This window comes from Oncorhynchus kisutch, linkage group LG21 (genome assembly GCF_002021735.2).
Source record: "Oncorhynchus kisutch isolate 150728-3 linkage group LG21, Okis_V2, whole genome shotgun sequence".
Lineage (NCBI taxonomy): Eukaryota > Metazoa > Chordata > Actinopteri > Salmoniformes > Salmonidae > Oncorhynchus > Oncorhynchus kisutch.
In genome coordinates this window covers 21339800-21628157 of record NC_034194.2, presented here as the reverse complement: position 1 = coordinate 21628157, position 288358 = coordinate 21339800, and the positions used below count along the sequence as shown (strand labels likewise).

Here is a 288358-nt window from a genome sequence, read left to right as displayed (position 1 = left end):
ATGAAGGTCGAAAGCCATGCGTCCTCCGAAACACTACCCAACCAAGCCGCACTGCTTCTTAACACAGCTCGCATCCAACCCGGAAGCCAGCCGCACCAATGTGTCGGAAGAAACACCGTGCAGCTGGCAACCTGGCTAGCTTGCACTGCGCCAGGCCCGCCACAGGGGTCGCTAGTGCGCGATGAGACAAGGATATCCCTACCGGCCAAACCCTCCCTAACCCCGTCCGGGCCAATTGTGCGTTGCCCCACGGACTTCCCGGTCACGGCCGTCTGTGACAGAGCCTGGGCACGAACCCAGAGTCTCTGGTGGCACAGATAGCACTGTGATGCAGTGCCCTAGAACACTGCGCCACCCGGGAGGAGTGTATATACATTTCTTTAAGTCATTATACATTTGAATAATTTAATCTAAACCAAATTATACTATTTCATCAGATTTTAATTCCCTAAATATAAAAATGAAAATGTACCTGTTGTTTGATAGTATTAGTTTCACTAAATACTTTTTCCACTGTGACTGTTCCATTAAAGAAAACTATGTAAACAAAAACAAAACATTAGAATTGTGACAACAGTGTTATCCATCCTATTGATCATATCAAATACTGGAAGTAAAAATAAGTATCAACAATAATACCTTTCACTTTGGGAATACAGAAGGCTGGCAAGTCAGAAATATTTGCATAACAAGACGAGCCATTGCAGCACTGGAACTCGTCACACACTGCGTTGCTCCAGATGTAGGTTGTCGAACAGTTACATTTAGAATTACCCCCAACAATTTCACATTCTACACAGAAACACACATGATCAATCAACGACAGTCAGACTACGGATGAAAAAACACTGATAGAGGAACATTTCTCTATCAAACCATATTTGGTAGAAATAATGATACTGTACCCGCTGTTAGTTCAAGCAGTTCAATGGTCATACTTCCATTATCTGTAGTTATTTCCTTGATCGATGATAGAGTACCAGAGATGTCAAATGTAACATTGCTCTCTACCATGAACTCAGCCATGTAGGTATCTAAAACAATCAGTGACACAAAGGAACATTTGTATTTTATTTTAGGCAAATGTGCAAGAGAGCCTTTTCGGCAGCTAATTCTAATGATTGGGGAGAGTCTTCAAGAGTGCATCTGCTTGTGTGAGAGAGTTAGTAAATTCACTTGTCCTCATGTGGCCCTTTTCTAGTTCTCGTCATAGAGAGTAACCTGCTTGGTTTGTTATGTCATAAATCATATAAATCTGTAGATCAAATAACTCACCCACTGCTAAGGCCTGTGTAAATGGTGAGAGAGAGAGACACGTTAGATTTCATCATCAAAGGGTCAATAACTACATATGTCCACTAGAATTCATCTTTGAAATAAGATACATTCATTAGGTTCCCTCCATAAGATACATTCATTAGGTTCCCTCCATAAGATACATTCATTAGGTTCCCTCCATAAGATACATTCATTAGGTTCCCCCCATAAGATACATTCATTAGGTTCCCTCCATAAGATACATTCATTAGGTTCCCTCCATATCTGTTATTTTTAATCGGTGCTTACCTTTACTTAGTTTACTTGACTAACATCCATGACTACTGTGTAAATTGTCCAACTGGCTCATTTCAAGTACTACTGCAATGTACAGTTGAAGTCAGAAGTTTACATAAACTTAGGTTGGAGTCAATAAAACTCGTTTTTCAACCACTCCACAAATTTCTTGTTAACAAAGTATAGTTTTGGCAAGTCGGACATCTACTTTGTGCATGACACAAGTCATTTTTCCAACAATTGTTTACAGACAGATTATTTCACTTATAATTGACTGTATCACAATTCCAGTGGGTCAGAAGTTTACATACGCTAAGTGTCACGGCCGTCGAAAGAAGTGAACCAAGGTGCAGCGTGGTGATAGTACATTTACTTTTTTATTTAAAATGTTGCCAACAAAACAAGAAATAACAAACACAACCGTGACGCTTAACAGTGCTAAGTGCCACAAACAAAGTTGACTACCCACACTGAAAAGAGGGCGAAAGAGCTACCTAAGTATGATTCCCAATCAGAGACAACGATAGACAGCTGTCTCTGATTGAGAACCATACCGGCCAACACATAGAAACACAAATTATAGAAATAAAGGACATAGAATGTCCACCCAAATCACACCCTGACAAAACCAAAAAGAGACATAAAGAAGGCTCTCTAAGGTCAGGGGGTGACACTAAGTTGACTGTGCCTTTATAAACAGCTTGGAAAATTCCCAAAAATAATGTCATGGCTTTAGAAGCTTCTGACAGGCTAATTTATATAATTTGAGTCAATTGAAGGTGTACCTGAGGATGTATTTCAAGGTCTACCTTCAAACTCAGTGTCTCTTTGCTTGACATCATGGGAAAATCAAAAGAAATCAGCCTAGACGTCAGAAAAAGATGGTAGACCTCCACAATTCTGGTTCATCAGGGGGAGCAATTTCCAAACGCCTGAAGGTACCACGTTCATCTGTACAAACAATAGTTTGCAAGTATAAACACCATGGGACCACGCAGCCGTCATACCGCTCAGTACTTTGGTTTGAAAGTGCAAATCAATCCCAGAACAACAGCAAAGGACCTTGTAAAGATGCTGGAGGAAACAGGTACAAATGTACAGTATCTATATCCACAGTAAAACAAGTCCAATATCGACATAACTTGAAAGGCCGCTCAGCAAGGAAGAAGCCACTGCTTCTAAACCGCCATAAAAAAGCCAGACTACGGTTTGCAACTGCACATGGGGACAAAGATCGCACTTTTTGGAGAAATGTCCTCTGGTCTGATAAAACAAAAGTAGAACTGTTTGGCCATAATGACCATCATTATGTTTGGAGGAAAAGGGGGGAGGCTTCCAAGCTGAAGAACATCATCCCAACCGTGAAGCACTGGGGTGGCAGCATCATGTTGTGGGAGTGCTTTGCTGCAGGAGGGACTGGTGCACTTCACAAAATAGATGGTATCACGATGTAGGAAAATTATGTGGATATATTGAAGCAACATCTCAAGACTTCAGTTAAAGTTAAAGCTTGGTCACAACTGGGTCTTCCAAATGGACAGTGACCCCAAGCATACTTCCAGAGTTGTGGCAAAATGGCTTAAGGAAAACAAAGTCAAAGTATTGGAGTGGCCATCACAAAGTCCTGACCTCAATCCTATAGAACATTTCTGGGCAGAACTGAAAAAGCGTGTGCGAACAAGGAGGCCTACAAACCTGACTCAGTTACACCAGCTCTGTCAGGAGGAATGGGCCAAAATTCACCCAACTAATTGTGGGAAGCTTGTAGAATGCTACCTGAAATGTTTGACCCAAGTTAAACAATTTATAGGCAATGCTACCAAATACTAATTGGTCCTTCTGACCCACTGGGAATGTGCTGAAAGAAATAAAAGCTGAAATAAATCATTCTCTCTACTATTATTCTGACATTTCACATTTTTTAAATAAAGTGGTGATCCTAACTGACCTAAGACAGGGAATTTTTACTAGGATTAAATGTCAGGAATTGTGAAAAACTGAGTTTAAATGAATTTGGCTAAGGTGTATGTAAACTTCCGACTTCAATTGTATTGCTTACCTGGTGGTAGAGGAATACCACGCCGCAGTAAAGTATTACCGCTCTGGCCCACATCGTTTGTCTGATGGAAGCAAAGAAGATTTACACTGCTTCAACAATTTGGACACATTAATGAATTAAAACATCAATTTTCATGACAGACAATAGTGATACTGTAGTGATACCCCATTGGTGTTCTTATTATCGACCTTAGTGTTTTATTTTTGTCTCATTTGAGTCTGTGCTACTTGTTGCTTTTATTATTCTATTCAGATTTTATTGTCCATCTCTAGGTGGTTTATTTTCTTTTATGTTTCACTCTGAGGTAGATACTGCTGTAAAGAATATAGGTCATGATCATTATTAATTAGCCTTTTATCTCCTGAGCTCCTTTTCCTGAAGTATACAAAGTCCAAAATTAGCTAGTCAAACTTTCTTTTGCATTACTTTGCATTACCCCATAATACAGACACAGCAGGTGGTGAGCTTGTCCTGTTGACCTGCTTATGACGCATTGAATAATCCTTGTCAATCAATCTCTGCTCATTAAATAAAACATAGAACAATCAACTTACTATGTACATTGTATGTCCTTTCAATTATTCACATGGCCATTATTTCATTAAAATACACTACCACAGCACATGTATTTGCTCGTGTTAATTAATTAAAGAAGACTATCAACATTTTACTTGAGGTTATTTTTCGTTTTTTAAAACAACTCTTCCTCCAGAAGAGGACTGGCCACCCCTCATAGCCTGGTTCCTCTCTAGGTTTCTTCCTAGGTTCTGGCCTTTCTAGGGAGTTTTTCCTAGTTTTTCCTAGCCACCGTGCTTCTACACCTGCATTGCTTGCTGTTTGGGGCTTTAGGCAGGGTTTCTGTACAGAACTTTGATATATCAGCTGATGTAAGAAGGGCTTTATAAACACATTTGATTTGATTAAATGACCGACATCAGTTCACTTACTTGAATTCCATTTTGTTCTTGTTTTCTGTGAGCTCTATGTGCAGTTTCTGTAGAGATAAATCAGATGATTCCTGAACTGTGCGATGTAGTAGGGAGTTGAACATAGTTTAAAGCAGTAATTAACTACAAAGACCACAATTTATTGCACGCCTGCTTAAACTTGTTCATCAGTTGATTGGCGAGCCTATAAATACATGATCTAAGTAATTCGTAGCTGGTATTCAGAGTCATAAAAGAGATGAGATTATATAGAGATGAGATATAGAGATGAGATAATGACTTGGAATTAAATAATGAAGTCATCAAATAAAACAAATATTTTATTAAAGTCAAGTAATGTGATTAAATTACGGTTAATTAGTGATAAGCAGTAATGGGCAGTCACTACCATCATGGGACTTGTATTAATTGTGTTATTCAGTGTTCCAGCATTTAACCCACGTAATGCATAGTGTATTTAATGTCTAATCCAAACTGAAATTGAAAACCGTGTTTTTTTTAAAATAATCGAACCGAAACCGAACAGACCCCAAAAAGCAGTAATAGCTCAGCACACCTACACAGTCAGCTTGGTCACCATGTTGATACTAAATCCAGGAATTACAAAACATCATGGTCCGTTAAGAGGTTGTTTTTGTATCACAACACATAAAAACAAAATATGCCTAGTTACTCATTCATTTATGGACTCTCAAATATGATATTAATTTAAACATTAATGAGATGGTACACCAGGTTAGTGTGAATGGAACAGAAGACTACACAGAAGCAGCCTATATACACTTGACGGCTGAAGTCATCTGTACTCTCAATATGACATTCATTTGAGCATTAATGAGATGGTACACCAGGTCTGGGGTTACATTGCCCCAGACCTTTATATTTTCTGTCTATTGAAGTTCACTTTATTTGAAAAGACTGTGAGCAAAAAATGAACTGGAGAGTCTCAATTGAAAGTACTTCTTAATCCAGAAGTAGGGTAAATCTGGGCCTGGGAAATCTAGCCTAACTAATTATTAGACTACTTAAAATGTTACCAAATAAAAATGTGTCACAATATTCATGGAATAAGATGTTTCATTGACACAATCATTTTTTTCATATTCTTTCAAAATGTATTTTCAAACCACAACTTGGCATACATTTGAATAAGAATATACAGGGCAACCCCCAAGTATTAAGCAGTATGAACCATTTGTAAATGCAGTGCATAGAAATTATGAAAGATAATAGCTTTTCAATAAGAGGAGATTACTGACCTTGCCTCAAGAAATCTGCTCTTAAACCTGGGTTTGACCTGTGAAACTAGTGATCAAAAGGTGGGATGCAGTTTGTAATCCATGTCTACCAGGAGACCATCGGGGTAGGCTGAATGCTCACAGTGAACAGGCTGTGTCTGACTAAAGTAAATGGGAAAATGCTTGAAAGCAGCACGACGGAGGCGACATATGACAATGAGTAGCTACTTTGAAAAAGGGATCTTTGCCATTTGCATGGCTGGTATCTCCCTATGCCATCTGGACTGGTCAACATGGGCCTTCAGCTTTCCATCTGCATTTGGCTACCAAATACAGCTTTCTCCTTGAGGAGGTTACATCCTGTCAAAATGTTGTCTGTCAAGAGGAAATGTTGTCATTCCTATACATGTAATTCCTAAACATTTAATTATTATACATTAAATTGAGGAAAGACAGATGGAGCTGTTAGTGCCCCAAAGTGGTTGGTTATTTTGTTGCAAGTATATACCTTCTAGACATTACAGAACACAGTGCTTGATGAGGCATAACTGTAAGCCTAGTGTGCCACACACATTGAGAAACAGTGACCTCGTAACTACTTCAATACTGGTTAAAATGGACAAAACAACATAATGTTCTTCAAATTAAACTTCTTAGGGAAGTTTTTCTCACGTCCTGTCTGAATGATGTGCCCAAAGTAAACTGCCTGTTGCTCAGGCCCTGAAGCCAAGATATGCATATAATTGGTATCATTGGAAAGAAAACACTTTTACGTTTGTAGAAATGTTAAAATAATGTAGGAGAATATAACACAATATATATGGTAGGAGAAAATCCCCCCCAAAAACAAACAGAATTGTATTTGTTTGAGAGAACATCCTTTTAGAATGGCAAGTATAAGGTCATACTGAGAATTAGCTCCCTGGATGCAATTCCTATGGCTTCCACAGTGTGTCAGCAGTCTATGTTCAAGGTTTCAGGCATGTAACTATAAAAACAAACAAATATCAGTTTTAGTACAGGGACACAGTCTTGGAAATTCGTGTTCGCGCGCGCCATGAAGACAGTATGCAACTGCTAAAATCGGTATCCTATTGAACATACTACTTTCCGTAAGAAATATTATAGTTTGATTCAATTTTGGGGTATCTGAGGAGTAAATAGCAATGTATTTGACTTGTTGAAACAAAGTTTAGGGGCAGATTTTTTTATTATTTTCTCTGCAAGTTGAACAAGTGGATAACTCAAATCGATGGTGCCAACTAAACTGACTTTTTGGGATATAAAGAATGATTTTATCTAACAAAACAACATGTCATGTTATAGCTGGGACCCTTTGGATGACAAATCAGAGGACGATTTTCAAAAAGTAAGAGAATATTTAGTCGCTATTTGTGTATTTATGAAACCTGTGCCGGTGGAAAAAATGTTTTGATGTGGTGCACCGTCCTCAAACAATCGCATGGCATGTTTTCGCTGAAATAGTTACTGTAAATCGCATAGTGCAGTTAGAACAACAAGAATTTAAACTTTCAACAGATATAAGTATGTACCTAAATGTTTAAAATCCATAATTTGTATGATTATTTATTTGACCTGCGCTCCCTCCAGTTTCACTGGAAGTTGTCCCGCTAACAGGACACCTAGGCTTAACTGACTTGCCTAGCTAAATAAAGGTTAAATAAAAATTTAATTAAATCGATGTTGTATCGTATGACAACATACAATTCTGAGTTTAATAAGTATTTCCTTGAAGGCCAGATTGTTTTCCTGTAACAATGGGATGAATGGTTTTCAGCAGGGGTTGCCAACAGGCGGCTCGCAGGCAAAAACTGGCCCAGAAGTGTTTTTCAAATTCACTACCGTTCAAAAGTTTGGGGTCACATAGAAATGTCATTGTTTTTGAAAGAAAAGCACATTTTTAGTCCATTAAAATAACACCAAATTGATCAGAAATACAGCATAGACATTGTTAATTTTGTAAATGACTATTGTAGCTGGAAACGGCAGATAAAAAAAAAATGGAATTTCTACATAGGCTTACAGAGGCCCATTGTCAGCAACCAAATAGTAAATAGTAACCGCAAAACACCAGCCTCAACACCAACAGTGAAGAGACGACTCCGGGATGCTGGTCTTCTAGGCAGAGTTGCAAAGAAAAAGCCATACCTCAGACTGGCCAATAAAAAGAAAAGATTAAGATGGGCAAAATGAACAAAGACACAGGACAGAGGAACTCCGGAGTCGCCTCTTCACTGTTGGCATTAAGACTGATGTTTTGCGGGTACTATCTAATGAAGCTGCTGGTTGAGGACTTGTGAGGCATCTGTTTCTCAAACTAGGCACTTTAATGTACTTGTCCTCTTGCTCAGTTTCCACTCCTCTTTCTATTCTGGTTAGAGCCCGTTTGCGCTGTTCTGTGAAGGGAGTAGTACTCAACGCTGTACAAGATCTTCCGTTTCTTGGCAATTTCTCGCATGGAATAGCCTCTTGAGTGTAGGTGGCAGTATTTTGATGTTTGGATGAAAAATGTACCCATATTAAACTGCCTGTTTCTCAGGCCCAGAATCTAGAATATGCATATAATTGTCATATTAGGATAGAAAACACTCGAAAGTTTCCAAAACTGTAAAAATATTGTCTGTGAGTATAACAGAACTGATATTGCAGGCGAAAACCTGAGGAAAATCAAACCAGGAAGTGGCCTCTATTTTGAAAGCTCCATGTTCCATAGCCTGCCTTTGCACCATTTAAAGGAATATCAACAGGATTCCTTTTCCTATGGCTTCCCCATGGTGTGAACAGTCTTTAGATATAGTTTCAGGCTGTTATTTTGAAAAATGAGCGAGAAAGATCACATTGCGTCATTGTATGACTGGGTGCCAGCAGCGTTTTGTATGCACAACAGCTTGGAGCAGCCATTTTCTCTCTCTTTCCTATTGAAGAAGCTACATTCCCGGTTGATATATTATCGATTATATATTGTAAAAACAACTTGTAAAAAACGTTTGAAATGTTTCTACGAACATTACGGATACTATTTGGAATCGTCTGCGATGTCGTGACCGCTCGAGCCTGTGGATTTTTTAACATAATGCGCCAACCAAATGGAAGTATTTTGGAAATGAAAATAATCTTTATGGAACAAAAGGAACATTTATTGTGTAACTGGGAGTCTCGCTTTTCTGACGTTCGTGACCAATCTACTTGGCTGCTAGCTGTTTGTAATATTTTGTCTACTGAAAGAGATGTGCTTACATAAACGCTTGGTATGCTTTCGCCCAAAAGCTTTATTGAAATCTGACACACCAGGTGGATTAACAACAAGCTAAACTGTGTTTTGTTATACTGCACTTGTGATTTCATGAAAATTAAATATTTTTTGTCATTTAATTTCAATTTGGCGCTCTGCAATTCAGCGGTGGTTGACGAAAATGATCCCGCTAACGGATTGGGTGCATCAAGAAGTTAATTTCTCAGAACAAGAATAGACTTGTTTCAGAAGTTTCAGAAGAAAGGCCTTTGTTTCCAGCCATTTTGAGCCTGTAATCGCACCCACAAATATTGATTCTCCAAAAAACTCAACTAGTCTAAAGAAGGCCAGGTTTATTGCTTCTTTAATCAAAACAACAGTTTTTCAGCTGTGCTAACATAATTGCAAAAGGGTTTTCTAATGATCAATTAGTCTTTTAAAATTATAAACTTGGATTAGCTAACACAACGTGCCATTGGAACACAGGAGTGATGGTTGCTGATAATGGGCCTCTGTACACCTATGTAGATATTCCATTTTCCAAATCTGCTGTTTCCAGCTACAATTGTCATTTACAACATTAACAATGTCTCCACTGTATTTCTGATAAATGTTATGTTATTTGAATTGACAAAACATGTGCTTTTATTTCAACAACAAGGCATTTCTAAGTGACCCCAAACTTTTGAAAGGTAGTGCATATATATGGTTTATATTGTTTTTACTTTTGGGTTTTAAAAAAATACACATTTTGGAAATTTTGGAATTTAGAAGATCTGTTCCCAAGTAGTCCCACAAATAAAAAAAGATAAATAAATTATGTCTCGTTGTAATGAAGGTATGAAATGATTGTTATTTTCAAATATATTCTATTCGTGCTATTTGCAGTGTACAAATTATTATAATTAGGTTCCATCTCCCCACTTTATTACCCCTGGTTTACAGTCTCTTTGTGGCTAGAGCTGCATTGTGCAAACACATCATCACCATGGAGAAGATGCAAATTGTTACTGGCAGCAACAAAGTATCAGAAAAGAGGAAGAGCCACATACAATTAAGCAATAAGGCAGTGTTGTATCATGAATACAGTCACTAGTAAATGGTGTTTTTCGGCGCGACGCAATAGTGATACAGTGCTCAGTGACTAATGTACAGTATAAACTCAGTTGAATTGAGATCATAATGTCATCATCTGGTAGTAATGGCATCATTGTGATAGGTTTTGCCCACTGGGTAGGAACTCAATTCGGTGCAAAAATAATAATTTGCCAACACGAAAACAAAACCAGGGGAAATATAAGACGATACACACACACAACACAACAGTACCAATTGACTGTCATACCTCTACAAGCTTCAACTGACGCAAAGGCAGGTTGGACATGAAATTCAATTGTGTTCAACTAATTAACTGATCTCACTCATGACATGACTTTTAGTCTTATTTTAGCATTAACTTTTGTTTGCGTCTCAGTTATTACTTTACTGTAATGCCAATCCATCAATGTGGTTATACTGTCTATGGGTAGACCTATGCGTTGTCCTGACCTCACAGATTTGCTTAACTAAACTGATGGTTATCATAAAGTTATGCTTACAGTAGACTTTAAAGAAACATCACCTAATATGTTGTTCCACTCCTACTTTTAGAAACCAGAACAAAGGCTGAGTCAAAGCCACAATCATGCAAATGTTTTAGGAGTATCGCAAATCCACAGACATTATTTCTGACATTTTTATTGCTTGTAGGAAATGGAGACCTGCCTCTTTCTAAGAACTACCTGTACTAGGAAGTTAACGCACCATGCAAAGTATACAGTATTTTGTAACAAGTCCTATTTTTTTTTGATAAAAATAAATATAATCCCAAACTCCAGTGGATTACACGCTATCCACACGCTTTACAATAGTAAAGTGACATTATATATTTACATGGAAATTACTTGTCCACTGAGGGCCAGGCAAGTGCCTGTTATAGTAGCCTCAGGGCTCAGGTGTGGTGGATGGGGTTGAGGCAGGGCCTGTGTTATGGGCAGGCCTTAGGAGGCCTGGCTCACCCTACTGTGCCACCTTGCCTGAACAAATTAAATATTTCAAATGTTAATAATTTATTTGACGAGACATGCGCCGACAGAAAGACTCATCAATCTCAGATAAAGCAACCGAGCGAGTGAAACAGCACCCCTCTGTCTCAGTATGTGTAGACAATGTATCGGATGCTGTCTGGTCAAAAAGAGTGTGGCATGTAATACTCTTTTTGGCCAAACAGCATAAGATACATGGGCTATATATAGTAAGAAAGAGGGGCGCTGTTTTGCTTGTTGAGATGCTTTCTCCGGTTGGATCATTTCAGCCACTTCCAAATTTAAGGGAAGTTGGCGGGTGCACAGTGCTGGAATTATTTTGGACAAACGTGCAAAGGTAACTTACTTTTTGAAGTGATTTGTTTAACAATCATGATTGGTTGTGTTGATGCCACATTTAGCCCATGCTCAACATTTGGTTGAGGATGGGCAAAATTGTGGGCTACGGCTTCAAACATCGCAGGTTCAATCTCAGTGATAGGCACATTGTTGTTGTTTCTTTTCATGAAAATGTTTATGTTTTAACCCTAACCCAAACCTTAACCACTCTGAATTGATGCCTAAACTTAGCAATTGAGGTTAGTTTTAGTTTCACGAGTGAACGACAGCACTGTTGTGTGAATTGACATGGGAATTGGTATTTGGCTGTTTCAAAGTTTGTAATGAGGTGTTGTAATTCTATAGAAATTCTGGAGGTAATTTTACAAAACATATATGTTTTTACACATGCATACAAAACATGTAAGTAAGCCTGGGAAAAGTAAGCCTTGTCCAAGCCAGAATGGCCCACAGTGCAGGAGCCTATCTCCTGTTTCTGTAGCATGAGGCAGCTTGATTTACTGTATGTACATCCTCTGGACACTCCCTAGACTAAACATGCTACTGTATCAATGGTTGCCAGAACAACACAACAAAATTGTCTAATTAACTAATTAATTAAAGTATTTTAATAATTTTCTTTTAACTAATAATTAAACTTACAGAAATATGTGCCATTTCTTGAATGTAAACAAAGTAGCTTAAGTGCTCTGTGTGAAACAAAACCAAGAAAGACCCATTACCTTGCATGCTCTTTAGTTAACGTTGTGCAGTCCTTCAAATAATTATTATATCATCATTGTGCCAACTACCGTATCCCTACAGGCACGTGTACAGTTGGGATGTCAAGATATAATGGTCTATGATTAAGTTAATGCAAGATCATGCGAAATCAAATCAGATAATGTGCTGAACGACCACATTTTATTTAAATAAAAAAGCAAAGCATGCATGCAACATGTAAATTGATAATAGCCAACATGAAGAGACAAAACGAGATACATCATGGATCATAAGTGAGGTCATAAAGCTGATCTACAATGGATTTGACACATAATAATTGTGATAGAACCTATATTTTTGTGATACAATGGAGTTCGTCTGCACAAATGTTGTTACTGTGTCGTGTCTTCTCAACACACGTTATTATTTTGGTACAGAATAATAACTCAATTGTAGCACAACGGTTGTGACAAATGCATTGTACATCAGTGTGTGCGGTGCCTATCTTACATTCCGCTCAATGTAAAGCCGTTATCTTTTGGATGTTTTGCCCTCTTTTTAGTCTCCCTCAGAATTTGCATACACACACAATGACGTAAACCATGATATCAACAACTATTCTTTAGCATCCAAAGTGCAATGTCTTAGACAAGAGAACATATGACCTTTTACATGTAAATTAAACGTAATATAAATTGTGACAAAATGAACATTGAATTATTCAAAGAGAGAATGTAATGTGTTATTTCAGGAACAATCTAAATTCTTCATGTTAGCTGATTAATCCATTTACACAGTCATACTCTTATTTAAACACCCCCACCCCACAAAAAAAACAATAATCATGTTATTCAATATAATCCTCAATAATCCCGATAAAAAGTTCAAATACCATATAGTTCAGAATCAATCGCTTTGTGTAAGACATAACCCCTAATGATGTCACTGAGAGTTGGGGTCAGCTCTTAGTCGCAGTCACTTCAAGGTCACACTCAAGGTGTTAGCTACTCTAACCCAGTGCGTCAATTGATGATGTGCGGCAACACCTTTTGATTGTTTCATTATAATCACATTTGTTGCATTGAGTTAAGTGTTGATGAAAGTCTATGATGCATCAGTAGGGCCGGATGTTGGAGCTGCTGAAACATTGAAAACATCTGGAACAGTAGGAACAATAGGTCAAACAATGGCACTATGTACTGTAGTATAAGGGCAACTTAATGGGAAGTTGTGCCCAATTGCCTAAGAGTATTGCTTTATACTATAGACCTACTTCTCCTCCGTATCCGGAAAAAGCCCAAACCACCTGACGATGATGTTGCAGCACTTGTGGTCTGAAATGAAAATATAATATTGATAAGGGAATTTGTATGTTTAAGGTAATGACTAAAGAATTCCACCCTGAAACATAATTATTAGATTATGTAACATGTGTAATGAATAAATTAGACTAACGTAACTATTGATAAACTTAAGTCCAATAAGGTTTAGTCGAGACAAGTAAGGGAGAGAAATGTGTGTGTGTGTCTAAGAAAACACAGAGGACAATTAAACATGACAACAATTAACCTGACCTGGTTAGAACTTTCAAAAACTTTCAAAAACTTACGATGAAAGAGACACTGTCAAGGTCCCTCTCATGAGGGAGGGAGCGGTATGGAACTGCCAGCTTGGTAGTGATATACGAGGAGTGTGGACTGTGGGGAAAGACACATCCCACCTACTGTTTGTGTGTCTGTGTGTGCGTGTAATCCCCCTACTGTTTGTGTGTCGGTATCACGTCCTGACCTTTATTTCCTTTGTTTTGTCTTTATTTAGTATGGTCAGGGCTTGAGTTGGGGTGGGCAGTCTATGTTTGTTTTTCTATCTTTGGTTTCTGTTTCGGCCTATTATGGTTCTCAATCAGAGGCAGGTGTCGTTAGTTGTTTCCGTTTGAGTGTTTGTTGCCACACGGTACTGTTTCGGTTTTCGTTCATGTTCACGTTTATTGTTTTGTATTTCATAGTGTTCAGTTTATGTCTTAAAATAAACGTTATGGACACTTACCACACTGCGCATTGGTCCTCTGATCCTTCTCGCTACTCCTCCTCAGAAGAGGAGGAAGAATGCCGTTACAGTCGGTGTGTGCATGTAAGTAGGTGGGGGGTAGGAGTTATAAAATTATATGTCTTTGTATTATGGACTTCTGAACGTTCTCTGAATAAACTTTACGGACCTTTTGCAGAAGCTGAGTCTTTGCCTAATTATTATTAAACCCAGGGTCTTACAAACCTCGGTTATTGGTCAAAGCTTAAATAATTGTTTAGTTATCATCATTGGGATTGAAAATTATCGTGACAAATATAAAACATTCAATACTAGCTTAAAGGTAGTAAACTTCCTAACATGTTCAACAAAGTCATAAATACAATAAAATGGTCACATGAGTAAGCATAGACAATAGTGTAATAAACATGTTGTGGCCAGCAACAAATAAGATTTATAACATAATTATTTAATTATAAACATAATCAAACTATATTATGCAGCCACGACACAACAGTGGTAGGCCTGATCACCGACAACGACAAGACAGCCCATAGGGAGGAGGTCAGCCAAGCCATAAGACTCCTGAACAGGTAATCAAATGGCTACCCAGACTATTTGCATTGTGTGCCCCCCCAACCCCTCATTTTACTCTGCTGCTAATCTCTGTTTATCATATATGCATAGTCACTTTAACTATACATTCATGTACATACTACCTCATTTGGGCCGACCAACCAGTGGTCCCGCACATTTGCTATCCCGAGCTATCTGCATGGTGTCCCACCACCCGCCAATCCCTCTTTTACGCTACTGCTACTCTCTGTTCATCATATATGCATAGTCACTTTAACCATATCTACATGTACATACTACCTCAATCAGCCTGACTAACCGGTGTCTGTATGTAGCCTCGTTACTTTTATAGTCTCGCTACTGTATATAGCCTGTCTTTTTACTGTTGTTTAATTTCTTTACCTACCTATTGTTCACATAATAACTTTTTTTGCACTATTGGTTAGAGCCTGTAAGTAAGCATTTCAGCGCACCCGGAAAAAAATCCCTTACCTTTGTGCGGTTGGAGGACACTTGTGACCTTCCTGTCAGAGCTTCCCGGATCTGAAAGCACAGACAAGGAGTTCATCAAATATATTAATTGTCAGAGCAAAGCACATTACAATACATAATATGAGAGGTATCAGTAAGTGGGTCATGAACATACCTTTTTGTCCAAAAGTGTTCCAAATACCAAGATGAACAAACCCTTTGAATGATAACATGGTGAAGGATGGAATTACTATACCAAATTCAGTATATATTTAATTGTAAACATTCATCCAAATCTTAACTTAGTATAACATGCCATCGGGAATTTAATGCATTTAAAAGAAAAAATCTTTCAAGTCAATTGCACTTAACCGAGGACCAGTTATTTACTAGTGTTATTTAACTGAGTTAAATACCTGTAATGAATTGAAGATTGCAAACACAATATGGATTCCTAGATTGTTTGGTGTAGTCATGGTTCCTACTCCTAGTCCCCAGGTAGTACCAAAGAAGGGAGTCAGAATGGCCAGACACCTGGCGATGACCACCAAAGCATTTCTCTCATCTGACTGAGTAACATCCCTCACACCTCTCCTCAGCATTTTGAACAGTACCACAATCAGGATCAAAAGGTTGATGACCACTATGGTCAGGGCAGGGATCACAAAAGCCAGAAGGGCCTTTGACTCTGTCCAGTTGAGCCAGCAAACCCCATCATTATCTCTGATGTATTGTTTCCCTGGGGCTGTCACTGCGATAGTTATGACAGCAATGATGAGGGGAGCTCCATAGCCCAAAGAAAAACTGATGGCCAACATTTCTGGTTTAGACATGTGAGAGAACACCATGACAGTCCAGTAGAGCAGCAAAAGGCCTGAGACCAACATCCAGAAAAACAGAGCCAGGTAGAAAAAGTGGATGAAAAATGTTGCTGTGGAACACGCAGGTAGATCTTTTTTTTCATTGTCGGAAATTGCTGCACCAATAATGAACCAAATGTTAGCAATCAGAAGGGAAACGGCGATGTTCACTATAGAGACATGACGCATGTAAGATGTGTTGTTTCCAGTCACAGCATTCCATACCAACATCTCAATGATGAGACACACGACCAAGCAACCCATTGATATGCCAACTCCAATGTAAGTGATAAATTCCAAAGCGACACGCAACACAGCTGGAATGGAAGGCGACATCAAAATGGAGAAGGAGGTCAGATGATTACAGTGACAGGTGACAGTGCCATTCTTTTCAGACTGCAGTTCACATCCTTTATCATCCCATCCTCCAAGGCCGTCAAAAAGGTTGAAGTTCCAGAAAACACACTGAGGATTGGCCAGTGTCTTGTTCAGTACGTCAAAACTGAACGTCACATTCTTGATTGTGCCATTCACCTTCACCAGAACCACTTTTCCGTTGATGGTGTTGACACTGTTGTTCAGACTGCTACTGTTTCTCGCAGGTAAAACATTATCCAAGGAGTCAAATGTTATTATGGTGATTGAATTGAAGGAAGCTTCAGATGCCGGTATGTCTATCAGAACAGACAAGTTTAAATTGAATAAGTTGTTGATTGAGTTGTTGACTGTGGTTTTGTTTAAAATAATCCTTGACGTTTCTATGTCAAAAAAGTCATCGGTAAGGAAATTGGAAAATGTTTCAATGGTGCCCAGAAAGGCTGAGCTTTCGTTTTTGGTGAGGTTGGTGTTTAGAACATCCCAGGAGGCTTTTGCTCCATTTGAAGTAAGTACACCTGCCGTTTCCAGGAAATTCTAGAGATCAAGATAGAAATCAGAATTAGTACAGGATTATTGAAATCATAATAAAAGTGAAACTGTTGATGTCAACATACCTTCATCAATGGTTTGTTTATTGGGGTACTTCGGGACACATTTGCAACATTTTTTAGAATATTAACAATAGTAGAAATAGTTGCAGGTGATGCAACTATTCTACCTAGGAGGTTAAAAGTGCTGTTGCGGAGTCTTTCCAAAAAAACTGGAAGACCAGTCCCCACTAAAGCCTGTATGGATTTAAAGTGATGAAAGAAAAACAATACAAGTGTATATAAGGATTGATACTATATACAGTACTGTAACAAAGCAATACCATCATTACTAAAACATTTTTATATAGAGTATATTTTATATCCAGTGAAAATGTTTTTATGTTAACATATTACCTGAGATAAAAAAAACAGGTTTTCAATTTCTTTTAAGACACAGTTATTCTCCCGAACTGAAAAATGTCCTTTTTCTTGACAAATAGCAGTCTTTTGACCTACTTCATCCAATTTGCAGTCAGCTACAACTATCTCATTCACTTGTCCACTGCCAAAGATCGTATTATTCAAGCAGGTAAACCCTAGAGAACAATGGGATTTGTGAAATTATACAATATTTATAATTGTAATCTTATAGATATTACAACTGTAGATTACATGTCATGAATTATGGGATTACATGAAGGCGAATTTAAGCGATGTTTTTGTGACAATATTTTTGATGCACACCAAAAAAGCAAGAATATGAACAATTCATCTAAAATCAACTGACATGTACAGCTGCCACAGTTTAAACTCATCTAAATACTTTTTGAATGTATTTCAGGACAAGTAATAACTAACTTGGTCCACCAAATCCACCAAATACTAACCTAATCAAGTACTTACTTATTTGATATTTTTTTCCAAGTGTTGAGACAATATCCGCTTTTGCTTTTGCAATTTCCACATTATCGACAATTGTTGTTATAACAGTAAAATCTGCAATAACACTTCCACTCCTATTCATGTGAGAAAGAAATATCAGAAAACATATCCACAAATGAATAGCATGCATTAGCAAAAATAGCCCATACATACACTGTATAACATCAACCCCAAGTTCTTTTCATTTCGAGGGGAAACTCTTGTCTCTGGGGCAGTGGAGGATTTAAGTATAGGCGACATGGGCCTGGGCGGCATCATGGGCCTGGGCGGCATCATGGGCCGGGGGCGGGTCGCCCGCACGACATCTTTTAGAATGGTGACATTTGCGCAATCTGTTTTCTATCGCTCATTTGCACATCACGTCAATGATATCATGAAAACGGTGGTTCGCCCAGGGAGCCATACAAGCTAGAACCGCCACGGCTCTGGGGCATATACTGAAAATGTATTTGTTATATTGGACATTTTAGACCACAGTTTAAACTGTTAGAATTTCAGCAACCTTCAATTCTTTACATTTGTGCAGCAACTATTATATGGCCCATACATCCCTCAAAATCACCTGAGTGTCACGTCCTGACCTTAGTTCCTTTTTTATGTCTCTATTTTAGTTTGGTCAGGGTGTGAGTTGGGGAGGGTATTCTATGTTTGTTCTGTGTGTTATAGTTCTATGTGTTTGGCCTGGTATGGTTCCCAATCAGAGGCAGCTGTCAATCTTTGTCTCTGATTGAGAACCATACTTAGGTAGCCTGTTCCCACCTGGTGTTTGTGGGTAGTTGTTTTCTGTGTCTGTGTTTTCACCGTACAGAACTGTTTCGATTTTCATTTCTTTCCTGCACTTTGCTAATTTTGAATTTTCTCGTGTTCTGATATAATAAATTATCATGGACACTTACAACGCTGCATTTTGGTTCGATCCTTCCTATACTCATCATCAGACGAAGAAGAAGTTTGTTACATTGGGATTGAAACTATACATTAAACTGAACGTTGAGAAATTTAAGGTGACATTTAGTATTTGAATATTCAAATTATTAGCACATGAAATGAAATAATATAAAATGATAAAGTATTGAATAGAGGTAATAACACTGGAGCAAAACTTACTTTAACCTATTTAACTTTGCTGATATGAAGCCTCGCATGTTTCTCTTATATATGACTTTGATCTGTGTGAGACAGTGAAATGATTATTGATCAAGAGTGATTTCAAATAAATGATTGAAAAGGACATGAAATGAACATTTGGTACATATCAAACAAATTGTAATTTGTCACATATCATGCGAAATTTACAATGGATATCCACAAATTAATACATACCATACGAAATGTAATCTGTAATGGAGTGAGACCGATTTACATTTACTATGTTACATCTAACCCTGAGTCCAGGTTGACACTTTACATTACAGCACATGGACATTGTGATAAGCATGAGGGAATATAGTATACTCACAGTTTGATCAATATCTTTGAACATTGCATTATTTTCATCATTGAAGTTAGAGTCAAAGGTGATGTCCATAGTAAATTGTAGGTTCAGTGTGTTTTCTAAAAAAAAAACAGAACAAAATATAAGAATACAGAAGTTAAAAATGTAATTACACATTTGTATAACTGAGGTTGCTTTTGACCGTTTTGTTTTGTTCGCACTAGGGCACAGTGGAACAGAAAAACAATTTAATGAAGACATTAGAGTAACTGTTTTTTTGGCGATGTCCAACTTCTTTCAAACATGTAACAAGGAAATAGGTCAAATTAAGGAGGGTGTTGTTGGAGTTGTTGAACTTTCTGTGTTTTTATGTTGGTACTGAGGTACAGTGGAACATAAAAACATGATATATAACACATTGGTGTTACTGGAATATTGGTGATGCCCGACTCAATAATACCACAAGGAAATACCGTAGGTCCAATGAAATGACATTATTGATTTGTTTCTTTGATGTTGTACTGGAGGGGTTTGTTGGAGTTGTTGAACTTGCTGTGGACTGCTTTATTGTTGGCACTAACGCGTAAAAGTATTTATTTTACTGACATTGCTGTGTATCACAGAATGTTTACATTTTGCTTAACAGAGTAGTTATGTACCGTAACTACATGGAATAAGGAACTTACTTGTTACGGCAGGATTTGGAGTGCTCAAGTTATTTGTCATGGACTTTTAAATATATTTAATTAACCAACAGAGAATCTATTTTTGAAGATGTAAATTACTTTCCATACACAAGCCATAATTGGTTCATTGTGTAATACTCTGAGATAGCCTAGTGGTTAGGGAGCCTAGTGGTTAGAGCGTTGGACTAGTAACCGAAAGGTGGCGAGATTGAATCCCCAAGCTGACAAGGTAAAAATATCTGTCGTTCTGCTCCTGAACAAGGCAGTTAACCCACTGTTCCTAGGCCGTCATTGTAAATAAGAATTTGTTCTTAACTGACTTGTCTAGTTATATAAAGGTAAAAAAAAGATAACCCAAACAAAATCACATCTGAAGAGGTCAGTGGATTTTTGACACTGTTACATGTATTTGAAATACATAGATTATTGTGTAAAACCAGTACTTGTTTCCTCTTCTGCTGGCAAAGCTGTGGACGCAGAGAAATGTGAGATGATTATGATGATGGCTGGTTCTCTAACCGGTTTCAACAGATTTTTGTCTTTCAGCTGTAGGCCTCAAGTAAATATACACCTATGAATAACACTATGGCAAGTTGCTCTTGGTAAGACTCTAATTAGTACAGTAAAACGTTTGTTAATTAAATAGTCATGAATAATTGTATCATACCTGGTGTTGGAGATGGTGTTGGACAAGCCGTCAGATCTATGTGGTAAAGGAGATAAGGGTAAGCTTAGAGTTTAAATGTTGCTGAACGAATACAGAAACATTGATTAAACTAGCACAGTGGAGGTGGTAAGGAAACAGTTACTTGTGATTGGCTGACAAAACGGTCCATAAGGAGGAATGGCTTTGATACATCCACAGGAGTCATCAGTGATGTTGTCACAGGACCCATAAGAGAGACACTGGTCACATGACCAACCATACTGATCCTCACAACTGCATGTGTTGTTTGGGTAGCATGCTGTGAATGAAAGGAGAGTGGAATGACATCATCCTCATCTGTGAGACCAACTATTTGAAAATATCTGAACCAGTTGTTGAATATATTTTACAATGCACAAGGAATTAAAACTCAAATGAGCAACAGCAACAGAAATCTCTTACCAGTAGTGAAGTTCACCTCTGTTACACTTAACACATTGGAGATCAGGACAGGGTAGGTCAGGCCACTCACACTTGCCCTAAGTACATCTATCAATGTAGCTGAAATATCTGTCATGTCCAACTCAATTTCAATCATTTCCCCATAAGTGGTTGATGGCTCTATGGAAAATTACAATTGAATAAATCATGACAAGCATGTCTATTATTTTCAGTAAATGTAATCTATTGCTTGAGTAACTTCTTGGAATACCTGCTGTAGTAGTTGGACTTGGATCTGTTGGGATTAGGTAAAAGACGTGTCACCAAGAAGAATTACGCAGCTGGGAGACGTTGCCAAAAACAACTACATACAACTACAACAACAGGTACACTGTCAAACACCAAGTGGAAGTGAGAATCAAATAGTTACTTGTGATTGGCTGACAGAACTTTCCATCAGAAGGATAATTATTTAGGCATCCACGTATTTTGCCATCAACGATCTCACCACAGGACCCATAGGAGGAACACTGATCACATGACCAACTATACTGGTCCTCACATCTGCACCTGAATGCACTGGGGTCTGAGGAGCATTCTGTGAATGGAGGGGAAGTGGACTGATTATCCTCAACATGGAGATGCCAACAACGTCCAAGTTAGCTTTTTAAATACACCCTTTACTAACACATGAGCCCTGTAGGTCTTGAACCTTTTATAAAATTAAGAAAAAAATAACAATTAAAAACTCTTACCGGTAGTAATGTTTATGTCTGTTACATTTAACACACTGGAGATCAGGATGGGGTAGGTTACACTTTTCACCTGGAACTTTAGGTAATGTATGTTTTCAAGTGGAATATTATAGACGTCCAACTCAACTTCACCAACTTTCTCAATGAGGGTTGCTGTCACTGTGGAAACAATTCAATTCAAAATATCTTTATTGTCCCCGAAGTGCAATTCTTGTGGACCATAAAAATAAATATGCATACAGTACCAGTCAAAAGTTTGGACACACCTACTCATTCCAGAGTTGTTCTTTGTTTTTACACTTTTCTGCATTGTACAATAATAGTGAAGATATCAAACATATGAAATAACACCTGGAATCAAGTAGTAACCAAAACATTTTGTATTTGAGATTCTTCAAAGTAGCCACCTTCTGCCTTTGCAAACTATTGGCATTCTCTCATAAAGCTTCATGAGGTAGTCACCTGGAATGCATTTAAATGAACAGGTGTGCCTTGTTAAAAGTTAATTTGTGTAATTTCTTTCCTTCTTAATGCATTTGAGCCTATCAGATGTGTTGTGACAAGGTAAGGTTGGTTTACAGAAGATAGCCCTATTTGGTAAAAGACCAAGTCCATATTATGGCAAGAACAGCTCAAATTAACAAAGAGAAACGACGGTCCATCATTCCTTTAAGACATGAAGGTCAGTCAATCTGGAAAATGATGATGAAACTGGTTCTAATGAGGACAACCACAGGAAACGAAGACCCAGAGTTACCTCTGCTGCAGAGGATATGTTCCTTAGAGTTAAATGCAAGTCAGATTGCAGCCCAAATAAATGCTTCACAGAGTTCAACAGACACATCTCAACATCAACTGTTCAGAGGAGGCTGCGTGAATCAGGCATTCATGGTCAAATTAATGCCAAGAAACCACTACTAAAGGACACCAATACTAAGAAGAGACTTGCTTGGGCCAAGAAACACAAGCAATGGTCATTAGACTGGTGTAAATCTGTGCTTTGGTCTGATGAGTCCATATTTTAGATTTTTGGTTCCAACCGTCGTGTCCATGTGAGTCACAGAGTACTGTAGGCGAACAGATGATCTCTGCATGTTTATTTTCCACCGTAAAGTATGGAGGAGGTGTCATGTTGTGTGGGTGCTTTGCTGGTAACACTGTCTTGATTGATTAGAAATCAAGGCTCATGTAACCAGCATGGCTTTCACAGCATTTTGCAGCGTTACGCCACCCATCTGGTTTATGCTTCATGGGACTATCATTTGGTTTTCAACAGGACAATGACCCAACACACCTCCAGGCTGTGTAAGGGCTATTTGACCAAGGAAAGTGGTGAATTGCTACATCAGATGACCTGGCCTCCACAATCACCCAACCTCAACCCAATTGAGATGGTTTGGGATGAGTTGGACCACAGACTGAAGGAAAAGCAGCCAACAGTGCTCAGCATATGTGGGAACTCCTTCAAGACTGTTGGAAAAGCATTCCAGGTAAAGCTGGTTGAGAGAATGCCAAGAGTTTGCAAAGCTGTCGTCAAGACAAATGGTGGCTACTTTGAGGAATCTAAAATCTAAAATATATATTGATTTATTTTTTGGTTACTACTTGATTCCATATTTGTTATTTCATATGCTTGATGTCTTCACTATTATTCTACAATGCAGAAAATAGTAAAAAATTAAGAAAAACCCTTGAATGAGTAGGTGTGTCCAAACTTTTGATTGGTACTGTACATTTAAAAAAAAAATATATATATATATATATATATATATATATATAGAGAGAGAGAGAGAGAGAGAGAGAGAGATTTATTTAACCAGGAAGGCCTCATTGAGATTTTAAATCGCTTTTTCAAGAGCGTCCTGGCCAAGATAGGCAGCACCAAGTCATTGGTGCATATTTGTTTACTATTTGGAACAAAACATCATGAAAGAATTTCCAGGCAGTTTCCACATCAGGGATAAACTCAATCTTGCTCCAGTCAAAAATAAAACAAATCATGGAGAAAAGCCTGCTCATTTTATCTTACGAATAAAAAGTGGGTTTGTCTTAGGAACCTTAGTATTTCTAACAGCAACAACAACACAATGGTCACTTAAATCATTACAAAAAACACAAATATCCTGCACATAGCAAATATCCAGCACACAGCAAATATCCTGCACACAGCAAATATCCTGCACACAACAAATATCCTGCACACAACAAATATCCTGCACACATCAAAAATCCAATGGCAAAGGGCAGTGAGATAAATAATGATGTTTTAATCATTTCGGATTTGTGTGAGCATAAAAACATGATTTTTTGGGGTCATTTTCTAAGGTGTCTAAAGGCACATTATGGGGGCAGACATGTAGGTTTGAGCTGACTCACCCTCTCGCTTTTCTCCAGAAGGAACTTGTGATCCATCAGTGGGTGATTCCTGGAAAAGATAGATTTAATTTTAAAAAATTGATTTGTATCATTGCGTCAAATTAAGTATGTGTTTTAACACTCAGAAAATTCCCCTATATGTTTTTATTTCACCTTTTTAACCAGGTAGGCCAGTTGAGATCAAGTTCTCATTTACAACTGCGACCTATGTATTGGCATGGTAGATACACAGGGATGTGCAGTGTTATTACAATGTGGATACAGTTACACAACTGTGCTGTTTGTGTAATTATAATGTATACATGCTGTAGTTGCACCAATGGAAAGAACAAACAAATCTGTTTTGAAACATTATGTTAATAGTGATACACCTAAAGATATGTAGCTCAAACAATATTGTATTACTCTGACATTGCTTAAAATTGCCTTGTGAACATTTCTTTTTAGTTTAAATCCATATTTACTGGCCTCTTACCTCTGATGTTACATTTGGAGTTTCCAAGCAATCTTGCTTTTCCAGACTAGAGCAAAATACCAAGAGGACACTTAAGTACCAAACTGTCTTTGGTGAGGCCATATCTGTATGAATATAGCATAAGATATACAAAACAAAACATCATACAGTCAGTATTACACATTTGACATTTTTCCCCCAATGGAACACCAGATGGTGTACAGATTGTGAGATAGCATGGTTGCAAAAAAATTATACAATAAAACACAACCAAATAAGCACCAATTATGGTGACAGCTGAGGTATTTGTGGGCTGTTTTCTTGATTATGTTACTTAGTAATATTCATTAACCTGATTGGAATGCTATGAAGAAAATTGTTGCGGTCTGATGAAGAAGGAAACATATGTCATGCCCTGGTCTTAGTATTTTGTGTTTTCTTTCTTTATTTGGTCAGGCCAGGGTGTGACATGGGTTTATTTTGTGGTGTGTTTGTGTATTTGGGGTTTTTCGTAGGTTTTGGGATTGTGGCTTAGTGGGGTGTTCTAGCAAAGTCTATGGTTGCCTGAGGCGGTTCTCAATCAGAGGCAGGTGATTCTCGTTGTCTCTGATTGGGAACCATATTTAGGCAGCCATATTCTTTGGGTTTTTCGTGGGTGATTGTTCCTGTCTTTGTGTTAGTTGTCACCAGATAGGCTGTATAGGTTTTCACGGTCCGTTTGTATTGTATTGTATTGTATTGTATTGTATTGTATTGTATTGTATTGTATTGTATTGTATTGTATTGTATTGTATTGTATTGTATTGTATTGTTTTGTATTGTATTGTTTTGTTTTTTTCTTCGTTATTAAACATGTATCTAACTTACCACGTTGCATTTTGGTCCGACTCTCCTTCAAGTGAAGAAAAACGTAACATGACAATGGTTGGTCACGTCTCTGCTGCATTTTAGTGAATATATTAACTTATCTTTTCTGTACATACTGATCCAATCGCAATAAATTTAATCTGAAATTCATGCTCAAAATGATGCGCATAGCATGCACTCCTGGATCTGTATACTGCATACAATTGAAGACGGAAGTTTACATAAACTTAGGTTGAAGTCATTAAAACTAGTTTTTCAACCACTCCACAAACGTCTTGTTAACAAACTATAGTTTTGGCAAGTCAGTTAGGACATCTACATTGTGCATGAGACAAGTAATTTTTCCAACAATTGTTTACAGACAGATTATTTCACTTACAATTCACTGTATCACAATTCCAGTGGGTCAGAAGTTTACATACACTAAGTTTACATACACTACATACACTGTGCCTTTAAACAGCTTGGAAAATCCCAGAAAATTATGTCATGGCTTTAGAAGTTTCTGTGAGGCTAATTGACATAATTTTAATCAATTGGAGGTGTACCCATGGATGTATTTCAAGGCCTACCTTCAGACTCAGTGCCTCTATGCTTGACATCATGGGAAAATCAAAAGAAATCAGCCAAGACCTCAGAAAAGAATGGTAGACCTCCACAAGTCTGGTTCATCCTTGGGAGCAATGAAGGTACCACACTCATCTGTACAAACAATAGTATGCAAGCATAAACATAATAGGACCAGGCAGCCGTCATACCGCTCAGGAAGGAGACGCTTTCTGTCTCCTAGAGATTAACGTACTTTGGTGCGAAAAGTGCAAATCAATCCCAGAACAACAGCAAAGGACCTTGTGAAGTTGCTGGAGGAAATAGGTACAAAGTATCTATATCCACAGTAAAACGAGTCCTATATCGACATAACCTGAAAAGCCGCCCAGCAAAGAAGCCACTGCTCCAAAACCGCCATAAATAAAAAAAGCCAGACTACGGTTTGCAACTGCACATGGGGACAAAGATAGTACTTTTTGGAGAAATGTCCTCTGGTCTGATGAAACAAAAATAGAACTTTTTGGCCATAATGACCATCGTTATGTTTGGAGGAAAAAAGGGGAGGCTTGCAAGCCGAAGAAAACCATCCCAACCGTGGATCACGGGGTGCTTTGTTGCAGGAGGGACTGGTGCACTCCACAAAATAGATGGCTTCATGAGGTAGGAAAATGATGTGGATATATTGAAGCAACATCTCAAGACAAGTTAAAGCTTCCTGACTGCAAATGGGTCTTCCAAATGGACAGTGAACCCCAAGCATATTTCCAAAGTTTTGGCAAAATGGCTTAAGGACAACAAAGTCAAGGTATTGGAATGGCCATCACAAAGCCCTGACCTCAATCCTATAAAAAATGTGTGGACAGAACTGAAAAAGCGTGTTTGAGCAAGAAGGCCTACAAACCTTACTCAGTTACACCCGCTCTGTCAGGAGGAATGGGCCAAAATTCACCCAACTTATTGTGGTAAGCTTGTGGAAGGCTACCCGAAATGTTTGCCCACGTTAAACAATTTAAAGGCAATGCTACCAAATACTAATTGATTGAATGTAACCTTCTGACCCACTGGGAATGTGATGAAAGAAATTAAAGCTGAAATAAATCATTCTTTCTACTGTTATTCTGACATTTCACATTCTTAAAATAAAGTGGTGATCCTAACTGACCCAAAACAGGGAAAATGTACTGGGAATAAACGTCAAGAATTGTGAATAACTAAGTTTAAATGTAGTTGGCTAAGGTGTATGTAAACTTCCGACTTCAGCTGTATGTACAAATAAGATATGAGAAAGATTACTTATTTTAATAATTGTGACACAGTGTCACAAACATCATATGTTGTCTAAGAGTCCTTCATTTACTCTTCTGTATTCACATTTGTTAAACCTTGAACAAATTTATATTTATACCTGAACCCTGTGAAAGGTCATACTCAATCAAATTGTTTACATCATTTCAATATAAAACATGAGAAGTAAATGTATTATCTTACCCCTCCGACTCTCTAAATTGACTTCTCAAGGAAGGGCAAAAAGGTTTCTGTGTGTCTCTTGCCAATTTGCCACTGTACTCTGACTCAGAAGGGTTGGGTTTTTGCGGAAGAGACATTTCAGTTGAATGCATTCAGTTGTACAACTGACTAGATATTGCCCTTTCCCTTTCCACATTTCACATCAAAACAGTTGATTAAATATAATAAAGGCACTCACCTCCTTGTCCTTGAATTGCGAGAGTGTAGTTGAGTCAGAATCTTGATTAGAATACAAAAATGTGATCATATTAATCCCGTGCTAGCCTCTACACTGGAATCCTATTAAGGCTAGGGCTGATTTCAAGGTTTTACTACTAAACAACAATGCATTACATGGACCAACTCTCTATCCGATTTGGTCCTGCAGTACATACCTACACATACATTATGGTCACAAGACGCAGGACTTATTCTTCCAAGAATTTCAAAGCAAACAGCTGGAGGCAGGGCTTTCTCCTATAGAGCAACATTTTTATTGAATGGTCTGCCGATCCATGTGAGAGATGTCGACTCGGTCTCAACCTTTAAGCATTTACTGAAGACTGATCTCTTTAGTAGGTCCTACTAAAGGGGTGACAGGGTAGCCTAGTGGTTAGAGAGCTGGACTAGTAACTGAAAGGTTGCAAGTTCAAATCCCTGAGCTGACAAGGTACAAATCTGTCCTTCTGCCCCTAAACAGGCAGTTAACTGTTAGCTGACTTGCCTAGTTAAATAAAGGTTAAAATAAATTGAGTGTAGTCTGGCCCCGAGGTGCGAAGGTGAAAGACAAGGCAGTGGAGTGATGAACAACCCTTGCTGACTCCCCTCTCTTCACTTGGATTCTCTGCCTCTGATCCTATTTTGGAAGCTGAGTCACTGGGTTTCTAGTTGTCTCCCATGCCGTCCCTGGGAGGGGTGCACCACGTTGTGCCAGGATTTTTCGCTGTACACAACTTGAATGGGTTGAGTCACTGAAATTATCTTCCTGTCCACCCTGTCTCAGACTCCAGTATCTCTGCTGCAATAGTCTATGTGCCACGGGGCTAGGATCAGTCTATCCTATAAAGTGTAATTATCCTGTCTTATCTGGTGTTCTGCGTGATCTTAAGCATACTCTCTAAAATTCTCACATCTCTCTCTCTTCTACCAGAGGACCTAAGCTCTAGGATTCTTCAGGACTACCTGGCCTGACTGTCTCTGTCCCCAGTCCACCTTGTCTTGCTGCGGATCCAGTTTCTGCTGTTCTGCCTGCGGCTATGGAACACTGACCTCTTCACCGGACATGCTAATTTGCTGTTTTGACCCTCTGTCTCCCTCTCCACCACAACTGTTCGACCTCTGAATGCTTGACTATGAAAAAATAAATGACATTTACTTCTGAGGTGTTAACCTGTTGCACCCTCTATAACCACTGTGATTGTTATTTGACCCTGCTCGTCATCTAACGTTTGATCATCTTGATGAAAGATATGGCCATGTACCCTAGAAGGTGTCCTAGGTTTCTGCCTTTCTAGGGAGTTTTTCCTAGCCATTGTGCATCTACATCTGCACTCTTTGGGATTTTAGGCTGAGTTTCTGTATAAGCACTTTATGACATCTGCTGATGTAAAAAGGCCTTTATAAAAATACATTTGATTAATTCATTGATTGATTGTGAAGTGTGCTTTTGAGATGGCTATCAAGGTGATGTTTCCAGTAGGGGCCAGGGTTGGGGAGTAAGGGTTGTAATGGATTACAAAAAAAACGGTAACTGTTACGTTATCAGAATAACTATTGTAATCAGACTACAGATACTTTGAAAAACTAGATGATTACTTCAAGGATTACTTTTAAATTCAGAAAGGATGTTTGCATAAAGAATCTTAGACACTTCTCTGTTTTCTCAATGACATTCAAATCAGCATTTAAAAAAGGCGCAAGTTTAAGTTTGTTCCACCTGAGCAAGTCTGACCACAAGTCAGAGACAATTATGATGACACACTAAATGTATTTGATCGATCTCAGGAAAAGCGCATGAATAGGCTTTTGTAGGCTAAATTCCAAGTTATGTCTCCCAATGGTGCGACTTCTGTCGGCATCCAAAGACTATCCAACTGGCTTGGAGGTAAGTATGACAGCAGTGGTGCAGTCTTTGGCGATACTGATATCACTTATTATTGATATAACGCAGCAGTCTAAGGCACTGCATTTCAGAGCTAAAGGCGTCACTACAGACCCTGGTTTGATTCCAGGCTGTATCACAACTGGCTGTGATTGGGAGTCCCATAGGGCATTGCACAATTGGCCCAGCCTCATCTGGGATAGGGTTTGGCTGGGGTAGGCCATCATTGTAAATAAGAATTTGTTCTTAACTGACTTAATATCAAATCAAAATGTATTGGTCACATACACGTGTTTAGCAGATGTTATTGCGGGTGTAGTGAAATGCTTCTGCTTCTAGTTCCGACAGTGCAGCATTATCTAACAAGTAATAACCATCAATTTCACAACAAATACATAATACACACAAGTCTAAGTAAAGGAATGGAATTAAGAATATATCAATATATGGATGAGCAATGTCGGAGTAGCTTTGACAAAAATTCTATAGAATAGAATGCAGTATATACATATGATGAGTAAACATTATTAAAACCTCTTTGGGCTAGGGGGCGGTATTCGGAAGTTCGGATGACTGACGTGCCCAAAGTAAACTGCCTGTTACTCAGGCCCAGAAGCTAGGATATGCATATAATTGGTAACATTGGATAGAAAACACTCAGTTTCTAAAACTGTTAAAATAATGTCTGTGAGTATAACAGAACTGACAAGGCAGGTGAAAACCAGAGGAGAATCCATCCAGATTTTTTTTTGAGGTCACAGGCCATTCCAATGCTTGTCTATGGGATATTCAAAGGACTTCCTCCCAGATTGCAGTTACATTGGCTTCCACTAGATATCAACAGTCTTTAGAAAGGGTTTCAGGCTTGTTTTTTGAAAAATGAGCAAGTAGTTGTAGTTTTTCACGGTGTCTTTCATTAGGACTCTAGTCTTGCGGCGCTCGTGAATGAGTGCGCACACTTCGGTATTTATCTCCGGTATTGAACACACTACATTCCGTCTTAAATTGTGTAATTTCTTTACATATTAGGGTACCTGAGGATTGATTAGAAATGTTGTTTGACTTGTTTGGACGAAGTTTACCGGTAACTTTTGGGATTCCTTTGTCTGCATGTTGAACGAGTGGAACAGGTAGATTGCTGAATCAAACACACCAACTAAACTGACTTTTTTGAGATATAAAGAAGGACTTTATCGAACAAAGTTACCATTCGTTGTGTAGCTGGAACCCTTGGGATTGCAAACAGAGGAAGATCTTCAAAGGTAAGTGATTTATTTTATCGCTATTTCTGATTTTTGTGACGCCTCTGCTGGTTTGGAAAATGTTTTTAATGCTGGTGTATGCGGAGCGCTGTCCTCAGATAATCGTATGGTATGCTTTCGACGGCAATGCCTTTTTGAAATGTGACAACGGGGTTGGATGAACAAGAAGTTAAGCTTTTAAACAATGTAAGACACTTGTATTTTCATGAATGTTGAATATTAAAATTTTTGTATTTTGAATTTCGTGCTCTGCAATTTCACCGGATGTTGTCGAGGATGGTTACTATTGTCCCAGGCCAACTACTATTGTATAGTCTGCAAACGTGCAAATTTGATGAATGAGTTGGAGTCGTGCATGCCAACGCAGTCATGGGTGAACAGGGAGAACAGCAGAGGGCTGAGCCCGCACCCTTGTGGGGCCCCTGTGTTGAGGATCAGCGAAGTGGAGGTGTTGTTTCCTACCTTCACCACCTGGGAGCGGCCTGTAAGTAAGTCCAGGACCCAGTTGCACAGGGCAGGGTTCAGGCCTAGGGTGATGAGCTTGGAGGGTACTATAGTGGATGGTGAGCTATAGTCAATGAACAGCATTCTTACATAGGTATTCCTCTTGTCCAAATGGGATAGGACAGTGTGCAGTGCAATGGCTATTGCGTCATCTGTGGATATATCGGGGAGGTAAGAAAATTGAAAAGGGAGTAGGATATCAGGTAAGGTAGAGGTGATATGATCCTTAACTAGCCGCTCAAAGCATCTCATGATGACAGAAGTGAGTGCTATGGGGCGATGGAGATTTAGTTGAGTTACCTGTCCTTTCTTGGGTAAAGGAACAATGGTGGACATCTTACAGCAAGTTGGGACAGCAGACTGGGATAGGGAGAGATTGAATATGTCCGTAAACACTCCAGCCAGCTGGTCTGTGCATGCTCTGAGGGAGCGGCTAGGTATGCCGTCGGGAGCCTTGCGAGGGTTAACAAGCTTAAATGTCTTACTCACATCGGTCACAAAGAAGGACAGCCCATAGTCCTTGATAGTGGGTCGCATCGGTGGCACTGTGCTAACCTCAATGTGGGCGAAGAAGGTGTTTAGCTTGTCCGGAAGCAAGGAGTCGGTGTCCGCGACATGGCTGGTTTTTCATTCTGATGATACATTTTGAGAATTGCTCTATCACTTACACCGCTCCATTCCATAATGAGTCTTTCCACAGTAATCCTTTTTTAGTCCGAAAAATATGACATATTCCTAATTTCTAAGAACACTGTTTCCTGTTGGATGATTTTTTAAAGGGGGTTTTAAAGTAAGAGTATTATTTCAAAAATTATATTAAATGGCCAAAGACATTTTTTTTTTGTGTTTTTCCCCTGATACACAAATAATAATAAGAATTTATTTAAATGTAGTTGACACCTTTTTAGGAAGAATGTTACATTAAAGTAGTCCTACATAAAATTAAGTGTGATACATAAAGTCATAAAATCCTGTGCATCAATCAACAGTGCAATATAAAATCGAAACAATATAAAATCAAAGGTCCAGACAAAACAGGACAGATACATTGAGGAGGGAGGGGTTGGGATGAGGTTACAAGTCCGGTTTAGGGAAAAGGGTTTGGTTTAAGGTGGTAGGGTTGGTTTAGCGTAAGGGTTTGGTTTAAGGTGATAGGGTTGGTTTAGGGTAAGGATTTTGTTTAAAGTGGTATGGTTGGTTTAGGGTAAGGGTTTGGTTTGGTTTAAGGCTGTAGGGTTGTTTTAGGGTAAAGGTTTGGTTTAAGGTGGTAGGGTTGGTTTAGGGTAAAGGTTTTGTTAAGGTGGTAGGGTTGGTTTAGGGTAAGGGTTTGGTTTAAGGATGTAGGGTTGGGAATAGGAGCTAAAGGCCCGGGCACCCATGGTGGAAAGGTGGAATGGGGAGGAGACACCCATGGTGGAGAGGTGGAATGGGGGGAGACAAGGAGACCAGCAGAGGAGGAGTGGAGGGAGCTGGAGGGGGCATAGACTGGGAGAAGATCAGAGAGGCAGGTGGGTGCCAGGTTATGGAGGGCTTTGTAGGTGAGGAGTGTTTTAAAGTTAATACAGGATTGCACAGGGAGCCAGTGTAGATGGATGAGGATTGGTTTGATGTGTTCAGTTGATCTAGTGCGGGTGTGGATTCTGACAGCAGAGTTCAGAACCAAGTCTATTGATGAGTTTGGTGGGGATCTGGTGAGGAGAGTCTTACAGTTGTCCAGTCTGGAAGTAACAAAGGCATGGATGAAGGTTTATGTACTGGACTGTGACAGTGAGGGACGGAGCCTAGAGATTTTGCGGAGGTGGAAGAACGCTGTCCGGGTGCTGTTTTTTATGTGGGGTTCGAAAGACAGGAAACTGTAAAGTATAATTGTAAAACAGATGTCACGCCCTGACCGTAGAGAGTGTTTTATGTCTCTATTTTGGTTTGGTCAGGGTGCGATTTGGGTGGGTAGTCTACGTTCTATGTTCTATGATTTTCTATTTCTATGTGTTTGGCCTGGTGTGGTTCTCAATCAGAGGCAGCTGTCTATCGTTGTCTCTGATTGAGAACCATTCTTAGGTAACCTTTTCCCCCACCTGTTTGTGGGAAGTTAATTTAGTCTTTGTTCAGGGCACATAGCCCAAAGCTTCACGGTTTGTTTTTCTGTTCTTCGTTTTGTCGGCGTCGTTTTTGAAGAAAGAGAAAATGTATTGGTCTTTGGTCCTTCAGCCAGCCGTGACAGAACTTCCCACCACCAACGGACCAAGCAGCATGATAAGGTGAACTCCTGGACATGGGAGAACGTTCTGGACGGCGAGGGTGTCTACACATGGGAGGAGATCCTGGCAGGAAGGGATCGCCTTCCATGGGAACAGGTGGAGGCAGCTAGGAGAGCAGAGGCAGCCGGAGAAAGGAACCAGCGGTATGTGGGAACACGGCTGGCAAGGAAGTCCAAGAGGCAGCCCCCCCAATTTTGGGGGGGGGGTCACACGGGGAGTGTGGCAGAGTCAGGAAGCAGACCTGAGCCAACTCCCCATGCTTACCGTGGAGAGCATGGGACTGGTCAGGCCGGTGTGCTCGGTGCCATGAACCCGCATTTGCCGGGTGGAAGCTGGCATCCAGCCAGAACAGGTGGGGCCAGCTCTGTGCTCGAGACCACCAGTGCGCCTCCACGGCCCAGTGTATCCGGTGCCTCGGCCAAGGAAGAGGCCTCCTGGATGTCTCCCCAGCCCGGTGAGTCCTGTGCCTGCTCCCAGAGCCAGGACTCCTGTGTGTCTCCCCAGCCCGGTGAGTCCTGTGCCTGCCTCCTGTCCGGAGCTGCCAGAGTCTCCCTCCTGTCCGGAGCTGCCAGAGTCTTCCTACTGTACGGAGCTGCCAGAGTACCCCTGCTGCCTGGGGCCCGCTACAAGGGTCCCCAGTCTGGGGATGGCAGGGAGGGTACCCGCTCTAGAGGCGACACCTAAGTGGTGCCGAGCCAGAGGTGGAGCGGGGTCTAAGTCCCTTGCCAGAGCCGCCACCGCGGAGAAATGCCCACCCAGACCCTCCCCCATAGGTTCAGGTTTTGCGGACGGAGTCCTGACAACCAGAGATCCTTATTTATTCTCTGTGTTTGGTTAGGTCGGGGTGTGACTCGGGTGGGAGAATCTATGTTTTCTACTTCTTTGTTGTTTTTGCCTAGTGTGGTTCCCAATCAGAGGCAGCTGTCTATCGTTGTCTCTGATTGGGGATCATATATAAGTTGTGATTTTCCATTTGGGTTTTGTGGGGGGTTATTTTCTATTAGCTGTTTTGTTGCCTGACAGAACTGTGCGCTTTCGTTTTTTCTAATTTGTATTTTTGTTGCGGTGTTCAGGTTATTAAAAATCATGAACGGCTACCACGCTGCACCTTGGTCTCCATCTTCAACCCACGAGAGTCGTTACAGAACTCCCCACCACAAACAGACCAAGCAGCGGGGTCAGGAGGGATGAACGTGGGAGGACATCCTGAATGGTAAAGGATCCTGGACGTGGGAGAAGATGCTGGCTGGGAGGGATCGCCTCTCATGGGAGCAGACGAAGGCAGCAAGGAGGGAGCAACCATACAAGGGGTCACGGCTAGCACGGAAGCCTGAGAGGCAACTCCCAAAAAATGTGTTTGGGGGGGCACACGGGTAGATTGGCGGAGTCAGGGTTTAGACCTGAGCCAACTCCCCGTGCTTAACGTGGGGAGTGTGTGACCGGTCGGATACCGTGTTATGCGGTGATGCACACCATGGCTCCAGTGCGGAGTCACAGCCCGGTGCGGTATATTCCAGCTTCCCGCATTGGCCCGGCTAGAGTGGGCATCCAGCCAGGACGGATGGTGCCGGCTCAGCGCTCCTGGACTCAAGTGTGTCTCTTCAGCCCAGGATATCCTGCGCCGGCTCTGCGCACTGTGTCTCCGGTGCATCTGCACAGCCCAGTGCGTCCTGTGCTAGCACCCCGCATTTGCTGGGCGAAAGTAACCATCCAGCCAGGACGGGTTGTGTTTGCTCTACGCTTGAGACCTCCAGTGCTCCACGGCCCAGGCTTTCAGTACGTCTTCTCAGTGCGGTGAGACCTGTTCCGGCTCCACGTACGAAGCCTCCAGTGATAATCCATGGCACGAAGCCTCCAGTGATGATCCATGGCCCGGAGCCTGTAGTGATGGTCCATGGCACGAAGCCTCCAGTGATAATCCATGGCCCAGAGCCTCCAGTGATGATCCATGGCACGAAACCTCCAGTGATGATCCATGGCACGAAGCCTGTAGTGACGATCAATGGCAAGGAGCCTGCAGCGACGGTCCCCTGTCTGGAGCCTCCAGCTACGTTCTCCAGTAGCCAGCGGCGATCTGCAGTCCAGAGCCTCCGACGATGATCTACGGTCCGGAGGTCCCGGCAACGATCCCTGCACCGTAGGCGCCTCCGAAGTGGGGGGAGTGTAAAGCGGGGCGGGGTCTGCGTCCTGCACCGAGCCCCCACCGAGAGTAGATGCCCACCCGGACCCTCCCCTATAGGTTCAGGTTTGCGGCCGGAGACCGCACCTTTGGGTGACCTTAGAGATCCTTATTTATTCTCTTTGTTTGGTTAGGTCGGAGTGTGACTCGGGTGGGAGAATCTATGTTTTCTATATCTTTGTTGTTTTTGCCTAGTGTGGTTCCCAATCAGAGGCACACACACCTGTCTATAGAAGGTCACACAGTTGACAGTGCAAGACTCTTCCTAGAGCTGGCCACCCGGCCTAACTGAGTTATCGGGGGAGAAGGGCCTTGGTCAGGGAGGTGACAAAGAACCTGATGGTCACTCTGACTGAGCTCCAGTAATCCTCTGTGGAGATGGGAGAACCTTCCAGAAGGACAACCATCTCTGCAGCACTCCACCAATCAGGCCTTTATGGTAGAGTGTCCAGACGTACAAGCACATGATCCCCCATTGGAGTTTGCCAAAAGACCCCTAAAGGACTCTCAGATCTGAATGCCAAACGTCACATCTGGGGGAAACCTGGCACTACGCTACGGTGAAGCATTTTGGTGGCAGCTGTGGAGTTGTTTGTCAGCGGCAGGGACTGGGAGACTAGTTAGAAATGAGGGAAAGATGAACGGAGTAAAGTGCAGAGAGATCTTTGATGAAAAGCTAGGTCCAGAGCACTCAGGACCTCAGACTGGGGCAAAGGTTCACCTTCCAACAGGACATCAACCCTAAGCAAACAGCCAATACAGCGCAGGAGTGTCTCAGGGACAAGTTTCTGATTGTCCATGAGTGGCCCAGCCAGAACCCGGACTTGAACCTGATCGAAAATCTCTGGAGAGTCCTGAAAATAAGCTGTGTAGCGACACTCCCCATCCAACCTGACAGGGCTTGAGAGGATCTGCAGATAAGAATGTGAGAAACTCCCCAAATAAAGGTGTGCCAAGCTTGTAGCGCCATACCCAAGTGTGTATCAACAAAGTACTGAGTAAAGGGTCTGAATACTTATGTAAATGTGTATTTCATTTTTTTTTTTTATAAATGTGCAAAAATATCTAAAAAACAGTTTTTGTTTGTCATTATGGAGTATTGTGTGTAGATTGAAGAGGGCAAAAAACTATTTAATCAGTTTTAGAATAAGGCTGTAACTTAACAAAATGTGGAAAAAGTCAAGGATCTCTGAATACTTTACGAATGCACTGTATATTGTCCACGCCAAGCTCGCTGTGTCTTCCCTGTTAGATACATGTGGTGAACTGGTTGGTTCCCCTTCGCTCTTTTGAGGAGGGGACCATCGTCATTCGATGTCTGGGCCATGAGTTAACCATCAAGCGACCATCATTTTTTGGAAACAATCAGCTGGAAGACATACTGTCAAAGGTAGTGGACTTATTATTAATGGCAGTAATGTCCTGTAACTTATCATTTTGCCTTTTTATTCAATATTCACATTTGATATTCATCTTTCAGATCTTTCTTGATAGCCTGTTAGACATGGCAAGGAACAGTCTGGCCTCAGCCGACCTCCGGGCCCACCAGACCCCTAGTTCAATATACATCTGATCGTCTGGAGGGTCCACATTCTCCCCTTTCATTTAATGGCCAAATTTGAAAAGTCTGTTTAAAATATGCTTTTGCAACCACATTGCAGCTAGCGAAGACCCTGAAGCAACAACAAGAACAGAGTTGTTGACACCAAAATGTTCAGTTTAGGCCAATCATATTACTGTAGTGGAGGTGTTGAGGGGGCTGAGCTACAAAGTAGTAGTGCCTATTGTCTGTGAATGAAGGGGAAGGCTATGGGCCATATATAGCTGCTATGATGTATAATTAGCAATTTCACATTTTTTGTTTCAGACCTTTGTGGTTTCTTCGGGGGAACCTGTCTCGAAGACTTTCCTGGTGGTTCCACTTCTCTGGTGGGTACACTTTCCTCATCATCCTTGCTGGTTCAGCTAGTAGTCCCCTACACCTGTCACTCATATAAACAACCCTGAACCCTTTACAAATCTTTTGTATTCAAGACCAAACCTTGACTGAAGTAGCTCACAGCGTCCGAATCTGTGGAACGCAATTTGCACTTGAAGACCATTTGCATGTGAAGAATTTGCTAATGTTGAACTGAACGCATTCCTACAGTAGATGTATTTGTCTAACCTAGGAGTTGATATGTTCATTTTTAGCTACTTTGTCCTTTATGACATCTTTCAACAGTTTATATTTATTTTACCAGTCATGTTGACTTAGAACAAACTGTATTACAACAACAAACTGGGGACCATTTGCATGCATGGGAATGTTAGGGGTAGAATGGGCCAAAATGAAGTGTAAATTTTTTGTGTGTTTTGTTTATTGTGGGGTAGGGGCTGTCTGTCTTGCCTGGACCACCCTGGCCCCCAGGTTCAGCAGTTGCTGGGTCAGTGGGACCCATAACTGACACTCTTGCCCAGGTCATGCTGGTGTCAGATGTGAGTCCAAAAAATGTGGTTGTTTTCATTATTTTTAATGGTGGGAATTTAGTCACAAAAAATATGTTGAAATCAAGTGGTGTCAGGAAAATAATCTCACACTCAACTTCAACAAAACAAAAGAGATGATCGTGGACTTCAGGAAACAGAAGAGGGAGCACCACACATTCCACATCGACGGGACAGTAGGGGAGAGGGTAGACAGTTTTAAGTTCCTCGGCGTACACATCACGGACAAACTGAAATGGTCCACCCAGACAGACAGCGTGGTGAAGAAGGCGCAGCAGCGCCTCTTCAACCTCAGGGGGCTGAAGAAATTTGGCTTGTCACCAAAAACACTCACAAACTTTTACAGATGCAGAATCGAGAGCATCCTGTCGGGCTGTATCACCGCCTGGTACGGCAACTGCCCCACCCATAACCGTAAGGCTCTCTAGAAGGTAGTGAGGTCTGCACAACATTGAGTGGCTGCTGCCAACATACTGACTCAACTCCAGCCACTTTAATAATGGAAAAATTGATGTAATAAATGTATCACTAGCCACTTTAAACAATGTCACTTCATATAATGTTTACATACCCTACATTACTCATCTCATATGTATATACTGTACTCTATACCATCTACTGCATCTTGCCTATGCCATTCTATACCATCACTCATTCATATATTTTTTTATGTACATATTCTCATTCATTCCTTTACACTTGTGTGTATAAGGTAGTTGTTGTGAAATTGTTAGGTTAGATTACTCGTTGGATATTACTGCATTGTCGGAACTAGAAGCACAAGCATTTCGCAACACTCGCATTAACATCTGCTAACTATGTGTATGTGGCAACAACAACAAAAAATATTTGATTTGAAATTAAATGCTTCCATCTCATGAGGATAAGTCATCTATCTACCTGCTGTTTAAGTGAGACAAAAATATGAATGAAAGTACAGTTATTTGCTTTGTGTATGTGTTCTGCATGCGATAGTATTTAACTGCATGGCAGTACACGTCAGTATTTTTGTCAATTTCATAACTATACATTAAATATGCAGTTGGATATAATGAGTCCTAATACATACATTTGTGTTACAGATATCCCCAGATATCGGGCAACTCTCAACTTTATCAACATTTAAACAAAAAAAATCAGCCAATTTGTGTTTTGGTCATTAATATAGGGTGGCGGGTAGCCTAGTGATTAGAGCTGAATCCCCGAACTGACAAGGTAAAAATCTGTCGTTCTGTCCTTGAGCAAAGCAATTAACCCACTGTTTCAAAGTCGTCATTGAAAATAAACATTTGTTTTCGACTGATATAGAGCAGACTGACACGTTCTTTTCACTTGCTTCCTCCTTTTTTACAATATTGCTTCAATCAGTTGGTTGCATGTATTTATACATTATATTCAAAATATTGTTAATAAATATAACATAATTTTTAAAGAATCTGCCCATTATTTTGTTTTTGTTTGCATATAAGTATTCAAATTGCTCATACCAACTGAGCCATATGTTTAAATCTGTCAGACTTGTCATCCATGGTCCAGATAGAATGAAATGTACTGTAAACGTTTGTTGTAATCGTCTCAGCTGACTAAATTCTGGAAGCAGTAGGTATATCACACATGCATGCTAACTTTAATCCGGACACTGTCCTTATTATCATTGCTTAAAGGGCTGTGAAAACAATGAAAATGTCAAAATATATTTAGGGATGCAAAATCCTGATACGAATCATTACTTCATCTATCGATATGGATGTAGAATCTTCTGGGCATTTCCCAATCCATTGGCAAATGACTTTAAACTGCATGTTTCTCACATGATGAGTTAGGATGTTAACTTACGGGCTGTAGATGTGCTTCTGGGTTCCAATGCCTCTATGTAGGTAAGTAAGAAGAAGCCTTGCAGGAGCCTTGGCTTGTGCAGCCAGAACGGCTCATAGGAACAGCAGGTCAAATGCCTCTCACTAAGTAGTAGAAGCAGATCATCAGTCAACTTTCCTTCCGGTCTTAGACTATGGAATACACCATCCACATAAGCAAAAGTGAATGAATTATTTAGTGCCAATAAAAATTGGTGCAGCATGTTGTATGTATAAGCCATTTCTGCCCATCGCAACATTGTACAATAACACCTTTCTAAAATGTGACTTGCAAAATCCAACACTAATAAGGCCTATCCAACAGTTTCGCTCCTATTGAGTGTAACGTTACTCAACATATACATTTAAGCAGTGCATTGTAGGTACACTTCACCACAATTTCGATTGGTTGGGCATGCACTTCATGACCAAAAGTATGTGGACACCTGCTCGTCGAACATCTCATTCCAAAATCATGGGCATTAATATCGAGCTGGTCCCCCCTTTGCTGCTATAACAGCCTCCACTCTTCTGGGAAGGAATTCCAATAGATGTTGGAAAGCTAAATGCCACAAGAGCATTAGTGAGGTCGGGCACTGATGTTAGGTGACTAGGCCTGGCTCGCAGTCGGCAATCCAATTCCTCCCAAATGTGTTCGATGGGGTTGAAGTCAGGGCTCTGTGCAGACCAATCAAGTTCTTCCACACCGATCTCGACAAATTATTTCTGTATGGATCTCACTTTGAGCATGGGGGCATTGTCATGCTGAAACAGGAAAGGGCTTTCCCCAAACTTTTGGCAAAAAGTTGTGAGCACAAAATCATCTAGAATGTCATTGTATGCTGTAGCGTTAAGATTTCCCTTCACTGGAACCAAGGGGCCTAGCCCGAACCATAAAAAACAGCCCCAGACTGCTATTCCTCCTCCACCAAACTCTACATTTGGCACTATGCTTTGGGGAATGTTCTCCTGGCATACGCCAAACACAGATTCGTACATCGGACTGCAAGATGGCGAAACGTGAATCATCACACCAGAGATCGCGTTTCCACTGCTCCAGAGTGCAATGGCGGCGAGCTTTACACCACTCCAGTTGATGCTTGGCATTGCGCATGGTGATCTTAGGCTTATTTGCTGGTTGGCCATGGAAACCCATTTCATGAAGCTCCCGACGAACAGTCCTTGTGCTGACGTTGCTTCCAGAGGCAGTTTGAAACTCGGTAGTGAGTGTTGCACCCGAGGACAGACGATTGTTACGCGCTTCAGCACTCGACGGTCCCATTCTGTGAGCTTATGTGGCCTACAACTTCGTGGCTGAGTCTTTGTCGCTCTTAGATGTTTCCACCTCACATTATCAACACTTAAAGTTGTCCATGGAAGCTCTAGCAAGGCAGACATTTGACGAACTGACTTGTTGGAAAGGTGGCATCCTATGACTGTGCCAAGTTGAAAGTCACTGAGCTCTTCAGTAGGCCATTCTACTGCCAATGTTTTTCATTAAGGCAATTGCATGGCTATGTGCTCTATTTTACTTACCTGTCAGCAATGGGTGTGGCTTTAATAGGTAAATACACTATTTTGAAAGGGTGTCCACATACTTTTGTATTAATAGTGTATTTTAAATGTAAAGTCTATTGAAATTAATAGACAAAGTACAAAAAAAATACAAAAGTAAATGTCGTTGGTTGTATTCGTGCAAGTCACATGGGGTGGAAGCTATTGAAGTTTGTCGGGTAAAAAGCCGACAATAGTCAATTAAAATGAATAGAAAATATTAAAAGTAAAAAAATAAATACAACATTAATTGCCGTGGATTGGAGAGACAAGGTTTCTGTACCAATAACAGTTGGTTGTATTCGTGCAGGTGATATGGGGTGGAAGCTACATCATAGTATTATGGTTATAAATAAAAGGCAGTTGCTACATGATGAAATGGTACAAGAGTATACTCTACTGGACAAAGAGTTTACAGCACTTATTGTTTCAGGCGATCTCCCATCTAAGTACTAACCAACCAGCGGGGGCCAGTCCTGTGTAGCCGTTGCACAATTTGGTGACCTTATTTAAACTTTTCTGCTGAAACTTGTTTTAATAAAGTTGAATCAGTTTTAGATTTTTTGTTATGTTCAATTCTTTATTATAATAAAGTGTATTCCCTCAGAGCAAATAGGGGCCTGTGATTAACCAGTTTTACAGGAGAGGAGGGGCCCCACTGTGATCAACTCAGTGCCTCTTCAGAGCAAGGTATATAGATCCTGTCAGATGTAAAGTTTTAAAAAATCTGAAGATAAACACATCAAATGGAATGTTCCACTTTCAATATTCTACCTTGGCAGTTACATGCCTCTTGATCAACATCTATTTATTAATTTATTCATGTCACAAACCTGGATAGTTGTTGCTTAGTGTAAACAGTTTGATATGTAAATGACTGCTTTATATTTTCTTAAAATGGCAATCGTCTCTTTTTTTTAACGATCATTTAACACCTGATCTACTTTACAAAAGGCACATCTCAATAGGTGGTCCAGGTATGTCATGACATAGCACTTGGGGCGGTTGGGGTTCTGTTTGCCTTTGTTCTCTGTTGCTCCTCTATTGTTCAAATCAAATCAAATTGTATTTGTAACATGTGCCGGAATACAACAATTGTAGACCTTACAGTGAAATGCTAACTTACAAGCCTTTAACCAACAATGCAGTTTTAAGAAAAAATACCTGTTAAGTTAAAAAAATAGATAAGCAAAACTTAAGAAATACAAGTAACAAATAATTGAAGAGCAGCAGTAAAATAACAATAGCGAGGCTATATACAGGGCGTACCTGTACAGAGTCAATGTACCAGTACAGGGACAATGTGCGGGGGTGCCAGTTAGTCAAGGTAGTTGAGGTAATATGCACATGTTCAGTGCCTTGCAAATGTATTCACCCCCCTTGGCGTTTATCCTATTTTTTTGTGTTACAACCTGTAATTTAAATTGATTTATATTTGGATTTCATGTAATTTCATACACAAAATAGTCCAAATTGGTGAAGTGAAATTTAAAATATTATTTGTTTAAAAAAATTCAACAAAAAAAACTGAAAAGTGGTGCCTTGCGTATATATTCGCCCCCTTTGCTATGAAGCCCCTAAATAAGAGCTGGTGCAACCAATTACCTTCATTCACATAATTAGTTAAATAAAGTCCACCTGTGTGCAATCTAAGCATCACATGATCTGTCACATGATCTCACTATCAAGACCAAGGAGCTCTCCAAACAGGTCAGGGCCAAAGTTGTGGAGAAGTACAGATCAGAGTTGGGTTATAAAAAATGTATTAGAAAAAATGTAAAGAATATGGCATCACAACAAACCTGCCAAGAGAGGGCCGCCCACTAAAACTCACGGACCAGGCAAGGAGGGAATTAATCAGAGAGGCAATGAAGATATCCCTCTAGTGGTGTGGGGGCTGTGCTTTGGCAAAGTGGGTGGGGTTATATCCTTCCTGTTTGGCCCTGTCCGGGGGTGTCCTCGGATGGGGCCACAGTGTCTCCTGACCCCTCCTGTCTCAGCCTCCAGTATTTATGCTGCAGTAGTTTATGTGTCGGGGGGCTGGGGTCAGTTTGTTATATCTGGAGTACTTCTCCTGTCCTATTCGGTGTCCTGTGTGAATCTAAGTGTGCGTTCTCTAATTCTCTCCTTCTCTCTTTCTTTCTCTCTCTCGGAGGACCTGAGCCCTAGGACCATGCCCCAGGACTACCTGACATGATGACTCCTTGCTGTCCCCAGTCCACCTGGCCATGCTGCTGTTCCAGTTTCAACTGACCTGAGCCCTAGGACCATGCCCCAGGACTACCTGACATGATGACTCCTTGCTGTCCCCAGTCCACCTGGCCATGCTGCTGCTCCAGTTTCAACTTCCACCTGACTGTGCTGCTGCTCCAGTTTCAACTGTTCTGCCTTATTATTATTCGACCATGCTGGTCATTTATGAACATTTGAACATCTTGGCCATGTTCTGTTATAATCTCCACCCGGCACAGCCAGAAGAGGACTGGCCACCCCACATAGCCTGGTTCCTCTCTAGGTTTCTTCCTAGGTATTGGCCTTTCTAGGGAGTTTTTCCTAGCCACCGTGCTTCTACACCTGCATTGCTTGCTGTTTGGGGTTTTAGGCTGGGTTTCTGTACAGCACTTTGAGATATCAGCTGATGTACGAAGGGCTATATAAATAAATTTGATTTGATTTGATCAAAGATAACCCTGAAGGAGCTGCAAGGCTCCACAGCGGAGAATGGAGTATCTGTCCATAGGACCCCCTATAGCAGTACACTCCACAGTGCTGGGCTTCATGGAAGAGTGGCCGGAAAAAATAAGCAAACACGTTTGGTGTTTGCCTAAAGTCATGTGGGAGACTCCCCAAACATATGGAAGAAGGTACTCTGGTCAGATGAGACTACAATTGAGCTTTTTAGTCATCAAGGAAAACGCTATGTCTGGCGCAAACCCAAAACCTCTCATCACCCGTGGAAGCATGGTGGTGGCAGCATATTGCACATCATGATTTCACAAATCTAAGAGGCTTTGTGGTTCTTGGTCACCTCCCTGACCAAGGCTCTTCTCCCCTGATTGCTCAGTTTGGCCAGATGGCCAGCTCTAAGAAAAGTCTTGGTGGTTCCAATCTTCTTCCATTGAAGAATGATGGAAGCAACTGTGTTCTTAGTGATCTTCAATGCTGCTGAAATCTTTTGGTACGCTTCCCCAGATCTGTGCCTTGACACAATTCTGTCACTGCGCTCTACGGCAATTCCTGCATTTAAAAAAAAAATGTAAAGACAGCCAGGGGTACACTCCAACACTAAGACATCAATTACAAACAATGCATTTGTGTTTAGTGAGTCTGCCAGATCAGAGGCAGTAGGGATGACCATGTGTTCTCTTGATAAGTGTGTGAATTGTCCAAATTTTCTGTCCTGCTAAGCATTCAACGTGTAACGAGAACTTTTGGGTGTCAGGGAAAATGTATAGAGTAATAAGTACATTATTTTCTTTAGGAATGTAGTGAAGTAAAAGTTACATTTGTCAAAAATATCAATAGTAAAGTAATGTACAGATACCCCATAAAATGACTTAAGTAGTACTGTAAAGTATTTGTTCTTAAGTGCTTTACACCACTGGTCTTAGACTCCACATAGACACCACTGGTCTTAGACTCCACATAGACACCACTGGTCTTAGACTCCACATAGACACCACTGGTCTTAGACTCCACATAGACACCACTGGTCTTAGACTCCACATAGACACCACTGGTTTTAGACTCCACATAGACACCACTGGTCTTAGACTCCACATAGACACCACTTGTTTTAGACTCCACATAGACACCACTGGTCTTAGACTCCACATAGACACTACTGGTCTTAGACCTTTTACATGTTTATTCAACTTAATATAAATTGTGACTAAATGAACAGTGAATTTTTCAAAGAGAGAATGTAATGTGTTATTTCTGAAACAATCTCCATTCTTCATGTTAGCTGATTAATCCATTAACAGTAATACTCTTATTTAAACACCCCCACACCCAAAAAACAAGAATAATGTTTTTCAATACAATACTCAACAATCCCAATAAAAAGTTCAAATACCATATAGTTCATAATGAATCGCTTTGTGTTAGACATAACCACCAATGACGTCACTGAGAGTTGGGGTCAGATCTTAGTGGCAGTCACTTCAAGGTCACACTCAAGGTGTTAGCTACTGTAACCTAGTGCGTCAACTGATGATGTGTGGCAACACCTTTTGATTGTCAGATTATTTCATAATAATCACATTTGTTGCATTGAGTTAAGTGTTGATGAAAGTCTATGATGCACCAGTAGTGCTGGATGTTGGAGCTGCTGAAACGTTGAAAACATCTGGAACAGTAGGAACAATAGGTCAAACAATGGCACTACATACTGTAGAATAAGGGCAACTTAATGGGAAGTTGTGCCCAATTGCCTAAGAGTATTGCTTTACACTATAGACTTACTTCTCCTCCGTATCCGGAAAAATCCCAAACCACTTGACGATGATGTTGCAGCACTTGTGGACTGAAACGAGAATATAATATAAAACATTCAATACTAGCTTAAAGGTAGTAAACTTCCTGACATGTTCAACACAGTGATAAATACAATAAAATGGTCATATGAGTAAGCATAGACAATAGTGTAATAAATCTGTTGTGGCCAGCAACAAATCATTTAGATTTATAACAAGTTATACTTAATTGTAAACATGATCATACTATATTATGCAGCCGTGTGGTTTGAAAAAAGCCCTTACCCTTGTGCGGTTGGAGGACACTTGTGACCTTCCTGTCAGAGCTTCCCGGATCTGAAAGCACAGACAAGGAGTTCATCAAATATATTAATTGTCAGAGCAAAGCACATTCCAATATATATAGTAATATGAGGGGTATCAGTAAGTGTGTCAGGAACATACCTTTTTGTCCAAAAGTGTTCCAAATACCAAGATGAACAAACCCTTTGAATGATAACATGGTGAAGGATGGAATTACTACACCATAGTCCAGTACATGTAATTGTAAACATTCATCCAAATCTTAACTTAGTATAACATGCCATTGGGAATTTAATGCATTTAAATAAATAAAAATCTTTCAAGTCAATTGTATTTCACTGAGGACCAGTTAGTTACTAGTGTTATTTAACCAAGTTAAATACCTGTAATGAATTGAAGATTGCAAACACAATATGGATTCCTAGATTGTTTGGTGTAGTCATGGTTCCTACTCCTAGTCCCCAGGTAGTACCAAAGAAGGGAGTCAGAATGGCCAGACACCTGGCGATGACCACCAAAGCATTTTTCTCATCTGGCTGAGTAACATCCCTCACACCTCTCCTCAGCATTTTGAACAGAACCACAATCAGGATCAAAAGGTTGATGACCACTATGGTCAGGGCAGGGATCACAAAAGCCAGAAGGGCCTTTGACTCTGTCCAGTTGAGCCAGCAAACCCCATCATTATCTCTGATGTATTGTTTCCCTGGGGCTGTCACTGCGATAGTTATGACAGCAATGATGAGGGGAGCTCCATAGCCCAAAGAAAAACTGATGGCCAGCATTGCTGGTTTAGACGTGTGAGAGAACACCATGACAGTCCGGTAGAGCAGCAAAAGGCCTGAGACCAACATCCAGAAAAACAGAGCCAGGTAGAAAAAGTGGATGAAAAATGTTGCTGTGGAACACGCAGGTAGATCTTTTTTTTCATTGTCGGAAATTGCTGCACCAATAATGAACCAAATGTCAGCAATCAGAAGGGAAACGGCGATGTTCACTATAGAGACATGACGCATGTAAGATGTGTTGTTTCCAGTCACAGCATTCCATACCAACATCTCAATGATGAGACACACGACCAAGCAACCCATTGATATGCCAACTCCAATGTAAGTGATAAATTCCAAAGCGACACGCAACACAGCTGGAATGGAAGGCGACATCAAAATGGAGAAGGAGGTCAGATGATTACAGTGACAGGTGACAGTGCCATTCTTTTCAGACTGCAGTTCACATCCTTTATCATCCCATCCTCCAAGGCCGTCAAAAAGGTTGAAGTTCCAGAAAACACACTGAGGATTGGCCAGTGTCTTGTTCAGTACGCCAAAACTGAACGTCACATTCTTGATTGTGCCATTCACCTTCACCAGAACCACTTTTCCGTTGATGGTGTTGACACTGTTGTTCAGACTGCTACTGTTTCTCGCAGGTAAAACATTATCCAAGGAGTCAAATGTTATTATGGTGATTGAATTGAAGGAAGCTTCAGATGCCGGTATGTCTATCAGAACAGACGAGTTTAAATTGAATAAGTTGTTGATTGAGTTGTTGACTGTGGTTTTGTTTAAAAAAATGCTTGGCCTTTCTAGGGAGTTTTTCCTAGCCACCGTGCTTCTACACCTGCATTGCTTGCTGTTTGGGGTTTTAGGCTGGGTTTCTGTACAGCACTTTGAGATATCAGCTGATGTACGAAGGGCTATATAAATAAATTTGATTTGATTTGATCAAAGATAACCCTGAAGGAGCTGCAAGGCTCCACAGCGGAGAATGGAGTATCTGTCCATAGGACCCCCTATAGCAGTACACTCCACAGTGCTGGGCTTCATGGAAGAGTGGCCGGAAAAAATAAGCAAACACGTTTGGTGTTTGCCTAAAGTCATGTGGGAGACTCCCCAAACATATGGAAGAAGGTACTCTGGTCAGATGAGACTACAATTGAGCTTTTTAGTCATCAAGGAAAACGCTATGTCTGGCGCAAACCCAAAACCTCTCATCACCCGTGGAAGCATGGTGGTGGCAGCATATTGCACATCATGATTTCACAAATCTAAGAGGCTTTGTGGTTCTTGGTCACCTCCCTGACCAAGGCTCTTCTCCCCTGATTGCTCAGTTTGGCCAGATGGCCAGCTCTAAGAAAAGTCTTGGTGGTTCCAATCTTCTTCCATTGAAGAATGATGGAAGCAACTGTGTTCTTAGTGATCTTCAATGCTGCTGAAATCTTTTGGTACGCTTCCCCAGATCTGTGCCTTGACACAATTCTGTCACTGCGCTCTACGGCAATTCCTGCATTTAAAAAAAAAATGTAAAGACAGCCAGGGGTACACTCCAACACTAAGACATCAATTACAAACAATGCATTTGTGTTTAGTGAGTCTGCCAGATCAGAGGCAGTAGGGATGACCATGTGTTCTCTTGATAAGTGTGTGAATTGTCCAAATTTTCTGTCCTGCTAAGCATTCAACGTGTAACGAGAACTTTTGGGTGTCAGGGAAAATGTATAGAGTAATAAGTACATTATTTTCTTTAGGAATGTAGTGAAGTAAAAGTTACATTTGTCAAAAATATCAATAGTAAAGTAATGTACAGATACCCCATAAAATGACTTAAGTAGTACTGTAAAGTATTTGTTCTTAAGTGCTTTACACCACTGGTCTTAGACTCCACATAGACACCACTGGTCTTAGACTCCACATAGACACCACTGGTCTTAGACTCCACATAGACACCACTGGTCTTAGACTCCACATAGACACCACTGGTCTTAGACTCCACATAGACACCACTGGTTTTAGACTCCACATAGACACCACTGGTCTTAGACTCCACATAGACACCACTTGTTTTAGACTCCACATAGACACCACTGGTCTTAGACTCCACATAGACACTACTGGTCTTAGACCTTTTACATGTTTATTCAACTTAATATAAATTGTGACTAAATGAACAGTGAATTTTTCAAAGAGAGAATGTAATGTGTTATTTCTGAAACAATCTCCATTCTTCATGTTAGCTGATTAATCCATTAACAGTAATACTCTTATTTAAACACCCCCACACCCAAAAAACAAGAATAATGTTTTTCAATACAATACTCAACAATCCCAATAAAAAGTTCAAATACCATATAGTTCATAATGAATCGCTTTGTGTTAGACATAACCACCAATGACGTCACTGAGAGTTGGGGTCAGATCTTAGTGGCAGTCACTTCAAGGTCACACTCAAGGTGTTAGCTACTGTAACCTAGTGCGTCAACTGATGATGTGTGGCAACACCTTTTGATTGTCAGATTATTTCATAATAATCACATTTGTTGCATTGAGTTAAGTGTTGATGAAAGTCTATGATGCACCAGTAGTGCTGGATGTTGGAGCTGCTGAAACGTTGAAAACATCTGGAACAGTAGGAACAATAGGTCAAACAATGGCACTACATACTGTAGAATAAGGGCAACTTAATGGGAAGTTGTGCCCAATTGCCTAAGAGTATTGCTTTACACTATAGACTTACTTCTCCTCCGTATCCGGAAAAATCCCAAACCACTTGACGATGATGTTGCAGCACTTGTGGACTGAAACGAGAATATAATATAAAACATTCAATACTAGCTTAAAGGTAGTAAACTTCCTGACATGTTCAACACAGTGATAAATACAATAAAATGGTCATATGAGTAAGCATAGACAATAGTGTAATAAATCTGTTGTGGCCAGCAACAAATCATTTAGATTTATAACAAGTTATACTTAATTGTAAACATGATCATACTATATTATGCAGCCGTGTGGTTTGAAAAAAGCCCTTACCCTTGTGCGGTTGGAGGACACTTGTGACCTTCCTGTCAGAGCTTCCCGGATCTGAAAGCACAGACAAGGAGTTCATCAAATATATTAATTGTCAGAGCAAAGCACATTCCAATATATATAGTAATATGAGGGGTATCAGTAAGTGTGTCAGGAACATACCTTTTTGTCCAAAAGTGTTCCAAATACCAAGATGAACAAACCCTTTGAATGATAACATGGTGAAGGATGGAATTACTACACCATAGTCCAGTACATGTAATTGTAAACATTCATCCAAATCTTAACTTAGTATAACATGCCATTGGGAATTTAATGCATTTAAATAAATAAAAATCTTTCAAGTCAATTGTATTTCACTGAGGACCAGTTAGTTACTAGTGTTATTTAACCAAGTTAAATACCTGTAATGAATTGAAGATTGCAAACACAATATGGATTCCTAGATTGTTTGGTGTAGTCATGGTTCCTACTCCTAGTCCCCAGGTAGTACCAAAGAAGGGAGTCAGAATGGCCAGACACCTGGCGATGACCACCAAAGCATTTTTCTCATCTGGCTGAGTAACATCCCTCACACCTCTCCTCAGCATTTTGAACAGAACCACAATCAGGATCAAAAGGTTGATGACCACTATGGTCAGGGCAGGGATCACAAAAGCCAGAAGGGCCTTTGACTCTGTCCAGTTGAGCCAGCAAACCCCATCATTATCTCTGATGTATTGTTTCCCTGGGGCTGTCACTGCGATAGTTATGACAGCAATGATGAGGGGAGCTCCATAGCCCAAAGAAAAACTGATGGCCAGCATTGCTGGTTTAGACGTGTGAGAGAACACCATGACAGTCCGGTAGAGCAGCAAAAGGCCTGAGACCAACATCCAGAAAAACAGAGCCAGGTAGAAAAAGTGGATGAAAAATGTTGCTGTGGAACACGCAGGTAGATCTTTTTTTTCATTGTCGGAAATTGCTGCACCAATAATGAACCAAATGTCAGCAATCAGAAGGGAAACGGCGATGTTCACTATAGAGACATGACGCATGTAAGATGTGTTGTTTCCAGTCACAGCATTCCATACCAACATCTCAATGATGAGACACACGACCAAGCAACCCATTGATATGCCAACTCCAATGTAAGTGATAAATTCCAAAGCGACACGCAACACAGCTGGAATGGAAGGCGACATCAAAATGGAGAAGGAGGTCAGATGATTACAGTGACAGGTGACAGTGCCATTCTTTTCAGACTGCAGTTCACATCCTTTATCATCCCATCCTCCAAGGCCGTCAAAAAGGTTGAAGTTCCAGAAAACACACTGAGGATTGGCCAGTGTCTTGTTCAGTACGCCAAAACTGAACGTCACATTCTTGATTGTGCCATTCACCTTCACCAGAACCACTTTTCCGTTGATGGTGTTGACACTGTTGTTCAGACTGCTACTGTTTCTCGCAGGTAAAACATTATCCAAGGAGTCAAATGTTATTATGGTGATTGAATTGAAGGAAGCTTCAGATGCCGGTATGTCTATCAGAACAGACGAGTTTAAATTGAATAAGTTGTTGATTGAGTTGTTGACTGTGGTTTTGTTTAAAAAAATGCTTGGCCTTTCTAGGGAGTTTTTCCTAGCCACCGTGCTTCTACACCTGCATTGCTTGCTGTTTGGGGTTTTAGGCTGGGTTTCTGTACAGCACTTTGAGATATCAGCTGATGTACGAAGGGCTATATAAATAAATTTGATTTGATTTGATCAAAGATAACCCTGAAGGAGCTGCAAGGCTCCACAGCGGAGAATGGAGTATCTGTCCATAGGACCCCCTATAGCAGTACACTCCACAGTGCTGGGCTTCATGGAAGAGTGGCCGGAAAAAATAAGCAAACACGTTTGGTGTTTGCCTAAAGTCATGTGGGAGACTCCCCAAACATATGGAAGAAGGTACTCTGGTCAGATGAGACTACAATTGAGCTTTTTAGTCATCAAGGAAAACGCTATGTCTGGCGCAAACCCAAAACCTCTCATCACCCGTGGAAGCATGGTGGTGGCAGCATATTGCACATCATGATTTCACAAATCTAAGAGGCTTTGTGGTTCTTGGTCACCTCCCTGACCAAGGCTCTTCTCCCCTGATTGCTCAGTTTGGCCAGATGGCCAGCTCTAAGAAAAGTCTTGGTGGTTCCAATCTTCTTCCATTGAAGAATGATGGAAGCAACTGTGTTCTTAGTGATCTTCAATGCTGCTGAAATCTTTTGGTACGCTTCCCCAGATCTGTGCCTTGACACAATTCTGTCACTGCGCTCTACGGCAATTCCTGCATTTAAAAAAAAAATGTAAAGACAGCCAGGGGTACACTCCAACACTAAGACATCAATTACAAACAATGCATTTGTGTTTAGTGAGTCTGCCAGATCAGAGGCAGTAGGGATGACCATGTGTTCTCTTGATAAGTGTGTGAATTGTCCAAATTTTCTGTCCTGCTAAGCATTCAACGTGTAACGAGAACTTTTGGGTGTCAGGGAAAATGTATAGAGTAATAAGTACATTATTTTCTTTAGGAATGTAGTGAAGTAAAAGTTACATTTGTCAAAAATATCAATAGTAAAGTAATGTACAGATACCCCATAAAATGACTTAAGTAGTACTGTAAAGTATTTGTTCTTAAGTGCTTTACACCACTGGTCTTAGACTCCACATAGACACCACTGGTCTTAGACTCCACATAGACACCACTGGTCTTAGACTCCACATAGACACCACTGGTCTTAGACTCCACATAGACACCACTGGTCTTAGACTCCACATAGACACCACTGGTTTTAGACTCCACATAGACACCACTGGTCTTAGACTCCACATAGACACCACTTGTTTTAGACTCCACATAGACACCACTGGTCTTAGACTCCACATAGACACTACTGGTCTTAGACCTTTTACATGTTTATTCAACTTAATATAAATTGTGACTAAATGAACAGTGAATTTTTCAAAGAGAGAATGTAATGTGTTATTTCTGAAACAATCTCCATTCTTCATGTTAGCTGATTAATCCATTAACAGTAATACTCTTATTTAAACACCCCCACACCCAAAAAACAAGAATAATGTTTTTCAATACAATACTCAACAATCCCAATAAAAAGTTCAAATACCATATAGTTCATAATGAATCGCTTTGTGTTAGACATAACCACCAATGACGTCACTGAGAGTTGGGGTCAGATCTTAGTGGCAGTCACTTCAAGGTCACACTCAAGGTGTTAGCTACTGTAACCTAGTGCGTCAACTGATGATGTGTGGCAACACCTTTTGATTGTCAGATTATTTCATAATAATCACATTTGTTGCATTGAGTTAAGTGTTGATGAAAGTCTATGATGCACCAGTAGTGCTGGATGTTGGAGCTGCTGAAACGTTGAAAACATCTGGAACAGTAGGAACAATAGGTCAAACAATGGCACTACATACTGTAGAATAAGGGCAACTTAATGGGAAGTTGTGCCCAATTGCCTAAGAGTATTGCTTTACACTATAGACTTACTTCTCCTCCGTATCCGGAAAAATCCCAAACCACTTGACGATGATGTTGCAGCACTTGTGGACTGAAACGAGAATATAATATAAAACATTCAATACTAGCTTAAAGGTAGTAAACTTCCTGACATGTTCAACACAGTGATAAATACAATAAAATGGTCATATGAGTAAGCATAGACAATAGTGTAATAAATCTGTTGTGGCCAGCAACAAATCATTTAGATTTATAACAAGTTATACTTAATTGTAAACATGATCATACTATATTATGCAGCCGTGTGGTTTGAAAAAAGCCCTTACCCTTGTGCGGTTGGAGGACACTTGTGACCTTCCTGTCAGAGCTTCCCGGATCTGAAAGCACAGACAAGGAGTTCATCAAATATATTAATTGTCAGAGCAAAGCACATTCCAATATATATAGTAATATGAGGGGTATCAGTAAGTGTGTCAGGAACATACCTTTTTGTCCAAAAGTGTTCCAAATACCAAGATGAACAAACCCTTTGAATGATAACATGGTGAAGGATGGAATTACTACACCATAGTCCAGTACATGTAATTGTAAACATTCATCCAAATCTTAACTTAGTATAACATGCCATTGGGAATTTAATGCATTTAAATAAATAAAAATCTTTCAAGTCAATTGTATTTCACTGAGGACCAGTTAGTTACTAGTGTTATTTAACCAAGTTAAATACCTGTAATGAATTGAAGATTGCAAACACAATATGGATTCCTAGATTGTTTGGTGTAGTCATGGTTCCTACTCCTAGTCCCCAGGTAGTACCAAAGAAGGGAGTCAGAATGGCCAGACACCTGGCGATGACCACCAAAGCATTTTTCTCATCTGGCTGAGTAACATCCCTCACACCTCTCCTCAGCATTTTGAACAGAACCACAATCAGGATCAAAAGGTTGATGACCACTATGGTCAGGGCAGGGATCACAAAAGCCAGAAGGGCCTTTGACTCTGTCCAGTTGAGCCAGCAAACCCCATCATTATCTCTGATGTATTGTTTCCCTGGGGCTGTCACTGCGATAGTTATGACAGCAATGATGAGGGGAGCTCCATAGCCCAAAGAAAAACTGATGGCCAGCATTGCTGGTTTAGACGTGTGAGAGAACACCATGACAGTCCGGTAGAGCAGCAAAAGGCCTGAGACCAACATCCAGAAAAACAGAGCCAGGTAGAAAAAGTGGATGAAAAATGTTGCTGTGGAACACGCAGGTAGATCTTTTTTTTCATTGTCGGAAATTGCTGCACCAATAATGAACCAAATGTCAGCAATCAGAAGGGAAACGGCGATGTTCACTATAGAGACATGACGCATGTAAGATGTGTTGTTTCCAGTCACAGCATTCCATACCAACATCTCAATGATGAGACACACGACCAAGCAACCCATTGATATGCCAACTCCAATGTAAGTGATAAATTCCAAAGCGACACGCAACACAGCTGGAATGGAAGGCGACATCAAAATGGAGAAGGAGGTCAGATGATTACAGTGACAGGTGACAGTGCCATTCTTTTCAGACTGCAGTTCACATCCTTTATCATCCCATCCTCCAAGGCCGTCAAAAAGGTTGAAGTTCCAGAAAACACACTGAGGATTGGCCAGTGTCTTGTTCAGTACGCCAAAACTGAACGTCACATTCTTGATTGTGCCATTCACCTTCACCAGAACCACTTTTCCGTTGATGGTGTTGACACTGTTGTTCAGACTGCTACTGTTTCTCGCAGGTAAAACATTATCCAAGGAGTCAAATGTTATTATGGTGATTGAATTGAAGGAAGCTTCAGATGCCGGTATGTCTATCAGAACAGACGAGTTTAAATTGAATAAGTTGTTGATTGAGTTGTTGACTGTGGTTTTGTTTAAAAAAATGCTTGGCGTTTCTATGTCAAAAAAGTCATCGGTAAGGAAATTGGAAAGTGTTTCAATGGTGCCCAGAAAGGCTGAGCTTTCGTTTTTGGTGAGGTTGGTGTTTAGAACATCCCAGGAGGCTTTTGCTCCATTTGAAGTAAGTACACCTGCCGTTTCCAGGAAATTCTAGAGATCAAGATAGAAATCAGAATTAGTACAGGATTATTGAAATCCTAATGAAAATGATGCTGTAGGGTTTAATAATACATTAGCATTAGAATATCTTTGAATAGATTTTTAAAAATGATTTAAAGTGATACTGTTGATGTCAACATACCGTCATCAATGGTTTGTTTATTGGGGTACTTCGGGACACATTTGCAACATTTTTAAGAATATTAACAACAGTAGAAATAGTTGCAGGTGATGCAACTATTCTACCTAGGAGGTTAAAAGTGCTGTTGCGGAGTCTTTCCAAAAAGCCTGGAAGACCAGTCCCCACTAAAGCCTGTGTGGATTTAAAGTGATGAAAGAAAGATAAAATACAAATGTATTTCAGGATTGATGCTAGACACAGAACTGTAACAAAGAATTACCATCATTACTAAACTATTTTTATATAGAGATTATTTTATATCCAGTGAAAATTGTAAATATGTTAACATATTACCTGAGATAAAGAAAATAGCTTATCAATTTCTGTTAAGACACAGTTGTCCACACGATTTGTAAACGAGCCATTTCCTTGACAAATGGCAGTCTTCTGACCCACTTCATCCGGTTTGCAGTAAACTACAACTTTTTCATTAACTTGTCCATTGCCAAAGATCGCATCATTCAAGCAGATAAACTCTGATAGAAATAGAATAAGATTTGTGAAATCATGATGTGAAAAAGATTACTCCACATACACCTTAAATATATAAATATACAATATTTGATCAAATATTTGGAATTTTAATTTTATAGATATTAAAACTGTAGATTACATGTCATGAATTATGTAATTACATGAAGGCAAATTTAAGTGCTATTCTTGATACAATATTTTTGAAGCACAGCAGACATATAAAAAAATGAACAATTCATCTAAAATCAACTGACATGTACAGCTGCCACAGTTTAAACTCATCTAAATACTTTTTGAATGTATTTCAGGACAAGTAATAACTAACTTGGTCCACCAAATCCACCAAATACTAACCTAATCAAGTACTTACTTATTTTATATTTTTCTCCAAGTGTTGAGACAATATCCGCTTTTGCTTTTGCAATTTCCACATTATCGACAATTGTTGTTATAACAGTAAAATCTGCAATAACACTTCCACTCCTATTCATGTGAGAAAGAAATATCAGAAAACATATCCACAAATGAATAGCATGCATGTGTACATTAGCAAAAATAGCCCATAGATACACTGTATAACATCAACCCCAAGTCCTTTTCATTTCGAAGGGATACTCTTGTCTCTGAGGCGTATACTGAAAATGTGTTTATTATATTGGACATTGAGTGCCACAATTTAAATGGTTAGCATTTCAGCTTTGCCTAGCAGCCTTCAATTCGTTACATTTGTGCAACAATTATTTTAGGGCCCATATATCCCTCAAAATCACTAGGGATTGAAATTATACATTATACTGAAAGTTGAGAAATTGGCTAAATTAAAGGAGACATTTAGTAGTTGAATATTCAAATTACTAGCACATGAAATGAATGCTTTAAATAACATAAAATGTAAAAGATTTTGAATAGAGGTAATAACACCGGGGCAAAACTTACTTTAAACTATTTAACTTTGCTGATATGAAGCCTCGCATGTTTCTCTTATATATGTCTACGATCTGTGTGAAACAGTGGATCATTATTGATCAACAGTGACTTAAAATAAAGACTTGAAAAGGACATGAAATGAAATCTCTCTGAAGTAAACCAGAAACGTGTTGGTGAATGGATTCATCAAATTAAACGATGGTAACACTTCCAACCTGGTTTCAAGGACTAGACTTAACATACAGATGTAGGGTCTTCATGTTAGCCAGTTTGCTACAGCAGGAAAATAATCCTGTGTCAACAGGAAATGTGAAGTATTATGTGGATTATAATGAATGAACATTTTTGTAGGGGTTTATACAAGTCTGAAATGTGTAAAGTAAAAACATCAGAAGCCTTTTCAAACCACATGTATACTACAAGTTCTCCTGCTACAGGGTGATCAAAATAAGATCCTACTTATATATGTATACATGTAACACTCTAATTAGTATATATCATATTTGGAATGGTTACATAATGCTGGGCGTACACGACATGACTTTCAAAATCCTAACATCTCTGAGCCTCTCACATTAACAAAGTAGTGTTGCGCACACTAAACAATGAGGCACAGATGGGGGGGTCATACACTACAATATTCTTCACTTGGTTGTGAGGATTCTCTATATCACACTGTCTCGCCAAAACAATGATGTGATGATGTGATTAGATTGTTAACGTTGCTAGAACGAGCTGTGGCTCAAAGTAGCCTCATTACCGTTTTCAGTCAGGCATTCATGTTTGTCATACAGAGTTAAAATATTTAGCCAATCCATTTTGAATTGAATAACATTGTTTGTGAACTTCAGAGCTGTAACGATTTGACACATTGGCTTTGGTAAAGGCAATTTATAAATGCATACTGGTAATAGTCATCGCTCTTGCTCGAGAGTCTACACATTCAGAGTGATGCAACACAACGTCATCATCTTTGGTTTCTTCTCTGGCGAGCTCTCATTGGTTACTGCTGATCACTGTTCTTAAAACTTGTCGTTGCACATCTCACACTACAAGAGCGTTGCAGATTTTGCACTGATAAAATCAAATGATTGAAAATATTGAGATGTCTGGGACGGCTCAATGATGGAATCGGTAGTCCTCAGATTGAGTCTCTGACCGGCTCACATTAAACGAGCGTAGGTGACAGCCGCGTGCCCCGAGTAGGCAACGACTTGGGGATTTTGTCTCCGATCTCAAAAACTTTCCACTGGGCACAGACGTCAATTCAACATCTATTCCACGTTGGTTCAACGTAATTTCACTGAAATTACATGGAAACAACATTTATTCAACATGTGTGTGCCCAGTGTGTTTTCTGGGACAGTTAAATCTGGTCCAAAATCATGTGTAGTGTACACCCAGTTTACAGCAAAGGTTCACCCATTCTGAATGCTTTGTTGTTTTTGTGCATCTCTGACTGTTGTTCTATCTATTCCCTGGGTTGTTTCATGTTTATCTGAGTTATTGGCATTCAAGCAGGCAGAAATATGTCCGGTATGACGTAGCACCATGATAAAATTGTTCCTTCTACCCTGGAAGTTAATAGGAATATGACTTTCAGATTGCGAAAAAGTCTATAACACATGTCAGATTTCAATACTGGCCGATGTAATAATTTGGGAGGATGTCTTCTCTCGAATGAGCCATTGATCATATTTTTGCAATATTCATACCTCGAGGAATGTGTAATTCTACAGACGTTCTAGCACATTTTCCCTATTGGTCTGCCTCTTTAGTCCAGGGTGCATTGCATGGTGCTGTTGCCAAAGATATCACATTCACGTTGTCATGCTGCGTCACACGGTTGCTAAGCGAATCATCATGCAATCCCTTCTCAAAGTCAGTGTATATATTGAGAAAAGTGCCTATTTTACTAGAGAGTACAAAATGTCATGATTCATGGGCCCATTGAACGTGTGGCCCATTGACGTAGCATAGGCAACACTTCCCATCACTTCAAAAGTATATCTGCAGGTTAAACATGTTGAGATTGTAGACTCCTAAACTGACAGTGCAGTTTGTTTAGGCGATTTTACAGCTAACTAGCTATGTTACATATTGATAATGTCTTTGGTATTATTGTGTGTAGCTACGTTTGCTATCTAGCTAGCCAGCCAGCCCACAGAGAGTGCATTGCATTATGGATTTTGTAGTCGACTTGAGCTGCAACAGATTTCTACAATGATTTTCCATGTTGCTACCAACCTTATTAAAACGCCAAAATGAATCACTGGTTCACAAATATATTGTTCTCATATTTTATATATTTAACACAGTCACTTTATTTAACACTATTAATGATTTAATCTTTCTTTTCAATTTTCTCCTAAAATGACATACCCAAATCTAACTGTCTAGCTCACGACTTGAAGCAAGGATGTGCATATTCTTGATAACATTTAAAAGGAAACCCTGAAGTTTGTGGAAATGTGAAATGTGAAATGAGTGTAGGTGAGTATAACACAGATCTGATAAAAGATAATACAAACAAAAAAACATGCGTTTGTTTTTTGATTTTTGTTCCATCTTTGAAATGCAAGAGTAAATATTTTCTCGGTTTCTGCCACCAGATGGAAGCAGTGTATCTGCAAAGTTTCACACTGATCCAGTGAAGAACTACATTACTGCACAATATTTTGTATCAAGTCTACCAGAAGTTTGCTCAAATGTGCCGAATTGGTCAATTGATACATTTTTAAAGCAATGAGTGGTTTTAGGTGGATTTTTCCTTTAAGATAGAGGGGTTGGGTTAAATGCGGGAGACACATTTCAGTTGAAAGCATTCAGTTGAAGCATTCAGTTGTACAGCTGACTAGGTATTCCCCTTTCCCTTTTCCTTTCCCTTTAAACACAGGAGATTGGTCGGGTCATATTCAAATCACATCATCGACAACTGTTGCATTTTAGCTAATTAGCAACTGTGCAACAACTTAATACTTTTTTAGCTACTTTGCAACTACTTAGCATGTTAGATAACCCTTCCCCTAACATTAACCTTAATCTGAACATGAACGTTAATCTTAAACCTAACATTACCCTAGCTTCGCAAATATTTGCCAACTAGCCACCTAGCTAATGTTAGCCACAACAAATTGTAATTTGTCACGTATCATGTGAATTGTAATTTGTCCTATATCATGTGAAATGAATAATAGACATCCACAAATTAATACATACAATACAACATGTATCACACTAAATGGAGTGAGACCTACTTCCGTTTACTATGTTACATCTAACCCTGAGTCCAGGTTGACACTTTACATTACAGCACATGGACATTTTGACAAGGATGAGGGAAAATAGTATACTCACAGCTTGATCAATATCTTTGAACATTGCACTATTTGCATCATTAAAGTTGGACTCAAAGGTGATGTCCATAGTAAATTGCAGGTTCAGTGTGTTTTCTAAAACATAAACATAACAAAATATAAGAATGCGAAAGTTGAAATTCAAATTTTTTTTTTTTGCATAACTGAGGTCTCGTACCAGAGGTCGTCGTTGGAGTTGCTGAACTTGCTGTTGACTGTTTTGTTGTTGGTACTAGGGCACAGTGGAACAGAAAAACAATATATTGAACACATTACTGTAACTGGAATATTGGTTATGTCAAACTTCTTTCAAACATGTAACAAGGAAATAGGTCAAATTAAATTAAATTATAGATTTGTATACTTGATGTAGTACTGGAGGGTGTCGTTGTAGTTGTTGAACTTTCTGTGTACTTTTTTGCTGTTGGCAAAGAGGCACAGTGGAACATAAAAACATTATATTTAACATATTGGTGTAACTGGAATATTGGTGATACTCGATTCAATAATACCACAAGGAAATACCGTAGGTCCAATGAAATGACATTATTGATTTGTTTCTTTGATGTTGTACTGGAGGGGGTTGTTGGAGTTGTTGAACTTGCTGTGGACTGCTTTATTGTTGGCACTAACGCGTAAAAGTATTCATTTTACTGACATTGCTGTGTATCACTGAATGATTGCATTTTGATTAACAGAGTAGTTATGTACAGTAACTATTGTGAGAGAACTTTGTATTTACCTGATTTGTTTGATATTAATACTTAACAAATAGTAAGACATTTTTGTTCTACTAATGCTGTGGGCGTATGATCACTAGAGATAGCTTGAGCTGACAATTGATCTACAGCTAGCATTCCATAGACAAGATGTGGTGGGTGTAATCGAGATAGAGATAGCCTGGAGCAGAAGAACAAAACCATATTCATTCCTTATCATCCTGGCATCTGTGAAACTAATCCGGGTTAGGGGTAAAATCAACACCAGGTGCAGATTTTATTTCATTGTTTTATTTAATTTGATTTATTTTACCTTTACTTAACTAGGCAAGTCAGATAAGAACACATTCTTATTTTCAATGACAGCCTAGGAACAGTGGGTTAACTGCCTTGTTCAGGGGCAGAATGACAGATTTGTACCTTGTCAGCTCTGGTATTTGAACATGCAGCTACGCTGCCGCCCCAAGATAACCACAAGATAAACCCAAGGTGGCTTACCAGGCCCCCAATCTGCCTGGGAGGGGTGGAACCAGCCATGACTATTTTTAGTGTCAGCTATATAAGAACCAGCAGTTTCTGTGAAGGTTAAGCTCTCTGCAACAAACTCAAGAGTGTGGGGTCTACAGTTTCATTATTGCAATAATTAATCAATTCATCAAAATAAAGATTTTAATTCATCAAAATAAAGATTGATTGTTAGAATAATTGTAATTGTCCATTTTTGACACTGTTACATATATTTTTGACACTGTTACATATATTTTTGACACTGTTACATATATTTTTGACACTGTTACATATATTTGAAATACATCGAATATTGTGTAAAACCAGTACTTGTTTCCTCTTCTACTGGAAAAGCTGTGGACGCAGAGAAATGTGAGATGATTATGATGCTGGCTGGTTCTCTAATCTGTTTTACAGCTTGTTGGCTTACAGCTGTAGGTCTCAAGTAAATATACAGCTACGGATAACACCATGGCAAGTTGATCTTACTCTAATTAGTACAATAACACTGTTGTTAATTACATTTTCATTAGTAACGGTCTCATACCTGGTGTTGGAGATGGTGTTGTACAAGCCGTCAGATCTATGTGGTAAAGTAGATAGGGGTGAGCTTAGAGTTTAAATGTTGCTGAACGAATACAGAAACATTGATTAAACTAGCACAGTGGAGGTGGTAAGGAAACAGTTACTTGTGATTGGCTGACAAAACTGTCCATAAGAAGGAATGGCTTTGATACATCCACAGGAGTCATCAGTGATGTTGTCACAGGACCCATAAGAGAGACACTGGTCACATGACCAACCATACTGATCCTCACATCTGCATGTGCTGTTTGGGTAGCATGCTGTGAATGAAAGGAGAGTGGATTGAACATCATCATATCAATGTTTTCTGTGAAACCAACTATTTGAAAATATCTGAACCAGTTGTTGAATATATTTTACAATGTACAAGGAATTAAAACTCAAATCTCTTACCAGTAGTGAAGTTCACGTCCGTTACATTTAACACATTGGAGATCAGGACAGGGTAGGTCAGGCCACTCACACTTGCCCTAAGTACATCTATCAATGTAGCTGAAATATCTGTCATGTCCAACTCAATTTCAATAATTTCCCCATAAGTGGTTGATGGCTCTATGGAAAATTACAATTGAATAAATCATGACAAGCATGTCTATTATTTTCAGTAAATGTAATCTACTGCTAGAGTAACTTCTTGGAATACCTGCTGTAGTAGTTGGACTTGGACAAGCAGTAAGATCTGTTGGGATTAGGTAAAAGACGTGTCACCAAGAAGAACTATGCAGCTGGGAGACGTTGCCAAAAACAACTACATACAACTACAACACAATGTCAAACACCAAGAGGATGTGAGAATCAAATAGTTACTTGTGATTGGCTGACAGAACTTTCCATCAGAAGGATAGTTATTGAGACATCCACATGTTTTGCCATCAACGATCTCATCACAGGACACATTGGAGGAACACTGGTCACATGACCAACTATACTGGTCCTCACACCTGCACCTGAATCCACTGGGGTCTGAGGAGCATTCTGTGAATGGAGGGGAAGTGGATTGAACATCCTCAACATGGAGATACAATGTTTTCTTCTGAGACCAACAACGTCCAAGTTAGTTTTTAAAATACACCCTTTACTAACACATGAGCCCTGTAGGTCTTGAACCTTTCATAAAATGAAGAAAAAAATAACAATTAAAAACTCTTACCAGTAGTAATGTTTATGTCTGTTACATTTAACACACTGGAGATCAGGATGGGGTAGGTTAGACTTTTCACATAGGACTTTAGGTCATGTATGATTTCAAGTGGAATATTATAGACGTCAAACTCAACTTCACCAACTTTCTCATAGATGGTTGCTGTCACTGTGGAAACAATTCAATTCAAGAGATCTTTATGGTCCCCGAAGGACAATTCTTGTTGACCATAAAAATAAATGTATATACATAAAAACATGCACACAGCAAATATTCCGCACAGAGCAAATGTCCTCCACACAGCAAATATCCAATGGCAAAGAGCAGTGACATAAATAACGACGTTAGTTGCTAAGCAAATTGTTATATTTGTTTTGGATTTGTGTGAGAAAAAAACCCATCTATTTTCTAGGGTGCCTTCAATGTTACGCTCGTCGTTTGAATGAGGAGACCAAGGTGCAGCATGGTAGGCGAACATCATTCTTGATTAGATGAACACCAAAAAAATATATATATATAAACGAACGTAATGTTCTGCAGGCTACACAGTAACTATACAAAAATCAAGATCCCACAAACTAAGGTGGGCAAAAGGCTGCCTAAGTATGATCCCCAATCAGAGACAACGATAGACAGCTGCCTCTGATTGGGAACCATACCAGGCCAAAAAAAGAAATAGGAAAACTAGATTGCCCACCCTAGTCACACCCTGACCTAACCAAAATAGAGAATTCAAAGGATCTCTAAGGTCAGGGCGTGACATTCAAGCACATTGGGGGGTGGAAACGTAGGTTTGAGCAGACCAAGTGAAAACGAAACAAAACAGCTGACTCACCCTCTCGCTTTTCTCTAGAAGGAACTTGTGATCCATCAGTGGGTGATTCCTGGAAAAGATAGATTTAATCAGAAAACATTGATTTGTATCATTGCGTCAAATGAAGTAGGTGTTTTAACACTCAAAGTCCCCTTATCTATTGAATTGGTAGATACACAGGGATGTGCAGTGTTATTACAATGTGGATACAGTTACACAACTGTGCTGTTTGTGTAATTATAATGTATACATGCTGTAGTTGCACCAATGGAACAAACAAACAAATCTGTTTTGAAACATATTATGTTAATAGTCATACACCTAAAGATATGTAGCTCAAACAATATTGTAGTTCTCAGACATTGCTAAATATAGCCTTGTGAATTATTTTTTACGTTTTTGAAGTGTTTGAAGTTTATTTACTGGCCTCTTACCTCTGATGTTACATTTGGAGTTTCCAAGCAATCTTGTTTTTCCAGACTAGAGCAAAATACCAAGAGGACACTTAAGTACCAAACTGTCTTTGGTGAGGCCATATCTGTATGAATATAGCATAAGATATACAAAACAAAACATCATACAGTCAGTATTACACATTTGACATTTTTCCCCAATGGAACACCAGATGGTGTACAGATTGTGAGATAGCATGGTTGCAAAACAAATTATACAATAAAACACAACCAAATAAGCACCAATTATGGTGACAGCTGAGGTATTTGTGGGCTGTTTTCTTGATTATGTTACTTAGTAATATTCATTAACCTGATTGGAATGCTAAGAAGAACATTGTTGCGGTCTGATGAAGAAGGAAACATATGACTGACCAAATGGTTGGTCACGTCTCTGCTGCATTTTGGTGAATATATTAACTTATCTTTTCTGTACATACTGATCCAATCGCAATAAATGCAATTTACTCTGAACTTCATGTTCAAAATGACGCACATAGCATGCACTCCTAGATCTGTATACTACATATGTACATATAAGAGATGAGAAAGATTACTTATTATGATAATTGTGACACAGTGTCACAAACATCATATGTTGTCTAAGAGTCCTTCATTTACTCTTCTGTTTTCACATTGTTAAACCTTTAAAAAATATTACATTTCAATTTATATCTGAACCCTGTGAAAGGTCACACTTACAAACGAACTCAATCAAATCATTGACATCATTTCAACATAAAATGTGAAAGTACAATTATAATCTTACCCCTCCGACTCTCTCAATTGACTTCTCATGGAAGAGCAAAAAGGTTTCTGTGTGTCTCTTGCCAATTTGCCACTGTACTCTGATTCAGAAGGGTTGGGTTTTTACGGAAGAGACATTTCAGTTGAATGTATTGAGTTGTACAACTGACTAGTTATCTTCCCTATCCCTTTCGCTATCCACATTCCACATCAAAACATGTCATTACAAATAATAAGGGCACTCACTGTGTAAGACACCTGCTTGACAGGTTTAGGCGTCTCTTCTTTGTCCTTGATCTGTGAGAGCATAGTTGAGTTGAGTCAGAATCTTGATTAGAATCCAAAAATGTGATCATATTACTCCAGTGCTAGCCTGATGAACTCAGAAAGTGGAAGGGGTGGTTGGGGGGTGAAAGGGAGGTTGAATTAGGGACGTGACTACAGGTTTGGTGTATTTTGAGGTGTTAATAGCAAGAGGGGACTGGGGGGACAAATTGATATATGGGAGAGTGGGGAAAGAAATAGGCTGCTTTCCAATACCCTTCATCCAGAAGTGTTCACAATTTATTTATTTATTTCCTTTAATTTAATTAGGCAAATAAGTTCAGAACAAATCCTTATTTACAATGACGACGGCCTGCTAAAAGACAAAAGGCCTTGTTTAAAAGCATTGGATTGGTGCAAGCATAATGGGGAGACATTCCACCACAGCACAAGACCACTGGACAACCCCAGGCCAAGTGTTTGCTTTCCTAACCCCCTGTATTATTTGAAGATTGTGAAAAAAAGAATCAACAATTCACCACCTAAAACACAACAGAGTAAAATCATGTTGAGTTAGAGTTCTGCAAATGGCATTATATCGGCACAGAAGTAATACTGTGTAATACTGCTCAAATATTTTCAGTTGAATTACACTACCGACCTTTATTTTTTATCTTTTCTACATTGTAGAATAATAGTGAAGGCATCAAAACTATGAAATAACACCTATGGAATCATGTAGTAACAGAAAAAGTGTTACACAAATAAAAAAATATTTTATATGTGAGAATCTTCAAATAGCCACCCTTTGCCTTGATGACAGTTGTGCACACTCTTGGCATTCTCTCAACCAGCTTCACCTGGAATGCTTTTCCAACAGTCTTGAAGGAGTTCCCACATATGCAGAGAACTTATTGGCTGTTTTTCCTTCACTCTGCAGTCCGACAAACCATCTCAATTTGGTTAAGATCGGGGGATTTTGGAGGCCAGGTCATCTGATGCAGCACTGCATCACTCTCCTTCTTATTAAAATAGCCCTACACAGCTTGGAAGTGTGTTGGGTCATTGTCCTGTTGTAAAACAAATGATAGTCCCACTAAGTACAAACCAGATGGGATGGCATATATATCACTGCAGAATCCTGTGGTAGCCATGCTGTTTAAGTATGCCTTGAATTCTAAATAAATCACAAACACCAACAAAGCACCTCCACACCATAACACCTCCTCCTCCATGCTTTACAGTGGGAAATACACATGCAGAGATCTTCCGTTCACCGACACCGCACCTCGCAAAGACACAGCAGTTGTAACCAAAAATCTACAATTTGGACTCTAGCCCAAAAGATACATTTTCACCCGTCTAATGTCCATTGCTCGTGTTTCTTGGACCAAGCAAGTCTCTTTTTATTATTGGTGTCCTTTAGTAGTGGTTTCTTTGCAGCAATTCGACCATGAAGGCCGGATTCACACAGTCTCCTCTGAACAGTTGATGTTGAGATGTGTCTGTTACTTGAACTCTGTGATGCATTTATTTGGGCTGCAATTTCAGAGGCTGGTAAATCTAATGAACTTATTGTAGCAGTCCTATGTGTAGCTGCTGTAGGGAGTCAGGCGCAGGACAGCAGATATGTGTAAAGTACTTTACTCAAAAATTACAAAATTACAAAGCAACAATGAGAGCCCACAAACACGGACCGAATTACAAAAACAATCCCTCCCGAACACAACATGGGGAACAGAGGGTTAAATAATAAACAAGTAATTGGTTGAGTGAAGCCAGGATAAGATAAAGCCAGAACAAATGGAAAATGAAAAGTGGATCGGCGGTGGATAGAAAGCTGGTGACGTCGACCGCCGAACGCCGCTCGAACAAGGAGAGGGACTGACAACAAGAAGTTGTGACAGTACCCCCCCCCCCCCCCCTTGACGCGTGGCTCCGGCAGTGTGCCGAAACCGACCTCAGGGACGACCCGGAGGACGAGGCGCAGGGCGATCCGGATGGAGACGGTGGAAATCCCGCAGCAACGAAGGGTCCAGGACGTCCTCTACCAGCACCCAGCATCTCTCCTCCGGACCGTACCCCTCCCAATCCACGAGGTACTGAAGGTCCCTCGCCCGACGCCTCGAGTCCAGGATGGCTCGAACAGCATACGCCGGGGCCCCCTCGATGTCCAGATGGGGTGGAGGAACCTCCCGCACCTCGGCTTCCTGGAGTGGACCAGCCACCACTGGCCTAAGGAGAGACACATGGAACGAGGGATTAATACGATGATCTGGGGGAATCTGTAACCTGTAGCATACCTCTTTCAGTCTCCTCAGGACTTTAAAGTGCCCAACAAACCGCGGACCCAGGTTCTGGTAGGGCAGGCTGAGGGGCAGGTTTCAGGTCGAGGTCTCCTCCGAGCATCCCAGGTCTCCTCTGAGCACTTGAACCATTCGTCCACCGCAGGGACATCGATCTGGCTCTGATGCCACGGTGCCAGATCCGGCTGATAACCCAGGAAAGGAAAGGAAAGGAACCCTGGAAAGGAGAGAGGTTAGTGGAGGAGTGGAGGAGTGGGGGAGTGAGTTTTGGGCCATCTCTGCCCAGGGGATGAACACCGCCCACTCCCCTGGCCGGTCCTGGCAATATGACAGCAGAAACCTACCCACATCCTGGTTCACTCTCTCCACCTGCCCGTTACTCTTGGGGTGAAAACCTGAGGTGAGGCTGACCGAAAGCCCCAGACGTTCTATGAATGCTCTCCAGACCCTGGATGTGAACTGGGGAACCCGATCAGAAACTATGTCCTCAGGCACCCCGCAGTGCCAGAAGATGTGAGTGAATAGGGCCTTCGCAGGCTGTAGGGCCGTAGGGAGACCAGGCAAAGGGAGGAGACGGCAGGACTTAGAAAAACGATCCACAACGACCTGGATCATGGTGTTGCCCTGTGAGGGAGGAAGATCCGTCAGGAAGTCCACCGACAGGTGCGACCACGGCCGTTGTGGAACGGGTAGGGGTTGTAACTTTCCTCTGGGCAGGTGCCTGGGAGCCTTGCACTGGGTGCACACCGAGCAGGAGGAAACATAAAACCTCACGTCCTCAGTACCTCACGTACTGGTGGCCCACGTCAAGGTGGGCCACCAGTACTTCCCACTAAGGCAACGCACCATCCGACCGATGCCAGAATGACCAGAGGAGGGTGACGTATGGGCCCAATAGATCAAACGGTCGCGGACAGCAGACGGAACGTACAGGAGCCCAGCTGGACACTAGGGGGGAGTGGGCTCTGTGCGTAACGCCCACTCGATGTCCGCGTCCAGCTCCCACACCACCAGTGCCACCAGGCAAGAAGCTGGAAGTATGGGAGTGTGATCCATGGACCGCTCCTCTGTGTCATACATCCGGGACAGTGCGTCTGCCTTAGCGTTCTGGGAACCTGGTCTGTAGGACAGGGTCAAAACAAAATGGGTAAAGAACATAGCCCCCCTTATCTGGCGAGGTTTCAGTCTCCCCGCCGCCCGGATGTACTCCAGATTGCGGTGATCAGTCCAGATAAGAAAAGGGTGTTTAGCCCCCTCAAGCCAATGTCTCCACACCTTCAGAGCCTTGACAACAGCCAACAGCTCCCGGTCCCCCACATCATAGTTTCGCTCCGCCGGGCTGAGCTTCTTCGAAAAGAAAGCACAGGGGCGGAGCTTTGGTGGCGTGCCCGAGTGCTGAGAGAGCACGGCTCCTATCACAGCCTCGGACGCGTCCACCTCCACTAGGAACGCCAAAGAGTTTACATACACTCAATTAGTATTTGGTAGCATTGCCTTTAAATTGCTTAACTTGGGTCAAATGTTTCGGGTAGCCTTCCACAAACTTCCCACAATAAGTTAGGTGAATTTTGGCCCTTTCCTCCTGACAGAGCTTGTGTAACTGAGTCAGGTTTGTAGGCCTCCTTGCTCGCACACGCTTTTTCAGTTCGGCCCAAATATTTTCTATAGGATTGAGGTCAGGGCTTTGTGATGGCCACTCCTATACCTTGACTTCGATATAGGATTTGTTTTACTGTGGATATAGATACTGTTGTACCCGTTTCCTCCAGCATCTCCACAAGGTCCTTTGCTGTTGTTCTGGGATTGATTTGCACATTTCGCACGTACGTTCAGTACGTTCATCTCCAGGTGACAAAACGCGTCTCCTTCCTGAGCGGCATGATGGCCGAGTGGTCCCATGGTGTTTATACTTGCGTACTATTGTTTGTACAGATGAACGTGGTACCTTCAGGCATTTGGAAATTGCTCCCAAGGATGAACCGGACCTGTGGAGGTCTACAAAAAAAATTCTTAGGTCTTGGCTGATATCTTTTGATTTTCTCATGGTGTCAAGCAAAGAGGTACTTTGAATTTGAAGGTAGGCCTTGAAATACATCCACAGGTACACCTCCAATTGACTCAAATGATGTAAATTACCCTATCAGAAACTTCTAAAGCCATGACATCATTTTATGGAATTTTCCAAGCTGTATGAAGGCACAGTCAACTTAGTGTAAACTTCTGACACACTGGAATTGTCATACAGTAAGTTACATAATCTGTCTGTAAACAATTGTTGGGAAAATTAATTGTGTCATGCACAAAGTAGATGTCCTAACCGACTTGCCAAAACTATAGTTTGTTTGTCATGTCCTGACCTTAGTTCCTTTTTTTATGTCTCTATTTTAGTTTGGTCAGGGCGTGAGTTGGGGTGGGCATTCTAGGTTTTGTATTTCTGGTTTTGGCCTGGTAATGTTCCCAATCAGAGGCAGCTGTCAATCATTGTCTCTGATTGAGAACCATACTGAGGCAGCCTGTTTTCCCACTATGGGTGGTGGGTAGTTGTTTTCTGTTTTGTGTGTTGCTGCACCTTACAGGACTGTTTCGTTTTCATTTCACTCTCTTTGTTATTTTGTTTAGTGTTTCTGTTCTAATAAATATAACATGAACACTTACCACGCTGCGCATTGGTCCGATCCATCCTATTCCTCATCAGAAGAGGAAGACAATCGTTACATTGTTAACAAGAAATTTGTGGAGTGGTTGAAAAACAAGTTTTAATGACTCCAACCTAAGTGTATGTAAACTTCTGACTTCAGCTGTAACTAATTATGTGGCTTCTGAAGGTAATTGGTCGCACCAGATTTTATTTAGGGAATTCATAGCAAAGGGGGTGAATACAAGCACCATTTTTCTATTTTCTATTTTTTCTATTTATTTGAAACAAGTTCTTTTTTTTCATTTCACTTCACCAATTTAGACTATTTTGTGTATGCCCATTACATGAAATCCAAATCCAAATAAAACTCTATTCAAATTACAGGTTGTAATGCAACAAAATAGGAAAAACGCTAAGTGGGATGAATACTTTTGCAAGGCTCTGTATGGCGTTGTGTGGACGAGCGGTTTGCTGATGTCAAGCACTCAATGTGAAGGTGGGCTTATGTTATGGACAGGCATAAGCTACGGACAATGAACAGAATTGCATTTTATTGATGGCAATTTGAATGCACAGAAATAATGTGACAAGATCCTGAGGCCCATTTTTTAAAGCTATCTGTGACCAACAGATGCATATCTAAACTCAGCAAAAAAAGAAACGGACCCTTTTAAGGACCATATCTTTCAAATATAATTCGTAAAAATCCAAATAACTTCACAGATATTCATTGTAAAGGGTTTAAACTCTGTTTCCCTTTCTTGTTCAATGAACCATAAACAATTAATGAACATGCATCTGTGGAACGGTCGTTAAGACACTAACAGCTTACATACGGTAGGCAATTAAGGTCACAGTTATGAAAACTTAGGACACTAAAGACGCCTTTCTACTGACTCTGAAAAACACCAAAAGAAAGATACCCAGTGTCTCTGCTCATCTGCGTCAACGTGCCTTAGGCATGCTGCAAGGAGGCATGAGGACTGCAGATGTGGCCAGGGCAATAAATTGCCATGTCTGTACTGTGAGACGCCTAAGACAACGCTACAGGGAGACAGGACGGACAGCTGATCGTCCTCGCAGTGGCAGACCACGTGTAACAACACCTGCACAGGATCGGTACATCTGAACATCTCACCTGCGGGACAGATACAGGATGGCAACAACAACTGCCCGAGTTACACCAGGAATGCACAATCCCTCCACCAGTGCTCAGACGGTCCGCAATAGGCTGAGAGAGGCTTTACTGAGGGCCTGTAGGCCTGTTGAAAGGTAGGTCCTCACCAGACATCACCGGCAACAACGTCGCCTATGGGCACAAACCCACTGTCGCTGGACCAGACAGGACTGGCAAAAGTGCTCTTCACTGATGAGTCGCGGTTTTGTCTCATCAGGGGTGATGGTCGGATTCACGTTTATCATTGAATGGAATGAGCGTTACACAGAGGCCTGTACTTTGGAGCGGGATTGATTTGGAGGTGGAGGGTCAGTCATGGTCTGGGGTGGTGTGTCACAGCATCATTGGACTGAGCTTGTTGTCATTGCAGGCAATCTCAACGCTGTGCGTTACAGGGAAGACATCCTTCTCCCTCATGTGTTACACATCCTGCAGGCTCATCCTGACATGACCCTCCAGCATGTCAATGCCACCAGCCATACTGCTCATCTGTGCGTGATTTCTTGCTAGACAGGAATGTCAGTGTTTTGCCATGGCCAGCGATGAGCCCGGATCTCAATCCCATTGAGCATGTCTGTGACCTGTTGGATCGAAGGGTGACGGCTAGGGCCATTCCCCCCAGAAATGTCCGGGAACTCGCAGGTGCCTTGGTGGAAGAGTGGGGTAACATCTCATAGCAAGAACTGGCAAATATGGTGCAGTCTATGAGGAGGAGATGCACGGCAGTACTTAATGCAGCTGGTGGCCACACCAGATACCGACTGTTACTTTGATTTTGACACCCCCTTTGTTCAGGGACACATTATTCAATTTATGTTAGTCACATGTCTGTGGAACTTGTTCAGTTTATGTCTCAGTTGTTGAATCTTGTTATGTTCATACAAATATTTACACGTTAAGTTTGCAGAAAATAAACGCAGTTGACAGTGAGAGGACGTTTCTTGAGTTTATATTCCCAATCTTGCGAAATCCATAGATTAGGGCCTAATGAATTTATGTCAAACGATTGATTTCCTCATATGTAACTGTAACTCAGTAACATCTTTGAAATTGTTGCAATTTGTGTTCATATTTGTGATCGGTATAGATACCGTGCATTAGGAAAGTATTCAGACCCCTTCCCTTTTTCCACATTTTATTACGTTACAGCCTTACTCTAAAATGTATTTAATTATTTTTTCCCTCATCAATCCACATACAATACCCCATAATGACAAAGCAAAAACAGGTATTTAGAAATGTTTGCAAATTTTTTAAAACAGAAACACCTTATTTACATAAGCATTCAGACCCTTTGTTATGAGACTTGAAATTGAGCTCAGGTGCATCCTGTTTCCATTTATCATCCTTGAAGATGTTTCTTGAACTTGGTTCTACAACTTGGTCCTACAATTTAATTGATTGGACAGCATTTGGATCGGCACACACCTGTCTATATAAGGATCTGTCTATATCAGGTCCCACAATTGACAGTGCATTTCAGAGCAAAAACCAAGTAATGAGCTAGAAGGAATTGTCCACAGAGCTCAGAGACAGGATTGTGTCAGGGCACAGATCTGGGGAAGGGTACCAAAAAATGTCTGCAGCATTGAAGGTCCCCAAGAACACAGTGGCCTCCATCATTCTTAAATGAAAGAAGTTTTGAACCACAAAGACTCTTCTTAGAGCTGGCCGCCTGGCCAAACTGAGCAATCGGGGGAGAAAGGCCTTTGTCAGGGAGGTGACCAAGAAACCATTGGTCACTTTTACAGCGCTCCAGAGTTCCTCTGTGGAGATGGGAGTACCTTCCAGAAGGACAACCATCTCTGCAGGACTCCACTAATCAGGCCTTTATGGTAGAGGGGCCAGACGGAAGCCACTCCTCAGTAAAAAGCACCTGATACCCCGCTTGGAGTTTTCGAAAAGGCACCTAAAGGACTCTCAAACCATTTATTTTATTTGTATTTATTTCACCTTTATTTAACCAGGTAGGCAAGTTGAGAACAAGTTCTCATTTACAATTGCGACCTGGCCAAGATAAAGCAAAGCAGTTCGACACATACAACGACACAGAGTTACACATGGATTAAAACAAACATACAGTCAATAATACAGTATAAACAAGTCTATATACGATGTGAGCAAATGAGGTGAGATAAGGGAGGTAAAGGCAAAAAAAGGCCATGGTGGCAAAGTAAATACAATATAGCAAGTAAAACACTGGAATGGTAGATTTGCAAAGATTTGTGCAAATTAGAAATAAAAATAATGGGGTGCAAAGGAGCAAAAGAAATAAGTTAAATACAGTATGGAAAGAGGTAGTTGTTTGGGCTAAATTATAGGTGGGCTATGTACAGGTGCAGTAATCTGTGAGCTGCTCTGACAGTTGGTGCTTAAAGCTAGTGAGGGAGATAAGTGTTTCCAGTTTCAGAGATTTTTGTAGTTCGTTCCAGTCATTGGCAGCAGAGAACTGGAAGGAGAGGCGGCCAAAGAAAGAATTGGTTTTGGGGGTGACTAGAGAGATATACCTGCTGGAGCGTGTGCTACAGGTGGGAGATGCTATGGTGACCAGCGAGCTGAGATAAGGGGGGACTTTACCTAGCAGGGTCTTGTAGATGACATGGAGCCAGTGGGTTTGGCGACGAGTATGAAGCGAGGGCCAGCCAACGAGAGCGTACAGGTCGCAATGGTGGGTAGTATATGGGGCTTTGGTGACAAAACGGATTGCACTGTGATAGACTGCATTCAATTTGTTGAGTAGGCTATTTTGTAAATGACATCGCCAAAGTCGAGGATTGGTAAGATGGTCAGTTTTACAAGGGTATGTTTGGCAGCATGAGTGAAGGATGCTTTGTTGCGAAATAGGAAGCCAATTCTAGATTTAACTTTGGATTGGAGATGTTTGATATGGGTCTGGAAACAAGATTCTCTGGTCTGATGAAACCAAGATTGAACTCTTTGGCCTGAATGCCAAGCATCATGTCTGGAGGAAACCAGGCACCATCCCTACAGTGAAGCAAGCATGGTGGTGGTACCATCATGCTGTGAGAGAGCCCAGACTTGAACCCGATCGAACATCTCTGGAGAGACCTGAAAATAGCTGTGTAGCGACGCTCCCCATCCAACCTGACAGAGCATGAGGGGATTTGCAGAGAATAATGGGAGAAACTCCCCAAATACAGGTGTGCCAAGCTTGTAGCATCATACCCAAGAAGATTCAAGGCTGTAATCACTGCCAAAGGTGCTTCAACAAAGTACTGAGTAAAGGGTCCTAATTCTTATGTAATATCTCTGTTATTTTTTATTTATTATTTATTTTTTAAACATTTCTAAAAATCAGTTTTTGCTTTGTCATTGTGGGCTATTGTGTGTAGATTAATAAGGGGGAAAAACAATTTAATACATTTTAGATTAAGGCTGTAACGTAACAAAATGTGGAATAAGTCAAGGGGTATGAATACTTTCCGAATGCATTGTACAGTGTGGGTATAGCCTACATGAGATTATTATGGAAAAAAGAGCGAGAATATATTTATTTTTCAAACGGCAGCCAAGCATCGATCATCATATCAACATTGTTGTATATATATATTGTAACAGATTTCCTCCTCTGAAGAGGTGTAGCAAGGATCGGACCAATACGCAGCGTGGTAAGTGAAACAGTCCCGTGTGGCACAAACACTGACACAGGAAACAATCACCCACAAAATAACCAAAGAATATGGCTGCGTACATATGGTTCCCAGTCAGAAAAACCCTAGACAGTACAAACACCCTAGATGAGACAAAAAACACACATATCACCCGTGTCACACACTGACACGGCGTAACAGGCCAGGGCGTAACAGGCTGGCTGACGGCTCTGGAGGCTCTGGCGGCTCAGGACAGACGGGAGGCTCTGGCGGCTCAGGACAGACGGGAGGCTCTGGCGGCTCAGGACAGACGGGAGGCTCTGGCGGCTCAGGACAGACGGGAGGCTCTGGCGGCTCAGGACAGACGGGAGGCTCTGGCGGCTCAGGACAGACGGGAGGCCCTGGCGGCTCAGGACAGACGGGAGACCCTGGCGGCTCAAGACAGACGGGAGGGATGAGACGGAGAGACAGCCTGGTGCGGGGGGCTGCCACTGGAGGGCTGGTACGTGGAGGTGGCACTGGATAGACAAGACCGTGCAGGCGCACTGGAGCTCTTGAGCACCGAGCATGCCCAACCTTACCTGGTTGAATGCTCCCCGTAGCCCGACCAGTGCGGCGAGGTGGAATAGGCCGCACTGAGCTGTGCTGGCGAACCGGTGATACCATGCGCAAGGCTGGTGCCATGCATGCCGGCCCAAGGAGACGCACTGGAGACCAGATGCGTAGAGCCGGCTTCATGGCACCTGGCTCAATGCCCACTCTAGCCCGGCCGATACGAGGAGCTGGAATGTACCGCACCGGGCTATGCACCCGCACCGGGGACACCGTGCGCTCCACAGCATAACACAGTGCCTGCCCGGTCCCTCTCGCTCTCCGGTAAGCACAGGAAGTTGCCGCAGGTCTCCTACCTGGCTTCGCCACACTCCCTGTCCCCCCCCCCCAATACATTTTTGGGGCTGACTCTCGGGCCTCCAACCACGCCGCCGTGCTGCCTCCTCATACCAGCGCCTCTCTGCCTTCGCTGCCTCCAGCTCTGCTTCAGGGCGGCGATATTCCCCTGGCTGTGCCCAGGGTCCTCTCCCGTCTAGAATTTCCTCCCAAGTCCACGAGTCTTGTGTTCGATGCTGATGCTGCTGCTGCTGATTCTATAACGGATTTCCTCCTCTTCGTCTGAAGAGGTGTAGCAAGGATCGGACCAATACGCAGCGTGGTAAGTGTCCATGTTTTAATAGAAAAGACTGAACATGACACAAATACAAAATAACAAAGTAAAATGGAAATGAAACAGTCCCGTGTGGCACAAACACTGACACAGGAAACGATCACCCACAAAATACCCAAAGAACATGGCTGCCTAAATATGGTTCCCAATCAGAGACAACGATAAACACCTGCCTCTAATTGAGAACCAATCTAGGCAACCATAGACCTACATAAACACCTAGATGGAAACAACCCCATAAATCTACAAAAAAACCCTAGACAGTACAAACACCCTAGATGAGACAAAAAACACACATACTGTATCACCCATGTCACACCCTGACCTAACCAAAATAATAAAGAAAACAAAGAATACTAAGGTCAGGGCGTGACAGATATTTATTGGAAAGGAGCATCAAGCTCATCACCTTGCACTTTCACCACACTGTAAAGTTCATCATAATTTATTTAATCTGTAGCCTAATAAACTGCATGCTTTCCAAGACTTAGTGGGAGGACCTCACAACATACTGTATCAATGCGTGACTCCAAGGTTGCTTCGATATAATGGATATTTGATCAATATTTGCACACAAAAGCATTTACACCACAATTTCTCAAATAATACATTTTACTGACACAAAAATATCCCATCTTTTGTCAACATTTGGAAAGTTTACCAACAAATGTACTGTTTTCATCAGGCTTGTCATTACATTTTTATCTGACATGTACTTTACTCGTGTCACACCTGTTCTTGTGCTTGTCTCCACCCCCCTCCAGGGGTCGCCCATCTTCTCCATTATCCCCAGTGTATTTATACCTGTGTTTTCTGTCTGTCTGTGCCAGTTCGTCTTGTTGCCAAATCAACCAGCGTTTTTCTCTTAGGTCCTGGTTTTTCCCAGTCTCTCTTTTTCTCGTCCTCCTGGTTCTGACACTTGCCTGTCCTGACTCTGAGCCCGCCTGCCTGACCATTCTGCCTGCCCCTGCCCTCGAGCCTGCCTGCCGCCCTGTACCGTTATGGAATCTGCCCTGGCTATGAACTCTTGCCTGTCCCCGACCTGTCTTTTGCCTACCCCTTGGACTATATTAAAGATCAACTCAAACCATCTGCATCTGAGTCGCCTTGTGTCATTATAACTACCATAAAAAGGTTACATGGAAACATGTTTACTGTAACAAATTCTTGCTGAAAGAGAGATACAGTAATTATGACACACACTCCACATTATGACAAACGTTTGAACTTTAATTGGTTGATTTAAGATTTTACATAATAGTAAATGTACTGGTTACACGTGTTATGTTTAAAAACAGCCACCAGAGTACATGTACAGTATACCTCAACTTCAATGTTTCAGACTCGTTCTACATGCTTACCTTCACACACCTACATTAGACCCAACAGCGATGTGGACAGCTCGAACAACACTTCAATTCTGTCCAACAAAGTCCAGAGCAGCTGCATCTATTTTACCCCCTGCAAAGTCCAGAATACTTTAGTAGCGATTGTCCTGAAAGTCACCCATATCATCCTGGTATTATGCCCAACTAGAGAATTTCAAGTCTAGCACCAGAATAGCTTGATACGATTGGCTTGGCAAAAAGTCAGTCTGTGTTCCTTTCCTAATATCTGTGAGTTGAATACTGGCACTTCACAGCAACATGTTTTTGGTGGTGCTTTTTAAAATGTTTAAAGATGTTGAATTTAAAAGGAACTATAGTTGTACATTGTTATTTTTTAATCAAGTACCACAATCCAGAAGATGACTGTCAGATTCAAGTAGAATATGGAGCAACTATGCATATCTTACATCCAGTAAGATGGTCTCATTATACCAAGCTTGGACATATCAGAATGCCATTGAAATCAAGACAAATATTAGTTGCTAAGAAATCAAAAAGCTAAAAAACTACAAATGCTAATACTCAAACTAAATGTTGAAAAAAAATAAGTGTGACATGTAAGTAAACAGCATTTCAAAGAGACATTGAAGCACATATGGCAGAATGCATACAGATGAAATGGTTATGTTACTCAAAGAACAAGAATTAGTGCGTCAATCATATTACATACTACTAGTGTAAGACATTGTGCATCATGAGTGTGTGTCGTAGTGTCCCTCATAAAAAAATACTACAGTTTATTCTAGAATACTACAGTATATAGAAGTATGTTGTAAACTGTAGTATACTATACAATTGTATACACTGTAGTATCCATCGATCATGTGTAGGACTTAGTATAGAATTTTGGAGTACTGTAGAATACTATAGTAAATACTACAGTATTATCCACAAAACAACACTAGTAAATAGTACAAAAAAGTCTGCAAAAATACTACAGTCCGCAAAAACATTTTTTTTAAACTATAGTAAATACTACAGTATATAATTTGTACATACTGTACCCTGCCCATTCCCCTCCCCCAAGTCCCAATTTGGGCCACCCGTAAGTTTGAAACCTACATGCCAAGTTTAGACCATATATTGTGTTCCCTATGGTTATAGAAAAGAGTACAAGCTCTGAACTCACCGTGTCAGAACCCAGCACTACCTACAGGTTATGGAAAATTTACTCTGAGTATTTCTCCAGTAGGTTTCTTCAAGGAGAATGCCCCCCACTTCTATGTCAAAGATACTAAAACAAAAACAGTACAGTAAATACTACAGTATACTACAGTCTGCAAAAACATTACCGTAATTAATATAGTATACACTACTGATTGTTTTTACTACAGTATTTATACTATAGTAAACTGTAAATACTACAGTATACTATAGTAAATACTACAGTAAAGTTAGCAAAAACACTACAGTGAATACTGTAGTAGTCCTACCATAGTGCAGACTATAGTATTTCTTCATGTGGGATGTTTGACATTTATAGACATTGTGCATGAGAGTGTGTTATTGAAGTTTGCTTGCATGAATATGGGTTTATAATGTCAAAAATGTAAAGAGAACACTTGTTTAATGCTACATTGACACAAGGGCAATAGCTATGGTTTAATAAGCATAGTGGTGATGGTGGTGCTATGTCTGCCCAGAACTCCAGGCTGGCAGGCTCACCATGGGGGGCTGTGTGTGTGTGTGGGGGGGGGGGGGGGGGGCCTGGACCCCTCCCCTCAACATGGGGGGAGTGATGGAAGGAGACTTCAAGAGGTCAGGCATGTGGCTGTATGGTCTGGCCTGGGGGTGAGAGTGTGCAGGATCATAGAGAGAGAAGAGAGAGAATTTACAACTGCCAGGTCGCAGTTGTAAATGAGAACTTGTTCTCACACTAGTCTACCTGGTTAAATAAAGGATTAAAAAAAGGGAGGCTCCCTGACCCTGGTGTTAGTAGGGGATTAAGTCAGGCTGCTAGGGATGGAGGATAGCCGATTGGCAGTCATGAAGGCGTGTAGACGACTATCCAGAATCAAGCAGCATCTCACTAGCTTACCTCAGAGTATTTGGGGGGGGGGGGGGGGGGGGCACACCCAAGTAGCCACACCGAAAAGGAGGGGTTTGCAGCAGAAGGAAGTGGGGTGTCCCCTGACCACAGTATAGGTCTGTAGCATCACAGCAGTGTGCCTATAGGAGGTCAGGCAGGTGGCTGTAGACAGAGTCCAGCAGGGTCTGGCTGGCCTCCTGGCTCTTGACCCCGGCAATCTCGAAGAGGCGGTCCAGTTTGTCCTCCGCCATGGGGATCGCCTCGATGACATGCAGCTCGTCAAGGTTTAGGATGTGCAGCATGTCGTCGAAGATGGGCTGCAGGTCACACGGGTCCAGCCGGACCTGACGCAGCACCGTGTCTTTCTTCTCTGGAAGTCACAGAGGAGAGGAAGAAAATGTCAGAATGAGGAGGAGGATAGACTGCAACATACTGTGGATGTTAGCTACAGCTTGTTGTTGTCCATAAAATAGGAAATCGTGAATGACTAAATTAGCAGTCACGTTCTGCTGCTGGGAATAAAAGCCCAGTCATCCTTATGAGAACGAAGACGTATTCCTCAAAGATTTCATAGTTGATGACTTGCTATAATGGAGTATGAAATCAGGTGCACTTAATAACCAGAAGGGGGCAGTAAATACAAATATGTCACCTCTGTAGGAGCCAGTTGCTTAGCATAATTACTGAAACAGAACTGTGTCATAATATGTGGTTACCTTTGGTGATGAATGAGCCGTTCCTGCTGAGGGCGGAGTCTTTGCTGGAGGTGGAGTCACAGCGGAGCAGAGGCTCTGATTCGTCGGGGAAGAAGCCCTTGGTCCGGTCCACAGGAGACTGCTCCACCACCACCCCAGGAGACTCCAACGACTTGTGGACAGGACTGTGGCTCGGGGTTACATTCACAGTCATCAGCTGGTTCAGATTAAACTGCAGAGAGGGAGAGGGGAGGAGAGAAAGAGAGGGATATGGAGAGAGAGAAAGGTATATTATCTACTTCACTTGCTTTGGCAATGTTAACATATGTTTCCCATGCCAATAAAGCCCCTTGACTTGAATTGAGAGGGAGAGGGGAGGAGAGGGTCAGTGTCAGTGTTGGAAACCAATGGCTGAGAAAGCAGTGTTCTGAGTCACACTGTTGTCCGGACAGACCACTGCACAAAATAACCCAGTTTCGTACTCCTAGTTAACCGTACACCTCTGAAGGCACTTGTGTCTTGCTTGCCACTCTGAGGAATTAAAGTATGGTATCTGTGATGACTCACCATTGTCATGAACTATTAGCATTTCAAGAGCTGAGTGCTCAGGCTTGTCATGTCACAGACAGTCAGTGACTTTAGCAATGGCTTACTTTTGAATCCTTTACACATCACGACTTATGCCTACTATGGTACAAGTGGTTATTATTAGACTTTTGGATACACCTGCACAAGTTTGGAACCAGGCCATTTTACGCGGTGCAGAGAGAGGACAGGGAGCTCCTGTGTGCCCAGCCCCAGCCCAATGCAGCCCACGTCAGGTGACACAGCGGGCCAACCCACAGCCCCAGACCACCCACTCCCATCCGTGACTCTCTCTCCTTGCCTCAGGGAGCGTACACAACCGGCCAGACATGAAAGGGATTCTGTGGACTTGGACAGATCAGGAATGTACTGCCCAAAGACCACATGGGCCCAGTCACACACTACCAGGTATAGTACACCACTGTGCTTGCCCTGGGGCTCAGGGAAGACATAAATAACAGTCTTCTTCGGTATGGTAATGTAGTGAACTGGTGGTGACCGGACCAGATGAGCTCTTGAGAGACTTACATTTTGACTTCGGTACTGTAGAAAAAAAGGCCCTGCTGTGAGTGAGACAGGAAGGAAATGGTAAAGGGCATTTCATACAGTCGATGGGAATGCAATGGAAAACTTTCAGGGTGCTGAAAATCCAATAGAACACAGTTCAATATGGCTTCACAGAAACACAATAGAATGTCATGCAGGTGACGGGAGTGCAACGGAAAACTTCTGATGCGAACATAAAATCCCATATAAAACAGCTTGATGTGGCATCAGACAGACCTCATTTACTTCTGCGTGTGTATATGACCCATATGCAGCCCCTGCTATCTCCCCTATTTGATAACAAGTTCCTCTGTGCACTAGGCCAGATAGGCAGGCAATGACACATCCACGAAGACTGGAGCACTACGCCGCCCTGGCCAAATTATGTTACAAACAGCTGTTACAAAACCTACCAACTAACCCTCCAGAGAAACCCCTGGAGACTGAAAATACTTGAACTCAGATCGACTCATCGTGGAGAATTTGGAGAAAACAGGGGGAAATGGTGTCACAGTTCCAGATGCTTCTCTGAGTTGTCAGTAGCCAGTGACTGAGTCATTAGAGGAGAGACAGTGATCTGGCTGAGTCACTGACATAGCCTGTCAACACACACACAGCAGACCCCAGGGTAGGGACATTGTCACGCATCACACACACACATACACATACACATACTCACACCAGGCAGCAGGCACACACAGGCACGCAAGCACACACACAATCACGCACACACTCAAACACACAATAGACACGCTAGGGGGTCTGGCCCTGTGTAGGGAGGAACTGCTGAGGCATCAGAGACACAGAGAACATCCACATTTTAATTAGATCACAAATAACACAGATATTTGACTGAATCTGCAGGGTAGCGACAAATTTTGGCGCATATGTTAACACTGAGAAATTTCAGCATCACTACTGTTATGTAGGACACTGGGGGTGTTGTTTAATAGGCAGCTCTTTTCTCTGCTTCTCCCTCATAGACAGTATTCTTGTGACGCTGCAACCACTGATGTTACAGCTGATACTAAACATCTTCCCCAACAGATGTGATGAAGGGCCTACCTGAAAGTACACGGTGATGAGCTTGATGCTCCTTTCCAATAAATATCCAGGGTCTTATTCTGGTGACATGAAGATAGATGCTTGCCTGCAGTTTGACAAGTAAAGATCATCTCACTCTTTTGTCCATAATAATCTCATCATTTAGTCTATACGTGCACTGTATCTGCCAGCTGTATCTGCCAGCAACATTTTTACTGACAAAATCAGTTGAAAAAGCAATTGAAACTAATTTATCTTGTATTTTTAAATCGGTACATGGGAATTTAACGGCAAAAGTTATTTTTATGTGCACTATGTCACCACGCACAGCCTTTTATGTGAAACAAGGCAATTTGATAGAAACACATTAATTAACAGCATTCTTACAAAGGTATTCCTCTTGTCCAGATGGGATAGAGCAGTGTGTAATGCAATGGGGATTGCGTCATCTGTGGATCTATTGGGGCATCATGCAAATTGTAGTGGGTCTAGGGTGTCAGGTAAGGTGGAGGTGATATGATTATTAACTAGCCTCTTAAAGCACGTCATGATGACCGAAGTGAGTGCCAAGGGACGATAGTCATTTAGTTTAGTTACCTTCACTTTCTTGGGTACAGGAACAATGGTGGATATCTTGAAGCAAGTGGGGACAACAGACTGGGATAGGGAGAGATTGAATATGTCCATAAAAACTCCAGCCAGCTAGTCTGCACATGCTCTAAGGATGCGGCTAGGGAAGCCATTTGGGCCAGCAGCATTATGAGGGTTAATGGGCAAAGTAGGTTTTTAGCTTGTCCGGGAGCGAGGTGTTGGTGTCTGCGACAAGGCTGGCTTTCCCTTTATAATCCATGTCTGGAGTCCCTGCCACATACATCTTGTGTCTGAGCCGTTAAACTGTGTCTCCACTTTGTCCCAACATTGGCTGTTTTGCCTCTTTGATTGCCTTACGGAGGGCATAGCTGGCCTGTTTGTACACGTCCATGTTCTCAGTCACCTTGCAGAGGTTAAATGCGGTGGTTTGTGCTTTCAGTTTTGCGCGAATGCTGCCATCCATCCACGTTTTTTTGTTTGGATAACATCCTCTATGCACTTCCTGATGAACTCAGTCCCTAACTAAGTTTATACGTTGATACTATTCTCTGAGGCAACCCGGGACATTTCCCAGTCTGCACGATCAAAATAAACTTGAAGCATAGATTCTGATTGGTCAGACCAATGTTGAACAGTCCTTACCATGAGTGCTTCCTGTTGAAGTTTCTGCTTATAGGAGGGGAGGAGCAAAATTGAGGCATGATCTGATTTGCCAAAGGGAGGGTGGGGGAGAGCCTTGTAGCTGTCCCGGGAGGAGGAGTAACAATGGTCAAGAATGCTCGATGAGCGAGAAGCACAGAATATGTGTTGATAGAAGTTCGGTAGCGTTTTCCTCAGATTTCCTTTATTAAAGTCCGCAGCTACAATAATTGCAGCCTCAGGATATTCGGTGTCTAGTTTGCATAAAGTTGAGTGTAGTTCCTTGAGAGCCCGAAAACTCTCTTGGGAGGTAATGCGGTCGGCATTTGATGATGAGGTATTTCAGATTGGGAGAACAAAAGGACTTGAGTTCCTGTACATTACCACAATCACACCACAAGTAGTTAGTCATGAAACATCCCCCTTCTTTTTCCTGGAGAGTTCTTTCTTCCTGTTCGCGCAATGGACAGAGAACCCTGTTGGCTGAATGGTAGGGGACAGTATATCCGGAAAGAGACATGATTCCATAAAATAGAGTACGTTCAGCCCCTAATGTCTCGCTGTAAGGAGATCCTTGCCCTGAGCTCGTCTACTTTATTGTCCAGGGACTTAACGTTAGCGAGTAACATACACGGAAGTGGTGGATGGTATGCATGCCTCCTGAGTCTGAATAGGAGCCCACTCCATATTCCTGTTCTCCAACAGCGGAGTCTTGGAGCTGCCCCTGGGAAGAAGGGAACTGTCTTGGGGAGTTCAAACAAAGACTTAAATTCAGGGAAATCGAATTTCTGGTCAAATTGCTGGTTGAGTGATCTCCAATCTAATATCCAAAAGTTATTTTCGGCTGTAGGTAATAATGCAAGAAATGTTCTGAGCAAATAATATAAGAAATGATATTTTTTTTAAATACTGCAAAGTTGACTAGGAGCTAGAAATAGGCACCATCTTCCTGTGCAGACCGGAGAATGCACCTGGGCCTCTGAACGAATGAATGGACCTTTAATGGGAGTAGTAAACACTTAATAATGTCTGAAATTGGATTCCGTGTGTAGCATTGTGCCTGCCTGAAGGGGAGGCTAGAACTCTTATTATGAGAAGTTGCCTTGGTGTGGATGGAAAAGCTCCTACTGGGAGTAGAGGACCAGAGGGAAAGAAGGAGAAAACAGACAGAGACAGCTGGCTAGGACCTTTGGGACAAGACTTTTTCCCAAGCGTGTATAAACACAACAACCACTGAAGCACTAAGAGAGAATCTTCATTCTGTTAAAGCAGTTTGTTTACGAGGAGTTGACCTGAGGTCTTGCGTGCCACAGAGAGTCAATGTGTTGTGATGTTTAATCTCTTCCTCTAAATGCATCATTCAGATGACTGAGTGTTTTTTTGAGCAGGCTAAAACGTGTCTGTCTGGGGCACAGAGGAGAGAGGGAGGGTGCCCCAGAAATACCTTACATAGAAAACACATATCCTACAGCAACAAAACATGCTGAGCAGATTGGTGCTCCAACTGCACTCATTTCACTTTATGGGGGAGGGTGTTTTGTCTGACATAACGTCATGTAGGTCAAGTTCCTTGCTGACTGAAGCATCATAACACGTGGGCCTAGACTTTTGCAGGCGCAAAGAAACAGACAGTGAGAAGTAAAAACACGTTATTTTGACCATATGCTGCGGCAAAACTGTTTTTGCGGTGACATTATCAGTAAAAGGGTCTATCACTGTGTCCTAGGGTAAACTACTACAGTGTGCCAAGGCCCTTCAGTATCAGTGGTCTATGGCTAGGCCTCATTTAACACTGACAGTGCAGTGACTCCATCAGTCAGCCCTAACCAGCTGAGACCGAGGGCAGGAGGAGAGACACAGCTCAGCTCACACTGCAGCTATGGTCATCTGCAAGATTAAACAGGAGGACATGCTCCACACGCATACCAACACACGCTGACACATACAGTACATGCTGACACACACACGCGCAAACAACTTGGATCAGCCTCTGTCCTTTCTGCTTCAGGCTCCTTGCCTTACAGCTATGATGAAATCACACTATTGGAATGAGAGAATATCAGCTGGGGAGGCAGATTAGCAATGTTTGGGGCTCACCACCTGCGGTTTGTTTAAAAACAACCCAGTCATGGAGGATAGCTCCAAGCTGTGTCTTAATGAATTAACAAAACTGGGGTGGCAGCAGGAAACAGCATCCCCTCCCTCTCTCATTTCCTCCCTCCTTCGCTCCATCCCTCCCATACATAAGGCAGCCAGCCCACTCTGGTGGAATCGCCACACACAGACACCTCATTTAAGAATCACACGGATGGGGAAGTCTTACGTCAGTGGAACCACATGGTTGTATATTATACCTCTAAGGAAGAATACCATATGTGTACACCTACAATGCTGTCTGTCTGCAGCATTTCTGTCTGGTACCAATAAGAGGCCCACTGCATGATGAATGGTCATCCCTCCTTACAGAGTATCCCTCATGAATTACCATTTCCTGGTGGTTTACCCTTAAGTTATTTATAACACATGACCCAGTGCTGATTCAATGGAATGAGGAGAAAATCTGTAGAAATGGCCAAGAGTGTACTGAGGAAAAACAAGGGAGGGAGGGAGAAAGGGGAGAGAGCAGCCTCCAGCACACTATGTTCCCTACTCATATTGTGCTTCTGCTTCCCTGTTCCCTCCCTCACCAAATGATTTATTACCTGCAATCTCCTCCACCATCGATTGAGACGAAACACCCTAGATATTACCATCATCCAAGGATTATTAAGTAGTGACGACAAGCAGAATTACAATAGGCAGCCTGTTAGATATATCTCTGGGTCTCAATATCTCTCATAAGACGACCATAAAAAGCCCTTAACTGTAAGAATCTAACTTTGAGCAGAGAAGGTCACTGGACATGGGGATAATATGATATGTATCTGAGAGATGGGAGGAAGTTAGGAGAAAAGTGGAGTGTGATGAATGATCCACTTTCGCAACTGGCCAGTCTCTCTACGTTGACCTCTGTACTGTACAGTAGCGCTAGGCCACGCCAGGACAGTCACGGGGGCCCTTCCCTTAATGCAGGAGGGCTGGTCACCACTCGTGACTTGTTTAAATTAACGTTATCATCCCATATGTGATTTCTATGTTTGCGTTCACGTTGAGTGACTTTGTGAGTGACTTTGTACTCTAGAGATTTGGTGAGATAAAATGAGGACCTGAAGGCTCATTAGTGAGGAGTGCCATTTAGCCAAAATAGCCTACCTGTGATTCAAGATGGGAGAGTTCACTGGAGGACAGAACAGATTCTCTTTGCCAGTAGGGCTTACCTGAGGATTGTCTTCCATGATGCCCCGTATCTTCTCCACCACGTCTATACGGCGGTGGCGGTGCAGGGCGTTGATGAGCTTAGCCAAGTTGGCGTCCCCATCGCGGATGGTCCAGTGCTGCAGGGCAGCATATGCACGCTCGTGGTCCGACTGGTAGCCGTTGGAGAATGCTGCCACTTCACGCTCCGTGGCATTGGCCAGGGATTGGTACATGTCAATCCAGTGGCTGCCAATCTGAGCTGCCACCAACTTCAGGATGTCCACACCTGGGTAAAGAGAGGAGAGATCAGGTACATTTTATGCCATGTCTGAAATAGACTGGAGCCATTGATTAACAATGGATGTCACTCTTGACTAATAAGTCAATCCCTAATTCACAAGGACTCGGTTGATCATGAGACATGATATGATAATTGACCCCTTCAGACTTTTCAGCCCTTCCTTCATTTATAGTAATTATGCCCATTAAGTACTTAGAAATCAAATTAAAAGAGCATACAATTATATTACTTGATTTCTCCTTAATTGTAAGGTTGTGTCAGTTAAAAGCAATAATCAACACTATGACTAGTACAACAACAAAACATGGGTCCTCTTGAACCACACTGAGCCATTGTTCCTTTCTTATAAAACGCTATTAAGTGAACACAGTGAATCTAAGATTTGTGTTGTAGAGATGTAGAGAGTGAGTTTGTATGTGTGTGTTACATAAGGGTTATGACCTCTCAGTCAACCTAAGCCTTAGGTCTCAGTTAGGGGGTAATCAGAACAGTTTTAGCAGACCTGCACGTCTGGTTGCTGCTTATGAGCGTTGCCCCGTCATAAACGAGTGGATCCAGGAATACACTCTCTGAAAGTGATCTCTCACCAAGCTTTACCTCAGCAGATGCATCTGAAGTTCTCCACTACCCTCCACCTCTCCGCACCCCAGAATTGGCAGCCCATCTGTTCCCTCTGCACACCCTGTCCAGACAGACTCAGCGTGACTCATAAAGCTGAACTGGTCTCAACCAGATGGAGGAAGTGTTACTTTCAGTATATGAAGACAACCTCCTGATGGGTTCAAAGACCCTTGAAGAACTGCCTACCTGTCCTCCTGTCCGGCTTTTTGTGCTTTAAAGTAACACTGCCTATGTAGTTGAAGTAGTAGTAGTAGTTGAAGTAGTAGTAGTATTAGAAGTAGTAGTAGTATTTGAAGTAGTAGTATCAGTAGTAGTATTAGAAGTAGTAGTAGTATTAGAAGTAGTAGTAGTAGTAGTAGTTGAAGTAGTAGTAGTAGTAGAAGTAGTGGTAGTAGTCGTGGTAGTAGTTGAAGTAGTGGTAGTATTAGAAGTAGTAGTAGTATTAGAAGTAGTGGTAGTATTAGAAGTAGTAGTAGTATTAGAAGTAGTAGTCGTATTAGAAGTAGTAGTGGTAGTAGTACAACACTGCTGATCTAAGATAGACACTCCATTGAAATTATGTTGAGAATGCTCTTTCATAATCTCTCTCTGATAATCACAATAGGCATGTGTGAGAGTAGCTGGTGCTGAAACAAAGGTCCTTAGTGCCAGTACGGAACATGGTTAGGCTCAGCTGCAGACTCAGCAGGTTGGTTGTTCTTTTCAGCCAGGGCCACTACCCAGGTATAAGACACTGCCTAAGCTCAGAGATAGGGCCAAGTGTTTTTCCTGACCATGTTAACTGACTGGGAAATAAACCCAGTGCCCTATAGCTTATAATTAGGGAATAGGGCCTGTTTTTTTCCCTGATGGTCTGGAAAACTACTGGACCTACTCATAGATAACTGTGGGTTTTGATAGGGCAATATTGTTGTGAAACTGTAAATGGAAAATGTGCATACTGTAAGACATTGGATCATCTCATGCCTTGACATATGCTTACTTGCTTAAGGTCCGCGCAATAGCATGGCATGCTATAACTCCCTGCTGTTAATGGCATCTGGATAACAAACAATGCATAAATCCATCTTGCGGCCCCCTTTGGTCTTTCATGCTAGAAATACCTCTCTTTATTCCTTACGTCATGGTCTACTGATGAATGTGTAATGATAGGTTTGAGAAAATGCATATTAGTTGGTTTTAATGTATAAATAGTACTAAGCGGCCTCAATTTGTTGATTGTGAAACGACACAAGTGGAAAAAGAGGACTTGGGTTTCTCCTCCTCACCCAACCATAGCCTTTCTGAAGCTGTAGGACCTTATCTGAAGGATATCCTACACCACACCCTGCCTGGCTGGCTCCAGTCACACTTCTGAGGGATGCAGCAGAACATGTTGACTTGCAAATACAAGCCAAGTGGCAGAAATATGTCGGGGGGGAGCATTTGTCATAACAGGAAATGTCCCAGACGTGAATAGCCTAACTAATATATATTCAGACTGCCAGGCAGACACAAACATCCCCAGGTGTTAAAACTTCACTCAGTCAAAACAGAACATGTTCACAAACAGGTGCAGAAAAACCCCATGTATGTGTGTCTGTGAATCTGTGCCATCCCTGCAGGCATAATCATATTCAACTGAAATATAAGTATGTGCGACATAATTAAACTTTAATAAATTAAAATTGAAACAAAACCTTCATTAAAACATGGGGGGATTTCCAATTGACTTACTGAATGTAATATTCATTCCAATTCATTAATTGAATTGATGGAAAGTTAAATGGAATTGAGCCAAACCTCACTCCCCAGACTACAAGAAGCCACATTATGCAGGCTGAACTATAATGTGCAGAGAAACATCATTAATAATTACATTTTGATAACGATCACAGTGATCCCTGATCAATATCTTCTATCAAAGCCCAAACATCCAGAGTGCATAATACAGGGTCGGTTTGGAGAGATGGTAGCTGGGAGATTGACTCGCTGTAAACCGGCGGTGGTCGGCTTGTGATCTGGTCGAGGCCAAGGCTACACTACGGTTGTCCTGCCCTGAGGTCAGAGTCGTGCCACGAAGCGACTTTGTGATGAACGATGAGACCGACACCTGAAGCTTTTTGTGACAGTTCCTATCAAGCCTGCCTACTGTCACCTTCTTTAGAGAGAATTAAAACAAAGTGACAGAGCTAGGCTAGGGGGAAATACAATCTCTGTTTTAGTTGGATATAATAGATGACCTACATGTATAATTCAGTATGCTAGCGAATGTGTACAATAGTCCGTTTCCTTAACCTACTGGCATGATTGCAGTGGTGGCAGATTGAATATAAACAAATTACTGACCGAAAATGGCTGCCAATCAGTAAATAGTAACGGGACGATCAAAAGTAATGAAGACTCCAAATTGAATCTGTTAGTTAAGATGTAAAAAAACATAGATTGAGTTTTCACATTGATGATGGTGCATAGAGATGAGGCAACAAGTTGTGTCACAGTTATAACCCACCATTCCCCGGTAGGCTGTCATTTTTATTATTATTATTTATTACCTTTATTTAACTAGGCAAGTCAGTTAAGAACAAATTCTTATTTTCAATGACGGCCTAGGAACTGTGGGTTAACTGCCTGTTCAGGGGCAGAACGACAGATTTGTACCATGTCAGCTCGGGGTTTTGAACTTGCAACCTTCCGGTTACTAATCCAACACTCTAACCACTAGGCTACCCTGCCAAGGCCACAATAGCAGCTGTGGGTTAACTGCCTGTTCAGGGGCAGAACGACAGATTTGTACCTTGTCAGCTCGGGGTTTTGAACTTGCAACCTTCCGGTTACTAATCCAACCCTCCAGTCCATCTGCTCTGATTCTCTCTGGGGATTCCCAGAGACAAAGTAAACTTGTCATTTTATTTATGTAAGCAAGTCAGTTAAGAACACATTCTTATTTACAATGACAGCCTACCCCGGCCAAACCCTAACCCAGATGACACTGGGCCAATTTTCAACCATTCGCTGCCTGCACCCGCACGCCTGACTAGCATCACCACCCTGGATGGTTCCGACCTTGAATATGTGGACATCTATAAGTACCTAGGTGTCTGGCTAGACTGTAAACTCTCCTTCCAGACTCATATCAAACATCTCCAATCTAAAATCAAATCTAGAGTCGGCTTTCTATTCCGCAACAAAGCCTCCTTCACTCACGCCGCCAAACTTACCCTAGTAAAACTGACTATCCTACCGATCCTCGACTTTGCCAATGTCATCTACAAAATTGCGTTTTGTCACTAAAGCACCTTATACCACCCACCACTGCGACCTGTATGCTCTAGTCGGCTGGCCCTCGCTACATATTCGTCGCCAGACCCACTGGCTCCAGGTCATCTACAAGTCCATGCAAGGTAAAGCTCTGCCTTATCTCAGTTCACTGGTCACGATGGCAACACCCACCCGTAGCACGCGCTCCAGCAGGTGTATCTCACTGATCATCCCTAAAGCCAACACCTCATTTGGCCGCCTTTCGTTCCAGTTCTCTGCTGCCTGTGACTGGAACGAATTGAAAAAATCGCTGAAGTTGGAGACTTTTATCTCCCTCACCAACTTCAAACATCTGCTATCTGAGCAGCTAACCGATCGCTGCAGCTGTACATAGTCTATCGGTAAATAGCCCACCCATTTTTACCTACCTCATCCCCATACTGTTTTTATTTATTTACTTCTCTGCTCTTTTGCACACCAATATCTCTACCTGTACATGACCATCTGATCATTTATCACTCCAGTGTTAATATGCAAAATTGTAATTATTCGCCTACCTCCTCATGCCTTTTGCACACAATGTATATAGACTCTCTTTTTTTTCTACTGTGTTATTGACTTGTTAATTGTTTACTCCATGTGTAACTCTGTGTTGTCTGTTCACACTGCTATGCTTTATCTTGGCCAGGTCGCAGTTGCAAATGAGAACTTGTTCTCAACTAGCCTACCTGGTTAATCACAGCCGGTTGTGATACAGCCTGGAATCTAACCCAATCCGTCTGCATGAAAATTTTAATAATACAAAATCCACAGCAGGCCCAAATGACCCACAGCCACAGTCCAGGTCCTATCTCTGCTTCCCTGCCTGTCCCTGTGGCCTGGCCCACCCTGGTGCTGAGCAGCACGGCCTCCTATGTACTCCCCCACCCCCCCGCCTGGGCGTCGTAAACAGCAGGCTCACACGGCGGATTCATTTCATCTGCACTATGTATACCCTGCTCGCCCTTCACATCACTTTCTGGACTCGTATGAAAGAATTGGCTATTTGTATGATCTCGTCTTCTTTATGTTTCCCATTCCACGTTTTATTACGAGTGTTTTAACTACTCTAGTAAATAGACATTAAAGCCTTCAGGGTAGCCAATTATACACCTTGGACGAATTAACAAACTGTTTTGTTCGAAAGAGTAAACAGCTGTGTAATCACACACACAAACACACACATGGTCTGAATGTAAAACTTGGCATCCACTTGATAAACATTCTATAATCCTTTTTTTTAAAACATGCCGTAAATTCACTTGTTGTTTGAAGTTTAAAATACAATTAAATTCTCTTTTTTGGAACTGAATGTAGACAAACATCGCCGTAAAAATGCAGATTATTTGTGTATCTGGACATTGTTAATAAAAAGCTTACTACTACTACTACTATTTTGAGACAACAGTAAAGAAAGATATGTGAAAAATGTCAGTGCACTTAATTTCTTGATTGCCATTAGTGTGTGTGTGAGAAATGGACAAAACATTTTAAATGCTGAAAATCCTAGCATAGCAGCCGGAATCCATGTAAATACCAAAGCAGTTTATCATGGACTTTCCTTGAGGACTTTCCTTGAGGACTGAATTGTTAACAGATTGCTATCTCTAATGCTTTCAAAATGCCTTTCGTGAGTAACACAAAAGGGAAGTTGAATAGACAATTGTATGTAGTCAGGCTGAATATTAATCACGGTTAGACTACTGATCATGTTTCAGTTGTCCCTTTCTATCTTCATAATGTCCACATCCCTACTATACACTAACATTCCTGGAACATTCTCACGTGGTGTGAGCGGACAGGTACAATGTGCTAATCTCTTCACTTCACACAGTGAGAGCCCTGACACACAACAACCCCCAGACACCCTACCCATTTTCGACTTGGATAGTTCCATCTGTACCACTGACTTAGTCTGGCTTGTTAAAATTTCATTTGTGCAACGTCTTTCCTTCTAAATGCGTTTGTTGTGACAAGGTTGTGACAAGGTAGGTGTGATACCCTATTTGGGTTTTTTTCTTGTAAATTTGCAAACGTTTTTAAAAGGCTGTTTTTGCTTTGTCATTATGGGGTATTGTGTGTAGATTGATGAGACAAAAAAACCCAATGTAATCAATTTTAGAAAAAGGCCGTAACCTAACAAAATGTAGAAATACTTTTTGACGGCACTGTTTGATGTGAAAATTATACCAATTTTGAAGGGGCGGTGAGACATTTGTGTTTCGGTAATGAGGAAAGGGCCGCCTGGCATGTACGTCCTAGATGGCTGGGAGCTCACCCCCAGGGATGCGCTGGGCCGTCCGCACCACCCCTCGGTAGGGCCTTCTGGTCAAGGGTGGTGCAGTTGCCATATTAGTCGGTGATACAACCAGTCAGGATGCTCTCGATGGTTGCGTTGTCAACCAAACACAATTCAATATTACTTTGGTAATACAGTAAATAGGCTAAACTTAAGGCTATCTAACAAACTAACATTCAACCTTAAAATGAGTAACACATCCATGGCCACATTTTGAAGTTACTGTTACTATACATTTATTTTTCTGTAACCATGTAAAGCATGCATGTTCAAGATAGCATACATAGGTCATCATAGGTTTGTGGAGATCTTCACAATTGCTATAATAATCTGTGCAGAATCTCAAACAACATTGGTCACTTACACCGTGTACTTTAACGTGATCTCAACTGCAATTCAGGCCATTTGGTTCTGCTATTATGAAGCACAGTGATAATAGATATATAATAACACAATATCTGACATTATATATCCATTTGAACTTTGCTGTGTTTTTAAATGGTTGTAAGCACAGTGATAGACATTTGGGTGACAACTAAACCAAAATCCGACATTGTTTTTCCATCCAATTTGTTTGTAATTTTAAATGGTTGAAAGCATAGAGATGATAATACATTAGAAATTCAACTAACTTTTGGCTGTCTTTCTGAGTGGGGGAATATAGGTTGTAATCTCATTGATTAATGTCTCAACCAAATATTACCCAACACACCACGTTGAAATGACATGGTGTGCCCAGTGGGACATATCTCTGAAAGCAGAGGCCTCTCCAGCCCTCCCTTCACCCTCTCCAGGGTGGCATGTGTCTGTGCAATGATAAAGTTGAGCTTCTCTCCAACCACAGAGAACTGGAAAAATCTGGTTTGAACTGAACTGCACTGGGTTGGAGCTCTCCCTCTCTCTCGCTTACAAGCGGATGGATATCTGAGGCTGACATCAGGCTGTGGCAGCCGGCGCTCTTCCTACTGCCTGCCTGCTGCAGTGCTGTGGTTTCACTACTTTAACTGATCAGCCCCATGCGGCCACCCCGGCTCCCATGGTTACACACAACCAGACACATCAGGGAGACAGAGAGAGAATGAAAAGAGGAAGAGAGTAAGGCGTGAGGAGAGGGGGTAAAGAGGGAAGTAGAAAAAGAAAGTGAGACAAAAGAGGATGGGAGAGAGGTAGAGAAAGAGGAGATACGTGTGAGGAGAGTGAGGTGGCAGTTACCGCTTGTTGCAGACCATGCCCTTGCTTGTGTAACTGCCATTACTGTCCTGCTATGTGTAGTGTTCTCTGGCGCAGAAAGAATTGGATTTAGATTCCCCCACTGGTGCTACAACAGATCAACAGATGTTTGGTCTTTTCGGCTGAGAGTCTCGCAAATATCTCTTTGTACCAAAAATATGTTTTTCTGTTAGATTTTTTCTATCTTTATAAAGTATGCGGCTACATAGAAAAAGACTTATCACCAAAGTTGCATTTCTTTCTATAAACCTTTGAGAGGTAAAATAAAGCGCCCACTCACCCTGTCCGTTGGAGTAGTAGATCCACTTCTCCTTGGTCTGTGTCGGGGGGCATGTCTTCTTCTGGATTGCCTTCTCAATGATGCTGCTGGGGTCCTGGACTGGACCCTTCTTCAGAACTCTGGAGCTCCTCTTCACGCTGCACACCACGATCACCACCAGCACCAGCAGCAGCAACAGAACGATCATCCAGGGCAGGTGCTCATTGATGTCAAAGTGCGTATGAGTGCTGGGTCTGGGGGAGCCCCTCCGCGTGGGCCTGTACCCTGAGCTCTGCACCCATCTGCCCACTCCCACACCAGCTCCATCCTCCATGCCATCCATGGCCCGGTTGTTGGCCGCCGGGTGGGTGCGGTGGTTATCACTGGGAACAGAGTACTTGTGGTGTGGTAGAGTCCGTGTGGAGTCCTGGGCTTCAGGCGTAGCGGCTAGGTTCAGGACCTCTCCATTGTCTTCGGGGCTGGCTTCGGAGGAGCCTGCTGGGGGGGGATCCTGGCCATGGCTGGGTAGAATCCCTGTGGCACTCAGTAAGAGCTCTAAGTCCTCAGCACCTGCTGTCAGTCTGAAGTTGTCTAACCCACAGAGCCACACAAACACAAATAGAAATGAAAAGAGAGAATGAGGGAGGAGAGGGAGAAAAAGCGAGAGAGACAAAGGGGGAGGGAGATGCAGAGAAAGATAATTAAATTCAGTCCAAAGATGGGCTAAATCCAGACTACAACAACACAGAAGGGAGAAATTGTCAAACTTTAATCCCACAGGCAATCTGCTGGACAGCTGTGGAAGGGAAGGTCCCCGCCCTGGCCAAGCCCCAACTAATCTGACACGAGAAGAGCACTAGATTGCTCCTTCTACAGCTACCACATTGGAGCAGCAAGTAACTAACTTTAGCTAGCCAAATGATGGCAGGTAGCCTAGTGGTTAGAGCATTGGGCAAGTCACCGAAAGGTTGCTGGATCAAATCCCTGATCTGACAAGGTAAAAATCTGTCGTTCTACCCCTGAACAAGGCAGTTAACCCACTGCTCCATGGTAGGCTGTCATTATAAATAAGAATGTGTTCTTAACTGATTTTGCCTAGTTAAATAAAAATACAAAATTCATATTGTGTTCTACTAAAGCTGGAGTAAATTCAATTACAGCTCCAGTCTCAGCAGGAAATAAATGAGATTTTGAGTTGAAAAGAAGTCAACGATATATGCCTAAACACATTCATGTGGCAGTTAGTGCATTGAGATTGAACTGGATATTACTGTTGCCCCATAACAAAAGAGCAGGCCCAAATGTCAAACTTACACTGCCTTTATAGGCTACTGTAGAAACAAAAACAGCCAATCAATAGGGGAGATGTGTTTACTTCCACTGATCCTGAATCAATACTGTAAAAACTCGCTAACCCTGAACTGGAATACCCTTGTCTACTATAGTAGTCAACAGATTAGATTAGAATTTCATAATGGCATCATATTGGGGGATGCTTTTGGGATTGGCACCCGGATCATTGGTAATCCTTGGGATCCTATTAACAGTGTACAGGTAATCCAGAAGTAAGCTGTGTTATTGGCATATTCATCTCAACTGCAATGCTTTCAGTTCTTCACTGCAAGGGGACACACTGTCATGTCGTGGTGGTTCTTGTGCAAAAGCCTCTTCCCTATCCCATCCCATTGAGACTGAGGCATGGGAATCTCTGTAGTACATGTGGGACTGGAACACCCCTCAGCCATTCTCACTGAATGAGGGGGCAAGTTAACCAAGTGAAAGGCTATGAATCTACACACAAGACAAATACCAGTGGAATTGATGATCCTCTATGGGTGGTTGACATCGTGAAATACTGCAGACGAAACTGGGATGAAACTATGGACAAAAGCAGTAGCCGATAAAAAAAAAAAGACTTGTTAAGTCCTGCGAGGGGCTGTGGCATTCATGACATTTTGTTTGCCGGTTATTGTCATGCAAAAGACTGCCTATCTCACAGTAACTGATTGTTAATTAACATAAACACGTTTAGCATCTCCAGGCCTCCACGCATACAAGCCGCTGATGAGCGCCTTTGGAACATATGCTTTTTAAAAAGTATAATAAATCAATTGAATATACACCATCACAATAAGTCCATTACTTATTTTAGGCAGGATATATTGAACTCAGCTGAATAAAATAGAAAGGATATTTTTGCCATTCCAGAGCTATGTTGAGTAGGAGGTTGCGGCAGGTACCATAGCGGTTAGAGTGTTGGACTAGTAACCTAAGGTTGCAAGAACGAATCCCCGAGCTGACAAGGTAAACATGTGTCGTTCTGCCCCTGAACAAGGCAGTTACCCCACTGTTCCTAAACCGTCATTGAAATTAAGAATTTGCCTAGTTAAAGTGATAATTTGAAACGTCCTATATGATAGATTTACAGTTATTTGGCAACGTCAGTTGTGAATGATACAAACCGTTGAATGCCTTATAAATCAAAAAATATATGGGCTGCATGAAGAGACTATAGTCTATTGATTACTTTAGAGGAAAAAACTTGCGCTCTGTTTCTTGCCTCAGGCTGCACACGCTGTTGTTTTTCACTCATCAGTAGGCTACTCCGGTCATTTCGCTGCGCGACAGGGGATATTCCGCCCAAACACTGTATGCCATGGGCTCTCCAACCCAGTTCCTGCTGCTAACCAGTGCTTAATTTGGGAAACCAAGTGAAATCTGTTCGGGAACATCGATAGTAACATGTTTTCACAACGAAACATATTTCATTAAACTGTTGACAGCCTTTCTCTCTGCGCGCTGGTGAAAATAATGAAGGAGAGAGGGGAAGAGATGGAAATTTACGGTGGTGAGATATTCTGTAGCTAAAGGTAATGTGTCCGCCTATTAATTATGAAAATATAAAAAACGAGCTATTACTATGCTATTCAAAATCAAATACAAATTCACTCAAATCTGCATTTGTTTAATTTAGGCTAGACCAAATATGTACCAAATACATCTTAAATCTGTATATATATTTTTTAAATGTTTTTCTGGCATGTGTTTTATGCGGTAGGTTATGTATTGTATACTGGCACAATCATTATTTTAATTCCGTTTTTTGGGGTCGGGCTTGGACTACGCATAAACTCTAATATGCATATGGGTGTTTTTAATTAATCATCACCTTAGAAAGCGCTGTCCATTTGGTTCTGTTAGGCTTTGAAACAACATCCATGTTTTCCACTGAGTTTCAACTTGTTGTTGAACTTCTTTCTTCAAATTGATCAATTACAGGGGTGAGTTTAAAAATCACATACTGTGCTTTAATTGATGTCACAGTGGTTCGAGAGACAATAGAGCGACCTAATGATTGAATAACAAAGAATAACAAATTCTTATTTTCAATGACGGCCTAAGAACAGTGGGTTAACTTGTTCAGAACGACATATTCTTTACTAGTCCAACGCGCTAACCGCTAGGGTACCTGCCGCCACAGCGAGATGGGTACTACTAATGCATGTCCAGAGTGCATAGCGGGATCACCACTGCGCAACTGTCATATAGTATTTTACTGCGGTCATGAGTCGGGTGTGGAGGTAATACTGTCACCAACTAAATAGTTCATCAGTCTCTGAGAACTATGTTGCCAAGGTAACATCATCAGCGAGTGACTACTTGTAGCGTTTCCGGAATGTGTAGTATCTTCTCTGACCATCATTTTTTTTTAAATATAATTTATAGGAGACAAAAGTATTTCACATTTTCTGAGAATTCCCTTCTCTGCATATAGACAGCCTAATATTTGGTTAGTATAAAAAAAAAAATAGGAACCTTTGACTTGAATGCTTTTATCTGTTTCAGATGAGCATCCTTTGTGATCATTGTCAATATGACCTGTTACATAACACTTGGCAGGGAGACAAATTGGGAAGAAATAACAACAGCCCCTACAAAGGAATCTTTCTCTCTCTTGAGCCCCAATGGCTTCCCCTTGTCTTCCTATACATGTGGTGTATTTAAGTAAAAGGGCAACAGTTTACCCAGGTTACTCCCCTTTCCCCTCTACAAGCAATTACAAAAAAAATGTACAGACGTGACCTTTTACGGACCAGAGTGAGAACAAGGAAGTGAGTAGTCTGGGAAAGGTATGGAAACAACAACATGTTTTCCACCAAAGTAGTGTTGTCTGTGACAAGACCAAACATGTCACCTTATCACTACAGTACAGTACCTGATAGCCGGACCAATGTTTGACATGCCAGACCAAATAGGGGAGAATAATAGCCATCTGGGGACAGGTATTTTAGGAACACAAGTCTGTTCTACAGTTTGGGTTACCTCTAGAGTTTCTACATGACAATTACAATCCCCTGAGGGCATATCTAGGGCGATACTGAAATGAAAAACAAAATAACCTTGGTGGGGGAGCAACAGATGTAAAGTAGTTGAGGGAGTCTGGTCCACTGCCCCTTACCTTTACGTACTGGGCCAGATGAGGAGGAGGAAGAGGAGGGCTCCTGGACGAAGGCAGACTGTGCAGGTCCCAAGAGGGTGGGGGAGGTGGGAGAAGCAGGTCCACAGATGTTGTCTGTCTCTCTAGTGCCCGTCGCCAGTAGGGGCAGACCGTGGGTCAGGCAGTCTGTGTGTGTCCTGCACCTCAACACACTGGAGGCCATATCAGAGAAACTCCCCCGTGCGCACGCCTTACAGCGCACATCCTCCACATCGTTGCCCCTCTTCTTAACCCCTGAGCCCACAGGGCACAGGGAGTGAGCCGTGCAGCTGTCCCCCTGGGTAAAGGTGTCCGGAGGGCAGGTGCAGATCCGGTCCGAGGTGGACGTGCAGGGGACCTTTTCAACGAGGGGGGCGTGGCAGGGCCTCCTGCAGCGGTGGCAATGCTGAATCCCGTTCTCTCCGTGAGTGAATGTGCCCTCGTCACAGCGGCTGCAATCCCTCACACTGGTCTGGGTACAGTGTCTGGAAACAAAGGTGCCCGCGGGGCACTTGTCACAGACCAGCTGAATGCCTGTGCTGGGGTCTGTGTGGTAGTAGTGGCGGGCAGACAGGGCCTCTGTCTCAGTGCCTCGGCTGGGTGTCAGAGGCTGGCTGGAGGCCTCACCAACTACACAGTACAGTAGCTGAGAACAGAAAGAAACGACAACAGAGACAGTGTTGGGCTTAGACAATGTACTGCAGACAAGACAAAAAGACATAAGAGTCGCTGTTAGAGACTCAGCTGATTTACCAAATAAATTGACGTGTGAAAACAACCACAGCTCAGGCAAAGTCACCCCTAGAAACCCCCAAACTGGCAATAGTTAAAGGACAGTGAGTCACAAACAAGGGCATTGAGTCAACATTACAGGACACAATCTCACACCGAGTGCTTAGCCACCTACCGTACTGGCTTCCCCACATACTGTAATATGACAGAAGCTAGGCCATGGCCAGGGGGCATGCTCTAACAGTGACATCATCATGGAATGGAGAAGTCTATTATGTCATCAATAAATATAATTCCATAAGTACTAGAAGATTGTTCATTTTTTCCGGTGTTGTTGCTACAACCTTTAATAGATCCAATAAACTAATTGAAATAACTTATTCAAGTTCTCTATAAAGAAACTAAATATATATTAGTATATGTTTTAACACGGCATGGTTGTATTTAGTTATTTTCAAAAATGTTAAATATTTATGTTAAGGCAATCCATCCAAGGAACACAAAAATATTTCATATTCTCAGTAGCGAGCACTTGAAAATTATTTCAAATAACTGGTACCACAACTTGGCTGATGTTCTAAACAGCACAATGAGGAATTTCATCAAGATAACATCTGGTGAAAACACACAGTACCCAATGTTCTGTTGATGTGTGATGTCCTTCTGTTTGACTTTCACTGACAGGCATTCTTTCAGCACTAGTAAACGCTTCCATTCTGAAGTGATTATGGCTTGAATGTGTTCCATGGCAATGAAATGCCATCCGCATCCACAACAGCCCTCCACTTCTTTCACTGAATTTACATCCAGTCCAGCCCTATGCAGATCCTACATAAAATCTCTTCTAATGGCAGACCACATGTTCTATTTCCTATCTTAAATGTGGGGCTGGATGGGAAGTGACTCTGTTGATCTAACTATTTGGTCCAGAGTGCCAATTCACCACAGAAATATGATGTTTGAGGCTATAACCACCGATATACAGGGAAAGAAAGGAGAGCTTCATCATCACTTTCTGAACATGCAGAACCCTGTTAAAAGTTGTTGTCAAATCCAGTGTTTTTAATGGTTTACATACTGCAGTAGACCTACCAGAGAAATTGGAGCGCCCTGATTCAACTCAGAGATGTGGGGTGGGAGGTATTAATATTCTCAGAGCAATCTCATCAGGAGCGGGACAATAAAATACCAGCCTCCTCCGCTGCTGCTCCCCGTTTGGCTCAGAAGCACATGTTGTTCTCGCTGATGTGAGGGACCTGGCGGGACCCTTTCACAATTTTGAGGGGAGGGGGAGTGAGACCAAACTCTGCTGAACATGAATAGAGATTAGCAGTTTTCCCACATGCCTGATGTCCTAAACTGAACCACAGCAAAACAGACTTTAGAATTGAATCAACATCCCTGAGTTTGTAGTCGGGGGGGGGGGGGGGGGGGGGTGGAATTAGCCATACTATTAGCCACTACACATTGACTATATGCTTGTTGAGTAGCTTGGATGAATAAGGTGCCCAGAGGTGCCCAGAGTAAACTGCCCGCTCCTCAGTCCCAGTTGCTAATATATGCTTATTATTAGTGTATTTGGATAGAAAACACTCTGAAGTTTCTAAAACTGTTTGAATGATGTCTGTGAGTATAACACAACTCATATGGTTGAGTAAAAATCTGACCAGGAAGTGGGAAATCTGAGGTTGGTTGATTTTCAACTCAGCCCCTATTGAAGATACAGTGGGATAATGGTCATGTTGCACTTCCTATGGCTTCCACTAGATGTCAACCGTCTTTAGAAACTTGTTTGAGGCTTCTACTGTGAAGGGGGGCTGAATGAGAGGGGAATGAGGTCTGCCAGCAGCCACGAGTTGGTCACGCACATTCACATGAGAGGTAGCTCCCGTTCCAATCGCTTTTCTGAAGACAAAGGAATTCTCCGGTTGGAACATTATTGAAGATTTATGTTAAAAACATCCTAAAGATTGATTCTATACATCGGTTGACATGTTTCTACTGTCAACCGATTCTATTGTGGAACTGGGATTCCTGGGAGTGCATTCTGATGAATATCATCAAAGGTAAGTGAATATTTATAATATTATTTCTGACTTCTGTTGACTGCACAATATGGCGGATATCTTTTGGGCTTGTTGGGTCTCTGAGCGCCGTACTCAGATTATTGCATGGTTTGCTTTTTCTGTAAAGCTTTTTTGAATTATGACACAGAGGTTGCATTAAGGAGAAGTTTATCTATATTTCCATGTATTTTACACTTGTATTTTCATCAACATTTATAATGTGTATTTCTGTAAATTGAGGTAGCTCTCTGCAAAATCACCGGATGTTTTTGGAACTACTGAACATAACGCGCCAATGTATACTGAGATTTTTTTTATATAAATCTGAACTTTACTGAACAAAACATACATGTATTGTGTAACATGAAGTTCTATGAGTGTCATCTGATGAAGATCATCAAAGGTTAGTGATTCATTCTATCTCTATTTCTGATTTTTGTGACTCCACTCTTTGGCTGGAAAAAATGGCTGTGTTTTTTTGTGCCTTGGCTCTGACCTAACATAATCGTTTGTAGTGCTTTCGCTGTAAAGCCTTTTTGAAATCGGACACTGTGGTGGGATTAACAACAAGATTACCTTTAAAATGGTATAAAATACTTGTATGTTTGAGGAATTTTAATTATGAGATTTCTGTAGTTATGAATTTGGCGCCCATAACATTCACTGGCTGTTGTCATATCGATCCCGTTTAACGGGTTTTCAGCCCTAAGTTAAATAAAGGTGAAATAAAAATAAATAAAAAACATTAACAAACATTGACTCAGCACCGGGATTAAAAAATATGATTTAATATGTACAGAGGGATCTGTTAGCAGCAAAAGTATTTTATTAACAAAAAGTAAACAAATTAGTTAGATTTGTTTGTTGTTGCAGTTTTATAGCTAATTTCCTGCAATTCTACTATTCTAACTCTCAACATTAGGTTGATGGGCACCTTTCTTATTCCTAACGCAGTTAAGCCAAAACCACACCCTGTTATTCAGAGAGGGGTTCTACAACACTTTGAGCGCTCTCCAAGTCTCCAAGTCTGGAAGTGAATATCCCCTAGTGTGAAATTTCAGTCACTGATCAATAACATTTGCCCTTGTATTTCAAGATCGAAAAATATACCAACATAATGTCATGGACAGAGATAGCCATTACCTTCCCTTAATGCTCAAAGACAGATTCAATGGCTGTAGCATAGTGTGTTCGCCTGAATGATTAGCTAATAAATATTTGAGAAATTATGAATAATAAGCACATGCTTTTACCTGATAATAGACTGCTAAAGATAATATAACTTCAAATACGGAGCTAGTAACATTATGTAGCCTAGGTAAACTTAGCTTACCTTTAATTGAGGGAATTCAGCAGAGTTCTGAGACATTTTTACAACAATTGAAACTCAGAAAATAAATACATGGGCAAATGTTACCAAACACGATGATAATAATAGGCTCTGCATTACGGTAGGCACTTTCCATCCTTACATGGAAGGCCACTGTCTCTGCGCAGATCGCCTGTGAGTGAGACAACGCTAGCTAGCCAATGGGAGCGTGATTTTGGCTTAACTGCGTAGGGAAAAGAAAGACGCAGTTGAGACACTGACTGAGTTCCAAAAAACATATCTAGTAAAAACTATCTATTCGTGTCATCATGTGCAAATTGACCCCTGGCGAACGATGGACATTTGAAGATAAGTAAGGTGCAACTAAGCGCAACATCACTCCAACAACGTTATTTTCAGCCAACAGTCAACAGTCTTTTGATGATATGTCATGAGGTACAAAATGTTCCAATTCCAGCCTTATCACGTTTACCCAATAAAAAAACAAGTGTGAAACTGGTTATATTCAACATGAGATACACTGCAGGGACATTAGTTTGGTGGTCTGAAACTGACAGATATTGACGGTTTGGGGTGTGAATTAATGTGTGCATGCGTGCGAGCGAGAGGGTGAATGTCCCTCCCTTCTAGCTCAGATAAGAGAGTAGGCTCCTGTCACTGCATTTCCTGTTTGAAAAAAACACACCACTGGCATCCTGTCATGAGACTGCTGCTGTCTGAGGGACTGCCCACCATCACACCACGCCGCCTGTGAGTGGCCATGAATCCATGATAATTACCCATTACTCTTAATCTACCTCAGCCCTCTTTAGCGTTTCATACCTGCCATGCAGGATAAAAAGAGGAGAGAAATACTATAGTCTAATCTGGTTTGTAGATATTGTATACAGCAGTATCCTTTAAATCTAATACATTTGATACATAATGAATGTGTATAGGATACATATAGAGTATATCTGTTGATAGAACATCATTAATACTAAAGCCATAGCAAGGCTAGTGCTATTACAACTCATATGCTTAGAGCTAAGCTCCAGGAGGTTAGTGAGTGATATCAGGATGCTCCCTCCCTGGCTGGAGGACAGAGGGAGGAGAGGACAGCCAGCCCATCTATGCCGTGCCACTGCAGTGCTGCTGCAGGGAAACCCTGATCTGGAACAGGGGTATTCAACTCTTACCCTACGAGGTCTGGAGCCTGCTGGTTTTCTGTTCTACCTGATGGTTAATTGCACACACCTGGTGTCCCAAGTCTAAATCAGGTGAACAATTAAAAAATACAGTGGAACTAGCTTTGAGGTCCAGAGTTGAGTTTGACGGGTTTAGAACATCCATCTTAGAGCTAAATAAAGGTTAAATAAAAAAAATAAAAAAATCCAGCTTAGAGTCTAACTGTGCTGTTGTAGGCTACATGGAAGGCATGGCTGTGCAAAGGTAACTATGTGCAAAAGTAACTATGTGTGTGTTTGTTGGACATCACTGAGCTTCCCATAAGACAGTACCAGATAACAACCAACCCAGCACCTGTTGCAACATGTCATCATGCAACTAAACGGCGAGGAAGAGGGAGTGTGTTTGGTGCAGTCATGCCTCGTTTATCACTGACAAACACCAGTGGTGCTGCCTCCTTCATGGGCCAGTGAAGAATATTCATGCTAATGTCAGAATGTACTGCCAACAACACAAGCACAAACAAGCAGTGGACCTCGCCTGAGTGGAGATGCACAGAGGGGCCCAAACCACAGAAAGGACTGACACACAATTACATTTTAGAATGGAAAAATATAATTTTGTTATAATATCTGTTCCATGGTGATACTGGAAGATAAGGATGTCTCCTTTACTGGTTAAATGTCAATAATTGATTACAGTGGATGATGGACTACTGTATCTCTAAGATTGGCTAGATAGAATTTTGCTAAATAGTACTTTAAAAAATTGGTCATAAAACATGCATAGATTCCTAGATGGTATGTTCTTTCTGGCTGAGAGCACTCATATAAATATTGCCCTGCACTATATGAAGTGTCGATATTAGACATAAATACATGGATCTATGTATAAATGAGAACATTACTTAAATATTAGTGTTAAATTGGATTGAGGCAGGGTGGGTCAACATCCACTACAGCATTTCAATGCCGTCTGTTTTCCCTAAGTTTTTCTCCAGCATTGGAAAAACAAAGCCTGAAGTATATGAGACTTTGTATGGGATGATTCCAGTAATACATATAGGACCTCACAGGTGATAGTCCCATTCAAGCTGTTTGCATACAGGGACAGGGATACTTAAGATGACATATGTTACAATACAATTGTGTACAATTAAATAATGTTAGCTAATAACAAGCAATAAATTACATTTACAGGTAGCCTGCAATAAGATAAATAGTAGTGTCATTCTCATGGGGCAAGTGTCATAGCACATAGGCCTATGTGCTATTGTTCATCCATCCTACCATTCTGTTCTGACAATAGATATTTTTTTATTTAAAAAATGAATCGATATTGTAGTCTATTATACAAGAGTACCTGTAAAATTCACGAATTATAGAAGAGTCAAAGTTAACAATATCTTCACTTGGCTAATTGCAGATAGGTTTAGAACAGAACAAACGCAAAAATAAAAACGGTCTCTTTAAATCGAGAACCTGCCGGGAAGCACCCCTATAATAAGAACAACACCAAAGACAAAGGTGTCTGGTACTTACCGCCACAGACATACAGAGCACTAAAATTGTCCAGAGCATTTTCCCAAAATCAATTAGGACAATTTAGAAAATGCCCATCTCCAGTTCTGAGAAAACGTTAGGCTACTTCTCATCGCACAAGGTGGTATATCATCCCTGAATCAGCAGGAAACATATTCTGTAAATGCTGTACTGGCTAAGGCAATAATAACAATCTACTGCTGGTGTTCCTTCAACCGGCAGTTTTTATAGTCTGTGTCTCGAAGTGGACTGGCTTCAGATAGTATGGGATAAGAGCTTGGTTCTGAAAGAATGGTATAATTCCCATATCGATGATGGATAAGTAACTGAAATTCCGCCTCGTTTGGTCCAGGTTCCTGCGCGGTCTATGCAGCAAAGCAAGGCGATAACTGAACGGGGCGGGTACTGGCGACAGACGTCACCAACGAAACTCGCCCAAACCAGAGATACTGTATATAATGACTAAATGGTATTGTCTCCGCTTTGATGGGAGTGGTTGTCCCAAAGGCGGAAAGGTAGGTGGTCTGCTTATCGGCCTGTATATTGTGGACAAACAGGACTAAACCATCTCGCTTCGTCTCTTCTACCCAAACGCAGTTGACTCGGTTTCCCGGAAGAAATTGCATAGACGGGATTATAGTGGTAGACACTATACAGGTGAACATGTACGTAGGCTAGACTTTATATCTCCGGTACGTTTAATTGAAAATACACAAGGAAAAAAAATGACTAACAGGTTAAAACTGAGGTTACATTTTGATGTTGATAGAGTTATACATATATTATAGATAATTCAATATCGAAATGTTGACGAATAGTCTATATGTTTCAGTTTAGGGCACAGGTGAGGGGATTAACCATGTCCAGTGTGCTTTAGTTGTGCCATCCCCAGGCATATTTAAACTAGGCCAAAGCAAATACAATTTCCCTATGTTTGCCTCCTTATAATGTCAAATTGACAATTAGTCCATTGTGGAACACAGAGAGGATATGTGAATGACCCTATTTTATCATGAATAAAAAAAGCTAAAATATCCGCTATCGAATGGTGGCTTCACTAATACTTGAACTTTTGTAATAGAGGATTTGTGCATGTTTTTGCATGCCATTCAAACAGTGGTGTTGGACTCATATTGGCACAGTCATGTGGATACTGCACATTTTAGGAATGGAAATTCCCTATTTAATCCCCAACATTGGCCACCATTATTACCATGAGACTGCCATATAAATGTTCTACTAAAAAACAGAAGGAATGGTTCACTTCATGTGTGTCAGTAGACAGAAATGGCTCAGGCCCAGCATCAGTGATGTAGGATATTGAGCTTTGCCCAGACAGTGACTCCAAATAGAGTCAATTGATAGATTAGCACAACACACCATCTGGCATGTATGTGAAGGTGCCACTCTGTTTTCTGCTGGGGGGGGGGGGGGGGGGGGGGGGGGATCAGTCTAAGTGGGTTAATGACTCAGCAGAGGGATAGAAAAGGCAGAGATAGAGCCAGATACTGGCTAGTGATTTGCCTGCCTGCCTGGCCAACATTGCTGTGCACTCAAGCTGAGATGTGATTTTCAACATGGATAGCATTCCCTTCGCCTTAAGGGAATCTCTGTTGCTCTCAGATCAGAGTTACTAGATTACCTTAAATAAAACCATATTTTGGAAGGGGAGAAGTTCTGTGCTCAAATGAAATGTTTTAATCAAGTAGAAAATTATGATATGGGGACTGCTAAGTGCTCAGTATTTGTTGAAATTATAATTTTAGACCATAAATGGCTAAGCCCATCCCCCGTGCTCAACACATATGGAATCATGTAGTAACCAAAAAAGTGTTAAACAAGGTCAAATATATTTTATATTCTTCAAAGTAGCCACCCTTTGCCTTGATGACAGCTTTGCACAATTGGGGCATTCTCTCAACTAGCTTCATATGGTAGTCACCTAGAATGCATTTCAATTAACAAGTGTGCCTTTATAAAAGTTTATTTGTGGAATTTCTTTCCTTCTTAATGCGGTTGAGCCAAACCGTTATGTTCTGACAAGGTAGGGGTGGTATACAGAAGTTAGCCCTCTTTGGTAAAAGACCAAGTTCATATTATGGCAAGAACAGCTCAAGTAAGCAAAGAGAAACAACAGTCCATCATTACTTTAAGACATGAAGTTCAGTCAATACCAAAAAGGTTCAAAAAGGTTCAAGAACTTTGAGAGTTTCTTCACAAAAATCATGAAGCACTATGATGAAACTGGCTCTCATGAGGACTGCCACAGGAGAGGAAGACTCAGAGTTCTCTCTGCTGCAGAGGATAACTTCATTAGAGTTAACTGCACCTCAAATTGCAGCCCAAATAAATGCTTCACAGAGTTCAAGTAACAGACAGATCTCAACATCAACTGTTCAGTGGAGACTGCGTGAATCAGGCCTTCATGGATGAATTGCTGCAAAGAAACCACTACTAAAGGACACCAATAAGAAGAAGAGACTTGCGTGGGCCAAGAAACACAAGCAAAGGACATTAGACTGGTGGAAATCTGTCCTTTGGTCTGATGAGTCCAAATTTGAGATTTTTGGTTCCAACCGCTGTGTCTTTGTGACATGCAGAGTAGGTGAACGGTTGATCTCCGCATGTGTAGTTCCCACCGTGAAGCATGGAGGAGCAGGTGTGAGGGTGCTTTGCTGGTGACACTGTTAGTGATTTGTTTAGAATTCAAGGTACACTTAACCAGCAAGGCTACCACAGCATTTTGCAGCGATATACCATCCCATCTGGTTTGCGCTTAGTGGGACTATCATTTGTTTTTCAACAGGACAATGACACAAAACACACCTCCAGGCTGTGTAAGGGCTATTTGACCAAGAAGAGGGATGGAGTGCTGCATCAGATGACCTGGTCTCCACAATCACCCGACCCCAACCCAATTGAGATGGTTTGGGATGAGTGATGGAAAAGCAGCCAACAAATGCTCAGCATATATGGGAACTCCTTTAGACTGTTGGAGAAGCTGGTTGAGAGAATGACAAGAGTGTGCAAAGTTGTCATCAAGGCAAAGGGTGGCAACTTTGAAGAATCTGATTTGTTTAACACTTTTTTGGTTACTACATGATTCCATATGTGTTATTTCATAGTTGTGGTGTCTTCACGTATTATTCTACAATGTAGAATATAGTAAAAATAAAGAAAAACCCTTGAATGAGTAGGTGTGTCCAAACTATTGACTGGTAATGTAGGTCTCCTCTGCTTTCAGTTTATGTCTGTTTCTCTGTTAGTTTAATGCTTCTCTAGCCTATGCGTGGTGGGTAGAAACCACTAATGTCCGGTTTTCATGGATACAGTATCTTCAACCTAGCATCCGTTTCCCATGAAAACCGTATGTGGGCACTCCGCTCAGGTGTTTCTATTACATCTGCTACTTAGGTTAATGTTTCTCTGACCGTGTTCTTCAAGCCAACTGCTGCAATAGGAACACTAAGTTTGACCTCTGCTGGACATCTTGGTCTGTTACATCTTCTGAAGTTTTTGACTTTAGCCTATTGTAACTGCTCAGTGCTCTATCACCTATAATAAAACTCTGTGTATTCAGTGTTTATTTAAGTATTGTAGGCTATTGTAATATTTTGTGTGAGATCTTTTTCCAATAGAATTAATATAGACGTGAATTATACATTCTAAAGTCAAGGCAAGGGAGAGTAAGCTACACTGGAGTGACATGTTGATCCATGGCTCTCTAAAACTAAAATTAATGATTGAATCTTTGCCTTGGAAGCCAGTCATATCTTATTGGCCATTTAGATTGCTGTTTGTTATTTTGTAAGTCTACATCTATGTCAGAGTTCATTGACATTCTCTAGTCCAGCCTATAAACCTACATTTTGGATCCAGTTTTATTCACCTTCTGAAATGCTGCACCTGAATCCTGCCTGTACCCTGATGCTTTGCAACCCCCTGACAAGACTGTAGGGTTCACTATTTTACAATTAGATACCATCATTTTCCAATAGGATTTCAGATCTCTCTAAAATATCCTTTATGGAACGCTGAATTACTTGTTGTAAATTGATTTTCAACACAAGGTGGCAGCACATTCCACTAAGTGTCAAGGTTCATACTGTAACACAGAGAGGTAATGTAGGAAAAGCCAGCAACCAGCAAATACAAATCCATAGTTTTCTGACAGTGGATTAAGTTGCATTAATAATATTACATATATTGAAGTGATGTTACAGACCCAGTGCTAATCTTCATTCTGTATTCTGCTCTAAAATAGATCTCTATGCATCATTCTGAGCCGTCCCCGGTGTCCCTCCATGTTTAGCCTTTATGTGGTTAGATTCATTTGCATAGAATTTGTGTTTACGCCGCTTCTTTATAGGATGTTGGAACTCTTGTCAAATTGATCCAATCAAGCAAATGTGTCTTCTGTACTTCATTTTACAGTGCACTTTGCATGTAGTACAGATAGGTCAAACCAGGATGTCTCTGCTAATAGAGGACAGGGGGAGACAGTTGGGAGTCACTGGGCCAATTCTACATCAGAATTTAGGACCAGGGATTTTTTGGACCAGGAGAAACTTGGGGCCCTAGTCTTAACCTGTGGTCAGAAAAAAAGCTTTAATCACAATGCAGTTTAAACTATGCATGTTTCATTACTCCCTGTCAAATTAAAGGTTAAATACAGTTTAAAAATACCTTGAATCTGCTCCCCGTGATTGTGTTTTTGGCCAGAGTACCAAGCAGGGCCCCCTCTCTGTGTCATTCTCAAGTTCAAATATTTATTTCTATGAAAAATAACAATAAAAGAGGATTACTTTGTAGCCTATTTAATACAATGAAAGCATGGAATGACGCTTATAATAATGTTATTCTACCATGACCAACTGGAGAGATAAAAGTAGATCTATTTAATAATAAATATGAACATCAATCATGTTTCAGTCAATTTTGTTGTCTGTCTGATGATGCAAATGTCAAAACTAATGTTCACCAGGAAAGCAATGGTCACTGATGATGCTCAACACGGATTAAAGTGGTGGATAGAGAAAGAAATCTCCTGTCCATCACACTGTTCATGCTGTGTGCTAATGAACGGATGGCATTCCATTAGTTCCAATTTCCTCTCGCGGGACTCACATTTCTAAATATCGCGAATTCTCCTGCTGTTTATACGTGTGGCAGTAGTTTCAGGCAAGTCCAAGAAAGGTAGAGACTTCCCTGCACAATAATCATTACAAACATAGGTTTGGTAAACTGCTATTCAGCCAAAGGCGAATGGCTTAACTTGCATATCGGTAGTGAATTTGCAAAAAGCACCTTGGCTTAGTAAATACACATAGCTAGCTAGCATTCAAGCTGCTAGCTAACGCAAGAAAACGGATAGCAGATTCCAAACATCTGATAGCGACATTGAAGGACATTATGGGTGAGTATTTTCATTTATGTGGTTCTTGTTTATCGTGATGGCTATCCGATGTTCCCCGCTTCAAATTGCCTGTAGCCAGAAATAGGGATCCATCATCACCAACCGTGCCCGGATTTGGAGTGTGCTCCTTGTGGGATGGATCAATGTACTATCTACGTTTAGCTAGTTAAATTAGCTATTTAACATCAAGCGATAATGTCAGCTAGTTAGCTTCCATGCTAACATAAGCTCTATTTTGCCGGCAAGTTTGCTCAATTATCTAGCTTTGCTAGCTAGCTAACAAGGCAATTCCATGGCCAGGTTTTTGCGTCAGAAGTAATGGTTACTGTATGCCTGTTTTTAGATAGTTAACCAGTTAGTAGTAGCACCAGTTAGTAAAAATGTAAATGTTTTTATCGGTCCAGTGGAAAAGCAAATAGCACGCCACCTCTCCACCCCATCGTTGCTACTTATTTGCTAGTTACGCGTTATGGGGTGAAACCTAAATAAGATTAAGAAGCAACATTTTCCTCCCTCTGCTTGTTAATTTTATACAGCATTTCAAGCCAGGTTTGCCCTAGATTATATTACTTGCAAAAGTTATGGTGTCAAACCCGCTTGACACAACTCATTGACAGTCCCAGTTTCACACCCAAAGTCTAAGCAACACAGAACCTTCTGATAAGTGTGCGCTTGGGGGAAGGCACCAAACACATCTTCCCCATAATCTTGACATATTGCAAAGTGTGAGTCTCAAACTTGCATGTCATGAAGCCATTTTTAAAAGAGCTGTATTTGGATGTAACATTCCGTGTGAAGTTGTTCACACTGTTATGTTGTAAAAGGTTAACACGTATTTTTAAATATGCTGTACACTAGTGTTGAACAAAGTACCCAAATGTCATACTTGAGTAAAAGTATATATACCTTTCATAGAAAATTACTCAAGTGAAAGTCACCCATTAAAATACTACTCGATTAAAAGTCTAAAAGCATTTTGTTCTAAATATACTTAAGTATCAAAAGTAAATATAATTGCTAAAATATACTTAAGTATCAAGAGAAAGTATAAATCATTTAAAATTCCTTCTATTAAGCAAAGCAGGCGGCACCATCTTCTTGTTTTTATGTTTGTATAGCCAGGGGCACACTCATTTACAAAAGATGCATTTGTGTTTAGTGAGTCTGCCAGATCAGAGGCAGTAGGGATGATCATGTGTTGTCTTGGTAAGTGTGAATTGGACCATTTTCCTGTCCTGCTAAGCTTTCAAAATGTAACAAGTACTTTTGGGTGTTAGTTAAAATGTATGTAGTAAAAAGTACATTATTTTCTTTAGGAATGTAGTGAAGTAAAAGTAGTCAAAATTATAAATAGTAAAGTACAGACACCATAAAAAAACGACTTAAGCAGTATTTCAAATTATTTTTACTTAAGTATTTTACACCACTGCTGTACACACGGCATGCTGGTGTCTACGGTTTATCATTGGGTTGTGTGTTTTCTTACCAAGGTTCAGTGTAACTAACTTGCTTTGTAGCAGTTGATATGTTTCAACAAGTCAGACAGTTGTGAGCCCCTTACATTTATTGCCTGTGGCATGCTCTCTGTATTTCCATCTCATAGTTTGTATCAGGCTGCCCACTTTAGCCATATCTCTCTCACTCACTCACTCACTCACTCACTCACTCACTCACTCACTCACTCACGCACTCACTCACTCTCCCCCCCCCCCCCCCCCCCCCCCCCCCCAACAAAAGTGTTTCTGATCAGTGGAAATGTATGCAGATATGAGTTTCCTCTATGCTCATATGTCGGCTAGCAGTCAGTCAGTGTTTGTGTACTAGACTCTAGAGGGGTCTGGGTACAGCTGTGTAGAATGCAGGCAGCTTCCTGGCCGTCTGCTGTTTCAATGTGTAGCTTACATAACCCAGTGACCTTACCTGAGAGGAGGAAACAGTCAAGGCCACGCTTGCGTGTAAGCTGCACATTGAAACAGCGGCCGGCCAGGAAGTACTTGGGTGAGGGAAACAATATTCTGGAGGTCTTTGATATCCAGCTTTATCTGGCCCAGCCTTGAGAAAATGTCCTCCTTGAGTAACTTTACTCATACACCAGGGCAAGCCCCGTGACAGTATACACTGTCTTTCTCAAAGTATTTGTATTCGTTATGGATCCCCATTAGCTGCGTCAGTTACTTGATGTTGTCATGGCTCTATGTAGTACTGTGTGCCTCCCATAGTCTGTTCTGGACTTGGGGACTGTGAAGAGCTCTTGTGGCATGTCTTGTGGGGTACGCATGGGTGTCCGAGCTGTGTTCCAGTAGTTTAGACAGACAGCTCGGTGCATTCAACATGTCAATACCTCTCCTAAATAAAAGTAGTGATGAAGTCAATCTCTCCTCCACCTTTAGCCAGGAGAGATTAACATGCATATTATTAATATTAGCTCTCTGTGTACATCCAAGGGCCAGCCGTGCTGCCCTGTTCTGAGCCAATTGTCATTTTCCTAAATCCTTTTTTGTGGCACCTGACCACATGACTGAACAGTAGTCAAGGTGCAACAAAACTAGGGCCTGTAGGACCTGCCTTGTTGATAGTGCTGTTAAGAAGGCAAAGCATCACTTTATTATAGACAGACTTCTCCCCATCTTAGCTAGTACTGCATCAATATGTTTTGACCATGACAGTTTACAATCTAGAGTTACTCCAAGCAGTTTAGTCATCTCAACTTGCTCAATTTCCACATTATTTATTACAAGATTTATTTGAGGTTTAGGGTTTAGTGAGTGTTTTGTTCCAAATGAAATGCTTTTAGTTTTAGAAATATTTAGGGCTAACTTATTCCTTGCCACCCACTCTGAAACTAATGTTGCAGTCATTTCAGTAGTTGTTGTAGCTGACTTGTACAGTGTTGAGTCATCCGCCGACGTAGACACTCTGGCTTTATCAAAGTCAGTGGCATGTCATTAGTAAAAATGTATAAAAGCAAGGGGGCCTAAACAGCTATCCTGGGGAATTCCTCATTCTATTTGAGAGGCTTCCATTAAAGAACACCCTCTGTGTTCTGTTAGACAAGTAACTCTTTATCCACATTATAGCAGGGGGTGTTGTAAAGCCATAATACACATGTTTTTCCAGCAGCAGACTATGATCGATAATGTCAAAAGCTGCACTGAAGTCTAACAAGACAGCCCCCACATTCATTTTATCATCAATTTCTCTCAGCCAATCATCAGTCATTTGTGTAAGTGCTGTGCTTGTTGAGTGTCCTTCCCTATAAGGATGCTAAAATTCTGTTATCAATTTGTTTACTGTGAAATAGCATTGTATCTGGTCAAAAAAAAAATCCAGAAGGGTTTGTAACAGGCTGATTGGTTGGCTATTTGAGCCAGTAAAGTGGGCTTTACTATTCTTGGGTAGCGGAATGACTTTAGCTTCCCTCCAGGCCTGAGGGCACACGCTCTCTAGTAGGCTTACATTGAAGATGTGGCAATATCATCTGCTATTATCCTGAGTAATTTTCCTTCCAGATTGCCAGATTCTGGTGGCTTGTCATTGTTGATAGACAACAATAATTTTTTCACCTCTTCCACACGGACTTTACGGAATTCAAAAGTACAATTTTGGGTTAAACAGGTTTGGTGCCAAAGTTTAGGAATGGCTAGATAGGACAGAGATCATTGTCTGGCTCAATATATTTAGACATAAACAACAATCCTATACACATGATATGCTAGTGTACATGCTTAATGCACTACTTATAACAGGCAGCTGACAATGACCTTACGACCCCCATGCTGTTGACTAGTTTTATCCCTAATGTGTTTTCATAATGTTAACTATCAAATCAAAGTTTATCGGTCACATACACAGTTTTGCAGATACCGATTGCAGCAAAATGCATATGTAACTGTCACTTGTCTTTGATTGAGCGCCAGTCTCAGCTGAGACAGCAACAGCTTTTATCCACATTTTCCATTACAATGATTTGATCCCCCTTGGTAAATGGCAGGCTACTACTTTGTGCTTCAAATACGCCCCTCTGTTGAAATTGAAAGCAGAGTCTAACGCAGTCTTCTAGATCTATGCCCTATTCTGCTGTGTGGACCTTTGGCAGACACATCATAAGAGAGGCTTCTAAATCAGGATTACTGGACAGCAGCTCAGCATTGGGTTTGGCCCGGGGACAAAAACTCTTGTTATTAGCAATCAATTTAATTGTAAATTGCGTCTCATGGCACAAGCCTAGTCTACAGCCTCCAATGACCCAGCATGCCTGGCTGGCTGTGTCCTGGATGATATTTTTCCCAATATCCCCATTGTCTGATAAACATCTCTGTCTCAAGTAGCACTTTTACAAGCATTTTCACTGGCTAGTTCCCAAGGCATGTGCAGACAGACAAAAAGAGAGAACTGGAGGATATTGAGCAATGGTGGCGGGGAACCAAAAAGGGAAGGAGAGTTCATCTCCAAGTGCCCTCCATGCCTTGCCTAGCCTCACTTATGAAACTCTGCTGTGGAATGAATTTCTCTGGCTGGAAATACACAACATGACCAAAGGTATGTGGACATTTGCTCATTCCACAATCATGGGCATTAATATGGTGTTGGTCCCCCCTTTGCTGCTATAACAGCCTCCACTCCTCTGGGAGTTGGCAGCGAGCTTTACACCACTCCAGCCAATGCTTGGCATTGGGCATTGTGATCTTAGGCTTGTGTGCGTGCGGCTGCTCCGCCATTGAAACTAGTGATGCACCGATATGACATTTTTGGCCGATACCGATATCCAATATTTTCCTTGCCAAAAAAAAGGGGGCCTTTTTAGGCATTCTAGTCCAGTTAAATAATTAACATACACACATGGATGCAGCGGTCTAAGGCACTGCAAGAGGCGTCACTACAGTCCCTGGTTTGAATCCAGGCTGTATAACATCCGGCCGTGTTTGGGAGTTCCTTGGGCGGCGCACTATTGGCCCATCGTCGCCCGGATTTGGCCGGCGTAGGCCGTTATTGTAAATAAGAATTTGTTCTTGACTGACATGCCTAGTTAAATAAAGGTTACACACACCACACTGATCAAAATATTATTTTGTTGGCATTTACGTATGTCCCCATTACCCGTAATACATAGTCAAAACCTATTTATTTTACTTGCTGTGCTGTTTTGTTGTTAATTTGTTCAGTCGTTTCCATCTCAACCAGGATTTCTATGGAACATAGTTTGGGTCGTTACGTGCCAAATAACACTTTGACCAATCAGGACCTGAATATGACTGCACGTCACATAATAATTTAACGCGTTCATTCATTTTTTACGTAGTTATTACTCATTGATTACACTATCACTCGTATTTCATATGTCACAACGAATCATCGATACGTATGCTATGATGCTGGTAAAGTTGTCTCGCGCACCTACAGTGCTGGTCATTAAAAAAAAGCTAGCTAGCTCATGGATGCAAACAATGTTCTTCCCAAAAACATAGCGAAACGACATCTGTCTCAGTAGCTATAGTTAGCTAACTCACTATATAGAACTAGGTGTCATCATCTAAAATAACCCTCATTTATAAGACAGTTCTTGTTTGATTAATGGTGGTCGGACCCATCTGTGAAAATAGCCACAAAGTGAACGTTGCGGTTAGCCTTCAAAATAAAAGTAGGTTATTGACAGTGATGCAAATGAATACAAGTAGTAGAGTTATGCCATAATTGAATAAATCATGCTAAACGCGGTTGGAATGTTGTTATAAAATCAACAAAAGACAATTTTGTTAATTTGACAAAAATCTGAAATCACACTGGATGTGTTATACTTTAGAATTGCGCTGGGGGCATACTTATTTCACTGTACAGCCTTACCTGTGGATTAATGACATGGGGTATCAGTCTACTCAGTGACACTCAGAGAACATTAGCGTCGTAGCTCTTATTGCGGGACTCTGAAACAACTGTGGATTGAGCCACATTTATTGTCAACCTATGTGTATTGAATGCTATTCCCTAGGAAAAACAATACTGCGTGGATGTTTTTGAGTCTGATAACTCTGAGGTGGACGTTGGGAAAAAATTGCTTGGGTATTGAGTAGACTGATACCCCATTTCATTGATCCCCAATCCTTAGGTAAAGCTGTACAGTGCAATATGAATGTCAATACACACAATAGGATGACTGGGGAGGTGATTTCACACAGTCACAGTTCTGAGATAAGAGCTGCAATGCTAATATTTGTGGAAACTCTTAACAGTTGTGCTATGTGGGTGTCACAGTGTAGACTGATACCCCGTTTCATTGCTTCACATTCCAACCTTGTTTAACATGATCTAGTCTGAATATGGCATGATTCAGTTGAAGTCGGAAATTTACATACACTTATGTTGGAGTCATTAAAATTTGTTTTTCAACCACTCCACAAATTTCTTGTTAACAAACTATGGTTTTAGTAAGTCGGTTAGGACATCTATTTTATGCATGAAACAAGTAATTTTTCCAATAATTGTTTACAGACAGATTATTTAACTTATAATTGATTGTATCACAATTCCAGTGGGTCAGATGTTTACATACACTAAGTTGACTGTGCCTTTTAAACAGCTTGGAAAATTCCAGAAAATGATGTCATGGCTTTAGAAGCTTCTGATAGGCTAATTGACATCATTTGAGGCAATTGGAGCTGTACCTGTGGATGTATTTCAAGACCTACCTTCAAATTTAGTGTCTCTTTGCTTGACATCATGGGAAAATCAAAAGAAATCAGCCAAGACCTCGGAAGAAAATTGTAGACCTCCACAAGTCTGGTTCAATATTGGGAGCAATTTCCAAACGCTTGAAGGTATCACGTTCATCTGTACAAACAATAGAACGCAAGTAAAAACACAATGGGACCACACAGCCGTCATACCGCTCAGGAAGGAGATGCGTTCTGTCTCCTAGAGATGAACGTACTTTGGTGTGAAAAGTGCAAATCAATCCCAGAACAACAGCAAAGGACCCTGTGAAGATGCTGGAGGAAACGGGTACAAAAGTATCTATATCCACAGTAAAACGAGTCCTATATTGACATAACCTGAAAGGCCGCTCAGCAAGGAAGAAGCCACTGCTCCAAAGCCTCCATAAAAATGCCAGACTACGGTTTGAAACTGCACATGGGGAAAAATATTGTACTTTTTGGAGAAATGTCCTCTGGTCTGATGAAACAAAAACAGAACTGTTTGGCCATAATGACCATCATTATGTTTGGAGGAAAAAGGGGAAGCTTACAAGCCGAAGAACACCATCCCATCCGTCAACCATGGGGGTGGCAGCATCATGTTGTGGGGATGCTTTGCTGCAGGAGGGACTGGTGCACTTCACAAAATAGATGGCGTCATGAGGAAGGACAATTTTGTGGATATAGTGAAGCAACATCTCAAGACATCAGTCAGGAAGCTAAAACTTGGTCACAAATGGGTCTTCCAAATGGACAGTTACCCCAAGCATACTTCCAGAGTTGTGGCAAAATGGCTTAGAGACAACAAAGTCAGGGTATTGGAGTGGCCATCACAAAGCCCTGACCTCAATCCTATAGAAAATGTGTGGGTAGAACTGAAAAAGCGTGTGCAAGCATGGAGGCCTACAAACCTGACTCAGTTAAACCAGCTCTGTCAGGAGGAATGGGCCAAAATTCACGCAATTTATTGTGGGAAGCTTGTGGAAGGCTACCAAAAACATTTGACCCAAGTTAAATAATTTAAAGGCAATGTTACCAAATTCTAATTGAGTGTATGTTAACTTCTGACCCACTGGGAATGTGATGAAAGAAATTAAATCTGAAATGAATAATTCTCTCTACTATTATTCTGACATTTCACATTCTTAAAATAAAGTAGTGATCCTAACTGACCTAAGACAGGGATTTTGTTTTACCAAGAATAAATGTCAGGAATTGTGAAAAACGTGAGTTTAAATGATTTTGGCTAAGGTGCATGTTAATTTCCGACGAACAGTTCTTGTGCTGACGTCCTCTGAAGTGTTGAGTGTTGCAACAGAGTACAGACAATTTTTACGTGCTTCAGTACTCGGCAGTCCCGTTATGTCAAATCAAATGTATTCATATAGCCGTTCTTACATCAGCTGATATATCAAAGTGCTGTAAAGAAACCCAGCCTAAAACCCCAAACAGCAAGCAATGCAGGTGTAGAAGCATGGTGGCTAGGAAAATCTCCCTAGAAAGGCCAAACCTAGGAAGAAACCTAGAGAGGAACCAGGCTATGAGGGGTGGCCAGTCCTCTTCTGGCTGTGCCGGGTGGAGATGTTCAAATGTTCATAAATGACTAGCATGGTCAAATAATAATAATCACAGTAGTTGTCGAGGGTGCATCAAGTCAGCAGGAGTAAATGTCAGTTGGCTTTTCATAGCCGATCATTAAGAGTATCTCTACCGCTCCTGCTGTCTCTAGAGAGTTGAAAACAGCAGGTTTGGGACAGGTAGCACGTCCGGTGAACAGGTCAGGGTTCCATAGCCGCAGGCAGAACAGTTGAAACTGGAGCAGCAGCAAGGCCAGGTGGACTGGGGATAGCCAGGAGTCGTCATGCCAGGTAGTCCTGAGGCATGGGCCCAGGTCCTCCGAGAGAGAAAGAAAGAGAGAATTAGAGAGAGCGTACTCCAGATATAACAGACTGACCCTAGCCCCCCGACACAAACTACTGCAGCATAAATACTGGAGGCTGAGACAGGAGGGGTCAGGAGTAGAGGTCGACCGATTATGATTTTTCAACGCCTATACCGATTAATCGGACAATGTTTTTTTTTGGTATTTGTAATAATGACAATTACAACAATACTGAATGAATGCTTATTTTAACTTAATATAATACATCAATGAAATCAATTTAGCCTCAAGTAAATAACGAGACATGTTCAATTTGGTTTAAATAATGCAAAAAACGAAGTGTTGGAGAAGAAAGTAGAAGTGCAATATGTGCTATGTAAGAAAGGTTTCAGTTCCTTGCTCAGAACATGAGAACATATGAAAGCTGGTGGTTCCTTTTTAACATGAGTCTTCAATATTCCCAGGTAAGAAGTTTTAGGTTGTAGTTATTATAGGACTATTTCCCTCTATACCATTTGTATTTAATTAACTGTTGACTATTGGATGTTCTTATAGTCACTTTAATATTGCCAGTGTAACAGTATAGCTTCCCTCCCTCGAACCAGCAACACAACGACAACGCTATTAGCGCGAGCTAACTAGCCAGCCATTTCACTTTGATTACACCAGCCTCATCTCGGGAGTTGATAGGCTTGAAGTCATAAACAGCGCAATGCTTGACGCACAACGAAGAGCTCCTGGCAAAATGCACGAGAGTGCTGTTTGAATTAATGTTTACTCGCCTGCTTCTGCCTACCACCGCTCAGTCAAATACTTGTTTGCTTGTAAACTCAGTCAGATTATATCAGGACACGCTAGATAATATCTAGTAATATCATCAACCATGTGTAGTTAACTAGTGATTATGATTGATTGTTTTTTATAAGATAAGTTTAATGCTAGCTAGCAACTTACCTTGGCTTACTGCATTTGCGTAACAGGCAGTCTCCTTGTGGAGTGCAACGAGGGAGAGGCAGGTCGTTGTTGCGTTTGACTAGTTAACAGTAAAGTTGCAAGATTGAATCCCCCGAGCGTTCTGCCCCCGATCGAGGCAGTTAGCCCACCGTTTCTAGGCCATCATTGAAAATAAGAATGTGTTCTTAACTGACTTGCCAAGTTAAATAAAGATTTTTTTTTTTTTTTTACACCTTTATTTAATCTGCAAATCGGCGCCCTTAAATACCGATTTCCGATTGTTATGAAAACTTGAAATCGGCCCTAATTAATTGGCCATTCCGATTAATCAGTCGACCTCTAGTCAGGAGACACTGTGGCCCCATCCGATGATTATGTGAGCTACTTTGGCCTATCAGTTCGCGGCTGAGACGTTTTTGCTCCTAGACATTTCCACTTCACTGTAACAGCACTTACAGTTGACCAGGGAAGCTCTAGCAGGGCAGAAATTTGACGAACTGACTTGTTGGAAAGGTGGCATCCTATGACAGTGCCACGCTGAAATTCACTGAGCTCTTCAGTAAGGCCATTCTACTGCCAATGTTTGTCTATGGAGATGTTTTATACACCTGTCAGCAACGGGTGTGGCTGAAATAACCAAATCCACAAATTTGATGGTGTCCACATACTTTCGCTGCCTCTACCTTGTGGTGACACACTGTGATAGTGTGTTTCTGTTGCCAAAGGGCCTGAGTGAGTTACTGAGCCCAGTCTTTCCCCCCTAATCTTCACCTCATTTAGCATATAGCCTTAACTTCCCTATTATGTTAGTTAGAGCTAGGCCTATACTTGGCAATTATGGTGACTCACAAGAATGTGTACACTTACTTGGGGTTATTAATAGTATGTGGAGTTGTTTGGAATGTGATGCTAAGTTTAAGGCTTTTTCCCCCTTCTACTTCCTGCTTCCAATTGGAGAAACAGACCTGTGTTTATTTGGTGTCCTCGTCAAATCAAATTTGATTTGTCACATACACATGTTTAGCAGATATTAATGCGAGTGTAGTGAAATGCTTGTGCTTCTAGTTCCGTCAGTGCAGTAATATCTAACACGTAATCAAACAATTCCCCTACAACTACCTAAAACACACAGGGCGCTTCAGGCTTGACTTTCAGAATGTGTGTTGTTGGTTTTATAGGGGGCTCTTGGAATCAACACCCGCTTGTTGCAAATGATTTCAGCCTATGTTTTGTAGACTACATTCACCCCAACTTAAGTCAATCAATGTTTTACATGGCATTTGTTACTATTGTGCTCATAATGTGTGAAAGCAACTGAAGTTTTTTAAAAGAAATTTGGTCATTCATGCCTTTCTTACTCAAACCTTTAAATAATATAAGGTACAACCTGGTCTCAGAGCATTTCATATTACTTAATTTAGTGTGATATGTTTCCTATGTTATGTATTAATTTGTGGATGTCAATTACCCATTTTGAATGATATGTTACAAATTACAATTCATATTATATGTTATGAATGATCAAAAATTACAATATGTTTCAACATTTTCGAAATGTATAATATTACACATTCTAGCTAGCTGGCTAACGTTAGCTAGGCTTGGGGTTAGGGTTAAGTTTAGGACTTAGGTTAAAGGGTTAGGGGAAGGGTTAGGGTAGGGTTAGCTAACATGCTAAAAAAGTAGTAAGTATTTGAAAAGTTGCTCAAATACTCCATTTGTCCCTGGTGAGATTCGAACTTGCAACCTTTGGTTTGCTAGACGTTCACGTTATACGCTCACCCACCCACACTGACCAACCACCACTTTCCAACTGATGTGCCCATCGGGCAGTTTGTTCACTACGAGGCCAGCACCTGTGGGTCGCTGAAGCTTCCTGTGTGTTTGTGTGTACCACTGAGTGTGTGCGGCGTGTGTATGTTGCCTGCCTTTCTCCTCCCTGAGAGGGAGAATAAGGCGGATCACAGAGTGGCAGCCATGGTCCTGTATAATGACACAGTAATCTAGCTGCAGAGAGATGGCTCTCATTTAACTCAACCCAACTTGAAAGCGTTCTCTTCTGTAACGTTCTGTCAGGCTTTCTTCGTTAGAAGACATTGTAACTAGTAGAGCCCTGACGATACCACTATCGCAATTCTCATTATTATCGTGGCAAGGAAACAAATCACGAAGTAGATTTAACTTCTTTAGGAAAACAGCCATAAGGGCTGGAAACAAACATAATTATGTTGTCATCCAGAGTCACATTTATTTTCCAAGCTATAGAATGCAATATTTTACATAAGTAGGTTTGGTCTTCTTCATGTCTTAATTTTTTCTATGGAAAAAATATTGCAATACTGGTATCGTCCCGGCCCTATAAACTTCTTTCGGATCAGTGGGACACGTCCCACCTCGACAACATCCGGTGAAATTGCAGAGCGCCAAATTCAAATTAAATTACTATAAATATTTAACTTTCATAAAATCCAAAGTGCAATACATCAAAATAAAGCTTAACTTGTTGTTAATCCAGCCCCGGTGTCAGATTTCAAAAAGGCTTTACGGCGAAAGCAAACCATGTGATTTATCTGAGGACAGCGCCCTGCATACCAACACATGAAAATCATATTTCAACCAGCCAGGTGTGACACAAAAGTCATAAATAACAATATAATTCTTGCCTTACCTTTAAAGATCTTCTTCTGCTGGCACTCCAAAATGTCCCAGAAACATCACAAATGGTCCTTTTTGTTTGATAAATTCCTTCTTTATAATAAATGTCCATTTATTTGGCGCGTTTGATTCAGAAAATACACCTTTTCCAACTCGCCCAACACGACTACAAAGTATCGAATGAGTTACCTGTAAACTTGGTCCAAACATTTCAAACAACATTCCTAATCCAACCTTAGGTATCGTAAAGTGTAAATAATCGATCAAATTTAAGACGGGATAAACTGTGTTCAATACCAGATGAAAACAACGTGAATCGCGTTCCAGGTCGGGTGCACCAAAAGACTTGAGTCCACCTGGAGTGACAGATTGAAAGAACAGGACTACTTCTTCATTTCTCAAAAAGAAAAACATCAACCAATTTCTAAAGACTGTTGACATCTAGTGGAATCCATAGGAACTGCAACCAGGTTCCTCATAAATATAGTTTCCCATAGAAAACACAGTGACCACAATTGTTTTTTCCTGGATGGTTTGTCCTCGGGGTTTCGCCTGCCAAATAAGTTCTGTTATACTCACAGACATCATTTTAACAGTTTTAGAAACTTTAGAGTGTTTTCTATCTAAATCTACCAATTATATGCATATCCTAGCTTGAGAAACAGGCAGTTTACTTTGGGCACACTTTTCATCCGGATGTGAAAATACTGCACCCTATCCCAATGAAGTTAACTAGCCTGCTGCACAGGGGTTGGAACCAAAGTTATTTTCCAATTGTTTAATTCTGAACAGAACAATTATTACAATTAAATAAACAAAGACTTACTTTATGCTAGCTCAAAAGTCTTCCAGTAGATACTCTTCTTTGTGGTTCTAAGATTGATAATTACAGGAGGTGGGACAAAAGGAGCATTTTACTATTAGTTTTCAAGAAAGGAAATCAGAACGAAAGCAAGTAAACAAAGAGATGGTACCTAGCTAGGCTAGCTGTTAGTAATCTCTGAAGTAAATATAATAATATTAGCCAAAATACTTACTCTTCAGAGAGCTTCCAATTTGGACTGTCAGGTGTGACATGTCGTTTCCAGTTGATCCTGGGCATTCTGAAGAAAGTCTCCAACTCACCAGGATTGACGAGAGACAAGAAATCGGATCTTCTGCTGCATCATCAGTCTGATGTTCTACCTCCTCCATTATCAGAATTAGCTGGTCCCATTCTCGACAGCCAAAACGTTCACTGTCTGTTGGTAGAGGTATGCATCTCCCGCATCTGTACCACCAGTCACTGTGCGTTCTGGGAAGAGCCTGTGTTTCCTAGACACTGGCTTGCTTCGCTCTCTCTCTAGCTCTTTTCTCTCGGTCCCCTCACGAAAAAGATTGCAGTTAGAGTGCAGTATAGCTGTGGTATGCTGCAAGTATTGCGTACAAAATGTATTTTTTACTGCAGTAATTTTGCAGTGTAATTGCGTTTAGAGTACAGTATAACTGCAGCTATACTGCAATTACTGCATCCAAAATACCACTGTCGACTGCAGTTACTGCAGTTTCAAGAACTGAAATCTTTTTTGTGAGGGTCAGCTTGCACATGGAACAACTCAGCCTCAGTACACTTCGGCTCAAACCGATATGGCCCAAAAGTATCATTCTGAAAATAAGGCAGGTCTCCAATTTCCTCTTCGTTCTTGATCTGACATTCTTCACTCTAATAAATTTGACGAGGGCAGCAAATACTGAGGGAGTGAGAACAGAAAAGTATTGTTTACATCCTTCAACCATGCCCACCCCGGAAGTCACCACCACGCATGAATCTACTTCCTGGATACGAAAATAACAATCAATACTGAAATAAGTTAGCTTAAAAATTGTGCTGAGAAAGTCATTACAAGGACTATTGCGGTAATGGAGGTCAGTAGTGTGTTTGGGAGGTATTTATGATGGACTTTGACGTTACATTGGGTTTCTTTGGAAAGGCGGGATAGAATCGGCTTATTAGGCCTACTGTACCCACATCTAAATACTCAAGCAATGGACTGACAAATGACAAGGCAAGTGTTATAAAGTGCCCAGAAGTGTTTTTGGGTGAACTTCCCGTTTTAAGACGGACTTGTTGAACACTGTTGGTTAGCCAGGCTAGCAAGACTATGCTTCTCTACGGCAATTACATGTTAACAGAATTACAATTCGCCTACAAAAATAGTATTTTTGGAAAAAAGGAACATTGGCTATCTAACTGGGAGTCTCGTGAGTGAAAACATCTGAAGCTCATCAAAGGTAAACGATTTAATTTGATTGCATTTCTGATTTCCGTGACCAAGTTACCTGCTGCTAGCTGGACAAAATGCTATGCTAGGCTATCGGTAAACTTACACAAATGCTTGTCTAGCTTTGGCTGTGAAGCATATTTTGAAAATCTGAGACGACAGGGTGATTAACAAAAGGCTAAGCTTTGTCTCAATATATTTCACTTGTGATTTTCATGAATAGGAATATTTTGTAGGACTATTTATGTCCGTTGCGTTATGCTAATTAGTGTCAGTCGACGATTACCCTCCCGGACCCGGGATGGGGAGTCACTAGAGGTTTTTAACAATTTCCACAGAAAAATGTACGAACACGATCTTAGTGGAAGAACTGTGCAGATGCAAACTTTGGTAATGAAATTAAGGTAAAATCTCCCTCTCCTTACAAGAAAAGATAGCAGTTTTAAAACTGCAGTAAGTGCAGTCGATTATGGTATTTTGGACACAGTAATTGCAGAATAACTGCAGTGTACTGCAATTGAACAAATTTTCCAGAAACTCTGTTAAATATCTGCTCTGAATTAAGATTCAAAGATGTCTGCAGAAAGAATGGGGTGTCAGCTATGACATGGAGTTTGAAAAAAATCTATTTTGGTTATTAAACTACAGTAAGTAAAGTGGATTTACAACCGGTAACAGAATTACGGTAATGGAATTAGATCATGAGTCCCTGATCTGTACTACACAGAAATGCATAATTATGGATTTGAATGTCATTCTCCTCATGTTTCACAAATGTGCATACTTAGGTTATTTACTTCATCTCCCTCACTCTGTTGCTTTCTATTTTCTCCCTTTTGCACTCTGGTAAAAAAAATGGTGCGTGCCCTATCAAAGTCAACATTTCGGGACTCCAGGTGATCACTGTCTGTGGGGGAAGCGTTTCCTGATCAGAACTCGGGTCTGGCAGCTAACACTGGACCCAGGGCGGACCACAGAAAGCGCTGCGAGCTTAGTGTGTGCTGGGAACATCTTAAATACCGCTGTCAGAGACTCCCGCCACATACACCCTCCCCTCAGACAGGCAGAGAGAGAACAAGTGGTTTTTAGGAGATTTTTCAGATAATTGCAGCGAGTTTATAAGTATAAAAAGTTATAACCTGAAATTGAATGTCATGGTCAGTTCACCTGCGTTATCAGAACACTTTTTTTTGCCATCTTTTTTTTTCTGCCTGAGAAATGCTGAATGCTGTGTTAATGTGACCCATGAGTACAGGACAATATACTGTACTCTGCTGTACTATACCCTACTTTCCTTTACTGTACTCTACCCTATTGTACTGTACTACTGTATTGGATTCTACTGTACTCTATTGTGCTCTACTCACTGTATTGTCCTATCCAATCTTGTGAAACATACATCTATGGTTGGTGTCAGTAAGAACTGGGAGAGGTGACATTAACTGGAGAGAGAAAGGGGCATAGAGAGAGAAGACGGGGTTGTCCAGACTGTTTTAACTAGAGGTCGACCGATTATGATTTTTCAACGCTGATACCGATTACTGGAGGACCCAAAAAGCCCATACCGATTAATCGGCCAATTTTATGTATTTATTTAATTTAAATAAATAATAGAAATGTTATTTATTTATATTTATTTATATATAATAATAATGACAATTACAACAATACTGAATTAACACTTATTTTAACTTAATATAATCAACAAAATCAATTTAGTCTCAAATAAATAATGAAACATGTTCAATTTGGTTTAAATAATGCAAAAACAAATGTTGGAGAAGAAAGTAAAAGTGCATGTAAAAGCCAGGTTAAAAAAAGCTAACGTTTAAGTTCCTTGCTGAGAACATATGAAAGCTGGTGGTTCCCAGGTAAGAAGTTTTAGGTTGTAGTTATTATAGGACTATTTCTCTCTATACCATTTGTATTTCATATACCTTTGACTATTGGATGTTATTGCCAGCCTAATCTCTGGAGTTGATATGCTTGAAGTCATAAACAGCGCAAGGCTTGAAGCACAGCGAAGAGCTGCTGGCAAATGCACGAAAGTGCTGTTTGAATGATTGCTTACGAGCCTGCTGCTGCCTACCACTGCTCAGTCAGACTGCTCTATCAAATATCAAATCATAGACTTTAATATAATAACACACAGAAATACGAGACTTAGTTTCCGGATATTAATGACCTATCATTTCGAAAACAAAACGTTTATTCTTTCGGTGAAATACGTTCCGTATTTTATCTAATGGATGGCATCCCGAAGTCTAAATATTGCCGTTACATTGCACAACCTTCAATGTTACGTCATAATGATGTACAATTCTGGCAAATTAATTACTGTCTTTGTTAGGAAGAAATGGTCTTCACACAGTTTGCAACGAGCCAGGCAGCCCAAACTGCTGCATATTTCCTGACTCTGCTTGCACAGAACGCAAGAGAAGTGACACAATTTCCCTAGTTAAAAGAAATTCATGTTAGCAGGCAATATTAAGTAAATATGCAGGTTTAAAAATATATACTTGTGTATTGATTTTAAGAAAGGCATTGATGTTTATGGTTAGTTACACATTGGTGCAACGACAGTGCTTTTTTTGCGAATGCGCTTGTTAAATAGTAGTCTGATTCGATGATAAATTAACATGCGCCGCATCGATTATGTGCAACGCAGGACAAGCTAGATAAACTAGTAATATCGTCAACCATGTGTAGTTAACAAGTGATTATGTTAAAATTGATTGTTTTTTATAAGATAAGTTTAATGCTAGCTAGCAACTTACCTTGGCTCCTTGCTGCACTCACGTAACAGGTAGTCAGCCTTCCACGCAGTCTCCTCGTGGAGTGCAATATAATCGCGCCATAATCGGTGTCCAAAAATGCCGAATACCGATTATGGAAACTTGAAATCGGCCCTAATTAATCGGCCATTCCGATTAATTGGTCGACCTCTAGTTTTAACACTCTTGGTTTGACCACCAGACAACAGAAAGACCAAAGAAAACAGTTATGAGCTAAACATAACAATATATTTGTAAATGTATTAAATATCACATTTGCATATGTATTCAGACCCTTTACTCAGTACTTTGTTGAAGCACCTTTGGCAGCGATTACCACCACGTCTTCTTGGGTATGACGCTACAAGGTTGCCACACCTGTATTTGGAGAGTTTCTCCCATTCTTCTCTGCAGATCCTCTCAAGCTCTGTCAGGTTGAATGGGGAGCGTCGCTGTACCGCTTTTTTTGGGTCTCTCTAGAGATGTTTGATGGAGTTCATGTCCATGCTCTGGCTGGGCCACTCAAGGGCATTCATTGACTTGTCCCGAAGCCACTCCTACGTTCTCTTGTCTCTGCTTAGGATTGTTGTCCTGTTGGAAGGTGAACGTTCGCCCCAGTCTGAGATCGAGTGCTCTGGAGCAGGTTTTCATCAAGGATCTCTCTGTACTTTGCTCCATTCATCTTTCCCTCGATCCTGACTAGTCTCTCAGTCCCTGCCGCTGAAAAACATCCCCACAGAATGATGCTGCCACCACCGTGCTTCACCGTAGGGATGGTGCCAGGTTTCCTCCAGATGTGACGCCTGGCATTCAGCCCAAGAGTTCAGTCTTGGTTTCATCAGACCAGAGATTCTTGTTTCTCCATGTATTGTTTGTTGGTTTGGCAATGCCACTGTTAGCAAGAGAAATATGCTGTGAAGGATTATCACCACAGAAAGGGAATTGGAGTGAAATAGACATGCCTGGATGCTCACAAAATAATTTTCGACCCAAGCCACCTCCTGTAGCTGGACTTTGAACTAATCACCTCTGAGGGCAGGTATAGGGCATTTGTGCCAGGTGTGAGGGGCAGCTCTAGGAAGTCTTGGTGGTTCCAAACTTCTTCCAATTATGAATGATGGAGGCCACTGTGTTCTTGGGGACTTTCAATGCTGCAGAAATACAGATTTTTATTGGTTCCCTTCACCAGATCTGTGCCTCGACACAATCCTGTTACGGAGCTCTACGGACAATTTGTTCGATCTCATGGCTTGGTTTTTGCTCTGACAACTATGGGACCTTATATAGACAGGTGTGTGCCATTGCAAATCTTGTCTGATCAATTGAATTTACCACAGCTCAATTTCGAGTCTCATAGCAAGGGTCTGAATGCATAAGTAAATAACGTATTTGTTTTTTATTTGAATGAATTTGCAAAAATCTCAACCAGTTTTTGCCTAGTTATTATGGGGTATTGTGGGTAGATTGAGGAAGAAAAACAATGTAATAAATTTTAGAATAAGGTTATAAAATGTGGAAAAAGTCAAGGGGTCTGAATACTTTCCGAATACACTATTTATAACAAGTAGTACATTTCATTTCTACAATTTTTGTTTAGTTACGGTAATTTCTACTAATGCATTCAATACGTTGTTAATCCAGTCTTTTACCATTCTCATTGTCGGAGTGGAGACGTTTGCAGCGCGCACAACCTATGCTACACTTGTGAGAAACAAGTTTTAGTTTATTTCATTACGTTTACGGGTTTTGTCAATTTAGTCAGTGTCTTTTGTTTGGAGCACTCCTGTCAATATTGAGTAAGAAAGTGCACCTGATTACCTGGCCTGCGTGCAAATGTAGGCATATAAATATGTCCATTTGGGGAGCTGATTCATTGGCTTAACAAATCACCACTAATAAGCTGTGACTCTTCTCAAAGTAATGTTTTCTTCACCTCAAACAGCCAGCAAAGTCTGTTTTTACATCCATTGAGAGTGACAATAGTTCCTCAATGTATTTGAAAAATCTTTCCATCTCCTTTTGATAACCACTTGGCATGAAAGGGAAAAAGGTAATGCTCTGATCCACTGGAAATGTCATAAAATAGGCCTACCTGATTACTTCTTATCCCATGCGCAGCTATTTGTAGGTACACTATATTTACAAAAGTATGTGGACACCCCTTTAAATGAGTGGATTAGTCTTATTTTAACCACATCCGTTGCTGACAGGTGTGTAAAATTGAGGGCACTGCCATGCAATCTCCATAGACAAACATTGGCAGTAGAATTACCTTACTGAAGAGCTCAGTGACTTTCAACGTGTCACTTCGTCAAATTTCTGTCCGGACTAATCTGGATTTGGCAGATGCCAGGAGAACGCTACCTGCCCGACTGCACAGTGTCAACTGTAAAGTTTGGCGGAGGAGGAATAATGGTCTGGGGCTGTTTTTCATGGTTCGGACTAGGCCACCTAACGCTACAGCATACACTTGCATTCTAGATCATTCTGTGCTTCCAACTTTGTGGCAATGGTTTGGGGAAGGCCATTTCCTGTTTCAGCATGACAATGCCCCTGTGCATAAATCGAGATCCACACAGAAATGGTTTGCCAAGATCAGTGTGGAAGAACTGGCCTGCACATAGCCCTGACCTCAACCCCATTGAACACCTTTGGGATGAATTGGAACGCTGACTGCGAGCCAGATCTAATCGCCCAACATCAGTGCCCGACCTCACTAATGCAATTTTGGCTGAATTTAAACAAGTCCCCTCAGCAATGTTGCAACATGTAGTGAAACGCTTTCCCAGGAGAGTGGAGGCTGTTATAGCAGCAAAGGGGGACCAAATCCATATTAATGCCCATGATTTTGGAATGAGATGTTTGACAAGCAGGTGTCCACATATCTTTGGTCATGTAGTGTAGTTAGCAATATAAGTTATTTTTTAAGTTTGGATATAATTTTTATTAAACACATGACAATGATTTTGAGACACAAAGATGTTATTATAAATTAAATTAAACAGTTACACAAATGTGTATGAAAATGTAACTGCACGCAGATCGTTAGGAATGGTAATATAAATTGAGTTGTTTTTGCCTTATGTAATCAAACAGTGACTTAAAGCATCAGACCGGCTCAATGCATATACCAGATTTTATTAAAACACATAGGGTGTGTCTATATATGGAAAAATACATATTTTAAAATGTCCACAAATCAATTAGTCGAAAGAACGGATGACTTTCGGATGATTTTATGATTGATTTTGGTCGGGATAACCCTACTTTATAGGCATATCATGTTATGCCATTTTCCCAAACGATTCCATTATATTTAGAAATGCATCTAAAATACCTTAGAACCACACATATCCATGTCCTAATAAACTAATATTACCTGTAAAGAGCTTAAGCATAATGTATGAATACATTGACCACAGTTTCAAAATGATTCTCCTTTAAACAAAATCACTATCTGCCACTTGACTTTCTTCCGATATCCAGTCATCGTTAGCCGACCACAGCACACAAACACGCCTTGGGGAAAGAAAAGACAGTCATTTGCTAGATGACTGACTTGAATATCGGGGCTATGTCATGTTGTCTACAGCGCCCATGTAATATGCTATGTCTAGTGACTCAGTCATTCATGTGCCTGAAAGCCATTTGATTGGTTGTTTGCACACACACACACCCAATCTCTGTTGACTGTGGTTATTTACATAGCGATGTGGGAGATGAGGCAGCCAGTAGTATAGTGCAGTACAGTGTACCAGCCAGTCTCCTTGTGGAAACAAAGGCAATAGGCTAGCCCGACAGACCGATTGTTACAGACTAACAAGCCTGTAAAAATCTTAGATGAGAGCCTATTGAAAGATTTTTTTAAAATATGACTAAAATTCTACAATAAGCATTGATTTAAATCTTACAAATGGAATTGTATAAGACTGACTGATCTCATACCAGCCTACTATCACTTCCTCATAGAGGCCATGTCTGGATCAATGGGACTACACTCTCTCCGTCCTCCGTCATAAAACAAGAGCTGTTAACTCATACAGAGTGAAATCCTCTCCTGTGACCCTATTCTGTCATCTGGTCCACTGTTGTTAGCATTACCATGTTAGCTAATGTGTAAGCCCAGCCACTGCTGGACTGTGCAGTCTGTTCTGCTGCTTGTGTCCTGCCCTCTCATTATGCAGGCCATGATGTTGATGAGGAGGGCAATTCACTTCTATAAATATAGGATTATAGAATAGTTTGTAGCCCAATGAGCAGCCAGCGTGTTAATCGACCTGGAGGAGCGGTGCTACGCTGCCTGGTGTAAACATAACTTAGCCCACACAAATGGGACCACTATACAACACAGACATACAGGAGAACAAAGAAACACCATGACGGCACACAAGCATGACACACATCAAAGCAGTCAATGATGCACACACGGCAAAAAATTGCTCAGTGGCTCTGCTCCTCTGACATCATCAATGTTGGCCCAGCAGCCTGGGCTTGCTCCGAGGGAGAAAATACCGCTAATCACAGATCCATGATCAGCTTTCCCTACCCGGATCCGAACCCTCAACCATTATGACTTGAAACGCCAAGCTGGACTGGGACCTGTATGTAGGAATGACTGCCAGCAAGATCCCTCAGCCTCTTTTCCTCAGGCTTCCATCCTTAATAATCCATCCCACTGGCCAGCAGCCATCAATTCCCCCAGCGCCCATTATTTACCCAGGCACCACAGATAAGGCCACTTCTGCTTACACTAATCAGTGTTAGCGTTGATGGTGTAGCCTACATTGAGAAGGCGCAGCAGGGCATGAGGCAGGGTCCTGACCAGACCAGCAGTCTGTCTGCAGAGCCTCGTTTACCACTGGCCAAAGTCAGACAGTATCTCATCCTGTTGTTACACGGACAGAAATTAGGAGCTCGTCCCTCCCGTTGGGGGCCTCCATAAATTACGTTGTGGTGAAGCAGAGATAAGTGGTGGGTGGAGATCGGGGACAAAAGATGCTTTCATACCACCGTGTTTTGCCTCCAAGGGTCCTTTGCCAAAGGTGGCCTTGGCGGCCTATTAAAAAGGGGTCTAAAGCTAAATCATCCTCTTTTTGTCTTAGATTGTCCTGGGTTGACTTGTTCTTATTCTGCCAGAGTAATGTTCGCCCTTACCGGCGCTGCTGAAAAGTAGACAAAGAAAGCCCTCTTAGTTTTTCCTTAGTAGGAAATGCCTTCCTAAACACATTACAGCACACAGGTGGTTAGTGCAGCAGCTAGGCTTTCTTTTGTATAGGAAATAGTGCACATAGAACACATCTACCACTTCTTAGACTTACTTTCAATGAGAATGACATGTCCGATTTCCATGTTAAATTGGTCGGGTCACCCAAGAAGTTACATATTGCAGCTTTAACTTGAGCAAATTAATGCATTTAATAATAAATTCAATACAATTAGTGAATTTCCTTCTTTGTTAAATGCATTTTTGGGGGGGGAATTCCGCTTCAATGTCAAGATTCCGTGATTCCGTCTGCATTATTCGCAATTCAGATTTTATAGGACACTTCTATTTTTGTGAAGTAGACTGGGGGGTTTCTGAATACTCCCATTAATGCGCCATGTTGACCAGTGGGTGAAACTTCCTTCCAGTTCGGTTTTATGAGATTTGAGAGTCACCTGCCTGGACTGAAAAACGGGCAGGAGTGGAGCGTCATGACTTAGGATAGGCCTACATTACAAACTAAAGTAAATAGCCTATTTCAACCAGCTCAAAAGTATTTTCCTATTATTGGTGTACAGATTAACACCACACACACACACACATGGCTGGATTCAAAACATATATACTCACAGTGGGAGACAGGTCAGGACTAGCTGTTCCCTGAGTGCTTCTGGAACAAAGTGGGTCCACTGATTAAATGGGTCAGTGGGTTAATTGAATAGCACTACTACCATGTCCAAGACGAGGAAACACTGTAGACTAATACATACAGGGAGAGGTCACACACCAGTCAATACTATACTAGGATGCCAAGACACAATAGTCGTGAGAGCAGCTCATGTTGTTGAGACAGACGGGATGGGGGTGCTTCAGTACAGTACATTCCCAGAGTAGCCTAATTGCATCCAAATCGTATTTGTCACATGCGCCCGAATACAACAGGTAGACCTTACAGTGAAATGCTTACTTACAAGTCCTTAACCAACAATGCAGTTTTAAGAAAATACTTACGAAATAGTAAGAGAAAAAATTAACAACTAATTAAAGAGCAACAGTAAAATAACAACAGTGAGACTATATGCATATATACAGGCGGTACCGGTACAGAGTCAATGTGCGGGGGCACCAGTATTGAGGTAATATGTACATGTAGGTAGAGTTAAAATGACTATGCATAGATAACAACAGAGTAGCAGCAGTGTAGAAGAGAGGGGGAAATGCAAATAGTCTGGGTAGCCATTTGATTAGATTTTCAGGAGTCTTATGTCTTTGGGGTAGAAACTGTTTAGAGGCCTATGGGGCCTAAACTTGGCGCTTCGGTACCGCTTGCCGTGCGGTAGCAGAGAAAACAGTCTATGACTAGGGTGGCTGGAGTCTTTGACAATTTTTAGGGCCTTCCTCTGACACCACCTGGTATGGAGGTCCTGGATGACAGGAAGCTTGACCCTCTGTAGTGTCTTGTGTCAGAGGCCGAGCAGTTGCCATAACAGGCAGTGATGCAACCAGTGCTCTCGATGGTGCAGCTGTAAAACATTTTGAGGATCTGTTAGTTTGTTGGTGATGTGGACAGCAAAATAACTTGAAGCTCTCAACCTGCTCCACTACAGCCTCGTCGATGAGAATGAGGCTGTAGTCCAAAATCATCTCCTTTGTCTTGATCACGTTGAGGGAGAAGTTTTTGTTCTTGCACCAAATGGTTAGGTCTCTGACCTCCTCCCTATAGGCTGTCTCATCGTTGTCGGTGTTCAGGCCTGCCACTGTCGTCATCGGCAAACTTAATGATGATGTTGTTGAAGTCGTGCCTGGCCATGAATTCATGATTGAATAGGGAGTACAGGAGGGGACTTAGCACGCACCCCTGAGGGGCCCCCGTGTTGATGATCAGCGTGGCGGATGTGTTGTTACCTACCCTTACCACCTGGGGATGGCCCGTCAGGAAGTCCAGGATCCAGTTGCAGAAGGAGGTGTTTAGTCCCAGGTTCCTTAGCTTAGTGATGAGCTTTGAGGGCACTACAGTGTTGAACGCTGATCTGTAGTCGATGAATAGCCTTCTCACCGGTGTGGCTTTTGTCTAGGTGTGGAGTGCAATAGAGATTGCATCACCTGTTGGTGCGGTTTGAAAATTGGAGAGGGTCTAGGGTTTCTGGGATAATGGTGTTGAGAGCCATGACCAGCCTTTCAAAGCACTTCATGGCTACAGACATGAGTGCTACAGGTCGGTTGTCATTTAGGCTGGTTACCTTAGTGTTCTTGGGCACATGGACTATGGTGGTCTGCTTGAAACATGTTGCTATTACAGACAGGGAGAGGTTGAAAATGTCGGTGAAGACTCTTGCCAGTTGGTCAGCTCGTGCTCGGAGTACACGTCCTGGTAAACCGTCTGGCCCTGCGGCCTTGTGAATGGTGACCTGTTTAAAGGTCGTACTCACATCGGCTGCGGAGAGCGTGATCCCACAGTCGTGCGGGAACAGCTGATGCTCTCACCCATGTTTCAGTGTGACTTGCCTCGAAGCAAGCATAGACATTATGTAGCTCATCTTGTAGGCTCGTGTCATTGGGCAGCTCTTGGCTGTGCTTCTCTTTTTGTTGTCTGTAATAGTTTGCAAGCCCTGCCACATCCAATGAGTGTCGGAGCCGGTGTAGTACGATTCGGTCTTAGTCCTGTATTGACGCTTTGCCTGTTTGATGGTTCGTCGCAGCGCATAGCAGGATTTCTTATAAGCTTCCGGGTTAGAATCCAGCTCCTTGAAAGCGGCAGCACTACCCTTTAGCTCAGTGTGAATGTTGCCTGTAATCCATTGCTTCTGGTTGGGGTCTGTATGTATTAGAGATCGACCGATTTATGATTTTTCAACACCGATAACGATTTTATTGGAGGACCAAAAAAGCAGATACTGATTAATCGGACGATTTTTTTATTTATTTTTTATTTTTAAAGTTGTATTTCTTTGTAATAATGATAATTACAACAATACTGAATTAACACTTATTTTAACTTAATATAAAACATCAATACAATCTATTTAGCCTCAAATAAATAAAGAAACCATGTTCAATTTGGTTTAAATAATGCAAAAACAAAGTGTTGGAGAAGAAAGTAATGTGTGCCATGTAAAATATGTGCCATGTAAAAAAGCTAACGTTTAAGTTCCTTGCTCATAACATGAGAACATATGAAAGTTGGTGGTTCCTTTTAACATGAGACTTCAATATTCCAAGGTAAGAGGTTTTAGGTTGTAGTTAATATAGTATTTATAGGACTATTTCTCTCTATACCATTTGTATTTCATATACCTTTGACTATTGGATGTTCTTATAGGCACTATAGTATTGCCAGTGTAACAGTATAGCTTCTGTCCACCTCCTCACCCCTACCTGGGCTCGAACCAGGAACACATCAACAACAGCCACACTCGAATCGTCGTTACCCATCGCTCCACAAAAGCCACGGCCCTTTGGGGGAATAAGGGGAATAACTACTCCAAATCTAAAAGCGAGTGACGTTTGAAACAGTATTAGCGCACACCCAGCTAACTAGCTAGCCATTTCACATTGGTTATACCAGCCATTAGGCTAATAGGCTTGAAGTCATCAACAGCGCTGTGTTTGCGAAGAGCTGCTGGCAAAACGCACAAAAGTGCTGTTTGAATGAATGCTTACGAGCCTGCTAGTGCCTACCACCGCTCAGTCAGACTGCTCTATCAAATCATAGACTTAATTATAACATAATAACACACAGAAATACGAGCCTTTGGTCATTAATATGATCGAATCCGGAAACTATCATTTAGAAAACAAGACGTTTATTCTTTCAGTGAAATACGGAACCGTTCGTTACATTGCACAACCTTCAATGTATGTCATAATTACGTAAAATTATGGCAAATTAGTTCGCAATGAGCCAGGTAGTCCAAACTGTTGCATATACCCTGACTCTGCGTGCAATGAACGCAAGATAAATGACACAATTTCACATGGTTAATATTGCCTGCTAAACTGGATTAGTAGTTATAACTAGTGATTATGATTGATTGTTTTTTATAAGATAAGTTTAATGCTAGCTAGCAATTTACCTTGGCTTCTACTGCATTCGCGTAACAGGCTGGCTACTCGTGAAGTGCAATGGTTAGAGCGTTGGACTAGTTAACTGTGCGGTTGCAAGAGTGGCACCCCTGAGCTGACAAGGTGAAAATCTGTCGTTCTGCCCCTGAACAAGGAAGTTAACCCACCGTTCCTAGGCCGTCATTGAAAATAAGAATGTGTTCTTAACTGACTTGCCTAGTTAAATAAAGGTATAAGGAAATCGGCGCCCAAAAATAATGATTTCCGATTGTTATGAAAACTTGAAATCATCCCTATTTAATCGGCCATTCCGATTAATCGGTCGACCTCTAGTACGTATGTACAGTCACTGTGGGGACGACGTCATCAATGCGGTGTATTCCTGAATTCCATCGGAAGAATCCCGGATCATATTCCAGTCTGAGCTAGAAAAACAATCCTGTAATTTAGCATCTGCTTCATCTGACCACTTTAATGTTTGCTAGTAAGCAGGACTCAGGAGGATAGAATTATGGTCAGATTTGCCAAATGGAGGACGAGGGAGAGCTTTGTATGTGTCTCTGTATGTGGAGTAAAGGTGGTCTAGAGTTTTGTTCCCCCCCCCCCCCCCCCCCGGTTGCACATTTAACATGCTGATAGAAATGAGGTAAAACTGATTTAAGTTTCCCTGCATTAAAGTTCCCGGCCACTAGGAGCACTGGCTCTAGATTTAAAAAAAAATCAGTTTGCTTAAGCTGATATACAGCTCATTGAGTGCAGTCTTAGTGCCAGCAATGGTCTGTGATGGTATGTAAACAGCTACGAAAAATACATATCTCTCTAGGTAGATAGTGTGGTCTACAGCTTATCATGAGATACTCAACCTCAGGCGAGCAAAACCTTACTTAGGTATTGTGCACCAGCTGTTGTTTCCAAATATACTTTGGCCGCCACCCCATGTCTTACCGGAGGCTGCTGTTCTATCCTGCCAATGGAGTGTATTACCCGCCAGCTCTATGTTATTAACATCGTCGTTCAGCCACGCCTCGGTGAAACACAAGATTTCACAGATTTGAATGTCCCGTTGGTAGGATATACATGCTTTTAGTTTGTCCCATTTATTTTCCAGCGATTGAACGTTGGCTAACAGTACGGATGGCAGAGGCAGATTAGCCACTCATCGCCTGATCCTCACAAGGCACCCAGATCTCCTTCCGTGAAATCTGTTTCTTTCTCCTGTGAATGACGGGGATGAAGGACTTTTCGGGTGTTTGGAGTATATCCTTCCCGTCCAACTCATTAAATATTTTTGGGGGGTCCAATTCGTGGTGATTAATCGTTGTTCTGATGCCCAGAAGGTCTTTTCTGGCATAAGAGACAGTAGCAGAAACATTATGTACAAAATAATTTACAAACAAAATAGCACGGTTGGTTAAGTGCCAATAAAACGGCAGCCATCCTCTCCGGCGCCATCATATGTCTAGTCCACTGATCCAAGCCTGGACCTAATCAAAGCATAGGAACCAATGGGGCACAGGAAAGGCTCTGACTCCGATGGTTCTGCAATTACCAATAACCTTATGGGGATATCTGCTGAAGTGGCCATCATTATAGACATAAATAATGAGAGGAACGGCCAAAAGCATGGCTGTACATAAAATTATTTATCAACTGGATGATGAGCCGCCACGAGTCAGATGAGGCTGTGGCATTTAGCTAGGACATTTCCATGTAAAAGGACCCATGAGCCCAAACGTGAAGTTCATAGGAGCATATCAAATTGGGTGTCAAATGAAAGCTAAGAGTCTATATTTTGGGCAAATGAAAGCAAAGATTGATTTTTTTCAACCATTTTCATCAAAAAAAATCTGGCATAAGTAAAGGCTTTGATTTCTGTTAGACAGATGGACAAGGGCTCTTAAAATATCTACCAGAAAAAGTTAATGTATCGTAAATACAATAATGTTGACGTTAAGACGACTGTCAACTAATGTTAATTTTGAATAAATTGTGTACCTTCTGTAGGTTTAACAAATATTGCCTAGTAATTGCGTTACTAAAAACCCAGATACTGCACCTTCTGAGATATTTTCACATTTCTCTCCCTTATGAGGGAGGATAATGAAAGTTCACAGAAGTAATAGTAGACCTACCATATTTGTTTGAATTATTAAGTGATTTAAACGGTGTATTCAGACCCCTTCCCCTTTCCCACATTTTGTTACGTTACAGCCGTATTCTAAAATGGATTAAATAAAAACATTTCCTCATCAATCTACACACAATACCCCATTAAAAAAAAAAAAAGAAATGCCTTATTTACATAAGTATTCAGACCCTTTGCTATGAAACTTGAAATTGAGCTCAGGTGCATCCTGTTTCCATTGATCATCCTTAAGATGTTTCTACATCTTGATTGGAGTCCACCTGTGGTATATTCTATTGATTGGACATGATTTGGAAAGGCACACACCTGTCTATATAAGGTTGGCAGTGCATGTCAGAGCAAAAACCAAGCCATGAGGTCAAAATAATTGTCCGTAGAAGGCTGAGACAGGATTGTGTCAAGGCACAGATCTGGGGAAGGGTACCAAAACATTTCTGCAGTATTGAAGGTTCTCAAAAACACAGTGGCCTCCATCATTCTTAAATTGAATAATTTTGGAACCGCTAAGACTCCCTAGAGCTGGCCGCCCGGCCAAACCGAGCAATTGGGGGAGAAGTGCCTTGGTCAGGGAGGTGACAAAGAACCCGATGGTCACCCTGACAGCTCCAGAGTTCCTCTGTGGAGATGAGAAAGGACAACTATCTCTGCAGCACTCCACCAATCAGGCAATTATGGTAGAGTGGCCAGACGGAAGCCACACCTTCCTTAGTAAAAGGCATATGACAGCCCGCTTGGAGTTTGCCGAAAGGCACCTAAAATACTGACCATGAGAAACAAGATTCTTTGGTCTGATGAAACCAAGATTGAACTCTTTGGCCTGAATGCCAATTGTCACATCTGGAGGAAACCTGGCACCATACCTATGGTGAAGCATGGTGGTGGTGGCGGCAGCATCATGCTGTAGGGATGTTTTTCAGCGGCAGGGACTGGGAGACTAGTCAAGATTGAGGGAAAGATGAACGGAGCAAAGTACATAGAGATCCTTGATGAAAACCTACTCCAGAGCACTCAGGACCTCCGACTGGGGGCGAAGGTTCACCTTCCAACAGGACAATGATCCTAAGTACACAGCCAAGACAATGCAAGTCTCTGAATGTCCTTGAGTGGCCCAGCCAGAGCCTGGACTTAAACCCGATCGAACATCTCTGGAAAGCCCTGGAAATAGCGGTGCAGCGATGCTCCCTGTCCAACCTGACAGAGCTTGAGAGGATCTGCAGAAAAGAATGGGAGAATACGGGTGTTCCAAGCTTGAAGCGTCATCCCCAAGAAGACTCAAGTCTGTAATCGCTGCCAAAGGTGCTTCAAAAAAGTACTGAACAAAGGGTCTGAATACTTATGTAAGTGTAATATTTCGTTTTTTTTTTGCAAACATTTCTAAAAACCTGTTTTTGCTTTGTCATTATGGGGTATTATGTGTGATTGAGGTGGGAAACAACTGTTTAATCCATTTTAGAATAAGGCTTTAATGTTTAATTTGGAAAAAGTCAAGGTGTCTAAATACTTTCTGAATGCACTGTATGTAATGGGGAATTGTTAGTCACTAACAATCAAACGCAAACAATTCACACAATGAAGTTATGAAACAATGTGCACAGATTTGCAGGTTGAGACTGCCTTCGGCAGAGAAACGTGCATTCTGCATCTTAGCCACACTCGCCTCGGCAATGGATTAAAGGATCTGCGTGGTCAATCGAATGTCTGCAGTGGCCGTAGAGAATTTACTGTAATACCGCCTCTGCAGAAGTTAGGGCATTCATACCTCTTTCATTTCACGTAACAGAGTAGAGCTCTTGTGAAGGATGTTGTCAAGGAACTGAGTTTGTGTTTATACAGGACCCCCCCACCACCTACCACCATCCAGTTATGTCAATGCGGAGCTATACTGAGGCCTCCACATTGGTACAACATTTTGGAAGCACATGACAATGTGGTACGGAGCTCGATTTGGTCTCTGCGTGCCTGTGGAGGCTCCTCAATTGCATAGACCAAAAACTATCTTGACATATCAAACCACAGTAAAAGTAAGTGCTAATGGTAAACATCCACCATTGTCCCCGTTCCCAAGAAAGACTAGCCTCGCTCTCTCAACAAAAGCCTTTTGCACGGACCTTTCTTGTGATGAAGGCTCTGCAGCAGCTAGTCAAGGCCCATATCACGTTTGTGGCATGTGCTCTTCTGGATCCCCTCCAGTTTGCATACCGCACTTAAAGGACGACGCCAAGCTGTTCTTGATGGACACCATCCACAGACATCTGGAGGGCAGAAGGGCCTCTGTCAGGCTCTTATTTGTGGACTTCTCATCAGCATTTAACATCATGCAGTCTGCCATCCTCGCCAGACCTTGTCTCACAGTTGTCTCACAGTTCAATCACGACCACGGCCACAGAGAGTCTATGCCAATGGTAAGACACGCTACTCGCTTGCGCTGGTTCACCACGGTGTGTACGGTCACCTTTTTTATTCTCTACACCAATGCCTGTCAGAGTGGCCATACCAACCTCCATCTTGTGAAGTTTGCCAATGACACAGTCCTCTCACTCCTCTCCGACCATCAGGACTTCATTGACAGGTGTGACTGCGCTGCTGGAGTTGAATGTTTCCAAGATGAAGGAAATGGTTGTCAGCATCAGGAGGAAGCCAGGATGGACCCGGTGATCATCCAGGGTGAGGAGGTGGACATTGTGGACAAGTATAAATATATTGCTGCCATCTTTGATAACACCCTGAAGGTTGAGCAAAAGAGATGCTGTCATAATTTTTTTTTATATATATATATATTTTTTAAAACGTTTTATTTAACAAGGCACCACCTCCAAGCCATTGTGATATGCTCTAAGATCACCAGGGTGCCTCTCAGAAGTCTGGCCTCATTCTTTGAGAAGCAGGCCAGGAGGAAGGCCCATGACATCCTGGGGGACAGCACCCATGTCCTCGACACGCAGTTCCAACTGCTCCCCCTTTGACGCTGCCTGTCTCAAGTGCCCCACCAATGGGCACAGGGTCTCATATTTTGTGCCCGAGGCTATCTTCCTCGTTAAGAGGACCATTAACGAAGACCTAGGGATTATTCTAGACATAGTTTAGTAAGAACTGTAGCAACCACGGTTGTTTAGTTTCATAAATTGCACCATGCACTTAACTGTTGCCTTAAATGTTTTATTTATTAAAATAGTATACTGTCAGTCTGTGTGTTTATCCTGTCTGAAGCAGCCTTTCCATCCCTGAGTACATTTCCCCTTGGGGATTAAAGTTCTATTGTAAAACAGGTACACATGTCAAAATGGGGGATTTACTGTACTTCTTTAAGTGGTGGGGTTACTCTTTGCTGAACACAAACTCCAGATTGTGGCTTTAAGTAAATTACATTGTTTATATACACATTTATTGACTCATCAAATAACTATTTTACAAAAAATCTGTACAATAGGTTTATGCAGTGGTCCTAGTAAATAATGAATGTTACCTGCACAGCACACCCATTGACTATACATTAGAATTGGCTTATTATCATTATCAAAATGAGGGTTCTCATAACTGACCTAAACATGATCGATAATGAGAAATTTGTGTTTCGGTAATAAGGCCCTTACCTCAATCTGCAAGTAATGGGAGATGGTCAGTGGGGTGGTAGCGTAGCCTAGTGGTTAGAGCGTTGGACTAGTAACCGAAAGGTTGCAAGATCGAATCCCAGAGCTAACAAGGTTCTGCCCCTGAACATGGCAGTTAACCCACTGTTCCTAGGCCCCCATTGAAAATAACTGACTTGCATAGTAGAATAAAGGTTTAAATACAAAAAACAAAAACAATTGAACACATCACTAAAGCCCTTCATCCATGTAATGGTTCTCAGAGTTTTTCCCAATATGAGTTTTTTAGTAATTCCGGTAATGAATAGGTCAAGTGTTGTAAATGGGGTGTTTGAGATCCTCATTCTGAAAGCATATAAGTGAAATAATTAAATAAAAGTATGCTCATGTAAGGACTTCTCCTCTAGATTATGCATCATGGGTGAATTAAACCAAATTATTGGAGATTTTACAGCAACTTCAAAAAGTGTTACGGTAATGAGAAATGTCCAGAGACAGTTTTTACGCAATAAATATGACGGTTTATTTTAAACTTCAACTAGTAAACAGTTTTTAGAATTTATGGACAAACTACAGCAACATATTTAGTTTTATTCAGATAAATTAGGTTTTTCAAATATTATAAAATGACAATTTAATCATGCACCATGATTTTCAAACTCTTTGTTACTGTCATGGTTAACTAGTTTCACAAGAATCACCCAATTTAGAGACTTCATATCATAGTAGGTAGGCTTTGTTGTTTGATCCATCCCTGTTTTCTCAAAGAACGCTTTTCTTTCAATTCACACACTTGTATGCTCAAATGCAAAAACATTCTTCAAATGCAACATGTTCGCGCTCTCGAGTGGCGCAGCGGTCTAAAGCAGTGCATCTCAGTGCTAGAGGTGTCACTACAGAACCTGGTTCGATTCCAGGCTGTATCACAACCGGCCATGATTGGGAGTCCCATAGGTTGGCGCACAATTGGCCCAAGGTCGTCCGGGTTAGGGTTTGGCTGGGGTAGGCCGTCATTGTAAATAAGAATTTGTTCTTAACTGAGTTGCCTTGTTAAAATAAAATACATTTTAACAAGCATGCAGGTATGATCAATGTCATTGAGTGAAGTGTCTGTATGCACATTTGCAGGCTTCAGGACTGTCATACCTCTACATGTCATGACAATGTGTCCAGCGATCTCTGTTTTGTTATATTGGTAACTCCCCCTCTCTCCCCCCACTCCCTCTCTCTCCCCCCACTCCCTCTCTCTCCCTCAATATCTCCCGCCCTCTCTCCCTCCCGCCCTACCTCCTTCTCTCCAGTAGAGGTTGTGGTTGAGTATGAGTATGATGCCCTCCATGAAGATGAGCTGACCCTAAGGCTGGGAGACGTGATCAGGAATGTCTGCAGGATCGAGGAGGAGGGATGGATGGAGGGAGACCTCAACGGGAAGAGAGGACTCTTCCCTGACAACTTCATCAAGGTGATTTAGAGCCTCTCCCCATTTTAAACAATATTGAGACACTGACCCAAAACAACTTCCGGGTTGACAGGTACACTAACAGTATTATAATATATGCCATTTAGCAGGCACTTATTTTTTCCAAAGTGACATAAGGGTGGTCCTGGGAATTGAACCTGCTATCTTGGCGTTGCAAGCTCCATGCTTTACCAACTACAGAGTACTGGTTGCACACTTGGGACTTGTAAACCCTAGTGCACAATGAAATCTGCTGTTTCCGTTGAAGACATGCGTACACTTCTCTTTCTAATATGAAATGGAGTTGTCATGGTACTCATTGCAAATTCTAAGTCACGCTAGTAGTAGAATGTTGTGATGAAGTCACAGAGAGCGGCTGCTCTTCCCTCGTCCCTCCCTCCTGGCTGTAATCCAGAGTAGGGAGATAGGAAGTCTGGCAGCTTTGAGGAGGGATATCTCGCTGTACTGAACTGAACTTTGCTCCCGGACACTAAGACTAGTTTTCTTCCTCTAGAAGTGCTTCTATGACTGTCTAAGACTAAAAGTTCTTCCCAGGAAATCATGTCTGAGTTGGAGGAGTCGGTAAGGGATTTACTCGTCTTTACTAAACGTCAACATGACAGGGTTCTTTGAGGTGTGTATTATAATCAACAACTGATATTTGCCAGCGGAGGTCTTGATGTTTTGGGTGTTGTCGGTGCTGTCACAGTTTGCACTTCTGACACCTCAGAGGCTTAAATCTGTTTGTTTGGCTCTCCAAGGAGAGGAGGGAGAAAAGGAAAGAAACTCCTTTTCTCCATATGTGATTGTTGGAAATAGCAGCCAATTATGCAAGAAAAGTTAGGTATTTTTTGTGTCTGATACATTTGCTGTTTGTTCAGCTTCACCACAGTGAGTTGTACAAGTCAGCGTTACTCTTAGAAAGTGTTGTTGTTTCTGAGAATGGCTGGTTCTCTCTTGGGATAGAGCTGAGAGTCATCCAGAGGAGGATGTCTCTCCTTCTCTCTCCCCAATCTCAGCAGTCTGGCTCCTCCTGAGGACTCTCGCCTCCTTGCCGTCACTCTTGACTTGATGGTCTTTATTTTATGGATTGAATGAATCTTAAAATAGTTTTATAGTTCAGGAGTCAGGACACTGGTCGGAACGCTGGTCTCTGTCCTGTTACATGAGTAAAAAAAAAAGTGAAATGTGTTGTTTTACAGGGTCAGCTACAGTAGTACGGCACCCCTGAAGCAAATTAGCATTAAGTGCCTTGCTCAAGGGCACATCGGTACATTTTTCATCTTGTCAACTCGGGTATTCAAACCGGCAATTCGGATACTGGCCCAGCGCTTTAACCGCTAGGCTACCTGCCGCCCATAAGGTAGAGAAGAGACTTGCTGTCCAGTGTGAGAGAAGCAGCCAGTCAGCAGGACACACACAGCATTCCTGTCTGTCTCCTCTTCCTCTGCTGTGAAAATACCCAGTCAGCATGTGTGAACCAGGAAGCGGATGGAGCGGGGATCAGCAGGGGTGAAAGTAGGTTTAATTTCTTACTGGTACGGAACACCCAGATAAATAAAAACAATGTTGGACTTTTGACTGGAGCAGGGGTCGAAGGCACTGCATCTCAGTTGAAGAGGCGTCACTACAGTCCCTGGTACGAATCCAGGCTGTATCACATCCGGCCGTGATTGGGAGTCCCATAGGGTGACGCACAATTGGCCCAGTGTAGTCCAGGTTTGGCCAGGGTAGGCCATCATTGTAACTAAGAATTTGTTCTTAACTGACTTGCCTAGTTAAATAAAGGTTACATTTTTAAGAACAACAACATATAATTGGCTTACAAAAGGGGAGACACAAATACAATATGTGACCGACCGACTCGATTTGGCCTTATGTAGCAAATTTTGAAATTGTTTTTGAAATTGTTTTATTACGTTGGATAGAAGTGGAGACTCGGAAATAGAAAATTGTATATCACACACTACAGTTAAGGAACAATGGGAAAGTAATTCTGCTTTGAAAGTTGATCAACTTGTAACCTTACTTTTGAGAAAATGACCCATGAAGATTTGGTACCTACTGGAGAGCTCTTCTTTGTCTACACCCATTCAGCATCTTTCACACCATTTTAAGCTTTAGCCCCACCCATCTCTTTCAAGATTCACATGTGAGGCTATGTACTAAACAACCAAAGATTTGAAGACTAAAAGCCGGCTTATACTACAGGTGTGTTCGTAAATTTAATCTGGGGTGCCAGAGTGTGCTCTGGGCATTCGTAGACTGAGTGTTGTCAGATTGGCCGTTTTGTAAATTCAGAGCGTTTCTCTCTCGGAGCGTTCAGAGCTCACACTAGACGCTCTGGCTGAAAGGTAGGGTTGATCCGAGCGTCCTGGCCTAACGGCAGTCAAGCACCCAGACTGACTGGCTAACATTGGCTAGCTTGCTAGTGAATTCCAGACACAAATGAGAGAACAGCTCACTCTGACCATTTTACTCGCTCTAGCAGAGCTGGTTAGGCTGTTTTCATGTTATCCAGAGTGTTGGTGACTGCAACTTTGCTGCTGGCAACTATTTAATTAATATTTTTTGCCAATGTTTCCTGACACCGGACATATTCAACAGGTGTTGAGCGTTCATACATTTTGTGCTCAGACGAGAGTGCTCTGAAATCGGAGTAGATAGCCAAAGCGAATTTACAAGCTACGTCTATCGACAGTTCTCAGTGACATCATAAACATTCTATTGAAATAGTTACTTGCATAGTGGAGTCTTGTTTAGACATGTAGCTAGCTAGCTAGCTAAACAATGAACCATAATTCCAACTCATAACATTACTACCCTGCATGAAGGTAGCTCACCAACCAGGCTCAATGTTAGCTAGTTAACATTAGGCTATAACTAGCAATACAAATGGCTCTGAGATTTGAATAATATTACTATACAGATCATACACCTAACGTTAGCTAGCTAGCTAAGTTGAAATGAAGATGACTTTCTGACAAAATTAGAAATGTGTAATATCTGAAAATGTAGCTTGCTAGACTATCTTACCCGCATATATCAATGGACGCTTCTCCCTCTCTTTCATGGATGCTATTGTTGCCCTTTGAAGATGTAATCCGGAGACAGGTGTTTTATTCAACAGCCTTCTGTGTGTTCTCTTTTTGACTCCGTCTGAATATTTGCAATCAAATGCCAGAATTTTCTCCTTCTCCTTAGCTTTCATACTCTAATTCCACTGATTTTCAAAACTCAGTCCCTCAGAAAGTGGAGAGCAATACTTATGGAGATCGACTACATATTTTTCAAAAAAGCCACGTTAGAAAGGATTACCTACACATACTGACCAGCTCATATTATAGACCGAAGCGTGCTACATGGCAGACCAATCTGAACTCTTCTCTAGGCATGTCCAGCCCCCTCATTATCTCAGCCAATCATGACTAGCGGGAAGGTTGCTCGCTTTTTCCATGGCTAAACCAACTAGGCTTGTAATTTTAAGTTGTATTCCTATTTACAGATGGCATACAAGTTTGTTATTAAGGCACATGAAGGTTCACAATTTTCCAGAAGACATTTCTTCCCCCGAAAATATTTAGATTTTTAAGTTTACGTTCAAGTGGTGCTCCTGTGAAGTAGTGACACGCAACATACGCCTAGTTTTCTGAAAGGAGTCACATATGACGTCCATCTAACCTGGAGGAGGAAATTATCGTCCAAAAACAAAGAAAAGTGGCATAGACCCAATGATCAAGACGTTGAATATGCACACTCAGCGGGGATTTGGCCAATGTTCTCCGCTGGTGCAATAGCCATTTGCTTTTTGAACAGTTTTTCTGTCATTATATTTTTTTAAATTCTGATATGCCTGGCTGGGTCTCTCTGCTTTTCATTGACACTCACAACTTAACAATCATCTATCATCAAAAATATAAACACAACATGTAAAGTGTTGGTGCCATGTTTCATGAGCTGAAATAAAAAATCTCAGAAATGTTCCATACGCACAAAGTTTATTTCTCTCAAATTTTGTATGCAAATTTGTTTACGTCCCTGTTAGTGAGCATTTCTCATTTGCCAATATAATCCATCCACCTGACAGGTGTGGTATATGAAGAAGCTGATTTAAACAGCATGATCATTACGCAGGTGCACCTTGGAGTATTTCTGTCTGTAATAAAGCCATTTTGTGGGGGAACTCATTCTGATTGGCTGGGCCTGGCTCCCCAGTGGGAGGCCCACCCATGGCTGCACCCCTGCCCAGTCATGTGAAATCCATAGATTAAGACCTAATTTATTTATTTAATTTGACTGATTTCCTTATAGGAACTGTAACTCAATAAGATCTTAGAAGTTGTTGTATGTTGAGTTTTGTATTTTTGTTGAGTGTATTTGGTAATTTGCAGCTTCAAATCTTGACATGGTTGGACTTTGTGCCTCTTGCACTCCAATAGTAGTTGTTCTTTACAACCCTGCAAGTAGAACAGTAGTCGTCTGTAATATGATCATTTGGTGTAAATTCAACATGTGAAGACTTTGCAAAGCAAGTTTCAAAAGCAGGTTGCCATAGCTCTCATTTGTTCAGTGAGGTGGACGCCACTAGAGACTGGGAGCGATTCCATAGTGATTTCTTACAGCGTTCCTGGGAGTTTCTGGCAGAGTGAGTGGAGCGGGCTGTGACTGGCTGCTGTCCTAGCCCTGCTCAATGGTCTGAGCTGGAGAGGAAAGGAAGCAGGTCTCAACATGAGCAGACAGGTCCACGGAGTAGTAAAGCATACACACACACATTCACTCAGAGCATGTACTATATTGTATCAGTTATTATAGCGGTTAATGCTGTGGAAACGTTAAAGCACACAAGGTGAGAGACCTGTGTCAGCAAACTTTTAGTACAGTCGATCGATAGTGTGTTTGTGTATGAGGAGTCCAGTTGTTGTGAGTTTTTGTATGTTTATGAGGAGTCTGTTAAAGTGCTCTGAGGAGGAATGACCCTGTGTACTTCCTGCTGCTCAGCTCAGTGAATCATAGTGTTTCTGAGGGCGGGAACTACAAAATGGTTGATTCCATCTGGGCAGTTAAAGGGGAACCTTAGCCTACATGAACCTAGCCTTTGGCTGCTTCCCCCCACGACACACTATTCAAATCTTGACATGGTTGGACTTTGTGCCTCTTGAACTCCAAGAGTAGTTGTTCTTTACAACCTTGCAAGTAGAACAGTAGTCATCAGTAATATGACTTAACGATTTACTAAACTCAACCATTTACGGTGTTGCGTAACAACTATTGTGGGTGGACTGGAGCGCCGATGTAACATAAGTTACTTTTTAATTGTGCGTTGTTGGGAATGGGCTTGTAAAGTAAGCATTTAATGGGGAAGTCTTCACCTGTAGTATTTGTTTCATGTAACTCATACATTTTTATTTTAAAATAATGTTTTTATCCAAAACTACTGATTTGGATAATCAGTAGTTTTTGATTAAAACACAATTTTATGTGAAGTTGGAGCTCCAGTCCGACCACGCTAGTTTCCGCTCAACGGAGTCCCTGCCCAGCAACTGAGTTTAATCTGCTAACATAAACTTAAATGTTAGGGTTAGATGAAGTGAGAGCCTACACATGGTTTGGCCTGTGAAAGTTACTTTACAACGTCAATATGAAGGCATCAGATATTTTGGCTGTATCAGTTCATGATTGTAGGTTTTGTGTTCAGGGTTGTGGTGATCATGACATTTTCATCATCTTCTTTAAAAAAAAATGGCAACCATCATTCTGTAGCTAAAGGTAATGTCAGCCTGTTCATTATGGAAAATATAACAAATGCCTTGTTACTAGAATATTCAAAATCAAATACAAATTCACTGTAATTGTAGGCTAACCATACTCTGTAAGCCACCCTGCACTATCGATAATTATGCAGTCCACACTCCAGGGCTATAACTAGAGTTGGATTAATTTTGGTGCAGCCTATAGGCTAGACCAATTATGTACCAAAGACATCTTGAATCTTAAATTAAATAATACATCTGTTGTGCGTAATGTACTAGTAGTAGTCTATTAGGCTATGTATTGTATAATGGGACAATATTCTTTTTTTGTTGTTGTTGCTTGGGTTCGTATAGGCCTATGCATAAGCTCTAATATATGTATGGGGGTTCTACATGTGACATCTTAAATGCTTTGTTTTAATCATCACCTTAGAAAGCGCTGTCAATTTCGTTGTTTGGCTTTGAAACCAGATCCACAAAAAACATGTTTTCCACTCAGTTTCAACCTTTTGTTAAATGTCTGTCTTCAAATTGTTCGATCACAATGTAGCATAACGGTGGCTTTTTAAAAGCATGATACTCTTTTGACAAGTGTTTGATGTGATTTTAGATTGCATGTGCATTGACATTAGAGTGATTAGGGGGACAATACCAGGCCACTAGTGACCTGACTGTCATTAGCGAGTTGGGTACTTACAACACATCAGCGCCATGTACAGAGCACATAGGAGATTTGACTATTGTCATGACCCATGACTGCCGGTGTGGCGCAGGTTTTCTGCTAGGAAAGTGTTGCGCCGGACAACGTGACCCGGGGAGATTTTAGTTTACTGTCCATTTTGAGAAATTTACCGGATCCATATGCATTGGGTGCATAATCCATCAGGGCGTCCACCTACGGTGCTCAGAATGACAGAAATCACATTCAGATGGTTATTCTTCTTAACAGTACATGCAACTCCTGTAATGAAGCAGCCAATAAAACATAATTTTCAAACATTCACGGGAAAACACTATTCTAAACCACGCACCTGATGAGAGTTGTTCCACATGTGACAGAGATTAAAATCTATGTTAGAAACTTAGATGCAACTACTAGGATTGTGCCCTTTTGGCTTCTGGACAATGAAAGAAAGTTGATATGAAATGACCAGGAGAGAAACGGCACATGAGGAAGTCTTTCATAGGTCCAATAGGCTCGGGAAGTAAATTGAAATACATTTGCCAAATTTATATAATTACTCCTGTCTGTACAGAAACAAATAAAATCATTAGTAATACTTCACCAGAAAGCATGACTTAGCCACAGAGGAATCATGGATCATTAGCTTCTTTAAAATGTTTTGCTGTGGATTGTTTCAAATCACAAGCTTGTAAGCCACCACCATGCTTCACCGTAGGAATGGTGCCAGTTTCCTCCAGATGTGACGCTTGGCATTCAGGCCAAAGACCAGAGAATCTTGTTTCTCATGGTCTGAGGCCTTTAGGTGCCTTTTGGCAAACACCAAGTGGGCTGTCATGTGCTTTTTACTGACTAGTGGGTTCCGTCTGGCCACTCTACCATAAAGGCCTGATTGGTGGAGTGCTGCAGAGATGCTTGTCCTTCTGCAAGGTTCTCCCATCTCCACAGAGGGCCTTGGTCACCTCCCTGACCAAGGCCCTTCTCCCCCGATTGCTCAGTTTGGCCAGATGGCCAACTCTTCTTCCATTTAAGAATGGTGGAGACTGTCTTCCGTGTTATTGGGGACCTTCAATGCTGTAGAAATGTTTTGGTAACCTTCCCCAGATCTGTGCCTCAACACAATCCTGTCTCGGAGCTCTACGGACAATTCTTTCAACCTCATGGCCTGGTTTTTGCTCTGACATACACGGTTAACTGTGGGATCTTATATAGACAGGTGTGTGCCTTTTCCAAATCATGTCCAATTAATTACATTTTCCACAGGTGGACTCCAACCATGTTGTAGAAACATCTCATGGATGACCAATGGAAACAGGGTGCGCCTGAGCTTAATTTCAAGTCTCTTAGCAAAGGCTTTGAATGCTTATGAGACTAAGGTATTTCGATTTGTTTTTTATAAATTTGCTAACATTTCTGGATACTCCATAATTATAGAGCAAAAACATGTGTTGTGTAGATTGAGGATTTTTGTTGTTGTATTTAATCCATTTTAGAATACGGCTGTAATGTAACAAAATGTGGAAAAATTCAAGGGGTCTGAATACTTACAAATGCACTGTATGTATGAAGATAATATGTCTTGCATATAATTAACATTTTAGACAGGAAAGGGAGGGGTGTGTGGCTAAGATATAGGCGAGTCTCTCTCCAGAATGGTTCAGCTGTCTCCCGCCCATTCTTGCGCAGTCATTGTTTCATTGTGTGAATTGTTTGCCCTTTGATTGTTTGTTTGTTTTGATCAATTCCCCATTTCACCAGAAAGTAAACGGACGTAATGGGGAATTGATAAAACGAGAAACTCGAGTCTAGACAGAATTGCAGGCAGACAGGCCGAGTAGAAAGAACCCAAATTTTCATGTTTTTGTCATCTTTATGTATTTTTACTTAGTTGACAATGGAATTTATTGGCCTACTGCTGCATTGGTCTATAGGCTATGAGTTCCATGCCCTAATGTCTTTCTCGGTGTATCAATGTGTACACTTGACAGAGGCCGGTGCTCTCACTTTAGTTGAATTTGAACTTTCAGATCATTTTAATTCAGATTTTTATGATTAGCCACGTGACAATGATTTTGAGAAACAGAAACTTTATTGAAATGGAACTGTTCCTCTTGTAATATAGCTGAAATGAATCATTGTCCTCTCTGCTGTGTGTGTGTGTGTGTGTGTGTGTGTGTGTGTGTGGTGGCAGGAGGTAAAGGAGCCCAAGGAGGTGAACGTGACAAAGGAGGAGGAGGAGCTGCCCCAGCGGAGAGAGAAGAGTGCAGGGAACGTGGCCAACCTGGTCCAGAGGATGAGCACCTACGGCATCCCAGCTGGGGGCTTCCAGCCACACTCACAGCCCCGTGGACTCAAGAAGAGTAAGTTGTGCGTGCGTGTGTGTGTTGGCTGTGCTTTCATATTTATAATCACATGTTGTCTCCAACGAAGCACTAACTGAAACACTAGGAAGAAGTCTTCCATTCATTTCTGTGGACTTAATCTACCATAGGCTACAGCCTGCTGCACACAGAGGGAACCAACACATGTAACTCTCAGAATAAACTGCTTTCAATTCATGTTTCCCAACACAGTGGGAGGAAGGAAAACAGATGTCTGTCCTCTGAATTGTGTCAAATGTATTAAAAGGATTGTAGGTGCATTCTGGATATAGACTATATTCCCTGCTACTGTATTTGTATTAAAAGGATTGTAGGTGCATTCTGGATATAGACTATATTCCCTGCTACTGTATTTGTATTAAAAGGATTGTAGGTGCATTCTGGATATAGACTATATTCCCTGCTACTGTATTTGTATTAAAAGGATTGTAGGTGCATTCTGGATATAGACTATATTCCCTGCTACTGTATTTGTATTAAAAGGATTGTAGGTGCATTCTGGATATAGACTATATTCCCTGCTACTGTATTTGTATTAAAAGGATTGTAGGTGCATTCTGGATATAGACTATATTCCCTGCTACTGTATTTGTATTAAAAGGATTGTAGGTGCATTCTGGATATAACCTATATTCCCTGCTGCTGTATTTGCATGTCTGTCTGCTAGTCATGGAGGCTTTTCTTCCACATTGAGCCTTTGTATAGCATACACACATTCTCTTGTGTGACATTGGTGAATAGAACTTAATTGACTTGATGTGTCAACAGCAGCAGGGTTACATGAAGGTCAAGTCCCTATTGAAATGCAGCATTAAAGTGGAGATGACGAACTTCTGATAATCACGTTTGTCTCTGCAGGAAACTGCCACTAGCTCATGCCTCCTCCAATCCAATGCTTTTAGATTTGTGGGAAGGGTTAGGGTTAGTGAATGAGTGTACCCTTCAGAAGAAAGGAGATATTATTGGGACTCAACAGCCCCTGTGTGCAGCTGTGCTTGTTCAGAGGGGCGTGTCCTGCCACAGGTGCACCTTGCTGAAAAGTCCCATAGTGCTCCTATCAGGAGAGGAGTGTTCTCCTCCTCCACTTCCTGGATCCAGACACCCTTCCCACACTGCCCTCATGCACACCAGGGTGTGTAAACACATCATAAACAAACACCCGTGCACACGCTTCCAGGATGTTGACGCCATTAGCCGACCCATTGAGCAGTGAATGGACTGGTGTAACTGGTGTTCCCAGCCTTCTCAGGCTCCTGTCTTTTGTTGTTGTTGTTGCAGTGTCTAAGAAGCGGCAGTGCAAGGCGCTGTTTGATTACATGCCCCAGAACGAGGATGAGCTCGAGCTGAAGATTGGGGATACCATCGACATCGATGAGGAGGTGAGGCTAGTGCTTCGTTACACATTTACATATGCTGCTCGTAATGACTTTCCTGCATTGTGGGTTACCTTACCTGTGCTTTATTAGATGTGTTGGACACATTTTTCTGTTTAGAGTTGATTTGTCTGTTGAAGTTGTAGAGGTTAGGATTGCATGGGAGAATGAAAGAGAAATTGCCATGCTCTTTCTGTAACCAACTTACAGCCTAATGGTGTTTACACATGACCATATTTACATTGGATGCAAATCCTAACTTACAGCTAATAGTTCTTTGGGTAGAGCTGAGCGATTAACAACATTTTTGTTGTGTTCCGCTTTTTGGACAACTAATTGATCTGTTCAATTATTTTAATTCCATTTAGTTTTTTTAGTCAGCTCAATGCACAGTTTTCTCTAGACATAAATTACATCAGAGCAGCTCACAGATTACTGCACCTGTACATAGCCCACCTATAATGTAGCCCAAACAACTACCTCTTTCCCTACTGTATTTATTTTATTTTATTTATTTATTTATTTTGCTCCTTTGCACCCCATTATTTCTATCTCTACTTTGCACATTCTTCCACTGCAAATCTACCATTCCAGTGTTTTACTTGGTATATTGTATTTACTTTGCCACCATGGCCTTTTTTTTCCCTTTACCTCTCATATCTCACTTCATTTGCTCACATCATATATACACTTGTTTCTACTGTATTATTGACTGTATGTTTGTTTTACTCCATGTGTAACTCTGTCGTTGTATGTGTCGAACTGCTTTGCTTTATCTTGGCCAGGTCGCAGTTGTAAATGAGAACTTGTTCTCAACTTGCCTACCTGGTTAAATAAAGGTGAAATAATAAATAAACAAACATCAAGCCAAAACTGTAGGGAGTTGTAGTTTCCAACAGGCCAATATTCTGCATAGTTTAGCGTAGAAAACGTGGTAATTAACTACAATGACCATAAACTATTGCACACCTACTTGCCCAGTCTGTGTGGGGCAAAACACTGAGGGGATAGAGATCAGTTGCTTCGTGAGGTATCTCTACCTGTAAATACATGATCTAAGTGATTGATAGTTGGTATTCTGCAGTCATAAAAATATACCTTATTTACTTTGAACTACTAAATAGGGGATTTTGACAGACAGCATAGCCAGCAGCTCTGTAGAGATGGTGACTTGGAATGAAATAAAGCAAGTAATCAAATAAAACAAATGTAATATACACAACAACTGAAATATAAGTCATGTGAATAAACAATGGTTAATACGTAATAACAGTAATGGGCAGTCACTACCATCATGTGACTTTTCTTCATGGTTGTATTCTGTGTTACAGCATTTAACCCACATAATACATAATGAATTGAATGTTTAAAAACAGAATCAAAACAAATTTTAAAAAATGTGGTTATTTTTTTATAACCAAACCGACCTAAAAAAAAGCACTAATCGCTCAGCACTAACCTTAGGCTATAGGCTAATGTTGGAACTTGGTGATGTATATGGTATATTATTCTAAGGTGATTAGATGTGTACATCAGGTATTCAGAGGGTTCTGATTGGTTGTTCCAGGTAGAGGAAGGCTGGTGGAGTGGAACCATGAATGGAAAATCAGGACTGTTCCCCTCCAACTTCGTCAAAGAGATTGAGACGAACGAAGATGAAGAAACGAACGACGTAACAGATGAAACTGGTAATAATGGAGCTAACGGAGCGTCACTCATGTTCAATCAGAGCATGTCATAACAAGTTAGAGCTGCTAAAGGATTGAGTTTTTTTGCTGGATCTCCAGGGTTCTGTTTGTATTATTGTGTCTAGGTAAGAGGCTATAGTGCCTGTCTTTGTTTGTGTATGTGGGTGAGCGTGTGTGTTCTTCTCATGCGCCTATACACATGCACGTGTTTCTGCACGTTTTTGTTTTGTTCCATTCACATTTTACATTGTGTCCTTCCCACAGACGTTAGCGGTAAAGAAGCTCTGCTTCTCCCCACCCCCACCCCCCCCATCCACCCCTCTCCAGGCAACGGAGTGATCGCCCACCCCAAGAAGATCCGGGGGGTGGGCTTCGGGGACATCTTCAGGGAAGGTTCAGTCAAGCTGAAAGTCCGCCTGCCCAGCTCAGAGGGAGAAGAGAAGAAAGACAAAGTAAGTGAGCTGAGCCAGGACTGAGAGATGCCTGTCTGAAAACTCACTTTCAGGGTGTCATGGACCTCAACAGGTCCCGATAAGGCTTAAATACTTCCCCCTTAAAATAGGCCAAAGCCCTCTGAGAACTAATTCACAATTGAGAGGAAGATGGGCATGCTTTTTAAATGTCCAAAATTTTCCAACTGTCATATGTTACATAATAAGTATAATACGAGTAAGGAATGTTTATGATCAGTGGTGGGGAAAAGTACCCAATTGTCATACTTGAGTAAAAGTAAAGATGCCTTAATAGAAAATGACTCAAGTAAAAGTGGAAGTCACCCAGTAAAATACTACTTGAGTAAAGGTATTTGGTTTTAAATATAGTTAAGTATCAAAGTCAATAAAATTGATAAAGTATAAATCATTATAAATTCCTTATATTAAACAAAGCAGACGGCACAATTTTAATTTTTTTAAATTTACGGATAGCCAGGGGCTCACTCCACTCATCATTTACAAACAAAGCATTTGTGTTTAGTCAATCTGCCAGATCAGATAGTAGGGATGACCAGGGATGTTCTCTTGATAAGTGCGTGAATTGGACCATTTTCCTCTCTTGCTAAGCATTCAAAATGTAACAAGTACTTTTGGGTGTCAGGGAAAATTGATGTGTATGGAGTTAAAAGTACATTTTCTTTAGAAATGTAATGAAGTAAACGTTATAGTGAAGTACATATACCAAAAAGAACTACTTAGGTAGTTCTTCAAAGTATTTTTACTTAAGTAATTTACACCACTGTTTATGGTTAGCATGTTGATACTGAGAGTCATATCACAAAAGTCAGAAATGGATTGCATTGACACCAGTGCTGGTGTACAAAATAATTTTACATGGGATAATATTGGTTTCTGAACTTGTTTTACATTAGCTAACATTCGGAGTTCAGCCACCGTTACACAGTCAGTATTGTTTAGTGTTGCGTGAAGGAGTATTCATAGGTGTCGCTGGCCTTTTGGAATCCCCTGAGTGTTTCAGTCCTGGGAGAGGTGGCGCAGTGTAGTGTGGGTTGACTTACTTTGTCAACCTTTCCCTCTCTTCAGCTTTGTTTTGTTCGCTAATTGTTTGGGTGGCAGGCAGGCAGTTTCCCTGCTCCCTCTGACTGACCTAGTTTCCTGGCGTCATATCTGAGGTAGATGTTTCAGTGTGTCTCTATGGTAGGTATTTCAGTGTTTCTGTGAAAGAAATTTCAGTGCGTTTCTGAATTAGATATTTCTGTGTATTTCTAAGGGAGATAGACTATATATACAAAAGTATGTGGACACCCCATCAAATTAGTGTATTCGGCTATTTCAGCCACACACATTGCTGACAGGTGTATAAAATCAAGCACACAGCCATGCAATCTCCATAGATAAACATTGGCAGTAGAATTACCTTACTGAAGAGCTCTGACTTTCAAGTGGCACCGTCATAAGATGCCACCTTTCCGACAAGTCAGTTAGTCAAATTTCTGCCCTGCTAGAGCTGCCCCGGTCAACTGTATGTGCTGTTATTGTGGAGTGGAAACATCTAGGAGCAACAATGGCTCATCCGCGAAGTGGTAGGCCACATAAGCTCACAGAATGGGACCCCAAGTGCTGAAGCACGTAGCGGGTAAAAATCTTCTGTCCTCGGTTGCAACACTCACTACCGAGTTCCAAACTGCCTCTGGAAGCAACGTCAGCACAATAACTGTTCGTCGGGAGCTTCCTGAAATGGGTTTCCATGGCCGAGCAGCCACACACAAGCCTAAGATCACCAGGAGCAATGCCAAGTGTCGGCTGGAGTGGTGTAAAGCTCACCGCCATTGGACTCTGGAGCAGTGGAAACGCGTTCTCTGGAGTGATAAATCATGCTTCACCATCTGGCAATCCTACGGATTAATCTTGGTTTGACGGATGTCAGGACAACGCTACCTGCCCCAATGCATAGTGCCAAGTGTAAAGTTTGGTGGATGAGGAATAATGGCCTGGGGCTGTTTTTCATGGTTTGGGCTAGTCTGGGCCCTTAGTTCCAGTGAAAGGAAATTATGCTTCAGCATACAATAACATTGTAGACGCTTCTGTGCTTCCTTCTTTGTGGAAACAGTTTGGGAAGGCCCTTTTCTGTTTCTGCATGACAATTCCCCTGTGTGCAAAGCGAGCTCCATATGGAAAAGGTTTGTTGAGATTGGCGTGGAAGAACTTGACTGGCCTGCACAGAGCCCTAACCTCAACTCCATCGAACACATTTGAAATGAATTGGAACGCCGACTGCAAGCCAGACCTAATCGCCCAACATCAGTGCCCAACCTCACTAATGCTCTTGTGGCTGAAATGGAAGCAAGTCCCCACAGAGGAAAGCCTTCCCAGAATAGTGGAGGCTGTTTATGGCAGAAAAGGAGAGACCAACTCCATATTTTACTGATTTTTACAGATTTTTTTAATGAGATGTTCAAAGAGTTGGTGTCCACATACTTTTGTTCATGTATAGTATTTCAGTGCGCTTCTGGGTGAGATGTGTTTCTGAGGGAGATATTTCGGTGTGTTTACAGACAAACTGCAGCTGCACATCCAAATTAATGTTAGATTTTTTTATTTGCATTAATAGCCCTGCTAATAGCACACTGTCGATTACAGCATCCATTTAACCCCCTCTGAAACTCTTCTCTCTTCCCTCCTTCTCCCCCCCTCCTTTGTCATGGCAGCGTTGGTTCAGTCTTCGTCCCACAGCTTACAAGATGGCATATTCCATTACGCTGTCGTTCACACACACTCCATCAGTAGATGCATCTCTCTCTGCTCTCTCTCCTCGTGACTCAACAGCTTGTTGCTCTCAATTCCTTTCATCCGAGACACAACAGACTACAGTAGGCCTGCCTGGCTCTACCACTTGTCTGTCTGCTCGCGCCGCAACTAACAAAGGCTGTTCCATGTCAACTCTTTCCCATCCCAAGCTTTCTGATGTTAGTATATGTTTTAGCGTAACTCTTAACCCATGTGACATAGTCTCTAGTAGACTGGCATCTCTTCACAAACACTGACCTGCACGCTGACTGACACACTGTCTGTTGACCAATCAGTGAGTCCGCTGATGGCTCTGTGTTCATTCCGGTCAGGGATCTGGTGGAGACCATCTGGGCATTGTGTTGTGCATCCAATCATGTCAGTAAATCCATCTGTGGTTTGCTTCATTTTAGCCAATCCCATCATTACCATCTGCCGCAAAGCCCGCCCATTCCAACACGACAGATTCACAGAAAGCAGAGGGGGACAGCAAAGCAAAAGGTAAGAGAGAGGGTACATGTCCCAGTGTTTATGATTAGAAGTGACTGTTCTATTCAAAATGTAATATAGTGTTGCGTTCTCAGACATTACACTTGATCATGATAACACAACATGTAGAGTGTTTTATTGTGATTTGTTCTTACATTGAGGGTAGGTTTATATTGTGAGGGAATGTGTAACTACAATCACACAGTTGCTACCTAGCTAAGTGTTCAACTTTTAAAGCCAATTTCAGGATTAGTATTAGCCAATGGGAATGGTATCACTAGGAAAAAACACATCACATCCATTACTTAACATGTGTTCATGTATTCTGTGTGTGTGGTTTGTTTGTCAATGACTTCTTGAGAAATGCAGAGTGTTGTTCCTCCTTCCTCAGTAAAAGAATACTGCAAGGCCACCTTTGCTTTTGAGTCCACAAACGAAGACGAGCTGACACTGAAAGATGGCGACGTAATACAAATATTGAGTAAGGTAAGTAAGAGCCACACTGACCAGCAACAAGCCCGTGGCCCTAGCCTATACTCAGTGGAGGAGCTTAAAGCTACTACTACTGCTACTACTACTTCAACAGTCTCCATTTGCTAGTCAAAAAAAGTTTTCAAACAGACTACATGACTGTCCCTCTTGTAAGGGAGAGAGGTAACTAGATAGAGGATCTATATTTCTAGCCATGTGTCTACACTATAAGCCTGGCAAATGGTGCCACATTTTAACACCAGGTATTATCTATTTGGTCCTGGTCAACATGGTCCTTCACAGACCGTGGTCCCCTCAGTGTGTTAATCTCAGGTATAGTCTCCAACCCTGCCTATCTATTCTTCCCTAGTGGCCTAGGTGAATGTTGTGAGCAAGGACTGGACCAGGACCCCAGGGACAGATTTGAGTATTTAGTCCTAATGCTTTGTATTGGGATTTAGGTAGACCTGGGTAGTTTGTCGGCACGATGACATTTAGAAAAAGAAAACGAGTTATCCTCTTATTGGACCAGTTCAGATAGTACCTCTCCATTTCAAAAAGCCCTCTAAACACAACGCTGATCACCAACGAGCACCCTGCTATGTTTTGGAAGCAGTAGGATGAGAGGAAGCCGTCGTCATAGCAAGTAGGTAATCTACGGCAGTTGGCTTCCCTTGATGTTGGCCAGAGACTGGGGACTTGAATTTCACACCCTGAAGAAAAGCATTAATGCTGGGAACACGGTCAAGACATAGTGCTAGTCCGTCTGGAGAGGCTGAGTTACCATTAAGAGATGATGTGTCTCTCGAATCATGGTTTGTTATTTAAGGCAGACACATTATGAAAGATCGTGTTTCGCTGTGGGTAAATCAAGATGTTTAAGCGCCATCTAGTGTCCATTAAGCAGATTGACGTTCAAGGGCTGCATTCAACTTGATTTGAAATCTAAAGGCAATGTTTCTTCGTTCACGAAGACTGCATATGTGAACGCTGCATCTAGCATGAAGTGAGGCTGATTTATATTGAATGAAAATAATCATTGTTTATTCAGAGGAGATGGGAGAATTTATTTTGATTACAAAATGGCCTGATGCATACATTTTAGAATGTTTCTCAGACTCCCGTCTCCCAACTGTCTGTATTATGATGTTCTGTGCTGGTGTCTTAGCCTTTTCATCGTAATGTTTGAAAAGTGCTTCACCAATAAAGTTCTTGTTATGTTTCAGGACACTGGGGAGCCGGGGTGGTGGAGAGGGGAGATCGGAGGTAAAGAGGGTGTCTTTCCTGACAACTTTGTGGCTGTTATGTCAGATGAAGACAAAGAGGTAAGATAAAAGTGGTAGTGAACGCCAGAACCCATATGTGTTGCCTGTGTGCGAAGTCAGTCATTTGACTTATGATCATACATGTTTAGTTATAAAAACTGTCTTCATCATGATCATACATGTTTAGTTATTTTTTAAATTAAAAACTGTCTTCATGTTGCAGCCAGCTCCCACATCAAGAGGATCAGTCAAACTGTCTCCCAAGCAGGAAGCAGAAGAGGTACGCTGGGCTGTCCACATGCTTGTGTTAGAGTACATGGTGTATGTTCACAGAATTCATATGGGCCTCTTCCATTGATATAAAACACAGTTATGATGAGAGTAGTATCCCGGGAATAATCTCCTGATATTGGATCCACCATAATGTGTGGTCTTTGTCAGGGGGCTCTAAGTCATCACTCACTTTATACTGAAACTTATGCTTTCTCTAAATATTCATAAATAATACAGTTGAAGTCTGAAGTTTACATACACCTTAGCCAAATACATTTAAACTAAGTTTTTCACAATTCCTGACATTTAATCCTAGTAAAAATTCTGTCGTAGGTCAGTTGAGATCACCACTTTATTTTAATAATTTGAAATGTCAGAATAATAGTAGAGAGTGATTCATTTCAGCTTTTATTTCTTTCATCACATTCCCAGTGGGTCAGAAGTTTACATACACTCAATTAGCATTTGGTAGCATTGCCTTCCACAAGCTTCCCACACGAAGTTGGGTGAATTTTGGCCCATTCCTCCCGATAGAGCTGGTGTAACTGAGTCATGTTTGTAGGCCTCTTTGCTCACACACACTTTTTCAGTTCTGCCCACAACTTTTCTATAGGATTGAGGTCAGGGCTTTGTGATGGCCACTGCAATACCTTGACTTTGTTGTCCTTAAACCATTATTTGGAAGTATGCTTGGGGTCATTGTCCATTTGGAAGACCCATTCGCGACCAAGCTTCTTCCTGACTGATGTCTTGAGATGTTGCATCAATATATCCACATAAGTTTACTCCCTCATGATGCCATCTATTTTGTTAAGTGCACCAGTCCCTCCTGCAGCAAAGCACCCCCACAACATGATGCTGCCACCGACATGTTTCACGGTTGGGATGGTGATCTTCAGCTTGTAAGCTTCCCCTTTTTCCTCCAAACATAATGATGGTCATTATGGCCAAACAGTTCTATTTTTTTCGACATTTCTCCAAAAAATGCATTCTTTGTCCCCATGTGCAGTTGCAAACCGTAGTCTGGCTTTTTTATGGCGGTTTTGGAGCAGTGGCTTCTTCCTTGCTGAGCGGCCTTTCAGGTTATGTCGAAATAGGACTCGTTTTACTGTGGATATCGATACTTTTGTACCGGTTTCCTCCAGCATCTTCACATGGTCCTTTGCTGTTGTTCTGGAATTGATTTGCACTTTTCGCACCAAAGTACGTTAATCTCTAGGAGACAGATTGCGTCTCCTTCCTGAGCGGTATGACGTCTGTAAGGTCCCATGGTGTTTCTACTTGCGTACTATTGTTTGTACAGATGAACGTGGTACCTTCAGGCGTTTGGAAATTGCTCACAGGGATGAACCAGACTTTGGCGGTCTACCATTTTTTTCTGAGGTCTTGGCGGATTTCTTTTGATGTCCCCATGATGTCAAGCAAAGAGGCACTGCGTTTGAAGGCAGGCCTTGAAATACATCCACAGGTACACCTCCAATTGACTCAAATGATGTCAAGTAGCCTATCAGAAGCTTCTAAAGCCATGACATCATTTTCTGGAATTTTCCAAGCTGTTTAAAGGCACTGTCAACTTAATGTAAACTTCTGACCCACTGGAATTGTGATACAGTGAATTATAAGTGAAAAAATCTGTCTGTAAACAATTGTTTGACAAATTACTTGTCATGCACAAGTAGATGTCCTAACCGACTTGCCAAAAATATAGTTTGTCAACAAGAAATTTGTTGAGTGGTTGAAAAACTAGTTTTAATGACTCCAACTTAAGTGTATTATAAACTTCCGACTTCAACTGTAGTTACTGAGCTCTCACAGTTTTAATCTTGTCTTTAGCTAAGACCCTTCACAGCAAATGTTCCTTCAAAAAAAAATTGGCACTGAGCAAATTTTGTCTAACTTTTTATTTGATTTAACCAAGTAAGTTGACTGAGAACACATTCTCATTTACAGCAACGACCTGGGGAATACTTACAGGGGTGAGGAGGGGGATGAATGAGCCAATTGTAAGCTGGGGATGATTAGGTGACCGTGGTGGTATGAAGGCCAGATTGGGAATTTAGCCAGGACACTGGGGTTAACACCCCTACTCTTAGGATAAATGCCATGGGATCTTTAGTGACCACAGAGAGTCGGGACACCCATATAACATCCCATCCGAAAGACGGCACCCTATACAGGGCAATGTCCACAATCACTGCCCTGGGACATTTGTATATATTTTTTTAGGCCAGAGGAAATGGTGTCTCCTACTGGCCCTCCAACACCACTTCCAGCAGCATCTGGTCTCCTATCCAGGGACCAACCAAGACAACCCTGCTTGGATTCAAGAGGAAAGCCAGCAGTGGGATGCAGGGTGGTATGCTGCTTGTTGATAGGGGTGTGGGCCACAGAAAAACTGAACTTAACACAAGGGGCTTGCAGGTCTGCGTACCCATAGCCATACCCACACATGCAGTCAGAGACCTAGCCTTTTGGGGGTCCTAAGTTACATTTTGTTGAGAGGCACCTTGCAAGCAAAACATTTTAGCGGCCGTCCTCTACACATTTTGCCATGGGGCATAGAGAAAACAAGTTTGATGTAAAAGATTTAGTAATTTTATAACTAATTTCATGCATTTCTAATAATTTTGCCATGGGGTGGAGCATTTTTTTCTTCAGTTTTACCGGTAATTTCCTGCAACTCTACAAATTTTGTCATGCGGTGGGGAGAAATGTTTGCAGTTTTTAATATGATTTCGGAGTGAGACGGCCTGACAAAATCATTGGGGGCCCCCGGTCGGTAGTTCAACCATTATTACTACAAGTTTAGATAGCTAGACTAATTTACCAAAAAAAGACGTTTACTTGACATGGCTAATTGAGAGAGATTATTATGCACAACCAAATGTCAAAATTGCACGTTGTATATTTTACTATTCTAACTCTCAACAGGAAGTTGAGACAACTGAGTTCCCAGAAAATATATATGTATTTTTTTGCCTGCATTCCTGATATAGGTCTACCAGAATGACATATCATCAAAAACAATGGAGAAAATGCATATTATAACGTTTCTATGATACAGCCTACAGTAGTAACCTATGTGTGTTGTTCAATGTAGCCTACGTTCAATGAGATTTGACAAAAAACACTTTATAAAATAAAATGTATTATTATCCCCATACCATTATTATAGTGAATCAGACCCTCTGCCTATTATTCAAGCATGTCTCAAAATTCAACACTTCCCCTTTAAGACATAAAAAAGCTCTATCTGACTCGATTTTCAAGGATGGCTAGAAATGTACATGTTTTTGTGCTGTTGTAGGAAGCAATCACACCCCATTGCAGACCAGAAATGATCTGTAACTGAGCTATTAACCAGCAGATAATATGAATAAATGTGCACACGTGGTTACATGCGTTGTGCTGTCAATAGAATCATCAGACGATGCGCTCTGCCTACATCAAAATCACAGGATTTGTTTCGGTATGTTGCATTGAAAGGTGGACAATATGTTGTATGATCACAATTCCCACAATAGAGGGACACGTTGATTATGTAAAATAACAGGGCAAACTACTAAAGTTGAGGGTAGTTCAATCTTGTGCATCTCTTTGCGGGCTGGTATTTCATCTGCGCGGCAGTCCTGGGGAAGCTGTGCCCCCAGCACGTGCACAGCTTAGAGGAAACATTGCTCACAGCTGTTCTGTTCAAAGAGATGTGTACACTATCAATTCCTTCTGGTCAAAAAGTATCCTCCAGCTAAATAGTCATTTGTTAAAGTTGAATTTCGGAGACGATCATTTTTAATTATAAGTTACTGGTACTTGAACCAAGAGTCCTGCCCCGTTGTTGCCTCACCGGCCCGCACAGTGGCTGTCGTTGTGTCGTGTCACTGCCCTGTGGAGAGAACACACTGCTCTGCCCCCCCCCCCCCCACATTGGGCCGGCAGAGTAGCCTAGTGGTTAGAGCGTTGGACTAGAAAGGTTGCAATTTCAAACCCCCGAGCTGACAAGCTTACTAATCTGTCGTTCTGCCCCTGAACAAGGCAGTTAACCCACTGTTCCTAGGCCATCATTGAAAATAAGAATTTGTTCTTAACTGACTTACCTAGTTAGATAAAGGTTTTAAAAAATGTAGGTCAATGGGTGAAGCAGTGGTGGAGCACAGTCTTCTGGCCCAGAGCGTTGGGAGAGTTTTTACTCCATAAATTTGCTCAATGTTGCCCTTTGTTTAAGGCCCTGGCCTAGGCAGAGGGAATGTGATGAGCACTGGCTCATGTGACAGTTGAGAAACACACGCTGGTCAAATGTTCATGAGAGGGAGGGATGGGAAGGGAATGTTCTCAGCTCTGCTAGATGCTCAGTAGAGGGCAGCCATAAACAGATCTCCATTAAGAGGTTACCAGGCCAGTCTCTTTCGCTCTCTCTCTCTCTCTCTTCCTCTGTTTTCATTCTTGTTTTCTTTCTCTCCATCTCTCTCTCTATTTCTAAATAGTTTTTGCCAGCATGGTATAAACTCCCAGTGTGGATTGTTACAGCATACATATCCCGGTATGCATCTTTTGTGGTGCTGGCAAGGAGCATTATCAATCTGAAATGTTGCAGTATCCATCCTATTATCACTGCATGACGTTTACTTACAGGAGAAAGACTGAGTTTTAAACCTCCTAATCCACCACTCATAGGTGACACACTGATGCTGTTGATAAAGATTGCTAGTTCCCTTTTGACTACCACAGTTTGTCTGCAAATAATTCTCAGGTATAGCCTTAACATGGAAAGTTGCCATGGAAGTTGTAATCACACTATAATAGAATGATCTCATTGGGCTTGTGGAAAGGCTATGAATAAAAAAGCACACACTTATTGTCTAGAAGCTGTCAGTGTTACTGCTTGGCATCATCTATTAAGGACTTAATGTAATTCCATAGGACAAACATTAAAGCACATTTTAAGATGAGCAAGCTTAAGATCAGTGTAATAATTGCGTGTTGTGTTCATTTGGAGCATGTGCTTCTCTTCTGACTCATGCTCTGGCCTCCGCATTAGAAGCCTGGCATCACTCTTCCTCAGCCCTCTAGTCTCTGACACACTGATGGGCCTGAGCAAGACGCTGTGCAGATTCCTTAATCTTTCTATCTAAGGAGCAAGGTAATTTGTATATCAGTGAGTCGGCCCAGTGCATTGCTCAGGCTGGATCCCTGGAACAGCTGCCGTGACATCGGAATCTCTGGCACATGACTTTACAGTAAGGAAGCCCTGTGTTGCTATTGATATACCGTTTAAATTGGAATGATATCAGGTCGACTAAAGTTGAAGCATGTTCAGATGTATTACAAATATTCCGTCAGAAATAATACCATGAATTGGGAACAATTTAAAGAAACTGATGAAGACCAAAATCATCCAAACATTGTTGTAATGGTTACAGCAAAGGGCAGTCATTCTCTGGAGCAACAAACAATTGTTGAACAGACCCTGCCTTTCTTCTTTGTTAAATGTGAAATTCATCTGAGCAATTGCCCCAAAATAATTGAATTTAGTTGCGCGCTTAAAAAAACATGAAAACATTGTGTCCCCTTGAACAAACAATTAACCCTATGCATACTGTTTTTCGGTGTTCACAAACCACACCCTCGCCCCTACCAACTCGCTTGGAGGGCGCTCCGTTGTCACATGTTGCTGATGGAACTCAGACGGTGACTTCAAGGGTGGCAAGGGATCAAATAAACCAATCAATTTCAGGACACACTCATGACTTGAATAATGCAATTCATGTTCCACTTTTAAATAATAAAACAAGCATGACCTTCAAAATGAGAAAATTCCCCCTGTAGATATAAACCCCCCAGTAACAGCTAAAATAATTATTTGGGAGGTATTTCATATGATACATGTATCAAGCCTTGAAATCCGACACATATACAAATACAGGTGACTCATAATTAGGGATGACTACTATTTTGTGTGAAATTTTAAAATGATGCTTAAAAAAGATGCAGTGTGTTATGGGATACCACTTCGCTCTGAAGCCGGCAGTGTAGCCGACTCGGTCAAAGTTGTTATCGAAGGGATTAATTAGGCCCTTCACCCTTTCACTCCCTCAGCTTTGGGACACCTGTGCATATGGCGGAAGCGCGTGTGAACGTCCAAATGGAGGGACAAAGGGAAGGGGGTGATTTGACACAAGGCGTAAATAACGAATAACGAGTAAAAAATAACATGGCTATATACGGGGTGTACAAGGGGTACAAGGTAACTTAAGTAGCGATGTGCATATAGTAGGGTTTGCCATACCAGGCCGTGATACAGAATACATAGATCAAACACTAGTATGGAATGGAACAATCTAATATCTCATGTCAAACCAACAGTATTTTTTTATTTGTCATCTGAGTTCTAATCAAACTAATATTTGAAATGGTATGTGTATTCTTTACATTAATAAGTGGTATATCCTTTTGATAAATGATTAGTCAAAAGAATGAGACTCGTGTTTCATGTCTTAGTTGAATTGGTTTGAATTAATTTCTTCTTCCTTCAATTCAAATGTAATTCAAATTCTGCGTCCCTTGAGGTGTGGCCAATTCAAATTAGTTCTGGGTTGTTTTTCACCAGCCTTGTTGGCCTGTCACAAGGTATTCGGGGTTGCTTTTCTTTCGGGAAAAATGCTTGACTTGTTACCTTACTACGTACTGTACTTATTAACATATTGCCTGAATGTTGAACGTAATTCAGTGGGGCAAGAAAGTGCTCTTACTCTCTGTACTTGTTGGCCATCATGGTGTGTCTGCAGGGAGTCTGTTTAAACTGAGGGCTACTGTATTGACCCAATTTGTGTTTTTCAGAGACTCAAGAAGCCGCCGCCACCATCAAAAAGCATAGGTAAGGCCTGTTTATAAGGAACATGTGACCATCATCAATCTCCTGTAGATGAACATGTGTGGTGGTAGATCACTATCAGTTAACGGAGAGGCAGGCAGCGGGCGACTTATCTTCAAAACATCCCCACACAAGTCTTCTCTAGTACAGTAGCAAACAATATGGGCAGACAAACATAAAGGTGTACCTCTGCCTGTGTCCATTAGCATGTCCTGTCACCTAATATCATGGGCGGCAGGTAGCCTAGCGAAGGTCACTTGCTCGAATCCCTCAGCCGACAAGGAGAAAACTCTACCAGATAATTGTCATCCTCTCCAGTTCTGAATGCTTGGTTAGGAGATGCTTTATAGATTTAAACGCCACTCAAAGATTTTCATAAGTGGCAATTGCTGTAAATCTCCCGAGAGGATGCCTAAATTGGTGCGTTATTAAGAATGCCTTGAGTTGAGTGTTGCGCTACGACCCCAAGTTCAAGATTCAGGGCAAAGAAACCAACATCTAAGACTTTCCCAACTTTGTTTACTACCAAGTAGTACACTCAGTCCAGATCTAAGCCGAACTGCCAAGGCCGACAGAGGCGTGATGCATGTAGGGAGTTAGGATCCTTTGATTCCTGTCTGATAGCACAATGTACTCTCACATAGCACACTCCTAGGGCTTTCATCCCTGCGGCTGTTAGAGGAGATACAAGACCTCTGGTATAATGGGTTTTAACTATGCCATCGATCTAGATCTCTGGAGGCAGGGAGACTTCCCTAATGCCCTCAAGGTGTAGGATTAATGACTTGTCCCATTCATTCTAACTGCTCACATATTTGTATTTATATTTGAATTACTTTTCCGAATTGAAGAAGGTACTTGGCTGTTCTATATTGCACCGGCATTCACCTAGATATCTGTCTTGATTGGAAAAAAATCATGTTTTCTCTTCTGAGGTTGTTGTTTCCGAGAGGGGTGCTAAGACTGACATATCTAGCACACCCACATCTGAAGTTACAGGCGCTTGCAAAAAGCACTGCAAAGATTTCTGTACTCTCCCTTTAGTCTGCACAGGAAACACTTGTCTCCACATCCTCCTGCCTGTCTGCAGAATATCTGTTTAGTTTGCTCTGTGTTCGAGTGGCTGTCCTCATAGACTCATGATCCACGGTAAAGAGAGGAGGACGTTACTAAACAACGGAAACATGCTTCGCTTTTCAGCTCGAAAACCCGAGGTCCCGAGCGCCGACAAGAAGCCCCAGCATCCCCATCCTGAGGATAGAGGTAAGGGTCGCCCTCTTCCCTCCCTTCCACCTATCTGCCCTTTCCCATTAAGGGGTGAGAAACTCCCCCCCCCCCCCCCCCCCCCCCCGGGGAGCAGCACTTGTGCCCCAGCAGATGAGTTGGTGTGAAGAAGGTTGCAGACAACACCTCCCAATCAGCCCCGACAGCTCCAAGGGACATGTGGCTCTCCGGATGAGAGCCCACCCCACCAATCACATCCTCTCCGATATCACATATATATATTTTTTTGCGGCGTTGCAGTTCACCCTGGCCCTATGTGTATGGGGAGTCAGTCTCATCCGTAACACCAAAGTTTGCCGATAGACATGCAGGTCTTGATTTACTAAGTGTTCGTACCAAGTCTCAAGGAGAAAGCTGACATTTTGCCTGTGCATTTGGACCCCACATGAATAACTTAATGAATAATATGAATAAATAACTGTGAATGCTCAGGAAAGCTGTCCTCAAGGGTCTAGACACTAGACAGACACTTGTCGTACAGATAACGGTAGGGATCCACTTTCTGACAGTAGAACAGCATGAAGGGCGATGGTGATTATGCTAATGTCCTTTTGACCTGGTCCTGGTTCCCTCGCTACAGTGGTGACTTTTTCCCCCCTCTTTATTAACAAGTAAAGGTTTATACAATTGCAAGTTTAATACAATCGATGGACAATTTATCAGATTGGCCACCAGTTCACACATACTATGGATAGTTTTATTTATTTATCCTATAGAAATTCTATGATTTCTTCCCCCTATTGTGTCAGAGACATTATGTACAGTGCCTTCAGAAATAATTCACACCATTTTACTTTTTACACATTTTGTTGTTACAGCCTGTATTTAAAATTGATTGAGATTTTGTGTCACTGGCCGACACTCAGTACCCCATAATGTCAAAGTGGAAGTATATTTTTTACAAATTAATAAGAAATGAAAGGCGGAAATGTCTTGAGTCAATAAGTATTCAACCCCTTTGTTATGGTATGCCTAAATAAGTTCAGGAGTACAAATTTGCTTCACAAGTCACATAAGTTGTATGGACTCACTCTGTGCAATAATAGTGTTTAACATGACGACTACCTCATCTCTGTACCCCACATATTCAATGAATTATCTGTAAGGTCCCTCAGTCGAGCAGTGAATTTCAAACCCAGGTTCAATCACAAAGACCAGGGAGGATTTCCAATGCCTTCCAAAGAACGGCACCTATTGGTAGATGAGTAAAAAACTGACATTGAGTTAGGGCTGACCCCATTTAGTCGACTGGTCGATTGTTTGGTCGATAGGGTGTTGGCCGACCAAGATTTATTTATTGGAGCAGTAGCAAAAAATGATAATTCATGGTGTACCATACACCGGTCTGAATCACGCCTGTCTGAGTGGACTAATCCATTGTGGAGGCTGTGGGGATGGCATAGTCAATCGCTCTAAGACATGTGCTACTGAAATTGTATATGGTTATATTATGAAAGAACAATGGTGCAAAGCTAATAAAAATAATATTATTTTTTATAACAAATGCAGATAGCGGCCACTGTCCTCATTTCTGAAACATCAGTGTGCTGTTGAGTTGGTACCTTTCCCTAGACAATGTTGCTCAATGTTGCTCAATGGCATTCTCTCAACCAGCTACACCTGGAATGCTTTCCCACATATACTGAGCACTTGTTGGCTGCTTTTACTTCATTCTGCAGTCCAACTCATCCCAAACCATCTCAATTGGGTTGGGGGCAGGTGATTGTGGAGGCCAGGTCATCTGATGCAGCACTCCATCACTCTCCTTTTTGGTCAAATAGACCTTACACCGCCTGCAGGTGTGTTGGGTCATTGTCCTGTTGAAAACAAATTATAGTCCCACTAAGCGCAAACCAGATGGGATGGTATATCACTGCAGAATGCTGTGTTAGCCATACTGGTTAAGTGAGTCTTGAATTCTAAATAAATCACTGACAGTGTCACCAGCAAAGCACCATCACACCACCTCCTCCATGCTTCACAATGGGAACCACTCATGCAGAGATCATCTGTTCACCTACTCTGCATCTCAAAAAGACATGGCATGACTCATCAGACCAAAGGACAGATTTACACCAGTCAAATGTCCATTGCTCATGTTTCTTGGCCCAAGCAAGTCTCTTCTTATTATTGGTGTCCTTTTAGTAGTGGTTTCTTTGCAGCAATTCGACCATGATGCCTGATTCAGTCTCCTCTGAACAGTTGATGTTGATGTCTGTTACTTGGGCTACATTCTGAGGTGCAGTTAACTCTAATGAACTTATCCTCTGCAGCAGAGGTAACTCTGGGTCTTCCTTTCCTGTGGCGGTCCTCATGAGAGCCAGTTTCAGCACAGCACTTGATGGTTTTTGCGACTACACTTGAAGAAACTTCCAAAGTTCTTGAAATTTTCCTCACTGACTGACCTTCATGTCTTAAAGCAATGATGGACTGTCATTTCTCTTTGCATATTTGTATATGGAAAATGGCGCCGACAGAGAGGGCTCCCTCGCTTCTAGTCCTTAGGATACTTTGCAGTATTTTGTTTTTTTAATGTTTTATTTCTTACATTGTTAGCCCAGAAAATCTTAAGTGTTTTTACATACAGCTGGGAAGAACTATTAGATATCAGAGCAGCGTCAACTTACCAGCACAATGACCATGAATACGACTTTCCCAAAGCGGATCCTTTGTCCAAACCACCCAGGGCATTTGAACTGATTCTAGAGGCTGACCCAAAACAATGCAGCCGGAGGAGAGGCAGACGGAGCAGCCTTCTGGTCAGACTTAGGAGGCGAGCACACCACCCACCGCTTCTGAGTATATTACTCACTAATGTCCAGTCTCTAGATAACAAGGTAGACAAAGTTAGGGGAAGAGTTGCTTTCCAGAAAGACATCAGGGAATGTAAGATACTCTGTTTCACGGAAACATGGCTCTCTCGGGATATGCTGTCGGAGTCAGTACAGCCACCTGGATTCTCTGTGCTTCGCGCCGACAGGAATAAACATCGGGAAGAACGGCGGGGGTATATGTTTCATGATTAACAACTTATGATGTAATTACAACAACATACAGGAACTCAAGTCCTTTTGTTCACCTGACCTTAGAATTCCTCACAATCAAATGCCGACTGTTTTATCTCACGAGAATTCTCCTCGGCTATTGTCACAGCAGTTTATATCCCCCCTCAAGCCGATACCATGTCGGCCCTCAAGGAACTTCACTGGACTTTATGCAAACTGGAAACCATATATCCTGAGGCTGCATTCATTATAGCTGGGGATTTTGTTCATTAACAAAGCAAAATTGAGAGCAAGGCTACCTAAATTCTATCAGTATATTGACTGTAGTACTCGCGCTGGAAAAACACTGGATCACTGCTACTCTAACTTCCGCGATGCATACAAGGCCCTCCTTTCGGCAAATAATTTTTCTCCTCCCTTCCTATAGGCAGAAACTCAAACAGGATGTACCCGTGCTAAGATATATTCAACGCTGGTCTGACCAATCCATGCTTCAAGAATATTTTGATCACGCGGACTGACACATATTCCGGTTAGCCTCAGAAAATAATATTGACGTATACGTTGATTCGGTGAGTTTATCAGGAAGTGCATAGGAGATGTCGTACCCACTGTGAGTATTAAAACCTACCCTAACCAGAAACAGTGGCTGGATGGCAGCATTTGCGCAAAAATGAGATCACAAACCATCGCAATTAAACATGGGAAGGTGACAAACAAGCAACATGTCAGTATAGAGACAAAGTGGAGTCGCAATTCAACGGCTCAGACACCAGACGTATGTGGCAGAGTCTACAGACAATCACGGACTACAAAAGGAAAATCAGCCATGTCACGGACACTGACATGTTGCTTCCAGACAAACTAAACAACACTTTTGCCCGCTTTGAGGATAATACAGTCCCACCGATGCGGCCCGCTACCAAGGACTGTGGGCTCTCCTCCTCCATGGCCGACGTGAGTAAGACATTTAAACGTCTTAACCCTTGCAAGGCTGCCAGCCTAGACAGCATCCTCAGAGCATACGCAGACCGCCTGGCTGGTGTGTTTACGGACATATTCAATCTCTCCCTATCCCAGTCTGCTGTCCCACTATGCTTCAAAATGTCCACCATTGTTCCTGTACCCGAGAGGTTAAAGATAACTGAACTAAATGACTATTGCCACGTAGCACTCACTTCTGTCTTCATGAAGTGCTTTGAGAGTCTAGGATCATATCACCTCCACCTCACCTGTCACCCTAGACCAGGCCTGAGCAACTCCAGTCCATGGGGGCCTGATTGTTGTCACACTTTTCTCCCAGCTAACACACCTGACTCCAATAATCAACTAATTATGATCTTGAGTAAAAAATGCAATTAGTTTAAATCAGGTGTGTTTGCTAGGGATGGGGGAAACGTGTAACACGAATCAGGCCCCCAAGGACTGCAGTTGCCTAGGCCTGCCCTAGACCCACTTCAATTTGCTTACCGCCCGACTAGGTCCACAGACGATGCAATCCCCATAACACTGCACACTGCCCTATCCCATCTGGACAAGAGAAATACCTATGTAAGAATGCTGTTCATTGACTACAGTGCTTCTTCAACCTCCGGAGGCTGAAGAAATTTGTCTTGTCACCTAAAACCCTTACAAACTTTTACAGATGCACAATTGAGAGCATCCTGTCAGGTTGTATCACAGCCTGGTACGGAAACTGCACCGCCCACAACCGCAAGGCTCTCCAGAAGGTGTTGTGGTCTGCAAACTACCTGCCCTCCAGAACAACTACAGTACCCGATGTCACAGGAAGGCCAAAAAGATCATCAAGGACAATCACCCGAGCCAATGCCTGTTCACCCTGCTACCATCCAGAAGGTGAGGTCAGTACAGGTGCATCAAAGCTGGGACCGAGAGACTGAAAAACATCTATCTCAAGGCCATCAGACTGTTAAACAGCCATCAGTAACTCAGAGCGACTGCTGCCTACATAGACTTGAAATCATTGGCCATTTTAATAAATGTAATGTAGGCTTAGTATAGTAGCCTTGAGCTGTAGGCCTAGGAGTGCATCCTGTTTAGTCTTAATACCGTAACTTACTTATGCCTGTATTTCAATATGTAGTATGTAGGCTACTGTATCAATCAATAATGAATTTGTTCCTGTCATCACACAGCATATGAGTCAATCATGATTTGATATGCAGTCAAGCATTTTAGTTATAAAATAACAAAGCACCCCTTGAATAATTTGTGTAAACAATTAATAAACCGTTCCATGTCTACAATTGCATTCACGAGTGCATGTGACTGGTTTTAGTCTTTGCTGTAATAAAGGCTTTAAAAAAAAAAAAGTTACAACCGACTCTGATGGCAGACCTTGTGGATCTGCTGCCATATGTTTGGGTTTTCTGTTTAACAAAAATACTGAGTGGAGGGGGAGCCAGGCCATTTAGGATCTTGAATACAAGACATGCGTCGGTGTATTGCACAAGATTTTCCCAATTCAGAAGCTCTGAGGATGTAACCGTGATGATGGCTATTGGGCTTCCTATCAAGCACTTTGAGAGCCTGTTTGTAGACAGACTGAATATGTTTTAATGTTGTACAGCAAGCTTGGGCCGAACTAGTCAAGCAGTATGTTAAGTGGGGGAGTATCATAGATTTGAAGTACAGTTTTGCTACCTCTGTAGTCGAACAATTTCGTATAAATCGGAAATTAGCTAGGTTGAATTTGGTTATCTGAATGACCTTTTTCACATGCTTTTTAAAAGAGAGGTTGGAATCAAGTATGATGCCACGGTACTTAAAATCAGATACCACCTGGAGCTTCTCCCCTGGCACATAGACATCTGGCTCAGTAGCATCTGTTGCCCTCTTTGTGAAGAACATGCAAACAGTTTTTTTCACATTGAGATGAAAACACGAGTCACTGAGCCACTTTGTAACCTGGACCATTACAGTAGTGAGTTCTTGTGCAGCTTGTTGTTTGCTCTTTGCATGCGCACATATCACTGTATCATCTGCATACATTTGAACTTCAGACCCAGACAGAAGGCAGATCATTAATGTAAAAGCTGAACAGGAGGGGCCCCAGTATTGACCCTTGGGGCACGCCCACATCATAGCTAAGAGTGGGCGACAGCTCATTGCTCACTCTGACACACTGTGTTATGATTTCATCCATCTCAAGACATCGGGGGAAAAGTTGAACTTGGACAATTTTGTAATGAGAATCTCATGGTTAACCGTATCAAAAGCCTTCCTTAGGTCCAGAAACACAGCCCCAACAACGCCCCCTTTGTCCATCTTGAACTTCACATTTTCCAGAAGAAAGCAGTTGTCCGTTTCTGTGGAGTGTTTCACTCTGAAGCCAAACTGCATGGAGTGTAATGTGAAGGGGCTGTTGTTGAGGTGGGCAATCAGTTGTTCTGCTACACACTTTTCAACAACCTTTGACACCACAGGTAGTATATTAATGGGCCTGTAGTTACTCACGTCAGTAGCGTCGCCCGATTTAAAGATGGCCGTTATTATGGCCGACTTACCCTTGGAAACACCCCCTGACCAATAGATGTGTTGGTGACCTTAGTAATGGGGCCAATGAGTGACCTTTTGTAGTTTTTAAGAAAGGTAGAGTCCAGCCCAAACACATTTTTGGCTTTAGAGTTCTTTAGTGAGCTAATCACCTTGTTCACCTTTGACTCAGAAACCTTCCTTATGATGAAGACAGGTTGAGCGTCATTCCCTAGCACTGAGCCCAAGAAACCAGTGGAGGGGTTCTGTGTCAGTACCCTGACAGTCAATAATGTAGGAATTGAAGGCTATTGCTATTTCGACTGCATCCTGTGTTAGATTGTTATTCACCATTATTTCTAGTCTTTTTGCAGTGTTACTATGGTCTTTCCCTGTTAACTTTTTTAGATTCTCCCAAATCAATTTAGAATTTCCTTTTGCTTCACTAATTATGTTAATAATAAAAAAAACTTTGCCTTGGCCTGTCTGATTTCTTTCATCGCCTTATTTCTCAACATGGTAAACCTACGCCTGTCATGCTCCAATTTGGATCTTAGGGCTATTTTTAGAGCATAATCTCGTTCTTTCATCAATTTCCAGATTTCTCCATTTAGCCAAGGAAGAGTGCTCTTTTGGCCAGGTTTGGATTGAATTTTCTTTAGGAAACCATTTATTGTAGCCTGGATTGTGGATAGAAAAACCTGACTATCAGCTTCCACGTCTGTATAGGACAAGAGATCATTCCAGTTAATGCCCTGGGGTGGCAGGGTAGCCTAGTGGTTAGAGCGTTGGACTAGTAACCGGAAGGTTGCAAGTTCAAACCCCTCGTTCTGCCCCTGAACAGGCAGTTAACCCACTGTTCCTAGGCTGTCATTGAAAATAAGAATTTGTTCTTAACTGACTTGCCTAGTTAAATAAAGGTAAAATAAAATTAATTGCGTTTTCAAAATAGTTTAATTCACTCTTAGGTATTCTTAGTTGATCCAGCTTTCTAACAGTAGAGAGGTCTTAGACCTAACCTGCATTTAGACAGCTTTCTGGCTATAAGTGTCAGATTATGATCATATAGCCCAGTAACCATATTGAATGATTTAGTCACTCTCTCTGGTTTATTACTGAACACCAAATCAATCTGTGTTTTAGAGCAACAAGTCACCCTGTTTGGCCCTTTAACTAGCTGTCAAAGGTATTAGTGATACGTTTGAGGGTTATCCTACAAGACTTGTCTTCATAATTAATGTTAAAATCTCCCATTTAAGATGACCTCTTTCCCAAAATCACATTCCCTAAGCGTGTTATTAATCTGATTTAAAAAAAACACACTTTTGATGGAAGGTGGCCTATACATCCCGATAAGGGTAAAAGACATTTGGGGAGATGGTGTAACGTTCAGGTCAATACATTCTAGTTCATTATCACATGACCACTCAATTTGTTTACACCGGATATGTTCTTTAATGTAAATCATCACACCCCTCCTCTTCCTTCAATCCTGTCTCTCCTGAAAACATTGTAGCCAATCACAATCACAGCAGCATATGGAGAGGTTTTATGGAGCCATGTCTCTGAGAGGCAGAGGAAGTCAAGGTTGGAGTCTGTGAGTAGATGTTGAATTTGATCACTTTTTGGAATGACCCCCGGAATGTTCAAGTGCCCCCCTAGTTGTCCCTTGGGCTTAGCTCATGGGTCTCAGATGACTCGAGCGTGATTGACATATTGAAAAAAGTTTTTTAAATGTTCTGTGTTTTCTGACGGCTGGGTTTAGGACGTTTTGTTTCGTTTTGATTAAGGGCAGTTCGGTAGCGCAATTAACAATCCCTCCCGCCTGCACTGGATGCGGGGAACTACTTAAAACAGCTTGCGTACCAGAAGCAGAGTCAGGGATCGCATATAGCGACTTGGGTATGTTTGAAGAGTCAAATTCCATCCTGGAGCCCGGTGAGTCGAGAGAAATCATGGGACCACAGCACTCACCCACTTCCCCAGCGGCGACGATCAGTGGACGAGGCCATCCACTGCTTTCCACTCCGGTGCGTATCGCTGGCTCGGTGATGTTGTGCCTAGGGTTGAGTTGCACATCCCCGGAGGGTAGTGAACAGGTAGTTTAACAGTTTCCGATAAATGTTGGGCTTGTTTGTTACGCCTAAGCGGTTCAGTGGAATAGGGAGCGAGGTAGACTTGGTCATTATTCAGAACATTATGGTACGCTGTGTACTGTCTGCTCCACAGTGTGGTGTTGATATTCTCCGGCAGTAGAGCAGCTACATAACTGACAATCATGGCAAAGTATTGGAGATAAAACACATAATTGCGCTTTAACTCTTTGCATGAGTTACTTAGCTGGGGTCGGATTACACCTGATGTTTAGATAAAATAACAGCATTCGTATGAGAAGCGGCACCTGCCCCACCACCCTGTATTCCGTCCGCCATTATCCGATCTTGACTGTGCCTTAGCCAAAACTTTCGACTAATCAACTGGAACAGAATACTCTCGGTTGACCATGATAAAAAAAAATTGTCGTGAACAGCCCTACATTGAATATCCCTTTGAGCATGGTGAAGTTTTTAATTACACTTTGGATGGTGTATTAATACACCCAGTCACTACAAAGATACAGGCATCCTTCCTAACTTGCACAACTTTTTTATAGTCCCGTACCCCTTCAAACATTCAACCTCCAGTTGCGTACCCCCTCTAGCACCAGGGTCAGCGCACTCTCAAATACTGTTTTTTGTCATCATTGTAAGCCTGCCACACACACATACAATACGATACATTTATTAAACATGAGTGTGAGTTTTTGACACAACCCGGCTCGTGGGAAGTGACAGAGCTCTTATAGGACCAGGGCACAAATAATAATAATCAATCATTTTGCTCTTTATTTAACCATCTTACATATAAAACCTTATTTGTTCATCGAAAATTGTGACTAACTCACCACAGGTTAATGAGAGGGCTGTGCTTGAAAGGATGCACATAACTGCAATGTTGTGTTGTATTGGGGAAAGTCTCAGTCATAATTCATTTCCCACACACACACAATCTCTGCCTGTATTTAGTTTTCATGCTAGTGAGGGCTGAGAATACACTCTCACATAGGTATGTGGTTGAAAGGGCATCAGTGTCTTAACAGCGTGATTTGCCAAGGCAGGACACTCTGAGCGAAGCCCAATCCAGAAATCTGACAGTAGCTTCTGATTAAATTAAATTTTCACAGAACCGCTTGTTGCAATTTTGATGAGGCTCTTGTTCAGCTATCGGTAAGTAGACTGGGTGCAGGGCATGAAAGGGATAACGAATCCAATTGTTTGTGTTATCCGTTTCGGGAAAGTACCTTCGTAATTGCGCACCCAACTCACTCAGGTGCTTCGCTAGATCACATTTGACATTGTCCCTAAGCTTGAGTTCAGTTGCACCCAAAAAATCATACAGTGATGGAAAGACCTGTGTGTTGTCCTTGTTAATGCAGACAGAGAAGAGGTCCAACTTCTTAATCATAGCCTCAATTTTGTCCCACACATTGAATATAGTTGCAGAGAGCCCCTGTAATCCTAGATTCAGACTATTCAGGCGAGGAAAAACATCACTCAGATAGGCCAGTCGTGTGAGAAACTCGTCTTCAAGTGGTCAGACAAGTGAAAATTATGGTCAGTAAAGAAAACTTTAAGCTCGTGTCTCAATTTTTTTTTAACGTGTTAATACTTTGCCCCTTGATAACCACAGCACTTCTGTATGTTGTAAAAGCGTTACATGGTCGCTGCCCATATCACAAGACCCTGCTAGTTAAGTCCCCCCTTATCTCAGCTCGCTGGTCACCATAGCATCTCCCACCTGTAGCACACGCTCCCGCAGGTATATCTCTCTAGTCACCCCCAAAACCAATTCTTTCTTTGGCCACCTCTCCTTCCAGTTCTCTGCTGCCATTGACTGGAATGAACTACAAAATCTCTGAAACTGGAAACACTTATCTCCTTATCTTAGCTTTAAGCACCAACTGTCAGAGCAGCTCACAGATTACTGCACCTGTACATAGCCCACCTATAATTTAGCCCAAACAACTACCTCTTTCCCAACTGTATTTAATTCATTAATTTATTTTGCTCCTTTGCACCCCATTATTTTTATTTCTACTCTGCACATTCTTCCATTGCAAAACTACCATTCCAGTGTTTTACTTGCTATATTGTATTTACTTTGCCACCATGGCCTTTACCTCCCTTCTCACCTCATTTGCTCACATCGTATATAGACTTCTTTATACTGTATTATTGACTGTATGTTTGTTTTACTCCATGTGTAACTCTGTCGTTGTATCTGTCGAACTGCTTTGCTTTATCCTGGCCAGGTGGCAATTGTAAATGAGAACTTGTTCTCAACTTGCCTACCTGGTTAAATAAAGGTGAAATAAAATTGCATAATGCAGAAAATACACGAGAGTTCAGGAGCTTTGCTTTAACAAAGTTAACAATTTTCACTGTCGTGTCCAAAACGTCTTTCAAGCTGTCAGGCATTCCCTTGGCAGCAAGAGCCTCTCGTGGATGCTGCAGTGTACCCAAGTAGCATCGGGAGCAACTGCTTGAATGAATGTTACCACTCCACTATTTCTCCCTGTCATGGCTTTTGCGCCATTAGTAGAGATACCAACACATCTTGACCACAAGTCCATTTGATGTCACAAAGCTGTCTTAAAAAATATCCTCCTGTTGTCCTGGTTTCCAGTTTCCATATTTGCGCCTCTTTGATGGTCCAACGTCCCTGTCTATTGTTCGGTGCTTTCCCGGTTAAGGGGGCAGTAGCTCTTCGGCTGCATCAGATTCACAACTGTCAGTGTCCATGCTAGCTGAGCTAACAACAAATGTAGAATTATTGATGCTAGCATTGGATGTGCTTGTGGAAGCAGAACAACTTGTGTCATCGACAGGTGCAGGTGTAGTACTGCTGGTAGTAGCAGTACTACCGGACAGAGCTGATATGTGTCTCTATATCATATATACTTTATACTTATTTTTTTACATTTTTTTTTTTACCGTTAATCAATTTTCGAGCAGCAGCTACGTTTGGCTACATACGTGGAATTAGTGCAATTCCCGCTAGAACGCTAGATGGTTTAACTTTACTTTTGGGAGAGATAAGAAGCTACTCAGGCGAGAGAAAAGCCTCACCCGTTGGAAAATCTAAATAGACTGTTTGAAAATGCTAAGAGAAAAAAAAAGTACATTTAAAAAATTTTATAAAAATGTGAATCACATTTTTATTTGGCGTACCCATGAAAGCATTGTGCGTACCCCAGTTTGGGAATACCTGCCGTAGAGGAAGGAAACCGCTCAGGGATTTCACCATGAGGCCAATGGTGACTTTAAAACAGTTACAAATGGCTGCGACAGGAGAAAACTGAGGATGGATCAAGAACATTGTCGTTACTCCACAATACTAATCTAAGTGAAAAGAAGGAAGACTGTACAGAATAAAATATTCCAAAACATGCATATGGCACTAAAGTAAAACTGCAAAAAATGTGGCAAAGAAATGTACTTTAAGTCCTGAATACATTATGTTTGGGGCAAATCCAACACATCAGTCAGTACCAATCTTCATATTTTCTAGCATGGTGGTGGCTGCATCATGTTATGTGTATCCTTGTCATCGGGAAGAACTGGGTCATTTTTATGATAAAAATAAATGGAATAGAGCTAACTAAGCACAGACAAACTCCAAGAGCAAAACCTGGTTGTCTGCTTTCCAACAGACACTGGGAGACAAATTCAGCTTTCATCGGGACAATAACCTTAAAACACAATGTTAAATATACACTGGAGTTGCTTTCCCAGATGTATTGAATGTTCCTGAGTGGCTTAGTTAAGTTTTGACTTAAGTTGGCTCAAATCTAAGGCAAGACTTTAAATCAAATCAAATGTATTTGTCACATACACATGGTAGCAGATGTTAATGCGAGTGTAGCGAAATGCTTGTGCTTCTAGTTCCGACAATGCAGTAATAACCAACGAGTAATCTAACCTAACAATTCCAAAACTACTACCTTATACACACAAGTGTAAAGGGATAACGAATATGTACATAAAGATATATGAATGAGTGATGGTACAGAACGGCGTAGGCAAGATGCAATCGAGTACAGTATATACATATGAGATGAGTATGTAAACAAAGTGGCATAGTTTAAAGTGGCTAGTGATACATGTATTACATAAAGATGCAGTAGATGATAGAGTACAGTATATACATATACATATGAGATGAATATATATATACATATATATTCATATGTAAACATAATATTAAGTAGCATTGTTTAAAGTGGCTAGTGATATATTTTACATCAATTCCCATTATTAAAGTGGCTGGAGTTGAGTCAGTGTGTTGGCAGCAGCTACTCAATGTTAGTGGTGGCTGTTTAACAGTCTGATGGCCTTGAGATAGAAGCTGTTTTTCAGTCTCTCGGTCCCAGCTTTGATGCACCTGTATTGACCTCGCCTTCTGGATGATAGCGGGGTGAACAGGCAGTGCCTCGGGTGGTTGTTGTCCTTGATGATCTTTATGGCCTTCCTGTGACATCGGGTGGTGTAGGTGTCCTGGAGGGCAGGTAGTTTGCCCCCGGTGATGCGTTGTGCAGACCTCACTACCCTCTGGAGAGCCTTACGGTTGTGGGCGGAGCAGTTGCCGTACCAGGCGGTGATACAGCCCGACAGGATGCTCTCGATTGTGCATCTGTATAAGTTTGTGAGTGTTTTTGGTGACAAGCCGAATTTCTTCAGCCTCCTGTGGTTGAAGAGGCGCTGCTGCGCCTTCTTCACGATGCGGTCTGTGTGGGTGGACCAATTCAGTTTGTCTCTGATGTGTACGCCGAGGAACTTAAAACTTACTACCCTCTCCACTACTGTCCCATCGATGTGGATAGGGGGGTGCTCCCTCTGCTGTTTCCTGAAGTCCACAATCCTCTTCTTAGTTTTGTTAACGTTGAGTGTGAGGTTATTTTCCTGACACCACACTCCGAGGACCTTCACCTCCTCCCTGTAGGCAGTCTCGTCGTTGTTGGTAATCAAGCCTACCACTGTAGTGTCGTCCGCAAACTTGAGGATTGAGTTGGAGGCGTGCGTGGCCACGCAGTCATGGGTGAACAGGGAGTACAGGAGAGGGCTCAGAACGCACCCTTGTGGGGCCCCAGTGTTGAGGATCAGCGGGTTGGACATGTTGTTACCTACCCTCACCAATGGCTGTCGAGCAATGATGAAATGTCTGTCGAGCAATGATCAACAACCAACTTGACAGAGCTTGAAAAATGTTTAATAATATTGTACAATCCAGGTATGCAAAGCTCTTAGAGACTTACCAAGAAAGACTCACAGCTGTAATCGCTGCCAAATGTGGCTCTAATATGTATTGACTCAGCGGTGAGTTCTTATGTAAATGAGATTTCTGTATTTCATTATCAATACATTTGCTACAATTTATAGATATGTTTTCACTTTGTCATTATGGGATACTGTGTGTAGATGGATGTGAGGATACATTTTTTTTTAAATCTATTTAGAATTCAGGCTGTAACACAAAATGTGGAATAAGTCAAGGGGTATGAATACTTTCTGAAGGCACTGTATCTCTCTGGAAGTTTTGTTGTATGTGAGCATCCCTGGTGGTTTCAGAGCAACATCAGCTGCTGTCTGTCCTTTGAGACACTGTTGCTCGACAGCCCTCAAATTAAAACGTGGAGCTCAAGTCGGTTCCACTGCTTTTTTTCTTTCCCCTCTAATCAGGGACTGATTCAGACCTGGGATACCAGGTGTGAGCAATTAATTATCAGGTAAAGATTTGAATACTCCTGCTTTAGAACAATGTTATTTTACTTGAAAGCTGTGCTGCTTTTCAGCGTCATGTTTTCTAAACAGGCAGTCAGCTTCCTGACCTCAACATACTTTTTCTGGGATGTTCATGTTTGCAATTAACACTCTTCTTCCAGGGTACTAATCAGATAAGTCACCTATAAGTCACCAAATAAATTAACTCCATGTGGCCTAATCTATGATTGAGAGAGAGAATGCAGAGTGGAACACTCAATTGTATAAAATGGCTGAAGGTGCTGTTTACTATCAGTTGTCAGACTGAATGTAGGACAAAGTGTTGTGAGTGTGCTGTTAACACAGTGATGAAGTTGACAGTAATGTGTCACTAATTGACAGCCAAGTGTATCTGGTGAAGATGTCTCAGGCCTCTCTTCTGACCTTCTTTTGTGTGTGGGTGTGGTGGACCTGTGTACACATTTTTCAGGTCCTTTTGTAACACGTATGTAGTTCTATTGTCAATCAATCGTGATTTAATATTACCATCCTTTTTGATGTGGCAGGAACCACCTCAAATGGCATATGTAATTTGCTTTTATAATGTCCCTATTTATAATAATAGGGACATTTCATAGCACAGGGGATTGAGGCGCTATCAATTAATTTGTGCTGTAGCTATCTGCTTTTGTTTGCTGTTGTCTCTCAGCCCCCTTAATATTTATTTATTTAACCTTCATTTAACTAGGCAAGTCAGTTAAGAACAAATTCTTATTTACAATGACGGCCTAGGAACAGTGGGTTAACTGCCTTATTCAGGGGCAGAACAACAGATTTTTACCTTGACAGCTCCGGGATTCGATCTAGCAACCTTTCGGTTACTGGCCCCATGCTCTAACACTAGGCTACCTGCTGCTGCATATGTTGCACCGCCGTGCTACTTGCTGATTATGTAAGCCCAGAAGACCATAGGCCTATTTTATATGTGCATAGACCTGTTTTAATTAAATATCTTCCCCTCTAATCAGGGGCTGATTCAGACCTGGGACAACAGGTTTGTGCAATTAATTATGAGGTGAAAAACAGTAGTGGTAGGGACTAGGATTGGGCGATATACTGAATCCTGGGTTATTTTTGAAATACCCTCTGTATGATTTTCCATTACAGTCAATAGTTTTTAATAAATGTGAATATTTGTACATTTTAAATGAATACCTGCAGTCAACTTGTCCACTAGGTATTAGGTAAAACTGAGGGCCTTCATAATTTCGCCTGTTAAATTAGTTTTAATTATATATCTTACCAATAATAGTTTCCCAAAACAGCTGTTTTGAGCCACTCATGTATTTATTTACCAAGTAGCAAAACAACCCAAGAAGCTCTTGTTTAGCTCAAGTTTCCTGCAGCGCAACTTAAGTGAGATGATCACGTTACATTTGTATGAAATTCACTACTAATATTTGCCAGCTATACATCTTATACCTATTAAGTTAACTACACTACATACAGTGCCTTTAAAGTATTCAGACCTCTTTACTTTTTCCACATTAGGTTAAGTTAGTCTTATTCTGAAATTGATTACAAAAGAAAAATAAAATAAATCTCAATCTACACACAATACCCCACTAATGACAAAGTGAAAACAGGTTTTTATACACTTTTACCAATGTATATAAAAAATATAAAAACATACCTTATTTACATGACTATTCAGACCCCAAATTGAGCTCAGGTGCATCCTGTTTCAATTGATCATTCTTGAGATGTTTTTACAACTTGATTGGAGTCCACCTGTGGTACATTCAATTGATTGAACATGATTTGGAAAGGCACATGTCTATATAAGGTTCCAGCGTTGATAGTCCATGTCAGAACAAAAACCAAGCCATGAGTTCGAAGGTATTGTCCGTAGAGCTCCAAGACATGATTGTGTCGAGGCACAGATCTGGGGAAGGGTACCGAAAATGTCTGTCACGTTGAAGGTCCCCAAGAACAGAGTGGCCTCCATTTTTAAATGGAAGAAGTTAAGAACCTCCAAGAGTCTTCCTAGAGCTGGCCGCCCAGGCCAAACTGAGCAATTGGGAGAGAAGGGCCTTGGTCAGGGAGGTGACCAAGAACCCGATGGTCACTCTGACAGAGCTCCAGAGTTCTTCTGTGGAGATGGGAGAACCTTCCAGAAGGACAACCATTTCTGCAGCACTCCACCAATCAGGCCTTTTATGGTAGAGTGGCCAGACAGAAGCCACTCCTCAGTAAATTGCACATGACAGACAGCTTGGAGTTTGGCGAAAGGCACCTTAAAGACTCTCAGACCTTGAGAAGCAAGATTCTCTTGTCTGATGAAACCAATATTGAACTATTTGGTCTGAATGCCAAACGTCACGTCTGGAGGAAAACTAGCAACATCCCTATGGTGAAGCATGGTGGTGGCAGCATCATGCTGTGGGGATGTTTTTCAGCGGCAGGGACTGGGAGACTAGTCGGGATTGAGACAAAGATGAACGGAGCAAAGTACAGAGATCCTAGATCAAATCCTGCTCCAGAGTACTCAAGACCTCGGACTGGGGCAAAGGTTCACCTTCCAACAGGAAAACAACCCATAAGCAAACAACCAAGACAACGCAGGAGTGGCTTCGGGACAAGTCTCTGAATGTCCTTGAGTGGCCAAGCCAGAGCCTGTACTTCAACTCAATCTGTCATTTCTGGAGACCTGAAAATAGCTGTGCAGCAACACTCCCCATCCAACCTGACAGAACTTGAGAGGATCTGCAAAGAAGAGAAACTCCCCAAATACAGGTGTGCCAAGCTTGTTGCGTCATATCCAAGAAGACTCGGTGCTGTAGTAGCTGACACAGGTGTTTCAACAAAGTACTGAGTAAAGGGTCTGAATACTTGTGCAAATGTGATATTTTAGTTTTGTATTTTTAATACATTTGTAAATATGGAAAAAAAACTGTTTGCTTTATCATTACGGGGTATTGTGTGTAGTTTGATGAGGGGGGGAAATTATTTAATCCCTTTTAGAATAAGGCTGTAATGTAACAAAAATGTGGAAAAAGTCAAGGGGTCTGAATATTTATGTATATGTGATATTAAAGTTTTTGCTTTGTCATTATGGGGTATTGTGTGTAAATTGATGGGGGGGGGGGGGGGGTGATTTAATACATTTTTGAAAAGGCTGTAACGTAACAAAATGTGGAACAAGTCAAGAGGTTTGAATACTTTCCGAAGGCACTGTATACAAAAGTATGTGGTATCCCCTTCAAATGAGTGGAATTGGCTATTTCAGCCACACCCATTGCTGACAGCTGTATTAAATCGAGCACACCGCCATGCTATCTCCATAGACAAACATCGGCAGTTGAATGGCCTTACTGGAGAGCTCAGTGACTTTCAACATGGAACCATCATAGGATGCCACCTTTCCAACAAGTCAGTTCGTCTAACTTCTGCCCTGCTAGTGCTGCCCCGGTCAACTGTATGTGCTGTTGTTGTGAAGTGGAAACGTCTTGGAGCAACAAGTGGTAGTCCACACAATCTCACAGAATGGGACCGCCAAGTGCTGTAGCGTGTAAACAATCTTCTGTCCTTGGTTAAAACACGCACTACCGAGTTCCAAACTGCCTCTGGAAGCAACGTCAGCACAAGAACTGTTCGTTGGGAACTTAATGAAATATCAGGGGAACACTACCTGTCCGACTGCATAGTGCCCACTGTAAAGTTTGGTGGAGGAGGAATAATGATTTGGGGCTGTTTTTTATGGTGTGGGCTAGGTCCTTTAGTTCCAGTGACGGGAAATCTTGACGCCGCAGCATGCAATGACATTCTAGACCATTCTGTCCTTCCAACTTTGTGGCAACAGTTTGGGGAAGGCCCTTTCCTGTTTCAGCATGACAATGCCCCCGTGCACAAAGCGAGATCCATACAGAAATGATTTGTCGTTCGGTGTGGAAGAACTTGACTGGTCTGCACAGAGCCCTGACCTCAACCCCAGCTAACACATTTGGGATGAATTGGAACGCTGACTGCGAGCCTGTCCTTATTGCCTAACATCAGCACCTGACCTCAATAATGCTCTTGTGGCCTGAATGGAAGTCCCCGCAGCAATGTTCCAACATTTAGTGGAAAGCCTTCCCAGAAGAATGGAGGCTGTTATAGCAGCAAAGTGGGGACCAACTTTATATTAATGCACATGATTTTGGAACAAAGTGTTCGAGGTGCAGGTGTCCACATACATGTAGCATATCCAGCTGGGTTTTGCTAACATTAACTTAGTGCCTGACGTTAGCTTGCAAGATCAAGCTTGTTGGTAATAGCAGCAGAGACAATCCCCTCCTGTAATAAGATACCTGCTGTCAAATGTTTTTTTTTTGTGTGTGTGCTGCAAGCTGTGTTTTGAGATACTTGCATAACTTTATTAGCTGTGTTGTCTGTCTTAGTAGTACATGTTTGCATGCGCTCATTAACATTTACCTGGCATTTAAAAACAAATGTCCCTAGCAATTAAAAATAAATATCGATAAGAGTGGAAAAGGTGGGCGTGCATTTCTTTTTTTATATTCATAAGGATTCCCAGCGGCTACTCTTCCTGGGGTCCAAACAGGAAACAGCTCGGTAGGTAATCAGCTTCCTGACCTCAATTAACCTTCTCTGGGATGGTCACGTTTACAATTAATAATTCTTCCAGAGTATTCATCAAATAAATTAACTCCATGTGGCCTAATCTATGATTGAGAGAGAGTGGAACACTGAGTGGAACACTCAATTGTATAAAATGACTGAAGGTGCTGTTTACGATCAGTTGTCAGATTGAATGTAGGACAAAGGGTTTGTGTTGTGAGTGTGCTGTTAATACGGTGATTTAGTTGACACTAATGAGTCACTGGTTGAGGGGGAACAGCCAGGGAGGTTGATCTATCTGGTGAAGACATCTCAAAGGCCTCTCTTCTGACGGATTTTGTGAGCCCAGAAGACCATGACCTAATATATACAGTTCATTCGGAAAGTATTTAGACCCCTTGACTTTTTCCACATTTTGTTACGTTACAGCCTTATTCTAACATGGATTCAATTGGGGGGGGGAGGGGTTTGGTGGCGATTACAGCATAGAGTCTTCTTGGGTATGACGCTACAAGCTTGGCACACCTGTATTGGGGAGTTTCTCCCATTCTATGCACATCCTTTCAAGCTCTGTCAGGTTGGATGGGGAGCATCGCTGCACAGCTATTTTCAGGTCTCTCAAGGACATTGAGACTCGTCCCGAAGCCACTCCTGCATTGTCTTGGCTGTATGCTTAGGGTTGTTGTCCTGTTGGAAGGTGAATCATGAGCGCTCTGGATCAGGTTTTCATCAAGGATCTCTCTGTACTTTGCTCTGTTCTTCTTTCCCTCGATCCTGACTAGTCTCCCAGGCCCTGCCTCTGAAAAACATCCCCACATCATGATGCTGCCACCACCATGCTTCACTGTAGGGATGGTGCGAGGGTTCCTCCAGATGTGACGCTTGTCATTCAGGCCAAAGGGTTCGACCTTGTTTTCATCAGACCAGAGAATCTTGTTTCTCATGGTCTGAGAGTCCTTTTGGTGCCTTTTGGCAAACTCCAAGCTGGCTGTCATGTGTCTTTTACTGAGGAGTGTCTTCCTGGCCACTTCCTACCTTAAAGACCTGATTGGTGGAGTGCTGTAGAGATGGTTACCCTTCTGGAATGTTCTCCCATCTCCACAGAGGAACTCTGGAGCTCTGTCAGAGTGACCATCGGGTTCTTGGTCACCTCCCTGATCAAGGCCCTTCTCTCCCGATTGCTCAGTTTGGCCTGGGCGGCCAGCTCTAGGAAGACTCTTGGAGGTTCCAAACTTCTTTCATTTAAAAATGGAGGCCACTGTGTTCTTCGTAACCTTCAATGTTGCAGAAATGTTTATGTACCCTTCCCCAGATCCTGGGATTTGGATTGCCTCTACGCAATCCTTTTCTCGGAGCACTATGGACATTTCCTTCGACCTCATAGCTTGGTTTTTGCTCTGACATTCACTGTCAACTGTGGGACCTTTTTGTATAGACATTCAATCAATTGAATTTACCACAGGTAGACTCCAATCAAGTTGTAGAAACATCTCAGGGATGATCAATTGAAACAGAATCCAGCTCAATTTCGAGTCTCATAGCAAAGTATCTGAATATTTATGTAAGTAACATTTCTATTTGTCTACATTTCTAAAGACTTGTTTTTGCTTTGTCACTATGGGGTATTGTGTGTAGATTGAGGAAAATGTTTTATTTAATCCATTTAGAATAAGGCTGTAATGTAACTAAATGTGGAACAGTTAAGAGGTCTGAATACTTTCTGAACGCACTGTTAATATACAACTAACTCTTATGTAAATGTCCTGTACTTTGGGCTATGTTTTAGGTATCATTTTCAGTTTCGGCATATGTATTTACCAGTGTCTGGTAATTGACTCAAATCTAAATGTAGCCTAAATATTTTTATTAATACGTTTCTTTCATGTATGTAAATTTACTTTTTGTTTTATCCTCAAAGCACCCTTAGTTTTTATATATATATATATATATATATATATATATTGTAGCTCCAGGTAGGGCTGTTACGGTGACTGTATTACCGCCACACTGGCAGTCACGAGTCATGACCACAGTCAAATTCCACGTGACTGTTTAGTCTCGGTAACTAGCTTCTCCAAGCTCTGATGCTGCTGCTGGTCATTAGTAGCCTACCAAACTCGTTAACTGCCTGGTACTCAGCACTCTATTGTCCCTCTAATCACTCTTACGTCAATGCAAATGTCTTAGAAAATCTAATCAAACACTTAATGAGAGCCCATGAGCTCATGTTGCGCAACATTTCTATAGGCTATGCAATTGCATGAGAGAACAAGAGTTTTGATGTTCTCTATTAAAAAGAGGATCCCATCAGCTTCTATAGGCTGACTAAATATTTATTTCTCAACTTTCCTAATATTAAACACATTGGTTCTCTTTACAACAGCTTACCTGGCTGGCATGATAATGAACTATGTGAAAAGTGTCCTCCATTAGGTATTTAAATGCATAGATGACATGTATTTTTTCCCCCTGCCCATGTTTCGAGACATGTGCATGACAATGTTCCATTCTAAATAAATAACAAATGCACACATTATTTAGTATTTGTAAAGACGAGATTAAATCAAGAACAGTCTGATGGGTGACTATTAGCGTATCACTTGGAATGATGTCCAGCTTGTGTGCAGTAAGACAAGAAACGGCACATGCCTTTTTTCTTCTTTTTTTCCGACTTTTCAAATCATAGTGGCACACCTCATTTAGCCTAGCCCATAGGCCTATATTTTTTTATAAGAATTGTTTCACAACTAAAGTGGCCAAAACGTCTTACAATTAAGCACATTAATCTGCTTTACAACGGGTATAGAGCCTAACTAGCATACATGCGCGGCATGTGAGTTTCAAGTTTGGGGAAGATCATTTTCAACATTAAAATGTACCTTTTTATAATAAAAGCTTTGCACTTGCAGTCATTTTTGAGAATGGTGTTTTCCCACTAATTGATTGCATTTTGGAACATTCACATTTATTTGCTGCGCTTACAATGTTAAGAAATAGTTTATCAAGCATTTAAGCTAAATGTTCTGATCTGTTGCGTCAGCCCCATTTGCTTTTGAATATTATTTTTTTATCCAAGTGGTTGTATTAATTTGGGACCTATTGCATCCCACAATTGTCCCAGACAATGTTTAGAATATTTGGTTCTATGCAAGGTAGTAGATTGACATAGGCTAGTACTTTTGCTGTTTGTTAGGCCTACTTATTTTGTTGGCTGATGAAAAGTAAATGTGGACAGTTCTTCCAACCTCTGAATTGGATAAGGACGCGCACAGTTGTGTCCTTGGGGGAGGGTTTGGCCGGTCGTGATTTCCTTGTCCAATGACTCCTTGTGGCAGCCGGGAAGCTGTTTTCATTCGCCAGCTGGACGGTGTTTCCTCCGACATATTGGTGTGGTTGGCTTCTGCGTTAAGAGGTCATTGTGTCAAGAAGCAGTGTGGCTTGGCAGGGTCGTGTTTTGGAGGACGCATGGCTCTTGACCTTCGCCTCTCCCGAGCCCGAAGGGGAGTTGCCTTGGGACAGATGCTAACATTTCCTGGCTGCTGAGAATGAAAAATGAAGGCACCTAAAACAACCATCAACCTTTCTGGCTTCGTGCCATAAAACTATAAGAAATATTTGATCACAATGATCATGCTGATTCAGAATCAATCTCTCGCTCTCGCTCTCTCTCACTCTCTCAAGGTGACAAGACAGATCACAAAGTGTTAAAGCCTACTGCCCCTCTGGTTCCCCCCAAGAAACCTGTACCCCCGCCAAGCAAGGGAAGACCAGCCAGCCTCCCTCCAAAACGACCAGACAAGCCTCTCGCACCCTCCCCAGGGTCCAAGTAAGTTTCCCCGTACTTCTGCCCGTCTTTCTTTTCTACCATCTCTCCCTCCGTTCAAACATCCATTCGGCCGGTGTGTGAGCCGTCTAGGGTCACATATTGGGTATATACACTGCACATTGAGGAAGGACAACATTGCCTAGTCTGACTCATGCCTCTATGTTGCATAATAATGTTAATAAACTAATGTAAACACTAACAAACCAATGTATTTAGTTTCTTTGTTTGTCATGCCTTTAGACATTTTATTCCTTCTGAAATATGCTATTTTCTAAATCTACAGGTAATAAAGCCAGAATCCTTCATTTTTCTAGGTGTACTAGTGCTCCTAAATAAAGATTCCAGGTCGCATAGCAAAATATCAGGCACATATGCAAATAAAATGGTCTCACTGTACCACTACTGTTTACAACAATTACTAATGGTACTACTGTTACTGATGTTGGTTTCCCCCATATACAGGCACAATGGAGAGGTGCCTTCCACGCGACCAAAGTCTGACATTGAGCCAACATTACCCACTAAATCAAAAACGCTGTCCGGTGACTGGGGGGACAAAGCCCTTGACATGGGTATGTATGGCTCTGCTGAAGTGAACTTTTATTTTGAGGACATTCTGAGCATTAAGACCTTGAACAAGACACACTTCACTTCCACAATTATAAAGCTCCATGATAATATTATTATACTGAACAAAAATATAATTGCAACATGCAACCATTTCAACAATTTTACTGAGTTACATTTCATAAGGAAATCAGTCAATTTTAAATAAATGAAGTAGGCCCTAATCTATAGATTTTACATGACTGGGCAGGGGTGCAACCCTGGGTGGGCCTTGGAGGGCATAGGCCCACCCACTGGGGAGCCAGGCCCAGCCAATCAGGAGTTTTTCCCCACAAAAGGGCTTTATTACATACAGAAATACTCCTTGGTTTAATCAGCTGTCCGGGTGGCTGGTATCAGACGATCCCACAGGTAAAGAAGCCAGATGTGGAGTTCCTGGGCTGGCATGGTTACACGTGGTTGCCACAATACCAGTATTATGGAAAACAAAAAAACATGAAGTGGACTAAATTTCCTGAGGAAAACAGTCCTATTGTTGGAAACAAACAGCCTTATGTTGTCACCCAGAATCACACGTTTCTTTTCCAAGCTATAGCACACTATATTTCACAAACAGTACGTTTTTTTTAAAGGACCAAAGAGTTTAACCTGTTTTGCCTTTTTGCCAAGGAAAATCAGGTATTGTAAGGTATCGTGACAACTGCAATTGAAAGCATGGGGTGTTTCCACACAGGAAGTTCCAGACACTTGTAGAATCTATGCCACGGTGCATTGATGCAGTTCTAGTTGCTCGTGGTGGCCCAATGCCCTATTAAGACACTATGTTTGCATTTCCCATTGAAAATGGAACCGCTCGAGTCACCCAAAAGGGAATATAACATTGCGTTTAAAATTCGGAATTACACAATTTTGTGTTTACTGTACAACATCTAAAGACCTGCATCACTATACTGAGAGCTTGGCTCTTTCTAAAAGGATGTTTTTTCAAGGCCCCCATACTACACAGTAAGAATGACGATTTGATGATGTGATTTGCTGTATGTAGTAAGTTTCTTAATTAAAAACATGTGACATCACAAAAGGTGTCTGCAACCTTCTATATAAAAATTGAGATTTGTTTGTAAAAAACCAGCTCCTTTTAAAAGCTGTAATCTGTATCAGGTGAAAGGGCGCCACTGGTCGCCCCAGCACTTTTGTTATTGTTTTTGTTTTGATGATGAAACTGAGGAGAGGAGCATCCAGTATGGTGGGGATAAAAATATTGCAGTATATACTATGCTGTTCTATCGCGCATGGAAAGATGTACAATGATGTCCAAGTTTAGTTTTTTTTATGGTTTTAAAAAATAACAGTATTGGTTGTCTGAAGTAACTTCTTTTTTGAAATATATATTTTTTTTAACTCAAAATAGTTCAAAGTGCTTAATTAATTTTAAAGTGGTGTACTAGTAGCTACTGGGGATTGCTCCTCCTGCTGCAACAGGATGTTGGAGTAATGGCTCCAAGAGCAGAAAACACTGACCTAAAGGGAGGGCAATGAGCTCAAAACCCTTATTCATAATTCAGTTTTCATTTGGGTTATTCTTATTTGGACATTATTTTAAATGTTGGCTTCCAACTTTTAAAAGGTGCAATACGCTTTTTGTGTTCATTAAGAACTTAGTTTTGCTAACATTATGCGTATTTTGTGATTTGTTTGCCCTTTTGAAGCATATCGGTAGATTGACAATGATTCTCTATCACAGATGAAAATGGAGACATATTTAAACTCTGAAACGCATGGGTTTAATGTCAGTCACTGCTTCCTTTTTAAAGCAATTCAGGTGTACTTTGACACATTACCAAATGCTCTTAGGTATGTGGACAGCTTTGCCCATTAAATACATAATCACTTAAAAAATATATATATATTTTAGAGTTGTTGTTGCTAATGTGTTGATTTAATCCTCTAAACCCGTGGAAAGATCTTTTTTCAGCTTGTGTCCTGAGTTCAGAGGGATAAAGGAGGATAGAGGATAGACGGAAAGGGGAGGTTGTTTCTGTTTACATCCTCTCGTTTCACGCCATGGACAATCACAAATAGGAAAAACATTAAGAGAAGAGCTTTTAGGAAGAGAGTAAAGGATGGAGAGAGACAGAAAGGTGAAGACGAGGGAGTTTAGGTGAGGCGAGTTCTCAGAATGTAGGTGGGGGGCCGATGCCGAGAACAATGAATCTGGCAACGTTTTTCCACTCCTCAATTGTCCAATGTTGTTGATCATGTGCCCACTGGAGCCGCTTATTCTTGTTTTTACCTGATAGGAGTGGAACCCGGTGTGGTTGTCTGCTGCAATAGCCCACTCGTGACAAGGACCGACGAGTTGTGCTTTCCGAGATGCAGTTCTGCACACCGTTATGTGCCTGTTTGTGGCCAAATTCTTGCCATTCTCCTTCGACTTCTCATCAAACTGTTTTCGCCCACAGGACCTCCGCTGACTGGATGTTTTTTGTTTGGCGCACCATTCTCTGTAAACAATAGACACTGTCGTGCGTGAAAAGCTCAAGAATCTGGCCATTTCTGAGATACTCAACTGGCACGCTTAGCATCTACGAGCATACCACGCTGAACATCGCTTAGGTCACTCGTTTTGCCCATTCTAATGTTCAATTGAACAGTAACTGAATGCCTTGATGCCTGTCTTGCCTGCTTCATATAGCTAGCCACAGCCACGTGACTCACTGTCTATAGGGGTTAACCATTTTTGTGAAACGGGTGGTGTACCTAATATACTGGCCAGAGTGTATAGAGTACCTTGCAGTACAAAGTTTTGATTGGTTTATAGTTTAGTACTCAGCAGCATTTGCCTGAACAAACGTTTTGAAAAAAATAGCACAAATTGGCATTGCCAACAAAAGGAAATGTTTTCAGAATATGTAAATATACACTACGTAAAAAACAGCTCTTCCCTCGACAGAGATGAATCATCCAAAAAACAAATACAGATAGCTTGCTATGGCCCACTGCCTAATAATGACAGTGTGGAGGATAGGGAGTCGTGTCTGTGAGCCATACCGCTAAAAGCGACAAAATAGCTGCTAAAACCAGGATGGCTCTCAGCTCCAGAGGTCATCAGCCCCATGGGCTCAGGGCATGAAGACAAACACGGAAACACACTCCTCATTCTCCTTTACCTCCATCTTCACTCCTCTGGGAGTTCTGCAATCTTACTTAAGATCCTGTCTATAGTCTTTAAATAGGACTATATAGTGCTTACCTAGATTGTAGTGATGGCTTTGTGTTATAGTGATTGAAGATGGTGTCATACTGTGTGGCAATGTTTCAAAGTATACAATTCTCAAGACCGTCTTAAAGTAACTGTCCAGTGTTTCCATATTTCTATGAAATATGACCTATAATTAATTACAAAATGTGTAAAATCGTTTTCCTTTAAAAAATGGTTATCCAAAATGTTACCTTTTTTTCCTCTTCCTCTGTGAAGAACTGATGAGCTTTGATCTGTCGTCTACCTCCGAGAAGCTGTTTCACCCCACCGCTAACAGGCCAAAGATGCCAGGCAGGAGGCTGCCCGCTCAGTTTGGAGGAGGCCACTCGGTGAGTACACACACCGTGAAATATCAACATGCTACGGAGAACACACAACTCTGCACACCCACACGCCATGTGTTCATCTTGCTCCATACATTACATTGAGACATCAAATTCCTCTCAGAATTTCCACATGCAGGACCTCTCTGTACATTAAATGTACATCACCATATTCCTTATCTGCACCTCATGATGGGTTGGGGTGAGATAGGAACAGGGTAGTAAACGCCCAATTGAAAAGACATTTGACTTACTTGAAGGGCTGAGAGGTGACTTGTCGGGTCGTTCCGATTTGTCTTTGATTGACTGAGTTCCCTGAAGAGTAATATGAAAGCTCTCCATTAGAAACGGGGGAACATGACAAGCCAGAGTGTTTCAGTCAGTGTCTGACAAGGTGTGTCATAAACTGAGCAGACCTGTTGTGATTTGTTTTCTGTCTTCTCAGCCAAACAAGGACATCAGCGTGGAGAAAACCTTAAAGTTGGACGAGGAGGAAGCACCCAAACCAAAGTTGATAGACACAAGAAAGGTAACGATGACATTGACGTGTCTGATCGTATTGGTCAGTGTCTGTCCTGTATTGAACTTGTATGTTTGGTACACCTAGAACCATTCCAAAACAACTATTTTGTATGTATGGATCAATGTACATTAGATCTATCTCAGTTCAGACACTTGTCATTCGTCCCAAATGCATCCTATTGCTGCAAGTTAGTCATTTCAGCCAATGTTTTCCCTCAGTGGAGAATTCATACAGAGGACACAGCACCCCAAAAGAAGAACAGCAAAGCATATGTCTAAGGTTTGACTATAGAAATGAACTAATACATCCCATGAAAAATGGACTGCAACCATCTGGTGGTTTTTAGTTAAGTCATAGATACGTCTTGGAGACCTCTCTCAGTACCTCTGAGTAATCCCTCACTAATATGTCTAAATTGTCCTCTTATCTTGATGAACCCTGATCCCTCCAGGACAGCACAGTCGCAAGCCTGGCGTACACACAACAGTGTTGTGGCGCCAACATCACTAAAGACTTAACATGGTCCATACACACCCGTGCAGTCGTGAAGAGGGCATGGCATCGGACTCTTCCCCCTCAGTAGACTGAAAAGATTTAGCATAGGCCATCAGATCCTCAGTGTTCTACAACCGCACCATCGAGAGCATCTCGACTGGCTGCATCACCGCTTGGTATGCCAAATGCACCGACCTTGACCGCAAAGCCCTACAGAGGGTGGTGCCGACAGCCCAGTATGTCACTGGGGCCATGTTCACTGCCATCCAGGATCTCTATATAAGACGGTGTCGGAAGAAGGCCCGAAAATCTGCCAAAGACTCCATCCATCCATGCTATATTATCGCTAAATAGCCATAATAACCTGAACTACCTGCACTGACTCTACGCACACTCACTAGACCAGTGGTCACCAACCTTTTTTTAAATCAAGATCTCTTTGAGTCAAAATGCATTTCGAGATATACCGCTCAGATTTTTTTTAAACATGACTTCAAAAACCTCAAAAGCCTATTCAACATTAACCTATTAAAAACACTTACTTAGAAATGAGGTTTTGTAGTAGGCTATATGGCTAATACATTATCACTGCATATTGGCTATGTTGAATTGCCCTGCCAATGTTCTTCTCAGACCATTTTGAAATAAAAACTATTTTTTTAATTGGTATGATCATACTAGTAATAGATCATGTGTTGTATTACTTGTAAAACACAGCTGAGTGAGCATAATTCGCTTTTTTATTTTACTGGACTGATGTCCTGCATCTGATGGTCAGTCTGAGGGGAGGGAGAGGGCAGCGGGGAGAAAAGGTGGGGACAGTCCTCCAGCTGATGGTGAAACTCAAGTCACATTCCGTTATTTCTGCCTCATGCACCAATTCATGTTATTAATCCGATGTCCAGATGAAGTTTAATATTACTCTATATAAAAAAAGAGACAAGCTGCTAATAATAACAACACAAGCTTATCGAAACACTGCTATACTCATTCATTGCAGCTGCAGTGCTGGTTGTAGCGTGAGTGGAGGTAGGGAGAACGCGCATTTTAATGCTTATACAATATAAATGTGTTGAACAAGGTGTTGACAGTGCTGAATAACTTCAACATTAACTTACTCATAAAAACTGCAGCGCTTTGTTGTATTCGTTGAGTCTCTCTCTAGTCATGGTTTTAAAAGTTTGGACATATCACAGTATTAACTTTGCTGTGCGCTAGATGCTTCTTTTTACATCTATGGCTCAAGGAAACTGCAGACATGATGATCTGAGCTATCTGATTGGTCAGCGGTTGGCCTTTAGGTAAACTTGATTTGCTCTCTGGGCCTGCCGAGTAGGCGGGGTTCTACCTTCAGACACATGAAATGACTCAAAATGGGAACATTTTGGCTTCCCGGCACTAGGGCTGCTGAATCAAGTGCACCTACCGCAAGAATCACAAAATGAATAAAAAACGAGTAATGCCTTGGTGGAATGCCTCGGCGACCACTGCACTAGACTATATATACACACCATATAATCACTCACTCTCACACTACATTGACACTCCCACACAAAACCAACATACATACACTACAAACACGCATACAGACGCAACACAAACACACACATTACACTCACTTTTACACTGTACACTTTAGCCTGCCTTCATGTACATATGTACACTAAATTACCAAAAGTATGTGGACACCAGCATGGTTAACATCTCGTTCAAAAAATCATGGGCATTAAAATGGAGTTGGTCCCCCCCCCTTGTTGCTATAACAGCCTCCACTCTTCTGGGAAGGCATTCCAATAGATGTATGAACATTTCTGCAGGGTCTTGCTTCGATTCAGCCACGAGCATTAGTGAGGTCGGGCACTGATGATGTGCAATTAGGCCTGGCTCTCAGTCGGCGTTCCAATTCATCCCAACAGTGTTTGATGGGGTTGAGGTCAGGGCTCTGTGCAGGCCAGTTCTTCCACACCGAACTCGACAAACCATTTCTGTATGGACCTCGCTTTGTGCACGGGGGGGGGGGGGGCGTTGTCATGTACACTACGTCGTCATTGTAAATAAGAATTTGTTCTTAACGGACCTGCCTAGTTAAGTAAAGGTTAAATAAATAAAAATGTATGCTGAAACAGAAAAGGGCCTTCCCCAAACTGTTGCCACAAAGTTGGAAGCACTGAGTTGTCTAGAATGTCATTGTATGCTGTAGCGTTAAGATTTCCTTTCACTGGAACTAAGGGGCCTCGCCCAAACCATGAAAAACGACCCCAGACCATTATTCCTCCTTCAACAAACTTTACAGTTGGCACTATGTATTCTCGCAGGTAGCGTTCTCCTGGCATCCGCCAAACCCAGATTCGTCCATTGGACTGGCAGATGGTGAAGCATGATTAATCACTCCAGAGAACACATTTCCTGTGCTCCAGAGTGCAGTGGCGGTGAGATTTACACCACTCCAGCCAACGCTTTGCATTGCACATGCTGATCATAGGCTTGTATGCGGCTACTCGGCCATGGAAACCCATTTCATGAAGCTCCCGACAAACAGTTCTTATGCTGACTTCGCTTCCAGAGGCAGTTTGGAACAGAAGATTTTTACGCGCTATGCGCTTTACCACATGGCGGTCCCATTCTGTGAACTTGTGTTGCCTACCACTTCGCGGCTGAGCCGTTGTTGCTCCTAGACGTTCCCACTTCACAGTTGACCGGGGAAGCTCTAGCAGGGCAGAAATTTGATGAACTGACTTGTTGAAAAGGCATCCTATAATGGTGCCATGTTGAATGTCACTGAGCTCTTCAGTAAGGGCATTCTACTGCCAGTGTTTTCTAATGGAGATTGCATGCTTGATTTATACACCTGTCAGCAACAGGTGTGACTGAAATAGCTGAATCAACTAATTTAAAGGGGTGTCCTCATACTTTTGTATATATAGTGTACCTCAAACACATTTATCTGGTACTGTATATAGCGCCATTTATTGAATTTTTGGTTTTCACCCGTTGTATTTGGCGCATGTGAAAAATAACACTTGATTTGAGTCAAACGCACTAACGCAGATATTCGCACACATTCACTAAATCATTCTCTTGCATTCCTACACACACACTCAGGTCCAGTGTAAGGCAGGTGGTTCTCATTAGCACAGGAGGCTAGGCTACAGTCACACTGGGACACTGTTAATAACTTAGCTAGTTGTCCTGCAGATGCGAGATGAAGCGCATCCTCACTTTTCTAATGAAGACTTTGTTTCCATGCTCAGCTGGAGACTGAGGGGAGTACAACGTCCTCCACCTCCATGCTAACAACCATGCCATTAGAATGGTCATTCTAGAACCTCTCCTTTCTCCACAGACCGTACAAATCCCCAGAGCTCTCTATAGTGAAGGCATGCTGTCTTCATCCTGTTATTCCCAGACTCACACCAACCCATTAAACACAGGCGGCTAATTGTCACCTTCCAGTTAGCATGCGGCTTTCACTATAATTGCATTGAGGATATGAGAGATTTTGTATGTGCTTCACGTCCCATCTTATCGTCCACATTAAGGCACACCTTGTATTATTGGCTGACAGACCATGGGCTGGAGGTTGTGGGGAAACTTCACAGTGGAGATATCATGATTTGGGAGCAATAAGAGCCCTTGTGATGGTCTGTGTGAGGAGACCAGCCCCACTGGAGGCCCTTTCAAAGGACCCACCAGACCCGTCATTTATCAGTACCACTCAAATCGAGTGAATAATCCCTGCACATCAAGCCCCATTACTGTGGGCTCAGAACTCCTATAGGTTGAATTAAAGATGTTGACCCTCTGACAAAAATAAATAAATGAAAACCATATCCCCCAGGCGATGGAGGTTGAAGATCACAGTATTAAAGCACCCCTGACATAACTTCAGAAGGAAACACATGGAATCAATTGTGTTCAATCTAAATGTTCCGCAGCTTCGGTAGGTACAATAATGCTCAACAACAGCGTGATTAAAATGGCTACTGTAGCTCCCTCCTATGCAGTGATGTCTCGTGGCTAAAGACTAATGTATGTTATGACCAGAAACATTGACTTGATTCGTTTTGAGCAAAGAAACAGACTTTTAATTAGTCAAAATCATTCAGAAAGCTTAAAGGAGTGTCACAGCCAGGGCAAGAATATTTAGGATCCCCCTGTCCAGCTAACAGTATGTGTCTGGTGTCCACAGCCCTCCATGCACAGCTCACACTCCCAGTCTCCTGTCCTTAAGCCCAGCCCATCCCTGTCGGAGGGGTCAAAAGCCTACCTGGTGTCGTTCCCTGGCTGCAGAAGCCCCAGCCCTAGCTTCACCCGAAGCCACAGCCCAGGCCCCAGCACAGAGCCCAAGCCCAGGGCAGAGCCAGAGGAGCAGAGGTCTGAGCTGGAGGACCTCCAATCCCAGATGAAAGAACTGCTGCTGTCTGTGGAGCTCCTCAAGACGCAGCAAATGTAACTAACTACCACTTTCCTTAGATGATGTTGTTCAGTTCCTACGTATTGCGCTCAAACTCTGACTTTAAAGGGATAGTGCGTCGTTTTTGCAGTCAAGCCCTTTTTTCCAAGCAAATGTTGCATTGTTAAGATCCTTTAGCTTCATCATTATCAAAGCTAGCAAGAAATAGCAGTCAACAATTTTTCTTTGTGTACCTTTTTCAGAATAATATTTTATATAGTGCCCTATGGCTTGTTTCTAGGGAGGTATAGACGAGTCACTGTTAGAACTTGAGTGAAGCCTGGTCGGCCAGAGCTGATGGTGATGTGATCTTATCGTTGAGCAGATGCTAGCCAGGCAAGCACTGATGTGAACGTCTTGGCATTGCTTTGCAGGAGAGAGATGGCAGAGCTAAGAAGCGAGCTGGATGAGGAGAAGTTGAAACGAGTGGCCCTGCAGGTAAATTGATCACCATGTCCATCTTTACATCACAGCTTGTCACAGTGTGTTAGCCTGACGGGTCCAGTCAGATGGTGAGAGATGGGCTGGAGAGAGTGAGAGGTATGAACACACAGTACTATTGAACACACCCATGCCGAGTACACACGCACACACACTGCGGGATGCTTTATGGCCCTACTTGGCACTACCCAGGGAGAGACCCAGCCTACCACAACTTTGTCCATCCTTTTCCCCAGGAGCAGTGAAGGGAGGCAGGCCTGTGTAGACCCCCTTCTGGGCCCCAAGCATACACACATCCACCCCGCTAAAGATTCTCTGCCCTCCCCTCCTCCTACCTCAACCCCCTGTTGCTGCGTCCACATGTTGATTTACAGAAGCACTGCAGAGGTCTTATTTAAGACTGGGAACTAAAGTATCTGTCTGCATTCATTCAGAAATAATCCATAGCTTTCTTCCTTAATTTTTGTCTTATTGATTTTTTTCCCCCCCAATCTCTTTCCTGTTCTCCCTCTTTCCCTTTGTTTCTTTCGCTCTCTCTCTCATCTTTGTATTCCATTTACGTCTGAGTGAGAGCTTTTCTCTGAATGCAAGAGATGTTCATATCGTTGCAAATTTCTGCCATCTTCAGTCAACCTGCCTATTAGTATTCAAACGACGGTCAGCATGAAATTATTAATTAGAAGGCATGCTGTGAGTCAGTGTGCCACAACCTCACAGTAATGATTGGTTGTGGTGACTAGGATTTTGATAATTTATACTTGCATAACTTTTACATGTATTCATATATATAGTATTACATTTTTTTAAATATCAGTGTCCATATTGGGTTTCGAGTGGCTAGACCATATGGTTCAAGAGAAAACAGTGGCATTATTTTCAAATAGCTCGGCAACTCTTCCAATTTAGCTCGGCAACTCTTCCAATTTAGCTCGGCAACTCTTCCAATTTAGCTCGGCAACTCTTCCAATTTAGCTCGGCAACTCTTCCAATTTAGCTCGGCAACTCTTCCAATTTAGCTCGGCAACTCTTCCAATTTAGCTCGGCAACTCTTCCAATTTAGCTCGGCAACTCTTCCAATTTAGCTCGGCAACTCTTCAAACTATTTTTTCACAACTGCCACCAGTTTGTCCCCAAAACATTTACAACAAAAACATAAAAAGTTTTTTTTTTTTTTTAAAGGATATGTCATGTTAAAACCCTCATACTAAACACCAATGGTATTCACAGTTTGTTTAGGATAATATTTTACAGATTTGTCATTCTATTTTTACATTTTAAACTTGTTCATATATTTTACATGTGATAAGGCCACACAGAGGGTCAAAGATGATTACTGATGATGATTTACTAGCAATATTTGAACGTTTCCAGTAATATACTCTTGCTTTGCAACCCTAGTGGTGACTCATGATTGAACTCTATTATTCCTGTCATTGATCATAGCTCTGTGCAGCCGTTTTAAAGCGAATATCCTGCAATTCTACAAATTATGCCATGCAGCTGAGAGAAAATGTTGAAGTATTAAAGCTAATTTCCTATGACTCTACATATTCTGCCATGGCGCTAAGAGAACGCATTGTAGTTTTAAAACTAGTTTCCTGCAATTCTATGCATTTTGCCATTACTAATGCTGTGTTTTTTATACTCAAACATAATACCAAAATCAATTCAGCTAAATTTGTTTTTAGAATTTTAAGTTCTTCCGGACTGTCTAGCTTTTACTTTGGTTATTGTTTGTTCTCAAAGATGATATTATTTTTTTAAAGATATAGGTCCATAATTTTTTTCTACACTTAAAGCATTTTTTAACTCCTGGAAATTACATATATTTTTTTAATAATAATTACACTGTTTGCACTTAGGCGACCAAAAAAAAACACTTACACAGCCCGCCCAATGATTACAATGACAGAAGAATCCCTGCTATGCTATGGATGGGTTCATTTGCATCACAAGTGGAAATAATACATTATTAAATTCAAGAGCTGATGCATACTTCCATGTGAGGCTGTTAGCTACGATGTTATCAGAATTGTATCTGATGCTGGTTTCGCATGAGAAAATTTGTTAAATCTGACACTGTGTGTGTTCCTGCCTGCCTTTCAGATGGAGATAGAGAAATTAAAGAAGACAGTTCAGTCGACGTGAAGTCTGACCCAATCAGCCTGGAACATCAGTCACCTATCTGTCTTTCCCTGACCCCGCTGGGCAGAGACTCAGGAGGGGGACGATGGCATTCCTATAATCCTTTTAGATATCAACCTATTCCACATTTGTAAGATTTACATTTTTGCACATGAAGGTTTTCTAGTTATATAAAGGTGTAATTAAATACGGATGTATATGTTTTTTGTTACATTCTAGTTTCTGTTTTGTTTTGCCAACACAAATGATTGAGGCCTTTCTACTGTGCTGGACTGGCATTCTCTATGGGAATGTGTGAGGATTGCTCTCAATACTACTACTGATTCTGTATGAAGCGATAGTTTTTATTGGCGTTTGTTTTCTTATTTTTTACGACTTCCAAGTAGGTAAGTATCCATGTTAGCATCTTTAGATCATAATGAATGATATTGTGATTTGTCTGTTGCTATGGCGGTGTTGTACTCCATTGCTTTGGCATTAGGGAGATTTTATTTTATTTTTTCCTAACATTCCTATCCAGGGTATCACTATTGTGCCTGTTAAAAAAATCTTAGTGTTAATATTGGTAGCTTACATTTATCAAAAGGTTTAGGCTTGCTGCATGATATATATTTTTTAAAGTCTACTGACGATGTGCTTACACAGAGGGCCGTTTTTCTCTTGTACAATTTATGTGAGAAGGTTCTCCCAGAAAGAGCAATTAGAGTCATTGTACAGGTGTATAATATAGATCCTATATTTAGTACCATCAAATACAGCCAATAATAGCCATACTTGAAAAGAGCACCAGTGATTTTACGGGCTAAAACTCCATTTTATTTCATGCCACTGTAAAGATTGTGGCTTACTCATTGATTGTTGTTCTCCTGTACGCCAAATGCTCTGACCCCTTTTATGAACCACATGCTATCTCCTACTCTTTCTCTGTAAAGGAAAGCCATGTGTACTTTTAAAGAGTGAGCAATCTCTTTCCATCCTCCCAGATGAGACCTGAAGTCCTGTATAGCAGTGACCGTTTGTGTGTCTGTTTCCATGTTGTTCTGAATGTGTCACATGTCTTTATGCTTTGACCAACTACAAACATGGAGCATGGAGGTTAACTGGACAGTACACAGTATCTCTGCCATTTCTCAGTACTGTAAGTGAGAGGCTGAATGGAAAGGCATTAGGGAAGAGATCTACTTCATACAGAATGGTTAAGCTCTGCACCTTACTTATGCATCGCCAACACCACTGTTTGTCAGTGAAACATCTGTTGTGACTGTCGAATGGTATTGGAGGACTCCGAGACCCTGCTAGAGTTTAAGTTGAAAGCCTTAAAGATGGACCCAACATTAGTGTGAGCAGGGTGAACTCCTAGAAGGAGTTCATACAAGGTGTTTTTGATGGTATGCATTCTGTGTACCGCTCAGACAAATCATGAAAGAAATCGCCTTTGATAAAAAAGCATCGGTTGCATCTATTTTATGCAGCAATTTGATGATTCTTAATGTGTTACTTAACCATGATGATCAGAAGGATGTTTGCCTCGACTCCAGATCCTCCTGAACACTATGGATGGCCTTCTGTCTGCATCCTTCTGCATATTATATTTTAGCAAGTTAATTATTGCTTTACATTTTAAGTATATAGTACCAGTCAAAAGTTTGGACACACCTACTCATTCCAGGGTTTTTCTTTATTTTTGCTATATTGTAGAATAATAGTGAAGACATCAAAACAATGAAATAACACATATGGAATCATGTAGTAACCAAAAGTATGAAACAAATCAAAATAGATTTTAGATTCTTCAAAGTTGTCACCCCTTGCCTTTACTTTGAGGAGTCTAAAATCTATTTTGATTTGTTTAATTCTTTTGGTTACTACATGATTCCATATGTGGTATTTCAAAGTTTTGAGATATATATATATATATATATACTGATCTCACAAAATGTCTTATCCAGGAAATATGTTGTCCTTCACAAGAGTACACCAAGCTGTGTACTATCCTCAGGCTTATCTTATCCCTTAAAAGAAAGCATTCCTGATCACGGGCTGTGTGTGTCCATGTGTATATGATAAGGAAGCCTGAGAGCCTGTGTGTGTGTCTGAGGTTGGATTTTAGGTTTGTAAGTGTGTTTGGCCTTGTTGACATGCTGATCCCTAAAGCAATAAGAATCTGTAATGTCTCGTTTCCATCCCCCCATGTTTCGCATGGCTACATTCTAAGTTGAGGTTGACTAAAGAGATAATCATGCAAAGATATATACAGTATGTATATATAAAGAAAAGGCTATCCATGTAACGGTTATTTGGCTTAATTACTGTACATTCCATTATTTGATGCAAAGAAAATAGGAAATATGTGCACATTTAACATCTTCAAGTGATCTTGTTTACATGTGCTGTGAAATTGCATGAAATTAGATATTTTTTTTCCTAAATGAATAAATATCTTTATTTACACTCATGAGTACCAGATTATTTTATAATCATTTGTTATTGTGTTATGTGATTTTGTCCACTGGTTGAGCTTGATCTCGTCTTTCGTAGGTACACCACACCCTCACGGGGAGTCCTTTTCATGGCTTGGTAAAGCCAGAGGACATGTTTACTCATCAGTAAATGGAAGCAGCAGAGAATATTGACACACAGCTGAATTGATAGACTCCCTTGCTCTAATAGCATGTGGACCTATCTTGGAAGCATATAGTAGCTCTCCTATCTAGGATGAATCAGAGCTGACTTTATACAGTGCATTCGAAAAGTATTCAGTCCCCTTGATTTCTTTCCACATTTTGTTACAGCCTTATTCTAAGATTGATTCAATTGTTTTTTTCCCCTCATCAATCTACATACAATATCCCATAATGACGAAGCGAAAACAGGTTTTTAGAAAATGTCAAATGTATTCAAAATAAACTGAAATCACATTTACATAAATATTCAGACCCTTTACTCAGTACTTTATTGAAGCACCTTTGTCAGCAATTACAGCCTTGAGTCTTCTTGGGAATGATGCTACAAGCTTGGTACACCTGTATTTGGGGAGTTTATCCCATTCTTCTCTGCAGATCGTTTCAAGCTCTGTCAGGTTGGAGGTGGAGCGTTGCTGCACAGCTATTTTCAGGTCTCTCCAGAAATGTTCGATCGGGCTCTGACAGGGCCACTCAAGGACATTGAGACTTGTCCAGAAGCCACTCCTGCATTGTCTCGGCTGTGTGCTTAGGGTCGTTGTCCTGTTGGAAGGGGAACCTTTGCCCCAGTCTGAGGTCCTGAGTTTCCAGGTTTTCATTAAGGATCTATGTACTTTGCTTCGTTAATCTTTCCCTCAATCCTGACTAGTCTTCCAGTCCCTGCCGCTGAAAAACATCCCCACAGCATGATTCTGCCACCACCAAGCTTCACCGTAGGGATGGTGCCAGGTTTGCTCCAGATGTGACGCTTGGCATTCAGGCCAAAGAGTTCGATGTTGGTTTCATCAGACCAGAGAATCTTGTTTCTCATGGTCTGAGTCCTTTAGGTGCCTTTGGTACCCTTCACCAGATCTGTGCCTCGACACAATCATGTCTCGGAGCTCTACGGACAATTCCACAAACTGTCAACTGTGGGAATTTATATAGACGGGTGTGTGCCTTTCCAAATCATGTCCAATCATTTGAATTTACCACAGGTGGACTCCCAAGTTGTAGAAAGATCTCAAGGAACATCAGTTGAAACAGGATGCACCTGATCTCAATTTCGAGTCTCATAGCAAATGGTCTGAATAGTTATGTAAATAAGGTATTTCAGTTTATTTTTAATACATTTGCTAACATTTCTAAAAACCTGTTTTCGCTTTGTCATTACTGGGTATTGTGTGTAGATTGATGAGTGGAAAAAATACTTTCTGAATGCACAGTAGCACCCGAACAGGGTAGATGTATTGGAAACCGAGTTCTGTAATTAAATGACAGGAAACTTATTTTTACGCATGTGCATTCTCTAGGGATCCTTAAGCATGCCTGACAACCATAAGCTACATGCATATATATGACATTGGACAGATCGAACCTAATCAATGTGGATTCTTGGAGCACTGCTGTCCTGCAGAGTGAGAGTGACTGTCAGAGGCTACAGTCAATTTCACTGACACCGTCACACAATAGCAACAACATCCAATGTCCTAGCAATGCCACAATGGCAATTTGCAACACCTTTTTGCCCTCTGTTCTCGTCTACTATCTGAACTCTCACTACGTTGTCTATTCTGAAAGCAATTTGCCGCACTCCACTCATAAGGAAAAGGGGGACAGTGAGTCTCCCAGAGACAAAGGCGGGTGTCTTACTGCCTCACGCATCTTTGTCAGCTTGACGATGGCAGCTGTGAGCACTTAAGCCCTCCATACAAAAACTCTGGTTCAGGGGATTGACTAGCATCATGGCAAAGAGCTTTCTCCTGCCTTCCTTTGGTAACACTTTACCCCCAATCCTCCTACTGGAAGCCCAACACAACATGACTGGTATTGTGACACCATGTACAAAGGATTGTGTAAATACAGTTTTCAGTGTGTGGAATGTCAGTGAGTGTGATGCCTAATTAGTATTTATCTTGTAAAAGAGCTGTATTTACTTAGGCTAAACATGAGGAAAGATCACAGCATGAATGGTTATAGTACTAGCTAATTAGATCGTCTGAGAATACCTAATTGATGTGTAATAGTAGCTTCAAATAAGCTTGTTGACCATGAAAGAGACATGGGGTATTTTGCCATAGTAATTTTGCTCATGAGCATCAAGATGTGGTGCTACAGTGTGGTTGTCAATGGCCAGCTAAACTCTGATATTTCAGTATAATCCAATACATTACTAAGAAATGTTGTTGAAAAACATGGCAAAACTATTTTAACATCCTAAGATATTTACAAGTGACTGTGTGGGATATTTTTTAATTTGTACAGTATTTTACCAAATACAATAATACCCTGTTTGGTTGCCCTCCCCACTCGACAGATTTACATGCTAGTTAATTAAACAGACATGTTTTATTTTCTAAGGTGCCCATAGAAGTGTTGCCCTCCTGAACCATCTGTGTAATTGATATTTCATAACAAGCAGCCTGTTTCGTAACCAGTTGTTACGGCTTTCTTCCGTCGAAGGAGAGTCGGACCAAAATGCAGCGTGGTTAGTTCGATACATGTTTAATGAAAACAAATACAACCAATACAGCCTGTCTGGTGAATACAAACACACTGAGACAGGAACAATCACCCACAAACACACAGTGAAACCCGGGCTACCTAAATATGGTTCCCAATCAGAGACAACGAGAATCACCTGACTCTGATTGAGAACCGCCTCAGGCAGCCATAGACTCTGCTAAAAAAAAACACTAAGCCACAATCCCAAAACCTATGAAAAACCCCCATACATAAACACAACACAAAATAAACCCATGTCACACCCTGGCCTGACCAAATATATATAGAAAACACAAAATACTAAGACCAGGGCGTGACAGAACCCCCCCCCCCCCCCCGGCTCCGGCTCGGGACGTGGACCCCACTCCAACCAAGTCTTAGTCCCCCTGTAACGCGTCCTTTGATTGGCGACCCTCGCCGCCGACCTTGGCCTAATAACCCTCACCAAGGACCCCACTGGACTGAGGGGCAGCTCGGGACTGAGGTGGAAGCTCGGGACTGAGGTGGAAGCTCGGGACTGAGGGGAAGCTCGGGACTGAGGGGAAGCTCAGCACTGAGAGGAAGCCCAGCACTGAGAGGAAGCCCAGCACGGTAGTAGGCTCAGGCAGATCCTGGCTAGCTGGTGGTTCTGGCAGATCCTGGCTGACTGGCGGATCCTGGCTAGCTGGTGGTTCTGGCAGATCCTGGCTGACTGGCGGATCCTGGCTGACTGGCGGATCTGGAAGATCATGGCTGACTGGCGGATCCTGGCTGACAGGCGGATCTGGCTGCTCCATGCAGACTGGCAGCTCTGGCTGCTTCATGCAGACTCCATGTAGACTGGCAGCTCTGGCTGCTCCATGCAGACTGACATCCCTGGCTGCACCATGCAGACTGACATCCCTGGCTGCACCATGCAGACTGACATCCCTGGCTGCTCCATGCAGACTGGCAGCTCTGGCTGCTCCATGCAGACTGGCAGCTCTGGCTGCGCTGAACAGGCGGGAGACTCCGACAGCGCTGGAGAGGAGGAAGGCTCTGGCTGCGCTGAACAGGCGGGAGACTCCGACAGCGCTGGAGAGGAGGAAGGCTCTGGCTGCGCTGAACAGGCGGGAGACTCCGACAGCGCTGGAGAGGAGAAAGGCTCTGGCTGTGCTGAACAGGCGGGAGACTCCGACAGCGCTGGAGAGGAGAAAGGCTCTGGCTGCGCTGAACAGGCGGGAGACTCCGGCAGCGCAGGAGAGGAGAAAGGCTCCGACAGCGCTGAACAGGCGGGAGACTCCGGCAGCGCTGGAGAGGCGAGGCGCACTGTAGGCCTGATGCGTGGTGCTGGCACTGGTGGAACTGGATAGAGAACACGCACAGGAAGCCTGGTGCGGGGAGCTGCCACCGGAGGACTGGTGTGTAGAGGTGGCTCTGGATAGACCGGACCGTGCAGGCGCACTGGAACTCTGGAGCACCGAGCCTGCCCAACCTTACCTGGCTCGATGCCCACTCTAGCCCGGCCAATACGAAGAGCTGGTATGTACCGCACCGGGCTATGCACCCGCACTGGAGACACCGTGCGCTCCACAGCATAACACGGTGCCTGCCCGGTCTCTTTAGCCCCCCGGTAAGCACAGGAAGTTAGCGCAGGTCTCTTAACTGGCATAGCCATACTCCCTGTGAGCCCCCCCCCCCCCAATACATTTTTGGGGATGACTCTCGGGCTTCCATCCGCGTCGCCGTGCGGTCTCTTCTTACCAGCGCCTCTCGTCGCTTTCTCCGCCTCCAGTTCTTCTTTGGGGCGTCGATATTCACCAGGCTGTGCCCAGGGTCCTTTTCCGTCCAATATTTCCTCCCAAGTCCAGAAGTCCTTCGATCGCTGCTCCTCACGATAAACAGGGGGAGTTGGCTCATGTCTGAACCCTGACTCTGCCACACTCTCCCTGAGCCCCCCCCCCCAATAAATTTTTGGGGCTGACTTTCGGGTTTCCTTGCCAACCGTGTTCCCTCGTATCGTCGGCTCCTATCTCCGGCTGCCTCTGCTCTCCTAAGTGACTCCACCTGTTCCCATGGGAGGCGATCTCTTCCAGCCAGTATCTCCTCCCAAGTGTAACAACCTTTGCCATCCAAAACGTCTTCCCATGTCCATTCCTCCTTTCGCTGCTTCTGCTGTCGCTGCCTGTCACCACGCTGCTTGGTCCTGGTGTGGTGGGGGATTCTGTTACGGCTTTCTTCCGTCGAAGGAGAGTCGGACCAAAATGCAGCGTGGTTAGTTCGATACATGTTTAATGAAAATGAATACGACCAATACAAAACAACAAACGGAAATGTGAAAACCTAATACAGCCTGTCTGGTGAATACAAACACACTGAGACAGGAACAATCACCCACAAACACACAGTGAAACCCGGGCTACCTAAATATGGTTCCCAATCAGAGACAACGAGAATCACCTGACTCTGATTGAGAACCGCCTCAGGCAGCCATAGACTCTGCTAGAAAACCCCCACTAAGCCACAATCCCAAAACCTATGAAAAACCCCCATACATAAACACAACACAAAATAAACCCATGTCACACCCTAGCCTGACCAAATATATATAGAAAACACAAAATACTAAGACCAGGGCGTGACACCGGTATCTGATGCTGTATTGAAGAGGAAGCTTTTATGATAATTGCCAGCCAGGATTACACGGGGTGCAATTTCTTACATTTGGAAGATTGTCTGCATTTATTTAGAGAAAAAGAGTGTAGGCATGTATGACAGTGTGCAAGATGTGACATGACGTAATGCACTTGTTACGTTGAATAACAAAAGACAAATGATGAATAAATATGAGATTCTCACATCTTCATATCAGGTTTTGTCTCATTTCTCCTTACTTGCTGTTTATTGTTGATGTTACGGCTGAGCCACAGGCTTTCCATGTGTTGTGTTGTTCCTGTGGGAATCAGCTGACGTTCCATATGATAGACCCGCTAGTTCAAATGAAAGCGTCTCACTCCACTGGTCTTAGCAACATGGTAACTGCACACACTCACTTCGAGCACCACCCCACTGCTTGATGACTGCACGCTGCTACCTCTCAGGATTGAATTTTTTTTGCTTTTGTTCATCAAAATAATTCCTCTTTATTCCGCTAGGACTGAAGTTCACTGAATCTCACTGGGTCCTCAGGCATAGCTGTGGAGGGTTTTTCTGTTCATTTAAACTATTGTAAACTTGGTTTGCATCAGTTTGAGCATTTCTGAGGAAGTGTTTGGGTGTACAGGGTTCACGGAGGGCTGATTCATCTCTAACCATGGGGCACCATTGCCTTTCAAGCCTTACACATTCTGTTAAATATTTGGATTGTTTGTCACTAATCATTAGCTCAAGTTCTTGCGGACAGTAATTATGAAATTCTACTTTTACCTCTCACAAAGAATGTCATGTTTCTGTCTAACTGTAATGATGACGTAGCCTGATGTTATAGTGATGTACAGTATGTATGCCTTGGATTTCTTCACATTTTATTGTTACAAAATGGGATTCAAATGGATTTGTCAACAATCTACACAAAATACTCTGTCAAAGTGGAATAGAAATGTTAAAAAATATATAAGATAAATCAAAATTATCTAAAATAGCTTGCCTAAATTAGTTCAGGAGGAAAATTTGGCTTAGCATATCACATGGACTCTGTCTGTGAAATCATAGCTGGGTTGACAACTTTTTTTTAAACTAATCCTTCCTCTGTCTCCCATACATGAATCTGTAAGCGTCCCTCAGTCAAGTATTGAATTTCAAGCACAGATTCAACTACAAAGACCAGGGAGCTTTTCGAAAGCATCAGAAAGAAGGGGAGTGATTGGTAGATGCTTAACATCAACAAATCAGATATTGAATATCTCTAAGCGTGGTCAAGTTAATAGTTATGCTGTGGATTATGTATTAAGCCACCCAGAATCATCAAAGATAGTCGTACTTCTGAACTGAGCAGCAGGACAGGAATGAAATTGATGTTACCATGAGGCTATTGGTGATTTTAAAACCACTACAGAGTTCAATGGCAGCGATGGGAGAAAGCTAAGGTGTGCACATATATTGTAATGACTCCACAATAAAGACCTAAATAATTACAGAGTGAAAAGAAGACAAATATTCCAAAGCATGTATTTTGTATGCAACAAGACACTAAAGTAATACAGCAAAGGAATACACTTTTTGGCTTAAATGCAAAGCCTTATGATGGACAGGTGTCTTATACTGATAACAAGTTCAAACAGATGCCATTAATACAGGTAACGAGTGGAGGACAGAAGTTAAAAGAAGAAGTTACAGGTCTGTGAGAGCCAGAAATCTTGCTTGTTTGTAGGTGACCAAATACTTATTTTCCACCATAAATTCATAAAAAATCCTACAATGTGATTTTCTGGATCTTTTTAAGTGGGAGAACTTGCACAATTGGTGGCTGACTAAATACTTTTTTGCCCCACTGTATAATCACACACATACAGTGCCCTCGGGAAAGTATTCAGACCCCTTGGCTTTTTCCAGACTTATTTTAAAATTGATTAAATAAAATGAAAACATACCCCATACACACAATGTATTAAAAATGTAAGGTAAGTATTCAGACTCTTTTCTATGAGACTCAAAATTGAGCAGGTGCATCCTGTTTCCATGGATCATCCTTGAGATGTTTCAACAATTTGATTGGAGTCCACCTGTGGTAAATTCAATTGATTGGACATGATTTGGAAAGGCACAAACCTGTCTATAGAAGGTCCCACAGTGGACAGTGCATGTCAGAGCAAAAACCAAGCCATGAGGTCAAAGGAATTGAGTGTAGAGCACTGAGAAAGGATTGTTTCGAGGTACAGATCTGGGGAAGGGTGCAAAAACATTTCTGCAGCATTGAAGATCCCCAAGAGCACAGTGGCCTCCATCATTCATGGAAGAAGTTTGGAACCACCAAGACTCTTTCTTGCATTGGCCGCCCAGCCAAACTGAACAATCGGGGGAGATGGGCCTTGGTCAGGGAGGTGACCAAGAACCCGATGGTCACTTTGACAGAGCTCCGGAGTTCCTCTGTGGAGATTGGACAACCTTCCAGAATATCAACTATCTCTGCAGCACTCCACCAATCAGGCCTTTATGGTAGACTGTCCAGACGGAAGCCACTCCTCAGTAAAAGACACATGACAGCCCGCTTGGAGTTTGCCAGAAGAAGTGACGCTTGAATGCCAACCATCCCTATGGTGAGGCACGGTTGTGGCAGCATCCTGCTTTGGGGATGTTTTTCAGCGGCAGGGACTGGGAGACTGGTCAGGATCGAGAGAAAGATCAACGGAGCAGTACAGAGAGATCTTTGATGAAAATCTGCTTCAGAGTGCTCAGTACCTCAGACTGAGGCGAAGGTTCCCCTTCCAACAGGACAACGAACCTAAGCACACAGCCAAGACAGCGCAGGAGTGGCTTCAGGACAAGTCTCTGAATGTCCTTGTGTGGCCCAGCCAGAGCCCGGACTTGAACCCGATCGAACATCTCTGGGAGACCTGAAAATAGCTATGCCTTAACGATCCCCATCCAACCTGACATAGTTTGAGAGGATCTGCAGAGAAGAATAGGAGAAACTCCCCAAATACAGGTGTGCCGAGCTTGTTGCGTCATACCAAAAAAGTCTTAAGGCTGTAATCGCTGCCAAAGGTGCTTTTCTTTATTTTTTTAAATTAGCAACAATTTCTAAAATCCTGTTTTTGCTTCGTCTTTATAGGATATTGTGTGTAGATTGATGAGGGGGAGGGGAACAATTTAATCCATTTTAGAATAAGGTTGTAACCTAACAAAATGTGGAAAAAGTCAAGGGGTCTGAATATTTTCCAAAGGCACTGTATATTATTTAACCCTACCACCCCACCCCTGATTGGCGTAAACTAACGGACCTTAATACGTCTTCTCCTGCTTCTTACAGCTATTTTATTTTACATATACAGTACATATAGTTAACTAATCATACATGCATTCCTAATTTACTGTTTCTGCAAGTGCAGGATTTTTATACACAGCTGCCAATCTCCCATTCATTTTGATCTTAACTCCAACCCTCCAATGTCCACAGATTAACGCATGTTTCCAAGTATAATACCATTTTGCTATTTGCTTTTTCAATGCAGTAAATCCCTCCATTTTAATGTGATTTTACATTAGTCACGAACCTCCCTATTTGTTACATTTCTATAGATATTGCCCTAAAAATAAATACTTTACCCAGGAGTATAATGATATTTCCATTTGACTGATCGTGTTTTTTATTTATTTTTTATGTCCTAACAATACAGTTTGCAGGTCCATCTGAACCCTGGTATTATGACTTAACCATTCCGGGAGCTGACTCCAAAATGAGCCACCGATGGTAAGTACCAGAAAAGATGATCTATTAATTCTGTTTCCTCCTGACTGTTCAATGCCCCATATATTGAGCATTATTTTTGATGCAAATATTTGACGTATTAGCTTGAATTGAAATGAACAGATTGCTGTGTTTATTGTTTTATATATCAGTTTGTGATTTATTTCAATTTCATGGATGACAGACATTCTTTCATTTCTTCTTTCAATTATTACATCTTCCAATTTTGTGGCAGAGCCACGATGAGTTGGGTATAATTTTGCATTGAGCAGACACCTCCATACACTGCTAGTTGTTTGTGTAACATCATTTTACATGACTTCTTTACAAATGTCCATAAATATTATACACTTCTTGTACATTTTTCCCTCTAAGAAAATTGTGTTTTTCTCTATCAGTACTTTGAAGTTTTGCCATATTATTTGCTGTAATATTTAATCTGCCTTTTCTGGAGGAGGAAATTGAATTTGCAGCCAACTGTACGGCTTATTTTGAGTATCTTCATTTTTTAAAAGATGATTCAAATGTCAATCCACTGAAAATGAGGTTTAATCTGCAAAAAGGCTAAATGCCCCCTCTTAAACATATGTGCTTCTCTTTGTAGCCTGCTGGGAAAAACTGTTTGGATTTAGACATGCACAGTACATGATCTGAAATAAAAGGACTAACAGATTTTACGCACAAAGAAACGTTCTACCTTTGAAGTTGGGAGAGTGTAATTGTATTATAGATTAAATGTGACACTGTCTTTGGAGCAAGCTAAGCATAACTATACTGAACAAACATATAAATGCAACATGTAAAGTGTTGGTCCCATGTTTCATGACCTGAAATAAAAGATCCCAGAAATGTTCCATATGCACAAAAAAAGCTTATTTCTCTAAAATGTTTTGTAAAATGTAAAATTTGTTTACATCCCTGTTGGTGAGCATTTCTCATTTGGCAAGATAATCCATCCACCTGAGAGGTGTGGCAATCAAGAAGCTGATTAAACAGAATTATCATTACACAGGTGCACCTTGTGCTGGGGACAATAAAAGGCCACTCTAATGTGATGTTTTGTCACACAACACAATGCCAAAGATGTCTCAGGTTTTGAGGGAGTCTGCAATTGGCATGTGGGCTGCAGGAATGTCCACCAGAGCTGTTGACAGAGAATTGAATCTTAATTTCTCTACCATAAGCTGCCTCCAATGTCATTTTTTGAAAATGTGGCAGTATGTCCAACCGGCCTCACAACCGCAGACCACGTGTAACCATGCCAGCTGAGGAACTCCACATCCGTCTTCACCTGTGGGATCGCCTGAGACCACCTCCACTGTTTTAGAGAATTTGGGAGTACGTCCAAACGGTCTCACATCTGCATATCTAACAGGGTTTGTTATGTTTCCACTTGCCTCTAAAGAAATGTGTATTTAATGTTCAAGCATTCTTATTCGTTGGTTGAACTTTGATGACAATAAGGCGTGTTGTGATTGGCCCCGCTTGCAGATAGGGGGAGATCGCGAACGTCAGGTCTTCCCAGTATGAAAATATGATGCAAGGGATGGGTCACATTCTGAATACTGTGTTCTATTTTACAATGTGTACAAGTTTGCTGTACGTTACTGATCTATACATGTGTGGGTATATGGTACCTGTTAGGAATTGAGGGGCTTTCTGGGATGTGCTTTGGCATATGGTTGCTGTAAAGAAGTGTGTTAGCTAGCATACACCGATGTAATGGTCACATAAGCCCACTGCTAACACAATTGTCTTCATGCTACAGATTTTGCCATCAACAGCCATCAATATCGTTAAGCCCCACCCACAACTAACGTGCTGTTCCTCATTTAACAACAGCAACAGAAATAAATGATGCTCAACTGGGACCACTGGCTGATGTGATTTATTTGGAGAAAACACAACGCAAGGAGAATACGATATACATCCGTTACACATACCACGTGTATGGCGTCGTGTGGGCAAGCGGTTTGCTGATAACATTGTGAACAGAGTGTCCCATGGTGGGGTTGTGCTATGGGCAGGCATAAGCTACGGACAATGAACACAATTGCATTTTATTGATGGCAATTTGAATGCACAGAGATACCGTGATGTCGTGCCTCCATTACCTCATGTTTCAATATGATCATGCTCGGCCCCATGTCGCAAGGATCTGTACACAATTACTGGAAGCTGAAAATATCCCATTTCTTCCATGGCCTGCATACTCACCAGACATGTCACCCTTTGAGCTTGTTTGGGATGCTCTGGATCGACATATACGACAGCATGTTCCAGTTCCTGACAATATCCAGCAACTTCGCACAGCCATTGAAGAGGAGTGGGACAACATTCCACAGGTCACAATCAACAGCCTGATCAACTCTATTCGAAGGAGATGTGTCTCGCTGCCTCAGGCAAATGGTCACACCAGATACTGACTGATTTTCTGATCCACGCCCCTTTTTTAATGTATCTGTGACCAACAGATGCTTATCTGTGTTCCCAGTCATGTGAAATCCATAGATGTGGGCCTCATGAATTTATTTCAATGGACTCATTTCCTTTCAAGGAACTGTAACTGTAAAAAAGTGTTGCATGTTGCATTTAGATTTTTCTTCAGTATAGTTTATGGAGGCTTTTAATGTAGCCCTCCACTCTCTAGTAAGTTCATGGTTTGCCATTCCAAATTAAACTGAATATTTTTTGATGAAATTACTTGGAAAAAAATAGTTGGTAGTGCCATGGATATGTAAACTGCAATATTACTAGATCATTAATCAGGGTCATTTCCCTGTAGATGGACAGGTTTTCCTCTATGGTTTCAAGGTCCTATCTATTTTATTTTGATTGAAATGTATAGTTGCCAGATCATTCAACCTTTTTGGGATACAGTGCCTTAGAGTATTCACACCTACAGTAGTGCTGTGGTGGTCATGACATTTTGCCAGCTTGTTATTTTCATGCAAAATCCCGCCAGTCCCACGGTGACGGGTGCCGTTGCAACATCTACATTTTAAAAAGTCTAATAAATCAATTGAATTTACACCATCACAAATCCATTACTTAGGTCAGTCAGGTCTAAAGAAACATTATGATATTTTATTTTATGAGTTGATCTACTGTATGTTATGCTCCATGCCATATAGGCTGTAAACTTGTTCATTTAGCTGACATGATATGCTTAAATCCAGTACCATTATATGATTTAATAGTAAGAATGTTACTGAATGTTGCTGAATAAAATATAAAGGACATTTTTTTTCCATTCTGGAGTGAGGGTGCTATGTTGAGCAAAAGTGATTATTTGAAACAGGTCCTATACGCTAGATTTAGAGTTGTTTGGCAACTTTAGTTGTGAATAATACAAACCTTAGAATGTCTTAGAAATCAAAACATATATGGGCTGCATGGAGCGACTATCTGCTATTGATTTGAGAAAGTCGCAAAAAAAACTTGCGCTCTGTTCCTTGCCTCAGGCTGCACAGCTGTTCTCTCATCAAGTTATCATATTTTCACCCATCACACTATTCTCAATTTAACCTTGTCTTTACTAATATGTCAAATTAGTTTCGATTTAGAATGGCCCATTATCGAATGGGAAGGGACAGAGGAAGAAATTGTATCCATATGCACTCGAAAAGCGAATGGAGCAGCATGCTTTCCCGCCGGGCAGTTTTTCAATGATGCTGGGTAGGCTACTTCGGTTTCACACCAGAGCATGTGCTTAATATGAGCCGCTGAGAAATACACTATACACTGCATTCGGAAAGTATTCAGACACCTTTACTTTTTCCTTATTCTAAAATGGATTAAATGGTTGTTTTTCCCCCTCATCAATCTACACATAATGCCCCACAATGACAAAGCAAAAACAGGTTTTTAGAAAGTTGAGCAATTAAAAAAAAAATTATAATAAACTGAAATATCATATTTATATAAGTATTCAGATGCTTTACTCAGTACTTTGTTGAAGCACCTTTGGCAGTGATTACAGCCCCCAGTCTTCTTGCGTATGAAGCTACAAGCTTAGCACACCTGTATTTGGGGAGTTTCTCCCATTTATTTTCTGCAGATCCTCTAAAGCTCTGTCAGGTTGGATGTGGAGCGTCGTTGCACAGCTATTTTCAGGTCTCTCCAGAGATGTTCAACCAGGTTCAAGTCCGGGTTCTGGCTGGGCCACTCATGGAGAGTTAGAGGCTTCTCCCAAAGCCACTCCTGTGTTCTCTTGGCTGTGTGCTTAAGGCCATTGTCCTGTTGGAAGTGTCAGGTCCTGAGTGCTCTGGAGCAAGTTTTCAACATGGATATCTCTGTTCTTTGCTCTGTTCATCTTTCCCTTGATCCTGACTAGTCTCCCAGTCCCTGCCGCTGAAAAATATCCCCACAGCATGATGCTGCCACCACCATGCTTCACCATAGGGATGGTGCCAGGTTTCCTCTAGACGTGATGCTTGGCATTCAGGCCAAAGAGTTCAATCTTGGTTTCATCGGACCAGAGGAACTTGTTTCTTATGGTCTGAGAGTCTTTAGGTGCCTTTTGGCAAACTCCAAGCGGGCTGTCATGTGCCTTTTACTGAAGAGTGACTTCCATCTGGCCACTCTACCATAAAGGCCTGATTGGTGGAGTGCTGCTGAGATGGTTGTCCTTCTAGAAGGTTCTCCCATGTCCACAGAAGAACTCTGGAGCTCTGTCAGAGTGACCATTGGGTTCTTGGTCACTTCCCTGACTACGGCCCTTCTCCCCCGATCGCTCCGTTTGGTCGGGTGGCCAGCTCTAGGAAGAGTCTTGGTGGGTCCAAACTTCTTTCATTTAAGAATGATGGAGGCCACTGTTTTTGGGAAGCTTCAGTGCTGCCTAAATATTTTGGTATCCTTCCCCAGATCTGTGCCTCAACACAATCCTGTCTCTGAGCTCTATGGACAATTCCTTTGACCTCATGGCTTGGTATTTGCTCTGACATGCACGGTCAACTGTAGAACCTTATATAGACTGGTATGTGTCTTTCCAAATCATGTCAAATCAATTGAATTTATCACAGGTGGACTCCAAGTTGTAGAAACATCTCAAGGATAACTAATGGAAACATGAGTCTCAATGCAAAGGGTCTGAATACTTAAGTAAATAAGTTATATATTCGTTATAAATTTGCAAACATTTCTAAACCTGTTCACTTTGTCATTATGGGGTATTTACTTGCCCATCCCTGATCTAGAAGGAGAAGACGGTAGAGGTGCATCAAAGGGACTGAGAGACTGATAGAAACTGTTTATCTTCATGCCATCAGACTGTGAAACAGTCACCACTAGCCAGCCTCCGCCCAATAACCTGCCCTGAACCTTATTCATGCTTACTATCCGGCTACCACCCGGTAGTCTACCCTGCACCTTAGAGACTGCATTGCCCTATGTACATAGAGTAATTGAACACTGGTCACTTTAATAATGTTTACATACTGTTTTTCACACTTTATATGTACTGTGTTCTAGTCGTGGCTCTTCCTGTATAACTACTGCTGTACACACCTTTTCTATTCATACAGTGCCTTGCGAAAGTATTCGGCCCCCTTGAACTTTGCGACCTTTTGCCACATTTCAGGCTTCAAACATAAAGATATAAAACTGTATTTTTTGGGGGAAGAATCAACAACAAGTGGGACACAATCATGAAGTGGAACGACATTTATTGGATATTTCAAACTTTTTTAACAAATCAAAAACTGACAAACTGTCTCTGATCTGGCGGACTCACTAACCACAAATGCTTTCTTTTGTAAATGATGTCTGAATGTTGGGAGTATGCCCCTGGCTTTCCGTAAATTAAATATACAAGAAAATGGTGCCATCTGGTTTGCTTAATGAGGAATTTGAATTGATTTATACTTTTACTTTTGATACTTAAGTATATTTTAAACCAAACACTGACTTTTACTCAAGTAGCATTTTACTGGGTGACTTACTTTTACTTGAGTCATTTTCTATTAATTTATCTGACTTTTTCCACCAGTGTTCTTATGTACGGACCAATAGCACCTTTTTGCAGGGAGATGAACTGTTATTTTGAAGCTTGCCACGTCTCATGGTACTGAGAGAAGAACGTGATCTTGGAGAACTATCCCCGTGGTATGAATACTATTCTGCACCATTGGGTGTTGTTTTCCAAATTAAATTGGTCCTCACAGGTCTATTCATTCTTTTTGAAGGGCCCTTCCCTCTTGGCACACCATGCCATTTCAATGTGGAGAATTGGGTCATATTTAGTTATGTTGATCAATGAGATTACAACCTATTTTCACTACGCTTTCAAATACCGTCTCTAAAACCAAATTCCATTTAAACCAACAATCTGAAAGATGTTTCGTTGTCACAATGAGAATACAGTGTCAGATATTTTGGTTTATTTATACAACAATTGAATGTGTTATGACTGTGCTTCACCTCATACCACAAGCAAATGACTTGGATTGCAGTTGAGATTATATTAATGTACATGGTGCTGATCAATGCTGTTTGAGATTCTGCGCAGATCATTATAGCAATTCTGAAGATTGCCACAGACCCGTGACCTTTTCATACTATCTTGGGCATACACGCTTTCTATGACTACATAAGAAGACATTTATAGATACAGTAACCTCTAAATGTGGCCATGGACTCATTTTAAGGTTGAATAGTATTATTACATTAGTTTGTTAGACAGATTTAACTTTTGGCTATTTACTGTATTAGAAAAGCAATATTGAATTGTGTTTGGTTGACAACGCAACCAAATATCAACATTTTTAAAAGGAGATGTAACTTCTGCTTGGATAGTTCCATTTGAACCACTAGATTAATCCTATTCTTTAACTTTTGGTGAAGGAGATGTGAATCCAACATTTCATTTGCTACCTTGTTGACAATTTAATAGGCTAAATTGCAAAAGTGATAATGAATTGTGTTTGGTTGTCAACACAACCAAATATCAACATTTGAAGGAGATGCATCTTCTGCTTAGATAGTTCCATCTGTGCCACTGAGTGTGGCTTTAATTCCAGTTTGTCTACAAATGAATCATGTATGTTAGATTCACGTCTATATTTCAATCAAATCAAACTTGCAATTTAAATACAATTTGATTTAGTCCTATTCTTTAACTTAGATTTTTGGTTGACATCGAGAGGTGAATCCAAAATGTATATTATTAACTTGTAGACTCAATTTGAAATCAACCAAAGCTTGAAACCCTAGGCCTGTGTAACGGCCGTTGTTCGTGGAAGAAGGTGAGGACCAATGCGCAGTGTGGCACCTGTTCATCTTTTTAATAAAGTAAACTGAACACTGAATAACAAAACAACAAAGAAACAACTGAAACAGTTCTGTCTGGTGCAGACACACAAAGATTGAAAACAACCACCCACAAAACACATTAGAAAACAGGCTACGTAAATATGGTTCTCAATCAGGGACAACGATTGACAGCTGCCTCTGATTGAGAACCATACCAGGCCAAACACAGAAATAGAAAATCATAGAAAAACTAACATAGACAACCCACCCAACTCACGCCCAGACCATACTAAAACAAAGACAAAACAAAAGAACCAAGGTCAGAACGCGACAGTAACCCCCCCCCCCCCCCCCCCCCCCCCCCCCCCAAAGGTGCGGACTCCGGCCGCAAAACCTAAACCTATAGGGGAGGGTCTAGGTGGGTGTCTGTCCGCTGTGGCGGCATGGACCCCACTCCACCATAGTCCTTCTCCGCTTCATTACCCGCCTCTGTGGCCTCTTTAACGCAGCGACCCTCGCTGCCGACCTCAGACTGGGGACCCCAGCTACGGGTCCCAAATGGACGGGAGATTCCGGCAGCACCGGACAGGCGGGAGACTCCGGCAGCTCCGAAGTGAAGGGCGATTCCGTCACGGGCGGCTCTGGCAGCTCAGGACCGGCGGGCGGCTCTGGCAGCTCAGGACCGGCGGGCGGCTCTGGCAGCTCAGGACCGGCGGGCGGCTCTGGCAGCTCAGGACCGGCGGGCGGCTCTGGCAGCTCAGGACCGGCGGGCGGCTCTGGCAGCTCAGGACCGGCGGGCGGCTCTGGCAGCTCAGGACTGGCGGGCGGCTCTGGCAGCTCAGGACCGGCGGGCGGCTCTGGCAGCTCAGGACAGGCGGGCGGCTCTGGCAGCTCAGGACAGACGGGAGCACCTGTAGGAAGGATACGGAGAGACAGCCTGGTGCGGGGGGCTGCCACCGGAGGGCTGGTGCATGGAGGTGGCACCGGATAGACCGAGCCTGCCCAACCTTACCTGGTTGAATACTCCCCGTAGCCAGGCCAGTGCGGCGAGGTGGAATAGCCCGCACTGTGCTGTGCTGGCGAACCGGGGACACCATGCGTAAAGCTGGTGCCATGTACCCCGGCCCGAGGAGACGCACTGGAGACCAGATGCGCTGAGCCGGCTTCATGGCACCTGGCTTGATGCCCACTCTAGCCCGGCCGATACGAGGCGCTGCTATGTATCGCACCGGGCTATCCCTGCGCACTGGGGATACTGTGTGCCTCACTGCATAACACGGTGCCTGCCCGGTCCACCTCTCTCCACGGTAAGCACGGGGAGTTGGCTCAGGTCTCCTACCTGACTTAGCCACACTCCCCGTGTGCCCCCCCCCCCGTATCAAGGGTCCCCAGTCCGAGGTCTGCGGCGAGGGTCGCCTCTCTTAAGAGGCCACGGAGGCGAATAGAGAGACGGAGAAGGACTATGGTGGAGTGGAGTCCACGTCCCGCGCCAGGGCCGCCACCGCCGACAGACACCCACCCAGACCCTCCCCTATAGGTTTAGGTTTTGCTGGGGGGTGGGGGTAATGTCACGTTCTGACCATAGTTCTGTTATTTTATCTTTGTTTTAGTATGGTCAGGGCGTGAGTTGGGTGGGCAGTCTGTTTGTTTTTCTATGTTGGCTTTTGAGTTCGGCCTAGTATACTTAGGTAGCCTGAGTTTCAGTTTTGGTTTGTGGGTATTTGTTTCCGTGTGAGTGTTTGGGCCACACGGTACCGTTTCGGTTTTGTAATTCACATTGTCGTTTATTGTTTAGTGTTCTGAGTTTTAATTAAACATCATCATGAACACTTACCACACTGCGCTTTGGTCTGAACCCTTACAATGTTGAATTGGTTACCATGATGAAATAATCCTGTGGTTGAAATTTCACACTCAAAAATATCAGTTGATGACATCTTGCAAATCCAATGTATTTTCCACATAGATTCCACGTCAGTATGTTGACAAATTACGTTGAAACAATGTTGATTTAACCAGTTTGTGCCCAGTGGGTTATTTCATGGTATTTAATAGGTTCACCTCTGACCTCTGGCAGTGTGTTGCTTTAGCAGTGACTAGTTAATACACTGGGTGCATTTTGTAAAATACAGATCGATACTTATCTGTGATAAATAACTCTGTCTGCCTCTCCGTGTTTGTGTGGTTAAACACACACCATGTGTGAAGCTACTAAAGAATTTTTGTTGTTGAAGGCCAACACTTTAGATATGCTCTCAACAAACACCATTAAAAGTGCAAATGCAGCTGGCACCACAGACTGTATGTTCGCTTTGTCTCTTCCATTAGTGTAATTGTTGTTTCAGAACCGTTTGTATGGTAAATGGCCAAATGCAACACTGCCAAGGTTTGACTTACCGGGTTTGTGTTTAGCTACCACGAACACATCAGTCAGCCTGAACCCATATGCCTGAATAAAACGCATTTAACTGAATTCCTCCGTGGGTAGGCATCCCCTTGAGTGCTTTTTTCTCCCGTCCAGTGTTTTGCTATCTAATGTGTTTACAAGTGCCTTCAGCTTGACAAATTAAAGAAAGAAAATTAAATATTCAAGGTGTTGATGACCCCCCTAGCTTGCTGTTGAGGAAATGTAGGTCATATGTTAATTCCCTCAGCCAATGACCGCAAAGATATGGACAGTTTAGAAGGAAAATAATATGGAAACCAAGCACCAATGTGACCCGAAAACAACTCTGTAATTCTAGCATGACGAGAGAGCAATTGACATTTAAACCTTTCATGTCTGGTTTCATCCCGAAACATTGGTATTCATATTGTTAAAGAGATTCTTCTGTACTTTTGTATACTTTTTAGCCAGTAGTTCTGAAAGTAGCGCTCGAGCAAAAAGTGGTCCCAGATACTGTATGTGCAGATATGTGCATCACGTCATTGCTCTCTATCCCTCTCCTGTGTGTGCATCATGCTAGCTGTCACTTAAATCGCAAAGGGTTGAAGCTCATTGGCTCAAACTAAAATAGCTTGGGAGCTGGTCCACATGGGGGAAAATGGTATCGCACAGCTTCCAAAAAACAGTTGCTTTCAAACTAGGGATTTTGTGGCTAATGAAGGTAAGAATTCTGAATTCTGCTCATAGATTATGCTTGTACAGTAGGAACAACACATTGACACATCCAGCCTAAAGTGGAAGGTTTAAAAAATACTTACTAGTAGCCAAAGTTGTCTTTAATAGATGGTGATATGCATTCTTCGTTCCTCCCGCTCTCTTTGCCCTTCAGTTTTCTATTTTAATAAGCAAGACATCGCCGGTGAGAGCAGCCAGGAACCAAACTGATGATGAATGATGTATTGCATGCACCAGGGTTCCTAATAGGCTCTATAATCTATTACAGACTAGCTGTAAGAATGATATCGTTTCCATATCACCTTTCATCTCCTCTACTCATGAACCTGCCAAAGTTCCTCCTGCTGTGAGAGAAACCTGCAATTCCCTATGTGATAAATACATCTCGACCATAACCTTCTCTTATACTCTCGTTAGAGTCTAACAAGAACCGACAGTACATGTGCACAGGCACAGAGATTACATTTACAACAATATGGTATAATTCTCAACCTTTGCACAGTGACAAGACCGTACAAATGAGCCTAGGTAGGTAGAAAGACAGTATCTACCTACAGTAGGGTGACCAGACGTCACCGTTTTTGGTGGCTACTTACACGGTAGCTAGGTTAAAAAACGTTCACATGTAAACATGCAGTGGACGGGCTATTTAGAAAATATGATTATATTAAATTAATGCATAATTCTGAGAATATTTATTTGTAGATTACAATTTTAATGGTTTGGCATTTTAAGTAGTGTGAAAATATATTTTGACATTTTCATGGATAACATTAGCATAATGTTTTCTGTTAGAGTGGAGAGGAGGAAGACTGGATAGGAAGGAGAGTGAAAGAGAGAGGAGGAAAGGTAAAGATATGATTGCAGAGTCTGCCAATTTGTTATTCCAAACAATGTTTTTGAGATAAAATACAAAAATGAGGCAAGCAATGGGAATCTGTTAACCAAAGTATTTTATCTAATAGTGTACTATTTATTCTTAAAGATTGGAGAGGAAGGAGAAGGAAAAATGAAGGGAGTAAAAAGAGTGAAGCGAGGAGAGTGTGGAAGAGTGAGGTGGAAAGGTAAAGAGAAGGAAAGGAAGAAAGAGCTGGAAGACGAGTGGAGAAAGATTGGAGGAGAAGAAAAATAATTGAGAGTAAGAAGAGTGACACAAGGAGAGTGAAGAAGAGCAGACAGAGGAGGTACAATGGCTCTTTCCAAGAAATGGAAATGCCATTTTAATGACAACATGAGGAGAGAATTTCCATTTATACGCTCAGGTCAAGTCGATAGAATGGTTAACTGCACCCTTTGTAATTCCTCTTTTTCAATTGGCTGGGGGGGAAGAACGGCAGTGGTAGAACATCAACAGACGAAAAAGCATAAAGCCTCTCTGATTGGCCGTGTTGGTATGCCTTCTGTCACCACATTCTGCAAGAAGGTAGAGCCTTCCCAAGAAGAATATGATTTAGCTGTGCAGGAGGGTGTCTTTGCATACCACACTATGCGACACAATCATAGTTACAGATCTATGGACTGCACAGCACTACTCACGCGGAAGCTTTATGAGCCAAAGTTTACATGTGCTAGGACAAAATGTTACTCACTATGGCTTCATGTGTTAGCACCATGGGCAACTACTTTGGTAACACAGGACCTAGATCAGGTTGAATTTGTGTCCCTGTCCATGTAAAGCTGCTGCCAATACTAGTCAGATATTGTAAGATATATGGCAGCACATCTGTGGAAACAAAACTGCCTGATTTTGTTGAATTGAAAGGAGAAACAGCAGAGGAAATTGCAGCTGAGGTCCTGGTGGTAACCTGGAAAACAAAGTCGTGGCATTCTCTGCCGACAACACAAATACCAACTTTGGTGGACTGAATAGGCTGGGGAGGGTCAATGTCCATACCAAAGTTAAACATGCTCTGCAGCGGGAGGTGATTGGCTGAGGTTGTCCTGCCCACATCATTCATAACACGGCCAGAACAGCTTAGGTTGTCCTGCCCACATCATTCATAACACGGCCAGAACAGCTTAGGTTGTCCTGCCCACATCATTCATAACACGGCCAGAACAGCTTAGGTTGTCCTGCCCACATCATTCATAACACGGCCAGAACAGCTTAGGTTGTCCTGCCCACATCATTCATAACACGTCCAGAACAGCTTTGGATATGATTCCCCTTGATGTTGAGTACCTGCTCACAAAGATATTTTCATATTTTCACCGTCAGAGTAGAAAGACTGAAGAGCTTTGGTGATTTTGTTGGCCAGGAGTAGCATAACATTTTAGGACATGTTCGCTGGATGTCCATGCTCCCTGCTCTAGAAAGAGTGCTGAAAATGTATGTGCCATTGAAATCCTTTTTTATTTCTGAAGACAAATGCCCTGTTGTCCTGCGAACAATGTTCGAAGATCCACTGACTGAATTTTGGCTGGCCTTTGTCCATGGAAACTTGACCGTATTCAGTGACACGATCAAGATGCTTGAAGGCCAGGACCACTGTGCTGTGGAGTCCGCTGCAATTCTGAGAAACATTGAGGCAAAATTGACTACAAGACGTGATGACAATTTTATTCCAGTTTTGGTTAGAGGACTTCTGAGAGAGCTAGAGGAAAATGGAGCAATGTCTAAAGAGAGCTTTCTCAAAGCATCCCAATCATTCTTCACTATGGCTGAGAATTACTTGCAAGCATGGAGAAAGCACACAGATAATCTAAAAGATTTTGAAAAGGCAACCTCAGTGTGAAGAGCTCCAGAAGGCAGCAGGCACACTACAGGACAAATGCCCCAATGTGACCATCAATGAGGATATATTGTTAGACGAGGTTACTGGCCTGCATGAGTTCCTAAAGGGGGGATCCATTGAAGAATGGAAAACATCTGAGACACCGCTTAGTCAGAGACAGAGCATGGTGGTTACCCACTTCAAAGAGAACGACATCCCACACACTAACCTGGCTAGATTAGCGTCTGTTGTCATGTGCTTACCTGGAAGTAATGCACCATTCGAGAGAGTTTTCTCCCAAATGAATGATCTATGGAGAGCAGCAAGAAATAGGTTCACTGTACCTACCATCAAGGCCATGCTTATTGTGAAGACAAACTTCAATCTCCCTTGCCAGGAGTTCATGGAGAAGCTGGCCAAAGACGAGAGCAATCCTGAAGAAGATACATTCTTCTGAGAAATATACAGATTAGGTTGGTATAAGTATACAATGTAGGTACCAGTATTTCACATATACTATTGTCTTTTTTTTCAATTTTGCTAATGTTCTCTTCTGCTCTTATTCTACCCAGACGACCAGGACCACTGTTCAGATTGGACAGTTCTGTCTTGTCTGTAGTGTTTCTGTAGCAGTTGTTTTCTCTATCACAGTGGGCCTGTTAGACTAAATACATGAAACCGGAATTGTCCCCCTTATTTATTTCATAGATAATAACATTGGATATTTTAATGACATATTGATCGCCGAACTGGAAATGTCCCCGGTTTTAATTTCAGAAATCTGGTCACCTTAACCTACAGCCATGTCTATGAGGCATGCTTAGCCAAATAGTTTTATTGTAAAACCAGTTTCAGTTTTACAACAGTTTAAATTTCAGATTCACAAACCGTAAATTGTTGAATTATTGCTTCTCCTCACTGTTTGCTTGTAAACTTAGTTAGCTAGCTTGCTCGATATACAATACTTATTTACATCGGTTTGAAATCCTATCTTGCGTCATTCCTGTAATTATGTGAGATTGGTTATGATTATGACCTTGGATGCATTTCAATGTCAACCGTCAATTGTTACATAGCTAGCTAGTAATATTATTTACAATTGCTGATGTTACACGTTTGCTAACAAGTTACAAATGTGAGGCATGGTGCATAACAGGCGCCAGGCTAACCAGCTAGCTAACTACAGTCATGTACTAACGTTTGGTGGTAAACTTAGCTTTAGGTTGCTGATTGTAATGTTGTTGATGGCTGTTTAGTACCTAGCCATATCTACGACTAAAAAGAGAAGAGATTAGCAATCGATATACAAAATATCTCTGATTGTAAAACATATATTTTTAGTCATAGATATGGCTCCCAGTAGTTGTTTAGCTAGCCAACTTAGCAAACAGAACAATTATTTGATTTCCTGCCACTGTAACACAGTAGAGTGTATGTTAGCCAGCAATACACAATATGGAGTTTAGTAGATAAACTCAAGTTAGCTAGCTAGGTGGCTTGCAGGAAAAATAACTTACTTGGCAGATGACAAATATGGTGCATAGCTGTCTTGGTGCTGGCATCGGCTGTAGCTGAGCTTCTAACGTTCACTAAATCCAACTCTGTTTCAAATTCTCTTTGCTATATTCCAGTTGAAACATAGATGGTTGAATGTCACCATGTAGCTAACAAATGCTCCATCGTCAAATTTGTGTTGTTGAGAGGAATTACTTGAAGCCATTACGCATGGTCAGTCCATTCGGTTTTGCACAAAGAATTGTTGTCCGCCTCCTTAAAAAAAAAAAGCCTGCCTTGTGGGAGGTATGGGGGCCAGAGCACAAAGCATCGCCCAACACAAGATGTAGTCTTTCAGAGACTGGAAAAATGCGTCTGCTTATATACTTTTCAATTAATCAGCTGATAGGAACATCGCTGAAAGACGTCCAATGGATGTATGAAAGAAGAACAACCATATCTCTACACACAAAAACGTATAGCGCGATCTGTATAACATAGAGACTTTGCGAAACGCCACAAAGCAGGACTACATGTATTTTTAGATCCCCCCCCCCCCCAATACATGGGAAGCCGTCATAGGGTGTATCATTCAGCCCATGAAGCCATGACCTGCCTTCCTACTAGCCAAATATATGTTAAACACATCTCACTGTCCTAGAAATGACAAAAACAAGCCCAGATTCCTCCAGGATTAAATCCCTTGAAATGATTGGTCTTGCCCATTCACCCTCTGAATGGTACACATACACAATCCAAGTCTCAATTGTCTCAAGGCTTAAAAATCCTTCTTCACCTTCATCTACATTCATTGAAGTGGATTTAACGAGTGACCTCAATAAGGGATCGTAGCTTTCACCTGGATTCACCTGGTCAGTCTGTCATGGGAAGAGCAGATGTTCTCAATGTTTTTGTATAATATAGGCTATGCTCCTCCTATGTGTGCCTATCATAACAACATTTTAACCATTCGGTCAGAATGAACTAGTGAGTCACAGCTAACAGCGGATACTGGAACATACAGCGTATGGGGAAGTATTACGGAGAGGCAGGGAAGAACTTCATATACAGTAATTACATAAGGCCTATTTCACATACAGTGCAGTGACTCAGGCTGCGTTAACACAGACAACCCAATTTTGCTCAAATATTGGCAAAGGAGCTGATCTGATTTGTCAAAAGACCAATTAGTGGAAAAAATATCAGAATTGGTCTGTTTGTGTCAATGTAGTTTTACTGGCTTGACTTGACTTATCCCTTTTAGCTCCTAGCTTGGAGCAAAAGGTGTCAAACACATGTTCTTTTCCATCCATATGAAGTTACATTCAACACGTCTTGTGAGACCAAAATAAAGAGTAAAGCCAATAACTATTTCTGTAAACAATCAGTCATCAAAAGATGAACAGCATTTATATCGGTTTCGACTGGCCAAGATCTAAGCTTCACACCACCATGACACACTCAGACCTGGTCATGGTTTCCATTAGAGGTGCTAGTTCCAAAGTGCTACTGACACACTTCAGGACAGAATCAAAACAGTGTGATAAGAAAGAAAAGTCAACACCTGCTGTCCAGCCATTTTGGTCCAACTTTCAGAGTGCTGATTGTGACTCTTTGCAAACACCACATTCAGATGTGTCTCCAATGGATAAACGATTGATTCAACTTTTTTTCACCAGTGAACCCAAACTTTTGTGATGGGTGTTTTTTGTGTGTGTTTTTTTACCCTTCAGTTCATTATACTGTACGTAGGTCAAGATTGATTTCAGATAGGTATTTTTGCCACTAAATAGATCTCATCGGGAGTTGTCTTGACACAGGTCCATCTGTATTGCAGATATTCTTTCAGGGGATGAGAGACAGAATGAGAGCTGGATTTGGCTGTCTATGACATCAATACTTTGGTAGGAGTTGTAATCAGCCCAGAACCACCATGCTGAGAGGATGCTGATATTGATAACTGGAGTATTGCATGCCCTGGGTGTCAGGGTACTTGTCTGGAGTATGTCCTGCCATATAATTAGAATGCATAACTGTTGATGTCAATAGGCATAACCAACAAACTATCATGGTCCAAACACACCAAGACAGTCGTGAAGAGGGCACGACAACACCTATTCCCCCTTAGGAGACTGAAAAGATTTGTCATGGGTCCTCAGATCCTCAAAAAGTTCTACAGCTGCAGCATCGAGAGAATCCTGACTGATTGCATCAACGCCTGGTATGGCAACTGCTCGGCCGCTGACCGCAAGGCACTACAGAGGGTAGAACATACCCAGTACATCACTGGGGCCAAGCTTCCTGCCATCCAGGACCTCTATACTAGGCAGTGTCAGAGGAAGGCCCAAAAAATTGCCAAAGACTCTAGCCACCTTAGTCATAGACTCTGCTACGGCACAGCAAGCGGTACCAGAGCACCAAGTCTAGGTCCAAAAGGCTTCTTAACAGCTTCTACCCCCAAGCCATAAGACTCCTGAACAGCTTTTCAAATGGCTACCCAGATTACTTGCATTGTCCCCCCACCACCCCTATTTTTAAACTGCTGCTACTAGTTTCTGTTTATTAGCCATGCATAGTCACTTTACCTCTACCTACATATTACCTCGACTAACCGGTGCCCCCGCACATTGACTCTGTACCAGTACCCCCTGTATATAGTCTTGCTACTATTATTTTATTGTTGCTCCTTAATTATTCCCCCCATTTTTTTTTACTTCAGTTTACTTTAGAAAATACTTTAACACTTTTTTTTCTTTTCTTAAAACCGCATTGTTGGTTAAGGGCTTGTAATTAAGCATTTCACTGTAAGGACTACACCTGTTGTATTCGGCGCATGTGAGGGTACTTGTCTGGAGTATGTCCTGCCATATAATTAGAATGCATAACTGTTGATGTCAATAGGCATAACCAACAAACTATCATGGTCCAAACACACCAAGACAGTCGTGAAGAGGGCACGACAACACCTATTCCCCCTTAGGAGACTAAAGATTTGGCATGGGTCCTCAGATCCTCAAAAAGTTCTACAGCTGCAGCATCAATTTGCAATCAAATTATAAGTCGAAAATGTGCACCAATATTGGATTTTAAAAGCCTGTTATATTAAATGAAGTGCCCTTTAATTAATGTAGACCATATGGAACATTCCATAAATCAGATATTTAATATGAATAAAGTCTTGCTAAAGTCCATTTTTACATGTCCCTTCATCAACCCTGTGTCACTTCTGGAAAGATTTCAACCCACTTACATTTCTCCCAGTTTAACCAATCATTGCAAAGCCTTAGTTATTTTGTTGCTTTGACAAAGACATTTCTGAAGATTATTATTCATTTACATCTGTCCCCATTTAAGATTATATGAAGAAACTATTCCTTTAAAAATATTTTTTCAAAGAAACATTGAACATCTAATAGTCAAGTCATAGTGTTCAAAGCAGGTGAGCTGGGTTTACTATTTTTGTCAAATGCCTGGTGTTTTGTGGTGGGAAACTAAGCGGGTCAAGCATAACACGTCAACCCTTTTACCCATAGATAGACAGCCTAGAAATGTTCCATTTTAGTGAAGCTTGCATTCAATTTCCGCTCCCTGATGCACACACAATTCCATTACCTTTGTCACGAGGGGATTTATGACTGATTTAAGATTAAATTGTCAACACTATTACAATCAACGCTGTTACTTTATTTGGCACTTACTATAGTATTTTGTATTTTTATTGAACCTCGAGATGGGAATACTTATTTTTGTTAAGTTGAACATGTTCTCTTTATGATAGAATGTTAAAAAGTGAAATCAAATTTTTTTTTTCAGGACCAAATTACACCGAATCGGCGGAACAACCCAAACGTCAAGTAAAAAGGATGAGCTATTTGACTTGACATTTTTCTCAATAGTTTACAAGCTATTTTTAGAACAATGTTGTCTATTTTCAAAAACAGTGTTCACAAGACACAGAACTCTGTGGCTTTTGCAAAACAGTAAATACATTTTAAAATTGTAGTTGCCTTCTCAAGACATAAATACATTCATCAAAACTGAAATATACCATCAACATTGCAAATACATTCATCAAACGAACCTGACTGTCTGCAAAAAGATTAACACAAACATACTGTACATCTCGAGTCTAAGCTGACAAAATCTCCCAGTAGATTGATTGATTTCCTTTGCAGTCACTATAATACATCATGTTGATAAAACATTTAAATACAACTAACAAAAAGTGCAGAATTATGGCCAATTACTCACCTTTTACTGCCCATTTCACTAAAGAATTTCATACAAATCAAATAAAACATTATTTCTGTTGGAAAGGAACATGAAAAATAATCACATTGTGTGCAGAATTCATTCACTGGTATCATCACAATCCAATTCCATGTATTCAATGCATAGTCACCTCCAAAATGATTGGCGCCCTTAATAAAGATGAGCAAAAAATACATTACACAAATACCAAGCTATATCGCATGTTCAAAATGTTTTGACAATTATATCATTTATACTAATACAATTTTTCATAGTAAGAGATTTTGTTTAACATGTAAAAAATGAAATTCTCAAAAAGATAAAGTCAAATTCATTGGCACCCCTAATGATTCTTAAATTAAATCAAACAAAGTTAATTCTGCAGGAACATTTGACTTAAAAAAAATTATTTCAGCTTAAGGAGCTGTATTGTGGCCTTGCATGGCTTCCTGAAGAATGGTCTAAGTGAGGACCACCAAAGGAATGGAAGACCTACAGTTAACACATCTCAACATCAACTGTTCAGAGGAGACTGCGTGAATCAGGCCTTCATGGTCGAGTTGCTGCAAAGAAACGACTACAAAGAAGAGACTTCCTTTGGCCAAGGAACACGAGCAATGGATATTAGACCGGTGGAAATCTGTATTTTGGTCTGATGAGTTCAAATTTGAGATTTTTGGTTCCAATAACCGTGTCTTTGGGAGAGGCAGAGTAGGTGAACTGATGATCTCAGCATGTGTGGTTCCCACCGTGAAGCATGGCAGAAGAGGTGTGATGGTGCTTTGCTGGTGACACTGTCAGTGATTTATTTAGAATTCAAGGTACACTTAACCAGCATGGCTACAACATTCTGCAGCGATACGCCATCCCATCTGGTTTACGCTTAGTGGGACTATCATGTGATTTACAACAGGACAATGATGCAACACACCTCCAGGCTGTGTACGCGCTATTTGACCAAGGAGAGTGATAGAGTGCTGCATCAGATGACCTGGCCTCCACAATCACCCAACCTCAACCCAATTGCGATGGTTTGGGATGAGTGAGGAAAAGCAGCCACAAGTGCTCAGCATATGTGGGAACTCCTTCAAGACAGTTGGAAAGGTATTCCAGGTGAAGCTGGTTGAGAGAATGCCAAGAGTGTGCAAAGCTGTCATCAAGGCAAAGGGTGGCAACTTTGAGGAATCTCAAATATAAGAAACACCCTTGAATGAGTAGGTACTGTAAATATGGTAGAACAGCAATTATCAAATGCTCAAACATTTACATAACTTCTGATCATTTTCTTGCCTTAGTACCCAACTTGCAAATCTTAGATCACCTTTTGCAAAACATTAAATACAAATGTCATCAGTGAATATAATGTTTTGTTCACAGAATATTAGCACATTGTTTTCATTAAGAGAAATGTGTGCCATTGTGTTCACTCTTTCTGGCAATCAGTAAATACTAATGCATGAAATTCTAAATAATCCAGTCAGTGTCATACCATGTAGAATATTTGGAAAGCTCTAGCCAATGGGGACTGTCAAATTGTTATGCTTTTTTACAATATTGAGGTCATGTAGAGAATGAAGTTGAGTTACTTGTATCTAACTTTGGGTTACTCTTAAATCATCATCTTCAACATTGTGACCTTCCATTATACACTCTTAGAAAAAAGGTTCAAAAGGGGTTCTTTGGCTGTCCCCGTAGGAGCACCCTTTTTGGTTCCAGGTAGAACCCTTTTTTTTCTCCAGGTAGAACCCACTGTGGAAAGGGTTAACTCCAAAAATAGTTATTCAAAGGGTTCCCCTATGGGGACAGCCAAATAACCTTTTTAGGTTCTAGATGGCACCTTTTTTCCAAGAGTGTCGAGCTTTGCTTTGGTGTGGATGTAGGTCTATACATTCATATCAGTTGTGTTCTTCCATTGTATTCACCTTTCCTTATTTCCACATTGCAACCATTCTCTTCTGATAAAACAAAGAGTTGATATTCTGTGAAAAAACACACACTTTACACAGAATTTGGAATCATTCATGACAATTGTATTTAAAGTCTGCAAAAGTGAATCTATGATATGCAATCCAGGTACAAAAGCAAGAAATGATCGGACAATCATGCAAATGTATTTAAGCATTTGATCATTGTTGTTTTGCTAGGTATGCTTAACCAAAGTTTCCAAAAAATGCTCGTACGTGATAAAAAAACCAATAAAAAGTCAGTTCGGCTGAGCTTCTCCTGCGTCCTGGCATAGTGATTTTGTGGTAGTCAATATTTTATATTCATTTGGAGGTAGTACAGTAGTTATACTGTAGCTTTCCAGGATGAAAAGATCAGGGTAATGACAAGACATTATAGCTAATCTGGGGCCTGTACATTCTAATCTATGACCAGCTCATTTGTAAGGCTGTCATAAATCTAAATTTCACTCTCTCTCTCACTCTCCAATTGTACTCTCGACAATACTTTTTGGTTAACATTACTTTTCTCATTCATCACCCTAATCAAAACCATTGTCAACCTATTCAAACAGGATGAATTATCCTCCTACAGAATGGAATGTGCTCTATACTGCTTTGTACCACCCACAGAGTGAGAGTGGTGTATACACTCAATTGATTCATTATCAGGGAGTGTGTGATTGACAGTGCAATAATAATTTGTCTTTGGAATTGAATTTTCATAATTACTTTTTACACAGTCTCTGTTATAAAATAATGTATACAACATTTGGTAACCTTTGGAGTGTTGGGTAAATTACGTGACACCTTTGAAATAAAGTAGGATGGCCAGCCTTATGCTCCTAGATCTACAGTGCCTTCAGACAGTATTCATACCTCTTGACTTATTCCACATTTTGTTGTGTTACAGCCTTAATTCAAAATGGATTGAATAGATTTTTTTCGCACCCATTTACACACAATACTTTAAAGCAGTGGTCACCAACCATTTATGAGACAAGATCCCTTTCGCAGTCAAAAAGCAAGCGGAGATCTACTGCTCATATTTTTTTTATTTTTTTTTACATTAACCTCACACAAACTGTGTTGTAGGAATGAGGTTTGGGCAGTAGATTATAATAGCATATTGGCTACATGTCTGGCCTGCCAACCAGATGGAGAGATGAGATATCATTCAAAAATCATGTTAAAAACTATTATTGCACACAGAGTGAGTCCATGCCACTTATGTGACAGAGTTAAGCAAATGTTTACTCCTGAACTTATGGAGGCTTGCCACAACAAAGGGGTTGAATATTTGACTTTAAAAATAAATATTTGTAAAAATAAATAAATAATTGAAAACATAATTGCACTTTGACATTACGGGGTATTGTGGGTAGGCCAGTGACAAAAATATCTAACTGTAATCAATTTTAAATTCAGGCTGTAACAACAAAATGTGGAAAAAGTAAAGAGGTGTGAATACTTTCTGAAGACACTGTGTAAAGAAAATGATCTCTCACAAAATGTTCATGTAACCAGTGTGAAATGGTAGTAGTTAGCGGTGTGCGCTAGTAGCATTTCAATTGGTGACATCACTTGCTCTGAGACCTTGATGTAGTTGTTTTTTCAAGGACCGTGATTTTTGTGGGGCGATAGGTATCGATGCACAGCAGTTCTATTCATATACTGTCCATACAGTATATCATCATACAGTATATTTATATTCTGGACTCTGACATTGCTTGTTCTATATTTCTTAATTCCTTTCTTTTTAGATTTTGCATGTATTATTTTGTATTGTTAGGTGTTACTGCACTGTTGGAGCTAGGAACATAATAATTTCGCTACACCCACAATAACATGTGCTAAATGTGTACGCGACCAATAACATTTCATTAGATCTGTGTTGAGAAGCAGACTTGATTTACATTATAGGGTCTATCCTTTGCAGTGGTGTAAAGTACTTAAGTAAAAATACTTTAAAGTACTACTTAAGTAGTTTTTTCAGGTATCTGTACTTTACTATTGATATTTTTGGCAACCTTTACTTCACTACATTCCTAAAGAAAATAATGAACTCTACTCCATACATTTTCCATGACAGCTAAAAGTACTTGTTACATTTTGACAGAAAATGGTCCAATTCACATACTTAAAGTATTAAGAGAACATCTCTGGTCATCCCTACTGCATCTGGTCTGGAGGACTCACTAAACAGAGAACATCTCTGGTCATCCCTACTGCATCTGATCTGGAGGACTCACTAAACAGAGAACATCTCTGGTCATCCCTACTGCATCTGATCTGGAGGACTCACTAAACAGAGAACATCTCTGGTCATCCCTACTGCATCTGATCTGGAGGACTCACTAAACAGAGAACATCTCTGGTCATCCCTACTGCATCTGATCTGGAGGACTCACTAAACAGAGAACATCTCTGGTCATCCCTACTGCATCTGATCTGGAGGACTCACTAAACAGAGAACATCTCTGGTCATCCCTACTGCATCTGATCTGGAGGACTCACTAAACAGAGAACATCTCTGGTCATCCCTACTGCATCTGATCTGGAGGACTCACTAAACAGAGAACATCTCTGGTCATCCCTACTGCATCTGATCTGGAGGACTCACTAAACAGAGAACATCTCTGGTCATCCCTACTGCATCTGATCTGGAGGACTCACTAAACAGAGAACATCTCTGGTCATCCCTACTGCATCTGATCTGGAGGACTCACTAAACAGAGAACATCTCTGGTCATCCCTACTGCATCTGATCTGGAGGACTCACTAAACAGAGAACATCTCTGGTCATCCCTACTGCATCTGATCTGGAGGACTCACTAAACACACATGCTTTGTTTGTAAATTATGTCTGAGTGTTGGAGTGTGCTGCTGGCTATCTGTAAAAAAACAAGAAAATTGTTCCTGGTTTGCTTAATATAAGGAATTTGAAATCATTTTTATTCTAATTGTGATACTTAAGTACATTTTTGCAATTCCATTTACTTTTTATACTTAAGTATTATCAAAACCAAATACTTGTAGACTTTTACTCAAGTAGAATTGTACTGGCTGACTTTCACTTTTACTTGAGTCATTTTCTATACAAGGTATCTTTATTTTTACTCAAATGTGACAATTTAGTACTTTTCCCACCACTGATCCTTTGGATATTAACGGAAGTGCAGACAGTAAAACCAATGCAACCACTTTGGTTGTTGTGCTTCATGCCAGGATATCATCCACTAACTGCATAGTGGACAGCATTCTTTCAGAGGAGAAAGACAACAGTTGAAAAGGTCATGTGAAATCGAGTGCTATTTATTGCTCCATGTGGTCTTTGCGATAGACATATTCATCCACTGAGGAGGACGTGCAGCATCTGTGGTGCTACAAACATAACCCAGAGGACATTGGAGATATGTTAAGATTTCACAGGCTTGATTCACAAAACAGACAAATAAGGGGAAACATTGAGACATACAGTTTGCGCTGTATAGGCCTATGCCAGAAGGAGGGTTGAGTAATTCTGAGTGAATCAGCATTGTGAAAATGACTTATTCAGTCACATCACAAAAGGGGATTAAGGAAGGCTCTCTCTCTCTCTCTTTCATTTCATTAGCCTTATCTGCTAAGCATTCAATAGAAATCGTTTTTTCTGCATGCATGACTTTGTTGTTGAGCAGAGTGCAGTTTGCAGAAGCCACAAGTTGTAGGCCTAGATGTGACTTCTCAGACCATGATAGCTCTGGGCAGTTTGAATAAATGTGTTTTTGTTTACTTGATGCAAGGGTTATGTTTTCAGACTCTGCTCCCTAGAGTTTAGTGCAACATCTAAAGTATAACTTGGTTGATATGATGATTGTTTACTAAAGGTAAGAAATGGGTCAAGTGAGCTCCATGCTTCCCTATTTCTACAGCTTCCTAGCAATATCCTATATGAGCACCTATGGCACGTACCCCTCCACATCTGGCAGCTTCATGTAGCCTGCTGTCTGTTTTACATTACATTGCCCGATTATGATGGGTGGTGCTCAATCCATTATACAATGAATAGGCTCTAGTGTGCATTCAAGTATGCGGCATAGTTTGGATACTCCACTCACGAACGAGAATCAAACTCTTCGACTGCAACCTGATTCACTTATTTTGATTATATGGAGAATAATCCTGATGACATCCGATTTTATCCCGTTGTGGTTATGGATTTCAGTTGCATCCAAAAATGAGGCTGCGAGGTTTCCTGTTTTTACACTCTAGATGGTATGTGTTTAATTCCGTAATGAAGTCAACACATGACACTATTGTAGATGACTGAACGCAATGATTCAGCTGTGGTTGATTTACTCGCAGCGGTAGTTTGGAGGCGCCGCGCATCACCAAAGCGCTCTACTGAGAATCCCCCACCAGGACGAAGAAAACAGGCTGTGAAGAAAACAGGCTGTTACACGGAGTGCAATCTCTATCCAACGGGTGTACCATCACAAGAACACTTACAAAGTATTTGCTCCAGTTGATTGTCGTTTCTTTATTTAGAATTTTGCGGAAGGAGGCAGTTGGATAGTATTATTTTGGCGGAAAGTGAACGGAACTACCGGGGATGACTGAAGACTTGTAAAGGCAAGTAATTTCTACTAAGACTCACTCACATTGTTATTAGTATTCTATATTATACTATCATTATTGGGAGTCTTTATGGAAGACTTAGATTTATTTTCAAAACAAGTTGAAAAAATATTGACATGAATGTGCAATGTAGCTATTCAGTTTGTTTCTCGTAAAAATGTTGGACAGTATACAAACCTCGCTTAATGCGCTTTCAAGAAGCGGGAATGTGTGGCATCGATTTAGTCTTTATTATAGGCTACATCATTATCACTTCTGCAGATATTTTTGGTAAATCAGTCATATGAGAGCCAACAATGCATTGTATAGGCTACTATAGTACCAGTATAATCCCTTCCCACTGGGCAAAAACGGGTCGACTCGACTCAATGTTATTTCACGTGATTTCAACCAAAACAATCAATGTGATGACCAACGTGGAGAACTGATTGGATTTACTAAAAGGTCATCATCTTAAGTGCGTATTGTCTATTTTTTTTACCCAACTTTTAACCTAAATTCAATGACATGGTGACATGTTTTGTTTATTTCACTTGAATACAGGTTAGTTGAAAACCCAACCAAATGCAAATGAAAACTTGACATTTAACTGTGCCCAGTGGGTTGTGATTGATGTAATCATGCATATGTTAATGGAAGTATGTATAGAGGAGTACGGCTGATAATGGATACCACTGAATTATCCCAGTTGATTTTTCTTGTAAAGTCGATGGGGTTAGGACGGTTAATAGCCTATTCATAAACTATTCATTAATTTATTTAGAACTTTCTGTAATGGATTTATAAGTTCAACCAAAACTTAATATAATCAATTATACAACTAACAGCATTTATGAGTCCACAGATGCTTATTCTGCATTACACGCTGGGGGTATAGTGCATTCAAAGTAAGCAGAGTACAAATTATACAGTGACATTCAGGGGTCTCTATTTTGTCACGGGACCTCTTATGTGTCCACGAAAACAATTTATGGAGTTAATAGTAAATATGTAATTTAACGGTAAAAAAGGTTTACATTTTAATGTGGCATGAACACGACCAGTTATGTTTATCTGATTGTCAAACAAATCACTTCAACAAGTAGGTTACCTGCGCATGTTCCAAAACAATTCCAGCATCCAAACAGTACACTGTGCACCTGCCATTTGTTGAATGGAAAGAGACATCTGTTACAAAACTCCAAAAAGTGTAATGACATTCTACGATTGTCATTAGGTCTACACTCAAATTAATTGTTGAGTCTTGCTGACAAAATTACCTTTTTTTGTAGAAAGAAAACTGGGTACACCCGAAAATCCATGTGCAGCATCACAACAAAAAGATTCACCCTACACATTAGCACCTTCTTCGGTTGTGTATCTACGTCCGTTTCTGATAACACGCGGCAAAGGCACAAGTTGGCAAAATCCAACACATGCCACACACCACAACATATTCCAGCAGATGAGTAGCAGCGGTGCGGATTGCCTCCCATTGAAATTAACTTCCGCGAGAACGCATAGTTTGACACAGTTGGTGTACAAGAAAGCCTCGTGTCCAACAGACGTGTCAAAATCTTTGTGTTCAGATGGAAGTAATTTCTTGTCAATGGAGCAGTCCACAAAACTGTGCTGGGGAGTGCTGGGGATGCCGCCCTAGGCCGCGGTGCGTTCTGTGTACCGCATGCGTTCAATATTTTCAATTTGTGCGTCGCTTTGCCGTGCAGTGGTACAAACGGAAGTTCATAAAACAGTCAATCTAGCTAGCTGTCTAACTACAAAGCTAAACACTTTGCTAGATAGTTTAGCTAGGAAATTACCAGCACATAGCTTCCACTTTCCAGCGAATTATTTAACAATCAACTGACCATGTAATCCAATCGTATTGGCGATGTGTCACCATGCAGTATTTCTAGCATGGACGTCCCGGTAGCCATGTGTGCTTTGGTCGAACACAGAAGAAAACCCAGAAACGGCGAAAATAACCTTCTCCATTCTGCAGCCTTGAGAAGCACATGTGCATCAAGTATGGATAATGCGGACAAGACACCTAATGTGCAAGGCAAAACACACGCGCGTCTGGTGTACATAAGGCGTAACGACGCGTTCACACAGGTTATTGCTGTACTGTACATTTTACGTAGTCTTATATATAATGCATGTATTCATAATACATTGTAGGTGGAAGACCTACTCTTAAAGTAGCTATATGATGTATGCAGTGCACATATGACTCTGGAGGGAAAGTTGATGCAGAACTGCAGCATCATATTTGGAGATAATCAAAACAGCACCTTATATACAGGATCAGTGAAAAGTTGGATACACCTACTCATTCAAAGGTTTTTCTTTATTTTTACTATTTTCTAGATTGTAAAATAATAGTGAAGTTATCAAAGCAATGAAATAACACATATGGAATCATATAATAACCAAAAAGTGTTACAGATTCTTTAAAGTAGCCACCCTTTGCCTTGATGACAGCTTTGCACACTCTTGGCATTCTCTCAACCAGCTTCACCTGGAATGCTTTTCCAACAGTCTTGAAGGAGTTCCACATATGCTGACCACTTGTTGGCTGCTTTTCCTTCACTCTGCATTCCAACTCATCCCAAACCATCTCAATTGGGTTGAGGTCGGGTGATTGTGGAGGCCAGGTCATCTGATGCAGCACTCCATCACTCTCCTTCTTGGTCAAATAGCCCTTACGCAGCCTGGATGTGTGTTGGGTCATTTTCCTGTTGAAAAACAAATTATTGTCCCACTAAGCGCAAACCAGCTGCAGAATGCTGTGGTAGCCATGCTGGTTAAGTGTGCCTTGAATTCAAAATAAATAACTGACAGTGTCACCAGCAAAGCACACCCACACCATGATACCTCCCCCATGCTTCACGGTGGGAACCACACATGCAGAGATCATCCGTTCACCCACTCTGCGTCTCACAAAGACATGGCGGTTGGAACCAAAAATCTCAAATTTGGACTCATCAGACCAAAGGACTTATTTCCACTTGTCTAATGTCCATTGCTCATGTTTCTTGGCCCAAGCAAGTCTCTTCTTATTATTGGTGTCCTTTAGTAGTGATTTCTTTGCAGCGTGAAGGCCTGATTCACACAGTCTCCTCTAATCAATTGATGTTGGGATGTGTCTGTTATTTGAACTCTGAAGCATTTATTTAGGCTGCAATCTGAGGTGCAGTTATTTTCAGGAAATATCTCGTCCATGGAAGTTGCATTGTTTGTAACAATAGTGAGATGTGGATATATTATCTTTACATATTTTAAAGGTAGTTTTTATCTCAATATCAAATCACTTCTGGGTAACAATTAAATACCTTACTGTGATTGTCTTCCAATAAAATGGTCAAAAAGAAAAATAATTTACTTCTTAGCAAATAGAAATTTCTCAAACACAAATTTTCACCAGGACTTTCTGGGAGTGGTCTTAATGTTGAGGGTAAAACTGAAAACTAGTTATTAGAGGTCGACCGATTAATCGGAATGGACGATTAATTAAGGACGATTTCAAGTTTTCACAACAATCGGAATCAGTATTTTTGGGCGCCGATTTGGCCGATTTTAAAAATTAAATGTATTATTACTTTTTTTATACCTTTATTTAACTAGGCAAGTCAGTTAAGAACACATTCTTATTTTCAATGACAGCCTAGGAACGGTGGGTTAACTGCCTTGTTCAGGGGCAGAACGACAGATTTTCACCTTGTCAGCTCGGGGGATCCAATCTTGCAACCTTACAGTTAACTAGTCCAACAATCTAACCACCTGCCTTTCATTGCACTCCACGAGGAGCCTGCCTGTTACGCGAATGCAGTACAAGCCAAGGTAAGTTGCTTGCTAGCATAAAACTTATCTTATAAAAAAACAATCAATCATAATCACTAGTTATAACTGGTTGATGATATTACTAGTTTATCTAGCGTGTCCTGTGTTGCACATAATCGATGCAACGCTGGGGGATGATTTAACAAAAGCGCATTTGTGAAAAAAGCACAATCGTTGGACGACTGAACCTAACCATAAACACCAATGCCTTTCTTAAAATCAATACACAGAAGTATATATTTTTAAACCTGCATATTTAGCTAAGAAATCCAGGTTAGCAGCCAATATTAACCAGGTGAAATTGTGTCATTTCTCTTGCCTTCATTGCACGTAGAGTCAGGGTATATGCAACAGTTTGGGCAGCCTGGCTAATTGCGAACTAATTTGCCTGAATTTTACGTAATTATGACATAACATTGAAGGTTGTGCAATGTAACGAGAATATTTAGACTTAGGGATGCCACCCATTAGATAAAATACCGAACGGTTCTGTATTTCACTGAAATAATAAACGTTTTGTTTTCGAAATGATAGTTTCTGGATTCAACCATGTTAATGACCAAAGGCTCGTATTTCTGTGTGTTATTATGTTATAATTAAGTCTATGATTTGATAGAGCAGTCTGACTGAGCGATGGTAGGCAGCAGCAGGCTCATAAGCATTCATTCAAACAGCACTTTTGTGCGTTTTGCCAGCAGCTCTTCGCAAACACAGCGCTGTTTATGACTTCAAGCCTATCAGCCTAATGGCTGGTGTAACCGATGTGAAATGGCTAGTTAGTTAGCTGGGTGTGCGCTAATAGCGTTTCAAACGTCACTCGCTCTAAGACTTGGAGTAGTTATTCCCCTTGCTTTGCAAGGGCCGTGGCTTTTGTGGAGCGATGGATAACGCTGCTTCGAGTGTGGCTGTTGTCGATGTGTTCCTGGTTCGAGCCCAGGTAGGGGCGAGGAGAGAGACGGAAGCTATACTGTTACACTGGCAATACTATAGTGCCTATAAGAACATCCAATAGTCAAAGGTATATGAAATACAAAATGGTATAGAGAGAAATAGTCCTATAAATACTATATTAACTACAACCTAGAATATATATAATATAATATTAACTTCTTACCTTAGAATATTGAAGTCTCATGTTAAAAGGAACCACCAACTTTCATATGTTCTCATGTTCTGAGCAAGGAACTCAAACGTTAGCTTTTTTACATGGCACATATTGCACTTTTACTTCTCCAACACTTTGTTTTTGCATTATTTAAACCAAATTGAACATGTTTCATTATTTATTTGAGGCTAAATTGATTTTTATTGATGTATTATATTATGTTAAAATAAGTGTTCATTCAGTATTGTTGTAAATGTCATTATTACAAATTATTATTATAATTTTTTTTTTAAACGGCCGATAATCGTTATCGGGTTTTTTGGTCCTCCTATAATCGGTATTGGCGTTGAAAAATAATAATAGGTCGACCCCTAGTTATTATTAGCAGAGTGGTTTGGAACTCTTTCTTATTGGTCTATTAACTAATTTATCGCCCAATGATGTCACCAGGCAGGTCAAAAGTCCATCCCACCAAAACAGGCTGAAATTTCACGCGGTCTTTTCAAACAGCAATTACACAGAAAGGGCATTAAAAAAAATTCATACGGTCACAGTATTATTCCTACCACATAGTGTGGAAATATATTTAAAAACACAAGAAAATTACGTTTGTGACTGCATAACATTTAATTTCCAATGAACATGAATCAAATATCCTATTTGCATATCACACACATTTCTCACTCTTGTGGCTGATGGCACTTTAAATGTAGAGTACGGGCTCATAGTAATGGCTGGAACAGAATAAAGGCAATGGTATCAAACACATCAAACATCTGGTTTTCCATGTGTTTGATACAATTCCATTTACTCCATTCCATCCATTATTATGAGCCATCCTCCCCTCACCAGCCTCCTCTGATGTCTCCCCTGTGTTTAGTTCTGCCCTTTATGTACACCTGCAAAAGCACCAAAGGGAAGGTGGATGTGTAGTCATTGTACGTTCAGATTGCTGCATCAGTCACAGTAAACATTCAGAAACTTCCTCATTCAAATGGAGCCCCATCAGGTACGTTTCTCCTCTTGTTGTTCTTGTCGAAAGACCAAATTGTAGATAATCAATGATTATCCATCTCCACAGAGGTTCATTAGACGAGATGTCGTTAGATCACAATATCAAGTTGATTGGGTTTCTGCTGCTATGGTGTCCTCAGTCAAACTCCACAGAGATTCCTTCTGAAAAATCTTGCATTGAAATCCATAATCCATGTGGCAACTTGCCCCCCCACATTCTATCTCTACCCTCGATATAACAGCTCCAGTCTGCAGTAGTTTAGCAGTCAAAGTTGTCAACACTATGCATGCTGTGGATGGCTATAGATGTTTGTCCCCATAGACAGAAACCTGGTCTCAGAATATTTCGTATTATTCTGTAAGTAAATCCAAGACACTCCATTTAGTACGATATGTCACGTTCGGTATGGGTACATAAGACAGATGGTTACTTAAATGTGTCTCGGATGTACTTTGAGAATTCTGATGTATGACACAATTCTCAAAGTACATCAAATTCAATACTTCATCATGCAATTCCCTGGGTTTGATTAAACGTCAAGCATACAGTACTGATTATTTTGTTGAATACCAACAATCACCTGTAATTTCAGGTCAAGAAATGTATAGTGCAGGCAGCCAATCAGAGAAAAATAATACATCCACAACGCACATTTGACTAACATGGTCTTAATCTGTAAGCTCCACAATTAATCTTATATAATTATTCATGAATTTACCGTAGCCTATTAAAGCAAGCAAATGCATTCCAGATTCAAGTCAGCCACAGTAGCCGGCAGGGGTGGGAGCACCTGCCTAAAGTTATATGCTATATTTACTTACTTATATCGTTATTATTCCCCTGAAGAATTATGCATTTGCTGTCATAGTGAATGTGTCACTATTTTGGGGGATTTTGATCGATTCTGCTACCACTTTTCAAAGTCATGTACAGTTCTTTATCTTTATGTTTTCTCCTTTGAATATGTTCATTGGAATTTCTTCCTTTTAACATTGCGAACTATAGTAGACGTTCTGCTATTCAGAGTCAGACTCTTCTGCCCTGGCATGGACTGCTCATCAATTATTCAAATAAACCTACATTTTCCAATAAGTACTGTATTGTACATAATATACTGTATGTGTGGTACTGTATATCAAACTCCCCAGTCCACACATACAGTGCCTAGTGAAAGTCTACACACCCTTTGTACACATCCCTTTCTAATTCATTATATTGTGTGGTGTTTTGTGGTGTCCCTTGTCAGAAATACTCAAGTTGTAGGACCTGCCAGTGTTTTACTCTTGATTGGCAGATGGTAGGCAGACTTTTGTGGTTGGAGAAAGTCATGATAATCTGCTCCTGGAAGTAACCCCTAAAAGGTGCTCCTGAAATTAAATATAGCAAATAACTTTAGGCAGGTGCTCCCACCCCCTGCAGGCTACTGTGGCTGACTTGAATCTGGAATGCATTTGCACACTGCCTGCCCTCTAAGGACACCTACAGCACCCGATGTCACAAACTTCTGTTAGTTTTAGTACTCTTAGACTTTGTTTAGACTTTAGACTTTAGACTTTGTTGAAGGGCTTTGAAAATGAACAAACTATTGTGGGGTGTGTAATATAGTTTCAACACAACGAGGGAAAGATTGGCTTGCACCTGGCCTTCAGAGTTAAAGCAAAAGTTGACCTTTTTTCATGTCTGACTTGTCTGACTTGTAAATGGAGGTATGCTTTCTGAGGTGAAGTAGATTTTGAAGGCAGAAGTGCCACTCAGTGTTATGTCTGCTTCCAACTCACGCTCTCAAACACATAGATCCCCTGAACACAGCTCACTCTCCAGATCCCAATCGTCTGAATTCTGATCACTTGTTCACACACCTGTATGTCATTATCACACACTATTTAGCTCAGTTCTTTGCACCCCATCATTGTGAGGTATTGTTTGTTTTGTTACATGTATTACTCGGAGCTCTGGTCATTTCCGTATTAGTATCATAGTTTTTTGGCCATCCTCACGAACAATGCCTTTTTGCCTATTCCCTGCCTGTTCTGTTACCGTTTTGGAGTCCCTGTGTATGACCTTCTGCCAGTCCCTGGACCCAGCTACCTGCCTCTTCCTGTGGTCCTTTGCTTATAAACACCTGCTGCGCACTGCGCTTGAAACCAGAACTCTGTCTCCCATCGTATTCATTACACTCAGACTTGCCTGGCTGGCTGCTCGTTCTCTTAGCGGAGCCACACCTTCAGAGGTTGGGGGTGTCTGCCCTAGGATTCACTGCACCGATTCTGGCCACAAACAAACTCCCCAGTCCACACATACAGTGCCTAGTCAAAGTCTACACACTTCTTGCACAGTCATCATATTTTGCTGCCTTCAAATAAAATAAAAATCCTACCGATTTACATAACCCTGTATTGTGGTGGCAGCATCATGTTATGGGTATATGCTTGTCACTGTCAGGATCTGGGGAGTTTGTCAGGATATATATATGGAAGGAACAAAGCTCAGATAAAAAGTTAGAGGAAACCCTGCCTCAGTCTTCTAAATACCTTATTCCAGCGTTTAGTTTTATTTTTCACCGGGTCAATTAAACCGATTTTAAGACACACTAGAATGGCTTTCCAATAGGTATTGAGGGTTCCTGAATGGTCCAGTCTCAGTCCTGACTTAAATCTGATTGAAATTCAGAGATAAAAATGTATTACAGATTTCTTGAGTTATGTTTTTGCAGGTGATTAAGATGTTTGGTGAAGTATTTCTCAAGTGAAAAAATGTGCATGAAAACGAGGCACCTCTCATTGAATGACAACAAACATTTAATTGAAGAATCTCTACTGTTGCCCAATCACTGACAAAGAGGCTTAGACTTACACTACCGAACTTTGGGTTGCCTCCAGAACATTTTGTGTGTGCACAAACCGCTGAAAAAACCCTTATGGAAGACCAAAACGACGACCAAAATGTAATCATAACTGTTTTTGATGGAAAGCATGCGGTGTGTGTGTGTGTGTGTGTGTGTGTGTGTGTGTGTGTGTGTGTGTGTGTGTGTGTGTGTGTGTGTGTGTGTGTGTGTGTGTGTGTGTGTGTGAGTTTGTTTAATGGATGACTCACGAGTCCCAGCAGTGAGTTCCTGTATAACCACCAGAAAATTGGGGTTCTTTGTTTTCAGAAATTACTGTGTTTGTGTGCATGCATGTGTGTGTGATCTTGTGTCTGGTTTGTGAGTATTTGTGTGACTGAAAAACTGAAGAACATTGAAATGGTACCATTGGTCTCTCTGTAAAGTTATGTGCTTCTTCTCACGATAAATCTAGTAGTGATTTCCAGTCATCGCCAACACACACCCACATAAATCCCCCTTCCAATTCACTGAAGGAGCTAATTTATGTGTGCCTATAGGTTAACCCTTTATCTTGTGCAAAATTTGGTCATGGACAAACTGAACATTTGGGAATAGTTGGCCAAGGAAACATTTCTGGTTGGTCTCAAGGAATGTAAAAAAGTTAGGAAGGGAGACATTGAAAATCAAATTGAGAGAAGTAGCAGAAAATATGTTGAATGAGCAACTAATAAGCATGGAGCACCTCACAAGTTTGACGAAATTGTTATATCTTTCAGTCTAATATGGCTATTTACTTACTTTGTAGATCATCAGAAGCAGATTTTTGTAGGTAGTTAACTGTCCTCTCTCCAAGTTTAGCTGGAATTGAGACCGAAAGGATTTGACAGTGATTGGTTGACGAAATGACATTGGCCTTGCTGAATATCAGATCTTAACAACAATTGGATAAGTGTTTAACATTTCCAGTGCCACATCCTTATGATATACTGTATATCTTGTCAGAAGCGCAACGTGACTGCAAACAAAGACAAGATGACGAGATGCTCATGTTTTCGCACCAGCTTAGGTCCAAAATAAGACAGTAAAAATGCATTGGGCTTATTTTGGACAGGTTTTGCCTCTTCCTCTTTGCTGGAATGTCAGACTGAAATATGGAACAAATCAACCTTTTTTTGTTGTTGTTTGAATTTGTTGATCAAATGCAGGACATGTGGTCACCCTAGGTGAGATGGTGCAGTGTGTGAAGGGAGAGATAGCCAAGGACAGGAAGCAGGAAACTAGAATGAACCCCATGGTGACTAATCTGGGATTTATTCTTCATGGCCAAGTGTTTGATTCAATTCTCTCTCTTATCGCTGTCTTCCATTAGAGGCAATATACAGCACTGAACATCATGGGGGTACAGACTGATAATTCAAGACAAATGCAGTAATAGAATGTGAGTTAGTAATCAGGTGTGTTACTGCTGTTTCTTTTGGCTCCCCAGGAAGCTGCTGACACTCCTAATCATGGCTCTGATAGGAAATGACACCTCAGCTCGCCCCGATTATGTCCCCCATTACCTCCTGGCGGGCGACCCTTTCGCCTCCAAGCTGTCCAAGGAGGCCGACATCGTGGCTGCTTTCTACATCTGCATCATAGGTAAGTGTCAATAAAGTACAGGAATGTAGACTGCATAGGGACGTAGACTCATCAATAGACTCACTGATATCCTCATCTTCCTTGAGACATAGCCTAAGCAGTCTTCACCTCAAGGAGAGCCATTCTGATTCGATTATGTTTGCAATCAATTGTGATTCATCAAGGTTTTCCATTGTGTACCAATGTAGGATCTTAATTTGATCACCCTGTTGCAGGACACCTTTCCATTTTAAACTTGTAGTGTATTTGAGGTTTAAAAAGGCTTCGAAAGTTTTACATTTTCCACTTGATTTTCCTTCATGATAATTGTATCAACCGCTACAAAAATGTCCATTCATCGTAATCCACATAATAATTCAAATTTTCCTGCTAAGAGACTGGCTCAAATTAAGATCCTACATCCAGTGCTTGACTTGGGCAGGAGCTCACCAGAGCTGAATACTGCTTAAGCTCCTCTTCCTCCTATAGAATATAGGATAAAATATTCTGGAGGTCCTGCACCTAGATATAAACAGTACCGGCACCCAAAATGAGTACCGGCACCTATTTCAGTCCAAGTCAAGCACTGCCTATGTCTGTAAGACATTGTAGATTCAAAATGTATTTGAAAAGGTTATTTTCTTTTCTAATGTAGAAGATCCTATATTCAGTAGCTTTTCAGCTTTGCTTCAATTGATAGCAATAATCTGGTTGTAATGATTCCACACACTTTTCCATCACTCAATGCACCTTTTCAAAGACAATAGAAAGTTTAATTTATAAACATACACCTCTCCTCCTCTATCAATTTTTGTGTGGACCAAAGGGAGATGTTACGTGGACAACGTGAGGAGTACTGTAGGTGCTGCCTGCGTTACGGAGAAAGTGGATAAAATATACATATATACACTGTATAACCTGCTATTATCAGCTATGTGGCACATTGACATGGAAGGGACTTTAAAAGAATACTCAAGAGGTGGCTGTGTGTCAGCAGTTAACAACAAGCAATTAGAAAGAGATGCCCGTCTCCTTATATACAGACAGACTCCACACTGGAAACCACTGTGGTTTCTCCTCTAAAGGGTACAGTAGTAATTACAGGTTATTTTGTTGGCTAAGTTGTCTAGGTTGGCTAGGTTGCCTTGGAAATCCTCTTCTTCGAAGCCAACTAAAACGATTCAAATGAAATGTTGACAGCAATGTGTCACACAAATGGTGATGTTAATGGTTAGTCTATTAACAGGTTAAATTAATTATAATTTCCTATCACATCAAGAAAGGTTTGAATGTTCATGCTAATTAACACAGTTACAGGACATACTGTACACAAACTGATTTATGACAGCCTCCAGACATGATGACTATGGGCTACTGAGTTGTAAAGGCCACTATTTGGTCTGCCAGACTGTACGGGGCATAGGAGATTCCTGTTAGAGGCTGTTCAGAAGCCAGACTGCAAGGAGCATAGGAGACTCCTGTTAGAGACTGTTCAGAAGCCAGACTGTACGGGGCATAGGAGATTCCTGTGAGAGGCTGTTCAGAAGCCAGACTGCAAGGGGCATAGGAGACTCCTGTTAGAGGCTGTTCAGAAGCCAGACTGCACGGAGCATAGGAGACTCCTGTTAGAGGCTGTTCAGAAGCCAGACTGTACGGGGCATAGGAGACTCCTGTTAGAGGCTGTTCAGAAGCCAGACTGCACGGAGCATTGGAGACTCCTGTTAGAGGCTGTTCAGAAGCCAGACTGCACGGAGCATAGGAGACTCCTGTTAGAGGCTGTTCAGAAGCCAGACTGCACGGAGCATAGGAGACTCCTGTTAGAGGATGTTCAGAAGCCAGACTGCACAGGGCATAGGAGACTCCTGATAGAGGCTGTTCAGAAGCAAGACTGCACGGGGCATATGAGACTCATGTTAGAGGCTGTTCAGAAGCAAGACTGCAAGGGGCATATGAGACTCCTGTTAGAGGCTGTTCAGAAGCCAGACTGCACGGGGCATGGGAGACTCCTGTTAGAGGCTGTTCAGAAGCAAGACTGCACGGGGCATATGAGACTCCTGTTAGAGGCTGTTCAGAAGCCAGACTGCACAGGGCATAGGAGATTCCTGTTAGAGGCTGTTCAGAAGCTCTCTGTTGATACTGTTCTGGCATCCTGATTGGTCAACAGCTCTGATGAGCTTTCATTGTGGGATATCATGCTATATGACCACCAGGTTGTTTGATCCATCCGTCAATCAAGAATGTTCTTCTATCAACCAATGATAATCAACATACATTATTGTGGTACATAACACTTAAATGAAACCTTAGGAATTTGAATGTTATGATATAAAATGTATTCGAAGGATGTGCTTAGATCGATTATCAACAGATTGATTTAGGAGAGGAAGATACTGTAATATGGTGTGATGTTTGCTCAACATCAAAGCTGAATACATCCTACTTTGAAAATGCATTTTAAATGTAGACATTGCTTTAGCTACTGGATGGAAAAATATGAATTCATCTTTTCACTGTTGGGGTTTTCTGCTGCATCCACCTTATTTCTGCATGCTTTTAAAACACGGAAGCCAAATGAAGAAACTACGGAGACAACTTCCTCTGTGCTTGTGCATTATCATAACTCATATGCGCGCTACTAGAAATCCCTGCAATAGCATTATTCTGTTAGCTGATACATCCTGTCAAAATACCAGTAGCGGTGCATGGGTAAAATCACTGGGGAAGCCACGCTAGAAAAAATATCCACGTACACACATATACAACTTTTATTTAACTAAGCAAGTCAGTTGAGAACAAATTCTTATTTTCAATGACGGCCTACCCCGGCCAAACTCTAACCCGGACGACGCTGGTCCACCGCCCTATGGGACACCCAATGACGGCTGGTTTTGATACAGCCTGGAATCAAACCAGGGTCTGTAGTGACGCCACTAGCACTGAGATGTAGTGCCTTAGACCACTGCGCCACTCGGGAGTTGTTTGCTCTATAACCTGTTAGTTCATAGGTCTTGCGACCGTGACATTTGTCCCAAGGCCGAGACAATAAGAAGACACAGTAGCAGAATAAATTCAACCACACCTTCGTTTCATCACAAAACCGGAGATCAACCTCTGTCTTGTGAAGTCTAGAAAGCATATTGCATGTAACATAACGGTTACATGACCTGCAGCATTGTTACGCAAATTCATGTTTATGACATTTTCTGACAACTAAACAACTATTGATTTAGAACCACAATGAGTTACCACAAGTCGCAAAGAGAACAGGAGCTGTCATTTCAACATAATCAATTCACCTATGCTTAGTCTAATACTGTGACAACTAAAACATACAAAAAACGATTTAGTCCAATTAACTTAAGCTAAATATGATGTGGCTGTCCATGGTTCTGATTTATCTGTGTGTGTGTGTGTGTGTGTGTGTTAAATCAAATAATACTGTCACATGCACCTAATACAACAAGTGTAGACATTACCATGAAATGCTTACTTACAAGCCCTTAACTATTCTTCAAATCAAATCAAATCAAATCAAATTTTATTTGTCACATACACATGGTTAGCAGATGTTAATGCGAGTGTAGCGAAATGCTTGTGCTTCTAGTTCCGACAATGCAGTAATAACGAACAAGTAATCTAACTAACAATTCCAAAAAACTACTGTCTTATACACAGTGTAAGGGGATAAAGAATATGTACATAAGGATATATGAATGAGTGAAGGTACAGAGCAGCATAGGCAAGATACAGTAGATGATATCGAGTACAGTATAACATATGAGATGAGTATGTAAACAAAGTGGCATAGTTAAAGTGACTAGTGATACATGTATTACATAAGGATGCAGTCGATGATATAGAGTACAGTATATACGTATGCATATGAGATGAATAATGTAGGGTAAGTAACATTATATAAGGTAGCATTGTTTAAAGTGGCTAGTGATATATTTACATCATTTCCCATCAATTCCCATTATTAAAGTGGCTGGAGTTGAGTCAGTGTCATTGACAGTGTGTTGGCAGCAGCCACTCAATGTTAGTGGTGGCTGTTTAACAGTCTGATGGCCTTGAGATAGAAGCTGTTTTTCAGTCTCTCGGTCCCAGCTTTGATGCACCTGTACTGACCTCGCCTTCTGGATGACAGCGGGGTGAACAGGCAGTGGCTCGGGTGGTTGATGTCCTTGATGATCTTTATGGCCTTCCTGTAGCATCTTGTGGTGTAGGTGTCCTGGAGGGCAGGTAGTTTGCCCCCGGTGATGCGTTGTGCAGACCTCACTACCCTCTGGAGAGCCTTACGGTTGAGGGCGGTGCAGTTGCCATACCAGGCGGTGATACAGCCCGCCAGGATGCTCTCGATTGTGCATCTGTAGAAGTTTGTGAGTGCTTTTGGTGACAAGCCGAATTTCTTCAGCCTCCTGAGGTTGAAGAGGCGCTGCTGCGCTGTAGTCAATGAACAGCATTCTCACATTGGTGTTCCTTTTGTGCAGGTGAGAAAGGGCAGTGTGGAGTGCGATTGAGATTGCGTCATCTGTGGATCTGTTGGGGCGGTATGCGAATCGGAGGGGGTCTAGGGTGTCCGGGAGGATGCTGTTGATGTAAGCCATGACCAGCCTTTCAAAGCACTTCATGGCTACCGACGTGAGTGCCATGGGACGGTAATCATTTAGGCAGGTTACCTTAGCTTCCTTGGGCACAGGGACTATTGTGGTCTGCTTGAAACATGTAGGTATTACAGACTTGGTCAGGGAGAGGTTGAAAATGTCAGTGAAGACACTTGACAGTTGGTACGTGCATACTTTGTGTACATGTCCTGGTAATCCGTCTGGGCCAGCGGCTTTGTGAATGTTGACCTGTTTAAAGGTTTTGTTCACATCGGCTACCGAGAGTGTTATCACACAGTCATCCAGAACAGCTGGTGCTCTCGTGCATGCTTCAGTGTTGCTTGCCTTGAAGCGAGCATAAAAAGCATTTAGCTCGTCTGATAGGCTCGCGTCACTGGGCAGCTCGCATCTGGGTTTCCCTTTGTAGTCCGTAATAGTTTTCAAGCCATATCACATCTGACGATCGTCAGAGCCGGTGTAGTAGGATTCAATCTTAATCCTGTATTGACGCTTTGCTTGTTTGATGGTTCGTCTGAGGGCATAGCGGGATTTCTTATAAGCGCCCAGATTAGTCTCCCACTCTTTGAAAGCGGCAGCTCTAGCCTTTAACTCGATGCGGATGTTGCCTGTAATCCATGGCTTCTGGTTGGGATATGTATGTACAGTCACTGTGGGGACGACGTAGTCGATGCACTTATTGATGAAGCCAATGACTGAGGTGGTGTACTCAATGCCATTGGATGAATATTCTTATCTGTGCTAGAAAAACAGTCCTATGGTGTAGCATCCGCGTCATCTGACCTCTTCCGTATTGAGCGAGTCACTGGTACTTCCTGCTTTAGTTTTTGCTTGTAAACAGGAATCAGGAGGATAGAATTATGGTCAGATTTGCCAAATGGAGGGCGGGGGAGAGCTTTGAATACATCTCTGTGTGTGGAGTAAAGATGGTCTATGATTTTACCTTGAGAGTTCTTTAATGTTAGACATCGCGCACCAGCTATTATTGACAAATAGACACACACCCCCACCCCTCGTCTTACCAGAGGTAGCATCTCTGTTCTGCCAGTGCATGGAAAATCCCCCTAGCTCTATATTGTCCGTATCGTTGTTCAGGAACGACTCGGTGAAACATAAGATATTACAGTTTTTAATGACCCGTTGGTAGGATAATCTTAATCGTAGGTCATCAATTTTATTTTCCAATGATTGCACGTTAGCAAGAAGAACGGATGGCAGTTGGAGTTTACTCGCTCGCCTACGGATTCTCAGAAGGCTGCCCGATCTGCGGCCCCTTTTCCTGAGTATTTTCTTCACGCAAAAGGCAGGGATCTGGGCCTGTTCCAGTGAAAGCAGGATATCCTTCTCGTCGGACTCGTTAAAGGAAAAAGGTTTCTTCCAGTCCGTGGTGAGTAATCGCTTTTCTGATGTCCAGAAGTTATTTTTGGTCATAAGAGATGGTAGCAGAAACATTATGTACACTAAGTTTAAAAAATAGTTACACAAAAAGCAAAAAATATAACAAAATAGCACAATTGGTTGGGAGAATGTAAAACGTCAGCCATGTTCTTCGGCGCCATCTTGTGTGTCAGCGCAGCTTTGGCAGTGCACATAATGTAGACTAGGCCTACCTATGATTTCCTTATCTGATAACTTTTTTTCCTTAAGCTGTGTGAATTGACTGGATCTAGAGCGCAGTCTAGAGTAAAGCAAAGATCTGCCATTTCATCATCTGTTAACTTTGTTTTCTTTGCACTTTGACAGGTAAATATTTAGTCTATAGCCCCAGTGGTGGAAAAAGTACTCAGATGTTATATTTAAGTAAAAGTAAAGATACCTAATAATAGGTAATAGAAAATTACTCAAGTAAAAGTGAAAGTCACACAGTAAAATACTACTTTCGTAAAAGTCTAAAAGTATCTGGTTTTAAATGTTCTTAAGTACAGTGGTGGAAAAGGTACTCAATTGTCATACTTGAGTAAAAGTAAAAAGTAAAAGTAAATTCTACACATCAAAGTCCTTATATTACGCAAACCAGACAGCAAGATTTTATTTTTTGTGCAGACAGCAAGGGGCACACTCACTTGTGTTTAGTGAGTCCGAGGATGACAACGTATTATATTGATAAGTGCGTGAATTGGACCATATTCGAAATGTAAAGAATACTTTTGGGTGTCAGTGAAAAGGTATGGGAGTAAAAAGTACATCTTTTCTTTAGGAATGTAGTGGAGTAAATTAAAAGTTGTAAAAAAATGTGAATAGTAAAGTAAAGTACAGATTTAAGTAGTACTTCAAAGTATATTTCTTGGCTACTTTACACCTCTGTATAGCCCTAATATTTAGCTTCTTACGTTGGCTAAACATCATTAGTCTCTCTCTTCCAGCAGTTCCTGTGCACAATAGCCTAAAGGCTGCGCAAGTCTCTCAGCATTAGGCCTCTTCTCTTGAAATCCCAGGTAAAGCTTTAGGCTGCGAAAGCTATAGGACATTTATTTTGATCATATTTCTATACTAGGCCTAACAGCCCTGGGGAAAGAAGCAGGCTTAAAACAGGCATTCAGCATAGGCCATATTATCTGTCTGGGAATGTTGAGGAGAGAAATTGCATTGGTGTGATCACTTTTGGCCGATTATGATAACATTGTTGCACGGATGCATTGTAAATAGTTGAACAGGGCAGACAGAGAGATGAGCACAGTGAAAAATAAGACCCATAGGAATTGACAACCATTTGAAAAATGGAAATCACTTGCAAACCACATGAGCAACGAGGCAATGACATGCTGTAAAATATCTGCAGGCTAAACAGGGTTTGTTGTTGAATTGCAACATTTAAATATGAGTTAATATATTATTTTTCATTATGTCTACATGAACATTTATGTATTATTTGCAGTTGTCACTGTGACAATGACACCCTGAAATCACTGAATGGTCTTGTGTTACCACCATATTAATAGGCAGCATGCAGTAGGATGCAATGATCAGTTGATTGACAGGTGTAGGACTGTAGAATGATACACTTTCCTCTAGTGTGGACGCTCACCATCGTTTTACAGTTATAGTTTTTTAAAATCGTTATAGTATAGTTATTGGCTTGGTGGAAGGCCCTTAATGCTGACACAACCATAGAGAATGATAGAGGCCTCGAGTGGCCAATTGGCAACGCCATTGAGGGCTTCCACCATGTTTCCACCATTTTAAAGTAGTCATAGTAGTCAACTGTGTAGAGATTCCTTAGGGTTGTAGCCTCGATGGTGCTGTCCATGCTGTCAATGATGCTATAATAGCAAAGATCTAAAGATGAGTCCTCTATCTATCTCTTTGTATCACAACAGAACTACTAGAAGGTAACGTTAGCTAACTTGAATGAAATAAATGTAAAATTACACTTATACTTGTTTACTTGAATTTTTGACTCTATAAATGGACTCCTTCAAATAGTTTACACCAGCAAGTTTGCCATCGGCGCGCTGAAGTACGGAAGTAAAGCGGAAGTCGAATCCATTACTTGTGTTATTTGGCTGTGCCCGTAGCAACGTTCGAAAATTAGGTCGATTTGTATCCATGAATCAAATTGATTGAATAGATACAGGAATCAATAGATGAATTTATGCATAGATACAGTTATGCAATCTTTGTCTCTTTAATATGCTCACCGTCATATTCAACATCACTTGCAGTCAGTAGGGAAACAGGGTTTTCTTTTCCTGGATGTCAGATTACTTATTTCTTTACTTCAGGCTGCACACCTGTCACAAATATTTTCTTGCCACAACAACTGCCTTGCGTGTGTTCACAGAAATGTTCATACCGACTAATTTTTTGTTTATACTTTGCTGAGCCATTTGCAAACTCTACAATGCCCTGTATAACTGCTGCCCTGACCTAATGAACCGACGGAAGGTGAAGATGCTTCATGCCGGGGTCTCATGCATTTTGATGCGGCTTTTCAGTGAGAACGGCATTTGGGGCTTATCCCTCTGAGCTCCTGAGTCCCATGAATCTCATGTCTCTCTCCCACTCCCTCCCTCCATCTCTCACTCCCTAACACCCATAAGTTCTACACCTGTCTACTCCATTACTTGCTCCGAGGGACTGTACCATCCCCATCCCTGGTCTGCACTCTCTTTACAGCTGTGTTGGTTGACTTTGACTATGCTAATGATGCTAGCTAATAAGCCCAGTTGTACAAGAACATACTATAAACACCTCAGTCTCTCCCGCTAGAAACAGTACTACCACTAGCAATGCCATAAATTACCCCAAACGATTGACTGATTTTAATGTGTGTTAGGCATCTCTATGGAATAGGAGATCATAAGAAAATAGGACTAATCCTCTTACTGTGTATTTGTTCTGAATGGCGCATCTGTTGGATATTTGGATACTGTGGAGTCTGCCTATTCAACGACCACACTCTATAGGTTAACAAAGGCATTTAGGATTAACTTGATCGATTCGCGTATCTTTGGTGTGGTTTTCAGCATATAAACTCAGCAACAAAAGAAACGTCCTCTCAATGTCAAATGCGTTTATTTTCAGCAAACTTAACGTGTAAATATTTGTATGAACATAACAAGATTCAACAACTGAGACATAAACTGAACAAGGTCCACAGACATGTGACGAACAGAAATTTTATAATGTGTCCCTGAACAAAGGGGGGGAGGGTCAAAATCAAAAGTAGCAGTCAGTATCTGGTGTGGCCACCAGCAGCATTAAGTACTGCAGTGCATCTCCTCCTCATGGACTGCACCAGATTTGCCAGTTCTTGCAGTGAGATGTTACCCCACTCTTCCACCAAGGCACCTGCAAGTTACCGGACATTTCTGGGGGGAATGGCCCTAGCCCTCACCCTCCGATCCAACAGGTCCCAGACGTGCTCAATGGGATTGAGATCTGGGCTCATCGCTGGCTATGGCAGAACACTGACATTCCTGTCTTGCAGGAAATCATGCACAGAACGAGCAGTATGGCTGGTGGTATTATCATGCTGGAGGGATGAGCCTGCAGGAAGGGTACCACATGAGGGAGAAGGATGTCTTCCCTGTAACGCACCGCATTGAGATTGCCTGCAGTGACAACAAGCTCAGTCCGATGATGTGACACACCGCCCCAGACCATGACGGACCCTCTACCTCCAAATCGATCCCGCACCAGAGTACAGGCATCGGTGTAACACTCATTCCTTCGACGATAAACGCGAATTTGACCATCACCCCGGGTGAGACAAAACCTCGACTCGTCAGTGAAGAGCACTTTTTGCCAGTCCTGTCTGGTCCAGCGACAGTGCGTTTGTGCCCATAGGCGACATTGTTGCCGGTGATGTCTGGTGAGGACAGGCCTACAAGCCCTCAGTCCAGCCTCTCTCAGCCTATTGCGGACAGTCTGGGAACTGATGGAGGGATTGTGCGTTCCTGGTGTAACTCAGGCAGTTGTTGTTGCCATCCTGTACCTGTCCCGCAGGTGTGATGTTCGGATGTACCGATCCTGTGCAGGTGTTGTTACACGTGGTCTGCCACTGCGAGGACGATCAGCTGTCCTGTCTCCCTGTAGCGCTGTCTTAGGCATCTCACAGTACGGACATTGCAATTTATTGCCCTGGCTACATCTGCAGTCCTCAGGCCTCCTTGCAGCATGCCTAAGGCATGTTCACACAGATGAACAGGGACCCTGGGCATCTTTCTTTTGGTGTTTTTTAAAGTCAGTAGAAAGGCTTCTTTAGTATCCTAAGTTTTCATAACTGTAACCTCAATTGCCTACCTTCTGTAAGCTATTAGTGTTCCACAGGTGCATGTTCATTGATTGTTTATGGTTCATTGAACAAGCTTGGGAAACAGTGTTTAAACCCTTTACAATGAAGATCTGTGAAGTTATTTGGATTTTTACAAATTATCTTTGAAAGACAGGATCCTGAAAAAGGGACTTTTCTTTTTTGCTGAGTTTATAAACAATGCTTTCATGGGTTCGGTTTAGCTGGAATCTGTTGTTTTCACAACTTCAAATTCTGCTTTAATTCCCCCATTGAGATCCCAAATGTGTGTTTCTGTTGATATGGTAATACTCCATGTTGGTTTATTTTACTGTAAGACTATACAAACACAGTCCATAGGAACATGACAAACACCTGAATCAATAAGAATGTATTACTAAGGTAGGATGATAGGCCCAGTGCTCACCATAGCATGGATGTAAGGTAGGATGGTAGGCCCCCTGCTCACCATGGCATGGATGTAAGGTAGAATGGTAGGCCCCCTGCTCACCATGGCATGGATGTAAGGTAGAATTGTAGGCCCCCTGCTCACCATAGCATGGATGTAAGGTAGGATGGTAGGCCCCCTGCTCACCATGGCATGGATGTAAGGTAGGATGGTAGGCCCCCTGCTCACCATGGCATGGATGTAAGGTAGGATGGTAGGCCCCCTGCTCACCATGGCATGGATGTAAGGTAGAATGGTAGGCCCCCTGCTCACCATGGCATGGATGTAAGGTAGAATGGTAGGCCCCCTGCTCACCATGGCATGGATGTAAGGTAGAATGGTAGGCCCCCTGCTCACCATGGCATGGATGTAAGGTAGGATGGTAGGCCCCCTGCTCACCATGGCATGGATGTAAGGTAGAATGGTAGGCCCCCTGCTCACCATGGCATGGATGTAAGGTAGAATGGTAGGCCCCCTGCTCACCATGGCATGGATGTAAGGTAGAATGGTAGGCCACCTGCTCACCATGGCATGGATGTAAGGTAGGATGGCAGGCCCCCTGCTCACCATGGCATGGATGTATGGCAGGATGGTAGGCCCCCTAAGGTCTCTGACCCGAAATTGGCACACAATGAACAACAGGCAGAGGTAACTTCCACATTGAGGCCCCTTGCTAACCTCCACAGATGTGTGTACTTAGGTGTACTGAGCAGAGTCTGGAAGGTGGTGATGGGAAAAGAGACAGAGGCAGGCAGCAGTGAACAGGGGCATCCAATTCATGCTAAAGTGTCTAACAGAGAGACAGGAGATGCTTTGACATTAAAGTGATGAGTTGCTGTGTACAAGGACATTCAGGATATAAATTACATACAACTTCAGGTCTGCTTGGCATTTCTTGGTGACCTCACAGTCCCACCAAACAGGTTCAGGTCATTCAGACCATTCCTTTGTTTGCTAAAGGTTCTCCAAATGGTATTGTGTGAAGTTGTATTGGTTCTTCATTTTATTTTTATTTTATTTTTTACATTTAACCTTTATTTAACTGGGCAAGTCAGTTAAGAACAAATTCTTATTTACAATGACGGCGTACCAAAAGGCAAGAGGTCTTATAGGACAAAACACGACAAGAGAGACAATACAACACTACATAAAGAGAGACCTAAGACAACAACATGGCAAGGCAGCAACACATGACAACACATCATGGTAGCAACACAACATGACAACATAGTAACAACATAGTAGCAACATAACATGACAACAACATAGTAGCAACACAACATGACAACAACATAGTTGCAACATAGCATGGTAGCAGCACAAAACATGGTACAAACATTATTGGGCACAGACAACAGCACAAAAGGCAAGAAGGTAGAGACAACAATACATCATGCAAAGTAGCCACACCTGTCAGTAATAGTGTCCATGATTGAGTCTTTGAATGAAGAGATTGAGATAAAACTGTCCAGTTTGAGTGTTTGTTGTAGCTCGTTTCAGTCACTAACTGCAGCAAACTGAAAAGAGGAACATCCCAGGGATGTGTGTGCTTTGGGGACCTTGAACAGAATGTGACTAGCAGAACGGGTATTGTATGTGGAGTATGAGGGCTGCAGTAGATATCTCAGATAGGGGGGAGTGAGGCCTAAGCGGGTTTTTATAAATAAGCGTCAACCAGTGGGTCTTGCGACGGGTATACAGAGATGACCAGTTTACAGAGGAGTATAGAGTTCAGTGATGTGACCTCTAAGGAGCATTGGTGGCAAATCTGATGGCCGAACGGTAAAGAAGACCTAGCCGCTCGAGAGCACTCTTACCTGCCGATCTATAAATTATGTCTCCATAATCTATCATGTAGAGGTCGATCGATTATGATTTTTCACCGCCGATACCGATTATTGGAGGACCAAAAAAAAGCCGATCCCGATTAATCGGCCGATTTGTTTGATTTATTTTTATTAATGACAATTACAACAATACTGAATGAACACTTATTTTAACTTAATATAATACATCAATAAAAATCTATTTAGCCTCAAATAAATAATGAAACATGTTCAATTTAGTTTAAATAATGCAAAAACAAAGTGTTGGAGAAGAAAGTAAAAGTGCAATATGTGCCATGTAAAAAAAGCTAACATTTAAGTTCCTTGCTCAGAACATGAGAACATATGAAAGATGGTGGTTCCTTTTAACATGAGACTTCAATATAGGTTTAAGGTTGTAGTTAATATAGTATTTATAGGACAATTTCTCACTATACCATATGTATTTCATATACATTTGACTATTGGATGTTCTTATAGGCACTTTAGTATTGCCAGTGTAACAGTATAGCTTCCGTCCCTCTCCTCGCTCCTACCTGGGCTCGAACCAGGAACACATCGACAACAGCCACCCTCGAAGCAGCGTTACCCATGCAGAGCAAGGTGAACAACAACTCCAAGTCTCAGAGCGAGTGACGTTTGAAACGCTATTAGTGCGCACCCCGCTAACTAGCTAGCCATTTCACATCGGTTACACCAGCCTAATCTCGGGAGTTGATAGGCTTTAAGTCATAAACAGCGCAATGCCTGAAGCACAGCGAAGAGCTGCTGGCAAATACACGAAAGTGCTGTTTGAATGAATGCTTACAAGCCTGCTGCTGCCTCAACCGCTCAGTCAGACTGCTCTATCAAATTTTAAATCATAGACTTAATTATAACATAATAACACACAGCAATACGAGCCTTTGGTCATTAATATGGTCGATTCCAGAAACTATCATTTTGAAAACAAAACGTTTATTATTATCCCATATGCCCTGACTCTGCGTGCAATGAACGCAAGAGAAGTGACACAATTTCACCTGGTTAATATTGCCTGCTAACCTGGATCTTTTTTGCTAAATATGCAGGTTTAAAAATATATACTTCTGTGTATTGATTTTAAGAAAGGCATTGGTGTTTATGGTTAGGTATACGTTGGAGCAACGACAGTCCTTTTTCGCGAATACGCACTGCATCGATTATATGCAATGCAGGACACGCTAGATAAACTAGTAATATCATCAACCATGTGTAGTTTATGTGATTATGATTGATTGTTTTTTATAAGATAAGTTTAATGCTAGCTAGCAACTTACCGTGGCTTCTTACTGCATTCGCGTAACAGGCAGGCTCCTCGTGGAGTGTAATGTAAGGCAGGTGGTTAGAGCGTTGGACTAGTTAACCGTAAGGTTGCCAGATTGTATCCCCCAAGCTGACAAGGTAAAAATCTGTCATTCTGCCCCTGAACGAGGCAGTTAACCCACCGTTCCCAGGCCGTCATTGAAAATAAGAATGTGTTCTTAACTGACTTGCCTAGTTAAATAAAGGTGTATATAAAAAATAAATAAATAAAAGAAATCGGCCAAATTGGTGTCCCAAAATACCGATTTCCAAATCGTCCCTAATTAAATGGCCATTCCGATTAATCGGTCGACCTCTACTATCATGGGTAGGTTAGTAAATCTGAATCAGGGTTAATTTGGCAGCTGGGGTGAAAGAAGAGAGATTACGATAGAGGTAACCAAGTCGAGATATAACTTCAGCCTGCAGCTTTGATATGTGCTGAGAGAAGGACAGTGTACTGTTCTCTTGCATGTTTCTTTGCCTGTTTTCTTTACTTTTCTGCTTTGGTATAAATTAATCACAAAAGTCAAACATCTCGTGGTCACATTGATATTGCACAAACAAATGTGTGCAGCCGTTCTAACATTTTCCATTTAACCCTTAAGCTAGACACAGAGTTAAATTAAATAGATCAAATGTGGTTACTCCCTGATGTTCTGTCCATATCCTGTGCCCTCGATAACTGAAAAAATAAACTGTGTAACCCATTTGTTTAGTTTTTCTCTAATCTGTTTATCATATGATAGAATTGGAATGCAATAGATAATTCATTTTTCCCCTCCTAAATTTCTCTCAATAACTTGCTTTGTGTGTAAAACCAGGGTCATTCAGCTGATGAAGTCCAGAGTGAATGGAAAATCTCACCAGAGAATGAGCACTAGAGAGCCTTCACTTTATAGCAGGGTTTCCCATCCCCCCCCCCCCCCCCCCCAGGCGCACGTGGTTTTTGCCCTAATAACCAGCTCATCGTCAAGCTGTGATTATTTGAATCAGCTGTGTAGTGCTAGGGCAAAAACAAAACATGCACCCAGGGGAGTTTGGGGAACCCTGCTTTACAGTGTATACGCTCATATCACATATCATAGAATAGAGCAGAGGATCGTGTCTGTCTACCCAAACATGACGTGTCTCTTTGTCTTCTATTCATGGATGTTTCAATGGACTTGTACACACAACAGTAGATCATGGTTTACAATCCGTGGGATCTATTTTATACAATGAGATAAACAGTTGTTAGTGCTACAGGTACATAACAACATTCACATAAGTATTCAGACCCTTTGCTATGAGACTCAAAATTGAGCTCCGGTGCATCCTGCTTCCATTGATCATCCTTGAGATGTTTCTACAACTTCATTGGAGTCCACTTGTGGTAAATTCAATTGATTGGACATGATTTGGAAAGGCACACGCCTGGTCTATATAAGGTCCCACAGTTGACAGTGCATGTCAAAGCAAAAACCAAGCCATGAGATTGAAGGAATATCTGCAGCATTGAATGTTCCCAAGAACACAGTGGCCTCCATCATTCTTAAATGGATGAAGTTTGGAACCACCAAGACTCTTTTTAGAGCTGGCCGCCTTGTCAAATTGAGCAATCAGGGGAGAAGGGCCTTGGTCAGGGAGGTGACTAAGAACCCAATGGTCACTCTGGCAGAGCTCTAGAGTTCCTCTGTGGAGATGGGAGAACTTTCCAGAAGGACAACCATCTCTGCAGCACTCTACCAATCAGGCCTTTATGGTAGAGTGACCAGACGGAAGCCACTCCTCAGTAAAAGGCACATGACAGCCTGCTTGGAGGTTGCCAAAAAGGCACCCAAAGGACTCTCAGACCATGAGAAACACGATTCTCTGGTCTGATGAAACCAAGATTAAACTCTTTGGCCTGAATGCCAATCGTTACGTCTGGAGAAAACCAGGCACTGCTTATCACCTGACCAATACCATCCCTAATGTGGAGTATTGTTTTGGAAGCATCATGCTGTGGGATGTTTTTCAGCGGCAGGGACTGGGAGACTAGTCAGGATCGAGGGAAAGATGAACAGAGCAAAGTACAGAGAGATCCTTGGTGAAAATGTGTTCCAGAGCACTTAGGACCTCAGACTGGGGCGAAGCTTCACCTTTCAACAGGACAACGACCCGAAGCACACAGCCAAGACAAAGCAGGAGTGGCTTCGGGACAAGTCTCTGAATGTCCTTGAGTGGCCCAGCCAGAGCCCAGACTTGAACCCGATCAAACATCACTGGAGAGACTTGAAAATAGCTGTGCAGCGACGCTCCCCACCCAACCTGACAGCGCTTGACAGGATCTGCAGAGAAGAATGGGAGAAACTCCCCAAATACAGGTGTGCCAAGCTTGTAGCGTCGTACCCCAAAAGACTTGCGTCTGTAATTGCTGCCACTGGTTCAAGCCCAGTAAGGGGACAAGGACGTAGAGGAAGCAAAACTGTTAGCAGCACACTGACGTCAGTATTGACAGATAAATACATGTTTGTGAATAACAATGAACTATTGATGAGTATCAATGGAAAGCCTATTAAGGTTGCATGTGCAGACTTCCGGCAATGGCGAAGCTCCTACAAGAGCCTAACCTAGCGTCCTCGAACTTTAGAAAACCTTTAAGGCATTTTGACACAGTTTACCTGTTCATTTATAGTGAGTTGGAAGTTAAAATATCTATTTTTGCAAAGCCACAGAAGAGGCATGGAAAAGTGCCCCCCTCTTACAGCCCTTTTCGGCCTCGACGGATGCTAGCTCGGAAGAAGCACCAGCATGGTTCAGAATGGAGATGGATAAGAGTATAACAAAAATCCAAGAGACACTTTCTGAACGCCTCATCATGATTGATGTGCTGGTCGATAAACTCCACGAAGACCAGAAAGTCACAAAGGTGAGTCACAAAGGTGAAAGTCACCTGGCTCCCATCCTGGACATCTGCGAGGACGTGGACCAGAAGTACAAGAAGTTAGGATACACCATTTCTAAACTCAAGGAGAAATTTGATTATTACAAAAATGTACAAAAGCGCTCAAATTTGAGGCTGTGGAGGGAAGAGACACCATCTCTTTTCTACAGGAATTAATTCCCCAAATTCTGGATTTACCCTCTTCCGCGTACCCACTGGAAATCGAGAGGGCCCATCGCACGCTACGGAGGCGGCTGCCTGGCCAGGTTGCACCCAGGGCATTTTTCAATACATTTCTACGGTACCAGGGCGATGTCCGCATCCTCTCTGCTGTCCGAGCAAAGGGAGAGCTCAAGTACGGAGATGCCAGAATCATGATATTTCCTGATATTTCTCCCACACTACACAAGAGGAGGATGGCTTTCTCCCCACTGAAGAGGCTTCTGCGGCAGGCTGGCTTGGCATATGGCCTGCGCTACCCGGGGACTTTGTGGATCGAAACCAAGAATGATGAGTGCACATTTGACGCTGTGAAGACAGCTGAAACATACATGAGGAAAGAACTCCCTGACTTGTTCACTCCTACTACATCATGAGGAACTGTCTTTTGAACTTGGATTCAGTGTTGTTATCTACCCTTACCACCTGGGGGTGACCCGTCACTAGTGAAACATGAGGATACCATGAAATTACTTATGTGATCGACTGGCTGGCAGGGTTGGCTGGCTAGATGGCTAGCTTGATAATGACTGGCGAGGTAACGTTGGATCATAGCTAATGTTGGCTGCGCTATTAAGCCAGCTCGTTAAGTTTACAAGGGTGTGACTATAGCTATAGCCACACTGTGCCAGATTGTTACATTTTTTCTGTATACTTTTATTTTACGCATAGAGGTCCAGTCAGGTTTGGTTAAATAGCTATGTGGCTTTTGACTGGGTTTCAAGCCTAACTATGTTGTTTATATTACTTCAGGAAATTTTAGCTACTATTGTTTGCTAGTTTGTTTATTGCTAGAGATGTATGCTAGCGTTAGTGATACTGAGGCAGGGATAAGCTGCACACCAGCTGGCACTAATATGTGACTGACCGCCTAATTGCCAGCTAGATGATAGCTTTAACATTGTGTATGTGTATGTATGTACAGTACCAGTCAAAGGTTTGGACACACCTACTCATTCAAGGGTTTTTCTTTATTGTTTACTATTTTCTACATTGTACAAGAATAGTGAAATAAATAATAAATAAAATAACACATATGGAATTTTGTAGTAACCAAGTGTTAAAAACATTTAAATATATTTTAGATTTTAGATTCTTTAAAGTAGCCACCCTTTGCCTTGATGACAGCTTTGCACACTATTGCTATTCTCTCAACCAGCTTCACCTGGAATTATTTTCCAATTGTCTTGAAGGAGTTCCCACATATGCTGAGCACTTGTTGGCTGATTTTCCTTCACTGTGCGGTCTGACTCATCCAAACTATCTCAATTGGGTTGAGGTCGGGTGATTGTGGAGGCCACGTCATCTAATGCAGCACTCCATCTCTCTCCTTCTTTGTCAAATAGCCCTTACACAGCCTGGAGGTGTGTTTTGGGTCATTGTCCTGTTGAAAAACAAATGATAGTCCCACTAAGCGCAAACCAGATAGGATGGCGTAACACTGCAGAATGCTGTGGTAGCAATGCTGGTTAAGTATGCCTTAAATTCTAAATAAATCACTGACAGTGTCACCAGCAAAGCACCCCCACACCATGACACCTCCTACTCCATGCTTCTCGGTGGGAACCACACATGCAGACATCATCCATTCACCTACTCTTCGTCTCACAAAGTCACGGCGGTTGTAACCAAAAATCTCAAATTTGGACTCATCAGACTAAAGGACAGATTTCCGCCGGTCTAATGTCCATTGCTCGTGTTTCGTGGCCCAAGCAAGTCTCTTATTCTTAATGTGGTCCTTTAGTAGTGGTTTCTTTGCAGCAATTTGACCATGAAGGCCTGATTCACGCAGTCTTCTCTGAACAGTTGATGTTGAGATGGGTCTGTTTCTTGAACTCACTTGAACTCCGTGAAGTGTTTATTTGGGCTGCAATTTCTGAGGTGCTGTTAATTGCTGATTTCTAAGACTGGTATCTTTAATGAACTTATCCTCTGCAGCAGCTCTGGGTCTTCCTTAACTGTGGCGGTCCTCATGACAGCCAGTTTCAGCTTGATAGTTTTTGCAACTGCACTTGAAGAAACTTTAAAAGTTCTTGAAATTTTCCACATTGATTGACCTTCATGTCCAAGTAATGATGGACTGTCATTTCTCTTTGCTTATTTGAGCTGTTCTTGCCAAAATGTGGACTCAGAATGATGGTGATTGTTTAACTAATTATCTCTATTTCATATTTGAAGGATGATAGTTCTCATCTGGTAAAGGTTTTCATTTATTCATCGTAGCTTGATAACTTTTTTCCTGTGGTGTTTGGGTGCGTTTGTGGTCAACACTTTTGTCACCTTGCGGCACAGATTTCAGGGTGCCTTGGGGAATGACGATTCGTTGACATTTGGGTGTGCGGGTAGGTGTTGCTAATGACCATGAATGAATCCTCTGGGGTTTCTTCCGTTTTTTTGTTGTTGTTGACATGGTCATGTGGAGCTAAATAATCCCGTCATTATTGTTGATGACGTTTTCTGCTTTGATTGAAATTGTATTTTGTGACTCGACTGACACCATTTTCATATTACAGTGAACAGTCAATGCACTTTTATGTGCTAACTTGTACATATAATTTAGAATTTACCTAATTCGGGCGATGCTATGCATAGCAGATACATCTAGCTTAAAGACTAGTGTCTAGGGGTATGGGTTTTTAACTCCCTCAGTTGGGGAGGGGGATGGGTGGGTTTGTGGTAGGGTCAGGGTATTAGCCCACAAGATGTTGACTATATTATACTTTCATTTTGTACAATTTGTACATGCTCAACACAATTTTATTTGCATCTCTTTCCCTATTTCTTATATTCCCTATTTCTTACATTTATGATAACTAACATTAGGGGTACTAAATGCCCAGTCAAGCGCAAACGCATTCTGAATTATCTAAAGCAACATAAGGTTGATATAGCTCTTCTTCTGGAGACACGCCTGACTGACTGAGCATGATAAACTGAAAAGAGAGTGGGTGGGTCAAATGTACTATTCATCTTTCATGTCTCGGGCAAGAGGGTTGGCCATTCTCATTAATAAGCAATGCCTCTTTCAGCTTCAATCTAAGATTAAAGACAAAGGAGGTAGGTTTGTGATCATTCAGGGTTTTATTAATACTGAGACCATTACCATTGTGAATGTGTATGGGCCTTGTAAAACGGGGGTGGGCACACTTTTGCATATGTTTTTGTCCTGCCCTGAACTAGGCAATTATTGGGAAGAATTATTCAGATCTTATCACAGGTCACTAATGTGACTGTACCACTAGATCCTTCCCTTATTCTTCTTGGAGATGACTGTTCTACCAGTTAATATTGGTAGCAAAACCAGATTAATTAAATTGGCAGTCATTGCAGTCAATACATGCACAGTGTTTCTATGGAAGAGTGACACTCTGCCAAGCAAGCATATCAAATCAAATCAATATTTTATATTTTATTTGTCACATGCGCCGAATACAACAGGTGTAGAGCTTAAAGTGAAATGTTTACTTGCAAGCCCTTAACCAACACTGCTGTTTTAAGAAAAATATGTGTAAAGTAAAACAATTAATTTAACAAATAAATAAGAGCAGCAGTAAAATAGAGTCAATACAGAGTCAATGTGCGGGGGCACCAGTTAGTCAAGGTAATAGAGGTAATATTACTCATCGTTGTCGGTGAATAGGCCTACCACTGTTGTGTCATCAGCAAACTTAATGTTGGTGTTGGAGTCATGCTTGGCCATGCAGTCATGAGTGAACAGGGAGTACAGAAGGGGACCAAGAATGTGTAGTTACCTACCCTTACCACCTGGGGGCGGCCAGTCAGTAAGTCCAGGATCCAGTTGCAGAGGGAGGTGTTTAGTCCCAGGGTCCTTAGCTTAGTGATGAGCTTTGAGGGCACTATGCTGTTGAACTTCCTGATAAACTCATTCACCATATCGGTATATGTGTCGATATTATTTTCTGAAGCTACTCTGAACATATTCCAGTCTGCGTGATCAAAACAATCTTGAAGCGTGGATTCTGATTGGTCAGACCAGCGTTGAATGGACCTCACCACGGGTGCTTCCTGTTTGAGTTTCTGCCTATAGGAGGGGAGGAGCAAGATGGCATTGTGGTCCGATTTGCCGAATGGAGGGCCTTATATGCATTCTGGAAGGTAGTATAGCAATGGTTGAGGGTTTTAGCAGCGCGAGTACAACAATCAATATGATGATAGAATTTCGCGAACCTCTTCCTTGCTTTGTTCAAATCCCCAGCTACAATAAATGCAGCCTCAGGATATGTGGTTTTCAGTGTGCATAAAGTCCAGTGAAGTTCTTTGTGGACCTCCGTGGTATCCGCTTGGGGGAGGGGGGGTGTATAGACTGTTGTGGCTATTATTGACAAAAATGATCTTGGGAGATAGTACGGTCGCCATTTGATTGTGAGATATTCTAGGCTAGGTGAACAGAAGGACTTGAGTTCCTGTATGCTATCATAGTTACACCATAAGACGTTAATCATAAAACATATACCTCCACCCTTCTGCTTCCCGGAGAGATGTTTGTTCCTGTCAGCGCGATGTACAGAGAGACTGGCTTTACAGAGTCAGACAGTATATCTCGAGAGAGCCATGTTTCCGTGAAGCTGAGCATGTTACAATCCCTGATGTCTCTCTGAAAAGCAACTCTCGCCTTGAGCTCATAAATTTTATTATCCAGAGATTGGATATTAGCGAGTAAAATAAAATAGCTTATATTTTCGGTTCTAATGGGGGTACGACAGTTAAACTAAGATCATGAGGCATTTATAAGTTATATTCTTCAAAAATCAATATGTACATATCATTCATTTATACGTAAAAAAATGGACGTAGCAACTGCAGATTGCCCCTTTAAAATAATATTATATTATAGCATTATAATTAAACCAATTATGCCATAGGCCTAAGTATGTAAATTGACTAACCTGTAGGTACACCGTGTCATGTTGCATTTTACAACTTGTCATGTCTTCCTCTGTTTTCTCTGCAGGGATCATGTCAGCCATAGGAAATGGCTATGTTATATACATGACCATCAAACGCAAGACAAAGCTAAGGCCGCCTGAGCTCATGACAGTCAACTTAGCCATATTTGACTTTTGCATATCAGGTAAACCATTCCGCAGTCTCTTCATACAGTATGTCCGTGTACAGTGTGTTTCTGTACAGAACAGTGTATGGTGGATTAGTCCTGTGTAGTCTGTGTATTTCAATTCAGAACAGCATGTATATGAACAATGGTAGCGCTGCATTAACATTTGCTCATGTACTGTACATCCTGACACATGGGAATGGTTGTCATGGTTGAAAGACGATGAAGTGGTGGAATATAATGACAAGAAAGCGAGAGAGTGAGGGAGAGAGAGAGAGAGAATCACTGAGTTGCTTTAAAGTAATAACTTTTTAGGCATGTTTGGTAACTCACCCTGAAATATGCTAAATTGTGGCTTAATCTGAAATTAGTCCTTTATCGCCATCGTTTGGATATTAGAGGAACACCATCACGTAAAAAGAACTCACCTCTAATATGACTCTACCTGGCATGTTGATCACAATATATCGATAGACCAGGCCTTTGATGTACAATAGGTTTAGTTCCACTGCAAGCAGTCATCTCAGTTAAGAAATGTTGTTTTAAAAATCCCCTTTATCTGAGAATATCCTACTTTCTCAAAGAGTCCCTGTGACCCAGCCAGAAGCAGAATTCACAACAGTATGTCTCAGTCTCAGAACAATCTCTGGCCAGCTCTCTCTGTGTCTCATACAACCACGAGATGCTCACTTGTTTATCTGTTCATTTCTTGGTCTCTGGGCCAACTATGTCTCTCTGTATGAGACGCCTGCATTGCTCTCTAGGACTTGAGCCAACGTCCACAGCAGACAACAAGCATGATCTATTTGTGTCTACCCGCTTTGCCTGCATCTTGGGAATGTCACTCAGATGTTGGAGGTCCAAATGAAAAGAGGGCCAGAATATTTCGTAGCCATTTTACCGTAATACTGTAGGAGTCATAAAGTGAGAGAAAGAGTCTTTTATTAACTACGAGGGTTGGTGGAGAGTGCAGTGTGTGTACATCAACATGTATATAGAGACAGGGTCATAACTGTGCTCTCTGAACCTCTGTGGCGTCAGACCGGTGAGGATGCCACTTTCTCCTCACACGATATAAACACCATTTATGATCACCGCTTCTGTCCCATGCTATGCCTCAGGATTGTAACTTTACTGCATCTGTTATCATTGTGAGTTTTGAAGAAACAGCACTTCTGTTATGTGAAGTAGATGAAGAGGATGGTTTTTCATTGGAATTCTCATGCATTTTAAGGCCTACATTACTATGTTACTGTACATGTATACTATATATTCTCATGTCTTTACAGCACACACGGATCATTTGAGGTGGTTAACAACTGTGTGTGTTTGGTCTTGAAGTCACAGGGAAGCCGTTCTTTGTGGCGTCCAGTTTCTCCCACCGCTGGCTGTTTGGCTGGGAGGGCTGTCGTTTCTATGGCTGGGCTGGCTTCTTCTTCGGTGTCGGCAGCCTCATCACCATGACCATAGTCAGCCTAGACAGATACCTCAAGATCTGCCACCTCAGATACGGTACAGTGGGCTATGTTCTCAGTTTGTGTTTGGTTTACAGCAGGGGTGTCAAACTACATTTTGCCCCCGCGGGTCGCATTCGGTCTTCAATGGTGTCCGAAGATCACTTCAGTGCAGCAAAGAATATCCTCTAACAAATAAATGACTAACAGTGAAATGCTTACTTACGGGTCCCAATAATGCAGACAGAAAGAAAATATAGAAATGATAGAAAGGTAAAACATATCATAAAATAAGTAATAATAAGTACACAATGAGTAATGATAACATGGCTATGTACACAGGGTACCAGTACCGAGTCGAAGTGCAGGGGTACGGGGTGATTGAGGTAGATATGTACAAAAAAACGATGAATAAAGTGACAGATCTTAAACAGTAGCAGCAGCGTATGTGATGGGTAAAAAAATGTGTGGTCAATGTAGATAGTCTGGATAGCTATTCGTTAACTCTTTACCTAACTACACTGAACAAAAATAAACATGCAACAATTTAGTTACAGTTCATATAAGGAAATCAGTCAATTGAACTAAATTCATTAGGCCCTAATCTATGGATTTCACATGACTGGGAATACAGATATGCATCTGTTGGTCACAGATACCTTTCAAAAAAAGATAGGGGCGTGGATCAGAAAACCAGTCAGTATCTGGTGTGACCATTTGCCTCATGCAGCGAGACACATCTTCATTGCATAGAGTTGATTGTGGCCTGTGGAATGTTGTCCCACTCCTCTTCAATGGCTGTGCGAAGTTGCTGGTTATTGGCGGAAACTGGAACACGGTGTTGTGCATGACGATCCAGAGCATCCCAAACAGGCTCAGTGGTGGACATGTCTGGTGTGTATGCAGGACATGGAAGATCTGGGACATTTTCAGCTTCCATGAATTGTGTGCAGATCACATGACGTGATGGCGGATGAATGGCACGACAATGGGCCTCAGGATCTCGTGACTTAAAGCTCTCGACCCGCTCCACTACAGCCTTGTCGATGTGAATGGGTGCATGCTCAGCTCTCCGTTTCCTGTAGTCCACAATCAGCTCCTTTGTCTTGCTGACGTTGAGGGAGAGGTTGTTGTCCTGGCACCACACTGCCAGGTCTCTGACCTCCTCCTTATAGGCTGTCTTAGTGATGGTGTTGGAGTTGTGCTCTACAACACAGTAGTGAGTTAACAGGGAATACAGGAAGGTGTCTAAGCATGCAACTCTGAAGGGCTCCCATGTTAAGGGTCAGCGTTGCGAATGTGTTGTTGCCTACCCTCACCACCTGGGGCCGTCCCGTCAGAAAGTCCAGGATCCAGTTGCAGAGGGAGGTGTTCAGTCCCAGGGTCCTTAGCTTACTGTTAGCTTTGAGGGCACTATGGTGTTGAACGCTGAGATGTAGTCAATTAACAGCGTTCTCACATAGTGGGAAAGGGCAGTGTGGAGTGCAATAGAGATTGTGTCATCTGTGGATCTGTTTGGGTGGTACAGTGTATCATCTAATTGTTAAAAAAAAAAAAGTGATACTTCCTGACTGTCTAACTTTCAATTCAGTGATTATTAGCGAGCTAGACACAGTCAAGAAACGCTATGAATGTACTGTAGGTCCCTTATCATTTCTACACAGTTTTGATTTAGTCATTTTAAAGTATAAAAAAACTTTACAAGTTGTATTTGTTTTACTTAAACCACCCGGGAGCCGGATTGGACCCGGGGCGTATGTTTGACACCCCTGTTTACAGTAACACAAGACCTTTATAAGAATGAATAATTCACACTTTTTCATTAATAAGTTAATTGAAATTATGATCTGTGATATCTGGACACTTTATTATTATGATGAACCAATTCATTATCAATCATTCTGCCCATAATTGTACCCACAGGAACGTGGCTAAAGAGGCAACATGCTTTCCTGAGTGTGGTGTTTGTGTGGCTGTATGCAGGCTTCTGGGCCACCATGCCCCTGGTGGGCTGGGGCAGCTATGCTCCCGAGCCCTTTGGCACTTCCTGCACTCTGGACTGGTGGCTGGCCCAGGCTTCCGTGGCGGGCCAGAGCTTCGTCATTGCAATCCTCTTCTTCTGTCTTATCTTCCCCACCGGCATCATCGTTTTCTCCTACGTCATGATCATCTTCAAGGTCAAGTCCTCAGCCAAGGAAATCTCTCACTTTGACACCAGGAACAAGAACAGCCATAATCTGGAGATGAAACTGACCAAGGTGTGTGTGTGTGTGTGTGTGTGTGTGTGTGTGTGTGTGTGTGTGTGTGTGTGTGTGTGTGTGTGTGTGTGTGTGTGTGTGTGTGTGTGTGTGTGTGTGTGTGTGTGTGTGTGTGTGTGTCAGAGCCCTGAACAGACATTAATTTTAAGCCCGAGCCCTACCTATGCCTGCAACGTTCAGGCTCTACCCTACCCAGGCCCGATTGCTTCTGCCAAATTGAAGGCCCTGTCCGAAACCCAAAATCAGAAATAACATCCTCCATTAGTAAATCAATTAGCTGCTCCTCTCTGTCTGTCACTCGCTTCCTGAGCGCTGCTCACTCTGCATGCTCTCTGCTCATGACGAATCTGAGTCTGTGAGTATCCATAGCAACGGCTCCACTTGGGCTCCTCTGCTCAATTATGAGACATGAGAGAGCAGTTTGCTGTTAGCAACTTTGTCACTCTAAACTCAAGGAACATTAATATTTTCTGTGAAATAATATCTCCTGTCTTATATTTGAAAAAGAACTTCTGACACAATATTATGATCTTAGTTAGATATGACTGTACTGCTCAGCTTCAAAATGTTAGTGATCAATTTATGGATACCCAAGCCCTGCCTGTACCCTAGTTATTGAGGAATAAACAGGCCCTACCCGGCCCTAACCCGATGTATAATGTCAGGGCCCGTCGGGATCGAGTCGGTTAGCAGAGCTCTTGTGTGTGTGTGTGTGGGCGTGTGTGCACGGAACCTCACCTCAGAGATACTTTAACTATTGTGAGACTGACCAGTGATGTGGTTCTACTTGTGTCCTCCAGGTGGCGATGCTGATCTGCGCTGGTTTCTTGATAGCGTGGATCCCTTATGCAGTGGTCTCAGTGGTGTCTGCGTTTGGCGAGCCCGACTCAGTGCCTATCTCGGTCTCTGTGATCCCCACTCTGCTTGCTAAGTCCTCTGCCATGTACAACCCCATCATCTACCAGGTCATCGACCTGAAACACTCCTGCGCTAAATCCTCCTGTTTTCAAGTTCTGAAGAAGCGCACACATTTAAAAAAGTCAAGGTATGGAGTAGTATTCATTTCATGGCTTTCTCTTCTACTTTCTATTCCCCTGGATTGACAGTTACAACTGTACCGACCTAGTTTAACATTTACCTTGTTTAATGGCTTGCAAGAGTTAAAACAATCATATTTCAACGTTTTCCCAAACAGCTTGCTAGATCTAGAGTTGAAGGTAGACTCAGCTAAATAACGTTGCCACGAGCAGCAATGCAGATACTAAGATGAGCAAGATGCAAGACTTTGCTCTCACACAGTCATACATAATATCTGCTCATGTGCATGGATTCGCCTCACGCTGTTCACAGCTTGGTAGTCAGGGCACCAAAACAGCTGAGAAGTTGAGCCTCATGCTTTAATGCTCGTAGTTGTTGTGGAAATTGACCCACGATGCTGTTTACTTTCTGCATGTATCATATCGCCGCTATACCTTAAAAACGGCATAGTTTTCAATGCAACATTTCTAACTTATGAAACTTTTCTCCCATTGTATCTTCCACAGGTTTTACACCATTTCTGGCTCGCTTAAAGTCAGTCCGTCCAGTAATGAGGCTCACATTGAAATGTGAGAGAAAAACAGTGGTAATCTCCTATGATTTGACACCTGTCCAATCACAACCCTGCTATCATCTGCAAAGATATTGACCACCGCTCATCACCCAAACCTACTGTTCGCCACCCAGCCTTGCTGTATCTATGTTCCTGCTTCAAACAGCTCTCTGTACTCTCCTACCTCACGTCCCTCTGTGTTTACAGCTCAAGGCTGTTGTCAAGATGTATTTTTACACTTTGTACAGATTGCGTATTGTGACACCTGTGACATGCATATTTAAACTTTAACCTTTATGTGCTCCTGAAAGATCTAAAGTGTTGTTAAGAACAAGGTATGATATACAGATGTTAGATCTTAATTTGACCAGTTTTGTTGAAGGAGTAAAATAATCCTGCAGCAGGAGGAGGATTATTTGATTATTCTCAAAAAAAGTTATAATTTCTAACAGGAAAATAGTTCTGATAGGCTACAGTAGGCTACAGTTTAGGTGTGAGATCTAGTGATAGAAAGAGAAACTGCAGGTTTTCAGGGACATTATGCTACGACTAGGACTCTTAAATGTTCTGTGGAGCAAAATGATCCAATTAAGATACTATATCTGTACAGAGTGCTGGAGAGACTGTGGTGTTGATGTTGGAGTTAAGCGTTAATCACTGCTTCGGGCAGGTTTGACTGTAGCAGCACTTTTCATCAACGGTCAAAGTCATCATATGATTCTTAGTGTCACTGGATACATGTTTAGAGACGTCATTGACATCACAAACTGCACACTCCACTGTGAGGTAGCCACCAGCGCATGTTAATTGGACCAAATATCAAGTCACAGCGCAACAATGTCTGTTAAGAGTAGTGGCTATGTGGTACAGCACTATGCTCCTGTCATCGTTATCCATTCTGTATGCGCAGATGTTAGCCTTTACGTCTCATATACAAGACATTAAGAACACCTTCCTAATACTGAGTTGCACCCTTCCTTTTACCCTCAGAACAGCCTCAATTTGTCGGGGCATGGCTTCGACAAGGTGTCAAAAGCGTTCGACAGGAATGCTGGCCCAAAGTTGTGTCAAGTTGGCTGGATGTCCTTTGGGTGGAGGACTAATAATTATCCTATTGGTTATTACAACTGTCATATTGTCTATTATTGTCTTTTAAATCTTTCATATATACTCTAACTGAGGGTGTCCGCATTCAACACACTGAAAAAACAAAAGAGGCCCTAGTCTCGCTGACCTCCTTAGAACAATAGAAAGGTAGAAGGATCAACACACCTGCACTCAGCCTAAGGTCCTAACATTGGCAAGAACAATCAACAATCTTTATTTGACAGGATTTATCCAAAATCTTACAACAGGTGGGTCTAATCCTGAATGCTGATTGGAAAACCCCATTCCAGTTTGCGTCTATTCCACAAGTTACCACCGGCTAAATCTATGACGTTAAAATGCCTATTTACTCTATTCCATCTGATGGTGCAATCCACTGTCTCATCAGCCCAGCCAGGCAATTTATAAACTTGATCTCCACTATAAAAAGCATCTAGACATTATGTCCTATTTCTTTTAGACTAACATTTAGTTTTCAACAGCGGAGATTTGTATAAACCTTGCTGTCTGTCTCTCCGACATTTACAACATTGCTTCAATATTCAAATTCGATCTCCAGCACATGTTGGGACGAGACAGGCAGGCAACTTTTCTCAGCCAATCGAAATCATGAATCGGCATCATTTTTATGGATATATACAAAGAAATAACAATAGAAAACAGGTCAAACGAAACATTTGCAGTCTTTCTAGCTGCAGTTTGAAGTGATTCTGCTAGCTGTGTTGTTGGCTCGCTCCTCTGAACACCAGTTTCCTGATGAGAGAGCACATTTTCTATGCCAGGCGAAATCGCGCCTCATTAGCTCATTGTTATGGATGTATCTGATTAAATGTCTCTAGAAAACATTAAAAAAGGCAAATGCAGCTACTGTTGTTATTCTAGCTGCACTGATTGACGTGACTGTAAGTTAGCCATAGTTGGATATCTAGAAAGCAAGGGATGAGTACGTTGCCAGCCAGTATGGCAATGGAACATTTAGGACAAATGAATAGATACAGAACAAAAAGACTGAACGAATTGGTCGCGTCTCTGTCAACTGAACCGATAGCACGAATGACCAGATGGCATGGGTAGCAACTCTAGATTTGTGTCGGCACTATATCTTGTGGAAGGATGAAATAGTATGAATAAATTCATCAAAATAATGTTTTTAATGAAAATATGTCAATCATTATTTGAATATGTTGGTAACCCGTTGTATAAAAGGGATGCCCTTGAAGCCAGTGTTTGGAGGATATATTGGCACGGTTTGCCGGACATCAACTTACAACACCCGTGCAAATATATTCTCCAAACACCGGCTTCAAGGGCATTATCACTTAAGCAATATGTCCTTTCTCAGTGTCTTACTGGATCTGTGTTTTTGTTGTTTGTATGATTTTTCAGTATGTACTCTTTCATTGCCTTGCTAATCATTTGATTTGATTAGTTTATTATTTTATTGTGTAAAGTTGTGAATGACAGTATTAGGAGAGCTTATTGATATCAAATGTTCTATAATGGTATGCATTTTTTTCTCCATTTTTGAGATTTGCATCTGTACAAAATGTATGTCAACTAAGAGGTTAATATTGATGTCAAATATGTAGTAGTCAACTGTAATGCTTACCTGTCATCACATCTTGCTTATGTACAAAATTATGAATGAGGAAGGAGATAGCTAATATGGTGTCTTTATTTGATCTCAGGTATAGATTAAGACGAGGTGTAAACTTTTTCCTTGGTGGGCTGTCTGTATGTCTCCACATTACAGTATTAATCTCACCACGTTATCTGCCTCTGTTGGGTTTCTTAAAGGGGTTTAAGGATGATGCACTAGTGTACTTCAACAGGGTTTGATTGTGTCTCAGAAAAGAAGGCGGCTCTACAGGTGTAGGATCTTAATTTGAGACAGTTTGCCGCAGCAGGAAAGTAATTATTCAACAGGAGAACATTTTTATTATTTTGTGGATTATATATATTTTTTAAAATTTGGGTTGACATCAAGTCTGAAATTTCAAAGTAGAAATTACATACTTCAGATGCCTTTTTTAATTTCCTGCAGCAGTGTGATCAAATTAAGATCCTACATCTGTCATTCATTGCATTTTCCAAACTAAATCACTGAAAGTGTTTTGTTTTAATGTTTTATCATGAAGAACATCATCTGAAGAAGCAAGTACTGTGGTCCAGGTGGATTATGTCACATTGCTTATTATCATATGTATTTCCTAAAAGCATACAGTAACTGTATTAATTTATACAACCTGTAGTTTGCTTTCAAGTACCACAGTGTCACACCTTATACTTCATTCCACATTCTTTGAGGAATTCATCTTTGTCCCTTTATTTTGTAAAGAAAAAGTACAGCATTCCATAGCCATTGCAAATCTGTTGTGTTGAATAATGATAAGTGCAATAAAAGGTGCAGTTATGCACATATATTTAGATGATATAGATGTTTTATTTATGTTTGACAGGGCATCCTCATGAGGCATCCAACACCCTCATGAGGAGAGAATAGAATGATACACAAATAGTCTGACTCCCATGTTGATACACACTTCATTTAGAGTCACCTAACACTTAACTCAGAGTCACATAACACTTCTACCCGAAAGTCTGATTCAATCATCATGACTTCACAATACCCTACAATAAATTGATCCTAAAATGTAAGATATCTATATAATATTCATGTGAAGCAAATATATATTTTAATATTTTCTGCAGAATTTTAACTGAACATTTCCATGCCTTTGAGCAAGCATGGCCTAAACATTATATTGCTGTATTTAGTTGCTGACAATGGCACTTAACAGCAAACCATTTTATTTAATTTGGTAAAGGCTCAAGATCTTGCTGTAGAAATGGATATCCAGTACCAAGATTGCAGATTTTCCTCAATTTTAACCTCATGCTTACAGTGCATTTGGTAAGTATTCAGACCCCTTGCCTTTTTTCACATTTTGTTACGTTACAGCCTAATTTTAAAATTGATTAAATCGTTTTCCCCCCTCATCAATCTCCACACAATACCCCATAATGACAAAGCAAAAACAGTTTTTTAGACATTTTTGCAAAAGTATTTAAAAAATAACTGAAATATCACATTTACTTAAGTATTCAGACCCTATACTCAGTACTTTGTTGAAACACCTTTGGCAGGGTTTTCAGACTTGTATCTTGTTGGGTATGATGCTACAAGCTTGGCACACCTGTATTTGGTGAGTTTCTCTCATTTTTCTCTGCAGATCCTCTCAAGCTCTGTCAGGTTGGATGGGGAGACTGCACAGCTACTTTCAGGTATCTCCAGAGATGTTCGATCGGGTTCATGTCTGGGCTCTGGCTGACCCACTCAAGGACATTCAGACACTTGTACCTACAGTTGAAGTCGGAAGTTTTACATACACCTTAGCCAAATACATTTAAAATCAGTTTTTCACAATTCCTGACATTTAATCCTAGTAACAATTCCCTGTCTTAGGTCAGTTAGGATCACCACTTTATTTTAAGAATGTGAAATATCAGAATAATAGTAGAGAGAATGATTAATTTCAGCTTTTATTTATTTCATCACATTCCAAGTGGGTCAGAAGTTTACATACACTCAATTAGTATTTGGTAGTATTGCCTTTAAATTGTTTAACTTGGGTCAAACGTTTCAGGTAGCCTTCACACAAGCTTCCCACAATAAGTTGGGAGAATTTTGGCCCATTGGCCCATCCTGACAGAGCTGGTGTAACTGAGTCAGGTTTGTAGGCCTCCTTGCTCGCACATGCTTTTAAAGTTCTTGTCACGCCTTGGTCTTAGTGTTTTGTGTTTTCGTTATATATTTTGGTCAGGCCAGGGTGTGACATGGGTTTACGTGTGGTGTTTCGCATTGGGGTTTTATAGGATTGGGATTGCTATGATTAAGGGTGTGTCTAGTTAGGTTTGGGCTGCCTGAGGCGGTTCTCGATCAGAGTCAGGTGTTTCTTGTTGTCTCTGATTGGGAACCGTATTTAGGTAGCCTGAGTTTCGCTTTGTATTTCGTGGGTGATTGTTCCTCTCTCTGTGTAGTTTCACCAGATAGGCTGTAATTAGGTTTCACGTTCCGTTTGTTGTTTTTGTATTTATTAAGTTATTTCATGTATCGCAGTTTTCTTCATTAAAGATCATGAGTAACCACCACGCTGCATTTCGGTCCGACTCTCTTTCGACAAACGAAGAACGCCGTTACAGAATCACCCACCACACACGGACCGAGCAGCGTGGTAACAGGCAGCGACAGCAGGAGCAGCGAAGGGAGGACGTTATGGACAGCAATGGCATGGAGTATACGACGTGGGAAGAAATCGACAGGTGGGCGGCCGACCCAGAGAGAGTGCAGGAGCCCGCTTGGGATTCGCTAGAGCAGTGTGAAGAGGGCTATAGGCGAATGGAGTCGAAAAGGAAAACACGGCGGCGCAGAGCGAAACCCGAAAGTCACCCCAAAAAATGTATTGGGGGGGGGCTCAGAGGGAGAGTGGATGAGTCAGGTGTCAGACCTGAGCCAACTCTCCCTGTTAATCGTGAAGAGCAGTTGCAGTGGGAGAGGCTGCATCACTTGGAGAATTGGACATGGGAGGAGGAACTGGACGGAAAAGGACCCTGGGCTCAGCCTGGAGAATATCGCCGTCCCAAGGAAGAACTAGAGGCGGCTAAAGCGGAGAGGCGCTGGTATGAAGAGGCAGCACGGCGACGCGGATGGAAGCCTGAGAGTCGGCCCCAAAAATGTATTGGGGGGGGGGGCTTACAGGGAGTATGGCTATGCCAGGTAGGAGACCTGCGCAAACTCCCTGTGCTTACCGAGGGGCTAAAGAGAACGGGCAGGCACCGTGTTATGCTAGTGAGCGCACGGTGTCTCCAGTGCGGGTGCATAGCCCGGTACGGTTCATACCAGCCCTTCGTATTGGCCGGGCTAGAGTGGGCATCGAGCCAGGTAAGCTTGGGCAGGCTCGGTGCTCAAGAGCTCCAGTGCGCCTGCACGGTCCGGTCTATCCAGAGCCACCTCCACACACCAGTCCTCCGGTAGCAGCTCCCCGCACCAGGCTTCCTGTGCGTGTCCTCGCTCCAGTATCACCAGTGCCCGCACCACGCATCAGGCCTATAGTGCGCCTCGCCTCTCCTGCGCTGTCGGAGTCTCCCACCTCTCCAGCGCTGTCAGAGCCTTTCTCCCCTCCTGCGCTGTCGGAGTCTCCCGCCTGTTCAGCACAGCCAGAGCCTTCCTGCCCTCCTGCGCTGTCGGAGTCTCCCGCCTCTCCAGCGCTGTCGGAGCCTTTCTCCCCTCCTGCGCTGTCGGAGTCTCCCGCCTGTTCAGCACAGCCAGAGCCTTCCTGCCCTCCTGAGCTGTCGGAGTCTCCCGCCTCTCCAGCGCTGTCGGAGC

General features: G+C 41.6%; 7 protein-coding genes and 1 long non-coding RNA gene across 16 annotated transcripts in view; 2 read left to right on the top strand and 6 right to left on the bottom strand.

Annotated features, from left to right (window-relative positions):
* The window catches only part of LOC116356144 (adhesion G-protein coupled receptor F2-like), an 11430-nt gene extending 7762 nt beyond the window's left edge, over positions 1 to 3668 (bottom strand). The window contains exons 1-5 of the mRNA XM_031800092.1: positions 3614 to 3668; positions 1276 to 1288; positions 906 to 1034; positions 640 to 792; positions 473 to 537 (exon numbers count right to left, since the gene is read on the bottom strand). Of these exons, the coding sequence (XP_031655952.1) occupies positions 473 to 537; positions 640 to 792; positions 906 to 1034; positions 1276 to 1288; positions 3614 to 3667 (414 nt within the window). The 5' untranslated portion in view covers position 3668. The remainder of the gene's footprint in view (positions 1 to 472; positions 538 to 639; positions 793 to 905; positions 1035 to 1275; positions 1289 to 3613) is intronic.
* Positions 3669 to 12360: 8692 nt separating this feature from the next.
* LOC109866211 (adhesion G protein-coupled receptor F5-like) lies at positions 12361 to 24934 on the bottom strand. The gene is made up of 19 exons (XM_031800658.1): positions 24773 to 24934; positions 24298 to 24346; positions 21922 to 22080; positions 21597 to 21764; positions 21438 to 21461; positions 21188 to 21346; positions 20889 to 21044; positions 20747 to 20782; positions 20523 to 20546; positions 19418 to 19512; positions 19066 to 19127; positions 17920 to 18032; positions 17431 to 17612; positions 17101 to 17271; positions 15665 to 17020; positions 15424 to 15465; positions 15270 to 15320; positions 13450 to 13510; positions 12361 to 13333 (listed from the first exon to the last, which is right to left on the bottom strand). The coding sequence occupies exons 1-19, from the start codon at positions 24872 to 24874 to the stop codon at positions 13281 to 13283; spliced, it is 3063 nt and encodes a 1020-aa protein (XP_031656518.1). The 5' UTR covers positions 24875 to 24934; the 3' UTR covers positions 12361 to 13280.
* A 20774-nt stretch (positions 24935 to 45708) lies between these two features.
* Positions 45709 to 49006, bottom strand: LOC109886978 (adhesion G-protein coupled receptor F1-like). Its single transcript, XM_031800659.1, has 5 exons — positions 47036 to 49006; positions 46794 to 46835; positions 46635 to 46685; positions 46339 to 46399; positions 45709 to 46222 (listed from the first exon to the last, which is right to left on the bottom strand). The coding sequence occupies exons 1-5, from the start codon at positions 47813 to 47815 to the stop codon at positions 46170 to 46172; spliced, it is 987 nt and encodes a 328-aa protein (XP_031656519.1). The 5' UTR covers positions 47816 to 49006; the 3' UTR covers positions 45709 to 46169.
* A 529-nt stretch (positions 49007 to 49535) lies between these two features.
* LOC109866210 (adhesion G protein-coupled receptor F5) lies at positions 49536 to 66127 on the bottom strand. 5 transcript variants are annotated; one of them, XM_031800653.1, is made up of 26 exons: positions 65980 to 66124; positions 65193 to 65296; positions 64780 to 64828; positions 63954 to 64112; positions 63611 to 63778; positions 63447 to 63482; positions 63197 to 63355; positions 62908 to 63063; positions 62766 to 62801; positions 62549 to 62572; positions 61357 to 61413; positions 61171 to 61224; positions 60994 to 61088; positions 57646 to 57707; positions 57080 to 57192; positions 56530 to 56711; positions 56197 to 56367; positions 54690 to 56045; positions 54448 to 54489; positions 54289 to 54339; positions 53993 to 54053; positions 50863 to 53876; positions 50621 to 50662; positions 50462 to 50512; positions 50166 to 50226; positions 49536 to 50049 (listed from the first exon to the last, which is right to left on the bottom strand). In XM_031800653.1, exons 2-22 carry the CDS (start codon positions 65292 to 65294, stop codon positions 53824 to 53826), a joined length of 3186 nt encoding a protein of 1061 aa, XP_031656513.1. In that variant the 5' UTR covers positions 65295 to 65296; positions 65980 to 66124; the 3' UTR covers positions 49536 to 50049; positions 50166 to 50226; positions 50462 to 50512; positions 50621 to 50662; positions 50863 to 53823. The 5 variants fall into 5 exon arrangements, with proteins under 5 accessions (XP_031656513.1, XP_031656515.1, XP_031656516.1 ...); XM_031800655.1 differs by lacking the exon at positions 62549 to 62572 and having other exon boundaries at positions 65980 to 66125; XM_031800656.1 differs by lacking the exons at positions 62908 to 63063; positions 63197 to 63355; positions 63447 to 63482 and having other exon boundaries at positions 65980 to 66127.
* A 12257-nt stretch (positions 66128 to 78384) lies between these two features.
* On the bottom strand, positions 78385 to 107842 carry LOC109866265 (tumor necrosis factor receptor superfamily member 21-like). The gene is made up of 6 exons (XM_020454831.2): positions 107292 to 107842; positions 100438 to 101101; positions 96000 to 96569; positions 88010 to 88275; positions 81309 to 81519; positions 78385 to 80962 (listed from the first exon to the last, which is right to left on the bottom strand). The coding sequence occupies exons 1-6, from the start codon at positions 107328 to 107330 to the stop codon at positions 80733 to 80735; spliced, it is 1980 nt and encodes a 659-aa protein (XP_020310420.1). The 5' UTR covers positions 107331 to 107842; the 3' UTR covers positions 78385 to 80732.
* A 4574-nt stretch (positions 107843 to 112416) lies between these two features.
* Positions 112417 to 209550, top strand: LOC109866421 (CD2-associated protein). Of its 5 annotated transcripts, none has more exons than XM_020455099.2 (19): positions 112417 to 112707; positions 146225 to 146382; positions 155003 to 155171; positions 156471 to 156571; positions 158133 to 158253; positions 158518 to 158705; positions 161909 to 161996; positions 162376 to 162470; positions 163682 to 163780; positions 163944 to 164000; positions 170828 to 170864; positions 172062 to 172124; positions 194746 to 194890; positions 195353 to 195462; positions 198936 to 199048; positions 199488 to 199571; positions 204250 to 204509; positions 204888 to 204951; positions 207061 to 209550. In XM_020455099.2, the coding sequence occupies exons 1-19, from the start codon at positions 112704 to 112706 to the stop codon at positions 207100 to 207102; spliced, it is 1998 nt and encodes a 665-aa protein (XP_020310688.1). In that variant the 5' UTR covers positions 112417 to 112703; the 3' UTR covers positions 207103 to 209550. The 5 variants fall into 5 exon arrangements, with proteins under 5 accessions (XP_020310688.1, XP_020310689.1, XP_020310687.1 ...); XM_020455100.2 differs by having other exon boundaries at positions 146222 to 146382; positions 158581 to 158705; XM_020455098.2 differs by having other exon boundaries at positions 146222 to 146382.
* A 21530-nt stretch (positions 209551 to 231080) lies between these two features.
* On the bottom strand, positions 231081 to 233535 carry LOC116356164 (uncharacterized). Its single transcript, XR_004204630.1, has 3 exons — positions 233232 to 233535; positions 232063 to 232167; positions 231081 to 231513 (listed from the first exon to the last, which is right to left on the bottom strand). It is a non-coding gene; the product is annotated as an uncharacterized LOC116356164 (long non-coding RNA).
* Positions 233536 to 254280: 20745 nt separating this feature from the next.
* LOC109866209 (opsin-5-like) lies at positions 254281 to 285399 on the top strand. Its single transcript, XM_020454762.2, has 6 exons — positions 254281 to 254429; positions 276461 to 276580; positions 277904 to 278074; positions 279940 to 280274; positions 281075 to 281319; positions 281819 to 285399. Exons 1-6 carry the CDS (start codon positions 254297 to 254299, stop codon positions 281883 to 281885), a joined length of 1071 nt encoding a protein of 356 aa, XP_020310351.1. The 5' UTR covers positions 254281 to 254296; the 3' UTR covers positions 281886 to 285399.
* The last annotated feature ends 2959 nt before the right edge of the window (positions 285400 to 288358 follow it).

Bases quoted from the DNA above. Each gene is read 5' to 3' on its own strand.
- LOC109866211 (XM_031800658.1), bottom strand. From the start codon at position 24,874: ATGGCCTCACCAAAGACAGTTTGGTACTTAAGTGTCCTCTTGGTATTT. The intron at 21,462-21,596 runs GTAACTATTTGA...TAATCCCAACAG, and splicing joins GTTCTGTCAGCCAATCACAA to ATCCAAGTCCAACTACTACA. The intron at 13,334-13,449 runs GTAGGTCTATAG...CTACTGTTCCAG, and splicing joins TTTCCGGATACGGAGGAGAA to ATGTTTTCAATGTTTCAGCA.
- LOC109866265 (XM_020454831.2), bottom strand. From the start codon at position 107,330: ATGCTCTGGACAATTTTAGTGCTCTGTATGTCTGTGGCG. The intron at 81,520-88,009 runs GTAAGCCCTACT...CCCTCTCTGCAG, and splicing joins TCATGGAAGACAATCCTCAG to TTTAATCTGAACCAGCTGAT. The intron at 80,963-81,308 runs GTAACCACATAT...TGTGACTTCCAG, and splicing joins CGGCTCATTCATCACCAAAG to AGAAGAAAGACACGGTGCTG.
- LOC109866209 (XM_020454762.2), top strand. From the start codon at position 254,297: ATGGCTCTGATAGGAAATGACACCTCAGCTCGCCCCGATTATGTCCCC. The intron at 278,075-279,939 runs GTACAGTGGGCT...TTGTACCCACAG, and splicing joins GATCTGCCACCTCAGATACG to GAACGTGGCTAAAGAGGCAA. The intron at 280,275-281,074 runs GTGTGTGTGTGT...TGTGTCCTCCAG, and splicing joins TGGAGATGAAACTGACCAAG to GTGGCGATGCTGATCTGCGC.
- LOC109866210 (XM_031800654.1), bottom strand. From the start codon at position 65,294: ATGGCCTCACCAAAGACAGTTTGGTACTTAAGTGTCCTCTTGGTATTT. The intron at 63,064-63,196 runs GTAAGAGATTTG...TTTCATTCACAG, and splicing joins GGACGTGAACTTCACTACTG to CATGCTACCCAAACAGCACA. The intron at 57,708-60,993 runs GTGAGTATACTA...TGTTTCACACAG, and splicing joins TCAAAGATATTGATCAAGCT to ATCGTAGACATATATAAGAG.
- LOC109886978 (XM_031800659.1), bottom strand. From the start codon at position 47,815: ATGTCGCCTTCCATTCCAGCTGTGTTGCGTGTCGCTTTGGAATTTATC. The intron at 46,686-46,793 runs GTATGTTCCTGA...CTGTGCTTTCAG, and splicing joins GAACACTTTTGGACAAAAAG to ATCCGGGAAGCTCTGACAGG. The intron at 46,400-46,634 runs GTAAGGGCTTTT...TTCTCGTTTCAG, and splicing joins TGTCCTCCAACCGCACAAGG to TCCACAAGTGCTGCAACATC.
- LOC109866421 (XM_020455098.2), top strand. The intron at 163,781-163,943 runs GTAAGATAAAAG...TTCATGTTGCAG, and splicing joins TGTCAGATGAAGACAAAGAG to CCAGCTCCCACATCAAGAGG. The intron at 170,865-172,061 runs GTAAGGCCTGTT...TTCGCTTTTCAG, and splicing joins GCCACCATCAAAAAGCATAG to CTCGAAAACCCGAGGTCCCG.